Consider the following 288,358-nt stretch of genomic DNA (forward strand, 5'->3'; position numbering starts at 1 on the left):
ACAACCGGGCAACCAAGCACACACACAGGCAATGTTACCTTCATTTTTTAGGTGAAGAAACTGTGTTTAGAAAGTGAAACAATTTACCCATTAACCTCACCCCTCAGAAAGCGTTGTTTTGTTTTTTAACCTTTACTCTCTTTACTTTTCCTTCCTAAGCTGACTCCAGGGCTCTCCTTTTGTCTAAGAGAACATGATGCTGACCGTATCTTTCTTATGTGGATACTGGCATTCCTCTTAGCCAGGATCATACGTAATGATAGTTTGTTTTTTCCCCCAGGAAAAACTGATTATCCTGAATTGATTTTGGAAACATAAAATGGTTTTAAGGTGGGCAATTTAATTAACTTGGATTAAGATTCAGTGAGAGGCTAAAGAGGCCACTATGGCGACTGCACCGCCATGAGAGGACCAAGTTGAACGAGAGACTGTCTCTGCTTCAAGGATTCTGCATTAGTACTGTCACCAGAAGCCACCTCTTTAGGAACAAATTCCCTGTACATGGGCTGTATGGGGCACATGCTCTCTGTAAAAGGTTTCAAGTAGAATGCTTTGAGGTGCTAAGCTTATTCTTGGTGCTCTGAGAATAGGAAATGAATTCCTCTACATCATCCATTTCAAATGTCATCTGGAAACAATTAAGGGCCAACAGCTCTTCAAAATGACTCACAAGTGATACTCTTGGCAATTGGTGGCCAAATGTTTGTGGAGAAGAGAAAAACCCTCTCTTTTCTAACCACAGATGAAAATACAGTAATTGATAAAAACAACTCCTCCTTAAATGGTCTTTTGGGGAAGGGCCAAGGTGACAGGCTGTGCAGGTAGTCAGGTAACTAGAAAGCACATACTGTACAGCAGTCACTAGTCTAAGTAATCCTCAACTTACTGGCAAAACACCAAGGAAAGGAATTAGCAGATTGGGCAATGATAAACCATGGGCAGCCAAAGGGTGAAGCTATTAAAATTTCTTGGTTTGGAAAATGAGGTCAAGAAATGTAGCATTGCACAATAGCATCTTATTTTGAAAGAAAAATTACTTATATACCTTTCAGAAAAACTGATAATCATTAGTCAATACTTGTAGTGGGCAATATCTCTCTGGTGAGAATGATGTTATTATTTATGTGTATTAATTTTGTAAAGCTCATAGTCTTATGAAATCTGCTTTCTGGGTGAGGGGAAAAAGACAGTAGCATGCTAGTGTGGCATCATTCCAGTTTGGAATCCAATGGGATCATCCCAATCATGGCTGTGTTGTGATTCTCATCATCCTTAGATGCTTTGGCCTTTGCGGACCCCTCCTCTATTTAAAAGTTAAAATTGAATTCACAACTTCATTGGTATAAAGACAAACAATTCAGACTAGATTCATTGTTGTATATTCATATTCAGTATAGTCTTTTTCCCTTTTGATTTTAAAAGAAAGTAAAATGATATTTTTGGAGGATCCTAAAAGTATTAATACGACGAGTTCTAGGCACTGTGCCTAAATGGATAGGTTGGCCCCGCGCCCAACTGAAAATACTCTTTACCTGACTCTCTTGCAGCTGAATATAGCCTTGTGACATCAGCTCAGGATTTCTTGGAAATTCTGGAAGGGGTGATGCTTCCCTCTTCCTTATTCTTTCTGCCTAGAATTAAGGATGTGAAACTCACAGATACAGCAGCCATCTCGTAACAAGGAGATGATAATGTTTTCTTATTAAGGAGAGTAGAGCAGAAAATAGAAGAAGTCTCTCTTCTAAGGACACTTTGAGTTGCAATGTTAGACATACATCTTGTTAGATAAGGGGGGTGGTCAGGAAGATAAATCCTACTTGTTTAAACTGGTGGGGATTTGGCTTTTTGATATGAGCAGCTGTCTTCTAACTCATGATGCTGCAGGGCCTCAGCACCATTCTCAGCAGTAAGTGCAATGTCAGGACTTTACACAAACCTGTTCCAAAATCAGGAAGCAGCCTGAGGACCTGGAAACGTGTAATATCTACTGGCACAGAGAATGACTACAAGACTTACTAGTTCTCTGAGAAAAAATACAGAATGAAGAAGTTTTGCCCTTTCCAGGTGTGATTACAAAGCTGATGGACCCTAAGAAACCATACTTAACAAACCCACAGAAGCCTTCAATTAATCATGACACACGGGACCTTGAGATGCAGGCTTCAGCTGCCTATGCTCAGTGATTACGTCTGCAGTTACTGAGGGGTCTGAAAGGGAAAAGTATGATGGAAAAGAGAATGAACTCCATTTTTTCAGTGACATTTGGCTGCCACTAAGGACCCTTTGGCACTGGGGTAAAAAGCTCCAGGGCCTATACAGAAGGACAGAGATCTCTGCAAGAGAAGGTCAGTGGACAAACTTGAGGTGGGCTCCGTTCCTGCTCTTTCATAATCCCAGGAGCAGGCAGTAACGTGTTCCTGGATCCTGGTGTTGAGCTGGGTGCCTTAGCAAGTCTGTAGTAGCAAGTGAAAAACTCAACTATGTGAAATAAAAGCTGTATGAGAAAGGTTTCTTGCTGGAATTCATAGGGTAAATGAGTTAGAAGTTGAAGACATGAAGAACAATAGTCCCTGTGAGTCTATTATGAGAAAGTCAGACAATTTATCTTTAGATGAAATACTTTGGGGAAGATCCTACTCTACTAAGGGCTGGTGACTAGAGTAATATTTTTTACAAATTCATTTTTATTTATAATATTTTGGTCACTTTTTTATTCAACAAACATTTATTCACTGCTAGTGTGTGACTGATGCTGAAGCCCCAATACTTTGGCCACCTGATGCAAAGACCTGACTCATTGGAAAAGACCCTGATGCTGGGAAAGACTGAAGGCAGGAGAAGAGGGAGGGTGACAGAGAATGAGATGGTTGGATGGCATCACCAAATCAATGCACATGAGTTTGAGCAAACTCCAGGAGATAGTGAAGGACAGGGAAGACTGCCATGTAGTTCACGGGGTTGCAGAGTCGGCCATGGCGTAGTGACTGAGCAACAAGTGTGAGTCAAACACTGAAAGAAACAGACGACATTCCTGCGTTTAGGAGGGTGAATGAACTGGTAGTGTAACAGAACGTAGCCCTGTCTATGGCTGTGCAGCATTTCTCCCCACCTCCTCCAATTACTGGGAAATTAGTGGTTAATTACCCAGGGATGTTAGTGGTCCTGTTCAGCCGTTGATCAGTGCTAGTGGGCCCCTTCCCCAAGTGGCTGTCATTGAGTGACCGTTAGTGGTTCTGTTCAGCCATTGGTTGACACTGGGCCCCTCCCACAAACAACCGTCAATAAGCTAGCGACCGTTAGTGGTTCCGTTCAGCCAACGGTGGTGGTCATCAGGCGGAGAGTAAGGTAAGAGGCAGATACCAGCCTTCTTCTCAGGACCCTCCAGTTCACCCTGCCTCGGACCAGCCTGTGAGCTGGGGGGCCCAGAGAGCAGGTTGGGGGCTGGGTCCTGCAGGGCTCCAGAACTCTCACCACAGCCACCCACTGGCGTGGTCCAGCCCTTGAGGCAGCAGTGAAGCTCCCCCACCATTCCTGTCTCTGCGGCCTAACGGCAGCGCCGTCCGCATGGGATGCAGCCTCCTGTGGGACCTGGTCTCCACCATATGGGAGGTCTCAGGAGCCTGAGGGCCAGTTGGGTCCTGGGTGCCTGGCTCTGTCAGCGATGACAGCTGGTTAGGGTCTGGGGACCTGGCCTTGAGGAAGCCACCAGCAGAGCCCTGCCTCCTTTTAGCCAGGACCAGAACCTCTGAGGGGAAAGCTGTGCATCCGGACCTTCCCCTTTCTTGTCAGGACAGAGGATAACATTCATTAGCTGGAGATTTACAGGAACATTGTTACCTGAACGTGACCTGACCTCTAGAACAAAGGCTCTGACACCAAGAAGTTTGTAACAGCTAACCAGGTCTCTCCCAAACCTATGCAAGACAAGGCTTTTGCTAAGAGCTTTGGGGGATTTGGGGCATTTTAAGGCATGAACCTCCTGTCTCCTTGCATGGCCCTCAATAAGCCTTTCTCTGTTCCAAACTCGAATGCTTTGGTATTGTTTGGCCTCACTGCCTTGGGCACATGGACTTGCCGTTTCAGTGCAGTAGGGCAGATTGGATGAAAGCGAAGACAAAAGACAACAAGCTGCCAATACCTGTAGTGAAAATAAAATGGAGGATGGCAGGCAGTTTAAGGATTTAAAACAGTGGTTCCTAAGCGTGTTTGGATTATTAGAATCACCTGTTCAGTTCAGTGGCTCAGTCGTGTCTGACTTTGCAACCCCATGGACTGTATGCAGCACACAGGTCTTCCCTAACTCCTGGAGCTTGCTCAAACTCACATCCATCGAGTCAGCAATGCCATACGTACCACCTGAGGATCCCCTGAAAATCACCCGAGGATCTTTTAAAACTCCCAAGGCCAGGCTGTACCTCAGACCAGCCATAAGCTGACATGAGACGTAGGCACCAGTATATTTTGAAGATTGCTATGTGATTCCAACATGCAGACAAGTTTGGCAACCCCTGATACGGAGGAGGGGGTTGGCCCGCTTCCTCTTAAAAAAAAACAAAAAAACAAAAAACAGTATTCTAAGCTGAGCCACACAATCCCACTGCTCGAAGTGGGAGCTTGTTAGAAAAATAGAACCTTGGGATCCACCCCAGAACTACTGGATCAGGCTCTCCTTTTAGCAAGATGCTCGGGTGATGGTAGATGCAGCAAAGTCCAAGAAGCACTGCAAAGCAGTTGTCCTCCAAGTGTGGGCCACAGATCAGTATCACTAGGAATGTGTTGAAAATGCAAATTTTCATTCCTATTCCTGACCCACTGAGTCAAACATTTGGGGGATTGGACCCCACTGACTGCTGTAACAAACTCACCATGTGCTTCTGATGCACACTGATGTTTGAGAGACCCTGGCTCAAAATAGGAGTATGTTTTCTACAGATGAAGATGAGTGGATGTCAAGAGCATGGACTCATGAAATTCAGATGAGCTGTTAGGGAATCAGGATTGAAAACACGTGGGAAGAAAGATTGGCGAGGTAGCCCAGGAAGAAAATTGAAGAAAATTGAAGGCCCTCAATCTTCTTCCAAAATGTACCTCGAAGGTGATATGTATAAAAATGCTGCCAGGTGAAATTTTTTTATCCTTCTCTGTGTGACTGACCTCAAAGAAAGTTAAAAAAAAATACAGATTCACCCTTCTTCATTTGGGGTTTGCAACCCCAAATGGGCCATCCATCTGCACTCTCCAACTTGTTCCTTCTTCTTATTCTCTGGATATCTATTTTCAGACATTTGATTCACTCCTAAAGAATAAAGGTTTACTGAAATTAGAAATACTCAGAGAAATGAACTAAGGACTCTAGACAATCTGAAAAAAAATATTTTCAGCATTACAGAATTTATAGTCTTGCTAGTTAACTGTTAGGAAGAGGATAGAATTCATCTGTATGTAAAGGCTCTGGTTTGTATGATTGAAAGTCAGCTGAAATAGATGAAATTGTTTTTTAGTCAAGATAAATTGTACTTTACCATTTCTTGATGAAAGGATGCATTATAATTCTATATGATTAGTTGTTCTGAAATGAATTATTTCAAAAGGGCTTTGATCTATGTGTATTATGCAAATATAGTGTGATTATGCATGTGTGTATATGCGCAAACAATTCAGAAACAGGAAAATATTAGTTTTCTCTGATTGGTAGAATTTTAGATAATGGGTAATTTTTCCTTTTATGAAGGAAAAATTTGTATCTTTTTATGAAGGCACATTTGTATCTTCTACAGTAAGCATGTGTAACTTGTACAGTAAGTTTCTTTTTCAAGAAGAAAAGTTACATTAGAAAGTAAGTAGAATAAAGTTCTGCTCCATATGATGGAAATAAAACCTACAGAGGCCCTGAGCAAGGAGCTACCAGTACTGGAGAGGAACTCCAGGCAAACCCACTCTGCCCCTGGGCTGCCAACCTCACTCCAGTTAATCCCCTTTTTATCCACTTTTATACTGAGATTCTTTACAAGCTTAAAAATAGATTTGATATCAATTTAATGTTTAAAAATCTCTGACCTGGCTCCTTGAATGATCCTGAAATAACAGGTTTTTTAACTGCAGTCTGGACAGGACAGGGGGAGCTCCTATGGAATAAAGCCATCCTGCATTTTTGAGAAAGGGAAGATCCATTTGCTTTCCTTGTCAGATGTAGAGATGGTAAGGTGGACATTCACATAGGAAGATTATGTGGACATCCGTCCACTGAGTTATGGTTCTCCAGAGAAATAGAATTATAAGTATATATACACACACACAGACACACAAACACACACACGCACACACATAAAAATACATGGGCTTCCCTGGTGGCCCAGATGGTAAAGAATCTGCCTGTAATGCGGGAGATCTGGGTTCAATCCCAGGGTTGAGAAGGTCCCCTAGAGAAAGGAATGGCTACCCACTCTAGTATTCTTGCCTGGAGAATTCAATGGACAGAGGAGCCTGGTGGGCTACAGTCCATGAGGTTGCAAAGAGTTGGACACAACTGAGTGACTTTCACTTTTGCTTTATATATATACATATGTATGTATTTGTTGTAAGAAGTTGGCTCATGTGATTATGGAGGCCGACAAGTCCCCAGATGTGCAGTTAGCAGGCTGGAGCTCCAGGAAAGCTACTGGTGTGGTTCCAATGCAAAGGCCAACAGGCTTGACATCCAAGAAAGTCACTGTTTCACTTGAGGTGCAAGGGCAGGGGAAGGAAATGGCAACCCACTCCAGTGTTTTTGCCTGGAGAATCCCATGGACAGGAGCCTGGTGGACTGCCGTCTACGGGGTCGCACAGAGTCGGACATGACTGATGTGACTTAGCAGCAGCAGCAGCAGCAAAGGCAGGAAAAAAATGCATTTTCCAGCTTGAAGCCAATCAGGAAGGAGGAGTCCTTTCCTATTTGGAGAGTATCAGTCTTTCCTTCTACTCAGGCCTTCACGTGATTTGAGGTCCACACACTAAGAAGGGCAGTTTGCTTCACTAAGTTTATTGATTTAAATATTAAACACATCCAAAATCACTGTCACAGAAACATTCAGAATAATGTTTGACCAAGCATCTATGAAACTGATGACCCACTCAAGTTGACACATGAAGGTAACCATCATATCCACTTAGAAAACTGTGACCTCGATGGAGGTCAGACCACCTCTAAAGGACCTGAGCTTTTCCTGAATTACTTACTTTTTGCCCCAGCAAATTTGCTTTCCAGGCTGTTCACCAGAACTGGCCCTGCTGTCTCCATTAACAGAGTCTGTAGGGCTTGAGGCCAACCTGAAGACTCTTCTTGGAGAATCATCTACTGCTGTCTGGGGCACCAGGATCTGGCATTATCATCAAAGTACCCAGAAAGACCAGGCATTCTTGGTTATCTGGCATCACCTCCCTGTGTTCCCCTCCATGGCTGGCCCGCTGCTCTGAGAAGCGTGGTCCTGTAGAATGTAGAGGAAAGATGAGCAAGTCTGGAATCAAGAGACTTATTACCTTTGTTAGACAAATAACATTTTAGTCTCTTTTTATCTAACTGTGAAATGGGAATACCCACAGCCCTCATAAGATTTTGTGAATCTTAAATTAGTACTAATCATCAAAAACTATACAAATGGCACTTGCTATTATTTTTAGTAGCTAGAACTAAATTCATATGAAAGAGTCATTGACACTGCTATTTTTACATTGTAATGACTATTTGGAGTATAAACTTCTGGAGGACAGAAACCAGTCCACACAATTGTATAGTAGGTAGGCAGGTAATATCCTTAATACAGATAATATCCTTAATACAAATGTTGCTGATGACGAATAGTTTTTTAATCTTTTTCAATTGGCTTAAAATTTCCTTATTTATGGCACACTAAATATGTCTTCACAGAAAAAGGATTGCCAGATAAAATTCAGGATGCCCAATTAAATTTGAATTTCAAATAAATAATGACTACTTTTTTAGTACAAGTATGCCCCATGCAAATCGTTTGCTGTTTATCCAAAATTCAAATTTAACTAGGCATTCTGTATTTTTATTTGTTAAATCTGGCAACTTATTCAGAAAGGCAATTGGCAAAATTTCATGTTAAAATTGAACATTAACATTTTCTTAGATGATGAATATTTAAAACATACTCTATGAAAAATACTATATTTAAGAGTTTTTAATGGTCATGCAACTGTTTGGCATTTAAAAATGATTTACTTAAAAAGGTAATGGACCTAAATATGTTATAACCTTACTAGTTTCAAGATGAGGACAATAATATTTAACGTACAGGACTGTTTCCATGTTTACCTGGGATTACATGTGAGAAAGTTCTTTGTAAATTAGACCCTGAAAAAGAGTCTCAGAGGAGCATGGACATCGCTATCTTTCATTCTCACTGTTGCCATTTATTGCTGTGTGACTTTGGAAAATCTACTTAACTTTTCTATGCCTCATTTTCTCATTTATAATATAAGGACAGTAGTAAAACTGACCAATAGGAGTTTTATGAGGAGGAAAAAATAAAACACATGTAATGCTTCGTGCATAATAAAGCACTTCGTATAAACCTTAGATTAAAAAAAAAAAAAAAAAAAAACCTAGGAAGTGACCCTTTATAGAAAATCAGTAATACGCAGGGAAATTATGGTCCTAACTCCAAGTATACAGACAAAGGTCCACATAATCAAGGCGATGATATTCCCAGTGGTCATGTACGGTTGTGAGAGCTGGACCATAAAGAAGGCAGAATGCCAAAGAACTGATGCCTTCGAACTGTGGTGCTGGAGAAGACTTCTGAAAGTCTCTTGGACAGCAAGGAGATCAAACCAGTCAACCACAGGGGAAATCAAACCTGAGTACTCATTGGAAGGACTGATGCTGAAGCGCCAGTATTTTGGTCTTCTCATGTGAACAGCCAACTCTTTGGAAAAGTCCCTGATGCTGGGAAAGATTGAGGGCAGAAGGAGAAGAGGGAGTCAGAAGATGAGATGGCTAGACAGCATCACCAATGCAACGGGTATGAACTTGAGCAAACTTCGGGAGATGGTGAGGGATAGGGAGGCCTGGCATGCTGCAGTCCATGGGGTTGCAAAGAGTCAGACACGACTGGGAAACTGAACAACAACAATTCCAAGTATAAACTTTTCCTGTGTCTGAAGTTTCCTTAGAATAGGGCATGTTTTGCTCCCGTGCCATCAAGTGCTCAGCCCTTACTGTTGACAGGATGGGCTAAGATATGGGGCTCTCACTACTGGTCCTCTTAGTGAATACTAAAGGTAGCAACTCTCTTCCTACTCTGAACATGTCCTTACAAGCTTTCCTGCAAATGCGTCAAGCTTCCAAAAGTTTATATCAGTCCATATCACTGTTTTAACTTTGAAAAGAGCATTAATATAACCATCAGGAAAATACAGCATGTTTTACAATTGCTGCCTTAACCTTAGAAATCAACCTGATGGGGATACAGTCATGCTTCTTGTTACCTCAGAGCCTTGGCATGCTTCCTCTGCAAAAGGAAGCCAAGAGAAATCATTAAGCATGAGCTCACCTGTGAGGTCAGGCCCTCAGACCACTAGGCTTAGTGAGGCATTGGAGATTGTAGTGGGCTTGCCTGTCTCAAGGGGGTTTGAAAGGTTAGGTTTAAGAGCAAAGATTGTAAGGTAAAAGGCTATACATCTTTTTCTTTTGGTAGACTCTAGGTTCTTCATGACTGATAAATATTTTACATTAAACTCATGACCAATGAATATGTATGTTCTCCAATGTTCCTTCAGGAATTATTCAGGTTTTCCTGGTACTTCATGAAAATTAATGAATAATTAATTTTTCTTGGAATAATTGCATCACAATCTCCCAATTTTTCTCCCAAGGTTCAAGTTTATTTGATTAACTAGGTGATCAACAGCCATTTGTCCCATTAATTATGTTCTCTTGTTAATACCGTTATCTTAAATTCCACATTTTAAAAGTAAATATTACTACTTCGGCATAGAGGCATGCTTTATTGTATGAATCACCAAGTTTTTAAAATAGAGCTTTAAAAAAAAAAAGATGAGATTGATAAAGTTAAGACAAAAAATGGAGTTGGACTCTCAGACTCCTTCTTTATGGCCAGCTCTGCCTGATGGCATCGTGCCTTCTCACACCCCCTCATCCCCACCCACTCACATTTTACTGAGCAGCTGTGCCAGGATTTCATACAGGAAAGGCTTTATGCCACATGGTTTTTTCAGACATCACATCTAAATCATCTTCATTAGCCTTGAAAACTTGGATCCCTAGCAGGGTTTCTGGCACCCCAAACAGCAGAAGCCCTGTGTGTGAGCTTGAGGCATGAAGCCACAGCCGCAATGGCATCCTCTGGTTGAAATGCATTTTCAACAACTTGTGTGCCACTGAATGCTGCTTCTTTCCTCCTTTTGGTGAAAGGAAACTTCAAAAGATTTGGGTGTATAAGATTTACAATGCATTGTTGAACAGAGGAAATCATGCGTCCTTTGGAAGTTTCCTGGTGTTTAAGGAGATGTGCGAGGGTCATGTTTTCTAATGTAAATATCAGAACCTTTGACTGTATTTGTTGAAGTAAAGGGACAGAATATCTAAAATCAGAATTATGGATGGTAAGTATGCCTCTCAGGAGTCAATAGACCAATGATCTTTTTTTTTTTTTTGCTTCAGTATCAGCTAGGAAGTCAGTCTTCTGGTATCTTCCCAGTTCTCTTGATTTTTCTAGTCTCTCTCCAGTGTTTTATGTTTAGAAAGATTCTTTTTTCTCCCCCTGAATTATTTGTCTATAACCCAGGCCACAGGGAAAAACATCAAGATATCAGAAGCCATGCTGCTGGAAAACTTACTAGATGAAAAACTCATATGGCTCCCAAACATAAACATGCAAACTTGAACAGATTTCATGGTCCCTAAGAAGCACCCCGAACCCTAGAATCAGTTCTGTGCTCATCAGTCAATGTTAACCCTACTCTTACCCTAAAAATATTGCTTTTCCAGGATAATAGTAGTAATAATAATACTGATAATGATAACAGTTGTTATCAAGCTCTAACATTTAGCCAGAGCTTCCCAGGTGTTGGAGGACTTGCAAACTCGTTTAAATGTCTGTGTAGCTTCCTTTAAAGTCTTCCTGGAAGTTTTGAGAGCTTCTCTGAGGATAATATATTTTTGAATTTAGAATAAAACTGTATTTTATTAGAAACAATATTTAGAATTTCGGGAGGAAAAAGTCAGAAAATATGAATAATCAAGACAAAAGAAAAAGCTGAAAGCACCCTCCATCTCTTGCTCTGCATTGCTCACCAGCAGTGTCCCTGGAAGCAGTGCTCCTCTGGGGCAGAGGCCAGGAGGAAGTGCCCTCCCATGCAGTGGGTCCAGAGGTCCCCGTGGGCTGCATGCCTTCCAGGCTTTGAGGACTGAAACTTGGAATCCTAGCCCTTGAACTGAATCCTCCATCCCTGCACTCATCCTCACTGCAACCCCCCCCCCTCCCCGCCACGTCCCAACCTGGAAAAGTTAAGGAGAGGGCCAGGGTGCTAGATATCTGCACAGGAGGAGTTCAGGTATGGAAGGCTTAGATGTATTTGTGATGGGCAGCTTAGAAGCTGCATTTGCACACAGGCATACTACATTTACTCAGAATATTTAAGAAATGGATATAACTGATGTTGGATTCTGACAGAGACTGTGATGGGGCAAAAATCCTCTTATGATAACCCTTGATGTTGGCTTGTGGTTGACCCCACAAGGGAGAGAAACTTAATAGCACTTGTGCTCAGTGAGCCAAGAGAGAAAAGGTAGCTGGGAGGCAGGAAGAGGCAGTTGCGGCAGAGAAAGGGGCCCAGGACAAAGGCTCTTATGTCATCTGCCGGCCTGGGGCTGGTTCCCCCAGGACCCAAGCGGAGCAAACTCAGCTTGCTTTCTTTGTCCTTAATGAATTAGAAGGAAGTCAAGGAAGCCTGTGTGATTGTAAGTCAGGGAAATGGAGTGGCTATTAAAAGCTTGCAACATCAAACTTTCCCACTGGAACTGAGCCAACCCAGGGCAGATGTGTCAAGCATCTGCTTTTGGCTGCTTTCCTCGCTCATTCAAGGAAGGGGGCAGGGGTAAGCAAGAAGGGGGTGCAGAAAGATGCAAATGTTGTTGGTAATGTTGCATCCAATCCCAAGTGGGGAGACCTACAGGTAAATGGAGCCCCGCTTACTTTAGATAACAGTCTGGAAAACAAGAGCAAAGACAGAAAACCAAACAGCTCTCTGCATGAGGGGGGAAGGGGGCGAACTTGGTGGAAAGTCAGGGCTGCCTAGAGGCAGAACAAATAACCACAGGCTGGAAAAGTACAGTGGAGGGGAAATGTGGGCTCGGCAGATTCCTCACAGGGTTCAGGGTGATTTTCCTTGGCATCCTATCAATTCTGTTGCTGTTGCCTCTGAGTTGGACCATCTCATGCTCTAAGTAAGCACATTCTCCATATTTTCACTAATGGGGAGTGGGGAGAGCTTTCTGAGGCCCACAGGAGGCCTGGAAACCATAAAGGAAAAGGTTGACAGATTGGAATAGTTAAAAAGTCAAAACTTCTACTTGGCAAAATCAGCTCACATGAACAAATTTAAAAGTCAAATGAAGACTGTGGGAAAATATTTGCAACACATAGAAAAGACAAAGAGTTAACATCCATCAGAGCTAAAAAGCTCCTCCAAAACAGTATATAGAAAGATGAAAGGGGAAAAAGTGAACAAATGATAAGAGGCATTTTAGAGAAGAAATTAGAGAGACAATAACATTTGAAAAATGCCCAAACTCACTAACAGTGATAGTAATTGAAATTAAAACAATAGTTCTTTTTTTTTTTCTGGTTAAGTTGGCAAAAATTGAGTAAGTTTTTGATGATATATAGAATAAAAAGATAAAGCCCTTTACATTTTGTTAATAGGTGTGACCATTTCAAAAGAGAATTTGGTAGAATTTATTAAATTTAAAATAAGCACATTTTCCAACCAAGCAGTCCCACATACAAATTCTGTTTCAGAAAAGCTCTGCCTTTAGAGGGAAAGAGGTGTGTGTGTGAGGTGTGTGTGTGTGTAACAGCCCAAAACTGGAGATAAACTAAATGCTAGAAATAGAGAAGTGGACAAATAAATCATAGAACATTCACACCAAGGAATATTCCAGGACCACCAAAAAGATGAGTTGGATCTGAATGTATAGACATATAGTATGTTAAACTGAAAAAAGGACTCAGAAATATATTACATATTTATTATGTATATAAAATACATAGTATATATGTACATATATAGTATAATCCTATTTTATGAAAATCAAAGCAAATATTTTATGTTTGTATACACAGTATAAAAAAAAGTGTGTACATAGACATACACACCGCAAACTAATGAAAGTGATTAGATGTCAGGTGATGAGGCAATTAACTAAAAGAAAATTGTTATATTTCTGTGTTGCTTGAATTTGTTGCTATAGTCTCTGTTACTGTCTTAGTTAAAAAGCACAATGAAGTGCTGTAAACACATGCATTCACATACAGGCACAGGTGCACTCCTATTACTCCCCTGTGGCAAGCAGCATGCTGGTTGTAGCGTAAGAATGTGGTATATAGAACAAAACCCTTTGCTGTTTTTTCAAGATTGCTGACTGGCAGTAATGGGCAATTGTGGAGACAGTTCTCAACTGAGAACCAAAGAAACTGGACACTGCCTCCCTCACCCCAACTCCTGATGGTAAGATGACACGCCTCAGCAGAACCTCAAGCAGCATTCCCCACATTGCCATCTCAGAGTCTGTAAAACAACAAGAAGTCACCTTCTTTAGAATTCCTACCTCATTAGAGTCCTTCTGAGGTCAAGTATATAGATATTTGAAAAGCGGTTGGCAAACAGTAGGTGATAGTAGACTCTTATTACTGAAGTGGTCAGAAATCTAGTGTGAAAAGAGGGGGATTTCAGCTCCCATCTGCTTTCCCAAAGGCTGAAGTCTTCTATTTCTGCCTTATTGACTATGGCAAAGCCTTTCACTGTGTGGATTACCACAAACTGTGGAAAATTCTTAAAGAGATGGGAATACCAGACCACCTGACCTGCCTCTTGAAAAATCTGTATGCAGGTCAGGAAGCAACAGTTAGAACTGGACATGAAACAATGGACTGGTTCCAAATAGGAAAAGGAGTACATCAAGGCTGCATATTGTCACTCTGTTTATTTAACTTATACGCAGAGTACATCATGAGAAATGCTGGGCTGGATGAAGCACAAGCTGGAATCAAGATTGCCGAGAGAATATCAATAACCTCAGATATGCAGATGACACTACCCTTATGGCAGAAAGTGAAGAAGAACTAAAGAAGCTCTTGATGAAAGTGAAAGAGGAGAGTGAAAAAGTTGGCTTATAGCTCAACATTCAGAAAACTAAGATGATGACATCTGGTCCCATCACTTCATGGCAAATACCTGGGGAAACAGTTACTGACTTTATTTTTGGGGGCTCCAAAATCACTGCAGATAGTGACTGCAGCTAAAAGATGCTTACTCCTTGGAAGAAAAGTTATGACTAACCCCAGTTCAGTTCAGTCACTCAGTCGTGTCTGACTCTTTGTGACCCCATGAATCGCAGGACACCAGGCCTCCCTGTCCATCACCAACTCCTGGAGTTCACTCAAACTCACGTCCATCCAGTCAGTGATGCCATCCAGCCATCTCATCCTCTGTCGTCCCCTTCTCCTCCTGCCCCCAATCCCTCCCAGCATCAGAGTCTTTTCCAATGAATCAACTCTTCGCATGAGGTGGCCAAAGTACTGGAGTTTCAGCTTTAGCATCATTTCTTCCAAAGAAATCCCAGGGCTGATCTCCTTCAGAATGGACTGGTTGAATCTCCTTGCAGTCCAAGGGACTCTCAAGAGTCTTCTCCAACACCACAGTTCAAAAGCATCAATTCTTCAGTGCTCAGCTTTCTTCACAGTCCAACTCTCACATCCATACATGACCACAGGAAAAACCATAGCCTTGACTAGACGGACCTTTGTTGGCAAAGTAATATCTCTGCTTTTCAATATGCTATCTAGGTTGGTCATAACTTTTCTTCCAAGGAGTAAGCGTCTTTTAATTTCATGGCTGCAGTTACCATCTGCAGTGATTTTGGAGCCCAGAAAAATAAAGTCTAACACTCTTTCCACTGTTTCCCCATCTATTTCCCATGAAGTGATGGGACCAGATGCCATGATCTTAGTTTTCTGAAAGTTGAGCTTTAAGCCAACTTTTTCACTCTCCTCTTTCACTTTCATCAAGAGGCTTTTTAGTTCCTCTTCACTTTCTTCCATAAGGGTGGTGTCATCTGCATATCTGAGGTTATTATTATTTCTCCCAGCAATCTTGATTCCAGCTTGTGCTTCATCCAGCCCAGCATATTAAAAAACAGAAACATTACTTTGCCAACAAAGGTCCAATCTAGTCAAGGCGATGGTTTTTCCAGTAGTCATGTATGGATGTGAGAGTTGGACTATAAAGAAATCTGAGCACTGAAGAAATAATGCTTTTGAACTGTGGTTTTGGAGAAGACTCTTGAGAGTCCCTTGGACTGCAAGGAGTTCTAACCAGTTCATCCTAAAGGAAATCAGTCCTGAATATTCATTGGAAGAATTGATGCTGAAGCTGAAACTCCAATACTTTGGCCACCTGATGCGAAGAACTGACTCATTTGAAAAGACCCTGATGCTGGGAAAGATTGAAGGTGGGAGGAGAAGGGAACAACAGTGGATGAGATGGTTGGATGGCACCACCAACTCAGTGGACATGAGTTTGAGTAAACTCTGGGAATTGGTGATGGACAAGGAGATGTGATGTGCTGCAGTCCATGGGGTCGCAAAGAGCCAGACACAATTGAGTGACTGATTGAACTGGACTCAAGTCTTCTATGTCTTTTCTGGTGAAATGTGGGCAAGTGACCTAAAGGGGAGCCTGGAATTTCCTTCCTCCTGGATGGTTACAGGCAGTGTTACTGGAGTGGGGAAGGGGTCTTAGGGAGAATCAGAGAATGGATGGGAATGGCAAAAACGCAAGACCACTCCCCTGATTTCTCATGAAATCAAGCCAAGGTGAATCATGAGATCTTTAGCCTTCCTAAACCTAGGCCAACTGCAGAAGGGAACACAGTGACTCACTGGTCATTCCATGGGATTTCCAATTGAAGTGACAAGTATTTACAAGGTTAGAGGAAGAAAATGGCACTGAGAAATGCAATCCCCAACATAGTAAGGACAGGCTGGGCCCCAACTGTCCATGATGGAGCTGACCAGAGACCCTGAGAGATGTAGAGTTTGGCAATTGTCAATACCAGCTCCTGGATGCTCTCATGCTAGGAGTAATTATTCTAATAATTTGGCAGATTCCCTTTGTTTTCAGCTTCTCACCAGAAGGTTAAAACTAGGTGGTGGAGAATATGGAAAGAAACTTGAAATAAGAATATTTTGAGGTTGAAATAATAAGTATAATTTTTATAATTGAATTGAACTAAAAAAATATCACTGCACTAGATAAATTTAAAGTGGAAGGAGAAAAAGGTAAGGACTCTGTTCTATGCTGATTTTGCAGTATGTGTCTACTTGTAGTAGGAGGAGGGCTTGCAGGAAAAAAAAAAAAAGGTCAGGAGTTTGAGGCCAAGAAAGGTATGTGTAGTTCCTGAAATTATGTTCACAATTCCCTTCTTCCATCTGCCAGTCTCTATTCCTTCTCTTTGATACTAAGGAGACATTTCCTTCCCTCATCATGGAGTCATATAGATTAAAGGGATCCCAGATAAAGGAATTAGTTCACCTTTAAGGTAAAAAGGATCAGAGCTTTTTGTTATTGTTGGCTTGTTCATTTTAAAGTACCATACTTTTAAGGCAATGTACTAGAAAGAGAAGTGAAAATGAAATCCAGAGATTTAAGGGGTCTGGAACAAATATCTTAACCTTCCTCGGGCTCAGTTTCCTTATCTATAAAATCTGGCATTAGTACAATTAGATAAACTCCTAGATTTCCTCTAGTTCTTACATTATTTCAGCTTTACTTCATAGAACTGAAAGGGACCCAGGCTGGCATCTAGTCAAAACCCTTACCCTATATAAAAATGTTAGATGGGAAAAGTCAAGAGATATATTGAATTTCATGAATGAATGTCTTTATGTCTTAGAATAAACAAACTTTCCTTGAAATATACATTATATGGATTAAAAAATGGTTTCCTCCAGCCACATTACCCATTCCTTTTGTATGTGACTACAGCATTTATCCATCAAAGTGCTCTGAGCTGGACTCCAGGGTGAGGTTCCTGAAAGTTCCCTGAAGAGGAGCATAATGGTTCTGCACCACCGACACACTTAGGCAGAGACCAGGGATGCTCAAGGGTAAGCACTATTAGGATTAGGTTATGCTGGCGGCAGCAGCGGACACACTCCTAAATTCAGGAGCTTGACAAACGCAAAGGTTTATGTTTTGGTCATGTGAAGTATGTGGGTCAGCACGGCTGTCTGTCATCCAGTGACTCAAGAGTCCAGGCTCTCTCCATCTTGTGCTGCGAACATCTCACTATGAGATTCCAGGGGCATCCTGCAGGGCAGGAGACGGATGGAGAATGCACACTGACTGCTCAGATCCTAGGTCAGAAGAGCCGTATCCCTTCTGCTCTCATTCTTAACTACCAGAACTCAGTGACAAGTCTCTGGCTCACGTGAAAGTCCTCTGGAAAGTGTCAGCACATGGACAGTCAGTGAGCACTCGCTGTCTCTGGCTTCCCCGGTGCCTCAGGGGTAAAAAACCCACCTGCCAATGCGGGAGATGGGGGGTCGATCCCAGGGTCGGGAAGATCCCCTGGAGATGGAAATGGCAACCCACTCCAGTATCCTTGTGTGGAACATCCCACGGACAGAAGAGCCCGACTAGCTACAGACCATGGGGTCTCAAAAGAGACGGACGTGACTTGGGGACTAAACCACCACCACTAGCTGTCTCTGGATGACTCAATCAGGGACATAAAATTACCAAGTGAAGAGCTGGTCCCTGCCTCTCATTTTTGGAATGGGTGGCCAAAAACCTCAGTTTTTAATTTGATACTCTCTTAAACTTCTCAAAAAAGATGTTAGTTTGGGACAACTGAGGCATCTTGCTACGAAGTAGATCTTCTCAACTGCAACTCATCCCACATAGAGATGGAGCTGCCTTTAAGTGGCAGCATCATGCTGTTTTTTCACAACATCTTGAGGACAACTAAAACCCTCCTGTCATTGTTCAGAGCAAATGCTGCCAAGCCGGGCTTCACATTTTCTAAGTGGCCTCGTCACTTTACTTTAAACCTAAACACAGGACTTTCTATTTATTCTGTTCAGTGTCATCCTGTTATTTTCAAACACTTGCTTCAGCCTTCTGAATTTTTCATTTTATCATTTATTATAATAGCTATTTCTTCAGAATTTGCATCCTACACTCTCTGGATGAGTATGTCTTTGGTGTCTACATCCAAGTTCTTGAAAAATATAGGCCAAGGGCAGAGCCTCCAGTGGAACCCCAGAGACACCTCCCCGAGGGGCATCACAATTCATTACTAAGCACAGTGGGTCCATTTGTTCCACTAGCTTCAGGTCTTCCTCACTTCCCACACTATCAACCAGTTCACATTTCTCTGAGTTCTCAAGGATTTCTTGAGATTTCATGACCTGCTTGGATGAAAACTGAATTCCTTGACCTACTCCTACTCCTTCATAGTCTACTGGTGATGGCACCACCCAGACATGTGCTGGAACCCTGGGCACAGTCCTGATCCTTCCCCTCCCTGGCCTCCTTCAGAAGGGGACAGCGGAAAGCAGGGTGGTGCTGCCGGCCTTCTGGACCACTGCTCCCTCCTGGTGCCCTGGCAGCGGCCTCTAAGCGTCTCTGCGCGTCTCTGCGTGTCTCTGGTCTTTTCTCCTCCTGTCCTTCCTCTTCATCCTCACTGGAGTTCTTTCAAAACTGTGGGTCATATTCTCTAACACCCCTGGATAAAACCACCCAAATTCTATAGTGTAAGGGCAATATTAAAAAGACTTAACAAGTAGTTGAGCATGAGCAATGATCAAAGAGAAGGCCAGCAGGAAAAAAGTGGGGCAGCCCCCTAAGGGCTCCTAGAAGCTCCCTCCCACAGCCTCCACCCCCGGCAGTGGTTTTAGCAGACCCCGCATTTGCATCTCAACAGGGTAGTTCTCTTTTCTCCATCCTTTCAAAGCTCCTTCTTAGAAAAGGCCTTGTCTCCTCTGAGGCTGGAAAGTTGTTCTTGTCATCATGCATTTTGTCCCACTCTCTGGCTTTTGGTAAAAAAAACTGGCTAGTCTTTCGGGCTTTACTCTATTGAGTCAGAACCAAGGTTTTAGCATTCAAAAATAAATAAATAAATACAACAAAAGCTACCCCCCAGCTTCTCTCCTCCCCTAAGTGCCAGGCTCTTAGAACTCAAAGCTTTCAAGGCTTGCTTTTTATATTCTCAGCCAGAAATTGGGCTCTGTTCTGACTGGATCCTTTTGTGTCTTTTCTTTAGGGGCAGTCAACCTTCATCTCTTGGTCTGGATAAACGGTGAAAGAATCACAAGGTAAAAAAAAAAAGATTTTCTGAGAAAGAAAAAGACTTCTCATAGTATTTCAAAATATTATTCCAATTCTTTGTTGATCTGTCCACCAACTCTACTAAATTCAGCTTCATGTGGGCAGCAACCAATGTTTGATTGACTTCTGCTTTCCCAGTGCCTAAGATGTATTAGACGCTCATTAAATGCTTATTGACTGAGTGATTAAACCAGTGAACAAAGGGTAGACCATATCTATGGCATTTTGCTAATTTTCCAGTATATTTTATAAAAAAGGAAATGGAATAATTTGACTTAGTTCCTTTGTTTTTGCTTGGCTCAGACTGCACAAATAGGAAAATGTATTGCTTCTTCTGAACAGGATTTCAGAAACCACAGTGATTTCAAGACCACAAACATGGCAATCAATTTTTGTAGGGAAAAAAATTAGAATGTGTGCATAAGGAAAGAGAAAATGTGATAACAGTATTTGCATATAGTGGCTAATTCTTGTGTACTAATTGTAATTTTTCAAATAGAATAAAAAAGCATTTTGTTGTTTTCTCATCTTTATGGCTATTTTCTCCTATTATTATTTAATTCATGTAATTTTATAAAAGTGAATCAGTGGCTTTGTCTGGATCCCTCTTTTCAAAGCCTGCCCAACCTACTGGACACCCCATCCCAGAACTGGGCCTTAAGAATGGGTATATCAACATAACAACAAGTAAAATTGTATTTCTAGGGTGCTAAGTATTAGACCTTCTTAACTGTTGTTTCTAGAGAAACTATTTTTCGCCTTTATGTGATTCCCTCCTTTCTTTATGTGACATTTAAAAATGAATTATGCAAAAGAGACACTGATGTATAGAACAGTCTTATGGACTCTGTTGGAGAGGGAGAGGGTGGGAAGATTTGGGAGGATGGCATTGAAACATGTATAATATCATGTATGAAATGAGTTGCTAGTCCAGGTTTGATGCACGATACTGGATGCTTGGGGCTGGCGCTCTGGGACAACCCAGAGGGATGGTATGGGGAGGGAGGAGGGTGGAGGGTTCAGGATGGGGAACGCATGTATACCTGTGGCGGATTCATTTTGATATTTGGCAAAACTAATACAATTTGTAAAGTTTTTAAAAAAATGAATTATCATTGACCCTGCATGTCATTAACAGATCACAATGGCTCAGTGCCACTGATGGAGGCGCACAGCTAGTGCCACACCCAAGGAGTGCAGGTGAGAGCCATCACTGCTGTGCTTGTAGAAAGCCGTGGAACAAAGAGCAGGGGAGTCAGTGAGTTCTGGATCCAGAATTTGAATGACTGCTGGACCACTTGCTTGGCAGGAATTACTTCTTACTCAGAGTATGAGTGGAGTATTTTATACAATGTTGAAGATAACACCAATTGTTGATTAACCTGGTGACTCACTACCTGTATCCCTTTGATCTCCCTGAAAGAAGAGGTGGATGAGAAAGTAGGTGTGAGACTAGCCCACAGCACAAGCCTAGCCCAGGGCTGCCCCAGCCAACCTGGCCTGCTGGGGCAGAGGCCCCCTCTGCCCTTCCACTCCATGTGCTTTTCTCCAAAAGGCACAGCCTTTGCAGCCAGAAGCCCTTTTGAGCCCTCTGAGGGGTTATGCTTTCCCATCAGACGGGCCCACAGGCTCTTAGGTCAGGAGGCCTTTTGTTACCCCATCTCCAAGGGCTGGATCATCACACAACTAGGCAAGCTATGACAAGTACCGGAGGAGATTTTCTTAATGCATCGCCGGGCTACTATATTAACTGTGTGTGTGTGTGTGTGAACAACTAAATATAGTGGGTTTTCTTTATCTCCTGGTTCCATTTTTATACCCAGTTCTTGAAAAGACATTTTACTCATTCTTAGTTCAGAAAAAAATTAGGCCCACTTCGCAGTTCAGCTGTTTTCAATTATGTTACTCCACCCACTCTCTGTTTTTCTGGGCATTCATTTACCCGCTGCAGGATTTATAAAGCACCCCTCTGCTCTTTCCCAGCCACTGCGGTCACACTGCCCCCACACACCTAATAAGTACCTCAGGAAGCTTGCTAGTTCTGCATCAGAGACTGTGCCAAGTGGAACATAAGTCCCTCTTCTTTCCCGCCTCTCCCCATTCCCAAACATTTGTTGGTGTATGAATATCAGCCCACAGATGATATTTTGCAGGAATCATTGTTTCTTCATATCTTTAAATCAGCTTAAATCTGCCCTGAGCCCTCCTCCATCAAGGTTGGAGGGAAATACAATTTCAATCATTATTGGGACTCCCTACTTTCAGGACCTGGGCAAAGGAACTTAACATATTGCTCAAGGACACAGGTTTGTCCCTCTGGTCATGGGCCACAGGTTCCTTGCTGGCTGCTGCCGTGATGTGTGTTGTTTCAGCCCCGCTGGGGCCATTGGCCCCCGAGGCCATCCTCTGGTTCTCCCTGGAGCCAGAGAAGGAGCCCCTTCGGCTGAGGGCCACCTTTCCCAGATGCTGTCCGCTATCATCCTTGGGCCTGTTCTCTCCCCAAGCTTCTGTCAAGGAGCAGCGGGTGAGCCCCACATTAGAGAGGTGCTGACCCTCTAGTACCATTTTGGGAAATCTCTCTTCCCCTTGAAAGTCACCATCTTGTCTCTCTTTCCTCTCTGGGACACCTGGCACAATTTCTTCAGAGGGGTTGAGCTTTCACAAAAAGCCAAAAAGGCCTTTGATGTCAAGTTTTCTGGTGTGCAAAATCCCTGATGCAAGCAAAGTGTTAGAAGGCTTGAAATGAGAAGATGGAAAAATACTGTGAGTCAATTATTTGCTCAAATATTATCCTGTTTGCTCTTTTTTAGATGAATAAACTCTAGTTAAGAGAACCACCTAGGGGAGACCTGGCAGGGAGGAAAAGGCGGTTGTGACACGCAGACATCTGTAGCGGGGCCAGGGAGATGCATAGTGGTTGCTACAGGCAGCGATTTCTCACAATACCCCTGCACTGAATGTCTCTATGAGGCATCTGGACCCTACTCTTTGCTGCTGCTCCACTAGTATTTCTTCCTTTGTACCTTGCTTATCTCTTTTTCTTTATTCATTGTATTTTTCTTCTTTTTCTTTCCTTGACATAACTTCAAGTTGGGCTTATCATACAGTTTGATATTCCTTGTTAAGATTTCCAGATACCATGACGGACTGGTTGCTAGTCATTGAGCCAACTTCATAAGGAAAACAGCCCTCAATCCAGTCATTGTAATATTCAGACGACCAGATCAGATTGAATGTGATTAGAAGGTTGAGCAATCACCCTGCAAGTGTTTGAGCCAGTTTAATGCATAACTGTCCCCTTAATTACGGAATCAAATGCAACATTAGCTTTTAGCTACAATCTGGGCCTTTCATGCTATTTGCATGATTGCTATCTTCTTGCCTTCTCTCAACTTGTAGCAAAAGGGAATTTCTGGGCCATTGTTTTCCATTTCACTTATTTTCCATATTTATGCCAGTAAAATATTTATAAATGTTTAAGTTTGTGAAAGCTGTTTGGTGGTTTAGTTGCTAAGTTGTGTCTGACTCTGTTTATTGTATTTCTATTATCCACCTTTGTTGTAGAACATCTGCTTTCTTTCATATGCTCATTACAAAAAAAAGTTTTTGAGTTAAATGTACCATAAGCTTAAACAGTTTTGCAGTACATGATTTCCTGTGTACTTTTTTTCCATCAAAAATTGCTTTTCACTTCTTTAGTCCACATTTTTTATTCTGTGAAACAGAGGTCAACACATTATTTCCTGTGGGCCGAATCTAGGCCATGGCTCTAGTTTTGTAAATAATGTTTTGCTGGAAGACAGCCACGCCTGTTCTTTTCAGTGTTGTCTATGGCCGCTTCCATGTTGCAGCGCCAGAGTGGGTAGTCATGATGAAGGCTGTCTGACATGCAAAGCCGAAACTATTGCTACCTATATTTTTCCAGAAAATGACTGCTTATCCTAAGTATGGTACAATGACCAAAAATTGTTTCCATTGCAGAATCTTAGAATTCCAGAGGTGGAAAAGATATGAACCTAAGAACTGCATTTTACAGAAGATAAACAGGCCCATGCAAGAGTCAGCTTTTACTGAATGCTATTATGTGCCAAGCACTGTGTCTTAGGAAAGACAAGCACTGTGTCTTAGGAAAGACTATCTCATTGTCTACAACCAGTGGGAGACACTGGTTATTTCTGGGAGAGAGACTTTAGAGTCTAAGAAAGTTGTTGCAACATTCAGCCTCTAAGTGCAGGAATTTCCTGGAAATCCCATAGAAAGTAAATGTCAAAAACTAAAGCCAGTGCTTGGTTTCCTGTTCTCCCATGCCGTCTATTAAAAGCAAAGATGTTTATTAACCTTTGTGTTCTGTGACCCAGGGAAGCAGAGGTCTTCTTCGCATGTCTTTTCTAAATCTTGACTGAAAATATACTGTCCATTGGCTGGGGTAAGACATCTGCTCTAGCATGCCTGGCATAAGTTTTTTCTTGGGTGAGTCACACAACTATGGCTCTGTTCCCTGAGAATTTGCTTGAAGCTTGACTTAACCTGTTAAAAATCTGCGGAAAGTGGAAGTGGACCACTATTAGAGGCCCCTCTATTCCCACGAGGAAATAGGACTCTTTTCTCACCAAGTCAGCTTGTGGCTTAGCCTTCCCTGTGTGCAAAAAGTAGAACAGGAACTTCTATGTGGGGTCATAAAAATTCCCAACTAACATTTCCAATAGAATGTTGACAATAGACTGTAAGAATGATCGACTCCACATTAAGCTTTCGTTGATGACACGAATACTTGCAGCTTCATGATCACTGGGCTCCACATAGTCAGGATCCCCAGGGCCTCAACACGAGGGCCTGGTCCCACTGCCTTAGGGACACATACTTCTCACTTTTTAGTCAATCTTACCTTTGTGTATTAACACCTTAGTATTTGCAAGTTTGTTCTCTCTTCAGGTTTCTGCTTTGTCCTTCCTAAATATTTTTCCTGAGATGAAGGCCTTCCCAGTCCTAAATCCAGGCTGCTACACTACTAGAGAAAGTATCCCCCAACTGGGCAGATGATAGTCTCCATGGAAATATGGTCCTCATCTTCAGCTGGGAGCTTGGAGTGGAACAGCCTGTCCATCTTCTCTGTTTCCCTAGTCAACTCATATTCCAATTTTCCCCTCAAAACCCCCCACACTTCTGACTCCCTTACCTATCTCATCAAATTGGAACTCTCCAAATCTCTACACTGGGATGCTCTCACATCCCTTTCTTTTTTCAAAAAATTGCTTTTTAATTGGAGTGTAGTTGCTTTACAGTGTTTATGCTGAATGGCAAAGTGAATCAGCTATACATATATGTGTGTGTGTGTGTATATATATATATATATATATCCCCTCTTTTTTGGATTTCCTTCCCATTTGGGGGATTTTCTTCCCATTTAGTTCTCCACAGAGCATTGAGTAGGGTTCCCTGGGCTAGACAGGAGGTTTTCATGAGTTATCTGCTTTATCCACAGTATCAACAGTGTACATATGTCAATCCCAGTACGTCCCAGTCCATCACACCCTGCCCCTTCCCCCCACTGGTGTTCATACATTTGTTTTCTCTTTCACTGCAGCACTACTTACAGTAGCCAGGACATGGAAGCAACTTAAATGTCCATCAACAGAGGAATGGATAAAGAAGGTGTGAGACATATACACATGGAATATTACTCAGCCATAAAAAGAATGAAACGATCATTTGTAGAGATGTGGATGGACTTAGACAGCATCATAGAGTGAAGTAAGTCAGAAAGAGAAAAACAAACGTTGTATATTAACACATTTTATGTGGTCTAGAAAAATGGTACAGATGATCTTATTCGCATCCCTTTCCTACTTTGCACCTTGCATTTGAAAATGAGACCCTCCTCCCATGAAAGTCAGATGTTCCATTGGTTTTATCTTCCACATCATGTCTCAGTATCTCAGAGAACTTACACTGACCATTTCCCCAACCTCAGTTCACCCGAGCAGTAACCTAGCATGTCAATTTGTAAGAAGTGAAAAAAAAACCCTGGAGTAAGTTGCTGTAGAAATATCATATCAGTTAATCCAGATTTCCATGTATTATAACCAAAAAGTATAAATTGGTTTTCCTCCTACTGAATAGAAATTGAAACCAAACAAAATAAAACAAGCAAATTCTCCTCCAAGTGTGAACACCACAGATGAACTTTTTTCTTCCATTTTGCAGGATGTTGTCACCGACACTGAAATCTGTCAACTGACTATAGCTTGGAGTCAGCTGAACTGCTTATACTACATACAGGGGAAAAGCATAAATGTGTGTCTGACTTCCATGAAATTAATTATAGATGAGCTACTAAAGAGAGAGCAAGAAGAAAAGTGAGAGCTGAGAAAATAACAATTTAAATCTTAAGAGCAATTCTGCCTGCCAGTCTCTTCACTGCTCACATGACCTACAATAGTGTTGTCCAGGAGGAAGAAAATGAATCCCTGGAGTGTGTACTACACCAATCTTTATCATCTCAAATCTCATCTCACAGACAGTGAACTCATCTTTGTTGTCAGCATCAGTCATCATGGTGATCAACGTTATTACTATCAGAGCTGGGCAAGAATACCCAGGATGCATGGTGAGTATTCACCATCATTGTTCCTCCTGCTTTGTTAAATGCATCCTTCTTCTTATCTTACTATCCCATAATTTAATACCCTGTAGGATTATATTTTGCATGTTTACACTGTGTTATATCCTGTACGTTATTGTGTGTTTTACCCTAGAGGAACTTTTATGCCAAACCACATGCAGTCTATTCTATGTTCAATTTAAGAAATTCTCTAGAATTACTTTGAAAAAAACATGATTATCACTTTCCTCTTTGACTTTACAACTTAACCCCCAATATTTGCTGTGATCGCCTACAGCACAGAAAGTAATATTGTTTTCCGAGAGAGAGTGATTTATTACCTAATAATTGTACCTAAAGATGTTACCTTATTTTTTAAAAATTAAAGAAGAAAGCAAGAACTAGGAAACTGGGAAACTTTTTGCCAACATAAAATCCAGAAGAAAGAACTCTAAAACATGTTTAAAAGAAAATCTGTAGCTAACATGTTTATTTCCATCCTTAGAGAGTTGGAGTGACCTAATAACCCTAAATCTAATCCTATCCCAACCCTAATACTCTGTCAAGTCTAAAAGCCAAGAAAAGAATAGACATAATAAATTATGTAAAAAGTTTAATCCTGTATTAACTTAATAGATGTCATAAGAAAAAATAGATGTTTAAGAAAAAGATGTCATAAACAAAATCAATAAACACAAGATCAGGAAACATATTTGCAATATATAGCCCCCCCAAATTTAGCATATGTAATTGTATTAGTTATCTAATTCTGCAAAATAAATAACCCCCAAACTTAGCAGCTTAAAACAATACACCTTTGTTACTCACAGTTTCTGTGGATCCAGAAGTGAAAGTGAAAGTCACTCTGTCATGTCCAACTCTTTGCAACCCCATAGACTATATAGTCCTTGGAATTCTCCAGGCCAGAATACTGGAGTGGGTAGCCATTCCCTTCTCCAGGGGATCTTTCCAACACAGGGATCAAACCCAGGTCTCCTGCATTGCAGGGGGATTCTTTACCAGCTGAGCCATAAGGGAAGCCCAAGAATACTGGAGTGTGTAGCCTATCCCTTCTCCAGTGGATCTTCTTGACCCAGGAATCAAACCATGGTTTCCTGCATTGCAGGTGGATTTTTTACCAGCTGAGCTATCAGGGAAGCCCATGGGTCAGGAATCCAGGCACAAATGAACTGCGTCCTCGGCTTTAGGGTCCCTCACAAGATTGCAGTCAAGATGTTAGCCAGGCTGCAGTCTCATTTGAAGGCTTGAATGGGGAAGAATCTGCTGCCAAGCTTATATTAATGTTTGCAGCATTTATTTCCTTGAGGAATATTGGAATAAGGGCCTCAGCTTCTCACGGGTCTTTGGCTGGAGGCGACTTTAGTTCCATGCCAGGTGGCCCTCTCCATCAGAGAAAGCACATAAAGGAGCCACAGAAAGAGTATGAGCAAAATGGAAGTCATGGTCTCTGTGACATAATCACAGAAGTGGCATCCTGTCACTTTTGCTAGATACTAATCTTTAGAAGTAAATCACTAGACAGAGCCCGCACTCAGGAGGGGATTACGTAAGAGCATGAATACTAGCATGCAGAGTCACTGGGATCCTTTCTGGAAGGCTGCCTTCTACAGTAATACACAAATTGCTTTTACATACTAGTTAGAAAAAGACAACGGAATTTAGATGTGAGCAAATGATAGAAATAGGCAATTCACTAATGAGGAAGTCTATAGTAGTTGTGAAAATGCAAATTAAAATGGCAGTGAAAGAATCACATTAATTCTCAGATAAGACTCAGAAAAATGTATAAAGATGCATTGCTAATGAAAATATGAATTCTACAGCCTTTTGGAAAGCAACTTGTTAATATCAATTAAAGTCAGAAATATGTATTTCTTTTGACTTGGAAATCTAATATATCAAATTAAAATCAAGAATTCACACACACACACACACTACACACAAACCATACACATACATGCTCACTGTAGTATTATCTTGGTACCAAAAAACTGGAAACAAAATGGATAGCCTTCGACAGGTAGCTAGTAAAATAGAGAGAGATATGTGTATACGTAATATTATGCAGCCATCAAAAAGGATGAATTAGAGGAAGAGAATGAATGCCCACCCCTCAAATAAAGGAAGATAGAGAAAAAAAGAAAGCAAATAAAGATGGTAAAAAAAGGATAACTATGAGAATAAGCATGCATTTATATAAGATTATATTTATTTGTGGCTTGTGAACAAAGAAAATAGATATAAGTTTTAATGCATTAGTTCTGTGTTAAGTGGAAGAATTTTCATTATACATTTATAATATGAGACTACTTTAAACATTGACTTATAACATATAGTACACATATGATAAATAACATATACATCAAGTTTTGTTATCAAGGGAAATATACAGCAAGTTTTTAACATCAGTTACCTGAGCTGAGTTTGTTAGAGGAAATGGTGGAAAAAGAGGATAAGGAGGAAGCTGTGCAATAAAACAAAAACAAATCATTATTTACACCTAAAAGTGAATATGATAAGCAGGTATAATCTTATTATATACTGAGCTAAATATACATTAGGCTTCCCTTGTGGCTCAAGAGTAGTCTGCCTGCAATGTGGGAGACCTGGGTTTGATCCCTGGGTTGGGAAGATCTCCTGAAGAAGAAAATGGCAACCCACTCCAGTATTCCTGCCTGGATAATCCCAGTGGACAAAGGAGCCTGGCAGACTACAGTCCATGGGGTTGGGAAGAGTCGGACACGACTGAGCGACTTCACTATCTTTTCAAATATATACACATATTTGTACATATGGAAGTACAAGAAAGTCACTGGAATATTCATAGTGGTTGCCTTAAGATTGAGTCCCATAAATTTTATTTTCTTCCTCATAGCTTTATATATTAATTTTTTAAAAGAGCCTGTATTATTTACGTAGTTGGAATGAAGTGAAATTTATAGATATGTACTTGCGCACATGAATACACACGTGGGTTATATATAAATATAAGCTCTGAGAATGAGGTGAATTGACCGGCAAGATTTCTGTTCAGAGGAAAGGAGAAAGGCCATTTTATGTCAAAGACACAGTATAAAGAGAGATGTTGACTCGGAAAAGCAAAAAATCATGTGAAGGGGAAACAAAATATCTGATTGGCTCATACCGACCAGGAAAGAAAGTAGTAAGATTCTATGTGCAGGCTGGAACCAAATTAGGAAGGACTTTGAAGACAGTTCAGACTTTATCTAAGCAGTAGGGGAGCAGAATTTGAGTTTAAGGTGATACGATAAAAATCTGTTGGAAGATGAACCTGGCCCTGGTGTTCTGGACAGAATGGTAAAGAGTGGCCCCGAGACAGAGCGCTACTGAGGTTAATTATACAGACCCAGCATGAAGCAGTCAGAGCCGGAAGTGGGTTGTGTCTGGGGAAGAAAGTAACACACTCGGCACTACAAAAAGCGGCTTAATGATGGGTTCCTGGCAAGGAGATTTTGAGGAAAAAGCATCTACAGGCATCAATTACACCAACACGCAGCCCTTGTTCTTATGCTTGTGTCACAGAAGATGTGCTGGCGTTTCTGAAATAAATCAGAATAGCACATTTTGTATACATAAACATTTAAGGACTTATACATTTATTGTCTAGCACTTACCTTTAATTTATAAGAACTTACACATTTATTGTGTAGCACCAGGGTTTCCCTGGTGGCTCAGAGGGTAAAGAATCTGCCTGCAATGCAAGTGATCAGGGTTCCATCCCTGGGTTGGGAAGATCCCGTGGAGAAGGAAATGGCAACCCACTCCAGTATTCCTGCCTGGAGAATTCCATTGACAGAGAAGCCTGGTGGGCTACAGTCCATGGGGTCACGAAGAGTTGGACACAACTGAGTGACCAACACTTACTTATTTTTGCAACAGTCAAGCAAGAAGTGGAGAGAAGGAGTGATGTCCCACTTTCTCAGATGAAGAAGAGAAAGCTTCAAAAGATAAAAAACCTGCCCAGCCTTACATAGCTTAATTTCAATCTAAAGATTTGACCAAAATTTTCTCTTTGAGTTGGTCTTCAACCTTAGCCTTTGGAAGACCTTCAAGCTTTTTAACATTTCTGGAAATATTTCTGATAAACAATAATATGAACCATCAAGGTATAATAATATCTAATCTGTGTAATGACAGTTAAACAGGACACACTAGTTGAGTTTACTATCAATAACTGAATATTCACTTTCAAAATATAGGGAAGCATCCTAGACACAAAGAGAAAATCTACTTATGTGTTTACATGTTGAAATTTGAAAAGTCTGTAAAATTGTGTGATAGCTCATTATGACTGTGAAAATCATTAATTTTATGTAGAATAATTTTAAGTTGTTTTTTAAAAAATAGAAAGCACTTTCTTAAAGCAGTGCACAAAGCTTCAGTTTGTGGCATTGTTTCATCAAAATTATATCTTCTGGTATATGATAATTCTTTACCTTAGTAAATTACTGCTAAGTAGAAAAAATAAAATTAAATCCTCAATGACAACATCACTATCAGCAGTCTCTGAGTCTAGCAGAACTGTAAATATTGTTCCTCAGTTAACCTAAGTGGAAAATGACTACTTTCCATTACAAATTTACAGCATAATGACCATAGAATCAGTCCAGTAACTGACATTACTGGGAAATTATTGATTCTCGAACATAATGTCCAATTTAAAAAATTTTGTCAACTAAAAACTTTGATATCAAAGTTATCAAAATAATTAAATTGTTGTTAGACTAGGAGCATCCATTTTATGATGAACTGAAGTTTCAAGTAGCCTTAGCTTTGTTGAAACTGGACATGAACTTTGGTCCACAGAACACTGTATCCCACTGATCTAGCTCCTATAATCAGCTAGTAACTGTGAGAACCAGGTTCAAACTCAGCCATTGACCTCTTGTGGTCTTCCCCACTAGAATACTTGCTTCCACCATCCAGGAAAGGAGTGGACACAGAGAAATCCTTAGCTTTCCAAATTATTTGGAGAGTACTGTTTCTCTTATTATCAGTGTCCCCTCAAAGCCTCAGCGTTAGTAGTGAGATCATGGCCAATTTGAGTCTCTTGGAAATATAACTTGTATTACCTTCTGAGCAAAAAAGCCCATGTGATACATCAGTATTAACTGATTTGGGTCTGAAAGGGAGTCGATCCTGACTTAGATTCTTATGCAACAACCAACAGTATTATCCAGAATAAACTCTGACTGACCTAAACTAATTTCTTGGAAAGTGTTCTAGGTATTTTCCAAAAAAGACTAGAATAGGAAGTTAGCCAGCTTGGCAGTGTTTATCCAAGAAACCTGCCAAAAGTCTGGCTTGATTTGCCAGTGTCAATATTCTAGAGTGCAAACATATTCTTGTGCAAGGGACATTGTGTAAGCTAGAAATTAATCTTAGTTCATTCATTGTCCAAGGATGGATGCTACAGAAAGAAGCTCAAGTAATAGTTTCAGAATCAAAGTACAGGCCTCTCTGGTGAAGCTCTACTTAATTGCCTTTTCAATAAGGGAGGAAAGCCATTGTTTGAAACCGTGTTGAAGGCAGTGATGTGGGGGACTGCTGGTGGAAACAAGAGGGGGCTATTTTCTTCTTCATATCTTTGTCCAAACTAGAACTAAATATGTGCTCAAAGACCTTTGTGCACTCAGCCAGAGTGGGTTTTATTCCAGGTATCCTCTGTCTGTATCACAGTAGCAACGACTAGAATAAAAGTGGATTTGAAAAGGTCAGTCCTAGCCCAGCATTATTAATCAAGAGAATATCTTTATCCCTTAAGACCTCATAATAAGAACTGAATCACAAGTATCAATATGGATGTAAGGATAATACCATACTATTAAGTCATGTGAAGACATATCATGATGTCAATCATGGTATACCAGGAAGTCACTGTGAAATGTTTAGGATGATAGTTTCTCAGTACTGTCAGTTTCTAAGCAGTAGAATTGAATCTTTCACATTAATGGCAATTTGGGCGTCGTTGACTGGAGCTCAGCTGCCTTACCATCAAGTCAAGGAGATGGGGTGAGGCTGGTCACAAATCCCAGAGTTTTGGATGGATCACTGAATAAGAGTTTGTCTAGTTTATTTTGTTGACAAAGGCCCCTTCCTACCCATGGCCCTTCCTTCAGGCATTGGAGTAAGTAGAGTCCATCTCTCTTTATGGCTCACACTCAAAACTCAAAGACCAGAGAAAACTGAGAAAAGATGGGAAAATATCTTCCTATGGCCTTGGCCTCATTTCCTTCTGGTCTGGCTCTTTGTCTTTGAGCTCCAAAGAATGTGGGCGAATGTTTGTGCTTGTGATTGATTTAATAGGAATAGAAAAAGATGAGATAGTTCAGATTGCTCTTGTCAGTCCAGAGATCAGTTTCCAACTCTGCTTTTCTACATTCTCTAATGTAATGGGCCTGCCCAAGAGAGAAGAGAACAAAGAAATGTGTATGGGAGATGGTCATGATCTCTGTCAAGCCAAGACCACCCAGTGGACTAATGGAAGGACAGAAGCCAGCCAAGGCCACAGGATAATATTGCAGAGAATGTCTACTGAGACATAAGTAATGCTACTCCCAGGATCTCACTTCTCCAAATACCCCATTTCTTGTAATACCAGAAACTCTCTTCTCCTTCATTTATTGTACTTCTGCAGCTTCTTCTGAAACTGATTGCTTATTCCTTTTCAATTTTGTATCTTGTTATGGGTCATTTCTCTTACACTAGAGATGCTAAAGGCTGCAGATTCTGCTGGAAAGTGACTCATAAATCTCATTTGTGTTAAAAATTTAAAACCTCATGGAGTTTGGGCCAAACACAAAATGTCAGGATGTTTGAAATCATATGAAAATGTAGATAAAGACTTTAAGTAAATAGCATAGTGACTGAAGAAACTGGTGCCAGTAATAGCTCTCACTTATTGAGGACCAACTATGTACTTAAAGGTACCAGTGACCAAGTTTCATTAGAACTGCTGCTGCTAAGTCACTTCAGTCGTGTCCAACTCTGTGTGACCCCATAGATGGCAGCCCACCAGGCTCCCCCGTCCCTGGAATTCTCCAGGCAAGAATACTGGAGTGGGTTGCCATTTCCTTTAGAACAGCATCTATTAAAAGATAAAAAGATGGTCTTCAAAGCCAACGGCTGGATCTTTTCAAAGTGGCTTCTGTAAGTTATCTAAGGAACTCAGGAGCACATTTGTGTGTATCTGAGCCTTGATACTGGCACTGGAGATGGAATCATAAGGGTTTTGAGTCTATCAAAAAGTGGTGGTGGTGGCTGGTTGATAGTGAGCCCTGGTGACCATTGTGGTATGGAGGACCTCAGAGGGGAGAGTTGGCCCAGTTCTGCCCCATGACCTGTGGGTTTTCATGGCTCTCAACTTCAAGCAAGGACTGGACTTGAGAGTCCAGAGTCAGCTAAGTCAGAGTTGGTGAATGATTAGATAGTAACAGGCTTGAGTGCCAAAGAGGGCTGGAAAGATGCCTTTTCAGGTGCTTCCAGCAACCAGCCACTTTTGCCATTTTGCCTCCCCTTCACTTCTAGCATAATTTTAAATAATAATATTTAGCATATATTTAGTACTTGTTTTCTTCCAGGCTGCATTTAAAGTAATTTACCTGTGTTGTCTCACCCAAATAACAATTTACAAGGTAGCTAATATTATCATTCTGTATTCACTGATATGAAAACTGATATTTAGAGAAATTTGGTAACTTGCCAAAGGTTACCCAGCTAGTAGATGGTGAATCTACAGTGTCTACCTTCCAGCTATACTATGATTGCAGCTACCTCTAAGAACAATTCTTTTGCTCTACCACTATGCATTCTCTCCTTTCTTCTATGTGTCTACGCTATTTCTTATGCAATTTCCCTCTCTCTTGCAGGTTAACAAGTAATAGTACAATTTTTAAAGATTGCATCCTACTCAGAGAGTTTGGTCAGATCACTTGAATATATTGTGCTCCAAGTAGAGATATCCCCTTCCCCCAAGAGGGGCACACAAAGTGTAAACTCTTTTTGTGATCAGGCCAATCCCCAGATGTTTGTGAGGGTAGGAAACCCAAGTCATCCAACAATCAAGCAGAGTCAATTGTAATAGATGCAGTGAAATATGATATGTTATCATTATGACAAGAGGCACTGCAAGATCCCAAACTACCTCAACTATCAGTCTTGCTACTTCAATTCAGTTCAGTTCAGTTCAGTCACTCAGTCATGTCCGATTCTTTGTGACCCCATGAATTGCAGCACGTCAGGCCTCCCTGTCCATCACCAACTCCCGGAGTTCACCCAAACCCACGTCCATCGAGTCAGTGATGCCATCCAGCCATCTCATCCTCTGCCGTCCCCTTCTCCTCCTGCCCCCAATCCCTCCCAGCATCAGGGTCTTTTCCAATGAGTCAACTCTTCGCATGAGGTGGCCAAAGTACTGGAGTTTCAGCTTTAGCATCATTCCTTCCAAAGAAATCCCAGGGCTGATCTCCTTCAGAATGGACTGGTTGGATCTCTTTGCAGTCCAAGGGACTCTCAAGAGTCTTCTCCAACACCACAGTTCAAAAGCATCAATTCTTCAGCTCTCAGCCTTCTTCACAGTCCAACTCTCACATCCATACATGACCACAGGAAAAACCATAGCCTTGACTAGATGAACTTTTGTTGGCAAAGTAATGTCTTTGCTTTTTAATATGCTGTCTAGGTTGGTCATAACTTTTCTTCCAAGGAGTAAGCGTCTTTTAATTTCATGGCTGCAGTCACCATCTGCAGTGATTTTGGAGCCCCAAAAATAAAGTCTGACACTGTTTCCACTGTTTCCCCATCTATTTCCCGTGAAGCGATGGGACCAGATGCCATGACCTTCGTTTTCTGAATGTTGAGTTTTAAGCCAACTTTTTCATGTTCCTCTTTCACCTTCATCAAGAGGCTTTTGAGTTCCTCTTCACTTTCTGCCATAAGGGTGGTGTCATCTGCATATCTGAGGTTATCGATATTTCTCCCGGCAATCTTGATTCCATACTTACCAGAGCACTAATAATACACACATATTAATATAGTTCTCATTCCAGGGACATGGTATATTGAGCTAACTAATGTGTAATGTTCTCTTAATGCAGTTATATAGAAATGCTGAATGAAGCAGAGTTCAAAACTTTTATATCACAGCAGAGCCCAGAAAAGGAAAATTGCCACATGCCAGGAATGAAGAGTGAACCCCGTCAGACCTGTGCATAGCTGATTGACTGCTTTCCTAAGAGCCTTGATGCAGAGACCCAGGCTCTCTGTGTCTTATGGCTCTACCATCTTTACCATGTAATTTTCAAAGTCACTGTATTTATTTTCATTAAGCTGATGAAGGATAAGAGCACAGAGGATGGTCTGTTGGAGTTTTATGGATCAGATCTACAAATAGCCTATAGTACTTCCATTAAACTTCTGGTGAACTCACTTCACAGTGGCTGGGAATGTAGGCAGATTGTACCAGGAGGAGGAGGAGGAACTTTGTTTGGAGATTACTGTATTGTATAATGCAATACAAGAACCTTATAATGTAGTGTTATTGTAAGCTAAGTAACCTTACCTTCTAAACATTCTGGATAAATAGAAGTTGGAAAAAAAGGTACAAACTCTAAGTCTCAGTTGCTTACATTTTGATGAACAGATTGAGAAACTTTTGAATAAGTTAATAGCTGAAAGTCTTTGTCTCTAGGTACATTCTCTTTTTATATTATGCTCATAGCTGTAAATGGATTCCATCTCTTCCAACAGGTGAAGCTTGATATCCAATTGTATAGCAAAGGAGGATGCTTTACTTTTCCATTAATGGCTAATAAGTATATTTCTGGATTTAGGAAAACATGTTTTCCTTTCACTACTCAAAATTGGTGTGTATTTGTTGCCTTCCTTAGAAAGCTATGAGTTCATATAATACAGGAGGTTGAAATACCTGCATGTTTTAGAGATAACTGAGTTCAAGTGCCAAGGCCAAATTATAGATGTATTCAATCAGATGAAAACATTAGTTTTTGTATTTCTGAGCATATTTGCTTTGAAGTCATTCAAATAAGGGAGAAGGAAATGGCAACCCACTCCAGTGTTCTTGCCTGGAGAATTCCAAGGTCTGGGGGAGCCTGGTGGGCTGCCATGTATGGGGTCGCACAGAGTCGGACACGACTGATGTGACTTAGCAGCAGCAGCAGCAGCAGCAGAAGGTTGGCTTGATTTCTTAGTTTGCTCTCACAGCCAAGCCCATCTCCACTCACTAGTCTCTGCTGCAGCTTGCTGTAAGTGGCTACCTGTGAGCATTCCCAGTACAGCTTGATGGAATCCATAAGAGGATGGGTAAGTATTGTCTTTGGCCTGCCACAGGCAGGTGGTTTAAGAGCTATCACATATCAGTCCTCTTTAATTGTGCCTAGATTTGTTATTAGAGTAGGACAAAGCCTAGGAAACTAGAAATCATATTGGAAAGGTTTGAGATACAGAGGTAAAGTTGGGGGAGGGGCCAGCATCTTACAAAAGTGTTAGTGATATACATGGTCTGAATCTCTGTACTCTTCTCTTTGTACATTGGGAGTAAAGCCATTGGGTGGGGCTGCAGGGTGGCTCAGATCTGAGAACAAACACTGAACCCTCATTCTCCACTCTTGGCTCTCACTCAACCATCTGAGGAGACTTTGGGATTTCAGACAAGGGAACATCTCAGATTCTTTTATGATTCCATTTCTGTCTTTGTCAGAAACTTTACGGAGGATTTTTCTCAAGACCACAGCTGCAGAGGGGTTGTTTCAGGTCAGTGAGAAAAAGGGATCCACTCCTTGGAGTGAGACTAAATAAAACCGTAAAGTCAAAAAGGTTGCAGTTTTCACAGCGATCCCTGAGAAGACTCAGGGAATTCAGGGCCACTGAACCACTGTCAGCATCATGTGGTACGGACCTGACCTGGGATTCCCTTACAGCTGGAGCAAAGAACAAAAGACCATGAAGGAGCTGTCCTTTCTGAGATCTACAAGTGGGTGTCTGTGATTCTTCCCTTTGTTTCCATTTAAATTTTCATCATTTGGCCTTTATGAATGGACAGATATGAATCTGATCCTTGCTTTAAACTTTTTCTGGAGCAACAGGTGAATAGATTGCATACCTTTTCTGCTAAACCTTGAGACAGGTTCAAAACTAACCTTGTGAGAAGAGAAGGAACTAGCAGTGTGAATCCTCCACTTGGCATCTGGGCTGGAAACTTTTCTCAACCACACTCTCAGTATTGTCAATCCACAGGTCTTTCCTCCTGAGTTCTGCCTTCATTTATGACTTTTCTCAGTGCTTCTTCAGCATTCTTTGACTTTTATCATGGTATTTGGCAAAGTTGTGTTTCACAGATGTGTTATTCTAAACATAAGTTTTCTCTTAAGCTATCTAGGAAATAGGTTTTTCCATGAACTGAACTGCAGGTCTAGAGCCATCTTTCTGGTTGTGTTAGATGGATGGGTCTCCCCTGCACCTGGAATTACCTTGCCTTTGCATGTAACCTTGTCTTTTGTTTGTAGTGGAATATGAAAGTAGAATATGTAGTGGAATATGAAATATTATATGTGCATAATGCCCACAGTAATGACGTGGAACTTCTAGAGTGTCAGCAGATAAGTGGTCTGGCAACAGTAGTAGGTCTGGCATCTTGTCTTAATTCTCATATGTCCTTCCCCTTCTGTGATCAGTTTTTGCAAGTCCTGCATTATCAAAACATGGATTTGATAATAGAACCTGTGTATATTACATGCATTACCCATAGAAATAGAAAACTTAGAGAACACAAGCACAGGTTCCTCAAAGGTTAGGGATTATTTCACAGAATCTTTTCAGCTCTCTAACATTTCCTTCTAGAATTAACTTACTGCAATATTTTTCACCGAAACTGTGAGCCACTTCCCATTACATATGTTCTGCTTCTTGACCATAGGAAATCACATTTTTAGTTGGGTGTGTTGCTGCGCAGCTAAAGGCACATTTCTCAGCCTTTCCTTTGCCACTGACTTTGGCTGTGTCATTAAGTTTCAGCCAATGAGATATAAATGTAATTCTTAAGTCAAGTTTGGTGATAGAGTTCCCTTAAGAGAGTCTCCTCTATTTGCTGTCTGGTAGATGTAATTAGAAGATTGTAGGGGTTTTTATGAACAAAGATCACATCATAGGGATGACAACACAGAGGCCTGGGAAGATTGTGGGTTCCTGATGACTCTGTAGAGTCACCTCGTCAGCCCTAGATCTTTGTACTTCTTTTGTGTGTGAGAGAAATAAGACATATCTATATTGTTTAAATCACTCATTTTAAGATTTTCTGTTATACACTGCTGATCCTAATCTTAACTCAGAAACATCTCCCATCCACTTAATACCATTGATTCAGGGATCCATGGACAAGTATAATAATAATTTTAATAATAATTTTCAGTCTATGACTTTAAGGATAAAATGGCAAAAGTGAGTGTCATGACTCCAATTTTAAGATTAAGTTGTACAGTAATTTCTAATAGTCAGAAAAAAGTAGACCTCAGAACCATCACCCTTATTTTCTTTCTTGCCCTTTCTGTCAAGTGTAAGATTATTCATGTCATAACCCAAGAGAAAGGTCCATGGTTACATAGGCTCTGTAGCTTTATATCCCTCATTTCCATCTTACACCATCCTACTTCTCTTATTAGCACATGCAAAATTAAATGGTTTGCTACTCAGTCAAGATTAGAGAACTTTTGCAAAGTTTGTTTCCTGGGCTTGGACTAAAGAAATAAATTAATGATTTTGTGCATAATTAATGGGTTCTAGAAAGGAATATTTGTTCAAATAAGAAATCAATCCATGAAACAAAATGCCAAAAGTTTATTACAACAGATTCAAAGTTTATTATAAGAATGACAGCAGAGCCCTTCCTTGTTTTTCAACCACATACAACAAATTTTAAACTTTGTTCTTAGTTATGGTTGTTTGAATTGTGAATATTAAAGTCACCAGCATGTCAACATTCAGAAAACTAAGATCATGGCATCTGGTCCCATCACTTCATGGCAGATAGATGGGGAAAAAATGGAAACAGTGGCAGACTTTATTTTCTCGGGCTCCAAAGTCACTGCAGATGGTGACTGCAGCCATGAAATTAAAAGACACTTGCTCCTTGGAAGAAAAGCTATGACCTACCTAGACAGTGTATTAAAAAGCAGGGACATTACTTTGCCAACAAAGGTCCGTCTAGTCAAAGCTATGGTTTTTTCAGTAGTTATTTATGAATGTGAGAGTTGGACCATAAAGAAAGCTGACGCTTTTGAACTATGGTGTTGAAGAAGACTCCTGAGAGTCCCTTGGACTTCAAGGAGATCCAACCAGTCCATCCTAAAGGAAATCAATCCTGAATATTCATTAGAAAGACTGATGCTGAAGTTCCAAAACTTTGGCCACCTGATGTGAAGAACTGACTCATTGGAAAAGACCCTGATACTGGGAAAGACTAAAGGCAGGAGAAGGGAACAACAGAAGATGAGATGATTGGGTGGCATCACTGACTCGATGGACATGAGTTTGAGCAAGTTCCGGGGATTGGCGATGGACAGGGAAGCCTGGTGTGCTGCAGTCCATGGGGTTGCAAAGAGTCAGACACGACTGAGCAACTGAACTGAACTGAACAGTATGTCAGAAAGGAAAAGACAGAGAACAGAGGCTATTTCACCTTTTCAAAAAGGTGAATAAAGAAAGAGTCGTATGTTCGCTTAAGTACACTCTGTTTCTTTAAGAGGCCCAACTCAATTCTCCTTTTCTATTTACATAGAGTTGAAATTAGAAGCATTCTGTAGATTAGTGGATCTATTTTAACTAAAAAGTATAAGACAATGACACTATATAAAGAAAGTCTGACTCCCTCTTGGTAATATTGACAGGCTTTGAAATATGTTAATTCTCTTGAGTCCATTTGTCCCCAAATAGTGTTTCTGTCATTGCAAGCATATGGTGGTGCCATATTATTGGCAAAGATTATTTTGTTAGAGTCAAAAGCCTATAAACAACTAAGTAAGTATGGAAAGAGCTTGGAATATCCTTTTTCTAGAGTGAACTGCATCTGAATTATAATAGCTGCTTGTTTCACGATCATTCACTTCTAGCCCAATTCCTGATATCTCTGAATGAAATGGCAGAACACATGTAACCTTTATGACTCAGGCCACTTAATTGATCATTATAATATTAGAGAGAAAGGGGACAAAGATAGTTTCCAATTAGAATGAAAGCCAAGGTATAGTCAACTATTGATTATGTGTGATGACTTAACTGTGGTTAAGAAGAGCCTTTATGTCTAAGCTTTGATCTTTTCATTCCAGGCATGTCAACAGTCATCATTACTCAGTCAGTACCCAGTCATCACCCCGATCAGATACCCACTCCTCACCTCCGCCTGGGTGCAGCAATCATCCTAGGTAACATAGTAGGCTATTCACTAGCACTCAACAGGCATCTTTAAAGCCATGTACTGTATTCACTTGGAGCTTCCCAGGTGGCTCAGTGGTAGAGTCTGCCTGCCAATGCAGGAGATGCAGGTGATGTGGGTAAGATCCCTGGGTCAGGCAGATCTCCTGGAGAAGGAAATGGCAAACCACTCCACTATTCTTGCCTGGAAAATTCCATGAACAGCAGAGCCTGGTGGGCTATATAGTGCATGGGGTTACGAAGAGTCAGACATGACTGAGTGACTGAGTATGCACACACTGTATTCACTCATTTATTCTTTACAATAACTCTCTGAGATTCTATTCTAGAATAGAATAACATCACTGAGGCAAGAGATTAAATAACTTGCTCAAGGTCACTCAGCTACTAAATGATACATCACCAGTAGTCTGACTTCAGATCCTGTGGTCCTAACCATTGCATACACTCTCTCTGGTAAAGCAAATAAAACAAGGAAAGCATGTTGGATAACATTCTAGTAAAACCTGACCTCATCCTGCATGGAGCCTCTCTCTTCTCAAGTTGCAGAAGTGTTAGTATCTGATTAACAGTTGCTCTTAGGTGATAATTCTTAAAGGGAATATTAGCAAACCTCTTTGGCCATGTATTCCACTTAGGAACTTTGCTTAGTGAAAGCAAGTATGAGTCATGCATTGAGAATTATGTCATCCTCAAATGAGTATCTCTCTCCAGCCTCCCCTCTGCTCCAGGTTCAGCCCTTTGAAGGAATGTTAGTGTTTATCATTCTCTGAAAATGCTCCCATCCTCTCCAAGTATTGCTGCATGAACATGCCAAATGCATTTATCTGCTCTTTAAATGAATTTCCTATACACTGTATGCTAATAACTTGAAATATTCTATCATTTTTCTCAAAGGAAAATAAAATGTCTTTGACTCTGCTTTTAATCTCCTGTTCTTAGTGTGATAGTTTCAGTCAGTTTTTAGTCACTTAGTCGTGCCCGACTCTTTGTGACCCCATGGACTGCAACATGCCAGGCCTCCCTGTCCATTACCAATTGCTGGAGTTTACTCAGATGCATGTCCGTTGAGTTAGTAATGCCATCCAACCATTGCATCCTCTGTCGTCCCCTTCTCCTCCCACCTTGAATCCTTCCCAGCATCAGGGTCTTTTCAGATGAGTCAGCTCTTCACATCAGGTGGCCAAAGTATTGGAGTTTCATCTTCAACATCAGTCCTTCCAATGAATATTCAGGACTGATTTCCTTTAGGTTGGACTGGTTGGATCTCCTTGCCATCCAAGGGACTCTCAAGAGTCTTCTCCAATGCCACAGTTCAAAAGAATCAATTCTTCAGCGCTGAGCTTTCTTTATACTCCAACTCTCACATCCATACATGACTACTGGAAAAACCATGGCCTTAACTAGATGGACCTTTGTTGGCAAAGTAATGTCTCTGCTTTTGAATATGCTGTCTAGGTTGGGCATAACTTTCCTTCCAAGGAGTAAGCATCTTTTAATTTCATGGCTGCAGTCACCATGTGCAGTGATTTTGGAGCCCAGAAAAATAAAGTCTGACACTGTTTCTACTGTTTCTCCTCTATTTGCCATAAGTGATGGAACCAGATGCCATGATCTTTGTTTTCTGAATGTTGAGCTTTAAGCCAACTTTTTGACTCCCCTCTTTCACTTTTATCAAGAAGCTCTTTAGTTCTTCTTCACTTTCTGCCATAAGCATGGTGTCATCTGCATATCTGATGTTATTGATATTTCTCATGGCAATCTTGATTCCAGTTTGTGCTTCATCCAGTCCAGTGTTTCTCATGATGTACTCTGCATATAAGTTAAATAAGCAGGGTGACAATATATAGCCTTGACATACTCCTTTTCCTATTTGGAACCACTCTGTGTGATACTTTATAAATGATTAAAACTCAGCTTTTTTCCTAGGAGGGCTAAATTAACCAAAAAATGGTTCATTTGATTTTATTTAAAAATAGTAATTAGGTAAGTTTAGTAAGTCACCAGCGTAATGAATCCGGTCCTGGAAACCAGCCTGACTTAACCGACATGCGTTAAATACAGCCTCTGAAAACCCTACCTATGAAGAAGCAAAATGCCTTATAAACACTGCGTCTGTGTCTATCCTTTGTTTCATAGATTGTAAGACTCAGAGACCTTCTACGACATAGAATCTATGTTAACCTTTACGTTTCCAAATGAGGATAGTAAAACCCAGTAAGTATGAGTGATCTAAGATTCCGCAGTTATTGGCAAAGCTAGGATTCAGACTCTGCCTCTTAGCTTTCTTCCAATCGTCTTTCCATTTCCTTGTCTCTCTGGGTTAGTTTAGTTTATAGAAAAGGCCTCGTCTGAAATCCTCAAGGGGTGTGTAGGGTGAGATGAAGACTAGGAGAGTGTCACATGCTCTGGCTCAGCCTCAAGCTCAACTTTCAGGAGCTAAGAGGAGTGTTCACTAACCTACTCTCAAGAGCAGCTGTAGGCTCTTCTACTTTACGTTTTCTAGAATTCCCAGGAGAATGTGGGATGTGTGGGAATATAGAGCATGTTACTGTGCATCATGGTTCTGCTGCTTAGACACATTGATTAAAGATGCTACCTTTTCTCTGCAAGTCCCCATTGTGTTCTAATTTTTGGTTTGTAGTTTTCGTTCTAGCTTAGCTATAGCTCTTCTCAAAGCATCCAAGCTTCTAACTCTTAAAATTCCCCCAGTCCCAGGGCCCATCCTCCTTGCATATTATTAATCCCCAGGCCCTACCTCCATCCTTCACCTTGTGAGTCCTTTCTTCCCAATTTTGCTTTCAGTTTTTACAGCTAGTCTATTTCTTAGCATCATCACTTCCAAACCAATAACTGGTTTTCTGTAGAAAGAAAGAAGGCCCTGTCCTTGTAGCCTCTGACATTCTCCAACTGTCCTCTCTAGACCCTTACTGGATTCTTGCTGTGAATGAAACCCCAACTTATGCAACAATCAGATCAGATCAGTCGCTCAGTCGTGTCCGACTCTTTGCGACCCCATGAATTGCAGCACGCCAGGCCTCCCTGTCCATCACCAACTCCCGGAGTTCACCCAGACTCACGTCCATCGAGTCAGTGATGCCATCCAGCCATCTCATCCTCTGTCATCCCCTTCTCCTCCTGCCCCCAATCCCTCCCAGCATCAGGGTCTTTTCCAATGAATCAACTCTTCGCATGAGGTGGACAAAGTACTGGAGTTTCAGCTTTAGCATCATTCCTTCCAAAGAAATCTCAGGGTTGATCACCTTCAGAATGGACTGGTTGGATCTCCTTGCAGTCCAAGGGACTCTCAAGAGTCTTCTCCAACACCACAGTTCAAAAGCATCAATTCTTCGGTGCTCAGCCTTCTTCACAGTCCAACTCTCACATCCATACATGACCACAGGAAAAACCATAGCCTTGACTAGACAGACCTTTGTTGGCAAAGTAATGTCTCTGCTTTTGAATATGCTATCTAGGTCGGTCATAACTTTCCTTCCAAGGAGTAAGCGTCTTTTAATTTCATGGCTGCAGTCACCATCTGTAGTGATTTTGGAGCCCAGAAAAATAAAGTCTGACACTGTTTCCCCATCTATTTCCCATAAAGTGGTGGGACCAGATGCCATGATCTTCATTTTCTGAATGTTGAGCTTTAAGTCAACTTTTTCACTCTCCACTTTCACTTTCATCAAGAGGCTTTTGAGTTCCTCTTCACTTTCTGCCATAAGGGTGGTGTCATCTGCATATTTGAGGTTATTGATATTTCTCCTGGCAATCTTGATTCCAGCTTGTGTTTCTTCCAGTCCAGCGTTTCTCATGATGTAATCTGCATAAAAGTTAAATAAACAGGGTGACAATATACAGCCTTGACGAACTCCTTTTCCTATTTGGAACCAGTCTGTTGTTCCATGTCCAGTTCTAACTGTTGCTTCCTGACCTGCATACAAGTTTCTCAAGAGGCAGATCAGGTGGTCTGGTATTCCCATCTTTTTCAGAATTTTCCACAGTTTATTGTGATCCACACAGTCAAAGGCTTTGGCATAGTCAATAAAGCAGAAATAGATGTTTTTCTGGAACTCTCTTGCTTTTTCTATGATCCAGCAGATGTTGGCAATTTGATCTCTGGTTCCTCTGCCTTTTCTAAAACCAGCTTGAACATAAGGAAGTTCACGGTTCACATATTGCTGAAGCCTGGCTTGGAGAATTTTGAGCATTACTTTACTAGCGTGTGAGATGAGTGCAATTGTGCGGTCGTTTGAGCATTCTTTGGCCTTGCCTTTCTTTGGGATTGGAATGAAAACTGACCTTTTCCAGTCCTGTGGCCACTGCTGAGTTTTCCAAATTTGCTGGCATATTGAGTGCAGCACTTTCACAGCATCATCTTTCAGGATTTGGAATAGCTCAACTGGAATTCCATCACCTCCACTAGCTTTGTTCATAGTGATGCTTTCTAAGGCCCACTTGACTTCACATTCCAGGATGTCTGGCTCTAGGTCAGTGATCACACCATCATGATTATCTGGGTTGTGAAGATCTTTTTTGTACAGTTCTTCTGTGTATTCTTGCCATCTCGTCTTAATATCTTCTGCTTCTGTTAGGTCCATACCATTTGTCCTTTATCGAGCTCATCTTTGCATGAAATGTTCCTTTGGTGTCTCTGACTTTCTTGAAGAGATCCCTAGTCTTTCCCATTCTGTTTTTTTTACTCTTTCTTTGCATTGATCGCTGAAGAAGGCTTTCTTATCTCTTCTTGCTATTCTTTGGAACTCTGCATTCAGATGTTTATATCTTTCCTTTTCTCCTTTGCTTTTCGCTTCTCTTCTTTTCACAGCTATTTGTAAGGCCTCCCCAGACAGCCATTTTGCTTTTTTGCATTTCTTTTCTATGGGAATGGTCTTGATCCCTGTCTCCTGTACAATGTCACGAACCTCATTCCATAGTTCATCAGGCACTCTATCTATCAGATCTAGGCCCTTAAATCTATTTCTCACTTCCACTGTATAATCCTAAGGGATTTGATTTGCATCATACCTGAATGGTCTAGTGGTTTTCCCTACTTTCTTCAATTTAAGTCTGAATTTGGCAATAAGGAGTTCATGATCTGAGCCACAGTCAGCTCCTGGTCTTGTTTTTGCTGACTGTATAGAGCTTCTCCATCTTTCGCTGCAAAGAATATAATCAATCTGATTTCGGTGTTGACCATCTGGTGATGTCCATGTGTAGAGTCTTCTCTTGTGTTGTTGGAAGAGGGTGTTTGTTATGACCAGTATAGCAAATTAGAATTTCATCCATTTCCCTACAAGTCTGGCTCAAATTAGCTTCCTTCTTCTCCATTTCTCTTTCTTGGCATTGTAGGAGAAACACTGGGTTTGAAATCATATCATTCCAGTACAGTGATCTAGCAGCCTGAGTTCTAGGGGAAACAGTTCATTTTTATTGAGACTCAGTTTCCTCATCTTTGAATGAGAGTGAATGATTACAGCCTTAGCTACTTCAGTGGATGATTATGATGTCAAGTGAAATCATAGATTTCTTTGTTCATCATTAAACAAATATTGGCACCTATTCAGTGTCAAGATGTGGCTAAGTTGGGCGTAACCAATTGTGACCAAACAGACGAGTCATTACCATCTCAGATATGGAAACCATTTGTCACCTGGAAAGCAGCATGCCATTATTATTCTGTACAAATTGCACTTCCTAGAATTTCCTTGCCTCATCAGGATTATTGATTAAAACCTTAGGTTCCATGACAGACTTGACTGAAGCACTCATGATATACCTTAGAGCCCCAGCACATGTTTGACCAGAAGAATGAAGATGCAGAAACAGAGGAGAAAACGTATACAGAGGGTGCCAACCCCACGTCTACTCTGAAAAGGCTGAGCGTGGTGTGGGGTGGGCTGAGGTGGTGGGAGCTGCCGTTTGGCTCTGCATCTCGGCCGGCCTGGCCCTGGCCTCGTGCGCTGTCCTCGGGGTCCCACCTTGCTGCATGTCTCAGCTGGCACAGACTCGGGGTGCAGGAATCAGCAGCAGCCATCCTAACCACCTCAATCTGCTTCCCAGACGCTGCCTTTTGGTTTATCTTAGAATACCTCAGAGAGTCTTTCTCTCCATTCCTGATGGTCCCTGAAAGATTTTTATTTGGAAGTGTGAGCATAAAAGCAGGCCTCTCATCTCCCAAAACAGCAAACGAGATAAAAACAACTTAGTAGCTATCTGTCTATAATGTGCATCCCCCTAGATTTTTTAATCAATACCAGTTTCCTGGCTGCCAACATGGTCTCTATACATTTAGGCACTATATGTTGAAGGATCACTTCTAAAATGCAATATTACAGGTTTTCACTTCTTTTCTTCAGCCCAATTTATAGTAGAACCAATTTGTGTCAGCAGTTTTGGGTACTCAGCAAAAATTCAGACTTTGAGAAACATCTTTGCATGGAACTAGTTGTAAGTAAGTTAAGGACCTGTTAAACTGACTGACTAATCTTTCCCATTCTCCAGCTTTCTCCAGTGCCAGCAGATTCTGACATAAACATTTAGCTTGATGCTGATTTTGAAGAGGAGACATCACTGCAATTCAGGGTTTTGCCATGAGGAAGTCTATATCATTCTTTCTTATAAGTAAATCAATACTTGCACAATCATCTGAGATCATTCTTAGAGCCCATACAGATGGTAGTGACAACAGCCGATGAAACAAGTTTTTTTAAAAAGTGGGGATGAAAAGGTGAGAGAGGTATCGAAAGCATCCTCATGTCAGAGGCCAGTAGTATAGAATCTGGTAATACAAAAAGTCAGTAAGTATAGGCACATTCCATGCCTCAAGAAAACAAGGATCTTTCTGAGTCTTAGAAAAAGGATAAGTCACTACACCCCTAAGCAGTGGCTTCAAATCATCCACCTCATTTCTTAACAGAGGGTACCACTTGCGCTAAGAGCTGAAGTCATCTTATTGTTGATGGGTGGCCAGGAAACCTAAGTTTGTGTGGTAAAGGCCCATCAGGCATGGAATAGACTCCAATGAAACTGGAACTATTCTTTCCAAAGTGCTACTTAGCCACCATATCTCAAGTGAGGAGCCTTAAGAAAAAGAAGTGTAAAGCATTTAAACAACAGACTTACGTTGTATCCAACCTCACCAGGCTGTGTCAAGCTGCACCAGTGTCACAGGGAAGGGACAAGGTATCAACATCCATGCTCTGACCTGTGTCTCCATAGCAGGAAAGATTATCCAAATTTTTCATATTCAGAGTCAGTAAGACATTTCAGAGAAAGGCAATGAACTCCTACATTGTTTATTGACCTTACTTAAGCGTTTCATACCAGTGTGTCTGGCAGCTTTGGGAACTATTGTGTAAGTGGGGTTACCCAGAAGTGATTGCCAACATTCTGAGAATATTTCATGATCAAGGATTTGGCAAATTCACTGAGTGGCATTCCCTTAGCCCTTTCTTTTTTATAAACCAGATTTCAACTCTGAAACAGACCTTGGATAATTATCCCTTTTGAAAATGCAGCCCTGCTTGGCAACTCAAGCAACTCACGTCAATGCAAGGACCCATTTCCAACCTTCCAATCAGCTCTCCCATTCCCACAGGCTGCCATCTCTCACTGATACCTTTGAGAAGAGTAAACCTGGGCTGATGATGAAACAGTCCTTGCACACAAAAGGAAAAGCTGCGCAATCGACTACCTGTATTGGCTCAGGAAAGCATCAGAGGTTGCAAATTAGGCTGAAGAATGAATATCAAGTATCAAGCCCTATTGGGAAAAGCCCAGACGAAGACAAGATCCCTTGGCAAGAGCACAGGGCAGAGAGCCTGAGGCTGGGGCCGCCTGAAGGCTGACTGATATTTGATTCTTTAAATAGACAAAGAATTCAAATCCAATCAGCAGACACTCTCCAGACAGACAGACAGAGCAAGCTGCGTGTCTAGGAGCAGGGTGCATCAGGGCAGGTTTCGGGTGGATATCTTTAAGCCTGTGGCCAAAATGGTCAAAGACAGGATTCTGGCCATCACTCTGGAAGGTGTTTGGGCTCCAGAGGAGAATGCAGGGTGGACTTTGGAATGTTGGCTTTGTGACAGACCAGCTAGGTGACCTTGAGCAAGTTACTTGATCTCTGAACCGCCTCGATAGCAATGAGAGCACCCTCATAGGGTTATTATGGGGACTAAAGGAAAATTGGCTGTTAAATAGAGTCTCAGACATAGGAAAGGCTCAAGAATGGGGAGCTAGAACAATTAGAGAATTCAGTTAAGAAATTCGTTAAGTGTCTTTTGAAAGCCAGATAAATATAATAAATTCAGGACCTAGGGACAGACAACTGATTTATGCAGCACACTGGAGATAAGGCTTTTTAGTAGACTGTGAATGTGGGGCAATTGAGGATCCAAGTGAGAACAACAAAAAAAAGGTTGGCTGTGTACCTCATTTCATACACAAAACTCTGTTCAGCAGTGATTATAATTCTAAACGTAAAAGGCAAAATTGTAAAGCTTTTAGAATAATGTAAGATAATACCTTCTTGAGCGCAGGAGTGAGTATGATGAGAAGCAAGGACATTGAGGGAATTTCTGGGTCCCAGCAAAGTTCACATTCTTCACTTGAAAGATGGCTCTGTGGTTGTGTACTTTGTAATTATTCTTTAAACTGCATATAGATGCTTCATGCACTCTTTTTGGTGTATAATCTCTCTCTTCGTTCACATTCTCTGCAGTTTCTATGTTTCCTATTACCGTGGTCAAGACATTTAGAGGGCAAACACTATTTTTACTGGAAAAAGAAATTGAATACATTAAATACTTAAACAGAGTAAAAACAAATATTTTACGTACGTGGTAGCACAGATAGGCAGGCTGTAAATATACAGTGACTTTGTTTGACACAGTTCTAGCTTCCATATCAGTCAGGCATGCCACAAGATGGTAACTCTCTTCTTCTTCTTTAAAAGTTTCATCAGCTACTTGTGCCCATTCTGCCCAAGTCTTTATCATAAACAGTCCTCAGGCCTTTCCTGCTTGCAGTGCCTCTTTCCCTCAAGTCACAACTTCTTTCCTGCTTCAAGAGTTTGTAGCCAAGTTGCATTTTTTCCAGTTGGTGGATAAATTTCCAGCTACTCTGCTTCATGATACAGTCACTCAAATGCTTCCTCTTCTTTCTTCCAATTTGTCCCTCTTTCTAGATCACCAGGCCAAAATATTGATTTAGGGAATATATTCCCATCTTGCAGCCTTATCTTACCCTCATGTGCCTATTCATTTTAAAATAGCAGATTTCAAATACATATTTACCTATTTACCAGAACATGTTTGGGTCTACATTTAGAAACATTGAAGAAGAATTAACAAAATAATTAGCAAAAGAGTAGTTCTTTATATTACCAATGTTAAACACAAGGTTTTATGCTTAATAAACATTTAAAATAAGTATTTAGGAAATTCAGCATCAGATGAAGTATGTAAGGTAAGTTAATGTTTCCCTGATGGCTCAGCAGTAAGGAATCTACCTTCAGTGCAGGAGACACAGGTTTGATTCCTGGTTCAGGAAGATCCCCTGGAGAAAGAAATGGCAACCCACTCCAGTATTCTTGCCTGGAAAATTCTGTGGACAGAGGAGCCTGCTGGGCTACAGTTCATGGGGTCGCAAAGAGTTGGACATGACTGAGCGCACACAGCATACATTGTCCAAACAGAGACAATACCAACTGGAATCTAGGGGCACTAAATTGGGCACTAAATCTGCCTAACACATTTATTGGTTATTTATTATTTAGTGTTTTATATGAATACTCTTATTTTAAATAGCTTAGTTTTTAATGGAAAGCAGACAGTGGGAGTGAGAGGAAAGCCATCATCAGCTGTGCTGCTAGGAGGGTCAGATGGGGCAAGACAGCCTGGCAGAAGGAACGAGGTCAAGGAGAGGCTGGGAATCAGTTGCCACGAAGTCTGGGCTATAATACTCATAGTTCAGGCAATATGATGACCCTTGCAGATTTTCCTAATGTGTGCAGTTTAGTTGCAAAGTGTCCTTTTAGAGAAAGACAGCAGAATAAGATGGCATTCCAGAGAGGATAGTAGATCAAAAAGTCATTCATTCATTCACTTGTTGACTCAGCATCTACATTGTTTCTATATTAGACCAAAAATAAAAGAAGTATAAATTGTGATCTAATAACAACATGAGACAGATCATAGTAACTACTATATGAGAGTTTTTTTGTTTTTTTGGTCTTTGTTTGGCTTTTAGAAAAGGAAAGAATTTTAAAGGGACCAGAATGGCCCAACAATGTTTTGTGGAGAGGTGAAACCTAAACTGGTACTTAAAATGGAGGATTCTTAAGGAAGGTAGGGGGGAGAGAACAATTCAGAGAGAGGAAAAAGCCTAAACAAAACTAGAATTCAGGGATGCGACTTGATTATTTGGAAACAGTGAAGGGACCAGGAAAGGTAATGATTGTAGAAGGAAGCAATGAGAAATAAAGTTGAGTCTGAGGGTAGCCTGCCAGGTAGAAACATGTGAGATTTTTCCTATGGGTAACATGGAATCTTGGAAAGTTGTATCTGACAGTACAAGGCAGCAAGATTCAAGGAGGAAACAGAGACAAGCTAGGATTCCAGGCAAAGACCAGACGACAGAGGTGCCAAGGAACAGACGGAACCTTGAGAGAACTGGAGCGCACTGTGCCATCCATTCCATTGCAGACTGGGGCACCTGAAGACAAAGAGTATGAATGCACATCAAGCTGGGGCAGTGAGATGGAAGGAGTCTGTACAGATGAGAGAGTCTCATCATACTCAGTGTCAGAGGGCAGCCTGCTCTCCTTTTGACCACTGGTGGCTCCACAGAGCCCCTGCTTTCCTCAAATGCAAGTGTTCAGGTAACTTCCTGACTCTGAGATAAATCATATATACTATCATTCAGGAAGACCCTTGCCCTAATTGATTGTTTTTTTCCTAGATTCGTGCTATCTTTTCAAGATGAATGATATCAGGAAGCTATCAAGATTAGAAATTTCAAAGTAATATTTTTTCACCTTTATCTCATATTTTTATTTCAATTTTACAATATTTTATCATGTGCAAAACATACTAGAACACTGGTGTGCATGGGTATGTGAAATATATAAATATGTGTATATATATGTGTGTGTGTTTATATATACTTATATATATGAAATGCTCACCCTTCATGTTTTAGCTCTAAGAGTGAGTAATCAAACAGTGTAAAGGTAGCTAATGTATTATGGAAATTACCCTTGAGGTCAGTTCACATCAGCTTGAGTTATACCCGCTATCTAAAATATAGCATATGTGGGAAGGTGACTCATGTTATTAACAAGACCAGAGCTGGGAGGGGGTCTCTCCTCCTGAGCTCCAGATGAGGACCCTAGAGGCTGAAGTGAGCCTTCATGCCAGCAACACCAGGGCCAAAGAAAATCTCTGTTTGTGGAGGCACCAGCCGAGACTCAAATATCAATTCATGAAAATCTCTGGTGAAGAAAATTTTAGTTTCTATTTGATATAAATCACTTTTGAAAACATTCTTATGAAGTTTTTATGGGGCACACATTTTGCATTTATTATATTTTCTTGTATATGTACATGTATGTAAAAGAGAGTTTAATGGATTCCTACTTATCTATTACCTAGATACAACAAATATTAACATTTTGCTATACTTCATCTAGCCCTTCTTTCCCTCTTCTTTGAGCTTTTGATTGCTAGCATTTTAAAGCAAATCCTAACATCATGTTTGAGCAAGGTTGCCCAAATATTTTCCAGGTAGGAATAAAAATAAAGATATTTTCTTATATAACCAGGACAGGTTTGTTACCCAGACAAAATTATCAATAATTTTTTATATCATCTATCAGTCCATTTTTATATTTCTCTGTCTAAAAATGTTGTACAGCCATATTTTGGTTTATATTAGGGTCTAAATAGGGTCCACATATTTGATGATAATGTATTTCACTCATCTCCATTCTTTTAAATTGAGGCATAATTTATGTACAATGAAAAGCACAAATCTTGAGGGTACAGTTTAATTTTTGACAAATGCATTCATTTGTGTGACTCATACCCTGATCAAGATACAGAACATTTCCATCACTTCAAAGAGTTTTCTTAAGTCCCCTCCCAGTCAATTCCTACCCCCTACCCCCGAGGTTTCTCAGACGGTAAAGTGTCTGTCTGTAATGCAGGAGACACAGGTTTGATCCCTGGGTTGGGAAGATCCCCTGGAGAAGGAAATGGCAGCCCATTCCAGTATTCTGGCCTGGAAAATCCAATGGATGGCGGAGCCTGGTAGGCTACTGTCCATGGGGTTGCAAAGAGTCGGACACGACTGAGCGACTTCACTTCACTTCTTCACCCCCGAGGCAGTCACCGTTTGTAATCGGCTTTAACTGTGCTGCTGCTGAGTCACTTCAGTCGTGTCCGACTCTGTGGGACCCCATAGATGGCAGCCCACCAGGATGCCCCGTCCCTGGGATTCTCCAGGCAAGAGCACTGGAGTGGGTTGCTATTTCCTTCTCCAATGCATGCAAGTGAAAAGTGAAAGTGAGGTCGCTCAGTCATGTCCGATTCTCAGCGACCCCATGGACTGCAGCCTTCTAGGCTCCTCCATCCATGGGATTTTCCAGGCAAGAGTACTAGCATTTCATATGAATGTTATTATAGACTATATACCCCTTTTGTGTCTGGCTTTTTTTTTTTTTTTTGGCTCAGCTTAATATTTTTGTGATTCACCCATATTTTTGCTTCTATTAGTTATATATTGCTTTTTATTGCTAATTTTTTTTTTTATTATTGCACTGCATGGAATATCATGGTTTGCTTATCCATTTACCTATTGATTAGGTTGTTTCTAGTTTGAGATTAATATGAATAAAAGTGCTATAAACATTCTCTTTTAAGTCCTTTTAAGGATATTAAGTTTTCATTTTTCTAAAATAAATACCTGGCATTGAAATTTCTGGTTCATAATATGGTAAAATGTACATTATATAAAATTATTAAGGCGTTTTCCAAAGGATTTGTACCTTTTACATTCTCATCAGCAGTGCATGAGAGTTTTGGTTGAATCACATTCTTGTCACAATTTTGCATTTTCAGTTTTTAAAAATTTTAGCCATTCTGGGGTGAATAGAGGTTATCACTAACTTTTCAAATCATCAGTTCACATTCTAGCCATTATTTTTTCATTTGTTTTGTTTCTTAAAGAAATTAATTGAAGAGATCTGAAAAATGTTCTGTGTTTGACTGATTGCTTCTCATGGTGTAGTTTAATTTATTCCTGTATCCCCTTCATTTCCCATAAACATATTCAGTGCATTTTATTATTTTATGCTTATGCTTTTATGTGGTATAATTTTACTTCTGCTTGAAAGACTTATGTGTACATTTCTTACAGGTATTATCTATTGGCAATGAATTATTTCAGCTTTTGGATGTATGAAAATCTTTTATTTTGCCTTTACAAGATATTTTAGTGGAATAAAGAATTCTAGACTGACTGTTTTTCTTTCTGTACTGTAAAGGTTGCTCCATTGATTTCTACCTTAAAGACAAAAAGTCAAATAAGATTTGAAAGAAGAAATCTGCTATCATCCTTGGCGTTGTTCCTCGGTGTGTATATATTTCCCCCTCTAACCACACTTTTATATCACTGGTGTTGAGACATTTGACTGTCATTTGCCATGCTGTAGTTTTCTTTGTGTTTCTTGTGCTTGAGTTTATTGAGCTTCTCAGATCTGTGGGTTATAGTTTTCATCAAATTTATAAACTCTTAGCCATTATTACTTCAAATTTTTTCTGTCCCCTTCCACATTTTCTCCTTCAGACTCCGATTATACTTATCTTTGCCTAGTTCAGGTTGTCCTTCAGTTCACTGATGCTCTTTTTTGTAAATCCTTTCATCCCTTTTTCATTTTAGAAAGTTCATATTTCTCTCTTTAATTACCCTTTTCTTCTGCAATGTTAAATGTAATCAATTTTATCTAGTATATTCTTAGCTTCAATCCTTTAAGTTTTCATCTCTAGAATTTTTATTTTTATATATACTTTATCTCTCTCAGTATCTTCAAACGTTCCTCTAGCTGTTGACCATGTGGAATAGTGTTTTAGTAGCTCTATTAATGTCCTTGACTGCTAATTCCATCATCTCCATCATTTCTGAGTTAGTTTCGGTGGACTTATTTTTTTTTTTCCCTCTTTATGGGTTGTATTTTCCTGCCTCTAAAGATGCCTGGTAACATTAGACTGGATGCCAGACATTGTTAATTTTTCTTTAGTTTCCTAAAAATATTCATGAGCTTTGTTCTAGGACACAATTACTTTAACTGGAAACACTTTGTTTATTTAGGTCTTGCTTTTAAGCTTTTTTAGTGGGACCCAAGCAACACTTAGTCAAAGTATAGTTATGTTTCACTACTCAGACAAGACCTTCACTAGTGATATATCCAGTGCCCCATGAATTATGAGGTTTTCCATTTTGACTGATGGGAATCAACACTATTTGTAGCCCTCTATGAGCTCCAGACATTGTTACTTGAATCATGTTAGTGCTTCTTTCCCTGGGCTCAGGTAGGTTTCTTCCTTAGATGATTTGATCAGTACTTAACTGAATCCTCAAAGGGGACTCTCTCACGATCTTGCATTTCTCTCTCTGATTATCTCTCTCTGCTTTTGTACCCTACCGACAGGGAGGCCTGGCGTGCTGCGGTTCATGGGTTCGCAAAGAGTTGGACATGACTGAGCAACTGAACTGAACTGAACTGAATTAACTCCAGCTTGGAGTCATTGGCTCCTTCAAACACCCAACTCCATCTCCACAGCTAAGACCACTAACCTCTAGCCCGGGTTCGCTCTTGCTGAACTGCAGCCCAGACTTTCTCCAGGCAGTAATTTGGGCAACTATGGAGCTTATTTCATTTGATTTTGTTCCTTGGGCATCATTGTTCTTTGTTGCTCTGTGTTCAATGCCTAAAGAGACATTTTTCGCATATTCTGCCCATTTTTTGAATTGTTCAAAACAGGAGGATAAATCCCTGCCTTGCTATACTATCTTGATCAGAAACTAAACTTCTATACAAATTTTTAAAGTCAGCTTTATGGGATGAGCTGCTGAGAAACAGAGAAGGCAAAAAACAGACCCCAAACCACACAGGCCAGTTAAAGAGGGAAACTGTAAGACAAGATTCTTACCCAGAAAAGTATCCCCAAGTACTTTCTCCTACAAAGTGTGAACTTGGAAATAGCGTCACACATTTCACTTGAGTCTTTCAGGAGAATTAAATGAGAACTGGAAGATAAGGATGTAATGGTTAGAATGAATCCTAGGGGAGATAAAAGAAAGATGAAAGCAATGGCAGAGACCTCAACCTTGGGTTATGCAGTTTGTTTTTCTACTCTGTCTTTTCTCCTTCCAAAGCCTCTGGAAGCTTATCTTGACTTCTTTGCCTTCTCGGTAAGAACCTAAGGCCATCCCAGTGTGATCATTCTGTAAATTCAGTGTTCATGCAACAATATGGAACGTATATAAAGGCACACGCAGAGGTGTTCTCAGAGCAGATTGTTGAATGACTTGCAAAGTGCACCCAGAGGCATAATAGTTGCTGTTGTAACATTTGATCCAAATCAGCCAATCCATGGCAAATATTTTTATTTCTAAATCTTTGGAAACTAGTATTGGCAGTGGCATGACTTGATAACACACCGAACATCAAAAAGTTTATTATCTATCCCCAACCTTCAGAAGGGTTGAGTGCAGTTATTACCACCAAAATCTAGAGATTCAGCCAGGATGGTGTGTAGAGAAAATAAAGACAAAAACAAAGGGCAAGAGATTCCTAGACAGAAGATTGTTAAGAAGCATGATCTTTTACTCACTGGTAGATATTTGTAGGATTTTTAAACTCCATGTTACTATGCAGATTTATTCATTATTGTTACTATTATCATTAAGTGGACCACGGACAAATGTTGCCCTCTAGGAGACATGTGTTGGGACATGAGGGTTATCCTGAGTGACCAGGCTGGGAGACCTGGTGTTCAGCAAGGCTGGTATGGGCAGACTGTCTGAGAATATCCTGCCAGAATATCACCTCCCAGGGAAACACAGAGCATCTATCCTCACTTTGAGAAATCTTTTTTTGGAGTTATTTATAATGACAAAGTTTTGTACTGTGAGAAAACCAAGTCTTCAAAGTACCCTTTAGCTTACTAAGAACCCATTGGTTATGCAGTGGTAGCTTAGAAAGGTGAAAGAAAAATAGACCCTCCTGGCAAAAAGCAGTGAGAGAAAGTGATTCTGTTTGAGCATAGCCATGATGCTGATTTCGAGAGGATCAAATAAAACTACGGAGTTAAGGGATTCCCTGGGGACCTTCCTTTTGCCCAGATTCTCAGCTTGGTCATGTCTGAAAATGAGAGACAGATGATGCATCATTCAGTTCAGTTCAGTTGCTCAGTCATATCCGACTCTTTGACACCCCATGGACTGCAGCACGCCAGGCTTCCCTGTCCATCACCAACTCCCGGAGCCTGCTCAAACTCATGTCCATCACATAGGTGATGCCATCCAACCGTCTCATCCTCTGTCGTCCCCTTCTCCTCCTGTCTTCAATCTTTCCCAGCATCAGGGTCTTTTCTAGTGAGTCCGTTCTTCACATCAGGTGGCCAAAGTATTGGGAGTTTCAGCTTTGTCATAAAATTTCTAATTCTACAGTATCACCATTTATGCAGAAAAGAACTCGTTTTTCTCTCTAGAATTGTCAAACTAATCTTCCTAAAACATCTTTTGGATCAAGTCACTCTCCAGTTCGAGATTTTACAGTGACTCGTCTGCTTACTAAATGAAACCTAGGTCATTCTGAGTCTTACTTTCAAAGTTGTGAAGAAGAGGTCTCAGTCCAGTCTCTGCCTTACTTATTTCTCACTCCTCCTGGAGAGAAGGAACACAAAAAGCTGTGTTAAAAATCCACTACACACAAAGGATTGGTTGACATTTACATTTTTACTTAATTACCCTCATTTGAAAGGTGTCTACATTCAGATGAAGATTGAGAGCCTCAGCAACTTGCCTAAATTCACAGAGCCAGCAAGAAAAAGCCAGGATTATAGAAGCCAAGTTTGCTTAATTCCAAAACTCAGGGTCCTTTAATTGTATCTCACAGCCTGTGTACCATACTTCTTTCTTTCAATATATAAGTAATGAATGAATACAGCTCATTATAAAACAGTTAAGAAATATATTATTTTGTAGGAAAACATGTGAAAGTCCCCACTCACCCACATGGAAATCTCAAATGCCTCCCACTTGGAAACATTGCTAACAATTTGGTGTTCATCTTTCTAGTTTTGTTTTAGCGTTTATAAATATGTATGCACAAATACACAATTGGATTTTTTTTAACATAAATGAAAAAAGTTCTCAAACTTCTTTTACCTAATACCCTTTCATGGTGATATATTCCTAAAGTGTGTATAACTTTATCCCAGTGTTTATAATACTTACATGGCATTTCATAGTTTGGATGTTTAACCTTTATTTGGTCGCTGAGGAGCATTGGGGATTTTCAAATAAGTGTCTTTATAAACATATGTGAATCTTTTAAGGTAGATATCCAAATAGGAAAAGGAGTACGTCAAGGCTGTATATTGTCACCCTGCTTATTTAACTTACATGCAGAGTACGTCGTGAGAAACACTGGGCTGGAAGAAGCACAAGCTGGAATCAAGATTGCTGGCTTGGAGATATATCAATAACCTCAGATATGCAGATGACACCACCTTATGGCAGAAAGTGAAGAAGAACTAAAGAGCCTCTTGATGAAAGTGAAAGAGGAGATTGAAAAAGTTGGCCTCAAGCTCAACATTCAGAAAACGAAGATCATGGCATCCAGTCCCATCACTTCATGGCAGATAGATGGGGAAACAGTGGAAACAGTGGCTGACTTTATTTTTTTGAGCTCCAAAATCACTGCAGATGGTGATTGCAGCCATGAAATTAAAAGATGCTTACTCCTTGGAAGGAAAGTTATGACCAACCTAGATAGCATATTAAAAAGCAGAGACATTACTTTGTCAACAAAGGTCTGTCTAGTCAAGGCTATGGTTTTTCCAGTAGTCATATATGGATGTAAGAGTTGGACTATAAAGAAAGCTGAGTGCTGAAGAATTGATGCTTTTGAACTGTGGTGTTGGAGAAGACTCTTGAGAGTCCCTTGGACTGCAAGGAGACCCAACCAGTCCATCCTAAAGGAGTTCAGTCCTGGCTGTTCATTGGAAGGACTGATGCAAAAGCTGAAACTCCAATACTTTGGCCGCCTGATGTGAAGAGCTGACTCATTGAAAAAGACCCTGATGCTGGGAAAGATTGAGGGTGGGAGGAGAAGGGGATGACAGAGGGTGAGACGGTTGTATGGCATCACCGACTCAATGGACATGAGTTTGGGTGAACTCTGGGAGTTGGTGATAGACAGGGAGGCCTGGTGCGCTGCGGTTCATGGGGTTGCAAGGAGTTGGACACGACTGAGCAACTGAGCTGAACTGAATCAGGTAAAATTCTGGCTGAAAGTATTTATGTGTTTTGCTCTCACTGAGAGCATAGGCTAGTACTAGTTAATCTGTAGTCTGGTTTCGCCTCCTGAATTATTATAGAAGTTGATTATCTTCTTAACTTTATTAATCACTTGCGTATTTTGTTCTATGACTTGCTTGTTAATAAGTTTGGGTTGGCTCATTTGAGAGGGGTCCAGTTCCTTGTCATTTTCTTCTTGATTAGTAAGTCCTCCCTTCATATTACGGATATTATTTTTTGTTGTTTGGGCCCTAAATATTTTCTCTCAAGTTGTCTCTTATTTCTTAACATTCTTTATGATGTTCTTTGTCAAGTCAATTTAAATTTGCAATCGTAAATTTGTTATGAGTTTAATTTAAATTTTAAAAGTTTAAATTGGTATGTGGTCAAGTATATTAATCTTTTTTCTTTATAGCATCTGGGTTTTGTATCTTGCTTAAAGAAAAATTCTCCTCCTTTCATCCTAACCAGTACCATTGGCCAGGATAATGATATAAAAATTATTCCTATTTCCCTCTAATGTATATTTCATTTATAATGTATGTTTGTGTATGATATTTGAGGGTGCTGAATTTTTTTTTCCCCAAAACTGTAGGTTCCAGAGTCTCTATTTCTAGACTACATAATCTGAGCAACCTTCCTACTGAGAATAACTAAAAGCTAGAGTAAAATGTTACAGTCTTAAAAGCACCAAACAGCTAAGCATTGAGTAGAAGAGAATAGAACTTCCAAACTAATGAAGGAGGGGAAATGGAGTGATAAAACGACATGAGTAATTATTCATTTCACATATGCTTGGAATTGACTTACTAATATATTATTTAGGACTTCTGAATCTTTGTTCAAGATGAGATTTGCTTACTTCTTCTTTTCTCCATGTCATTTTTTTGTGCTTTGGACATAAGGGTTTTGCTAGCTTTAGCCCAAATTAAGAAACCTTCCATTTTTTCTATCTTTGCAAAAGCGTACAAATTGTGTGTTCTTGAGAAATTTGGCACCTATAATCTACGGGATAGCAGAAACTGTCTCCTTTTATGGTATAGATCTTAGAGTGTCTTTTCTATTTTTCACAGGTTTGTGTATTTTTCTGTTCTTTAGCCAATCTGGAAAATGCTTTCCCATAAAACTTTCATAAGCATTTTCTTGTAATTTAAAAATTTTATCCACAATTATAATTATATCTTTTTTCTCATTTCTGCTTTGTTATTCTAGGATCCAATGTGTCAGTGGAACATCTTATGCCAAATTGATTCCTATTTCTTTGAGGTAACTCTAGCTCTAACTCTAAGAAAATTATAAGATTCTCCTCTGTGAGTTTTAAATTTTCTATCATGTATCATTTCTATCATTCTTGCATTTCACCAGAATGTATAGAAAGAAGACACTTTCGCTATTTATCGTACTTAGTACTCAACCTGCTCACCATTGAATGTAAAAATTCTTTTCCCCTTGGATTTTCCCTGGCTCCCATCTTTGTATTATTCTTTATATTCTCTTTTGGGATGGAAATGTGAACTTTTAATCTATCCTTCATACCACTTAAATTTTTTTTCATACTTCCCCAATATTTGGCATTTTGAAGTGTTTTCTTATTTTTACTCACTCTCTTTCACCAGTGTATATTCATTTCTTGCTTTTTAAGATCACATTTTAAAAAATTTCCATGGTTTAATAGAGTAATAACTCTTCTTGTTTTCTGAATGCAATACCTTCTTCTCTTAAGCTTCCATAGATGTTAGTTATGTTAACTTTAAGATATTCATGTGTTTGCTCTGATAATTATTTAATGTGTTATTTTATCTGCTACGTATCTTTTGAACTTCGTTTTCTTCCAATGCTTTGTGATTATTAGTAACACCCTCATCTTTCCCTCAAGACCTTTATTTGTGTTTCTATGGAATCTGCTCCTGAAACCCGTGTCTGGTGAGAGAGAAGAATGTGCTGACTGGTGGCAGATGTTGTGGTTTCATTTTTGGTTCTAGGGCCGGCTTCTTTTCCCTTCTCAGGGCTAAATTAGTTTTAGTCCAGGGACTGGCAAGCTAATTTTATAAAAGAACAGATAATAAATATTTCAGCTTTGTGGGCCACATGGACTCTGTCTCCATAATTAAATTCTGTGGTTGTAGCACAAACACAGCTACAGACACTGTGTAAACTAGGGGGCATGACTGCATTCCAATCAAACATTACAAAATTGAGGGCCAGCCTACAAGTTTGGCAGCCCCTGATTTAGACCGTGACTGCAAAGATGGCAGTGGTGGTTCTTCTGTTAACTAGTCCTGAGTGTGATAAGGTGCTGAGCAGTGGTGAAAGCAAATTTCAGCTAGAGAAGCCCCAACATAATTGGGCATTGTTTGCTAACAATGCTAACTCTATAATTTGCAGAGAAGGCAATGGCACCCCACTCCAGTACTCTTGCCTGGAAAATCCATGGACGGAGGAGACTGGTAGGCTGCAGTCCATGGGGTCGCTAGGGGTTGGACACGACTGAGCGACTTCACTTTCACTTTTCACTTTCATGCATTGGAGAAGGAAATGGCAACCCACTCCAGTGTTCTTGCCTGGAGAATCCCAGGGATGGGGAAGCCTGGTGTGCTGCCGTCTATGGGGTCGCACAGAGTCGGACATGACTGAAGTGACTTAACAGCAGAAGCAACTCTATAATTTGACTCTACTAAGGGCTTCCCTGGTGGCTCAGCTGGTAAAGAATCCACCTGTAATGTGGGAGACCTGGGTTTGATCCCTGGGTTGGAAAGATCCCCTGGAGAAGGGAAAGGCTACCCACTCCAGTATTCTGGCCTGCAGAATCCCATGGACTATATAGTCCATGAGGTCACAAAGAGTCAGACACGACTGAACGACTTTCACTTTCACTTTTCCTTCCCTATCCTGGGCTGTGGTTAATATTCCTTCAGAAATTTTTTCTGCTTAAAATAGAGTGAAGTCTGTTGTCGGAAACTTGAAGTCTGATTTATACTTTGTCCTCCTTACAATACAATAATGCCTCTCAATTTATGTTCAATAAAGGTGCTCATTTTCTTGTACGAGTGTAAATTAGTTCGATCTTTAAAATTGTTTTCTGTCACCTTGTGCAATGTATTCATTCTATCACGTTGCTTCACTATCACTCAGTTTGCATGGAATTTTAAACAGTGAGTGTTTGTTCTCTTTAGTTTTCACCTGAGGATCTTGTACCTTTGACTCTTGTAGCACATACTCCTCAGTCTCCTCCTAAAGTGTAATGCTCAACTTATATATCCAATATATCTCACGTGTGTACAAAACTGGGCTGAGTGTCACCACCTCCATAAAACCAGCTCAGATTTCATTAATATGTCTGTGCTCTGAGTTCTCAACATGGCTATCGTTACATGAGTTTGTTCTGAATTAACCTACTGTTTAAAGTAGTTAATATAATAGCAAGATCTAATATTTATTGAGCCCTTACTATGGCCGTGACATTATTAAAGAAACTTCAAAATATTGATTCATTTAAGCCTCATTACACTCTGAGGTGGGGCAACCCCGGTGGTGCTGGGGGTAAAGAACCCAACTACCACTGCAGGTAGACATAGGAGATGTGGGTTCAATCCCTTGGTTGGGAAGATCCCCTGGAGGAGAGAACGGCAACCTACTACAGTGTTCTTGCCTAGAGAACCCCATGGACAAAGGAGCCTGGTGGGCTGTGATCCATAGGGTCACAAAGAGTTGGACACGATGGAAGCAACTTAGCACGCACGCGCACTCTGAGGCAGCCGTCACTATTATCATCCACGTTTTGTGGACTTTGGTGATTCAGAATGGATATAACTTGGTTCTTGCAGATTAACTGTCTTACCATGTGTTGGTCATATAGTTACTGTGATATAACAGTCAAAGTTACTCTAACACACCTGGTTCCTCCAAGTCTAAGCAAAACATAGTCACTATCCTTCCTGAGAAGTTCCTAAGACATCAAAATCGTATGTGGCTTGCCAGTCAACCCATCCGGGTCTGTAGGCATCCAGCAGTTATCAGAGGTGGCCCTTGGTCCCAGGTGAAAGACACAACTCCTCTTTGACAACTCCATGTGCTAACCAGTTAGTGGGCTTTGGTAGAGATCATGAGCATAAGGTCATGATACTCACCCTATTTCTGCTCATTTTCAAAAGAATATGAGTGACTTGAAACTAGGAAATAGAGTACTCATTTTCTTTCAACTTGCCACTTTTCAAAACAAAAATAACAACAGTAAGTATTTAATAAATACTAATGGAAAATGCAAGAAATCTCACTTTATTTCAATGAGCACAGAAAGATGAAGATGGTTTGAAGAACTAGCTAAAAGCCATGGGTGGCAGAGTGACAGCTGCAAACCAGAAGGTTTTGATTCATAGGACTGATGGATGTAACAAGCCTCATCTCTAAGTAAACAAATGCAGACAGAGGTGTTTCTGTCAAGAAACATGATTGTTCCCATTACAGCATGTAAGGTTGTTTGACACCTTATGAATCATAAATATTAGAGACAAAGGACAAGATCATCCCTTGCTTCACTTGGGAAATTATTAAATTCTTTGCTGCCACTTTATTACCAGATTGCATTTGTTGGCGAGTTGAGGTGTGTGTATGTGGGGAGAAGGAAAGGGGAGGTGATTCAGGAACAGAGCATTATAGGGAAGGGTGGAAGGGTAGAGACTGCCTACAGATTTTTGTCTTCTCTCTTTCTAAAGAGTCTTTAACAGTTCAAAATTTGACTCTAATTTGTAAATATTTTGCTTTTAAGCCACCATGATGCTTCCTCTTTAATTTCTTTCTTAGGGGATAACTCTTGCATTATCTTGGTACGTATTTATTCTCCTTTACTGTCTCCATTGGCTCCTCATTGCTTTCCCTGAAGTTTTAGAAGGGAAAAGATATGGCGATAGAGGCAGAGGTCCAATGGTACTGAATCATCATGGACATCTCTGGGCGTGGGGATGGAGGGAAGTTTGTGATGCTCAGCCATTAAAACCGAGTGCAAACCTCAAGAAGGCAAAAACAGATCCACAGAAACAGAAAACAAACATGGCTACTAAAGGGGCAAATTAGGAGTTTGGGATTAACATATACACACTACTATATATGGGCTTCCCTGGTGGCTCAGACAGTAAAGCGTCTGCCTGCAATGAAGGAGACCTGGGTTCAATCCCTGGGTTGGGAAGATCCCCTGGATAAGGAAATGGCGAGCCACTCCAGTACTCTTGCCTGGATAATCCCATGGACGGAAGATCCTGGTAGGGTATAGCCTGCGGGGTTGCAAAGAGTTGAACACGACTGAACGACCACTATGTATAAAGTATATAATCAACAAGGACCTACTGCACAGTATAAGGAACTATGTTCAATGTGTTGTAATGACTTATAAGGGAAAATAATCTGGAAAAGAATATACGTGTATATATATTGGGCCTTATATGAGTCACTTTGCTGTACACCCGAAACGAGCACAACATTGTAAACTAACTATAATCCAAATGAAAAAAAACAGAATTGCATTACAGTGGCACCCCCCCCCCCCAAAAATGAAGAGTGATCTTCTAGGCTGTAAAACCAGAAGTCTCAAGGGCATGACTCTGAGCATGGGCTTCTAATAAGTACAATTTTGGAATTATTTCCCACACCAGTGAAGAAAAATCCATTTCTTTGTCCAGTCTAAGGGAAGCTTTTGAGAAGAAACAAGTTACCTCATAAAGGCCCAGATGTGCACCCACGGTCAAGGGCTCTAGCCTCTTTGTAATCCATAGGGGTGAAATGTTTGCATTGTTTTCAAGATGGAGATTGCTGTTAATCTTGACCTCTGAGGGAAAAGAGAAACAGGAAGCCATCAGGAACACAAGATTATGTGCTGAACTTTGAAATTATAACAGGAAAATTCGGTACATGAGTTGCCCTCTGAAGGCTGCTTTCATCTTCCCTTGTAGAAAACAAAAGGAATCTGTGAAAAATACACTAAGTCGTATACGTTTGCTCACAATGCTTACTGTAACTTGGGAGTCTGACTTCAATTGTTCACTCAAGTTAGAGGATCTTGTTTAAAAAAGATGTTTCAAATACCCCTTCTTGTTCTTGCTTTTCATTCTCTTACAAATACCTTGTGTTCTGTTATTCCAAGATGGATAGCAGTGTCTCATAAAGTGTTTCCATAAATATGATAAGCTACATTAATTCCTGTCATGCTTGCCAATTCAAAGGACTTCTGAAAACTTTTCCGTTAGCGTGGTTTAGTGGAAATGAAGTTGAGAGTATTAGACCTGGGGTATTAGCTTTCCTAGGGACCACTGGGCTTCCCAGGTGGTGCTGGTGGTAAAGTACCCACCTGCTGATGCAGGAGACAGAACAGATGCGGGCTCAGTCCCCGGGTCAGGAAAATCCTCTGCAAGAGGGCACAGCAACCCACTCCAGTATTCTTGCCTGGAGAAACCCATGGACAGAGGAGCCTTTCAGGGCTACAGACCATAGGGTTGCAGAGTCGGACATGACTGAAGTGACTTATCACGCACAGGGACTGATTATGAGCAAGGAAAGTGATGCTTCTGTTCTAAATTTTATTTTTTAAAACAGAGAAGGAGTGGACTTCACCAGAAAATATAAAGTGCCTTTCAAATAATCTGATCTCCAAGCTTCTGCTTGTTGATGCTTTAATTACATAACCTGTATTAAAATATAAGCTATGAACACAGGGTCTCTGTTCTGTTGACTACAGGGTCCTTAGAACCTAGAAGAGGGCCTGACTTCTATTAATGATAATTTGTTGAATGAGGGATGAACAAATGGATAAACAGGAGGCATTTGTTCATAAAGAACTGTGATTCAGGCAGAATTATTACACTGAACATGGAGCAAGGAAGAGTCAGCTTCATTCATCTCAAAGAAAAGAACCCCATAGGAGCTGAGAATTTAAGATGAGGCTCAGTCCAAAGAAACAGGCCCTTCACCTCTGAAAAATACGTACTGGTTCTATGGAACAAAAATGGAGAAATGAGTAAGAGGTGCATGGTGAGCAAGAAGGCCTCCATTCCAGGGGCCAGATAAGCACCATGTTTAAGGACTGGCATGTAGAGTGATGAGTATAAATATGGAAAAATAGGAGAGTGATTAACCCAACCTACTCAGTCAGTAAAGAATCTGCCTGCAGTGCAGGAGACACGGGTTCAATCCCTGGGTTGGAAAGATCCCCTGGAAAAGGAAATGGCAACCCACTCCAGTACTTGCCTGGAAAGTCTCATGGACAGAGGAGCCTGGTGGGCTGCAGTTTATGGGGTTGCAAAGAGTCAGGCGTGACTGAAGAACTAACACTTATTACACACAAATATGACATAAAAGATCTGATAGTCAAAGTGACTGTAGCTGTAACTAAGAAAGGAATATGTACTGTCACTGTGAAAGCAGTCTTTTTAATTGCTGGCATTGGTCAGATCCTTTTTAGATCTTTCATTTTTAAATGAAGAAAGAGTGTATAAAGGAGTATGAGAAATAAGAAATTGTCTAAAGGGAAGAAAATAAGTTAAAAAACTCATTGTTGCTTTATTTGGAGGAAATTTTCCAATATAGAAATATAGAAAATAAGGGTTTTTTTTAAATTCATTGTAAAAAAAATTCTGGTCACAGAGATAAGTTAAGAAATGTGCAATCAGGAAGCAGGGTGAAATACCCTGAACTATGCATACAGTATTTTTCAAAAGTATAAACTCATGTGGAAAACAGTCCAGCAGTTTCTCAAAAAATTTAATATAAACTCACTGTATGATCCATCAATTCCATTCCTAGATATGTTTCCAAGAGAAATGGATATACCCATCCACAAAAAACTTATACATGAATGTTCATGGCAGCATTACTCATAATGACTTAAGAGTAAAAATAACAGAAATAACCCAAATATATATCAGCTGATGAATGGATAAACAAAATGTGGTATATCCATTCAATAGAACGTTATTCATCAGTAGGAAAAAAAATAAAGCATTGACTATGCTACAGATGAATCAACCTTGAAAACCTTATGCAAAATGAAAGAAGCCAGCCATCCAAGGGCACATATTTTATGATTGCACATACACAAATGTACAGGATAAGCAAATTCAGGAAAGCCACATAGGTTCGTGCTTGCCTAGGTGTTGACAGGGGGAGGTGGGGAATGGAGAGTGGCTACTAAAGGGCATGAGCCTTCTCTCTGGAGTGAGGAAAGATACTTTAAAAATAGATCATGGTGATGGTTGCACAACTCAGTGAATATAATAAAAATCACTGACTTCTACACCTTAGTTAAATTGTGTGGCATTTAAATCTCATCTCACTAAAGCTACTAAAGTTTTTCAAAGAATAGACATTCATCTGAAGTGAAAGGGTCCGTATGCAGCCAAGTAGAGGCCAAGAAGGTACCACAGGACCTCTTACCAGCTCTAAATATTATTATTCTCTGACTTTGACCCACAGAGGTATCAGACTTAGATATGATCCAAAGGAAATGGGACTTTTCAAAGGGGTCATGAAGATCTCTTCACGTAGACCACAAGGAAAGATTCTTTACTCTGAATGCCTGCACTTAGACACTACTAGAAACCAGTTAAGATTCAACTTGACTGTTGGGAAGTGCAAAGTCCTATGTTCAGAGTGCAAGTCAGATTCTCTCTTTCCTAAATGTCTGTCTTTTATTCCAGTCTACTCTTCCTCCTTCCACTCTTGCAATCCACCAGTAGAGAAGACTGTGTGATCTTTTAAAATGTAAATCTTCCTATTTAACTAGAAATCTAAATACCTTGTCCTACAAGTTTCCTGATAGCTGACTCTGCTTCCCTCCCACTCTCTTTTACTCACAAGTCCAGCAGCACTGGCCATTTTCTGGTTTCCTGAGTTGCAAAACTTGTTTCCAGCTTAGAACCTTTGATTAGCTCTGCCCTCTCCCAGGAATGCTCTTCCTCCTGACTCTCTGTAATTGGAGGCTTCCTTCTTTCTCCTCAAACTTCAACTTCTCCTTAGCATGTCAATCTTGTAACAGGATACTGATTTATCCTTGGGGCTTATTGTGTATTAGACACTTGATAGTATATATTGAAAAAATGAATTGCCAATTTCTTCATTTGGAGGAGCTATGATATTTACCTCCATAAATGGGAGGGTCCCCATTTTATAAAAGAAAAAGTAGAGATGTGGACTATAAGAGACTGCTTAGCAAGCAGAGGTGAATTTTGTTCTGTGTGAGGATAATGTATTGGGAGAGCAAATTAATGATTCTCTGTGTATTTCCTGTCTCCCACTCTGCCAGGTTTTGCATTTCCGTGTCTCAGAGGTTGCAGCTGGGTTGTTTGAAGGCAGCTGCTCTTCCTGTATTTGAATATCCTTCCTGTATTTCTTCCAGTTGAAGAGCTGATGCTGGTGGGCTGGCATGGTGGGGGAGAAGGGGAATGACTTTGACAAGACCTGATCTGAAAAGGAAAATTCCAGCATACCGAGGATGAGACCTGGAGCCATGGAGAAATGTGTCCAGCATATTGCAAAGACAGGAGAGATCAAGACTTCAAAGGGATGGGTCCCAAGTGTGACTCAGAAGGCCGGGCTTTCCTGATCCAGCACAGCTTCACCTCCCTGGGCAGGTTACAGGGGCAGAAAGTTGAATATTAAAAGCTTACTAGGTTTAGGCCGTGATGATACCAGTGTGCCCGTGATGTGTAGGGATAAGAAAGCTTTATTTGGTAAACTATGCTGTCATCTCCCCTTGAGGTTGCAAAAATCAGGTGAAAATGAAAATCATCCATTTCTCTGAAGAAAAGATCACACATTTGGGTAAATATTTGACCAAACTGACATGTCCATTAAGAATCTATTCAAACCACTCAGGGCAAAGCAAACACCTGCTCCAGGCATGAAGGAGAGAGAGAGACAGCAGAAGGAGTGAGGTGTCCTACAGGGAAAATCAGAGCCAGTGCCTTTTACAGAGCACACCTCGCGAGGACAGGCGGGTGTGTATTTTTAAGTAAGAGGGTAATTTGGTCTTCTTAGCTGTTGCCTCAGAGGTGCCCAGCTCAAGATAAATCTTTGCCACTTTACCAAGTTAACCTGGAGGGAATTGGCTGAGTCAGTTAATGAGCTGTTGAGAATTCAGCACCCTGGGTGTTTTCTTTTTAGTGAAGTTCACTGGGCAATTGACGCAGCTCCATATGATTCAATGGTTTGTCCTCCCAGGGCATGTGAGGGGCTGGTTTAGAGAGTCAACTCTTTCTCCTCACTCACTGCAGGCTTCCTAGTAGGGGCCACGTGGCCTCACCCAGGAATGTAAAGAGGTTCTTCTCACATCACCAGCCCTCTGGAGAAGGCAGCCAATCTCCTTTAATAAGTGGTGGGAAAACAAGACTCTGCCAATCTTTAACTGGTGAAACTGCTGAAGTGAAATCCTAACTAAGTTACCATGAGAGCAGTAAGTATTTAAGCAAGATTTGTGAGGTAGCACATTCCTGGGCAGTCATGGTTTCTGCTGCCATCCAGTTATTGGTTAGCTTAAAGCTGCAGATTGTCTCACTCACTCATGAACTGGAATGTCCATAAAAATGGCATTTTCCTGTCTTCAGAAATGCCTGATAAGTCCAGAACTTTATCATCAACATGAAAAAACATAGGCTGTTGCTCCTCCCTTGCTGGGTTGGTTGTCTCTGCCTCCCGCTCCACTTAGCATTTTAGTAGAAGGACCCACATCTGCCCTCTCCCAGTGCGCCAAGCTTCAAGCAGGATACCACATTTGATTGTTTGTGAAACTAAGCTGGATGCTCAGCCCACCTGAGTGTTAGACTGGCCCCAGAGAACACGCAAGACTCCTGCCCATCTTTCAGGCTTTGTCTCTCACCTTTCCCCAAGAGAAGCCTCCAAGTGGGTGTTTTGTAGACACATCAAATGCAGTCTAACCAAACCCTGAGCCCTTATTCTCCTCCAGAGGGGTCCTCTACACCAGCATCTTTCTCTTAGTGGCACTCACATTCCCATTTCCATAAAAATGATCACATCACCTGACTCTTCTTTACCTTCATTTCCAATATTCATTCTACTTTATCTAAGAGGTTCCCACTATGGACTGCTTTCCTGCTGTCTCTCCTCTCCCACAGTCCCCAGTCCAAGAACCTGGGCTTCTAGCTCAGTCTCCTGGATGATTCTGTAGTCTGCAGTCTGTCTCTGCCTCATACCTTCAAAGCCCCCTCCCAAGTAATTCCTCTTCATCTACTTTCCATTGTTAAATCATTCAAGCAACAAATATTAAGTTCCTATTATGTGCTAGGTACTGTTCTAGGCATTGAGTACACATTGCAAAAATATGCATATGCACAGTCATTATTATTTTGGAGATCATATTTCTAGTGGAAGAGAAACAAAAGATAAACAGATAGTAAATCAGATGGGGGCGAATGCTGTAGGGGGAAAGGAAAGTCTTTAGTAAGAGGCATAGGGAATGCTAGGGAGGGGGAATTGTTATATGCAGGATGATGAAGGAGGTGCTTTTGGGAAGGTGCTATTTTAGAGAGACCTGAAAAAGTGAGTAAATGAGCGCATGAGTTGTTTGAACACTGGAGAAAAGAGCCATCCATGAAGCAGCCATGAAATTAAAAGATGCTTACTCCTTGGAAGAAAAACTATGACAAATCTAGACAACATATTAAAAAGCAGAGACATCACTTTGCCAACATAGGTCTGTATAGCCAAAGCTATGGTTTTTCCAGTAGTCATGACAGATGTGGGACTTGGACCATAAAGAAAGCTGAGCGCCAAAGAATTGATGACTTTGAACTGTGGTGTTGGAAAAGACTCTTGAGAGTCCCTTGGACAGCAAGGAGATCAAGCCAGTCAATCCTAAAGGAAATCAATCCTGAATATTCATTGGAAGGACTGATGCTGAAGCTGAAGCTCCAATACTTTGGCCACATGATGAAAAGAGCTGACTCATTAGAAAAGACCCTGATGCTGGGAAAAATGGAAGGCAGGAGGAGAAGGAGGCAGAAGATGAGATGGTTGGATGGCATCAGGGACTCAATGGACATAAGTTTGAGCAAACTCCATGGTGAAGGACAGGGAAGCCTGGCGTGTTGCAGTCCATGGGGTCGCAAAGAGTTGGACATGACTTAGATAGTGAACAACAAACGGAGCAAGAGCTTTAAGTGCCCAAGTCCTGAGTCAGAGGCAGGCTCGGTGTGCTCAAGAAGCAGTTAAGGAAGCCAGGTTGGCTGGAGCAGAATGCGATGTGAAAGAGTAGTAGGTTATGAGGGTTGCAAGGGGGCAGGAGGCAAGGCCAGCTGGTATAATGACTTGTGGGTTATTGTAAGGACTTTAGCTTTTATTCTAAGTGAGGCATAGAGCCATTGGGGGTAGGGTTTGAACAGCAGTCCCATTAGAATTTTAAAAGATATACTCTGGCTACTTTATGGAGAACCAAGAGGAGATGGTAAAATGATGAAGCCCAGTTAGGAAGCCATTACATTCTTGCTGGTTGAGAAATGATGGTGGCTTGAACCAAGGCTTAGTGGCAGGGGTGCCAGGAAGTAGTTGAATTGTGGAAATAGCTTGAAGGTAGAGTGGTTAGAATTTGTTGACATGTTGAATGTGTGGTGAGACAGCAGACTCCAGAATCCTCTACCTAAGTGAGTGGAAGGCTGGAGCATCCATTTATTGAGATGTGGAAGACTGGGGGAAGAGAAAGTTGGTATTGGGGAATGAGTGAAAACCAGGAGTTTGTTTTTGGACATGTGAAGTGTGAAATGCTTTTTAGATACCTGTGTGACAAAGTCAAGTGAGCACTTGGATGTGTGAATGTGGAGATCAGAGGAGCGGCTATGTCTGGATACATATATTTGAGAGCTATCATACTGATGGTAGTGATGAAACTGGATGAGATAGCAAGGGAGTGAGTGTCGGGAGCATTGTGTAGGGTGTGCAGTGTCTCTGGGGATTTTTTCATTGTCTACAGAGAATGAAAGCCCTTTGCACCTTTGGCTGCTCCCCAAGGCTGGCTATAGCCCAGCCTGACCTGGCTGTTCAAAAACTTGGACTTTCCTTTTGTGAACCCTCTACATAGTTACTACCTTCATCTCCTACTCCCTGAGTCCTGGCATACCTGGCACATTTTTTATTCTAAGCCTTAAATAATACCTGCCTGAAGAGGTCTATTTCAAATCACATCTTCATTTTTTCATTTACCTCCCCAAATATTCTTTGAAAATCTACAGTTAGGTGCTGAAGATATAGCAACAGCAAAACACTTTCCAGAAAGCCCTTTCTGATCTCTGGCCTCATTGTTTCCTGTATTTTCTATAGAAAACAAATCCAAAATTTTTAATTTTGGCATTATGTTACGGGTTCTATGGAAGGCACTGGGACAAAATTGGAAATAAGAGATGGTCACAGTCTACTGCAGAAGCAGGCAATTAACATGAAATTACAAAAAAAGCATATCCTTGCTATCATAGGAGAAGGTGTTGTGGTAGGCAGAGTAATGGCGCCCCCCAACCTGCAAGATATCCATACCCTAATGCCTGGAACCAGCGAATTGTTGTTAGTTTGCATGGCAAAAGAGGAATTAAGATTGCAGATGAAATTAAGTTTGCTACCAGTTGACTTAAGATGGGAATGTTTTCCTGGGTTATCCAGGTAAGCCCAGTGTAATCACAAGGGTACTTAAAAGTGGACGAGGTAACAGAAGGGAAGTTTCAGAGAAAGATACATGATGATGAACCTTATGTTGTTAGCTTTGAAGGTGGAGAAAGGGAGGCACAGACTGCAGCCTGTAGGTGACTTCTAGAAAAGGCCAGGTCATGGATCCTCCGCTAGAGTCTCCAGGAAGGAATGTAGCCCTGCTGGCACCTTGATTTTAGCTTCATGAGACCTTGATTGAACTTTCGAACTACAGAACTGTAAGGTGTCTTGTTTTAAGGCCTAAATGTTTGTGGTAATCTGTTATGGTAGCTGTAGAAAACTAACTGAGCAATTGATGGGGACATAAGTCTTTCACAGATGTGTGTTCTCTTCCCCAATATAAATTGTTAATTCCCAAAGGTTAGAAGCAGTATAAATATCTTTTAAAATTCCCTCTTTTAATCCTTATATTAACCAGGGTTCTTTTGGTTGTAAGTAAGAGAAAACTGCAAAAATCTGCTTAATGTGGAAAACACTCCATCAACTAAAAGTTCTGGGGTAGGTCTAGCTTAAGACACAGCAGAAGAGATGGTCAAATGATTCTGACTTTGTCAGAGATTCACTTCTCTTCCATGCTTTCCTTTCTGTTCTCTTTCTTCTCAAATATGCTGTTCTTAAGTGCAGGCAGCTCCAGGCTCACCTTCCACAGGCTTCAGTTCAGTCACTCAGTCATGTCCGACTCTTTGCGACCCCATGAATCGCAGCATGTCAGGCCTCCCTGTCCATCACCATCTCCTGGAGTTCACTCAAACTCACATCCATCGAGTTGGTGATGCCATCCAGCCATCTCATCCTCTGTCATCTCCTTCTCCTCTTGCCCCCAATCCCTCCTAGCATCAGAGTCTTTTCCAATGAGTCAACTCTTGACATGAGGTAGCCAAAGTACTGGAATTTCAGCTTTAGCATCAGTCCTTCCAATGAACACCCAGGGCTGATCTCCTTTAGAATGGACTGGTTGGATCTCCTTGCAGTCTAGGGGACTCTAAAGAGTCTTCTCCAACACCACAGCTCAAAAGCATGAATTCTTCGGTACTCAGCTTTCTTCACAGTCCAACTCTCACATCCATATATGACCACTGGAAAAACCATAGCCTTGACTAGATGGACCTTTGTAGGCAAAGTAATGTCTCTGTTTTTCAATATGCTATCTAGGTTGGTCATAATTTTTCTTCCAAGGAGTAAACATCTTTTAATTTCATGGCTGCAATCACCATCTGCGGTGATTTTGGAGCCCCCAAAAAATAAAGTCTGACACTGTTTCCACAGGCTTGCTGCTGCTGCTGCTAAGTCACTTCAGTCGTGTCTGACTCTGTGCGATCCCACAGATGACAGCCCACCAGGCTCCCCCGTCCCTGGGATTCTCCAGGCAAGAACACTGGAGTGGGTTGCCATTTCCTTCTCCAATGCATTAAAGTGAAAAGTGAAAAGTGAAAGTGAAGTCACTCAGTCGTGTCCGACTCTTCGAGACCCCATGGACTGCAGCCTACCAGGCTCCTCCGTCCATGGAGTTTTCCAGGCAAGGGTACTGGAGTGGGATGCCATTGCCTTCTCCATTCCACAGGCTTAGTAACCCCCAAAGAAAGAAGGAACCCTGTCCCTAGCTCTAGGAGTTGAAGCTCATTAGGTTTACTTGTGTCACCTGCCTGACGCTTACTGTGCTACTGTAATCATAATGACCAAGGAAGGACTGTGGTCTCCCCACCAGTCCATGGTAGTGTGCTCACCCCTGAAGATCAGGGTCAGCCTCCTCTGTCCCCAGTGTGTGGAGAAAGCAGGGGAGGGCCCTCCATGACCCCCTTTCCCTGTAATGCCAGAACAGGGAATAGGCGCCAGAAGCGGACTATCAGGGAAGTGTACGTGGACTTTGAAGTCAAATAGATTCAGTTTCAAATGCCATCCTTGTCATTTCCTAACCAGGTGTTTATCAGCAAAGCTTCCAACCTTTCTGAGCCTCAGTTTCATCATAAGTAGTTATATAGTAGCATCTGTCTTATTGAGCAGTCCTCAAGCCAGATTATCTGCATAAAATTGGATAGCACTGTGCTTGTCATGGACAAGTTACCCAGGAAACATAGGTCCCTTCCCCTCTTCTCATTCAGTGAAGGTGAAAGTCCTGCAGCCTGGCATCTTCTACTGGACACCGCTACCCTGGCCCACAATCCTCTCGTCTCCAGAAAGTTTTACTTCTCTCCCTGTTGCCACCTTGAATCTACCAGCTCTGCAGGGGAGTTCCTGGCTGTCTCAGAATTCTTCATGCTTCTCTAGCTGAAAGGGAATGCTAGAGAGTTACTTATTGAGAAGAGTGACCCCCTGTACTCCTGCAAGAGGGATCCCTGGCAGGAGATGGCTGCTAGGACCTTAAATTCTGCAGTGGCAGGAAATCATAGGTGCTAACTCGTACACAGAACTGCTTCCACTTCCCTCACAGCCTAAAGCATCCTGGTGCTGTGGTGACAGGGGGATGCTGCTTCATCTCACTTCAAGGTAGAGCCAGCAAAGACACAATTTGCTGGATGTTTAGCAAGTCAGTAGGGAAGCTGGGAGTAGACTTGGGTGGTTCTCAAAATTATCAACTACAGAAAAAAATACATATCTGGCACTGTCCCCAGAGCTATCGTGTTCACTATCTTATGTCTTACCTAAGCTATCACTACACACGTGCTAAAACAGGATTGGCAGAGCCTTGCACAGAATTCCAAAGACTGCTGGTTCATTTCCATGACTCAGGACAGAAAGACTAGGAAGGAGTAAAGAGAGCATCTCCAGATCCTTAAGACCTGTCATCAGTTCCTTACTTGCTCAGTTGTTTTAGGGCTGGCCTTGTTTTATAGACTAGTTTAGACACTCTCGACTCTAGACCTCAACCATTCCTGGTAGGTAAATATTGTTAGACCTTCTGAGCCTTGATGAAAACAGTTTTCCTCATCACCCACATGCAACCAGAAGATAGAACAACTTCTAAAAATTCCATTCTACTAGAAACCAAGTGGAAAATCACATTGCAGCCCTGTTTCCAAGCCAATAAAGATGAACAATTCGGTAGTGGATAGGATAGGGGAAGAGAGAGGGGAGTTGGAGAAGAATGAATAGAAGGAAAGTGAAAAGAAATCCCTACAGCTATCTTCAAATGTCAGGGGACAAAATGGAATTAAGTTGCCCAGATGCACAGAATGAAAACATTTAGTCATTCCTCCAAATCTTTGAGCATAAATAATACGCTTCATATTAACCTACCCAAACTAGGCAAAAATCTCATTAGCAGGTTTATTTTTTAAGAAAAACAACAAAATCTCTGCAAATATGATTAACTTACACTAAATCTGCTTCCAAAGGAAAATGTCAAGTAATGAAATGAGATTAATTGAAAGATGAGGGGTAAACTAAGAGAATAAATGCCATCTTCGAAATCTGAGAGAAGATGATGAAAATGGCTGGTTTTGGTTTCACAGAGACAAAGACTCACTTTGCTTACTGCGCCAGTCTTCATATTCCACATTTTCCTCCTGAGGCAGCAGGAGGATTTTCAATCTTATTTTGCATTCTCAGCTTCACAGAAGGAAAGCAATATGGTGTACTGTTGAGGGGGGAAATAATGGCAGACCGAACATTTAAAGCAAAACTTGAATTGAGGTACTTTCACGTTAGAAACTGAGTGAGATCCATGTTCGCATTGATTTTCGGGCAGGGAGAGTCACAGCCTCACTTCTTTCTGAGATAAGCAAAATTTTATAGCAGTCCTTAACATTTCTTGACCCCATATCCTTTGGGGACATTCTTTCCTCTGAGCTTTGCAAATACCACACTGTGTCCCTCTCTGTTTTCTAGAGCGTCGTCTTAATCTCCTATGGAGGTAGCTCTTCTCTTCTTGATGTCCCCCCGGGTTTGATCCAGGACTCCCCCCTTTACTGTGCTTTCTCTCCTGGGGTTCTGATCTGCTCCACAACCTCAGTTACCATCCTTGTGTTCAGGCTGCCTTCCCTTCTGAGCTCCAGAACTGCATAACTGCTGCCTCATTGGACACCTCCACCTTGGTTCCTCGGGGCAGTGTGTCATTCAAATTCTTTAACTTTCCTTCCAAAATTGCTGTGTTTTTGGCCCTCCTGCCCCAGGGAATAGTTCAACTATTCTGTAATAGAAAACTGGGCAACATCCTTAACATCTTTTTCTTACTGATTTCCCATATCCACTCAATCCTCAGATCCTGTCTGTTCTACCTTTTAAATATTTCTTAATCCATCTACCTTGTCATATCCATCTTGCAACCTCTTTTGTCCAAACTGACATCAGGAGGCAGCAAAGAAGTTAAGAGAACTGTCCCTCAGGCCAAGTCTAAATTGCAAATCTATCTTATATTACTCTTGAGCAAGTTATTTAATTGATTTATCTTTCAGCTTTCTCATCTATAAATTGATATGATAACACAAGTTGTTGCAAAAATTACTGACAAGACATGTAGAGGACTAAGAAGTGTGCTCAGCATGTAGCTCAAGACAATGTTCATTGTGGTTATGACAATTATTACTGCTGTTTTTTTTTTTACTGTAATTATTATTGCGCATCTTAATAACTGAATCTCTCACCTAACAACATCTCCTTATATTCATTGATACTATTCTCTAATCCTGCAATTCTGCATATAACAATAGGACTTATGCTTTCTAAAGGCAAATTCTATTGTGATATCACCTTGATTATTCAGTTTCCCTCAGGATAAAATCCAAATCCCCGAACATAGCTTAAGAGCATCTTCATTACCTGGATTATCCCTGCAACTCTTTTGCATCAAGTCCATTCAGACATCTCTGATCTTTTTCACGTGACAAACATGCCCCCACCTCTTCACATGAATAACTTCTGCTCTCCTGTAAATTCTCCATTGGTTGCCCCTTGCTTGATTGGAGAAATAAAATGGGAAGCAAAATCTGCCAACCCAAAAAACCTTCCCACAAAGGCAATAGAGAAGGAAAACAGTTTTATTATTTAGTAAGTGTGAAACCAGAATGTGATGTGTATCACAGGCAATCTACTAGAAGATGGTGAAGACAGAAAGAAATCCCTCACCCTTTTTATAGCCAAGTAGATGCAGCCCATCACATACATGTTTTCAAGACGGATAATAACTAATCTACAAGTAGGAGGACTTGATAACATTATTTCTTACACACAGTTCATTCCTAGTTTACCTAGTAATTGGGGTGACCATCTGAGTTAACTAATTGGCTTTATCCAGGAGAAAACCAAACCTCTCATACTTTTATGACAGGAGCAAGTTTTACAGCTTGGAGCAACATGCCCACCCAAGGTAGGCTCTGATTCTCCCTTAGAAACTGGGAGGCAGACATGCTATGTCTCTTGATGTTTATGTTTCAAAAAGATAGCTCCCAAGTCTTTGAGAAATACATTCTCTAAAGCTGACAAAACATCTATCTAGTTTTCAAAGGGGTTTATATATATATTTCAAAGAGAGGAGAAAATACTTAACTACAAGTTTTCTGTAGTAAATGCTCTGAGTTAAAAAAAAAAAAAAAAAGGCAGGGCGGAAATCTCTTCCCTTCTTTTCAATGGGGAGAATGGAGCCTCTTAATTTGTATCTTTCCTTACACCTGCACCGGAACAGGCCATGAGCCACCGTGTCTGCCCGCAGCAGCCTTTTCTTCCCTTGTATTACACCTGAAGCGCCATTCAGGGTCTCATTCATTTACTCTTGAGTGAGTGCCTACCCCATGCTGGGTACTGGCTATACTCCAGTGAACAAGCAGACATGGTCTTATCTTAATGAAGCTTACAGTTAGTGAGGGAGCTAGACAAAGAAACAACTATATAATATATTTATTAAGTTTTCCTTTCAAGTAAAAATTTTACTACATCACTTAAATAGCCTTTCTCTTATTAAAACCCTTTTATACAGTTTTTAAAGCGTACTTTCCATTTATCGTCATTACAGAACATTTGTTCTATTCACAGTTTTGTACAATGCATCCTTGAGCCTGCCTCATGCCCACGCGTTTGTGCTTCCCATTCTCCTACCCTATGCTGCCCTCCCTCCCATCTCCCCATTGAAAACCACTAGTTTGTTCTCTATATCTGTGAGTCTGCTTCTTTTTTGTTGTTGTTATTTCCCCTAGTTTGTTGCATTTTTTAGATCCCACATGTGGAATTTAAAATGAGTGATAGAATTTTAAATGTGATGAGTATAAAATGAAACACATTGCTTTTGAATAGAAACATTTTCTTTAGTGACGTAATAAATACATTTCCAGAGCACTGTAATTTAAGGAGGAGACATTTCTTGGACAAATAAAAGGAAAAATTAGGATTGGAATTTGTCTCTAAACCCCATAGAGAGTGACTGCCTCTCACGGAGGCAGGATGGGTTGAGAGTCAGGAAAGTGCTTCATGTTGCTATTGTCTGCCCCACTCTTCTGAGGATAAGAGGATGGTGTAAACGAACTTCTTATGAAGCTGAGATATTATCGAGGCTGATGCAAGTTCAGACGGCCAAGCTGTATGCTCTAAAACTAGTGTTATGTTTCCCAGGACACTAATTAGGACACATATTCAATTTTCTAGATGTTGGCTAATTGGTAACCTCAACCAGGACCAAATATTTCATCTCAGAGCTTGTGAGAAAGGGTTGGAAATTAGATTCATATAAAAGAAAAAAAAGGCAACCCATATCCAATCCCAGTGGGCCTGTTTCCAGGAGTCCTGCCCATGTTGGCAACATCTGAGCCTGATTTTCACTCCTATTCTGTATCCCAGCCAGAGATATGTCCCACTACTCTCCAAGATAAGTTCCATCACTCCATTCTATGCCCTAACCTAATATGTATTTTTAACATGTTAACTCTGATCCAGTCAAGGAAGCTCCCTCCTTGGAAGACAGAAGGGTCACATAAACAACAACTTTGAAGCTGATTTTGGTCGTCTGAATGAACATCTTTAAAGATAAACCCCAGGGGTATATTGCTCTGAAACTGTTGTTACTGTTCAGTTACTAAGTCATTTATGACTCTTTTGTGATCCCATGGGTCACATGGGATCACAAAAGAGTAGCCTGCCAGGCTCCTTTGTCCATGGGATTTCCCAGGCAAGAATACTAGAGTAGATTGACATTTCCTTCTCCAAAGGATCTTCCCTATTCAGGGATCAAATCCATGTTTCCTGCATTGGCAGCCAGATTCTTCACCACTGGAGCCATCAGGGAAGCCCCTGAAACTGTAATAGTGACCTCTAATTCCCATGTGATGGGCTTGAGAGGGAAAAGTTCAAAGAGAAACAGTGATTTAGAGAGCATCAGAGTCACCTATAGAGATTGGAGCTTCTCATTCATTAGGCCTGGGTTGGAGGCTGAGAATATGCATTTCTACCAATTTCTCAAGTGTGGCTGATCCTGCTGATCTAGGGGTCAAACTGAAAATTACTGCTTGATATTAATAGTTGTTAATCTTGACTGTATGTTAGAATCATCTGGAAGGTTTTAAAAAAAATACAGATGCTGGAGTACTGTATTAGACCAGTGAAGTCAGAATCCCTTCAAATAAGGTCTGCCATCTGTATCTTGTAAAGTGCCACAGAGAAACCAGGGTTGAGAACAACTACATATCTTACATGAGGCCCCGGGAGAGAAAGCAGAGGAATGAGGAGAAGGTAGGGAGGGTAGAGTGTGAGCGTGAGTGAACGTACTCTCTAAATGTAGAGGGAGGTATAGAGATGAATCAGAGAATGGTAGATTATGATTATATGCTGTAAGCCTCTACCTGTGACAAGTCCTAAAACACTCAGGAGAAATTCATCCTCAGGGACAGGCAATAAACAGACATGAGAATACAATATGATAAATCCCATGCTAAGGGAGCAGGAACCCCAAAGTGGGTCACTAAAATCAGTCTAGGAAGGTAAAATGAGTTGGCACTAACCCAGTAGAGAAACAAGGGCAGTTTAGGGAGAGAATAGTGCAAGCGAAGATATAGAGGTTGCAGAGCTGTAGCATAAAGTGAGAGGCAGGTAGAGCTCACATCTTGAAGCACTCACATCTTATAAGTAATGAGGCACGCACTGATGGACTTTAAATAGCACCGTGTAGAATAACGGGGTAAGATTTACATTAGAGACAGGTCACTCTGTCAGTGATGAAGAAGTTAGATTTGAGAGCTAACCTGCAGGCAGGGTCACATTTAGCGTGCTGTTGAAGTAGTTACAGGGGAAACATATTTGTATTTTAAAATGTATTGAAGTATAGTTGATTGCAATGTTGTGTTAATTTCTGCTGTACAGTGAAGTGACTCAGTAATCCCTACATATACTCTCTTTTCTTCTTTTCCATTGTGGTATACCACAGGATACTGAACACAGTTCCCTGTGCTGCACAGCAGGACTTTGTTGTTTATCCATTCTATATAAGAGATCGCATTTGCTAATCACAAACTCCCCGTCCTTCCCTCCGCATCCCCTCCTCCTTGGTAACAACAAATCCATTCTCTATATCTATGAGTCTGCTTCTGTTTTGTAGATATGCTCATTTGTGTTTTATTTCACATTCCACATATAAGTGATATGGTATTTGTCTTTATCTGACTTACTTCACTTAGTATGATAATCTCTAGGTCCATCTATATTGCTGTGAATGGCACTATTTCATTCTTTTTATGGCTGAGTAATATTGCCAACATCCGCTGGATCATCAAAAAAGCAAGAGAGTTCCAGAAAAACATCTATTTCTGCTTTATTGACTATGCCAAAGCCTTTGACTGTGTGCATCAAAATAAACTGTGGAAAATTCTGAAAGAGATGGGAATACCAGACCACCTGACCACCCTCTTGAGAAACCTATATGCAGGTCAGGAAGCAACAGTTAGAACTGGACATGGAACAACAGACTGGTTCCAAATAGGAAAAGGAGTCTGTCAAGTCTGTATATTGTCACCCTGTTTATTTAACTTTTATGCAGATTACATCATGAGAAATGCTGGGCTGGAAGAAGCACAAGCTGGAATCAAGATTGCCAGGAGAAATATCAATAACCTCAGATATGCAGATGACACCACCCTTATGGCAGAAGAGGAACTAAAAAGCCTCTTGATGAAAGTGAAAGAAGAGAGTGAAAAAGTTGGCTTAAAGCTCAACATTCAGAAAACGAAGATCATGGCATCTGGTCCCATCACTTCATGGGAAATAGATGGGGAAACAGTGGAAACAGTGTCAGACTTTATTTTTTGGGGCTCCAAAATCACTGCAGATGGTGATTGCAACCATGAAATTAAAAGATGCTTACTCCTTGGAAGGAAAGTTATGACCAACCTAGATAGCATATTCAAAAGCAGAGACATTACTTTGCCAACAAAGGTCCGTCTAGTCAAGGCTATGGTTTTTCCAGTAGTCATGTATGGATGTGAGAGTTGGACTGTGAAGAAAGCTGAGTGCCGAAGAATTGATGCTTTTGAACTGTGGTGTTGGAGAAGACTCTTGAGAGTCCCATGGACTGCAAGGAGATCCAACCAGTCCATTCTAAAGGAGATCAGTCCTGGGTGTTCTTTGCAAGGACTGATGCTAAGGCTGAAACTCCAGTACTTTGGCCACCTCATGCGAAGAGCTGACTCATTGGAAAAGACTCTGATGCTGGGAGCGACTGGGGGCAGGAGGAAAAAGGGATGACAGAGGATGAGACGGCTGGATGGCATCACCGACTCGATGGACAGGAGTTTGAGTGAACTCCGAGAGTTGGTGATGGACAGGGAGGCCTGGCATGCTGCGATTCATGGGGTCTCAAAGAGTCAGTGACTGAACTGAACTGAATATTCCACTATCACAACAAACTGTGGAAAATTCTTTAAGACATGGGAATACCAAATCACCTTACCTGCCTCCTGAGAAACCTGTATGCGTGTCAAGAAGCAACAGTTAGAACCAGACATGGAACAATGTCATGGACTGGTTCAAAATTGGGAAAGGGGTATGTCAAGGCTCCTTTGTCATCCTGCTTATTTAACTTATATGCAGAGTACATCATGTGAAATGCCTGGCTGGATGAAGCACAAGCTGGAATCAAGATTGCTGGGAGAAATATCAATAACCTCAGATATACAGATGACACCACCCTTATGGCAGAAAGCAAAGAGGAGCTAAAGAGTTTTTTGATGAAAGTGAAAGAGGAGAGTGAAAAAGCTGGCTTAAAACTCAACATTCAAAATGAAGATCATGGTATCCAGTCCCATCACTTCATGGCAAATAGAGGGAAACAATGGAAACAGTGACAGACTTTACTTTCTTGGGCTCCAAAATCACTGCAGATGGTGACTGCAGCCATGAAATTTAAAGACACTTGCTCCTTGGAAGAAAAACTATGACAAACCTAGACAGCATATTAAAAAGTAGAGACATTACTTTGCCAACAAAAGTACATATAGTCAAAGCTATGGTGTTTCCAGTAGTCATGTATGGCTGTGAGAGTTGGACCATAAAGAAAACTGAGCGTGGAAGAATTGATGTTTTTGAACTGTGGAGTTGGAGAAGACTCTTGAGAGTCCCTTGGACTGCAAGGAGATCCAACCAGTCCATCTTAAAGGAAATCAGTCCTGAATATTCAATGGAAGGACTGATGCTGAAGCTGAAACTCCAATACTTTGGCCACCTGATGCGAAGAACTGACTCGTTGGAATGACCCAATGCTGGGAACGATTGAAGGTGGGAGGAGAAGGGGACAACAGAGGATGAGGTGGTTGGACGGCATGATCGACTCAATGGACATGAGCTTGAGCAAGCTCTGGGAGTTGGTGATGGATGCGGAAGCCTGGCATGCTGCAGTCCATGGGGTTTCAAAGAGTCAGACATGACTGAGTGACTGAACTGAACTGAATATTCCATTATATATACACATATACTACATATTCTTTATTCATCTGTTGATGAACAATTAGGTTGTTCCCATGTCATGGCTGTTTAGTGCCACTATGAACACAAGGATGCATTTATCTTTTTGAATTACAGTTTTGTCTGGATGTATGCCCAGAAGTGGGATTGTTGGATCATATGGCAACTATACTTTCAGTATTTTGAGGAATCTCCATACTGTTTTCCATAGTGGCTGCACTAATTTATATTCTTTCCAACAGCATAGGAGGATTCCCTTTTCTCCACACCCTCTCCAATATTTGTTATTTATAGACTTTTTAATGATGGCCATTCTGACCAGTGTGAGGTGATACCTCATTGCAGTTTTGATTTGCATTTCTCTAATAATTAGTGATAATTAGTTATGTGTCTATTGGCCATCTATTTTTTCTTTGGAGAAATATCTATTTAGGCCCATTTTTCACTGGGTTATTTTGTTGTTGTTATTGAGTTGTAGAAGTTGTTTGTCTATTTTGGAAATTAAGTCCTTGTCGGTCTCATCTGCAAATATTTTCTCCCATTCTGTGAATTGTCTTTTCATTTTGTTTATGGTTTCCTTTGCTGTGCAAATGCTTATAAGTTTGACATGGTCCCCATTTTTAAAGTTTTTTATTTTATTTCTATTGCCTTGGGAAACTGACCTAAGAAACCATTGGTGTGAATTCTGTCGGAGAATGTTTTGCTGATGTTCTCGTCTAAGAGTTTTATGGTACCATATCTTATCCTTACTCTTTAAGCCATTTTGAATTTATTTTTGTGTATGGTACAAGCACGTGTTCTAACTTCATTGACTTGCATGTGGCTCTCCAACTTCCCAGCACCACTTGCTGAAGAGACTGTCAGGGCAGATATATTAAGGGTATATCTTAGAGCCAAAACACAGAGATGGGGAAAGAGCAATGACTTGGAGAGATTTTTAGAACTGAATAACCCAAGACTTGGTGATCGATTTGAGATGGTGTATGAAAGGTGGGGTAGAGCAGTGTGGTGCTGAGCTTCCCACACTGGGCAACGTGGAGCGATTACAAGAACACTGGAGGAGAAGCATATGTGGAGATGACAAGTGCCATTTGGATAACATTGGATACTGAGACTTCTGTAGGTTATCCCAAGTGGAAATGTCTAGTACATGTTGAGCCAAAGAAAACTATTCACAATTCTCATTCAGAGAGAGAGAGAGAGAGAGGGCAGAATCACAAGAGTAGCTGATAAAAAACCAGCAGGGCAGTACAATCTTGGAAACTTGAGGTGATGCCAAAATTTCAGGGGAAGGCAGAGCAAGAGGGGTCAATGAAAGAGCATCAGTGTGTAGTGGAACAAAAGTATTTATGTGTGAGTCATCAACCCTGTATGTTGCTTTTCCTCCACTTCTCATCCATGCCTGAAGAAGAAATGTGCATTTGGCCCTTGATTTCTTGCTTCTTCCCTCTTCCAAATTAGTAAGGAAAGCAGAGGCAGAAAGGGCAAATAAATCTACATAATAAAGAGATGGATGGAAGAAGAATGTGGGAGTATAAAGAAGAGTCTTGTCTCTGTAGCTCAGAAAGAGAATTTTGGAGATTGTGGTTTGAGAGGTTCCAGACCAGCTGTGAGGTTTAGGGAAAGTGGTAAATGTTATAGGAATCTTTGATAAATATGGCTGAATTATATTCCCTTTAATATTCTTAGAGGAATCCAAGGCTAAATGACTTTTAGTTGTTGTTCTGAACATCTTTGGGAAAATCTCTGAGTAGAGACTGAGCTACATGACACAACAGATTTACTTGGGTTCTAAGGAATCACTAGGGATATGGGGTAGCACCCAAAGGGAAGTAAGGCCACAGAAACCAATAAGATGATGGAGTAGTTCACAGTACTGAATGCTAGTGAGAGATCAGACAATCAGGTCAGCTTTTGCTAATGCAGTTTTAGAAGAAGTTGGGATCCATGGACAATGAATGAATGACAGATAAGGAAGTGGGACAGTTGGTTTGAGCTAGTTGAACGAAAAGCTTTACTGATAAAGGAAAGAATTAGGAATAGCTAATGGGAGATAAGACCATTTGCAGTGAGACATCAGTTTACACATGTATTGAATACAAAGTGATTGATCTGAGCAAGTGTTTCAAGTCAAACACTTTAATTTTCTCTTGCTCTTTAGCCAAAGACCTGCTCCTTTTCCCTGATGACTTGATCCCTGAGCCACTTATCTCATTATGGTTGATCTACTGTAGATTACCCTCATGGAATAATGCTAAAGAGAGAGTAGCAAATAAGAAGGAATTTGGTTCTTATCCAGGAATATTTGGGATAGAAGTTCCCATGCTTTCCTGGGTGAAGACTATAGCTGTTTTGTTGTTTTCTTCTTTTAGTTTAGAGGTTCCCTCAGAAAAAAAGTTATTACAGAAAATGTTAAAAATGAAAACATCTGACTGCCATCCTCTCTTTTAATTAAAAAAGTTAATAATATATATATATAGATATATTTCAATAGTAAAAATTGTGTCTCTACACAGGTTAGGGGCTTCCCAAGTGGTGCAGTGGTAAAGAATCTACCTTCCAATGTTATATCTAGTTGCTCAGTCATATCCAAATCTTTGTGACTCCATGGACTGCAGCCCACCAGGCTCCTCCATCCATGTGGATTCTCCAGGCAAGAATACTGGAGTGGGTTGCCATTTCCTACTCCAGGGGATCTTCCTAAGCCAGGGATTGAACCCAGGTGCAGGAAACATAAGACCTACAGGTTTGATCCCTGGGTCAGGAAGATCCCCTGGAGTAGGAAGTGGCAACCCACTCCAGTATTCTTGCCTGGGAAATCCCATGGACAGAGGAGCCTGGCGGGCTACAGTCCATGGGGTCACAGAGGGTCAGACACAACTGAGTGACTGAACACACACAGGTTAGCTTTTGTACACATGGGAAGCGGAATGTCTCCAGCTTCCTCTGAGTGAAGCAATAGCTTCTTTAAAGAGGAAGATTTGCTTAGGAGGAGACCAGTTAAATTTATGACCATCCTAACCTTCTTACTGCAAGTTCAAAGCTCTTTGGTGACTTCTAGTCAAGATTACCTTGTCTTGAAAGCAGGCTTGTTGGTGTTGTGCTAAGAAGGTGGCAAAAATATTGTTTCAACTATTGTAATAGAGACCATGTTCTGCTATTAGATCTTCATTCCTTAGGGTTTGGGATTGCCCTATCTCAAAATGTCAGACCAGTGTAACACAAAATGTGATCTGTAGACATAGAGACCATGTTCTGCTATTAGATCTTCATTCCTTAGGGTTTGGGATTGCCCTATCTCAAAATGTCAGACTAGTGTAACACAAAATGTGATCTGTAGAGAAGCAGCAGAGGCAACACCAGGAGTGTGTCAGAAATGCTAATTTTCCCATATCACTATAGATCCACTGAATCAGAACTGCTGGAGGTGGGGTGGTGTAAGGCCCGAGAGTCTATATTTTAACATGTATTCCATGTGATTCTTGCATCTACAGAAGTGTGGGAAGAACTGCACAGGCTCATAGGAAGGAACCCTGTCTTAAAGCATGTTAAGTGTCTTCCTTTGCCCCTTGAAATGCATTCCCCTGCATTCTCACACTGCTGGGTCCTAAGAAGCAGATCCGTATTGATGATATCAGGAGTATCCTAGAAGGATTGATTGATAGCACAAAAAGGAGATGCGTGTGAGAAGAGTGTGGTCTGAGATGTTTATTTCTTCCCAAGGCCCTTCCTGCAAGGTCATCAAGGGCTGGTGGCTTCCTTTAACTGAAGGTCGCAGCTTCTTATCAGCTGGCTGTCTCCATACAGTGCTCCGTACCTCAGTTTCCCCTCCTCTCAACTTTCCTTTGTAGTGCTGCTAATGAATCCCCACCACTGCTAGTATTTCCAGGAACACCATCCCTGGACCTTTCCCTGGGTTTAACTCCACCTAACAGATAATTTGTAAAAAGTCACTTTTGTAATACTTCCTTTAAATCACCCATCCTAAATATGCCTTCCTTTTCCTTTCAGAACTCAGACAAAATCCATATATTGCCAATACGTAGCATGATGATGAAATATTTGTTGTAGGACAGATGAAGGGAAATATAGATGGTCCTGTCTTATGATGGATCAACTTATGATTTTCTGACTTAACAATAGTACAAAAGCAATATACATTCAGTGAAACTGTACTTTGAATTTCGATCTTTTCAATGGTCTAGCAGCAAGTGGGACAATGCATTCTTGTGATGTTGGGCAGTGGCAGCTCCCAGTCAGTCATAAGATTGTGAAGGCAAAGAGCTGATACACTTATTATCTGTATCCACATTCTGATTTTCACTTTCAATACAATGTTCAATAAATTAAATGAGATAGTCAACACTTTATTGTAAGGTAGGATTTGCATTAGATGGTTTTGCCCAAATGCAGGCTGGTATTAGTGCTCTGAGCACACTTAAGATAGGCTAGGCTGCTAAGCTATGATGTTCAGGTTAGGTATATTAAATGCATTTTTGTTGTGTTGTTTGTTTTGTTTTTCTCCTGGCCACACTACATGGCTTGCAGGTTCTTAGTTCCTTGACCAGGGATCAAACCTGTGATCTCAGCAGTGAAAGAATGGAGTCCTAACCATTGGACTTCTAGGGAATTACCTTAAAAGCATTTTTGACTTACAGTATTTTCAAATTATCATGGGTTTATTGGAATGTGGCCTCATTATAAATTGAGGAAGATCTGTATATATGGAAAGGCATAATCCTCTCCAAGAGCAACAGTCATTAGTATCTTAGAGACTGTATACTTTTTAAAAAAATGCCAATAGGTTAATTTGAAAATGTACTATGGAAACATGGGATATGGATTTGGATAGACATGAGATCCAGAGTACTGGCTTTGGGAGGTAATGGCCCAAATACTACCCAAATGCATTAAATGGGAGGTGATTGATCCCAGAGACCATCAAAATTCACTGCCCTCAAAATTTTCAAAAGTGAAATAGGTGAACACAGTCACAAGGAATGGGAAAACTTGATAGGCAATTCAAAAATAATGACTAAACCTTCAGGAGTTAGCAAGTATGGCCGGTGGGAAAAGAGAATGTGAGAGTAGTATATTAAATCCTGGCTCTCTGGGGTGATCCAAGGGTAGTCATGTATGGATGTGAGAGTTGGACTGTGAAGAAGGCTGAGCACCGAAGAATTGATGCTTTTGAACTGTGGTGTTGGAGAAGACTCTTGAGAGTCCCTTGGACTGCAAGGAGATCCAACCAGTCCATTCTGAAGGAGATCAGCCCTGGGATTTCTTTGGAAGGAATGATGCTAAAGCTGAAACTCCAGTACTTTGGCCACCTCATGCGAAGAGTTGACTCATTGGAAAAGACTCTGATGCTGGGAGGGATTGGGGGCAAGAGGAGAAGGGGACAACAGAGGATGAGATGGCTTGGATGGCATCACTGACTCGATGGAGTATGAGTGAACTCTGGGAGCTGGTGATGGACAGGGAGGCCTGGCGTGCTATGATTCATGGGTTTGCAAAGAGTCGGACTCGACTGAGCGACTGAACTGAACTGAACTGAAGGGTAGTCAGCTGGGTCAGGCTTAGGATGGGGCAATATTAAGGACAAATTTCTAGTTCTTGGCATGGTGCCGTGTCTGTATTATTACTCAGCAGACATAGTGAAGCATGGCTATTTTCTTTTCTCAAAGAAGAGATCTACCAATATCAATGCCCCCATCTTAATAGAATCTGCTCATCCTTCTTGTTAACTGATCTAGGGCACATTCCTTAGCCTTTGCCAGCAATGAGAAGTACTGATTTGGGGACCTGGTATACAACCCCACCGTGTACTCCACCATCATATTTTATTCCCCCCAGTTTGAGCGTTCAGGGCCATGTGTAAGCACCGATCACTATGTAAACAAACACAAATAGATGGACAAGTGACATTATTTAGAGTTATGGTATCCTGGCTCTGTATTTTATGTATTTTAAAAATTCTTTTCTAAGAGTAACTGAATTTACCCACCAGCTTATCAAAACAAGCAATCCTTGGAAGTTTTTTTTAAAAAAAGAATGTTTCCATCTGCAGCATAATGCAGTATATCCAGACCTGCTTCTTTTATCACTCTTTCACCCAAAGTTCCCTCAACACATCTTGAATCAACTCTTCAAATTTCTATTCTGGCTCACCACATGTCAAATCTTGCTAAGCAAATGAAGAAACAACACTCAACATATCTCTTCCTGTCAACAGCAACATCTGCGTTCGAGTCATTAAAGACGAGATCCTAAATTTTATCCCACTCTTTACTCTCATATCACACTCAGTAAGGAATGTATACAAGCACTTTGCCTTATTATTATGGATTGAGGTATGCAGGGCTCAGAATCAGTGCTCTTTGCCTTAACATCTTGTGCCTTGATTACTAATTAAAGTAACATCTCCAACTAATTCAACCACATGATGCGTGTCCTGCCTGACAGGATGCAAATTTAACTACTCTGCTAGACACAGGATACCTTCTCCTGCAGACAGTGAAACTGTAGTCACCAGCATGAAATGTCATCTGCTTAAGTCATTTTAACTCCAGAATAGTAGTTTCTGTATCATTACCTAAGTTTTTGTACTTCAGTTCCTGCAAAGATTGTTTCTACTTGATGACACTGAATGCCAGTGGATCCTAAGTTCTCATAGCAGGAAAGTTACTAAAGCCAAAATAGTCATCGTGCCCAAAAAATGACACCTAGATCAGGAAGGCATGAAAATATGTAGGTAGCTGGTATTAATGCGGCTCAGCTAGTAAAAAGTCTGCCTGCAATGTGGGAGACTTGGGTTCGATCCCTGGGTTGGGAAGATCCCCTGGAGAAGGGAAAGGCTACCCGCTCCAGTATTCTGGTCTAGAGAATTCCATGGACTGTCCATGGGGTAACAAAGAATTGGACACAACTGAGTGACTTTCACTTTCACTTTCGAGACCTATCTGAATAAATGAATGAGGAAACTACCCTCTCCACCTAAACAGCTTAATAGAACAGTTGTTTTACACACATTTGAAACTAAGCTATTGGGTTTTTAAAAATTCAGTAAGGAAAGAAATATGGACAGTAGTTGATTGCACATGCATGTTTTATTTCCTCCTGCCCACTTAACACCAAGTGTCCAGCATATCAAATTATTCATCACACATCAACAATCTCCTAATGGAAGTCCAACAGTCACTTCAGACTTAGCAAGTCAAAAACTGATCTGATGACTTTTTCCCTTATATTATTCTCCTTCTTTTGACTTTGTTATCTCAGTGAATGGCAACCTACTTACCCAGATGTCTGAAGCTAAACTCTGGGAAACATTTCCATCTACAACCAATCACCAAGCTGTTTTTTCCTCCTTATGTGATATTCCTCAAACCCTTCCTTTTTTATTTTCAGCCTCCACTGTCTTCATTTTGTTCCTCAAAATGTCTCACCTGAATAGATGACATATCCTTCTAACTAGTCTGACTCCAAACTATTGCCCTTCAATTAATTATCCAATTGTAGGTCAATCTGGCTTTCTAAAAAATACAAAAATGATCCTTGGGCTTAAACATCTTCAGTACCTTCTATGTATAAATGTATTTTTTAGAAACCCAACCCCCTTATTATGGCACACAAACTGCTTTATAATCTGGCCCCAGTCTTATGCCTTCACCTAATTTCTTGCCATTTTCAACCCTCACTTGATATGCAAACTGTACCCAACTGCTTGCAGTTTCTTGAACAAGGACTAACCTCTCTAGCCTTCATGCCCCGGCTTGGATCTCAGGTGGGCCATCTGTGACCCCCCCCCCCCCACCCAGAGCATACTAGGCAATATCTGGAGACATCCAGATTGTCGGGGCTCAGGGGGTGCTACTGACAGGTAGACAGCACAGTCTCTGCAACAAAGAAGAACTCAGCCCCAAATATCAAAGGTTCCAGGATTAAGAAACCCTACCCTGCTTCCATTCCTTCCCTTGTGTGGCAGAAATTGCTCATTATTCACAGTATCCATTCTCTATTTTCATTTTCTCTTAATCATCAAACCTCCCAAGTTTAGCTGGACTGCATTCCCCAGCTTCCCTTGCAAGTGTAGGCCTGTGTGCAGTTAAGGGTTATCACAGTAGGCCTGAGAGTTCTATCCTTAAAGCTCTGCTTGCAAGACTGATCCTTGGCTGGCATCTGGAAACTTGAAGTTTATGAGGATTCCCACCAGTCCCTGATAGGAGTGGATCCCTATGCCTAAATGGTATGGAAATATATAGATTATATTGACTCTTGCTTTTCTTCTGGGAACCTAGAATTTGGGCACATTCTCCAGTAGAGAGTGACATGGCCAGTTCCAATAAAAACCCCTGGGACCAAGTCTCTACCGAGCTCTCCCGGCACAGCGCACTTCATACATGTTACCACAATTTGTTCATGGAGGAATTAAGTCTATCCTAAGTGACTTGACTGGGGAGTGCTTTTGGAGGCTTGCAACTGGTTACCTCTGTACTTCACCCAATGGGCCTTTTCCTTTTGTTGGTTTCTCTTTTTCTTTTCTTACAGTAAATCTTGGCCATGAATTTAACTACATGCTGAGTTCTGTGAGTATTTCTGTATCAAACTGAAAGAAGTCTGGGAACTCTTTACAAAACATGTGACTAAATTCTGGCCAGGGATAAGTGCACATAAGTCAACTTCTGGGTTACAGCCTTTAAAAAATGGATTCCCTCTTCTTTATCTTTTCCTTCATCCTATTCACTGGATTGTAGATGTGTTACTTGCCAGCTTCAATCAGGTGGATGAGAACCATACCCTGATGCAGAGGTTGGCAGACTTTTTCTCTAACCAGGATTCTAATCTCTGTTGAAACTACTCATGTCAGCCACCGTAGCACTAAAGCCTCCACAGACAACATGTACACAGATATATATAGCTGTGTTCCTATAAACCTTTACTTCCAAACAGCAGAAGTGGGCCAGAGTGTCTGCATGTTGTGGTTTGCCAGTCTCTACCCTAGAGGACAGAGAAGGAAGGTGATGAAAGACATTTCTTCTTGGGTTTAAGAAGAAATGGGTGATCCTATGATGTGATCACTCCCACATGCTGTCCACTCAAATGTCCTCTTGTGTTTCCATCTAGTCCCATATATATCAAAATATCTATCAAAACAAGCACATGTGTGAATTATCTCTCCACTCCATTAGTCTTTAAGCCCTTGAGGGAAAGGGCCATTTATCCCCATATCTTTAGTGCCCATCACAGTGCTCACCATGTATCAGGACTCAAAATAAATTTGTTGATGTGGTTAATTAAGTGTACTTTTTTCTTACGTTCTTAACTATTCCCTGGCAGTGTTGCTGGCAAATGAATGAAAGTAGTATTACTCATCCAGTCAGAACTCTAATCTACAGCTTTCTTGCAAAGACTTCCAGTCTCTAGGCTACATCTCAGAAGGATGCTCAACCGTGCACATGTCTCACTTCAGAGGTGCACTTGTTCTAAACCTTACAAAGCATTTAATGCAATAGAACAGGGTATACACTGAAAGAATGTTTATATCTCACAGCCAGGATCAGGTTCAGCATTTTTAAATTTTACCCAATGCCCTTTGTATTCATTGATCATGGGACAATGCTTCCTCTTCTGTGAAAACAAAGGTACCAGAAACGTCCCAATAATTCAGGTGCTCACTTTTTAAGAGTGTTTTCTAAGGCAGCCAAAGGACAAATGATACCAGTGTGACTTGTCTTGCTTGTGAGAGACAAAACTGCTCACTTGTTGGCCAGAATTTCTGGTTCTTCTACATACTCCAAATCCTGCTCCACTCTCTCCAATGGAGTTCCAAATACCTTCCTATAAACCCTCCTATAGTTTTGGAAACAGCCTCATTGGGTATGTTGAAGCTATAGCAACCTTATCTACATAATTCCTCTTACATTAGTGCTCTACCATCCAAACTTATGTGAGATAAAGATTTGATTGTAACTGGGAGCCATGAGGTACAGCTCAGAAGATGTGTTAAGGGCAGGCTGTCCAAGTGCAAAGCTTTGGGTGTACTCTCTGCAGGCTGCAACTCCCTGTGACTTGCCGGGCCAGCCCTTGCAGTTCTGATCTAGCACATCAGTACCCATATGAGGCTTTCTCTGGTTCCAAATGTTCACATAGCTCCCATCATGGCTGTCTTTCCTGGTACCTGTCTTCACCGGTGAGGTGGCATCAAGCCCTCGGCAGGGACTCCACTGTGGAGTCAGCAGACCAGCCTCTTTCTGGCCTCAGTGTCTCCTGAGGCTGCTGGGACATATACCTCCTTTGGGTGTCACTTATTGGCTACTTACTGTCTGTGGTAGAACAGCTAATCCAAGGACATCAGGACTTTCTGAAGTCTAAGATTAATATGAGTTACATATTCAGAAATATTTATAAATATTTACAAATTTGAGCTTATCTTGACCATTCATAGGACAAGAGAAGCAAATGTTATATGAAAGTGGGAGGTCAAGGACTGGGCAAAGCCTGGGACAGAAATGGATCTGATCCCAAATAGACAGTGTCCAGCACAATAACACAAAATTATGTGTTGAAAGAAAATGGTGTGAAACTGAAAGAGCATATGGTGTTTTGGCCAAAGTTTATGAGAACTCGGAGTGTCATCCTTAAACCCAAAGGGAGAGGTAAGTACATGCCTAGAGATTATCTGAATCTGTATCAAATAGAAATCAAATTCTGTATCTTGCATCATATAAAAAGGTAATACATGATGATGAAACAACATGATAAATCAATCCAATCTGGTCTGTTGTCCTAGGCTTTACTTAATTCACTGTTTCTACCTATCTGAATAAAATCAGATAATTTTCCTTGTGTGAAAGCCTTAGTAGCCATCCACCATTCAATTTCTACTAATTCTAGACAGCCTGTGACAAATCTGTTTCCACTCAGAAACATCCACTGTTCTCCCTTTAGCCTCTATTTTCACAGAACTTGTCTGCCACTCACAAGAAGACCTTCGTGATACACAGCCTGTGTTACTCAGTGTTCCTTGATATGAATTATTTATTATCTCACCTCAGTGATAAGCTTCTTGAGATCAGAAGCCTTCACCAAAGCAGTTAGCTTAGCACAGCTATGTTGCAGCTACTCAAGGAACCCTTGCTTGATGGGTGGGTTCTTAAGGACTGCAGAAGTGAAGAAAAACCAGAATAACAAAGACCGTAACACAATGGACACAAAAGATGTGAAAGCCAATTTGTACAGGAACTGGGGCCTCCTGAGGAGTTTCAGGGCTCCTTCCTCAGAAGTTCCCAGATGCCAGGACGGAGGCAGAGAGTCCCAGGGCAGGAGCTCCCTGGCTGCTTGCTTTCCCAAGTTCTGAAGTCCAGGAGAAAGTCCTAGTCCAAGGCCCCAAACTCGCTGTCCAGAAAGAAAACTCAAATCTGTACCGTTTGACAGGTCACCTTACGGACAGAGCCTGTACCCCAGCAGATGTTTGCAGTGACCCAGGCACAGCAAGGACATTCTGCAGAGGTTCTTGGGTCCCAGCACAAGGCCAGGAAGTGTGAGTCACGTGGGGCCTGAGAAAAACCAGATGCTTGGGAAAGAAATAACAGGAGATGTAGAAATACTGTACGGTCTAGACTGAATGCTTCAGTGGTCTCAAGATAAACAAGTAGGCCAAGGGTGAAATGTGTGCACTCAGGCAGCTTTCCCCAAGAGACTTCCAGCTCCTATCTTCAGGAAACAGCAAAGCCTCACTTCTGTGACCACAGGCAAACTTGGCATGCACGTTCTTGCTTTCTTTCAGCTTCATCAGTGTACTTGAATTTATAGGCGGCACATACCCATCGCAAGCATTTCCCCAGATTTTTGGCCCTGATCTTGGGATATATGGAAAGGAAGTCTCTACAGGCGTTTCCTTCCCGCAGGAGGTGCTAACAAAGGTGGCTTCCCTTTTCGAGGAGGGGTCAGTGTTCTGGGGCTCTGCTCTGGCTGTTTGCTCTCCTCAGATATTACTGGCAAGTGGATAAGTGCTGGGAGCCACATATTCACTTCAGATAAGTTTGCAAAGGCTCAGGGAGGACTGGCTGGTCCCAGGAGAGGCTGGAGCCTAATGGTGCTTTAGCCAGATGGTGTCAGAGAACACCGTCGTTCACGTGGGCATTAGAGACAGTCGGCACAAATCTCTCGTTTGACAGGCTAGGAAAACAGTGCTCCAAATCTAGTGCTTGCAAACTTGTCTCTCAGCATTGTTTTCTTCCCACCAGGTTCTGAGGATCCGTCCAGGCTCTGAAACTGTCATAACAAGGGTCCTGTCCAGCTGGGCTCACCCATCTGTGCCTGAGATACGCCAGAGCATTGTCTCAGCTTTCCCAGGGTGAGTTCCTGCGTTGGCTTTGTTTCCAATCATCCTGTTTCTGACCCTTACTTTGATCCTTTGGCTCATGTCCCTCTCCATCCTGATGAACTTTTTGACGTATTATTCTTTTGACTTGACTTAACTGGACTTGTAATCAACTTTCTTCCTCCAGATAGTCCTCTTGGCACCCTTCCAGACCCCCCTCCCACCCTTGCAGACTCTTGTTCAGAGCAGCCCCGATTGGAGATGAGCTAATTCCATCGTTCCTCCCACATCTGGCTGCCTGGGAGGATTGTAGGAAGCAGTTCTACACAAACACATGTGTAATCAAATTATACTAGAAAGCCAGAGTCTTTGTATTTAAAAGCCCCACATTCTCCATCAACAGAGAGACTATCAAAATATTTAGTCTATTAACTAGCCAAATTAATGTTGAAACCACCAAGCTCTTTGAGAACCACAGGTGGCAAGTATCAAAGAATTGACCTCAATGGACAAGTAAACTTTTTAAGTCCTTGAAGAAAATCCAGGCTTGTGATCCCAGGCTTACAAATTAGGCTTGGGATCTATTAATACAGTGTCAGTATATAGTGGTAGTAAAAAAAAAAAAAAGGAAGAAACACAAGTCTTCTGGAGAAAATTGAAAATGTATCCACCTGAACATAATTTAAGTAAATGCTGTGTACTAAGGCAATGCCTTTCAGATTGTCAGCTTTTCAGGTAGACATATGCAAATACCTGTGTCTGCATTCCCCGAGATAAATTCTGTTTTCTGTGCCTCTCAGACCTAATATGTGAATTTAAGGACTGCAAGTGAGCAGTAATGCTATTTATTCATTGGCCACACCACGTGGCATGTGGGCTCTTAGTTCCCCAACCCGGGATTGAACCTGCATCCCTTGCATTGGAAGCATGGAGTTTTAACCACTGGATTGCCAGGGAAGTTCTTCTTTGTTTTGAGTTACTATTTATATTTTAACCCAGCATTGCCTCTATGATGTTCCAGTCTGCTCAGCAGAGAGTAAAGCATCTTATAATTTCTTCTTTTGGACTTGTGGTTCCCACTGTACCTTCTACCCAAGGAATTTCCCCTCATCTGTGTTTTTCCAAATTCAACCATCCTTGAAAGACACAGAAGGTCCTGCCTCTTTCTTGAAGCCTTCTGTGATGGTACCAGACAACCACGTTTTGTTTTGTCTTTTGAGCTCCTGTACTGCTCATTGTTCTTCCCACTCTTCTAGCATTGGTTGATTATATGAACCAAATACTAAGGCTCATGAAAATTTACCTGGGGATACAGATCAACACACACATGCTTTCTATAACAATACAGTTCCTTAGTTAGGAATCTTAGTTTTAGGATTAAACATAGCTTCCTTTTAGAATAGGTTACAAATTGGCAGCTCATGGAGCATATTCAACACAAGAAGTCAGGTGTTTTTTTTTTTTTTTTTGCCCTACATAGTGTTGGGTGGTCCAATGTTTTAGTAAAGTCAAATTATTATATGCTCAATATTAAAAACTGGGAATTTTCCTCTCTCTCTTTCTCTGTCTCTCTCTCTCTCTCTCTGTGTGTGTGTGTGTGTATATATATATATATATATATATATATATATTTCTAGCTTTTCTTCAGTTCTCTGAAGATTTGCCAGCACTGGGGTCTCCTGACTCCCTGTAGGAGGAACACTCATTCTGGATGGAGTCAGCACTTTGGTGGCTCCAGTCCTTATGTCCTTCGTGTTTCCACAGCACTGAAGCTAAGGGCCCTCTGCCTTCCATCATCCTCCAAGCACCTCACTTCATTTGCCTTATCTGTCTTGGCTCCTAAGCATCTGAGTTTGCAAGGTCCCTCGTCACGAAATTGTTTTTACCTGCAGTTTCACCTAACTCTTTTTGATTTCTTCAGATTTTAGTAGCCACTTTAAACTTCCTCTTGTCTTCACTTCAGGTATCAACCTTCTTTTACTTAGCTCATTGGCTGCTGAGAGTCTTCAGAACTTCAAAGCAACTTAATTTCAAAAGCTCTTAACTACATATTTTGAAATAATCTGTCTTAACTCTCTCAGTTATGAAACACTGCTCATTCACTCTTCCCTCCCTAATTCTTTTCTTAAGAGAAACTGATTTATGATCAACATTGCCTGTTCCATCAGTTTGGTATAAATTAGAAAGAGCAAGGTGTTAGCATTACCATCCCTGCCCAGGTCCCTACAGAATGGAGAGTGGCTTATTTTTCAGTACAAGTGAGAGACATCTTTTACCAGCTTGACAGTCATGTTGTCATCCACATTATGGTAAGTCAGCTCCAGGAAGCAAGAACTCATCCCTCCGTGGGCCACACAATTCTGAGGATCTTCCCTGTGAATGAGACCCAGGGCACCAACCTGGCACTTGCGGAAATTAAGCCTGGAAACAGGCTATGCAGCTTTGACTGTGTTCTCTCCCTGATCCAGTCTGTAAATATGCAGTCAAATCTCATGACTCTCTGAGCTAATGGCGTTCAGCTACTGGAAGGTCTTTGGAGGGCAATCAGGTGCTATTAAAAATATGCTAATGGCAGCTTGTGATCTAGCAGTAGGACCCCAGGATTTGGGGTTGGCATGGCAACTGCCAGCAGATAGTTCACGCAGAACAGGAACAACGGAAAGAATTAAAATGAGCTGCTTAAATGCAAGTGTTAATGAAAAATGTGGAACACCTTTGAGGACTAGAGAGAGTTTGTGCCCGCAGCAGCAAAAACCACACACACACACACACACACACACACACCCCAGAATACCTGGAAGTGAAATGAAGACCTTCCCTTCTGCTGTGGCCGTGGAAAGCGAGTCAGCCATTAGAAAGAATTTTGTATTTAGCCTGATGGTTTTATAGCAGACCTATGACCTTGAAGAAATCTGTGTGTTTCATGTGTGGATGAGAGACGTGTCATATGTGTATGTGTCTCCCCACCAAGGCTGAAAGAAGAGGTCTGACAGGGAACAGCTTTTAGCAATCTACTGTATCAGAGGCAGTACAGATGGCAGTTTTTGCTTTTAGCTTAACTGAATGTCAGAGAAAAAAAGGGGGGCTCCCTCACAAACACATATCCAACCTGTAGAAAGAGTTGGAGACTGGGTCTTACATTCAGGTGCCTATCAGTTACTGTGAAAGCCCAAGACATGTTAAAATATGTGTGCACTCCATTATTTTATATGTGCCCTGCACTCTTTCCCCTCTTTGTCTGAAGCTGGAAGTTTTACAGTAAGTCTCTGCCACTGTGGGCTTGGGATCACAAAATAAGATTCTTTCCTGCATCTCCACTGCAAAGAGTCAACAGCACTGGAAATGATTTCCCATGGCAGAGATGGACAGAAAAGCAGGCTGAGTTCACTGTCTCCATTAGCCTTGCTAGCTGATGCAGTTGAGGGGAATGACAGAATAAAATCATGTGGAAGGGAGCTAAGACAGGCAGGGATGGGAATGGCTCCAGGAAAACAGAAGTAATATGTCTGCAGCCATCACAGATATCCCACAAGCTGAAGATGGAAATGAAGCCATCTATTACAAATCACACATATCTTTGGGGGGCAGAGGGAAAGAAACAGAGAGGTAGACAGACCATGAATTAAGTGTGTTGGGGAATATAGAAGGGATCCTGGGAAAAACTGCAAAAGTTCAAAGGACAGTCCATAGGTAGAGAAGTAGGAACGGGCAGAAAAGGAGTTCAATTCCTCAAAGATTCATGTCTCAGTTCACACTGTCCTTAGCTTCACCTGAAACTTCAACTTTGGGAAAAGATTGTGTCATTTGACAAATATACTTTTCCAATGACTTAGGCATAACTTCCTTTTCTTAGTCACTTCCTTCCTTTTCTTTGATACAATAGTCCCTTAAAGAAAAACCAGGAGAGAAAAGCTGGTGGAAATGCTTGTGACTTGAAACAATTGCTATTGTCCCAGACGTGGTCAATCTAGCAGCGACGGACAGGTGTTCTGCCACTGGAAGGATGGACCTAGATACGGCTTCAATAAACAACACCTGGGAATCAAGGTTTTGTGGGGACAGCCTGAAGTTTATATAATTGGGGAAGCCACATTTAAGAAAAAAAAAAAAAACAGAATTATGATACAAAATTGCTAGGACCCTCCTAGAGCCTGGGAAAAGGTCTGGGCAAGTGAGGAGCCAGGTCAGATGATATTCACTACCTGCTGTATATTTCTATGTCATCACCTGTGGGGGCAGGGGAGGGCCTTTCCATTGAGGGGTCCTTAGGCAAGAAAAAATAGGGTCTATTTATTCTTTTTAATTTGAGCAGTCAGCCAAGATGTAGCCTGGGCTTAAAACACCCGTATTGTTGTCTGCTCATTAGACTAAATTCTACATCCTGTCCTGCTAATAGCACTTCCTGAGGAAATGGCCTGGAATTCCAAGATAATATCACTAAGAAATCAAGTGACTTTAAGGTGACACGCTTATCTCTAGAGCTGCCTACATGACTATGGTGTGTCACTGCAAATAAGACGCAATCTCTTGGTCTCGTAGCAATACTGACGTGTGTGCTGTGAAGCTGAAAGAAGCCACAAGGTCCATCTTGGATCCTTCTAGATGCCGAAGGCAGGCAGCTCATTGCTTAGAGGACAAGTACAAATTTAATTAGTGCTACTATAGCGTGAGCCTCCTGAAGAGGGATGTGATAAGAAAGTAGAGCCCTAACGTGATAATTTGTTGTTGTTGTTCAGTCGCTCAGTCTCGTCCAACTCTTTGCAACCCGTAGACTGCAGCACACCAGGCCTCCCTGTCCATCATCAACTTCCGGAGCTTGCTCAGACTCATGTCCATAGAGTCGGTGATGCCATCCAACCATCTCATCCTCTGTCATCCCCTTCTCCTCCTGCCTTCAGTCTTTCCCAGCATCAGGGTCTTTTCCAATGAGTCAACTCTTCGCATCAGGTGGCCAAAGTATTGGAGTTTCAGCTTCAGCATCAGTCCTATCAATGAATATTCAGGATTGATTTCTTGTAGGATTAACTGGTTTGATCTTGCTGTCCAAAGGACACTCAAGAGTCTGAGGTGGTAATAGGAATCTGTTTTTGGGGGGATCTTGGAGAAGGAAATGGCAACCCGCTCCAGTGTTCTTGCCTGGAGAATCCCAGGGACGGGGAGCCTGGTGGGCTGCCGTCTATGGGGTCGCACAGAATCGGACACGACTGAAGCAACTTAGCAGCAGCAGAACACCTGTGCTTCAGTTGCGCAGGAATTTAAAGGGGTCAGGGAATTTCTGTCTTCATCAGGGGATGTCTGTCTTACTGCGGGGCTTCTCTGAGGGTCCTCTTTTCCTGTTTGCTGGTGTCAGGCACAAAGGATGTGAATGGATGAGGACTTTCTTTTGCAAGGGCGCCCTCTTGTGGGAATCTCATTATCTTGAGAGGGATGGGATTATCCACCCATCCTGCCGCCCTACACAAGGCACAATTGTGAGGATTCCCAATGTTTCCTGTAAACTCTCACAGACCAAGTCTCATCCAGCACTGATCTCTCCTCTATCTCCTTGCTGTGGTTTAACTGGTGCATTTCTCAATTCTGTTGTGCTATGCTTAGTCATTTAGTTGTGTCCGACTCCTTGTGACCCCATGGACTGTAGTCCGCCAGGCTCCTCTGTCCATGGGATTCTTCAGGAAAGAATACTGGAGTGGGTTTGCCATGCCTTCCTCCAAGGAATCCTCCCAACCCAGGGACCGAACCGGGGTCTCCCGCATTGCAGGCGAATTCTTTATGGTCTGAGCCCCCAGGGAAGTTCAAGAACAGTGGAGTGGGTAGCCTATCTCTTCTCCAGGGGATCTTCCCAACCCAGGAATCCAACTGGGGTCTCCTGCATTGCAGGAGGATTCTTTACAAGCTGAGCTACCAGTGTTAGCCTTCTCAATTCTATTAGAGCCTCTTAGACTGAAGCACGCAGAAGGCAATGGCACCCCACTCCAGTACTTTTGCCTAGAAAATCCCATGGACGGAGGAGCCTGGTAGGCTGCAGTCCATGAGGTTGCTAGAGTCGGACACGACTTAGTGACTTCACTTTCACTTTTCACTTTCATGCATTGGAGAAGGAAATGGCAACCCACTCCAGTGTTCTTGCCTGGAGAATCCCAGGGATGGGGAAGCCTGGTGGGCTGCCGTCTATGGGGTCGCACAGAGTCGGACACGACTGAAGCGACTTAGCAGCAGCAGCAGCAGCAGAAATAGCAGTGGGTGCGGGTGGGGAGGGTCCGGGTGGCAAGGATGGTGTCCACAGAGCCGAAGGACGAAAGGGGTTCACGGGGGAGACCGCTGACCTGCTGAAACTCCACCTGCTGAGAAGGCAAAATTCTCCAAGGCCTTTACCACTTAGGCGCTCATTGTTAAAACCTTATCACGAGCCATTTCAGATGAGTGGTGAAAATGACTGACTTGCTAGTTTTAATCACATTTCGATGCTCCTATGAAGAATGAGGGAGGAGCAGGCCCTTTTGCGTCTATTACAAGAAAGGTCCCTGAGCAGGTTTCTGTTTTTATTAATACTTGGCCTTCACGTGGCTCCTGTAAAAGGCTCTGATTTGACTGGCCCTCCAGTCAGGACCACCGTGGCCCTGCACGCCCCCCAGTCTCCCAGCCTTCTGTGAACAATTAGCCTCCCTGACTTCTCATCAGGCTCGAGGAACAATCTAAGACTGTGAAAGTAGGGTAATTGCCATGAATGACTAAAGAAGGCTCCCAGCACTGAAGTGTTACCATGAGCTCTAAAACCTGCAAATCATACGATAATTATTCCTGAAGCGGCTTGGCAGCCCTTAAGTATAATTATCATGTAATCTGCAAGGCATGTAATGTTTTCAAAACAAGCATGAATGGGAAAGAAAGCTAATGAGCCTCTCTCTTTTTTATTAGCACTGCCCTATCTGAGGTCAAAGGGGCCAAGGTGGAGACAGGTCGTGTCGAAGAGCGCCTCCCTCTGGTCGGAGGGCTGTCGCTTTGTAACCTATTGTGACAGGCTTGTTTGCCTGTTGGCTCAAAATAGGGATTCCGTTCCTTCCCACTTTGTTTCCCCTACCTGTAGGTGGCTCAATATTCAAGAGACTCTTAAGGATTTTAAGGTGAACTCAGAGCAAATTACCTTTGTCGGGCCTGGTGGATGGAGGCTTTTCAGTTTGCTTAGATTGCCACGTGGAAAGGGGGCAGTCAGGATAAACGGGCCCACAAAGCCTATGGGTTGTGCTCCTGACCCACCGGGGACTTCCTCCTAGAGAACAGCACGGTGATTACCTGTCTCCTCTGGAGCCATCAACGCCCCGGTGTGAAATCCGGTAACTGTGTTTAAGAAGCAAAGCACAACACAATTTTACAGCTCAGGGCAGGAGACCAAGACAGGCAAATGGTGTGGCTACTTGGGGAGATATTAAGTGAGAGGTAATTTTGAAAACTGCCGCCCGTCTCCAGCCAAGAAAAGCTCATTTAGGTGCAGCAGTGACGAGGGGGCTTGCCCGTGTGGGGTGGTGGTGGGAACCGTTGGATGACAAGGTCCGACAGGGTAGAGGCTGCGCCTTCATCCTCTGAGCATTCCAGGACACAGGTTCTGCCACACAGAGGGAGCTCAAGAGTAACTGGAGCATTTTGATCCATAAAAAGTCTTGACTCTTTCTAGAGCTTTTGGCTTGTAGCCAATTGAGACAGTGGACTGGAGAGAATGAGAACGGGATTTGCTGGCAGGGAACTACAACCACTGTCTCAACGTGTTATCACATGTTCTCCTGCTCCTGCCCAACCCCCACACACCCCTGCCCCAGATCTGGGGAAGCCCCCATCTAGTCCAACCAGGCAGGAAGAGCTTTCTGTGCAGGTGTCTAGCCCCCGGTCAGCCGGGCAGCCCTCCAGGACAGAGCAGTCAAGTCCGATATTGGACAGTACTTGGTCTCACAACAGAGACAAAATGTCAAGAATGGATTATTAAGCATAAAATTATATTATTTGGTTTATTTTATAAACCTACCTAGAAAAACAAATATAGAAAAGTAGACAGAACTGAAAAAGTTACCCAGAATCACTGTAGCCTTTGATGATATTTTTAGACATATTTCTTTAATCTCTTTTTCTATGCAATATTTTGTTTTCCTATAATTGTGGCATATGGCACACAGCATTTGTATCTGACTTTAAAAGTCATAATTGTTTCCCTGTAGTGTTATTATATACTCTCCATAAATATTTTTTATGGCTGTAGTATGACAGGGTCATAGTTTATGTACCCATTATTCTATGATGGCACCATGATATTATTTCCAGTTTCTCACCATTTACTAATAGTGCCATAAAGAACGTCCTTAGGCATATAGCATTTTCTTTCTTTAAAATTATTTTCTTGGGAAAACTTTTATGACCTAGGGTTGGACAAAGGGTTCTTAAAAATGTCACCAACATAGGCTCTGTAAAAGAAAAAATTGGTAGTTTGGACCTCAGCAATTAAAACATTTGCTTGGCTTAAGATACCACCAAGAAAATAAAGAGACAAGCTGTAAATGGGGAGAAAATGTTTGCAAATCACTTTTCTGACAAACGTCATGTGTTCAGGATATATTTTTAAAAAGATCAAAACTCAACAATAGCAAACAACCCATTAAAAAGTGGGCAAAAGACTTGAACAGAATCTTTCCCAGAGAAGATAGAAGAATAGCAGATGTAAACACACAAAAAACATCATTACCATTAGGCAAACGCTGATACAAACATCAGTTAGATATCAATATCCCCCATGAGAGTGGTTGAAAGAAAAAGTGCTGAGAAGCACCTGGCACTCTCATACATCGCTGATAAGAATGCAAAACGGTATAGCCATTCTGAAAAATGGTTTTGTGATTTTGTATGAAGTTAAATAGACTCTAAGCACTGACCCCGAAACTCCACTCCTGAGTATTTACCCTAGAGAAGTGAATACTTACATTGTTCTCACAAAAGCCTCTATACAAGTGTTCACAGTAGATTTGTTTGTAATAACTAGCAGCTGGAAATATCCCATATCCTTCTATGAATGAAGGCATAAGCAAATTGTGGTATATCCATAAATGGAACACAACTAAAAAGTCAAAAGGGAAAAAATATAACTATTGGTATTGAAAAACTTGGAAAAATTTTGAAAGCATTATGCTGAGTGAGAGAAGCCGGTCTCAAAAGCACAAAGGAAGAATGAAAAAAGAGGCAGACTACCCCAGATTGGTGATGGCAGTTTTCGTAGGCAAGGAAACTTACAGAAGAGGCTGGTCTTGGGCGCCTGTAAGACTAGTGGCCTTCCCAACCTGGAGGCCTTCCAGTCACATATACCTTCCACATAATCTCTCGGGGCTGCGTGCTTGAAAATGGCTCCAGTTGTGGGAATGGTGGGTGGGCAGAATGTACATTCCAAGGAAGGGAAAGAGATGGGAAGCCTCCATTTGCCTGGGTTCAGTTTACAGGTCAACAGACAGTCATGTCCACTTGATGACACTCTCCAGTAATATCTAGTTTGAATGTGTGTCAAGAAATCTGCTCCAAGATATTAACAAGCTGGAAAGTTCTTAATAAGCTTTGCCGTAACTTGGAATGTTAAAAGTGCACTTTTTCCCAAATTTATTTAATTATATTCAAATAAGAGTTGAAATAATAGATTTTTTAAAACTGTAAGGCACTTGAAATATTCCATATTACTTACCACCCTTAATGGATGAGAAGACTGAAGCAAGAAGCATCTCATAGCTAGTTTGTGCAGAACTGTTGTCTGCTGAAAATCCTACCTCCTTCCTCTTCCCTCTGCTCTTGAGTGGTTCTCCTCCTTGGCCCCTAAAATTGTAGAATTTTTTTCTGACTGGTTGGGTGAACTTCCAATTGGTCAGATAGCCTTCTGGTAACATGGACTGAAAACAAAGAGAAGATATACTTCCTAAATTTTCAGAGCACTATGTCTTGAGGGACAAGTAAAATTACCGCAGGCTTATCCATTTTACTTTTTGTTGTATATAGAGCTAGAGAAAATCTAGAAGGGAAAAGGTAAGAATTGCTTTGTTTGCCTGCTACACTCTGGATACCCGCTTTCACCTCAAAATTTGGTTTGGAGAAGTAACAGTAAAATGTGGTAATGACTCAATTCTAAAATCAACTGAGGGAAGTATTTCAGGAGAGGCAAATAAATTTGTTGTAGAGAAAGGAGTTTTCCAATGAGGTAAGGGGGTTGATGTTGGAAGAAATCAATTATAATTGAGTTACTCCTATCTCTAACTTGGCTGTACTCTTCTTGGCTTATGAGTGGGCTCTACTTGTATGAATGCCAGCTGGTAACTGGCAGTTAATATTCAGTGCATGAATGATATTCTTGCCCTATAAAATGTCAACAAAAACTTTTAAGAGTATTGAGTGATATCTCATTTCAGTATAAAGAAGAATTTTCTTAAAATAGTCTTGTTTAAAAGTAGAAAAGGAAAACTTTTTTAAAAAAAAGAATGATGTACCTTGCAGAATCTTTACTCTTGTATTCCTGGGCTAGCAGAGGCCAGAAAAGCACTGATAAGGAATCTAGTGGGTGGCATGAATATACAAAATCTAGGATCCCTTCCAACTCTAAGATTCAAAGATTCTATGGTAAATATGTTATCTTATATTGTCTTATATATTTAAAATTATTCAAGATTTATTCTCTTGTTCAAAACTCTATGTCTTCAATTTCTATCTTTCTTAAATAAAAAGATTTCATAAAAATATTGATGAAACTTGAGGTAGCTATGCTATATGAATATATATTATCTCTATCTTACTTCTATCTATCTATCTGCCACTGCTGCTGCTAAGTCGCTTCAGTCATGTCCGACTCTGTGTGACCCCATAGACCGCAGCCCACCAGGCTCCCCCGTCCCTGGGATTCTCCAGGCAAGAACACTGGAGTGGGTTACCATTTCCTTCTCCAATGAAGGAAAGTGAAAAGTGAAAGTGAAGTCGCTCAGTTGTGTCTGACTGCGACCCCGTGGACTACAGCCCACCAGGCTCTTCCGTCCATGGGATTTTCCAGGCAAGAACACTTGAGTGGGGTGCCATTGCCTTCTCTGATCTATCTATCTAAGCTAGGATAAATATTCATATATATATCACATATATTCATGTACTCCTATGTATGAAGTGCTTTTAGAAACTCTAAGATCTCAGTTACGTAATCAATTGATTTAGGTATCAGTTGATTTCTTTCATCCACCATGAATGACAAGTGCCCAAGTGTGATATGTGGTCATTAACATCAGCAAAATGCCCTAAATGACTCTCTCTGATTCCATGTACTACCATAAGGGACTGATTATTTGGTGATTCTGTCTACAACTTGGCAATGATTCTAGCCACCTTTTAAACTTATGTAAATATGCATCTATAAGCCTCAAGTATATTTCATATTTGAACTTTTTTTCACATTAGCCTTTCTCTCAAGGAAATAATAATGATAACATGATAAATATTTGTAAAGGGATTTAGAGTTTTTAAAGAAATTCTACATACATATCTGATATAGTGCATTTTATACCTTGTTACAGCCTGAATACAATCCTACTGTGATTGTGTGTATATGTGTGCTTAGCTGTGTCTGACTCTTTGCAACCCCATGAACTGTTGCCCTCCAGGCTCCTCTGTCCATGAGGATTATCCAGGCAAGAATAAAGGAGTGGGTTGCCATGCCCTTCTCCAGGGGATCTTCCCAACCCAGGGGTCGAACCCAGGTCTCTTGCATTGCAGGTAGATTCTTTACTGTCTGAACCACCAGGGAAACCCTACTATGATTACCATTTTATAGATAAAGACACTTAGAGTCAGTGCAGTTGAGTGTCTTGCCCAAAGTTACCCAAATAGTAATGATTGAATTGGGACTGAAAAACCAGTTTCCATGATTTGACAGTCCTTCCCCACTACACTAATATTGATAAATGTTCTCAGAAATTTCTTCAAATAGGTAATTGAGTTAAAATGGGGTTCTTTGATTTCTGTTTGAATGCTCTTCATTGTACAATGTAGGAATGTGATAAATCTAAGTACTAGAGAAATAGGCTCTGCAGAAACAGACTGATTTATAGAATTTTTCAAAGCCCCTTTACAAAATTGTAACATGATGTATAACTTTTTAATAAATATAATTAGGAAGCATTTAAATGTTGGCAAGATCTGCTACTATATAATGAAGTGACAAATCAAACTGTGGTATAATCTCAAATAGGAATATATAATGACGGTATCTATATAACTCCAAAATAACCACTTTTTTAGAAAATGACATTGCAGAGCCTAATTTTTTCCATTCATTGGTCACATTTTTTACATAACAGAGGCAAAGTCTCTATTTAAAAAATATAAATACTCATAGGAAAATTGAAGAATTCAGTGCAGCATATCTGGCTTTTCTTGCAGTCATTTTTATATTTGATTTCAGGGTCTGCTCTTTGATCTTAAGCTTCTTGAGCACAAACTGTATCTAGATTATATTTTTCTCAAGACACTGTTAGGAACAGAGGAGTGGTCTAAAGAACGTGTACTGAGTTGAATAAAACATGAAACAAATGGGCTTCCCCAGTATTCTACTCTATGATCTGTGGTAAATTTCCAAAGCTGTTTCGGTTTCTCATCGAAATGAGAACCATTCCTTTCACAATAGGCAACCACCCCTTTCTTAAAATCATTTCATCCCAGAACTTGAAAACATTTCTCTCCTGGTTTCCAGCTCTTCCTTTTGCTTTGCCTTTCTCTTTAACGTTGGTGCTTCCCAGGATCCTCTTTTCTACTTCCTTCTGATCTCTTTCCCCATTATGCCTGGGTATCTTCATATACGAATACTCCCCAGATCTTATATGAGCAACTCATATCTTTCAGTGGAGTTGTAGATCTATATACCTAGCCTCCCACTGGATAGCTTCACATCTGCACTTGAATACACAAACATCTAAAACTGAATTTATTCTCTTTCTTCATGGGCGGCTCCTCTTACCATGCCCATCATTTACTTAGTCTTCCAAGCCAAAACCCCTAGAATCCTTGCCTCCCTCTGCCCCTCACTTCCCATCTTCTATGAGCCCCAATACCACGTCCATTGACATATTCACAGGTTCTGGGGATTAGTATGTGGATATCTTGAGGGCCATCATTCTGCTTACCACATGATCCATCAGCTTATCTTTACTAAGATGAAATGGCTATGTCTTTCTACCTTTGTCTCAATCATCCCATTGTATCCAACCTGTTGGAAGGATTGGAAGATTGTGACCTGGGTGAGTTCTCTGCAGCAGAGTTGGTTCCCGACAGGCTGATCGCTCAGGGTTGTCTGCTGACAGCACTCTTAGAAGCTGGGGCAACAAGCTCCTTTCCTGAAGGAAGAACTGTATGGTGTATCTCCAAGTTCATCAAAGTTCACTCTTTGAGCCATTTGGATTCACTTCTTCACAACTGTTTCGGGAACAGCTCCTCTTGGATTCTGGTGAGTCTTTCTGTCTGGGAGAGTTTCAGAATACGTGGTGGGAAGAAGCACAGTTCTGACCACTGCTGCAGATCCCAGCTGACACTCATCTTCTCCCTCCCCACTAGCAAGTCTAGACCCCTGGCTCACCTCATGGCACAATGTAGATCCTGATTTTTGATCAAAGCTCTTGTTCATTTAATGTTACAAGTGAACAAGGGAGTATGAAAGTGGTGCCCACATGAATCACTCAACATATTCTTTGCCCCTGGTGTATACTTGTGGCCCTGCCTCTTCTGAATAACTGGGATCAATTACTTTAGCCTAGATGGTGACTTCTCTTCTTTCCTGCTGATATCTGTTTCCCTTGGTGGAAGAGTTCTTGCACTGAAGTTCAAGATTTCTAACCCTGCAAAGCCAAGAGCCTTATGAACAGGAGGCACCCATTTCTCAAATGGGTCACGGAAGTCAAGGTAAGTGTGGTCACTTTGGCTTCCGTCCCTTGGCTGCTAGATCTTTTTAGTCTTCCTAATAAGGATGCAGCACTAAATGAAGTCTTTGATTCAAGATATGTCCTGTGTCCTGGAGGGTGTCCACCATGCTCATAAAGTATCACCCTCAAGCTGGCATTTTAGCTGTACTCTCAGGAGGCTATCCTACTTTGTTCCCAGAAGCTTCTTAGTGTGGAGTATGAGATGGCACCAGTGAATCCTGTGGTCATGGGCCCCTTCCTGTGCTTCAGGTAATATGAGTTCACTGATTTGCCATAATGTTTTATGGGGCTCCTGGGTCCATAGAACAAATACACGGTACGCTCTTGGTTCATAACACTGCTGAAGCCCTGCAGGTTGGAACGGCAAACCCACACCAGGAATATGTGTCTAGTATGATCATGAATCACTGGCCCTTTCAGACTAAAAGTGGCCCAATGTAGTCAACTTGCCAGCAGATGGTCAGTTCATCTCCTCAAAGAATGGTGCCATATTGGAGTCCAAGCATTAGTCTCTGTTCACGGCAGGCTGCACATCAAGCAGCAGTGGCAGCAACACCAGCCTTTGTTAAGGGGGCGCCTGGCTGGCTGGGCCCGGGCATAGCCTCCGTGTCTGTCTTCATGGCTGCTTCATGTACATGTCTGTTGTGTCGGCAGTGGTAGGGCTGATGGCACGGCCTTGCTGGGGTTATCTGGATGAGTCATTTTCTCTGCTTTGTGGCTGAGTGCCTCTTCTCTGTGAAGGCAATGGCACCCCACTCCAGTACTTTTGCCTTGAAAATCCCATGGATGGAGAAGCCTGGTAGGCTGCAGTCCATGTGGTCGCTAGAGTTGGACACGACTGAGCAACTTCACTTTCACTTTTCACTTTCAGGCATTGGAGAAGGACATGGCAACCCACTCCAGTGTTCTTGCCTGGAGAATCCCAGGGACGGCGGAGCCTGATGGGCTGCCGTCTATGGGGTCACACAGAGTCGGACATGACTGAAGGGACTTAGCAGCAGCAGCAGCAGCCTCTTCTGTGTAGTTGATGCCCTTTGGTAGACTTTAAAATGTGAGAGAACCATCTGTTTTTGCCCTCCCTGTGTGCTTTCATGCATCTCCACCCAGTCCTCCTTGTCTCCTCATTTTTCTAATCTTCCTGCTTTCATGCTCCTGGCCATCTGGCTGGGCCATTTGCCTCTACCTGTGAGTTGTACGTACATTCTAACTTGGGCCATTTCTCTCTATACAAAGTGGATGACCCCTTGAAGCTTTGCTTATTGGAAAGATTTTTCCTTGCTACAGTTTTGGTTCTCAGGGAAGGTGTGCAGGATATCTGTTAGGGAGTTTCCTTGATTTCCTTGCAAGGACTGTGGGAAAAAGAGAATGGAAGCAAGATTAGGTAGGGGGAGAAGGACAGCTTGTTATGGGCCTGATGGCAATCTGATAGGAAACTCTGGAGCTAAAATGATCTTTTAGAGTTGTGCTATGCTGTTCTGTCATGGCTGGGCCTTCATATCTCCATCTCAATTAGTCACTGGGTCTAGGCTGCTCTGAGAAAGGCATGATTCTGTCAAGGAGTTTCTGTGAGGCTGAGTCAAACCCTGAACGGTTTGACAGCTAAAGGCTGCAACTGCTGACACTCCCAGAATCTGAACAGGTCTTCTCTTGTAGGGGGATTGGGTGGCATGTTTCTGTCGCCACACAGAATCAGAGAGCCTGAACTCAAATCCTGTCTGTCTTATTACTTTCTGGGTGATCTTGGATAAATTAATTAACTGTTCTGTATTTCAATTTCTTCATCTGGAAACTGGGAGTCACAGTGTTACTTATTTCCTGGGGATATTGTGAAATTCTAGGACATAATTCATGTAAAGTGCATTATATGGATCACTAGGAAGAGTCCAGTGAAACTCAACTATTTTTTTTTTTATTAGAAAACTAGATCAGGCTATGCATCACAGTGCTTCCAGAACATTTCCTGTTGGATAGCTATCATCAGACCTTCTCCTTTTAAAATGTGTTCTATTTTTCTTTCTGAGTCTAGATGTAGGGAGTTGTTGTTTTTGTTCAGTTTCTCAGTCGTGTCCGACTCTTTGTGACCCCATGGACTGGGTCATGCCAGTGACCTCATGTGACCCCATGCCAGGCTGTCCTGTCCTTCACTGTTACCTGCAGTTTGCTCAAACTCATGACTCAGTGACACCATACAACCAACTCATCATCCTCTTTCATCCCCTTTTCCTCCTGCCTTCAATCTTTCCCAGTATCAGGGTCTTTTCCAATGAATCGGCTCTTCACATCAGGTGGCGAAAGTATTGGAGCTTCAGCTTCAGCACCAGTTCTTTCAATGAATATTCAGAGTTGATTTCCTTTAAGACTGACTGATTTGATCTTCTCGCTGTCCAAGGAACTCTCAAGGGTCTTCTCCAGCACCACAGTTTGAAGGCATCAGTTCTTTGTCACTCAGCTTTTTTTATTGTCTGTTCTCACATCTGTATTTGACTACTAGAAAAACCATAGCTTTGACTAGATGGACTTTTGTCAGCAAAGTAACGTCTCCGCTTTTTAATATGCTGTCTAGGTTGGTCATAGCTTTTCTTCCAAAGAGCAAGCAACTTTTAATTCCACAGCTGTAGTCATCATCTGCAGTGATTTTGGAACCCAAAATATAAAGTCTGTCCCTGCTTCCATTGTTTCCCCATCTATTTACCATGAAGTGATGGGACTGGCTGCTATGATCTTAGTTTTTTGAATGTTGAGTTTTAAGTCAGCTTTTTCACTCTCCTCTTTCACTTTACAGAGGCTCTTTAGTTTCTCTTCATTTTTTGCCATAAGGGTGGTGTCATCTGCATATCTGAGGTTATTGATATTTCTCCCGAGAATCTTGATTTCAGATTGTGCTTTATCCAGCCCAACATTTTGCAAGATGTACTCTGCATATTCATCAAATAAGCAAGGTGACAATATATAGCCTTGACATACTCCTTTCCCAATTTTCAACCAGTATGTTGTCTATGTCTGGTTCTAACTTGCTTCCTGACCTGCATACAGGTTTCTCAAGACACAGGTTAGGTGGTCTGGTATTCCCATCTCTTTCAGAATTTTCCACATTTCTTGTGATCTACGGAGTGCTCAAGACTCTCTAAGCCAGGCTTCAGCAGTACATGAACTGTGAACTTCCAGATGTTCAAGCTGGTTTTAGAAAAGGCAGAGGAACCAGAGATCAAATTGCCAACATCTGCTGGATCATGGAAAAAGCAAGAGAGTTCCAGAAAAACATCTATTTCTGCTTTATTGACTATGCCAAAGCCTGTGATTATGTGGATCACAGTAAACTGTGGCAAATTCTGAAAGAGATGGGAATACCAGACCACTTGACCTGCCTTTTGAGAAACCTGTATGCAGGTCAGGAAGCAACAGTTAGAACTGGACATGGAACAACAGACTGGTTCCAAATAGGAAAAGGAGTATGTCAAGGCTGTATATTGTCACCCTGCTTATTTAACTTATATGCAGAGTACATCATGAGAAATGCTGGGCTTGAAGAAGCACAAGCTGGAATCAAGATTTCCGGGAGAAACATCAATAACCTCAGATATGCAGATGACACCACGCTTATGGCAGAAAGTGAAGAAGAACTAAAGAGCTTCTTGATGAAAGTGAAAGAAGAGAGTGAAAAAGTTGGCTTAAAGCTCAACATTCAGAAAATGAAGATCATGGCATCTGGTCCCATCTCTTCATGGCAAATAGATGGGGAAACAGTGGAAACAGTGGCTGACTTTATTTTTGGGGACTCCAAAATCACTGCAGATGGTGACTGCAGCCATGAAATTAAAAGACGCTTACTTCTTGGAAGGAAAGTTATGACCAACCTAAACAGCATGTTAAAAAGCAGAGACATTACTTTGCCAACAAAGGTCCATCTGGTCAAGGCTATGGTGTTTCCAATAGTCATGTATGGATGTGAGAGTTGGACTATAAAGAAAGCTGAGCACAGAAGAATTGATGCTTTTGAACTGTGGTGTTGGAGAAGACTCTTGAGAGTCTCCTGGACTGCAAGGAGATCCAACCAGTCCATCAAAAAGAAAATCAGTCCTGGGTGTTTTGGAAGGACTGATGTTGAAGCTGAAACTCCAATATTTTGGCCACCTGAAGTGAAAAGCTGAGTCATTTGAAAAGACCCTGATGTTAGGAAAGATTGAAGGCAGGAGGAGAAGGGGATGACAGAGAAGGGATGGTTGGATAGCATCACCGACTCAATGGACATGAGTTTGGGTAAACCCTGGGAGTTGGTGATGGACAGGGAGGCTTGGCGTGCTGCAGACCATGGGGTTGCAAAGAGTCATACACGACTGAGCAACTGAACTGACCTGACACAGTCAAAGTCTTTAGCATAGTCAAGGAAGCTGAAGTAGATGCTTTTCTGGAACTCTCTTGCTTTTTGGATGATCCAACAGATGTTGACAATTTGATCTCTGGTTCCTCTTCCTTTTCTAAATCCAGCTTGAACATCTGAAAGTTCTTGGTTCCTGTACTATTGAAGCCTAGCTTGGAAAATTTTGAGGATTACTTTGATAGCATGTGAGATGAATGCAATTGTACAGTACTTTGAACATTTTTGGTACTGAAATGAAAACTGACCTTTTCCAGTCCTTTGGCCACTGCTGAATTTTCCAAATTTGCTTACAGATTGAGTGCAGTACTTTAACAGCATCTTTTAGGATTTGAAATAGCTCAGCTGGAATTCCATCACCTCCACTAGTACTGTTCACAGTGATGCTTCCTAAAGCCCACTTAAGCTCACACTTCAGGATGTCTGGCTCCAGGTGAGTGATCACACCATCGAGGTTATCTGGGTCATGAGGATCTTTTATGTATAGTTCTTCCAGGTATTCTTGCCACCTCTTCTTAATATCTTCTGCTTCTGTTAGGTCCATACCATTTCTGTCCTTTATTATTCATTATTCATCTTTGCATGAAATTTTCTCTTGATATCTCTGATTTTCTTGAAGAGATCTCTAGTCTTCCCCATTCTGTTTTTTCCTCTATTTCTTTGCATTGTTCACTTAAAAAGGCTTTATTATCTCTCCTTGCTGTTCTTTGGAACTCTGCATTCAAATGGGCATATCTTTCCTTTTCTCCTTTGCCTTTCACTTCTCTCCTTTTCTCAGTTATTTGGAAGGCCTCCTCAGACAAACATTTTGCCTTTTTGCAGTTCTTTTTCTTGGGATGATTTTGATCACCACCTCCTATACAATGTTATGAACCTCTGTCCACAGTTCTTCAGGCACTCTAAGAGATCTAATCCCTTGAATCTATTTGTCACTTCCACCGTATAATCATAAGGGATTTGATTTAGGTCATACCTGAGTGGCCTAGTGGTTTTCCCTACATTCTTCAATTTAAGTCTGAAGTTTACAATAAGGAGCTAGCTATACAGTATATAGATTCACATCTCTGGAGTAGTCTGGTATTTTCCTTGCACACACGGCATCTCTTATATGCAGGAGGCTTGCATTTCTTCTTGCAGCTAAAGGATATGGCAAACACAGTATGGAATCTTGGGGCAGGCTGAGCGTGGGGATGGCTGGACATCACCATTTTCTCATGACCCCAGATGGTGACTGGCTCTCCAGCAACCTCCACCTCAGCTATCTGTGAAGAGGAGCCTTCCATCGGGCATGTACTCAATGTTGGTTGATTTTAAGTAATCCCTAGCTAAATATCACCTTTTGTAAGGAGCCTAGACACCTTGGATTTAAGCTGAGTAACCATACTTTGTTGAGGTATCAGACTGGCCCCTAGTGAAGGAAACAGTGAGGTCAAAGGCCCCAGAGAGGAGCATTCCGATCCAGCATCTTAGGTAAAGCCCCTAGGGCAGTGTCTTTGGACTGCAACCCATAAAATGCAAAATCATTTTATTTATTTAAGTGGATGTGACTAGCTTTTTTTCCCCTTTGAATGAGCTAAAGAAATATAAAATATCTGAATGTATTAATATGTAACTTAATAATCTTACATTATTCTTACATAATCTTACTGTTTCAGAAAGCTTTTTCATTTGTTCATGTATTGTTTTTTTCTGGAATACAATGTAGAAAGAGTGTGTATTTGGTTGTGTGTCTGGTTGAAATACACAACCTTAGGGAGGAGAGACTTATAATAATAAAAACAATTACCCTGACACTCTTAGTCCAGAAGCCTTACTTTTGTTTCCTTTTTTTTTTTTTTTTTTTTTGAGGAAGGGTTTGAAACATTTATCTTAATCCTGTCCTTTTCATTCATCTTCTGTTCATCCTACTTGGGATAATCAAGGAAGAAAACATTTTCTTCTGTTCCTCCTATGCCCCTTCTCAATTTCAGGCAGTGCCCAGGTAGGTCTAGAAGGCTGGACTGCTCCAATTCTCACTCCTCTGGGGCAAAACAGTCAAGAGTGAGCTGGGTTGCTGGGTTCTGGGAAGGGGTCGCAGATACCTTCTTAACTGAGATAGATGACGTCAGTGAAAAAATTACAGAAAATCTCCTTTGGATCCTCAAACCTAGATTGCTAGGCAGAAATCTGGAGCCAATGTGCAGAGACAAACGGTGTTTAAAACAAAGTAGAGGAGGAAGGGTTGATCTTCAGTGTTGAAATGGGAAGAGGGGAGGTTAAGGGGAAGAATTCCCAAAATGAGAAACAGCCATAGTAATGCTTCATGATCTGAAAATGAGAAAAACTAAAAATCTGTAAGCTCCTTCCTTATCTACATATTTACATATTTTAAATATGACCAGAAGGAGATGATGGAGGTGTGTGTTACATGGGCATATCCATTTCCAAATTATGTAGCTAATTGTGCATTTCAATGCATATACATTTTACTTAAAAAAACCCAATAGATTCCTCCCACCATGTAAGGATACAGTGAAAAGGCTCCAGCTATGAACCAGGAAGGAGGTCTTCACCAGAGAAGGAGACCATGCTGGTATCTTGATCTTGAACTTTCAGCCTCCAGAACCATGCAAAATAAATTTCTGTTGTCATATATATATATATATATATATATATATATATATATATATATGTCAAATTTATGTATATATGAGAGAGAGAGAGGGCAACAGAAATTTATTTCTCATGATTCTGGAGAGGACCATGAGAAATAAATTAGATATCAAGAGGTCCTCTTGATAAATTTAGACCTTGAGATCCTCTGGTAAAGATGTCCTTCATATATATATATGACAACAGAAATATATACGTAAAATTGAAAAGAGTGGGAAGTGTATGGGGCTTCCCTGGTGGCTTAGATGATAAAGAATCTGCCTGCAATGAAGGAGACCTGGGAAGTGTATGGTGGTATATATGGGTCAAGAATGGTTGATTATAAAGGCTGGGTGATGGGTACTTGGGGATTCATGATATTATTCTGTTTACTTTGTGTTTGAAAATTTCCACAATATCTCGAAAGCCATTAGCAGTCTTCCTTGTTATTAATCCATCCAAGGGCTGATATTATGTTTTTCTCCATAACCTCTAACCAACATGGAAGCAATGAATGGCTACACTTTTCCACATTCTTAACTGCTCCCAACAGCCAAGTCCTGAAGTCGGTAGACAAAGCTCTCCAGGAGAGGCATAGCTACCACATTTACACTGGACAACCAGAAGAGATCTAAAAGAGATAATAGATTTGTGTCTGAAAAATTTATTACATCCAGCATTTCTCCATTGACTCTACAGATCTCTTTATTTATTTTAATTGGAGGCTAATTACTTTACAATATTGTATTGGTTTTGCCATACATTGACATGAATCAGCCATGGGTGTACATATGTCCTCCGTCCTGAACCCTCCTCCCATATCCCTCCCCATCCCATCCCTCAGGGTCATCTCAGTGCATCCGCCCTGAGCACCCTGTCTTATGCATAGAACCTGGACTGGCCTCTTTAATGTCAGACCTTTCCAGAAGCCTGTGGAGGTAAGAAGAGACTTGTGCTTGTTATATCTGTTGTGCCTTGATAATTAAGGAGGCAATACGACCTGTAGCTACCTAGCAAGTACCTGATGTTGTAAATGATGACAGAGAAGGTGGGATGGCAACAACTGGAAATTCAACACATGTGGTTTGCTCTAACAGGAAGCCACAAACTAATCCTTGAGACTCAACACAGCATGAAACTTGCAGAATTGCTTTCTCAGAGCTAAGAATATAAAGCCTTGCTAGTGAGGAAGTGGTCCCCTCATCACTTCCTTATTAACAGGTCCAGAGTGAGGGTGTGCTGCCAGAGGCTGATCTTGATGTCTAATGACATGAAGCAGAACTGGAGCACTGATGTGAAATGATGTAGTAGAAAGGTGTTCTAGTCTTGAGTCTTCAAGTAACTGTACAGTATTGGACAGTCCATTCAGCTAAGTTATACTTTCAGGAGGAAATTTGGTTGTATTTTAACAGTCCCTTTTATTTCTAAAATTCCATAATTCATTTGCCATAGTTAAAGTTTCACTCACCCATCACATGGGTGAATTATCAATAAGGCAAAATCGTTCTCTGCTCATGTGTGACCTAATTTTTTTTGTTGAAGTATAGTTGATTTATACTACTTATTAATTTCAGATAAGAGTCAATCTCACAAGGAGAGAGAATAATAATTACTTCTATGTGGTGATTTAGGGCATAATGAGATGGAATCTGAAGTTTGCCAATCCTCACTAGCTCTAGCATTTCCTAATATTACATTAGATTTCTCTTTATACTTTGGAGATTCCTCAAGACTCCATTATTAAACAGAAATGCACTTGGAAGAATATTCAACCCTTGCTGCTGCTAAGTCGCTTCAGTCGTGTCCGACTCTGTGCGACCCCATAGACGGCAGCCCACCAGGCTCCCCCATCCCTGGGATTCTCCAGGCAAGAACACTGGAGTGGGTTGCCATTTCCTTCTCCAATGCATGAAAGTGAAAAAATAAAGTGAAGTCGCTCAGTCCGACTTCTTCGGACCATGGGGTCCGACTCTTCGCGTCCCCATGGACTGCAGCCCACCAGGCCCTTCCGTCCATGGGATTTTCCAGGCACGAGTACTGGAGTGGGGCGCCATTGCCTTCTCCAATTCAGCCCTTAGCACCGATTTAAAACTTTCTGAGAGTAGTCTATTAGGTAGGCCTTTTGGGCAGGAGGAGCAGAAGGGGTGAAGAAGAGTAACCCCAGTGTGAACCCAGTACACCCCCTGCATTCCACTACCCTGAAGGGCGGATTAGTTGTTATAGGAAAGGGAATATAGGGGAATTAAGGTGAGACAGTTGTTTGAGGGGACTTGAACCAGCTGGAGTCAACATGAATTTTAGCACCTGACTCTCAAATTCCTTTCATCTCTGTTATGGACTGAATATTGGTGTTCCCTGAAATTCACATGTTGAAACTCTAACTGTGAATGCTATGGTATTTGGGGATGGGGCCTTTGGGAGGTAATTTGAGTTCAATGAGGCCATGTAGGATGGGGCCCTCATGATGAAATTAGGAGACTTGAAAGAATTTACTCCCTCCTTCCATACACACAGTTTACTCTCTCTGTCTCCATACATACCAAGGAAAGGCCACGTAAGCATACAGTGAGAAGGTGGCTGTCTGCAAACTGCAAAAACAGCTCTCACCAGAACTGGATCCTACTGGATGTAGATTCTAGGCTTTCCAGCCTCCAGCACTAGGAGAAAATAAATTTCTAGTTAAAGCCTCAGTCTGTGCTACTTCGTCTTGTCAGCATGAGCCAGCTAATACAATCTCCTTTTAATCATGTAGCCCCATTCCCCTCCAATGTTAGCCATGAACCAATTTGCCAGAGTAAACATGAAAGAAATGGCCTTAAGACATCTGTCCAGGATTATTCTTTAATGTTATTCCTCAAGCAGAGGTTTTCTTGTGGTACTGTTGCTGACATTGACTACTTTCAGATAGTCTATTCAAACATGGTGGTTACATTTCTTAAAGAAACTTTTCTCTTTTAACCTGTCCCACGTGTGAAGTGGGTTTATTAACTTGATATCTGTTGGAACTGAAAAGGCTTATAATTATCTTTGTTAAAAAAAATCAGCATTTCAAACATGTTCCAAAGAGAATGGTACAAAGAGAACCCATATACCCATTACCCAAATTCAGTGATTACCAGGATTTTGCTGTTGAAGATTTTAAAGAAAAATACCAATGAATGACAAAGGATTGTATTTATTTATATTATATTTAAGCATGATATGGGGAAAGTAAGCTCAGTATTTTGTGGGATGTGAATATACTATCAAGTTAGAGAAAAAGCATATATCTAATTCTTCTTCAACTATATGCAAGGGTAAATTTGGCCTAAGCTTTTAAAACTTATATTCTTTAATAAAATACAAACGTTAAAATTCAGTGATAAATCTTTTTTTTTTTTTTTTTTTACTGCACTCTGTAGCTTAAGGGATTTTAGTCCCATACCCTATGCAGTGAAAGTGTGGAAGCATAACCACTGGGTCACAAGGAAATTCCCAATAAATCTTTTCTCCGTCAGTAGGTTCTTGATATTTTTTTCTCTTTAGAAGATCCTAGGAGAGGGTTTCCAGGAGAGGGTTCCACAAATAGTTCTTTCTCTTCATATCTGAGTTCATCTGAACACTCTTCTGAAGGAGAAACCTAGGGGCATTCATTCTCCGACTCTGCGACCCCATGGACTGTAGCCTACCAGACTTTTCCATCCATGGGATTTTCCAGGCAAGAATAATGGAGTGGGTTGCCATTTCCTTCTCCAGGAGATCTTCCCGACCCAGGGATTGAACCTGGGTCTCCCACATTGTAGGCAGAGGCTTTACCGTCTAAGCCACCAGGGAAGTCTCATTTTCCCCACCCCACTGCATTCTCTCATAGATTCTATCTGATTCTTTTTATAATCACAACTAAATCCTAACTTAATTTTTACAGCCTACTCTTACTGGCCCCCTAACAGCATCATTTCCTTAAAATTCAACAAAGATGTGTGCCAAGGGACATATTTTTATCACTCCTATCTTCCAAACAGTATAGGGGTTCTACTTCCCAGTAAACTTGATTTCCTCTGCTTCAAGACCACAGATTGGACTCATATGTCTCCCTTGGGTCACTGCTTTCTTCCTTGCTTTGTTCCCAGAGGGTAGTCTTCAGGGTTGTGACATGGTACTTTATCTTCATCACTCCTTTGCTTATAAAGTTCTTCCCTGTGAGCTTTTCCATACCTCTTCTTCCCCTTTTACTGTATGTCTCCTTAAAATTAAAACTACTTAAAAAACTAGTAGTCATATATAGATGTAAGAGTTGGACCATAAAGAAAGCTGAATGCTGAAGAATTGATGCTTTTGAACTCTGGTATTGGAGAAGACTCTTGAGAGTCTCTTGGACTGCAAGGAGATCCAACCAGTCCATCCTAAAGGAGATCAGTCCTGAATATTCATCGGAAGGACTGATGCTGAAGCTCAGCCTGGAAGAGGTGATCTTCCTCTTCTCCTCAGTCATTCTCAGCATGAGATAGCATATGCTGTGTGAGTTATACAGTGCATTTGCTGGCCTAATGTGTTCACATTTTGGTGCTGAGCTTTAGTGTTTGGGAAAGGTTTAAGGGTGTCCTGGATATTTTGGAGGAATATCCTATAAAATATCCATTTAAAATTTACACTCTGAGACCTAAAATGCCACACATATTTCAATTTTCCTCCAAGTGCTAAATATATAGTGTTTGATATTTCAGGTAAGAGTTGGGATATTCTACAGTGATATGATAGTAGATAAGAAAAAGAGGAAGAATACAAAATAGTTGCTATCAACTTTATAAGAAAAAGAACAAGAATATAAAATAATTGATATCAGCTTTCATTAGAGAGTTTATTTTTTAATTTTTAAGTATGAGCATTGCCTCACATGAACCCAGCGGCTGCTATCTCAACCTCTGCTCTGATTACTGCAGTTACAGTTGTTCACAGTTATATTGATATATTAAAACTAATGACAGTCAAGGAGGGGTTAGGGCAAAAGATAGTTTTCTAGTACCACCTTGTGGCCAACTTATTAATATACATTTTAAGCTGATTACTAGGTAGGCAAGAACGTAGATACATATAGAGAGAATTAGCAAAATAAATATTTTTCATGTATATGTAATTATACTTGTAATAAATGATAGAGCTGGAAGAAATTTCACAATTACTGAACACTTAGGTGTCAGGGACAGATTTCACTACATAGATTTTGACATGGAGGACTTAATTTATTTGTAATTAACTTAATCTCAGTTAATTCAGTGACCCCTATTCCACCCCTAGGCTTGCCTTTAAACTCTGGAGGACTTAAGGGGTGTCATGGCATTAGAAAATGTGGGAACGGTTTGTGATCTTTTGTCATCTTATTACTTGTTCCGAGCTGCACAATACCTGCAGGTCTGGTGTATATCTCTGCCAATTCCGGGCTCCTTTTGGACACCAGGTATCTGGTGTTCTGTGCCACAATGAGTCCCACCTGCCCAGATACCCTGTACCACCAGTCTTTCCCAGGCTGCCTCCCTGGGGCTCCACCTGAGAAAGGGGCACAGGTCAGGCTCCTCTAGGGTCTCCCAGACCATGTGGAGTTTCTGTTTTGTCCTCCTGTAGGAGGATAGAGCCACTCCAGTACTCTTGCCTGGAAAATCCCATGGACGGAGGAGCCTGGTAGGCCGCAGTCCATGGGGTCGCTAAGAGTTGGACATGACTGAGCAACTTTACTTTCACTTTCCACTTTCATGCATTGGAGAAGGAAATGGCAACCCACTCCAGTGTTCTTGCCTGGAGAATCCCAGGGACAGAGGAGCCTAGTGGGCTGCTGTCTATGGGGTCGCACAGAGTCGGACACGACTGAAGCGACTTAGCAGCAGCAGCAGCAGGAGGATAGAGCTCAGGATCCTTTTTATTTCTTACTTTTTTATTTTTTAAAATTAAAAAAATACCTTTGTCTGTGTTGTGCAATATGCTGGATCTTACTTCCCAGACCAAAGATTGAGCCTGTGCCCGCTGCAGTGGAAGCATGTAGTCCTAAACACTGGAACTCCAGGGAATTCTTTCAGGATCCTTTTTAGTGACTCACTAGCATGTTAGTATATGACTTCTTCCTCCCCCAAGTCTCCCCATGTCTTCCACCTCCCAGCCCCTAACAACCACCTTTCCACTCTCTGTTTCATTGAGTTTGACCTTATTTTTTTATATCTTAAAAAAAAAATCATCTTTAAGTGCTTATAATTCCACAGGCAATGTTTGTCTTTCTCTGTCTGGCTTATTTCACTTAGCATAATGTCCTCCATGTTCATCCATGTTGTTGCAAATGATAGAATTTCCTTATTTTTTTAAAAAAATTTCCTTTCTAAAAAATGTGAATGACATCCCATTTTGTATATGTGTGTATATATATATGTACATATACACCATGTTTTCTTAATCCATTCATCCATCGACAAACATTTAGGTTGTCTCCTATAATGAAGGATGTTACAGTGAGCATGGGAGTACAGATACCTTTTTCAGGTAATAGTTTTGTTCCCTTTGCATTTATACGTAGAAGTAGGATTGCTGGATCATATGGTGTGAAAAGTATGTGAAAGTGTTAGTTTCTCAGCTGTGTCTGACTGAAGCCCCATGGACTGTAGCCCGCCAGGCTCCTGTGTCCGTGGAATTGTCCAGCCAAGAATACTGAGGTGGGTAGCCATTCCCCTCTCCAGGAGAACTTCCCAACCCATGGATCGAACCTGGGTCTCCTGCATTGCAGGCAGATTCTTTACCATCTGAGCCACCCAGGAAGCCAAATTGGTATTTCTATTTTTAATTTTTGAGAGGCAACAATTCTCTTGTCCACAGTGGCTGTACCAGTTTATATTTCCATCATTCATGTACCTGCTGGCCATTTGTATGTCTTTATACAAATGAAGAAATGCTTTTTCAGGTCTTCTGCCCATTTTACTTTGGTTATTTGTTGTTTTGCTAGTAAGTTATGTGAGCTTCATATATATTTTGAATATGAACCCCTTATGGGATATATGATTTACAAATATTTTCTCCCATTTCATAGGTTGCCTTTTCATTTCATTGATTGTTTCCTTTGCAGAGAAGATTTTTAGATTGATGTAGTCACACTTATTTTAATTATTATTTTTGCTTTTGTTGCCTAATTCAAAAAACCATTGCCAAGGCCAATGTCAAAGAGATTAGTCCATGTGTTTTATTCCAGGAGTTTTATAGTTTCATGTCTTATGTTTAAATCTTCAATCCTTTTTGAATTGATTTTTCTGTATAGTATAAGATAGGAGTTTAGTTTCTTTGTTTTGCTTGTGGTTGTCCAGTTTTCTCAACACCATTTATAATTAGAATACTTTGTAAGGAAGAGCTGTCCTTGCCCTCATTTATTTATATATTCAATTATATATTAATACTACTTTGGGCTCATGGATGTTTATTTTATGGGTTATATTCTAATACCATCATTATTTTATCAGTCAAATTATACCAGCACTAACTCTTAGGCAGGAGCTCCTTGAGGTTGTCTCCTGCGTTCTTTTGATAAGACCCCTGTTTTGAGCAATTCCTTGCTTTCTGATACGTAAAGATGTTTCAGGTGCATCTTGTTCTGTCCTTTCCAAGCCCTAGAATCAACCATTTTTTTAGGGAGCCTTGGTTCTTTTTATTGGAGAGTGGTATTTAGAAACTAGGATATGAGTGCTAGGTGCACTCAAAGGTATTGGGATGTCATTGCCTCTAGGCCATCTCAGTGTTTACACTCACACATACACACTTATTTTTGTCTATCTATCCCTCCAGGGGTTGAACCTGGGTCTCCCGCATTGTAGACAGACGCTTTACCATCTGAGCCACCAGGGAAGTCCCATATTAAGAGCCAGATACTGCTAATTCCAATCCAATACCACAGACCTCATTCTGACTTTCCCTCTTATTTGTAATTCCTTCTTCCAAAATCCAGCTGCAGATTAGAGAAGAGGGAAAATCACAGGAGAGGTAAGGTAAATCACTTATGTAAACATTCCACTGGCTAGAACGTAACCATTTGGCTTCACAATTTTAAGACAAAAATAGAGGCAAACACATGTGAGGATATGGGAGGAATACGGTCTAGTGTTCTTAGAAAGAAAAGGAGAAACATGAAAATTTATGAGCATGAACATTCTTTGCCATATACATCAGTTCAGTTCAGTTCAGTCGCTCAGTCGTGTCCAGCTCTTTGGGACCCCATGAATCGCAGCACTCCAGGCCTCCCTGTCCATCACCAACTCCCGGAGTTCACCCAGATTCACACCCATCGAGTCAGTGATGCCATCCAGCCATCTCATTCTCTGCTGTCCCCTTCTCCTCCTGCCCCCAATCCCTCCCAGCATCAGAGTCTTTTCCAATGAGTCAACTCTTCGCATGAGGTGGCCAAAGTACTGGAGTTTCAGCTTTAGCATCATTCCTTCCAAAGAACTGCACAAATATTGTAATTTTCAAAGTGTGCTATGAAATGGAAAAGTTTGGGAAGTACTAATCTAGAGAGACTCAATGATTTGTAAAAATTAAGGATCCACTAGATTTCTTCCAATTAAATGATGTTATCTAATTAGGGCTGAGCACAACAATTTTATTAGTAGTAGTAGTAGTAGGGAATATTTAAATGCTGGACTGGAAGAAACACAAGCTGGAATCAAGATTGCCGGGAGAAATATCAATAACCTCAGATATGCAGATGACACCACCCTTATGGCAGAAAGTGAAGAGGAACTAAAAAGCCTCTTGATGAAGGTGAAAGAGGAGAGTGAAAAAGTTGGCTTAAAGCTCAACATTCAGAAAACAGAGATCATGGCATCTGGTCCCATCACTTCATGGGAAATAGATGGGGAAACAGTGGAAACAGTGTCAGACTTTATTTTTCTGGGCTCCAAAATCACTGCAGATGGTGACTGCAGCCATGAAAATAAAAGACGCTTACTCTTTGGAAGGAGAGTTATGACCAACCTAGCATATTTAAAAGCAGAGACATTACTTTGCCAACAAAGGTCCATCTAGTCAAGGCTATGGTTTTTTCTGTGGTCATGTATGGATGTGAAGAAGGCTGAGTGCTGAAGAATTGATACTTTTGAACTGTGGTGTTGGAGAAGACTCTTGAGAGTCTCCTGGACTGCAAGGAGATCCAACCAGTCCATTCTGAAGGAGATCAGCCCTGGGATTTCTTTGGAAGGAATGATGCTAAAGCTGAAACTCCAGTACTTTGGCCACCTCATGTGAAGAGTTGACTCATTGGAAAAGACTCTGATGCTGGGAGGGATTGGGGGCAGGAGGAGCAGGGGACGACAGAGGATGAGATGGCTGGATGGCATCACTGACTCGATGGACGTGAGTCTGGGTGAACTCCGGGAGTTGGTGATGGACAGGGATGCCTGGCGTGCTGCGATTCATGGGGTCGCAAAGAGTCGGACACGACTGAGCGACTGAACCAAACCGACCCTCAAAGATAGCTGTTCTTCCCCTTTTAGGGTAACCATATCTCTGTTATTTGCTTGTGGAAAATTAGACATATTTAGTTGAGATAAATTAATTATCTGAACTAAACAGACCTGAAAGTTAGTACCTGGTATAAGGGACTATTTAATTAATAAAAAATATTTGATCATTCAATTTTAACTGCAATTATATTTCATTTTAAAACATAAAAAATCACATAACAACTCTGTTTATCTGGAGGTCCAAGAATGACTTTTATGAAGAAGGAAAACCAGTAAACCTATGCCTTCTGTTATTATGTAGGAAAAAATAGTATTACATTGAAAGTCTTGTAGGTTATTTAAAAAAAAAAAAACAAATTTACTGAGGTATAATTGACATACAATAGTACATATATTGACAGTGTATAATTTTAAAAGTTTTGATATATGTACACATAAGTGAAACCATTACCCAAATCAAGGTAATGAATATATCCATTACCCTAGAGTTTCCTCATGCCCCTTTTAAATTCCTTCCTCTCCACGCTTTCCCTAGGCAACAACTGATCTGCTTTCTGTCACTGTAGATTAGTTTACACTTTCTAGAGTGTTGCATGAATGAAATTATATAGCTGGACTCTTTTTGTCTGACTTCTTTCATTTGGTATATTTATTTTGGTGTTCATCCATGTTGCTGTGTGTAACAACAGCTCATTCTTCTTCTAGTTGGGCAGTATCGCACCGTATGCCTGTATCGCCATTTCTTTATCCATACACCTGCAGATGAGTATTTGTATTCTTTCCAGTGTTTGGGCTATTATGAACCAAGCTGCTGTGAACATCTGTGCTCTTGTCTTTCTACAGATACATGCTTCTGTTTTTCTTGGGTAAATACCTAGGAATAGAATGGCTGGATTTTGTGGTAACTATATGTTTTGTGTACTAATTAATTAACTTTTGGCTATGCTCAGTCTTTGTCGCTATGCATGGGTTTTCTCTAGTTGCAGAGAGTGGGGCTTCCTCTCTAGCTGTGGTATACAGGCTTCTCATTATGGTACTTCAGTAGCTGCGGCTCTCAGGCTCTAAAGCACAGGCCCAACAGCTGTGGCACACGGGCTTAGCTGCCGTGCAGCAGGTGCGATCTTCCTGGATCAGGGCTCGAACTCATGTCTCCTGCATTGGCAGGCAGATTCTTTAACACTGAGCCACCACGGAGACCCTGTGTTTTATTTTTTAAAGAAACTGCCATACTGTTCCAAAGTGGTTTGTTTCCCATCTTAGAATATGAAAATTCCAATTCCTCAGCTTGCTCTCTGATAATTTGTAAAATCAGTTAATTTTAGATTTAAACACACTGATCAGTATGTAGTGGCATCCCTTGGTGGATTTAAGATGCATTTTTCTAATGATGAATGATATTTAGCATTTTTAATGTATTTATTTGCCACCCATATAACTTCTTTGGTCAAGTATCTAATCAAACTTTGCCCAGTTTAAAAAATGTGGTTGTTTGTTTTCTTATTATGGTATTTGATGGTTATTCATATATTCTGGACATATCTTTTATCAGATATATGATTTGTAAATATTTTCCCCCAGTCTGTGTTTTATCTGTTAAAAATGTCTTTGAAAGAACAAAAGTTCTTAACTTGGATGAAATCCAATTTAGCAGTTTTTTCCTTTAATGATTTGTGCTTTTGGGTGGTATATCTTAAAAAAATCTTTGTCTAACCCAAGGTCACAAAGATTTTCTTTGATGCATCCTTAGGCAATGCCTATAATCCATTTTGAGTTAATTTTTTATATGGAGTGAGATAGGTTTGGAATTATTTGCATTTGGCCATTCAGTTTCAGCACCATTTGTTGAAAAGCTCATCTTTCCTCCAGTGTGTTAGCGTTTACCTTTGTCAAGAGTCAGTTGTCCAAATATATATGGGTTTATTTTTAAACTCTATTTTGTAGCAATGATCTATTTGTTTACATTTATGTCAGCACCACACTATCTTGTGAAATGTAGCTTTTTAGTAAGTCTGTAAATCAGATTGTGGTAGCCCTCAAACACTTTTTTCTACTTAGTTTTTTTGGATATTTTAGTGCATTCCCATATGAAGCATCAGCTTGTTACTGTTTTAGAAAAAAATTGTGCTGGATTCCAGAAAAACATTTATTTCTGCTTTATTGACTGTGCCAAAGGCTTTGACTATGTGGATCACAACAAACTCTGGAAAATTTTAAAAGAGATGGGAATATCAGACCTCCTGACCTGCCTCCTGAGAAATCTACATGTAGGTCAGGAAGCAACAGTTAGAACTGGACATGGAACAATAGACTGGTTCCAAACAGGGAAAAGAGTACATTAAGGCTGAATCTTGTCACTCTGCTTATTTAACTTATATGTGGAGTACATTATGAGAAATGCTGGGCTGGATGAAGCACAAGCTAGAATCAAGATTGCTGGGAGAAATATAAATAACCTCAGATATGCAGATGACACCACCCTTATGGCAGAAAGTGAAGAAGAACTAAAGAGCCTCTTGATGAAAGTGAAAGAGGAGAGTGAAAAAATTGGCTTAAAGCTCAACATTCAGAAAACTAAGATCATGGCATCCAGTCCCATCACTTCATGGCAAATAGATGGGGAAACGTGGCTGACTTTATTTTGGGGGGCTCCAAAATCACTGCAGATGGTGACTGCAGCCATGAAATTAAAAGATGCTTACTCCTTGGAAGGAAAGTTATGACCAACCTAGATAGCATGTTCAAAAGCAGAGACATTACTTTGCCAACAAAGGTCCATCTAGTCAAGGCTATGGTTTTTCCAGTAGTCATGTATGGATGTGAGAGTTGGACTATAAAGAAAGCTGAGTGCTGAAGAATTGATGCTTTTGAATTGTGGTGTTGGAGAAGACTCTTGAGAGTCCCTTGGACTGCGAGGAGATCCAACCAGTCCATCCTAAAGGAAATCAGTCCTGAATATTCTTTGGAAGGACTGATGCTGAAGCTGAAACTCCAATACTTTGGCCATCTGATGCGAAGCACTGACTCATTTGAAAAGACCCTGATGCTGGGGAGGATTGAAGGCAGGAGGAGAAGGGGATAACAGAGGATGAGATGGTTAGGTGGCATCACCGACTTGATGGACATGAGTTTGAGTAAACTCTGGGAGTTGGTGATGGACAGGGAGGCCTCGTGTGCTGCAGTCCATGGTGTTGCAAAGAGTCAGACACGACTGAGTGACTGAACTGAACTGAACTGATGCTGATAAGAGGAGAATTGCTATCTTATTTCTACTGAGTTTTCTCATCCCTGAACACAGTATATGTTTTCATTTGTTTAAGTGTTTAATTTTTCTCAGAAATGTTCTCTTGTAGTGTTAGGGTTTTTAAACAGTTTGGAGTAGGATAATTTTCTTTCTTTCTTAGACATGTTTTGTTAGTTGTTTGCAGCTAATTGCAGTGAAAAGTGAGGTTAAAATGAAAATGAAACATAGCACTTCAACTCACCCCTCACTGGCCAGAACTAATCAAATGTTCCCACTCAACTGCAACAGGGCCAGGGAGAACAATTCTGAGACATCCCTAGAAAGGAAGGAAACCAGAAATATTTGATGAAATCATTGTTGACTGACATAATATCTTTTGTTGCCTACACAACAGTCGTTCTCCACCCTTTTTTACTTGCTATGAGAACATAAATTTGGTCCATTTTTTCTAGGTGACCACCTTGTTCAACATAGACCAGACCTTTCATGTTTGTTGTTCAGTCGCTCAGTTGTGTCCTACTCTTGTGACCCCATGACTGCAGCATGCCAGGCTTCCGTGTCCTTTATTGTCCCTCAGAGCTTGCTCAAACTCATGTCTGTTGAATTGGTGATCCCATCTAACCATCTCATCCTTTGCCGTGGTAATCCCATTTTTCTTTGCTGGTTAGCCATGTTCTGACTAGGATACCTAAGCATGTATATTTCTGGAACTTTTGGAAAGTTTATCTTAAAAAGAAACATCAGACAGGAGGCACTTATCTTGTCTTTATCTCGGGCTTTGTAATGGTTTGCTTACTTGGACCTACAACCAAAGGGTAGTGACAAGCCCTAAGAAGGCAGGCTGGTAAGGTGAACAGATTCTGCATGACTGACAACATTGGTATACAATGTTGAAATAATCAATCCTGGAACCACCCTATCCTGTGACTTTGTGCTACCTTGGATAAGAAATGTCCTTATTTGGGGCCTTTTTTTTTTTTTTTTTAAATTGGGTTTCCTGTTACTTGAAGTTAAAAGCATCTAGCTGTTAGTGCTGACTGTTAAGGATTATCCAAGAATTGTACTAAGTACTTCATTTGCATAAAGGTAATATCAGTTCAGTTCAGTCACTCAGTCATGTCTGACTCTTTGCAACCCCATGAATCGCAGCACGCCAGGCCTCCCTGTCCATCACCAACTCTCAGAGTTCACTGAGACTCATGTCCATCGAGTCAGTGATGCCATCCAGCCATCTCATCCTCTAACGTCCCTGTCAGAGTCTTTTCCAATGAGTCAACACTTCGCATGAGGTGGCCAAAGTACTGGACTTTCAGCTTTAGCATCATTCCTTCCAAAGAAATCCCAGGGCTGACCTCCTTCAGAATGGACTGGTTGGATCTCCTTGCAGTCCAAGGGACTCTCAAGAGTCTTCTCCAACACCACAGTTCAAAAGCATCAATGCTTCGGTGCTCAGCTTTCTTCACGGTCCAACTCTCACATCCATACATGACCACTGGAAAAACCATAGCCTTGACTAGACGGACCTTTGTTGGCAAAGTAATGTCTCTGCTTTTCAATATGCTATCTAGGTTGGTCATAACTTTTCTTCCAAGGAGTAAGCATCTTTTAATTTCATGGCTGCAGTCACCATCTGCAGTGATTTTGGAGCCCAAAAGAATAAAGTCTGACACTGTTTCCACTGTTTCCCCATCTATTTCCCATGAAGAGTTGGGAACAGATGCCATGATCTTCGTTTTCTGAATGTTGAGCTTGAAGCCAACTTTTTCACTCTCCACTTTCACTTTCACCAAGAGGCTTTTTAGTTCCTCTTCACTTTCTTCCATAAGGGTAGTATCATCTGCATATCTGATGTTATTGATATTTCTCCCAGCAATCTTGATTCCAGCTTGTGCTTCTTCCAGCCCAGCATTTCTCATGATGTACTCTGCATATAAGTTAAATAAGCTGGGTGACAATATACAGCCTTGACATACTCCTTTTCCTATTTGGAACCAGTCTGTTGTTCCATGTCCAGTTCTAACTGTTGCTTCTTGACCTGCATACAGATTTCTCAAGAGGGAGGTGAGGTGGTCTGGTATTCCCATCTCTTTCAGAATTTTCCACAGTTTATTGTGATCCACACAGTCAAAGGCTTTGGCATAGTCAACAAAGCAGAAATAGATGTTTTTCTGGAACTCTCTTGCTTTTTCCATGATCCAGAGGATGTTGGCAATTTGGTCTCTTGTCCCTCTGCCTTTTCTAAAACCAGTTTGAACATCTTGAAGTTCACGGTTCACGTATTGCTGAAGCCTGGCTTGGAGAATTTTGAACATTACTTTACTAGTGTGTGAGATGAGTGCAACTGTGCGGTAGTTTGAGCATTCTTTGGCATTGCCTTTCTTTGGGATTGGAATGAAAACTGACCTTTTCCAGTCCTGTGGTCACTGCTGGGTTTTCCAAATTTGCTGGCATATTGATTGCAGCACTTTCACAGCATCATCTTTCAGGATTTGAAATAGCTCAACTGGAATTCTATCACCTCCACTAGCTTTGTTCATAGTGATGCTTTCTAAGGCCAACTTCATTTCACATTCCAGGATGTCTGGCTGTGGGTGAGTGATCACATCATCGTGATTATCTGGGTCGTGAAGATCTTTTTTGAACAGTTTTTCTGTGTATTCTTGCCACCTCTTCCTAATATCTTCTGCTTCTGTTAGGTCCATACCATTTCTGTCCTTTATAGAGCCCATCTTTGCATGAAATGTTCCCTGGTATCTCTAATTTTCTTGAAGAGATCTCTAGTCTTTCCCATTCTGTTGTTTTCCTCTATTTCTTTGCATTGATCGCTGAGGAAGGCTTTCTTATCTCTTCTTGCTATTCTTTGGAACTCTGCATTCAGATGCTTATATCTTTCCTTTTCTCCTTTGCTTTTCTCTTCTCTTCTTTTCACAGCTATTTGTAAGGGCTCCCTAGACAGCCATTTTGCTTTTTTGCATTTCTTTTCCAAGGAGATGGTCTTGATCCCTGTTTCCTGTACAATGTCACGAACCTCCGTCCATAGTTCATCAGGCACTCTATCTATCAGATCTAGTCCCTTAAATCTATTTCTCACTTCCATTGTATAATCATAAGGGATTTGATTTAGGTCATACCTGAATGGTCTAGTGGTTTTCCCTACTTTCTTCAATTTAAGTCTGAATTTGGCAATACAGAGTTCATGATCTGAGCCACAGTCAACTCCCCGTCGTGTTTTTGTTGACTGTATAGAGCTTCTCCATCTTTGGCTGCAAAGAACATAATCAATCTGATTTCGGTGTTGACCATCTGGTGATGTCCATGTGTAGCCTTCTCTTTTGTTGTTGGGAGAGGGTGTTTTCTATGACCAGTGCATTTTCTTGGCAAAACTCTATTAGTCTTTGCCCTGCTTCATTCCGTATTCCAAGGCCAAATTTGCCTGTTATTCCAGGTGTTTCTTCACTTCCTACTTTTGCATTCCAGTCCCCTATAATGAAAAGGACATCTTTTTTGGGTGTTAGTTCTAGAAGGTCTTGTAGGTTCAAAGAACCGTTCAACTTCAGCTGCTTCAGTGTTACTGGTTGGGGCATAGACTTGGATTACTGTGATATTGAATGGTTTGCCTTGGAAACGAACAGAGATCCTTCTGTAGTTTTTGAGATTGCATCCAAGTACTGCATTTTGAACTCTTTTGTTGACCATGATGGCTACTCCTTTTCTTCTGAGGGATTCCTGCCTGCAGTAGTAGATATAATGGTCATCTGAGTTCAATTCACCCATTCCAGTCCATTTGAGTTCGCTGATTCCTAGAATGTCGTCATTCACTCTTGCCATCTCTTGTTTGACCACTTCCAATTTGCCTTGATTCATGAATATTCATGATTCAATATTGCAGGTTCCTATGCAATATTGCTGTTTACAGTGTCGGACCTTGCTTCTATCACCAGTCACATCCACAACTGGGTATTGTTTTTGCTTTGGCTCCATCCCTTCATTCTTTCTGGAGTTATTTCTCCACTGATCTCCAGTAGCATATGGGGCCCCTACTGACCTGGGGAGTTCCTCTTTCAGTATCCTATCATTTTGCCTTTTCATACTATTCATGGGGTTCTCAAGGCAAGAATACTGAAGCAGTTTGCCAGTCCCTTCTCCAGTGGACCACATTCTGTCAGATCTCTCCACCATGACCTGCCCGTCTTGGGTGGCCCCACGGGAATGGCTTAGTTTCATTGAGTTAGACAAGGGTGTGGTCCTAGTGTGATTAGATTGATTAGTTTTCTGTGAGTATGGTTTCAGTGTGTCTGCCCTCTGATGCCCTCTTGCAACACCTACTGCCTTACTTGGGTTTATCTTACCTTGGACGTGGGATAATCTCTTCACGGCTGCTCCAGCAAAGCGCAGCCACTGCTCCTTACCTTGAACGAGGGGTATCTCCTCACCACCACCCCTTTTGACCTTGAACGTGGAATAGCTCCACTAAGCCCTCCTGCGCCCACACAGCCACCGCTCCTTGGAGGTGGGGTAGGTCCTCCGGGCCGCCGCTCCTGGCCTCGCACGTGGGGTAGGTCCTCCAGGCCGCCTCCCCTGACCTCAGACGTGGGGTAGCTCCTCCTCCCGTCCGCCTCCCCTGACCTCGGACGTGGGGTAGCGCCTCTCGGCCGTTCCTGTGCTGTCACAGCCTGGTGCTCTCGGCCGCTGCCCCTGACCTCGGACGTGGGGCAACTCCTCTTGGCCGCCTTCGCTCGGGCATGGGGTCCTCCCGGCTTCTGCGCCTGACCTCGGACGTGGGGTAGCTCCTCTCGGCTGCGCTAAGTACGCTGGTCACAGCTGCACGCGCTAAATGCGCCGGATATAGTCTAACTTAATTCCTATAATATTAATAACAATGTGGGTCAGGAAGATCCCCTGGAGAAGGAAATGGCAACCCACTCCAGTATTCTTGCCTGGAAAATCCCATGGACAGAGGAGCCTGGTGTGCTACAGTCCACGGGGTCACCGAAAGTTGGACACGACTGAGCAGGCGCACACACATAGGGAAGTCAAGTCCTTCCACAGACCATAACTATACACCAGCAAAAACAAACACTAAAACTTTAGGTCTATCTACACTAAGTTCAACTTGAAATCATTTGTAAATATTCCATATCTTCTCTAATTTTAATTTTTTCCCCAAAGCATATGTATAAAGTAGAACTGCCGGGTTTCACCCTAAGCAACAGAAATTTCTAGGAGTATAGAAAAACGTTAGATAATGAAGAATCTGATTAACCTTATAATTTATTGATATATAATATAGGTAAATATTCTCTTTTATTTCAACAAACATATTCCATACTCTTACTAGGTACTGCTGCTGCTGCCAAGTTGCTTCAGTCTTGTTTGACTCTTTGCAACCCCATAACTATAGCTCACCAGTCTTCTCTGTCCATGGGATTCTCCAGACAATAATACTGGGGTGGGTTGCCCTTTCCTTCTCCAAGTAGGACTATGAATATTTCGGCATTTATTCCAAAAGAAAAGAAGAAAGAAAAAAGCAGCACACATCAGATCAATGCTTGATATTTACATCTTATGTCAAACTCATAGCAATCCTATAAAAAAATAGGATTTTTTAGGATTTTAAAAAATCCTATAAAATGAATATTAAACATACCCATTTTATGGATGGGAACATGAAGCTGGGAAGGCAAAGTAAATAGTCAATTCACAAAGCTTATAAATGATGGAGCCAATAAACAGTGGAATAAAGAAGTTGTGGAGGGAGATTAGATATGTGTCTGACCCCACATAAAATGTTTCGTTTCATCACAATATATTTGGTGAATTCAAATATAATCTTCTACTTATGATTTGTCCTGGAATGAAGCTAGGCCTCAGAAGCAGCTGGGCCTGGTTTCCATTACCTCATTGATTATTGCTAGCATGACATTGGACCAGTTTTAACCTTATCCAGCCAGTTTCCTCATTTGTATCTGAGGCAATATAACTACTTCATATGGTTTCATGAGGATTGGAAAAATAAAGAGTGTGCCCCTGGGCACTTAATAAATTGTGGCATTATTATTGCACAGCTGAGGAATTTAGGTTACACAGAAATCAACATAGTATTAATAGAAAATGTCCACACAGTTCACTGGTAACCATGCCAGGACCAGGGTACAGGACCCATTTCTGCTTATCAAGAACTCTTTCCAGTGGCCAGTCAAACTGATTTAGTTCATTTCAGTTCAGTTGCTCAGCCATTTCTGACTCTTTGTGACCCCATGGACTGCAGCACGCCAGGCCTCCCTGTCCATCACCAACTCCTGGAGTTCACTCAAACTCATGTCCATCGAGTCGGTGATGCCATCCAACCACCTCATCCTCTGTGATCCCCTTCTCCTCCTGCCTTCAATCTTCCCCAGCAGCAGGGTCTTTTCAAATGAGTCACTGCTTCGCATCAGATGGCCAAAGTATTGGAGTTTCAGCTTCAGCATCAGTTCTTCCAATGAATATTCAGGACTGATTTCCTTTAGGATGGACTGGTTGGATCTCCTTGCAGTCCAAGGGACTCTCAAGAGTCTTCTCCAACTCCACAGTTCAAAAGCATCAATTCTTCAGTGCTCAGCTTTCTTTATGGTCCAACTCTCACATCCATACGTGATACTAGAAAAACCATAGCCTTGACTAGACGGACCTTTGTTGGCAAAGTAATGTCTCTGCTTTTTAACATGCTGTCTAGGTTGGTCATAACTTTTCTTCCAAGGAGTAAGTGTCTTTTCATTTCATGGCTGCAGTCACCATCTGCAGTGATTTTGGATCCCCCCAAAATAAAGTTTGACACTGTTTCCACTGTTTCCCCATCTATTTGCCACGAAGTGATGGGACCGGATGCCATGATCTTTGTTTTCTGAATGTTGAGCTTTAAGCCAAAGTTTTCACTCTCCTCTTTCACTTTCATCAGGAGGCTCTTTAGTTCTTCTTCACTTTCTGCCATAAGGGTAGTGTCATCTGCATATCTGAGGTTATTTATATTTCTCCCGGCAATCTCGTTTCTAGCTTGTGTTTCATCCAGCCCAGGGTTTCTCATGATGTACTCCACATATAAGTTAAATAAGCAGGGTGACAATATACAACCTTGATGTACTCCTTTCCATATATGGAACCAGTCTGTTGTTCCATGTCCAGTTCTAACTGTTGCTTGCTGACCTGCATACAGATTTCTCAAGTTACTTTGGTAGCGTGTGAGATGAGTGCAACTGTGTGGTAGTTTGAGCATTCTTTGGCATTGCCTTTCTTAGGGACTGGAATGAAAACTGATCTTTTCCAGTCCTGTGGCCGCTGCTGAGTTTTCCAAATTTGCTGGCATTTTGAGTGCAGCACTTTCACAACATCATCTTTTAGGATTTGAAATAGCTCAACTGGAATTCCATCACCTCCACTAGCTTTGTTCATAGTGATGCTTCCTAAGGCTCACTTGACTTTGCATTCCAGGATATTTGGCTTTAGGTGAGTGATCACACCATTGTGATTATCTGGGTCATGAAAATCTTTTTTGTATTTCTTCATTGTATTCTTGCTACCTCTTCTTACTATCTTCTTCTTCTGTTAGGTCCATACCATTTCTGTCCTTTATTGCACCCATCTTTCAATGAAATGTTCCCTTGATATCCCTAATTTTCTTGAAGAGATCTCTAGTTTTTCCCATTTGTTTTCCCTATTGTTTTCCTCTACTTCTTTGCATTGATTGCTAAGGAAGGCTTTCTTATCTCTCCTTGCTATTCTTTGGAACTCTGCATTCAAATGGGTATATCTTTCCTTTTCTCCTTTGCCTTTCACTTCTCTTCTATTCACAGCTATTTCTAAGGCTTCCTCACACAACCGTTTTGCCCTTTAGCATTTCTTTTCCTTGGGGATGATCTTGCCTCCTATACAATGTCCTGTGTTCTATACAACAGACCTGTGTTCTATTCCTGGGTTGGGAAGATCCCCTGGAGAAGGTAAAGGCTGCCCACTCCAGTATTCTGGCCTGGAGAATCCCATGGACTGTATGTAGTCCATGGGGTCACGAAGGGTTGGATACGACTGAGTGACTTTCACTTCAGTATACAATGTCATGTACCTCTGTCCATAGTTCTTCAGGCACTCTATCAGATCTAATCCCTTGAATCTATTTATCACTTCCACTGTACAGTTGTAAGGGATTTGATTTAGGCCATAACTGAATGGTCTAGTGGTTTTCCCTACTTTCTTCAATTTACGTCTGAATTTGGCAATAAGGAGTTCATGATCTGAGCCACAGTCCGCTCCCGGTCTTGTTTTTGCTGACTCTATTGAACTTCTCCATCTTTGGCTGCAAAGAATATAATCAATCTGATTTCAGTATTGACCATCTGGTGATGTCCATGTGTAGAGTCTTCTCTTGTGTTGTTGGAAGAGGGTTTTTGCTATGACCAGTGCGTTCTCTTGGCAAAACTCTATTAGCCTTTGCCCTGCTTCATTCTGTATTCCAAGGCCAAATTTGCCTGTTACTCCAGGTGTTTCTTGACTTTCTACTTTTGCATTCCTGTCCCCTATAATGAAAAGGACATCTTTTTTGGGTGTTAGTTCTAGAAGGTCTTGTAGGTCTTCACAGAACCATTCAACTTCAGCTTCTTCAGCATTACTGGTCAGGTCATAGACTTGGATTAGTGTGACACTGAATGGTTTGCCTTGTAAATGAACAGCAATCATTCTGTCATTTTTGAGATTGCATCGAAGTACTGCATTTTGGACTCTTTTGTTGACTATGATGGCTACTTCATTTTTGCTAAGGGTTCCTGCCCACCGTAGTAGATATAATGGTCATTTGAGTTGAATTCACCCATTTCAGTCCATTTTAGTTTACTGAGTCCTAGAATGTCAACATTCACTCTTGCCATTTCCTGTTTGACCACTTCCAATTTGCCTTGATTCATGGACCTAACATTCCAGGTTCCTATGCAATATTCCTCTTTACAGCATCTGACTTTACTTCCATCACCAGTCACATCCAGAACTGGGTGGTATATTTTGCTTTGACTTTGTCTCTTCATTCTTTCTGGAGTTATTTCTCCACTGATCTCTAGTACCATATCGGGCACCTACTGATCTGCGAGCTCATCTTTCAGTGTCCTGTCTTTTTGTCTTTCCATACTGTTCATGGGGTTCTCAAGGCAAGCATACTGAAGTGGTTTGTCATTCCCTTCTCCAGTGAACCATGTTTTGTTAGAACTCTCCACCATGACCCGTCCATCTTGGATAGCCCTACAGGGCATGGATCACAGTTTCATTGAGTTAGACAAGGCTGTGGTCCTTGTGATCAGATTGGTTAGTTTCCTGGGATTGTGGTTTTCAGTCCATCTGCCCTCTTTTGGAAAAGGATAAGAGGCTTATGGAAGCTTCCTGATGGGAGAGACTGACTGAGGGGAAAATTGGGTCTTGTTCTGATGGCTGGGGCCAGGATCAGTAAATCTTTAATCCAATTTTCTGTTGATGGGTGGGGCTGTGTTCCCTCCCTGTTATTTATCTGGGGCCAAAGTATGGTGCAGATAATAAAGATAATGGCACCTCCTTCAAAAGGTCCCATGCATGCCCTGCTATACTCAGTGTCCCCAGCCCTGCAGCAGGCCACTGCTCACCCCTGCCTAATCAATCAAATTGATTAGGATTCCAAGAATTATGAAGAAAATTTGTAAAGAATAGAGATGAAAAATCTTAATTATAGATTCTATTATATAAATATGGAAAATCAATAAATAATTATTGTATGACCATACAGTTCTTGCTGCTGATGAAATATTGACAAGATAAACAAGGTTCCTGCTCTTAAAAGGCTTATGTTGTAGTGGGAAGAGCAAATAATAAGTATATAAATAAAGTAATTTCAAACAATATTAAATGATAATGGTTTACTGTGGGAGAGCCTATCTAGATAAGGGATAATGATGATGGCTTTAATAATGAGAAAGAGGCATCCATATGAAGTATTGGGAGGGAGACTGTCATGTGCAGGAGGAAACTGTTCAAGTGGAAAGTTTCCCTGATAGTAATGAGCTTGATATGTTCAAGGGACAGGAATGAATCAGTGCATTTGAGCACTGTGAGGATGAGAATGGTCACAGATGAGCCTTATGGGGGTAGACAGATGCCAGATCATGTAGAGTTTTAAGGGTCTTAGTAAGGAAATGAGGGTATTTTAGAGTTGCAGTGGGGACTGATAACAGTGCTTTGTGTAGGGATGTTATCCTACTTGGCTTGTACAGTTTTCTCTCTGTCTGTAGGCATTGGTTCCAGGAGGCCTTGAGGATACAAAAATCCAAGTCCCTTATATAAAATGGCAGTGAGTGAAAGTTGTTCAGCCGTGTTTGGCTCTTTGTGACCCCATGGACTATACAGTCCTGGAATTCTCCAGGTCAGAATACTGGAGTGGGTAGCCTTTCCCTTCTCCAGGGGATCTTCCCAATCCAGGGATTCAATCCAGGTCTCTTGCATTGCAGGCTGATTTCTTACCAGCTGAGCCAAAAAGAATGTCCAACGATACTGGAGAGGGTAGCTTATCCCTTCTCCAGGGGATCTTTCGGACACAGCAATCAAACCAGGGTCTCCTGCATTGCAGGCAGATTCTTTACCAACTTGAGCTATAAGGGAAGCCCTTAAAATAATAGTAATATTTGCATATAACCTATACACATCCTGTTATATACTTAGAATCATCTCTAAATCACATACAGTACCTAATAGGATATAAATACTGTGTACATAGTTGCAATTCATAGTAAATTCAAGCTTTGCTCTTTGGAACTTTCTGAATTGAAAAAAATTTTTTGGTTTAGTGGTTGGTTGAAACAGTGGATAAGGAACTCAAAGATACTGAGAACCAAGATCTTTTCAATGTGTTTTTAAAAAGATCATTCTACTTGCTTTCTGGATAATGGATAATAGGAAGACCAGAGTGGAAGCAGTGTGGCTGGGTTTAGGTTTGTGTTAGTGTAACTGTATAAATGTAAACGGACATTCTCATAATCTTCCTTGACTTCGCAGCCTGAAGGTTCCATCTTCCTATTCCATTACCTCACATAACACTTACAACTACCATTTAATCATTTTTTTGGTTAGTGCCTGTTTTTCCCGTCTAGGGTTGCCAAATAAGGCCGCTCAGTTGAATTTGCATTTCAGATATTGAGTAATTCTTTACTCCTAGTATTCTTGTGTTCTCAATTGTGTCCAACTAAACACTAGCTGGCCAGGCTCCTTTGTCCCCGGAATTCTACAGGCAAGAATACTGTACTGGGTAGACATTCCCTTCCCCAGAGTATCTTCCCAAGCCAGAAATCAAACCCCCTGCATCCCAGGTAGATTCTTTATAGTCTGAGCCATTAGGGAAGCCCAGGGAGTTCTTCAGTCTGTGTGCTTCCAAATATTGCATGGGAAAGCCCTATACTAAAATTTTGTTCTTTATCTGACATTCAAATAAACGGGGCATCTTGTATTTTTGTTTACTAAATCTGGCAACACTACCCCCAATAGAACGCAAACTCCTTGAGGGCAGGAACTCCTTCTCTCCGGTTTCCCAATGTATATCTAGGACACAGAGTAAGAGCCCACACATGCTTATTGGATGAGTTAACAAAGGATTTAACCACATAGGGATCGAATAAGGGCCCCTCGGTGAGGGTGTAGCTGAAGACCGGAGACAACGGGGAGAAACACAGCTGTCGAGCTGGAGACTGGGGTGCAGCGCCCCCAGGCCTGGGCGGCCTGCGCGCTGAGGTCACGGGCGCCGGCTCCGGTGACGTCATCACGGCCGCGCTGTTCGCCGGGCTGGAGCTTCACTGGCGCCGGCACTTCGCCGGCTGTTGTGGAGACCGAGGGCTTCTTTCTGGTGCTCCCTGCGCAGTGCAGGCCGCCTGTGAAGCCGTCCGGCCCCAGCCAGCGCCCGAGAGGCCCAGGCTCGCGGTCGTTGGCTGTCAGCCGGCAGGCCTGGCCGCTCTATCGCGGGGAGAACGTCTCCTCAGGGCCATGTCTAGGCCGAGCAGCGTCTCCCCGCGGCCCCCGGCTCCCGGTGGGGGCGGAGGCGGCCCCGCGCCCTGTTGCCCTGGGGGCGGCGGCCGTGCCAAGGGGCTGAAGGACATTCGTATAGACGAGGAGGTGAAGATCGCAGTCAATATCGCTCTGGAGCGCTTCCGCTATGGGGACCAGAGAGGTGAGGTTCCTGACAGGGACCCCGCCGGCTGCCCCACCTCCCGGAAGCCCGGCCCCTCGGTGGGCAGGGGCTGCCTCACGCGTGGGAGGGAAGACGGCCCGGCCCGGGCGGGGGGCAGAGGCCGGCGTGGTCGCCCTCTCCTGGGCTGCGAGGAGCCGCAGAGTCCTGCGGGTCAGCCAAGTTTCGGGACCCTTCGTGGGGTCCGAAAACGAAAAAATCAGGTTGCTCCGTAGCAGGAGGCATTTCTTTCCCTAGGGAGAGGGCTTCCGGTAGCTTTGCCACAACTCTTAGGTGTTGTTTAGCCCCTGCTTTTTTTTCTTTTTTCTAAATCGAGGTAGGTTTAGCACCCCACTCCAGTACTCTTGCCTGGAAAATCCCGTGGACGGAGGAGCCCGGTAGGCTGCAGTCCATGGGGTCGCAAAGAGTCGGACACGACTGCGCGACTTCACTTTCACTTTTCACTTTCATGCGTTGAAGAAGGAAATGGAAACTCACTTCAGTGTTCTTGCCTGGAGAATCCCAGGGACGGGGTACCCTGGTGGGCTGCCGTCTATGGGGTCGCACAGAGTCGGACACGACTGAAGCGACTTAGCAGCAGCAGCAGCAGCAGCAGGTTTAGTTTGAGTTAAGGAAGTAGAGAAGCGGAAGGAAACGGTTCAGATAAATGAAGTGGCAACATGCAGTCCTTTGCTTAAATCCTGGAAGCATCACTCTATTAAATAGTTTTAAAAAAAGGAGTTAAACTCCTGGTAGACAAAGCATCTTCCACACCTCTTAAGGTTAGAAAGCGACTTGAGTCACACAGCGCAGAATCAGCAGTCGACCTGTGATCAGTACAGCATATATTAAGTGCTCATTCTGATTTGGTGGTCTAAATACAAGACCCCCTTACTCCGGAAGCTTAATTAAAAGCGTCTTAAAAAAAAAAAAAGAAGAAGAAAACAGATATGAAGCCCCAGAAATATGCAACATATCCAGTCTGAGATAGTAAAATATGAATTCTGTGCAGTTTTGAAGGCAAAGACAATGGAATCTGATGCTGAGCGTTCAAAATTCTTGAGCATACCTCATCATTGAAGGAAATAAGCATTTTGTTAATAAACAAGTAAGTTAAGATAGTAAACTTCGTCAGTTTTTATAGGAGCTCAAGATTTCAGCACAAGTAAGAGTAGTAATCTTTGGTGAACATCAGAGTCCTTTATCATATTTAGGTTTAAGTGTTACTGATACCAGAATTCTGGTAGACATTAAGTGGTTAATTAGTACAGGTATATCTGATTATTACATTTTATTGTACTTTGCAGATTTTTTAAATAGTTTTTTCTTTTTTAAACAGTTGAAGGTTTGTGACAATTCTCTGTTGTCGAATGATGGTTAGCATATTTTATCAATAAAGTATTTTTAAATTACTGTGTATACATTGTTTTTTAATACATAATGCTATTGCACATTTAATAGACTATAGTGTTCAGTTCAGTTCAGTTTAGTCGCTCAGTCGTGTCTAACTCGTTGCGACCCCATGAATCGCATCACGCCAGGCCTCCCTGTCCATCACCAACTCCCGGAGTTCACTCAAACTCACGTCCATCGAGTCAGTGATGCCATCCAGCCATCTCATCCTCTGTCGTCCCTTCTCCTCCTGCCCCCAATCCCTCCCAGCATCAGAGTCTTTTAGTGTAACCATAAATAGGGCCAGGAACAAACTAGCATAGGCCCTGGAAACCGAAAAAATTTGTATGACTTGCTTTATTATTTTTTATTATATTTGTTTTATTGCAAGAGTCTGGAACCAAACCCAAAATCTCACTGAGGTATACCTGTATCGACTTTTCACATAAAATGTGGTAAATGTGATTATATGCTTATATGATTTTTTCAAATTTTATAAATATATGTGTACTGAAATACCTTGAAAGAAATTTGCCTATCAAGTAAATGATGCATTGTGGGTTTTTTTTTTTCCATATAGAAATGGAATTTCCTTCTTCTTTGACCAGTACAGAAAGAGCCTTTATTCATCGATTGAGTCAGTCTCTTGGTTTGGTTTCTAAAAGTAAAGGGTAAGCTGATAACTTTTCTTAATTAAAAAAACTTTACTGAAAAAGAGAAAGGTTTTTGACTAAATAGTTAAACCATTTTAGATTCACATCCTTAATTATATTGTATATAGAAGATCTGATTTATGTTTGTACCAAACTCAGCTCTTTGCTTTTCTTCCTATCCCCTTTTTTTTGTTTTCCCTGGTTGGAGAGAGTGGGGGAAGAAGGTAAATTTTAAGATGTTAGTAAAATGGTTTAAAAGTTGAAGTTGATTGCATTCAGAAAGATATTTTCTTTTTTTATAGAAACCAAAACTCTTTTTTTTTCCTTGAAGAATGGATAACCTTAAAATAATAAATACAATTATTAACAGAACTTATCTCTTTCAAAGCTACTGTACTATAATGGTATGCTTTGGAACACATGCTTGTTGTTTTCTTTCATACCAAGTCACAAAGCTGATGATTAGAAATGATTAAATAAAATGGAACTTATGTTCACTCCTGAGTAAAGATCTTTTTTTTTTAATCTAGAATTAACTTTGTTAATTTAGCAAATTAGTCTTTCTCTCTCTTTCTCTTTTTTTTTTCTTTTGTGCCTGGTATTATGGTTCCATTATACCTATTTGAGAGGTATGAAGAAAAGGGCAAGAAACCTAGATTCTACTCCCAGTCTCTCAGTGCTTCATTCTTTAGTTTGATCATGTCCCTTAACTTTAAATGCCAGTTTTGTTTTGTTTTTTTAATGTAAAACAATGAAAGAGTTAATCTCTTTGTGGTAGTTGAGATTCTGTGATCCTGCAGTTTATTTTGAGCTTCTTACTTGAGTTTTAAAAACAGATTGCAGAATTACTGTGTGATAATTTACAGTTGTTTTTCTGATCACTTTTTTTTTTTTTTTACTATCCTTTCTTTTGAAATGAAGCTATGTGTGTTGGATTTTGTTTTTCATCTCCTTTTAGAGAGTTGAATTTACTTTGAATTGATTTTTTTTTTTTTAATAACTGTTCACCTTTTGGTAAAAATACTCTTGTTAGAATAGCACTTGTTTTGTGTTCTTTACTATATCCTTATGCTTTCTTAGAAATTCCAGTCAAATATTCCCATACCCCGGATTTTACCTCCTTATAATTTGTTTCATTTTTCCTGAACTGGTATCACTGTTTTGGTTCTAAGAGCACACTTTTCTGAGTCTTTAATTTGTTCATGAATAAAACAAAATTGTTTCCTATTCCTCTTAGTCCAAGTTAGATAAAATGAAACTTACAAAGTAAATTTGTTAAAACCTTGTAGAGAGAATAGATATAAAGTATAAGAAAGCAGGTTTTCCAAGTACAGTCTTGTGATTGCTGAAGGTGCTGCTTAATAGGTATCCAAGTATTTTGCTTAGGCTTCCCAGATGGCTCAGTGGTAAAGAATCTGCCTGCCAATGCAGGATATACAGGAGATGCTGTTTCGATCCCTGGCATGGGAAGATCCCCTGGAGGAGGAAATGACAACCCACTCCAGCATTCTTGCCTGAGAAATCCTCTAGACAGTGGAGCCTGGTGGGACATGGAGTCACAATAGTCCAACATAATTTAACGACTGAGCACACACACATGCAGGCACGCATGCAAGTATTTTTCTCACCCTACAACAAGACCTCCCTTTCAGATTTTAATTATTGCCTCCCTTACCTTTTGCCCTAGAAGATTGAATGCTGCACTCCCCCTCTCTTCCCCTAGCTAAAATAAGAAAATTGGGTTAAAAGTGAGGAAGCCTGTTAGTGAAGTTTTGGAAATCCATTAAAACCCTGTGATGTACAGAAATAATAGTAACAGTAGCTAACATTTATTAAGTGCTCTTGTGTGACAGGCATTGTGCTAGGTGCTTTAAGTAAATTATCATTTGATCCTCAACATTCTTGTATGGTAGGTTCTACTTTTTTAATACCTGGTTCCTATATAACAGATGAGGCAAGTCAAGCTTGGAGATATTAGTTTTCCCAAGTTCACACAGCTAGCAAGTGGCAGAGCCAACAATCAAACATAGTTAGTGTTTAGCTAATTAATTTTTGTTGTTTGTAGTGAATTCATTGCAATGTTTTAGGAACTATGAGTAGTTAAGAGAGAAATATTAGATAATGCTCATTTCTAAGTTGTTTATAGTCCATTAAGTCACAAAAAGAAAAAAAAAATTGTCATAAACATAGTGAGCATGACATGGAAATAATTGTGTTTAGTGACAAAATTAACTCAGTTTATTATTTCTGAGCTAATCATAAAAAGTACAGATTTGTGTGGTATAAATTTCAATAAATTTGTATATTTGTATTGCAGTATTGAAGATAAAATGGTTTGGAGTTAGGTCTTTGCATCTGTCTGCCTGTGCTTAGTCGCTCAGTGGTGTCTGACTCTGCCACTCGTTGGACTGTAGCCCACCAGGCTCCTCTCTCCATGGGATTTTCCAGGCAAGAATACTGGAGTGGGTTGCCATTTCCCACTCCAGGGGATCTTCCTGACATAGGGATTGAACTGGCGTCTCCTGTGTCTCCTGCACTGCAGGTGGATTCTTTACCTGCTGAGCCATTGGGGAAGACCCTCTATCTGCCTAGTGCAAGTACAGATTAAAGGGAAATGAAATTAAGTATTTGCTAGACATTAAACAAATGTGTATTATCTTTGTGAAGTGAAGTGAAAATTGCTCAGTTGTGCTTGACTCTTTGCGACCCCATGGACTATATAGTCCATGAAATTCTCCAGGCCAGAGTACTGGAGTGGGTAGCCTGTCCCTTCTCCAGGGGATCATCCCAACCCGGGAATCGAACCAAGGTCTCCTGCATTGCAGGTGGGTTCTTTACCAACTGAGCTATGAGGGAAGACTTTGAATCTTTGTATAGAGACATTAATTCCTTGGTGGCTGAGAACTTTTAAGTAGTGATTTCAGATTTTGGCTCTTCAGCAGATTTGTAAACTGTTCTCAGGTTTGTAAAGTGGGAAATAGCTGTATGGTTGTATTTGAGGTAAATTATTCAGTAACATTCTATGTAAATGCAACATTTATGTCATGGTCCATGTGCGTGTTGGAAAAGAATTTCTAGACATGAGACAGAATGAGAGGGAAATAAAGTTTATTAGAGTGGAGGATGCTGTTAGAACAGCGGGATGGCCCAAGGGAGAATGGACATTGAACAGGTCCTTGGTCTATTTTTATAACCAGGGCACAAGGAACAGAATAGGGGTCTTGCAGGGAGAAGGGGAGACAGGTTATACTGCTCAGGAGGACCCGAAATTCGTTAATAGTTACAACATTGGTGTGGTAGGGAAGGACAATAAGGGTCTGGTTTTTCTGTTCCTACATTCCAAGGCCCTCCTTAGTTTTATCTGCTCTTTCATCCTTGGGTCACCACAATTTATTAATATTAAAATTGTATCAAATTAGATTAGTTATATCATCATTTCTTTAAAAGGAAGAAGCTATGGAAATATCAGAACTTCATTATAACGTATGATTACTTTTCCCTTTGAAAAGTTAGAAGTTACAATGTTCTTACCTGTACTTTCAGTCCATTTATACTTAAATATGACATATGTGGCTTGCATGTTACTATATTTTTAAAACTTCTTGTGTTTTAAAAAACTTTTAAAACTTCACTTATCTAGCATCTTTTCCACATTTTGCAGGTAGTTTCTAGTTAATTTTGCTTTGTGAAGGGACTACTAGATTTTCATGGTAGTGTGTTATTCTGGAATGAAATCATGGAATGAAATTTTATTGTATTAATTTACCTAAGACAACTGCTGTATAGAATGTTTTCATCTGCACAATAACAAGTGAATATTTTGCCAAAATTTCACTAATTTTTGAATTGTATATCAGTGCTACTGTGGTGTTGAATGGTATAGGAAAAGCACTAATATTGACAAGTAGAATTTTTTACTAAAACAAAAACTAGCAAGTTGGTATTATCTTTCTGTCCACCATCTATGTTCAAACCAAATTTAGTAAATTTTAAATGGTAGTGGCTAAGTATTCCCACTGCTTAATATGAGTTATTTTTATACATTGTTTTGTTGTCTTTTGCAACCCCATGGACTGTAGCCCACCAGGCTCCTCTGTCCATGGGATTTTCAAGGCAAGAATGCTGGAGTAGGTTGCCATTTTCTTCTCCAGGGGATCTTTCTGACGCAGGGATCAGAGTGGCATATCCTGCATCTCCTCTTTATCACTGAGCCACCAGGGAAGCTCATTCTTATACATTAATTCTGTATGATTATTAGGCAATCTGTGTTGGGAAAGTTTCAATCTAACCTGTTAATTTAGTTGTGAGCTTACAGAGGAAAAAGTGTATTTTCCTCAACTTTGTAATCCTGGCCTCTAGCATAGTCCCTGGCATACAGTAGGTATTCAGTATATGATGAATGATTGAATAAAAGAGAATTAAAAGTAAAATCTAGAAAACTTTGCTGAGACGATTTTTGAGAAAATTAAAACATCTTGGAACTGATAGACATATTCGAGATTTTAAAATTAATGGTTCTACTGTGTCAGAGAAGTAAATTAATTTATTTTTGATCACATTGTTACTTGAAAGTGAACACAGGCCTCTTGTGTTCTAGTGACTCTTGCTCTAGTGCTCATTTCAGCACACTTCTGGCCTTCTGTAGTTAAAATTTTATGAAGTAAATGGGAGAGAAGGGGAATGAGTGACTGATGGGAAAAGAACCTACTGCGGAGAACATCTCTAGAATCCAATAATTCTGATTTACCATGGAATTGACTAAAATTTATAGATTAAATTTTAATAAGTTCATCTTTATGTCATCATTGAAGCATCACTAAGTGCTTGTTCAGGAGTAGATGATGGCATAGAAAGGTTATAATTCATTGAGGAATTTTCAGAAATTAAAAATCTTGGTAAATTGAAGACCAAGACTTAGAAGACTTAGATAGCTAAAACTGTATAGGTTAATCTTCAGTTTCATGTCATTCTATAGTGAAGGTATTGTTGAAAAAATTTTAAATCTAATGAGAATTAGAAAAATTATACATGTCCTTTTCATTGTATTTGTGGCTTTGTTGCTCATTTTTGTAAGGTGATAGTGGCATTAACAAATTGTAAAAATGTTCTTATAAAGTTTTGGTTAACTTTTTAGTATAAGAAATGATATTTTTTCCTGGCTATAATAATTGCTTTCATTTATTATATTTAGTATGTACACAGTAACAGATACTGCCCTTTATGCATTATCTTATTTAATCATGTTAATAGTTCTTTGAGGCAGGTATCATCATCATCATCTTAGGCTCAGAGCTATTACATAATTTGCTTGTGGTCGCACAGCTAGTAAGTGGTAGAGGTAGGATTCAAATCCAAGTCCATGTGCTTTCAGAGCCTGAGCTCTTTACCAATACTACATTGTACAAGATTATAGACATGTATTATTAAATCCTTCAAGATACATCTGAGGACTTCCTTTGTGTGTGACATTGTACTTAGTACTCTTAAAGCTACAGAAGTCATCAAAAATATAATTAGGACTCATTGAAGAATCTAGTAACTTGAGAACAGTTATAAATCATCATTACCTTATAATCAAAAGCTGGAGTCGTAAACTTTGAAAGATTTCTTTTTATTTTTTTTTCCAGTATACATCTGAAAATGCTTATCAATAATGCTGATTTTTTTTGTTCACCCACTAAACTTGGCTTTCTTAACAGGTTTTTCATGGGAGTGTGACATTACCAGCATACTGGGAAAACACTCAGTGGGATATATTAGTCTGGATCACTGTCATAACTGGACCACTGTGGCATTTTCATTATCATTTTTAGATTCTGCTGTTCAAATTGATTTTATCCCTCTGTATATTTCCCAGCATGTATTAGTTGGTGATGTTTCATCCACCATGAAGCCTGCTAAGACAAACTTTAAGGGTAAGTAAGCCTTTTTTGCTGATTAAAATTGGATTTGCAGCATTTTGAAATTTTAATTGAAAATGGTCTTGTGGCCTCTTTAGCACTCAATTCCTCTTTACTGGATTTTTTGGAGATTTTCAGCATTTTATCTCAAAGCATTTTTATCTTTTTCAATGTTTTGCTTGAGACATGTTTTCTAAGTAGCCATACATCATATGTGAACAAATTGACTTATATAGTAAATAAATGATTTTTATTAATATTCAGAAAGGGAGCAAATAGATACCTAACTGTGAAGAAGAAAGATGGATCAGAAACAGCTCATGCAATGATGACCTGTAATTTGACTCATAATACAAAACATGCTGTTAGGAGCCTAATTCAGAGATTTCCTGTCACCAATAAAGAGCGTACTGAACTTCTGCCTAAAACAGAAAGAGGAAATGTGTTTGCTGTTGAAGCTGGTATGTATTTTCTGGGGAGATTCCTTGTTTATCCTTTTATTGAATGACTATTCTTTTTCCACTTAACATTAAAACATTTTTAACATTTTAAAACAACATTAAGTAAGATTTCTCATTGTGAATAAGTTTGTTTGAAATGATTAGAATTTGTAAAAATTTTGTAATGAAATGCAGTGTTAAGGCATGTCATTAAGTTAGACAGGGTTTTTGTTTTTGTTTCTTTTTTTGCATGTTACAGTAATAGCTAACCATTTATTGAGCACTTATTGTGTGCTGGACAGCATAGTAAACTTGATTATAGAGCCTTATGGCAACCCTTCCAAGGTAAGAATTTCCCCTATTTCACACGTGAAGAAACTGGGCTCAGAGAAGTTTAATAATTTGTTCAAGGCCACTCAATCAGCTAGTAAACTGCAGAGCTGAGGTTTGACTCCACGATCTGGACTTTACTATTATGTATTATGCTGCCATGATACACTATGAATGGAATTTTGAATTAGGGCTTCAGCTTCTGGGAAGAGATAGGACAGAATCTTCAGTATATTAACTTGCTCAGAGGTAGATAAATATATATATTTAGGTTATAAAGTGAAGTTATAATTTTACTGTTTGGAAAAATAATTTTCCTAATGAGAAGTTTATTTCTTTTATTATCTTCAATGACAGAGTTTCTATTTGTAAAGTAGGTTTGCAGAATGTAGAAAATGCATGGTCCTAGCTATCAAGGAGTTTTATTAATAAAAATACATTCACACAGAAATATTTTGTTATGTGAAGAATATAAAACACATCATGCCTTTTTTGTTCCTATCTGCTTAAATATAGATGTTGGCTAAAATGCACAATTAGGAGATTTGTTAAGCATTAAGGCCTTAAATTTACATGTTATTCTGTTTGATCACATAATCTTACATGCTGATTTCAAGAGGCGTTTTTTCTTTTTCATACGTCTTTTCATACTGCATGCAATAGACTTTACAAGTATAATGTATATTGTTTCCTACTCTAAAATTTTGTTCTAATTGATAGAAACAAGTTTGAGAATCATTTTAGGATTTTATTGGATTTTATTTTTAATGATTTTTGTTCATTTTAAAACATTATACACTAGGAATACTTCTGAGAAATTTGCCTTCTAATTGATATCAAAATGTGTAAAATGTTCTCGAAGAATATTGTGTAGGAGTAAAGCAGCTGAGGCATTGCTTGCTAATTTTATGTTGACTGAGTAGAGAAGAAACACTTAGAAGGTATTAATTACTTATGTTTTTAACTGTATTGTTGATATACATTTTTTTTTTCGTTCTCTTATTCATTTTCAAAGAAAATCGGGAAATGAGCAAGACAAGTGGGCGACTCAACAACGGCATACCTCAGATTCCAGTAAAAAGAGGAGAATCTGAATTTGATTCTTTCAGACAATCTCTGCCAGTGTTTGAAAAACAAGAGGAAATTGTTAAAATAATTAAGGAAAATAAAGTAGTTTTGATTGTAGGAGAAACTGGATCTGGAAAGACTACACAGGTTTGTTTCTACTTTGTTGTTTATAGAAGAAAAAATATTTTACTTCATGTGATAGTTTTGCATCAAATTATACTACATATACAAAGTAAACATAATTATAGTTTTTAAACTACTAGTTTGGCTGCAATTTAAAAATTCATGAAATCCAGCATTTGCATAGGTAATGAGAAAACAGCATCTTCTGCTCTTTTGATAAAAGTATAAATTGTTTTGAAGGGCTGATTGATCATTTTTATGAAAATTAAATTTATATACTCTTTGACTCAGCATATTTTTGTTTTGCAAAAGTATTTGAGGATAGATGCTCACTACAGTGTTCTTTATAGCAAGCAACAACATCAATAATAACAAACCTAAAAAAGCTGGACGTTACTTTATATGTAGTCATATTTGTTAAATTATTAGATGGCTTGTGCAGCTGTTAAAATAGATTAGGTGTGCAGCTGTTAAAATAGATTAGGTAGATCTGATATGTTGTTAAGTGACATCAACAGATTACAAACATTAAATATAATAATGACTTTGTGTGAATAAAAACCTGTTTATATACACAAATATTTTAAGTTGTATAAGCATATTTTCCCCCCAAAAGAGTTTATGAGAAACTTAACGTAGTTACTTTTGTGAAGAGGACTGTTGGTAATGGTAGGGCTTGGCAAGACTTTTACCTTATTTTTTAAATCTTTTTGACCTGTTTGAATTTAATTGTAGAAGAGTGTTTGCTGTCCTGGTATTAGGCTATTTCTGATTTCTTTATAATTTTCACTATTTAAAAGATTCCAACAGAATTTTATTTCATTGACTTTATAGGATATTTTGGAGAGAATTGATATTTTTGCAATATTGATTATTCCTGCCCAGGAATATGTCATATTTTTTTAGTGTATTCCCATCTTTTATGTTTTTCAGCAGTGTTTTATAATCTTTTTCATGTAAACCTTAACTGTTTCTTTATACTTTTGTTTTTAAATGTTTTAGTTTCTCTTGTGAACAAAATCTTTCTAAATTACACTTTTTACATTGGAGAAGGCAATGGCACCCCACTCCAGTACTCTTGCCTGGAAAATCCCATGGACGGAGAAGCCTGGTAGGCTGCAGTCCATGGGGTCGCTAAGAGTCGGACCTGACTGAGCGACTTCACTTTCACTTTCATGCATTAGAGAAGGAAATGGCAACCCACTCCAGTGTTCTTGCCTGGAGAATCCCAGGGACAGTGGAGCCTGGTGGGCTGCTGTCTATGGGGTCCCACAGAGTCAGACACAACTGAAGCAGCTTAGCAGTAGCAGCAGCAGCAGCAGCTGATTATTAGCAGTTAACATGAAAAGTGTGTGTGTGTTTTTTTTAATGTTTGGACCTGTTACATAAGTTTTTTAGTTCTAATGATTTTTCAGTTGACATGGATTTTCTGGATATACAGTTATGTCATCTTATAGTACTTTAAAATTTCTTTCAGATTCCTCAGTTCCTTTTAGATGATTGCTTTAAAAATGGTATTCCCTGCCGTATATTTTGTACTCAACCAAGACGCTTAGCAGCTATTGCTGTGGCTGAAAGAGTTGCTGCAGAAAGGAGAGAAAGGATTGGTCAAACAATTGGATATCAGATCCGTTTAGAAAGCAGGTAAAGACAATTCACCTGTTACCTTTTATCATTCTTAGAAAAGACTAAATATTTGCATTTCACTAAACATAGAGAATATGTTTGGAGAAGGCACTGGCGACCCACTCCAGTACTCTTGCCTGGAAACTTCCATGGATGGAGAAGCCTGGTAGGCTGCAGTCCATGGGATCGCTGAGTTGAACACGACTGAGCGATTTCACTTTCACTTTTCACTTTCATGCATTGGAGAAGGAAATGGCAACCCACTCCAGTGTTCTTGCCTGGAGAATCCCAGGGATGGGAAAGCCTGGTCGGCTGCTGTCTGTGGGGTCACACAGAGTCGGACATGACTGACGTGACTTAGCAGCCAGCAGAGAATGTGTTAGTTGAAAAATGAGGTGGTCATTTTGCTTCAGGTAAGTGCGAACAGAACATTGAGGTCATGTCTAAACTTATTGAGGTTTTCAATAAATAAATAGTTTGAAAAGAAATCCTGTTTCATAGTTTAATGATAAAGTGCAAGTTGTACCATCTCTTTGAGCCTGAGCTTCCTCATCTGTAGTGTGTGGTTATTGAAAGCATCTAGAGCACAAGTTTGATGTGAAGTTTACAAAAGCACTCAATAAGTGCTAGTGACTGAATTATTGTTACTGATAATAGTAGTACTTAGTAGTGCCTGCTTGACAAGTAGTACTGTTTCTTTGCTCATAATTATTTTGGTATAATGATTCAAAAAGCTGATCTCATTTATGATATAATCTTATCCTCAAGTTAAAAATGTTTCAGATCTTAAAAACTATCTCTTTGGACTCTTTAACAAAATAATTAATAAAAGGCTGTTAGTAATAATTTGTGATATTATCAAACATAAAATATGTATTTCATATAACTTTGTTAACAAAGCATGTATACCAGTACACTAAATGTATATATGTACCAATACACTACATGTATACCAGCAAACTAAAATGGACTGGAATGGGTGAATTTAACTCAGATGACCATTATATCTACTACGGTGGGCAAGAATCCCTTAGAAGAAATGGAGTAGCCATCATAGTCAACAAAAGAGTCCAAAATGCAGTAATGGATGCAATCTCAAAAATGACAAAAAAATCTCTCTTCATTTCCAAGGCAAACCATTCAGTATCCCGGTAATCCAAGTCTATGACCTGACCAGTAATGCTGAAGAAACTGAAGTTGAATGGTTCTATGAAGACCTACAAGACCTTCTAGAACTAACACCCAAAAAAGATGTTCTTTTCATTATAGGGGACTGGAATGCAAAAGTAGAAAGTCAAGAAACACCTGGAGTAACAGGCAAATTTGGCCTTGGAATACAGAATGAAGCAGGGCAAAGACTAATAGAGTTTTGCCAAGAGAACATACTGGTCATAGCAAACACCCTCTTCCAACAACACAAGAGAAGACTCTACACATGGGCATCACGAGATGGCCAACACTGAAATCAGATTGATTATATTCTTTGCAGCCAAAGATGGAGACGCTCTATACAGTCAGCAAAAACAAGACCAGGAGCTGACTGTGGCTCAGATCATGAACTCCTTATTGCCAAATTCAGACGTAAATTGAAGAAAGTAGGGAAAACCCTAGACCATTCAGGTATGACCTAAATCAAATCCCTTACAATTATACAGTGGAAGTGATAAATAGATTTAAGGGACTTGATCTGATAGAGTGCATGAAGAACTATGGACAGAGGTTTGTGACATTGTACAGGAGACAGGGATCAAGACCATCCCCAAGAAAAAGAAATGCAAAAAAGCAAAATGGCTGTCTGAGGAGGCCTTGCAAATAGCTGTGAATAGAAGAGAAGTGAAAGGAAAAGGAGAAAAGGAAAGATATACCCATTTGAATGCAGAGTTCCAAAGAATAGCGAGGAGAGATAAGAAAGCCTTCCTCAGTGATAAGTGCAAAGAATAGAGGAAAACAATAGAATGGTAAAGACTAGAGATCTCTTCAAGAAAATTAGAGATACCAACGGAACATTTCAGGCAAAAATGAGCTCAATAAAGGACAGAAACGTTATGGACCTAACAGAAGATATTAAGAAGAGGTGCCAAGAATACACAGAACTGTAACAAAAGATCTTCATGTCCCAGATAATCACAATGGTGTGATCACTCACCTAGAGCCAGACATCCTGGAATATGAAGTCAAGTGGGCTTTAAGCAACATCCCTCTGAACAAAGCTAGTGGAGGTGATGGAATTCCAGTTGAGGTATTTCAAGTCCTAAAAGATGATGCTGTGAAAGTGCTGCATTCAATATGCCAGCAAATTTGGAAAACACAGCAGTGGACACAGGATTGAAAAGGTCAGTTTCCATTCCAATCCCAAAGAAAGGCAATGCCAAAGAATGCTCAAGCTACCGCACAATTGCACTCATCTCACACTCTAGTAAAGTAATGCTCAAAATTCTCCAAGCCAGGCTTTAGCAATATGTGAACTGTGAACTTCCAGATGTTCAAGCTGGATTTAGAAATGGCAGAGGAACCAGAGATCAAATTGCCAACATCTGCTGGATCATGGAAAAAGCAAGAGAGTTCAAGAACAACATCTATTTCTGCTTTATTGACTATGCCAAAGCCTTTGACTATGTGGATCACAATAATCTGTGGAAAATTCTGAAAGAGATGGGAATACCAGACCACCTGACCTGCCTCTTGAGACATCTGTATATAGGTCAGGAAGCAACAGTTAGAACTGGACATGGAACAACAGACTTCCCTTTCCAAATAGGAAAAGGAGTATGTCAAGGTTGTATATTGTCACCCTGCTTATTTAACATATATGCAGAGTACATCATGAGAAACGCTGGGCTGGAAGAAGCACAAGCTGGAATCAAGATGGCCAGGGGAAATATGAATAACCTCGGATATGCAGATGACACCACCGTTATGGCAGAAAGTGAAGAAGAACTAAAGAGCTTCTTGATGAAAGTGAAAGTGGAGAGTGAAAAAGTTGGCTTAAAGCTCAACATTCAGAAAACGAAGATCACCGCATCCTGTCCCATCTCTTGGCAAATAGATGGGGAAACAGTGGAAACAGTGGCTGACTTTATTTTTGGGGACTCCAAAATCACTGCAGATGGTGACTGCAGCCATGAAATTAAAAGATGCTTACTCCTTGAAAGGAAAGTTATGACCAACCTAGAGAACATGTTAAAAAGCAGAGACATTACTTTGCCAACAAAGGTCCATCTGATCAGGCTTTGGTTTCTGGTAGTCATGTATGGATGTGAGAGTTGGACTATAAAGAAAGCTGAGTGCCAAAGAATTGATGCTTTTACACCGTGGTGTTGGAGAAAACTCTTGAGAGTCCCTTGGGCTGCAAGGAGATCCAACCAGTCCATCCTAAAGGAGATCAGTCCTGAGTGTTCATTGAAAGGACTGATGTTGAGGCTGAAACTCCAATACTTTGGCCATGTGATGTGAAGAGCTGAGTCATTTGAAAAGACCCTGATGCTGGGAAAGATTGAGGGCAGGAGGAGAAGGGGACAACAAATGGTTAGGTAGTTGGATGGCATCACCGACTCAGTGGAGATGAGTTTGAGTGAACTCTGGGAGTTGGTGATGGATAGGAAAGACTGGCATGCTGTGGTCCATGGGGTTGCGAAGAGTCGGACATGACTGAGCAACTGAACTGGACTGAACTGAACTGAACCAGTACACTGTTATGTTAGTAATACTTACTAAAATACTAAGGCTACTTGCATTTTAATAGGGCCATGTTTTAATTGTATAAAAGATTTGTTATTATACATTTTTTTTTTAAAGGGTTTCTCCAAAGACACTTCTGACATTTTGCACCAATGGGGTACTGCTTCGTACACTGATGGCAGGAGATAGTACATTGTCAACTGTGACACATGTTATTGTGGTAAGATATTTAAATTTAAATAGCTAATTAAGATTTTAGAATAGGATATATGTGAGAACCAATTTTTTTTTAAAACAGGCTCTTCTAATCAAGTTACTTTTTATTTTCCATAATTATTAGAAATAAATATTTGTATTAAATAAAGATATTCTTGCCATCAGTTTTCATGAGTGAAAATAGATAGCTTTGTAAAAAAGTGCTTTTTATGTATAAAAATGATACATGTATTTCAAGAGTCTCCAGAATAGTGAAAGTTTTCTTTTTTTCTCTGTGCTTAGTCATCTATTTTCTCTTCCATATCTTAGGAGAATACTTGAAGTCAGTTAACTTCCTGGTTATCCTGTTATTTTAACTAGCTGCTGATGAAATAAGTAGATGAATTAGCACCTTATTAAAGAATTCTAAGCTTTTATCCAGTTTGTGTCAGAAAACTTAGATTAAGATTTATAAGCTTGTGATAAGCAGGTTTGGAAAGTTTTTAGTTCTCTGCATTCAAACCACAATATGCACCTGGTCCTGATGCTAACAGAAGCATATTTAAATAGATTTTAGATTTATTAAAATTATATTAAATTAGACTGTACTAATTCAGAATTTGTTTTAGTTTCTGCAGTTTAACATTCTGTGGGAAAAAGGGCAATACGTTACCCACAGAGGATTGTTAATATCTGAGTATTTCTAAATTGTCCATAAAACAAATTTCACTAATTGACTGTTTCCACATTTAACTTGATTTAGTGTGAAACTCAGCAGCTCCATAGTTTTAAAGACTTCACTTATTTTATGTTTTAACTGTTCCATGGTTTGTTTTTGTTTACTGCAGGATGAAGTTCATGAAAGAGATCGATTTAGTGATTTTTTACTTACAAAGTTAAGAGATTTACTGCAGAAGCACCCAACTTTGAAACTAATTCTTTCTAGTGCTGCCTTAGATGTAAATCTTTTTATAAGATATTTTGGGAGCTGTCCAGTGATATATAGTAAGTAAAATTATCAGATTTCTTCAGGATTTTATGAAAGAATTATTTTTTGGCTTGATTTTATTTATTGAAATAGAAATATTAAGGAATATTCTGATGTATAGGGCATCCTTTTCTGTTTTCTCTGAGATGTACTGAATCAGTCATCTCTATATATTTTCATCCTCTCTTTTTCAGTCTTTGTTATTGTGTAGTGAGCCAGTTTTCTAGTCTTAAAAGGAGATATGTTTTAATTTTGTATTCCTCTTTAAATTCTGTCTCACAGCTTCACCTTTATTGCTAGACTCTTTCACAGAGTAGTCGTATTCCCATATTTATTTCCCATGTACTTCTGAATATGTTGCCACTGAACTTTTGTCCTTATCCTTTAATCACACCTTATTTTTTCACCAATCTTTAAAAAATTTTTTAATTTTCTTCTCAAAAATTGAAAAAGTTGTGTTTACTCAATGGTTTACCTCAGTTCAAACATGTAGGATGTAGTTTATTATAGTGAACAGCTGCTTTTATATTTCCTAATATGAATGTACCATGATTTATTTAACCATTTCTTAATTTTTAGACATTCACATTGGTCCTGGATCCTTCCTTTTGCCAACTATAAACTTCATTGTTATGAGCATCCTTATACATATATTCTTATATATATATATGTATATACATGTGTGTGTGTATATGTGTGTGTGTATATATATATATATATATATATATATATGCCGCTACTGCTGCTAAGTCACTTCAGTCATGTCCGACTCTGTGCGACCCCATAGACGGCTGCCCACCAGGCTCTGCCGTCCCTGGAATTCTCCAGGCAAGAACACTGGAGTGGGTTGCCATTTCCTTCTCCAATGCATGAAAGTGAAAAGTGAAAGTGAAGTCACTCAGTCGTGTCCGACTCTTAGCGACCCCATGGACTGCAGCCTACCAGGCTCCTCCTTCCATGGGATTTTCCAGGCAAGAGTACTGGAGTGGGGTGCCATTGCCTTCTCCAATATATAGGTGCTCTTATTTCTGAGAATAGATTCTTAAAAGTGAAATTGTTGAGTAAAAAAGTATGTCTATTTTTAATTTTAACAATAATATGGTTTTGCCATTTTACTTTTCCAAAAGGCTGAAATGATTCACATTTCTGAAGTTTATGGGGCTATTCATTTATACATTCTTAACAGTGTTGTTTTGAAACTGATTTAATTGCCAAGACTGTTATTCAAATTTTATATAAAAATATTACTTAAAATTGCTGTAGTATTTCTCATAATCATTCCCCCTTTTTTTGTGAAATGCTCACATCCCCATCATCTGTTTGCCAGCACTGCTTCCTAAGTCTCATTCTGTGTTATAGCCTGTACTTTCTTGGTCTCCTCTGTGGGCTTCTTTTGCATGGTGCTTAAATATTGTTTTTTTTGAGGATTATTCCCATGATCCATTCTTTTTTTCTCTTCCTCTCTTCTTTTCCCTCCCCTTCCCCTCCTTTCCCTTCTTTTTTTGACTTCTTTGCTTTTTCTCTTTCCTGCTCTATGCTGTTCTGTACTTGATACTGGAAGTGCATAGTTTGTTTCCCTGGAAGATCTCATTCTTGCCCTTGACTTCTACTTTCTTATATGGATGACTCCTGAATCTTTATTTCCTAATTCAACCTCTTCTCCAGAGCTTTGGACTTAGGAAGTTTATAAGCAGTTCACATCTAATATGCCCTAACTGAATACTAATCCTTTCTAAAAAATATACAAGCAACTCCTTCAGCTTAATTCCAGAAAAATAAATGACCCAATCAAAAACAGACAGTTCTCCAAAGAAGACATACAGATGGCTAACAAACACATGAAAAGATGCTCAACATCACTCATTATCAGAGGAATGCAAAGAATGCAAATCAAAACCACAATGAGGTACCATCTCACGCCGGTCAGAATGGCTGCTATCCAGAAATCAACAAACAGTAAATGCTGGAGAGGGTTTGGAGAAAAGGGAACCCTCTTACACTGTTGGTGGGAATGAAAACTAGTACAGCCACTATGGAGAGTAGTGTGGAGGGTCCTTAAAAAACTGGAAATAGAAGTGCCATACGACCCAGCAATCCCACTGCTGGGCATACACACTGAGGAAACCAGAATTGAAAGAGACACATACAGCCCAATGTTCATCGCAGCACTGTTTACAATAGCCAGGACATGGAAGCAACCTAGATGTCCATCAGCAGATGAATGGATAAGAAAGCTGTGGTACATATACACAATGGAATATTACTCAGCCATTAAAAAGAATACATTTGAATCAGTTCTAATGAGGTGGATGAAACTGGAGCCTATTATTTAGAGTGAAGTAAGCCAGAAAGAAAAACACCAATACAGTATACTAATACATATATATGAAATTTAGAAAGATGGTAACGATAACCCTATAAATGAGACAGCAAAAGAGACACAGATGGATAGAACAGTCTTTTGGACTCTGGGAGAAGGCAAGGGTGGGATGATCTGAGAGAATAGCATTGAAACATGTCTATTATCATATATGAAACAGATCGCCAGTCCAGGTTCGATGCATGAGACAGGGTGCTCAGGGCTGGTGCACTGGGATGACCCTGAGGGATGGTATGGGGAGGGAGGTGGGAGGGGCTTCAGGATGGGGGACACATGTACATGCATGGCTGATTCATATCAATGTATGGCAAAAACCACTACAGTATTGTAAAGTAATTAACCTCCAACTAAAATAAATAAATTTAAAAAATAAGAATAAAAGAAGAATATATATATTTTATTTTAAATTTATTTTAATTAGAGGCTAATTACTTTACAGTATTTTATTGGTTTTGCCATACATCAACATGAAAAATAAATAAAAAATCTGCTTCTTTTGTGTTGCCTGTTTTAGTTAATCATACCATTGACCAAATCACCTAAGTCACAACCTGTAGGACTTTTTGTTCATAAGGCCAACCTAGGCAGCATATTAAAAAGCAGAGTCATTACTTTGCCAACAAAGGTCCGTCTAGTCAAGGCTATGGTTTTTCTAGTATCATGTACGGATGTGAGAGTTGGACCATAAAGAAAGCTGAGCACTGAAGAATTGATGCTTTTGAACTGTGGAGTTGGAGAAGACTCTTGAGAGTCCCTTGGACTGCAAGGAGATCCAACCAGTCCATCCTAAAGGAAATCAGTCCTGAATGTTCATTGGAAGGACTGATGCTGAAGCTGCAACTCCAATACTTTTGCCACCTGATATGAAGAACTGACTCTTTGGAAAAGACCCTGATGCTGAGAAAGATTAGAGGCAGGAGGAGAAGGGGACAACAGAGGATGAGATGGTTGGATGGCATCACTGATTCGATGGACATGAGTTTGAGCAGGCTCTGGGAGTTGGTGATGGACAGGGAAGTCTGGCATGCTGCAGTCCATGGCATCGCCAAGAGTCACACACGACTGAGCAACTGAACTGAAGGCACATAAAATTTATGCATCTGCTAATGGAAGCTCATTTTGGCAACTAACATTTGACATGTATAAAACCAAACCCCATCTCCTATAAGCCAACTTGTTTTTCTTTAGCTTTCCTTGTCAACCTCAGAGAATGACATCTTCCTCTATCCAGTTTTTTAAGCTAGACTTTTAAGAGCTGTGGTTGACACTTCCTTATCATTCCTCCATATTTAATCTAATGCTGAGTTCTGTGGATTTACTTCCTGTCTATCTAGAGTTTGTCTGTCTCCTTCCGTTTTTACTGTCACCAGTCTTATTCAGGTTATTGTTCTCTTCAGCCTGAACAATTGTTATTGCCCCTACTGGTCTGTTCCATTTACTCTGCTCTCTTTTAAATCCATTCCCCAGGTTTCAGCCAGAGTGTTGTTTTCTGAAATGAAATTTTTATGATTTAAAAACTCTCATGAGCTTAAAACTTTGAAAGACCTTTACCCCAGAATAAAGACCTAAACCCTTAATAAGACCTGTTTCTTTGGCCTCATCTTGAACGATAGCCCCCTCTCCATACCACTCCTCACATCATGTTCCAAATAGCTTGGCTTTTTAGTTCCTTGAGAACATCATATTCTTTCACACCATAGGGCCTTTGTGCATACTGTTTTGTGTTTTTTTCCTTCTTCATATTACATTCTTTCTTCTCTGTGTAGCTTAATTATTTTGTTTACCTCCTTCTCTTGGTTCTCATTTTTCTCAGTGAAGATGTTTTTCTTGTCTCATTCAAGTTCTATTATGTACTGTCATGGTATCTTGTACTTCTTTCTCGTAGGACTTTTCACAACTTTATTTTTACATGGTTGTTCTGAATTACTGGATTAAGGTCTGACTCTCCTGCTGGACTGCAATCTTTAAGCTTCAGGAGAACAGGAGGAACTCTGTTTCTACTTGCCATTTATATTCCTAGTACCTAGTATAATGCCAAACACACAAGTGAATAGCAAACATTGGAAAAAACATGCAAATAAACAGTTGTCTATCAAAGTTATATTTAAAGGGCAATATGAGGATTACTTGATCTATGGAATTGCCTTTAGATTAACATTTAGATTTATTAATTTGAAAATCTCATGTTTTTATGCAAGTTACCTCTAAGATGCAAGTTGACTGATTAAAATACTCCTATTATTTAGTACAGGGAAGACCATTTGAAGTAAAAGAAATGTTTTTGGAAGACATTTTAAGAACTACTGGATATACAAACAAAGAAATGTTAAAATACAAAAAGGAAAAACAACGAGGTAAGCTCTTTATCAAACAAATATAAAAGAAAATTACTATTGATACTGACTTTTTAGAGTACTCCAGTCTTATACTGTGCAGATACTAGGATACTTGAAAGTATTTCTTTCTGTGTATGGTTGTAGATTATATTAGACTACTGTCCCAAATGGATCTTTTATATTGTGGTTTAAGTCCAAAAGTTATAATCTATGGAGAAGAATTGAAAGGGAATGCCAGAGCTGAATGTCTGCATCCAGAGATTCAGCCACTGTTTTAAGAAAGGACAAGATGATGTGCTGGCTGTCCCCCAGCATGTGTTACAGAGTGGGAGTGAGAGGCAGGTGAGGAAAGAAGGGAGTTGTATGTGAGTGATGAAAGGCTCATCTTTCTCATAACTGTCGAGTTCTTAAAATCTTGATATTGTTATCAATTGCGTCTGAATTTTGAATGTAGCATGACCTGCCTATTAATACATCTCTTATGATTTATGCTATATGTCCACTTTTGAATTAAGGTTAAGTTCCTTCTGGTTACTTTTAACTACATTATTCATGATGGAAGACTTGACTTCAAGTTTTGATTCCTTTGTTTAGTTGTTTGGACAAATAATCTTAAATTCTTTGTATTCTTTGCTTGAAAAAAGCAATTAGCAATGTCTGTTTCACACTGCAATGTTGAATCACTAATATGTACATTATAAAATTTCTGGCTCTGATTATAACTTGTATCTCAAACAACTAGCTTGGTGGTAGAAACTCGGTAAATGATTTCCTTCAAAGTGCTATATGGATATTAGTCATTGGTTCAAACAATATTTGTTACATGGATAAAATACTGTTCATTAAATTTTGTACTTATATAGAAGTAAACTTCTTACCAGTAGATGAACAGATGAAGTTTTTAAAAGCAGTTTCATGTCTCCTTTTGGTTCAACATAATATGTTTTATTCTTTGGAGGCAATGGCCAAAGAATGCTCAAACTATTGCACAGTTGCACTCATCTCACATGCTAGTAAAGTAATGCTCAAAATTCTCCAAGCCAGGCTTCAGCAGTATGTGAACCATGAACTTCCAGATGTTCAAGCTGGTTTTCGAAAAGGCAGAGGAACCAGAGATCAAATTGCCAGCATCTGCTGGATCATCAAAAAAGCAAGAGAGTTCCAGAAAAAACATCTATTTCTGCTTTATTGACTATGCCAAAGCCTTTGACTGTGTGGATCACAATAAACTGTGGAAAATTCTGAAAGAGATGGAAATACCAGACCACCCGACCTGTCTCTTGAGAAACCTATATGCAGGTCAGGAAGTAATGGTTACAACTGGACCTGGAACAACAGACGGGAACTAGATGGGGAAACAGTGGAAACAGTGTCAGACTTTATTTTTTGGGGCTCCAAAATCACTGCAGATAGTGATTGCAGCCATGAAATTAAAAGACGCTTACTCCTTGGAAGGAAAGTTATGACCAACCTAGATAGCATATTCAAAAGCAGAGACATTACTTTGCCAACAAAGTTCCATCTTGTCAAGGCTATGGTTTTTCCAGTGGTCATGTACGGATGTGAGGGTTGGACTGTGAAGAAAGCTGAGCGCTGAAGAATTGATACTTTTTAACTGTGGTATTGGAGAAGACTCTTGAGAGTCCCTTGGACTGCAAGGAGATCCAACTAGTCCATCCTAAAGGAGACCAGTCCTGGGTATTCATTGGAAGGACTGATGCTGAGGCTGAAACTCCCAACACTTTGGCCACCTCATGTGAAGAGTTGACTCATTGGAAAAGACCCTGATGCTGGGAGGGATTGGGGGCAGAAGGAGAAGGGGATGACAGAGAATGAGATGGCTGGATGGCATCACCAACTCAGTGCACATGAGTTTGGGTGAACTCCGGGAGTTGATGATGGACAGGGAGGCCTGGCGTGCTGTGATTCATGGGGTTGCAAAGAGTCAGACATGACCGAGTGATTGAACTGAACTGAACTGAACATGTTTTATTGAATGTTTCTAATTAATTAATTTTTTAAAAAAGTAACTTTAAAATAAGGCCAACTTTTAGGTATTTTCAAATTCACTTAATTTTTTTAAAGAAATGTATTTCATAATGCAAAGAATGTATCTACTTATTTTCTTTGGTAATTAATTTAGAGGAAAAACAACAAACCACACTTACAGAATGGTACTCAGCTCAAGAGAATAGTTTCAAGCCTGAATCTCAGAGACAGAGAGCTATCCCAAATGTGACTGAAGAGTATGATTTATTGGATGATGGTGGTGACGCTGTCTTCAGTCAGCTGGTAAGACCTCAGTGGTTTTACACTGATAGTTTGAGTGAAAATTGTATACTTTAAACAATATTTTATGAGATTATAATTTTTATTGCATTATTAAAGCATACTTCCCTTACTTTATCTTAGACTACAACACATTTTTCAGAATAACTTTCTATAAATTCTTTTTTTCGAATAATGTGACATATTTTATTGTTTCATTCTGAGTTAAAATTATTTCAATATTTTCTGTAAATTGTTTCAAGAAAATAGTTTATCAAGAAAATACATTATCATTGCTTGATATTTTATCATGTCAAAATTTAAGGACCTATGATCAAAGCAAAGTAAGATTAGCTAAGTTAGGAAAAAAAAACTGAGAAAATACTGTTGGTATTAAGGCAAGTATAATCAAGACCAGGGTTTCCACTAGAAAGCTATGTGACTGTAAAGTCAGTTACCCATCATAGACCTCAGTTTCTTTTCTCCCTTTTATTTTGCCACAAAATCTTTCTACAAAATCTTTTTTGTAGACATCCTGCCTGCTCACCCCTCACTCTCCACCTCTATTCCCTAGGTGGGGTGTGTGCTACTTTGGGTTCCATGAAGTCTATTTGAAAACAAACTAATGAATTTCCTAGGTTCCTTCTGGTCTTTTATTTTGGTTTAGGATTCTTAAGTACTTCCCTGGTGGCTCAGATGGTAAAGAATCTGCAGGCAGTGTGGGAGACCTGGGTTTGATCCCTGGGTTGGGAAGATCCTCTGGAGAAGGGCATGACAACTCACTCTAGTGTTCTTGCCTGGAGAATCCTCATGGACAGAGGAGCCTCACAGGTTGCAAGAGTCGGACACAACTGAGCAACTTTCACTCAGAGTTCTTAAAAAGGCATTGGTGATTAGAGCAATGGCTGGGACTGTGTACTTTTTAGAAAAGGAATTAAACTGTATTGAGCATGAGAATGCAAATATGCTTGGCAGTTTTCTCCCATTGTTTAAAGTTCTGATGCATCCAAATGAACTCTTCTTGTAAAGAATGTATACTTTTAAAGAATATTTAAAAATTGTTATTTAATGTTGGGAACATCCATTTGGTTCAGTGAATATAGCATTTTGATCCTGTATATTAGTGATTCTTAAGCCTGGCTACATATTAGCATCTCCCGAGGAACATTTAAAGTCCTGTGGAATCTGGCCTCCATCAGAGATTCTGATGTTCTTGCTCTGGGGTGGGACTTGGCTTCAGTGTTGACAAGCTCCAGGTGACATTTCCTCTGTGGTACAGTTGGGAGAAAAGACCACTGATCTGCAGGTATATTTAGCAACATTGTGTCAGAAGCACAGTTAATATTGTGACTAGATCATACTGCTTTGTTCACAAGCTTATTCTCAGATAAAAGATGAATATGAAAACAAGATACAATATTGGAAATGATAATGTTTATGATGAAATGACAAACTTTTATGTCAAATCCTTTGATATAACACTGTATGACTAATAGTTCTTATTGTCATTATGGCCATCTTGTATTCTTTGCCAGCAAAGGTTAAGTAATTTATAATCTTTGCTTCTTTTTGAAGACAGAAAAAGATGTGAATTGCCTTGAACCATGGTTAATAAAGGAAATGGATGCTTGTCTTTCTGACATATGGCTGCATAAAGATGTTGATGCCTTTGCTCAGGTCTTTCACCTTATTTTAACTGAAAATGTTAGTGGTAAGTGTAAATTATTTCAGTTTTTTAAATTACTCTTGCAGTTATTTATTATGATAGAGATATAGTTTAATTCATAAAATTCAAGATTCACTTTTTGTTCACTATCAATAATTTGTTCTTTTGGAGTACTTATTTCCAATGTACAAGTGAGGATTTTTCTTATTAGCATAGTAGAATAGATATTGTACAATAGAATAATATTGTATTAAATCAAGGATTCTTAACCTAATGTCTCCAGAACAGTTTCATGGGGTCTGTGAATATATGATAATTATATGCAAAAGTGTTTTTAATGTGTATAAGATTTGTGATATAAATATACTTACCCCCAAATCACCCCTCTTCCTCCTTGAAAATCCAAATATCTTGGATTTTCAAAGAGATTTATGATTTCAAAACAGGGAAAAATGTTAATATCTTTTGCTCTAGATTATTCATTCAATAAGTGAAAAATTTTAGTATACCTTTAGTTATTTAGGCTCAAGTTCTGAATCACATGTACCTGCATTATATCATGTGACATATTTTCATTAATGATTTATTCTGATTTCATCAGTTGATTATAATGGATATTAGTAATCAGAGGTGAGTTTTAGAACCCTAAAGGCTTTTAGGCAAAAGGTAGAATGATGGTAATGGAAGGTCAGTACCTTCAGGACTTAGGTGTCAAATAGTTTATCCCCTCACTTGAACTTCTCAGCATTATTATAGTTGACCACTCCCTTCTTGAAACATGTTCTTCAGTTTACTTCTGATATTCCATACTTGATTTATCTTTTTCTCATCTCTCTGACTGGTAGGTCTTGGTTTCCTTGGCAGCATTTTTTTCTTTTTCTTGACCTCCAAATATGGAATGTCCCAGCCCTCAATCCTTAAACTACTTCTCTTTACTCTTACTCCTGAGTTGAATCTCATCTAGTCATAGCTTTAAATATTTATTTAAAATGACTCCTAACTTTATGTCGTCTCCAATCCTGACCTCCCCGCTCACTTCAATATACCTCACTACTTGACATCTCCAGTTGGAAGTCTGTTAGGGGAATAAAAATAGATTTACGCCAAACAACTTGATTTTCTATCTCCTAACCTCTCTCTCAGCCTGCTATTTCGTGAATGTTCCTCTAGTGATCATTATCAGTTTTAGACCCCATTAAAAATGCAAGTGCCTGGCCATCCCAGGCACACACAATCTAACCTTAGGGTACTACCATTCACCTAGTTGCTAAGGTAACAAAATATAAAATCATCCTTGACTTTGCTCTCATACCTCACGTGTAATCCATTAGCAAATCTTGTTAGTTTTACCTTATAAATAAATCCTGAATCTCACCATATTTTACTGCCTATACTGCTGCCATCCTAGCCCAAGCCAACATTTTTTCCTGGTCAGTGTAACATTTTCAGCTGTTACACTGACCCGTTAACAGCTTCTGTTCTTATGTTACTTATAGTCTGTTCTCCAGAGAACAATCGGATTGATCCTTTCGAAAAGGAAATTGGATCATGCCACTTCTCTTCTCTCAACTCTCCGATAGCTTTCAGTTACACTTTGAATAAAAGTCAAAGTCTTTTCCCCTGATTTAGTCTCTGATATTCTTTTTAAATCTCATTTTCTACTGTTTGCCTTGTTCCTTGTTCACGGTAATTTAGCCACTCTTATCTTCTTGCTCTTCATATATGCTGTCTCATTCCTGTCTTTGGGCCTTTGCTTTTGTTGTTTTTTTTTATGCTTGAAATGATCTAATATGGTCCAATACCTACTTCATTTAGGTTTCTAGCCATAAGTTAGGAAATTTGAATTTTGAGACACATTGCTTTAAAACATTTATGAAACATTTAAAAATATTTTTGTATTGTCTTTGACCCTCTTTTTAGATATTTCTTTTGTGACTACTAGACTATTACTTTGATAATGGTCATCTCTCCTTTATCGTTTTATTGGACATTCTCCAGAGCCCAGTATTCTAATGTCTTAAGCCACGTGTAGTGAACTAAAATGTTAGCATATCTCTATGAACAGTAATTTACTTTCCATATTTTTATTTCTCTTCTAAAATCTCAATGCTTAATTTTAAGGCACCAGAAGTTCAAAATGCTTCATGTGATCCAGGAAACCTTTGGCTTCATAGATTTCTTTCTTTCTTTTTTTTTTTTTTTTAAACTTTACATAATTGTATTAGTTTTGCCAAATATCAAAATGAATCCATTACAGGTATACATGTGCTCCCCATCCTGAACCCTCCTCCCTCCTCCCTCCCCATACCATCCCTCTGGGTCGTCCCAGTGCACTAGCCCCAAGCATCCAGTATCGTGCATTGAACCTGGACTGGCATCTCGTTTCATACATGATATTTTACATGTTTCAATGCCATTCTCCCAAATCTTCCCACCCTCTCCCTCTCCCACAGAGTCCATAAGACTGTTCCATACATCAGTGTCTCTTTTGCTGTCTCGTACACAGGGTTATTGTTATCATCTTTCTAAATTCCATATATATGCGTTAGTATACTGTATTGGTGTTTTTCTTTCTGGCTTACTTCACTCTGTATAATAGGCTCCAGTTTCATCCACCTCATTAGAACTGATTCAAATGAATTCTTTTTAATGGCTGCGTAATACTCCATTGTGTATATGTACCACAGCTTTCTTATCCATTCATCTGCTGATGGACATCTAGGTTGCTTCCATGTCCTGGCTATTATAAACAGTGCTGCGATGAACATTGGGGTACACGTGTCTCTTTCCCTTCTGGTTTCCTCAGTGTGTATGCCCAGCAGTGGGATTGCTGGATCATAAGGCAGTTCTATTTCCAGTTTTTTAAGGAATCTCCACACTGTTCTCCATAGTGGCTGTACTAGTTTGCATTCCCACCAGCAGTGTAAGAGGGTTCCCTTTTCTCCACACCCTCTCCAACATTTATTATTTGTAGACTTTTGGATCGCAGCCATTCTGACTGGTGTGAAATGGTACCTCATAGTGGTCTTGATTTGCATTTCTCTGATAATGAGTGATGTTGAGCATCTTTTCATGTGTTTGTTAGCCATCTGTATGTCTTCTTTGGAGAAATGTCTATTTAGTTCTTTGGCCCATTTTTTGATTGGGTCATTTATTTTTCTGGAGTTGAGCTGTAGGAGTTGCTTGTATATTTTTGAGATTAGTTGTTTGTCAGTTGCTTCATTTGCTCATAGATTTCTTTTTAACTGTATCAATTTTCCTGTGTGATCTTGTGTAGCCAGGTAGTAATTAATTAGCTGGTTTAGTAGCAATAGGCATTCTGTGGAATGCTGGATGCTAGTCATCTGTTGCTGCATAAGAAATGATTCCCAAACTTAGCAACCTAAGACGTTTATTATTTTACATAGTTATTGAGAATCAAGAATCTGAGAGTGGCTTAACTGAGTGGTTCTGCCTCCTAGTCACTCGTAGACTGATAGTTAAGCTGTTGGCAGGGGTTGCAGTCATCTGAAAGTTTACTGAGACTGAGAATCTGCTTCTAAGATGGCTCACTCTTGTGGCTGTTGGTCAGAGAACTCAGTTTGTCTCTGCTGTTGGCAGAAGGCCTCTGTTCCTTGCCATCTGGACCATCCATAGGATTGCCTTGTTCTTCTCAGAATGTGACAGCTGGCTTCTCTCAGAGTGTGTGATTCAAAAGGGAAAAAGGAAAAGCAAGCAAGAAACTGTAGGTACCTTTCATGTCCTAGTCTCCAAAGTTGCACAGCATTTTTTCCACTTTATTCTATTTGCTAGAATGAGTCACAGTCCAGCTCACACTCAAGGAGAGGGGAATTAGGCTCCACCCCTTGAAGGAAAGAGTATTAGTGAATTTTTGGTCATTTTCTAACTCCCATGCTTATCTGTACCCCTAATTGAATATTCCATTGAAGTAGTAATTCTCAGATCAGATCAGATCAGATCAGTCGCTCAGTCGTGTCTGACTCTTTGTGACCCCATGAATCGCAGCACGCCAGGCCTCCCTGTCCATCACCATCTCCCAGAGTTCCCTGAGACTCATGTCCATCGAGTTAGTGATGCCATCCAGCCATCTCATCCTCTGTCGTCCCCTTCTCCTCCTGCCCCCAATCCCTCCCAGCATCAGAGTCTTTTCCAATGAGTCAACTCTTCGCATGAGGTGGCCAATCCTCATATAGTGAACACAAATCATAATCTTTGCAGATCTTTTTAATAATGCATGTGCTTTCTCACCCAAGACTACTGAATCTGAATCTAGAAGTAAGGCATAGCTATCTGTGCTTTCAGAGATAAAAAGCCTGAGGTCCCCCTGAGGTCTTATAAGTCCCCCTGTCTACCTTAAGAACCATTGGTTTATATTAATATTTGATACCATGTTTTAGAGGGTTGTTAACCTGTTTTACTAATAGAGGGTTTTTCTCAGTAGTGATTTCTTTCTGAAATTACCAATTTTGTACTTTATGAACATCAGTTCTAAGTAATTATAATTCTTTGCATTGCTTGAAATATATTTTAAGATGGAATTTAAATTCAATAAAAGTTTATTTTTTTTTCTCATGGAGGGGTTTTATGGGAAGTAAACTTTCTGCCAGTGTTACTCTCTTTAAGCATCTTATAAGACGACCCTGGATTGATGGAGGAATAAATGCAAAATAAAAGGATGTCAAAAAATCATTTAAAATTTTTCATTTGCCCTTTTAACTTTCACTACTAGATTCTGATGACAATTAACTTTTTAATTATATCTTGCCATTTGATTAAGGCAGAATCTAGATTTAAGAAGGTTACTTAAGAGTTCAACAAAGTTAGTAGTTTTCCTTTCTGCTTTGATTAACACTATCTTTCCTTCTCCTGCCTTCCAACTTGTGGTACCCATTTTATCCTGCTTATACTAATGACACATCAGTATCAGATCTTAGATGATCTGAGTTAAGGGTTATACAGTGCTGTTATGTATTTAGGTAAATGACCATGTCCTAGGTTAATTCCCCTAACAGTCAAAGAAATTAAAATGTATTTAAATAATTTGAAAATTTAACATTTACATATCTTTTCTTTCTTTTAGTTGATTATAGACATAGTGAAACCAGTGCAACAGCTCTGATGGTTGCTGCAGGACGAGGCTTCTCAAGTCAAGTAGAACAGTTAATTAGTATGGGAGCCAATGTTCATAGTAAAGCATCAAATGGCTGGTAATTTTTAATTGCATCTGTTCTTTGTATGCCTTCGTATAGCTACATATATCTTTTTTGAATTTTTATATTTGCCTTTATATTAAAAGCTATTGTGAGGGGACTTCCCTGCTGGTCTAGTGGTTAAGACTCTGAGCTTCCACTGTAGGGGACATGGGTTTAATACCTGATTGGCAACTAAGATCCCACAGACCATGCAACACAGCCAGTAAATAAATAAAGTTGCTAAAAAAAAAAAAAAAAAAAAAAAAACTTAAAAAAAAAAGAAAGCTGTTGTGTAAAATTGCTCATACATCTCTACTTTAATTAATGAATGAATAACTTTGAGTAATTAGTTTCCTAATTTTGAGAACATTATTTCTTCTTTAATTTGATACCTTTGAATTTTGCCAGGATGGCTTTAGATTGGGCTAAACATTTTGGCCAGACTGAAATTGTGGATCTTCTAGAATCTTACAGGTAAAACTTTTTGCTATTTTTAATTCTAACTCCTTTTGAAAAAGGTTAGCCATATAAATCGTAGAATGTGACCTATAAAAGCTATTTATAGTCTCCTATCCAGCTATATATATTTTTTTGTACTTCTAAGAACTTTTTCTAATAGTTTTCAGTTACTTTATAGGTTGCTAATAAGATTTCCAAGGCAAGCCATTCAATATCAGTGTAATCCAAGTTTATGCCCCAACCAGTAATGCTGAAGAAACTGAAGTTGAATGGTTCTATGAAGACCTATAAGACCTTCTAGAACTAACACCCAAAAAAGATGTCCTTTTCATTATAGGGGACTGGAATGCAAAAGTAGGAAGTCAAGAGATACCTAGAGTAATAGCCATATTTGGCCTTGGAGTACAAAATGAAGCAAGGCAAGAGCTAACAGAATTTTGCCAAGAGAATGCATTGGTAATAGCAAATACACTTGTCCAACAACACAAGAGACCCTTCTACACAAGGACATCACCAGATGGTCAATACCAAAATCAGATTGATTATATTCTTTGCAGCGAAAGATGGAGAATCTCTATACAGTCAGCAAAAACAAGACTGGGAGCTTTCAGTGGCTCAGATCACGAATTCCTTAGCACCAAATTCAGACTTAAATTGAAGAAAGTAGGGAAAACCACTAGACCATTCAGGTATGACCTAAATCAAATACCTTATGATTATACAGTGGAAGTGGCAAATAGATTCAGGGGATTAGATGATAGAGTACCTGAAAAACTATAGACAGAGATTTGTGACATTGTACAGGAGGCAGTAATCAAGACCATCCCCAAGGAAAAGAAATGCAAAAAGGCAAAATGGTTGTCTGAGGAGGCCTTACAAATAGCTGAGAAAAGAAGAGAAGCTAAAGCAAAGGAGAAAGGGAAAGATAAAAGCATCTGAATGCAGAGTTCCAAAGAATAGCAAGGACAGATAAGAAAGCCTTCCTCTGTGATCAATGCAAACAAATAGAGGAAAACAATAGAATGGGAAAGACTAGAAATCTCTTAAAAATAATAGAGATACCAAGAGAACATTTCATGCAAAGATGGGCTTGAAAAAGACAGAAATGGTATGGACCTAACAGAAGCAGAAGATACTAAGAAGAGGTGGCAAGAATACACAGAAGAACTGTACAAAAAAGATGTTCATGACCCAGATAACCACGATGGTGTGATCACTCACCTAGAGCCAGATATCCTGGAATGTGAAGTCAAGTGGGCCTTAGGAAACATCCCTATGAACAAAGCTAGGGGAGGTGATGGAATTCCAGTTGAGCTATTTCAAATCCTGAAAGGTGATGCTGTGAAAGTGCTGCACTCAGTATGCCAGCACATTTGGAAAACTCAGCAGTGGCCACAGGACTGGAAAAGGTCAGTTTTCATTCCAATCCCAAAGAAAGGCAATGCCAAAGAATGCTCAAACTACCGCACAATTGCACTCATCTCACACGCTAGTGAAGTAATGCTCAAAATTCTCCAAGCCAGGCTTCAACAGTATGTGAACCATGAACTTTCAAATGTTCAAGCTCGTTTTAGAAGAGGCAGAGGAACCAGAGATCAAATTGCCAGCATCTGTTGGATCATCAGAAAAACAAGAGAGTTCCAGAAAAACATCTATTTCTGCTTTATTGACTGTGCCAAAGCCTTTAACTGTGTGGATCACCACAACCTGTGGAAAATTCTTAAAGAGATGAGAATGCCAGATCATGAAGTTAAAATATATTAAAATGTCTATTATTCAGGAATACAAAATATTTATTTGACTTGGGTTTTTGTATTATATTACATCTATAGATTTAGTCTTGAATATTTGTTAGGAATACCAGACAACCTGACCTGCCTCTTGAGAAACCTGTATGCAGGTCAGGAAGCAATAGTTAGAACTGGACATGGAACAACAGACTGGTTCCAAATAGGAAAAGGAGTATGTCAAGGCTGTATATTGTCAACCTGTTTATTTAACTTATATGCAGAGTACATCATGAGAAACGCTGGGCTGGAGGAAGCACAAGCTGGAATCAGGATTGCCGGGAGAAATATCAATAACCTCAGATATGCAGATGACACCACGCTTATGGCAGAAAGTGAAGAAGAACTAAAGAGCTTCTTGATGAAAGTGAAAGAGAAGAGTGAAAAAGAAAAGTTGGCTTACAGCTCAACATTCAGAAAACTAAGATCATGGCATCCCATCCCATCACTTCATGGGAAATAGATGGGGAAACAGTGGAAACAGTGGCTGACTTTATTTTTCTGGGCACCAAAATCACTGCGGATGGTGATTGCAGCCATGAAATTAAAAGACGTTTAGTCCTTGGAAGAAAAGTTATGACCAACCTAGACAGCATATTAAAAAGCAGAGACATTACTTTTCCAACAAAGGTCCGTCTAGTCAAGGCTATGGTTTTTCCAGTAGTTGTGTATGGATATGAAAGTTGAACTATAAAGAAAGCTGAGTGCCGAAGAATTGATGCTTTTGAAGTGTGGTGTTGGAGAAGACTCTTGAGAGCCCCTTGGACTGCAAGGAGACCCAACCAGTCCATCCTAAAGGAGATCAGTCCTGAGTGTTCATTGGAAGGACTGATGATGAAGCTGAAACTCTAATACTTTGGCCACCTGATGCGAAGAGCTGACTCATTGGAAAAGACCCTGATGCTGGGAGTAATTGAGGGCAGGTGGAGAAGGCGACGACAGAGGATGAGATGGTTGGATGGCATCACCGACTCAATGGACATAGGTTTGGGTGAACTCCAAGAGTTGGTTATGGACAGGGAGGCCTGGTGTACTGTGATTCATGGGGTCGCAAAAAGCTGGACACGACTGAGCGACTGAAGTGAACATCTATAGATTTAGTCTTGAATATTTATTAGATGAAGTAAACATTTGACGTATGAAATTAGTTTTATCATTTTAATTTCATTAAATGATAAAGTAGTGTCTCAAAATTCTTGGCAGATCCAAATGCTAATTCTGGGGTGGTGGGTTTTGTTGTCATTTCATTAATTGCACCCAGAACTTGCAGTCCTTTTAGTGCTAATACTTTGAAAGTTCCATTCTTATGGTGTTAGGTCTAGCTTACTGGATACTACAGATTACCACATAAAGCAGTTATCTGGATAATATTTTATTTATCCCGGCTAAGTCAGCTTTCTTTTTGTTCCATAGATCATGATATTGTCAATTATAAATTTAAAATATTTAAATTAAATTCATTAGGTTTCCTGGATTGATAAAGTTTATAGCTTTAAACAACACAAAAGTAAAACAATAAACTTGAAATGGTGTAAGTTGGACTTAAAAATTTTAAATACTACAGTTATAAAGTTGAAAAAGGTTCATATTTTTCCTACTGAATGCAGTCTTATTTTTCTCCTAAACTCTTTAAGAGGCATTGAGCTGAACTGAACTTTCTAGAAATCATATTGATAATTTCTAGTGATGGCAATAGTCTATATTTTTACATACAGCATGAAGAAACAAGTGGATTATTGCAGTAATTTCTGCTGATGCTGGCTTCTGGGAAATAGCACAATCAACCTACTTTTAGTTTGAGGTGAAGTGAAAGTCGATCAGTCATGTACAACTCTTTGCAACCCCATGGCCTTTACAGTCCATGGAATTCTCAAGGCCAGAATACTGATGTGGGTAGCCTATCCCTTATCTAGCAGATCTTCCCGACCCAGTAATTGAACCAGGGTCTCCTGCAGTGCAGGCAGATTCTTTACCAACTGAGCTATTAGGGAAGCCTACTTTTAGTATAGGAGAACCAAATTAACAGTCATGTTAACTTGGTACCTGTACAGTTCTTTTATTTTTAATGAGAACTATTTTTCAGAATATTGTTTATAATAATGAGTAGTTAGAAACAACCTATTAAAATATAAGTGATCACCAAAAGTTTGTGTTTTTTAAGTTTTATTTATATTCAATTCACATATCATATAATTCACCTACTTTAGTGTATATTCCAGTGGTTTTTAGTATGTTCAAAGAGTTATGCAATCATTACCACAGTCAGTTTTGATAACATTTGCATCACCCCAAAAAGAAACCTATGCTCATTAGAAGTCTCTTATTTTCCTCAACTTTCCCAGCCCTAGGCAACCACTAATCTACTTCCATTTTCTATAGATTAATATTCTGGACAGTTCATATAAATGGAATCATATAATCTGTGGTCTTCTATAATTGGCTTCTTTCACTTAGCATAATGTTTTCAAAGGTCATCCATGTTGTAACATCCTTTTAATGACTGAGTAATATTCTATTTTCTGGGCAGACTAGTTTGTTTATTCATTCATTAAATGATGAACAGTTCAGTTGTTTCCACTTTTGGGATGTTATGAATAATTACTGGTATAAATATTTATGTACAGATTTTTATGTGGACAGATATTTTAATTTCTTCTTATCTATATTCTTAGGAGTCTAACTGCTGGGGCACATGGTAACACTGTGTTTAACATTTTGAGAAACGGCCACATTGTTGTCCAGAGTGGTTACATCATTTTACATTTCCACTCCGGTTCCAGTTTCTTCACATCCTCTCTCACACTTATTATTATTTGTTGTTTGATAATAGTAATTCTAGTGGGTATGAAGTGGTATCTCATTGTGGTTTTGAATTTCATTTTTCTGATGACTAATGATGTCATGTGCTAGTTGGCTGTTGCTATATTTGCTTTGAAGAAATGTCTTCAAGTTGAGCTTTTTAAAAAGCACCTGTTGCCAAGTTTTACTTTGAATAATATACTTGAAACCAAAATATGAATTACATTATAGCTGGAGAATTAATTGTCACTTGACCTTTTAGAGTATATTGAAAATGTGAAGGTGGACATAATGGGAATAATTGGCAAGGGTTACTCTCTTTAATGGAATTCGACTTGATCTATTTTTTTTTTTTTTCTTCTAGTGCTTCTTTGGAATTTGGAAATCTGGATGAAAGCTCTTTGGTTCAAACAAGTGGAAGTGATCTCAGTGCAGAAGACAGAGAGCTTCTGAAAGCTTATCACCATAGTTTTGATGATGAAAAAGTAGACTTGGATTTGATTATGCATCTTCTATACAATATCTGCCATAGTTGTGAAGCTGGTAAATGAGTATTGTCTAAAAGAACTGGAACAAAAATATATTCTTTGATTTAGAAATTAATATTTTGTGTATATAAATTTTTATATAATTCCATTGATAATAATGCACAGTCTCTTTAAATGTCATAAGTATTAGAGCTTATCAGTACTTGAAAACACATATATAGTTCATTATGTTTAGTTTTGATTGATTCTTGTTTTAAAAGAGATTAAATGTTAAAAAAATCATTCTTCTTCAAGGTGCAATATTGATTTTTCTACCTGGATATGATGAAATTGTTGGTCTGAGGGATCGCATCCTGTTTGATGACAAGCGGTTTGCTGAAAATGCACATAGGTAAACGCTAACACTTTGCATTTATTACTTTTAATAACAGTTAGGTACCACAGTATATTTTCTCTTAATTGTCAACAGATACCAAGTCTTTATGCTTCATTCAAACATGCAAACATCTGATCAAAAGAAGGTATTAAAAAACCCACCTGCAGGTGTTCGAAAAATAGTAAGCTTCATAAAATCTTCATTTTTCCATTTTTTTAGTCATTGGTTTTGCATTCATATTAACTATGATATAATATTCTATTGCAGATCCTTTCTACCAATATTGCCGAAACCAGCATCACAGTCAATGATGTTGTCTTTGTTATTGATTCTGGTAAGGTGAAAGAGGTACGTATGAAAAAATTGCATTTTTGCTTAAATGAAGAAGGTTAAGTTCCATAACAATAAATATTTTTATGAGCAGAATTCATCTTAATGAGGAAACTTCTGGTTCTATGATGAATTTGACATAGTAAATGTTGGTTTCACTGAAGTGAATATTCTACCTTAATTCAGTTTGTAGGGTTTGTCTTGTTGTTCTAACAGTTTAGCTTCTGCAGCTTCCCTGTGGCTCAGATGGTAAAGAATCCTCCTGCAATGCAGGAGAACCAGGTTTGATCCCTGGGTTGGGAAAATCCCCTGGAGAAGGAAATGACAACCCACTCCTGTATTCTTGCCTTGAGAATCCTATGGACAGAGGAGTCCACGGGGTTGCAAAGAGTTGGACATGACTGAGTGATTAACACACACACACACTAAATATTAGGAAGAAAATGAATCATTTGGCTAGTAACTGAAAGTTTTGTCAATGTGGAAATTTGATTACGTACTTTGTATGTTTTCTTTCTACTTATGGGCATGGACTGTGTCCTTCTTGTTCATTGTTACATTTCCAGTGCTCTGCATGTAGTATTAATGGGTATTCAAAAAATGTTTAGTTCAAAAAAGCCTTCTTTAGTTCAAGAAAACAAATATAAAACCAGGCTTCAGCAAATGATGGCTACCATAAGAATTGGGCCCATCAACTGCGTTTGTAAAAATAAATTTTATTGGAATAATGCCTTGTTCTTGTCCACTTTTACCCATTGTCTGACTGCTTTCACACTGCGATGGCAGATTTGAGTAGTTGCAACAGAGTCCCTCTGCAAAGGCTAAAGAATTTCTGCCAACACCTGATATAAATAAAAGTCAGTGTTTATTTCCTTGTAGTATTGCAGTGCCCACCAATTCTCAGTATTCCTAATTTTGGTCAGTCCTTTCATGAAAGAATTGAAAATTTTTGGTTTTTCAAGGAAATAAATGCTATCCATGTTGGGAAAATACATCATGTCTGCTCTAGTGGGTATAAATTATCATTTTTAATGTGAAAACAAGTTACCTTTGTGTGTTATTAAGAAAACTGATGGTAGTGTCAAAAGTTATTTTATACACAAAATTGGCAAATGTAATATTTTATTAAAAACAAAATAAGCAGCATCTTTTCTAAAAATGTCATAATAAACTATTAGGAGAACCCATTTATATTTATCTATGTAGTTATTTTATGAAAAGGAAGGTATAAAGTCACTAGAGTATATATATTCTAGTTAACAATGTATTATTTAAAAATATTTCTCTATAGTAAATTTTCACTTTAGTAGTGAAAATATGGGGTTAGTAGTGGTTCTTTTTTACTTTCTCTTTTGTAACATTCTGGATAGGCTAATACATTAGTAGTTCAGCAGGAGATAAAATGGATGGGGTTGAAAATTCTTCATTTGGAAATAGGATTACTTTAGTGATTATTACTGTTCTCGCCGATCAGCTTCCTGAAAATTATGTCAGAAAATGTCTTTCCCTGATGACTCCTATTCCCCACAGTGATGTAAATCTGATAGAAAATGACCTTAAGAGAATAGATCAGTTCTCTACAATCTTGATGCTTTATGAGAACTGACTGCCATTATCCAAGTGAGTAGAGTAAAACAGATAGCGTAGCAAGGCACAGCATGAGGAAGTTTTACAGTTCTTCAGAGTTTAGTTTTCCTTTTTTTCCCTTAGAATGATTATAACCAGAAATCTGGATTTTTAAAAAAAATCAGTACTCTGTGCTAATTAGTCAAAAAGAACTCTGAATTAAACTGGGCATGTTAAAATATATTCATAATGTTTCCTATTTCTTCTTAAATACCTTTTATGTATTAACATGAAGGTGATTTAAATATTACAGAAATCCTTTGATGCACTGAATTTTGTTACAATGTTAAAAATGGTATGGATTTCCAAAGCTAGCGCCATACAACGAAAAGGCAGGTAATGTATATTTAATGAACATTCATTCAATTCCCATTAAAATGGGAACATATTTAATGTATATTCTACTTTCTATAAAATGTTGAAATCTTCATGTTTGTCTTAATTTTTATATTATTTTTTCAAAGCAGACAATTTTAATACTTATTTTAAAGTCAAATTTAGGTTATGTTAAAAGTAAAAATTTTTGCCTTGTATAACCTACACTCAGAACATGTAAAAAATTTAAAAAATGAAAATAAAAGCAATGTAAGATAAGACTAATTTCTATACTGTACAAAAAAACTCGGAATAAATCAGTTAAATTAAGATCACTACATTAACCTCATGTATGCCTCATGTATCTTGCATATATGTGAAGAAAGGCAAATTAATGAGGTACTAGTTTTTGCTTATCAGATTGGTATCAATGAAAATTTTTAAGTTGGAAAAAGCATAGATCATAGGCTTTCATAGTTTGTTATTGGAAGTGTAAATTGGTGTGACTTCTTCACAGGATGATTTGAAATTGTTTATCCAGATCTCCCTTTTTGCAGTGGATTCCACTTCCCATAATTTATCCCGAGTATACTTGCACATGTGTGCAAAGATATATGTTTAAGAATGCTTTTAGTAGTATATTATTAGTAGTGAAAAATCTGGGAACACTGTAATGTCCATAAATAGTGAAGTGGTTAAGCAAATTATATTATTGCCACATAATGTCTTACTTAGTAACTGTTAAAAGGAAATATGTAGATATATGTGTCTTATGTGGATAAGTTTTCAGAAACTTGTATTAATTGAAAAAGTAAGGTATAAAGCATATATCTAGTATTTTCTTGTGCTAAAAAGTATCTGTATATGTTTATATATGTATTTAGACATACATTCTCAAGGCAGAGAACATTAAAAAACAGCGGTTGTTGATTGAGAAGGAGGACAAAACAAAAGATTATATTATCTAAACTTAGTTGATAAAGCAGCAACAGAGTTTGAGAAAATTGACTCCAATTTTGAAAGAAGTTTTGTGGGTAAAATGCTATCAAATATCATGGCATGCTTCAGAGAAATCATTTATGAAAGGAAGAATCCATAAATGTGGCAAACTTCATTGTTGTCTTATTTTAACAAATTGCCATAACTTCCAGCCTTCAGCTGATCAGCAGCCATCAACATTGAGGCATGACCCTCCACCAGCAAATAGATTATGACTTTGAAGGCCCAAATGATGGCTAGCATTTTTTTAGTGATAAAGTATTTTTAAAATTAAGATTATACACATTGTTGATTTAGATGTAATGGTATTGCATGCTTAGTGTACTAGAGTATAGTGTAAAACAACTCTTCTGTGTACTTGGAAACCAAAACATTCTTGTGACTTGCTTTATTGTGTGTGCTATATTGTTTATTGTTGTTTGTTATTATGTTTATTATGTGTGCTTTATTGCCATAGTCTGGAACTGAACCTGAAATACCTCTGAGGTATGCCTGTAAATAATTCAAGAGGTACTCAGGAGAGTAATACTGGTGATTGTATGTTCAGGGGTAGGGAATAAAGTGGAATGAAGGATGTCTTACAGGTTTCTAAGAAAATTTTGTGGATGGTGGTGCTATTGTTAGGTGAAATGTGAAAACTGGTGATATGAGGACAGTTAATTTTTGATTGTGTTGAGTTTGAATTGACTGTGGAAAATCCAGGGGGAGCTAAGAGACTTCTGAAATACAGGTCCAGATTAGGATAATGAGACCTATATGGATGAAGTTTGAAGTTACGAGGATTATTAATATCACTTGGGAGAGAGAGTAGAGTAAGGAGAGCAGAGATCTGAGGTCTGACCTCAGAGGAACATCAGCATTTAAGGACTGTGGAAGGATAGGAATTTCTTAGAGGAGGCTAGATCGGGTGGGAAAACTAATGTGTATGTAGTCAGGGAAATGGTGAAGGAAGGAATGGTCCAACAATGTCAGATTTTCTAACTTGTATCACACTGTGTTATAGTTACGTTTGTCTCTGTGGATTGTGAACTTTGTGGGAATAGGGATATTTCTGTATCTCTGTCACTTGGTATTAGCCTTGCTATTAGCTGATACAAGGACATTAAATGAAATTAAAAGTCACTGCTTTTCTTCAAGGTATATTTCTGGTACTTTCCAGAAAATTATGCAAGTCTCTGATGATGGGGTAAATGACACTCCTTTAGAGTTGTATAAATGCATAACTTCCACAACTCTAATCAGTGGACCTAAACACAGTGCTTGGTATCAGCTTCATAAAACTGATTAAATTGCTATATATTTATTCATATTTTATTTTTTATTTACTTTAATTTGTGTGTGTATATATATATATGTATGTATATGCATTACATTTTTTACCATTTTCTAGAAGTGTTACTTGTCAGGTAGATATCATTCATAAATCTCATTTGTAAATGAAATAATTGAATTTCACACCTATGAAGTATCTTTTCAAAGGTTAGGGGATCAGTATCAGAGTACAGATTCAAACTGAGATGACCTGATACTGGTTTATTGTTCTGTCTCCTAAATCACATTGCTTTTACAGTTTCCCTGTTATGGTTTTTATTCCTTGTTTGAGCCTTAATTTTGTGTTTTAATTTTAAGGGCAGGGCGATGCAGACCTGGAATTTGTTTCCGACTGTTCAGTAGACTTCGATTCCAGAATATGTTGGAATTTCAGACTCCAGAACTTTTGAGAATGCCATTACAGGTGGAAATTTACTACGTTCTAAAATGCTATTTTTGTGGGTGAGGGAGGAAAGGGGTCATTTCAAATTAGACAGATTGGACTTAAAAATAAATCAATTTATAAAATAAAATTCTAAAATATATATTATGGAGGGTGATTATATAAAACTAATATTTTTTCCTATAAGAAAATTTAATTCAGAAACCTCCAAAATTTTAAAGAGCTGCCTGAGTGCATTTCAGTTATGGTATAGTTTGTAAATATACTATTTTTTACTGTAACATTTTAGGATTCTGTCAACCACATCCATATTTCACCTTTTAAATTCTTAATGAGAAGTAGAAAACAAATCATTCAAGGTCCAAACGATAATATCAAAATCTCAGTTCAAGTTGCTGAGCTTACCTTGTTAGTTTTGGAACTGAGTTCACTGAGATTTACTAGTCTATATTAATTATTTTCCTTTAAGTTTTCTGACTTAATGGAACAATCAAACACTATGTAGTTTGTTGGGAAAACTATCAGAAGTTCATTAATTTGATTCTTTGGTGTGCCAAGCTACATGCTAGCTTCCAAATCTTAAAGAGACAGTGGATCATATTATTGGCATCCATATACCTGGATTACTTCCCACTTCTCCATGCCTATGTGTCATTTTCTGTTCTTCTTACGATAAGATGCAGAATTCTTAACAAGAACCTAAATCATCTCTCCTGCTTGTGTCTCTGGTTTTAATTTTTAATGCATACCTTTCCTCTTCTCTCTACTCATACTAGTAGCTTCAATTTTTCAGGCACATTTTGTTTCTTTGTATCTCAGGGCCTTCACATGTGCCATCCCCTCTCCATAGAATCTACCCCTTTATTCCTTTTCTGATTAACTAATCTTTACATGGGAATTAATACATCTCTACTTAAGAGATGCAGGTTTGATCCCTAGATCAGGAAGATCCTGTGGAGGAGGGCATGGAAACCCACTCCAGTATCTTTGCCTGGAGAATCCCTTGGACAGAGGAGCCTGGAGGGCTAGAGTACATAGGGTCGCAGAGTCAGGCACGACTGAAGCTACTTAGCACGCACAATCTTTACATCTTAATTTGTGTCATTTCTTTAGAGAATTGTCTTTGACTTCCCATGGCCACCTCCTCTTGCCGTTTCTTGAACCTCATGTTTACGTCTTTAGTTCCTTTTATCCTTCATTATCACAACTGTAATTAAGTAGTTAATTATATAATTATTCTGTTTTTCACACACAATGAAAATCCATGAGGGCAGTGTCTGCCTATGCTCTTCTTTTTCTCCAACTTGATGTGTAGTGCCTAGCATCTATCAAGCACTTAAACATTTGTTGAATGGATAAAAGGTTGTAGAATGCAGTATAAAGGGGGAAAAAGATTTTTGGACAGTGACTATTATTGTTATATATAAGGACTATGTGAGAAGACATTGCCAGCAGGGACAGTAGTAATCTTGATAGATGTTGATGGAAGATGATTATTAAGATTCTCACACTAAAGTATGAGCCCATATTTCATAGAAAGATCTTTCATGGAATGAGATTATTTCCTTTGCTGTTCATTTTAATCAGGGGCTCTACTAGTCTCTGTTGGGGATCTATAATTTATATGATTTTTTAAAAAATGAAAATCAGCTATAAATGTCAACATTTCAAAATTATTTGCTCTTTTTATTTACAGGAACTGTGTTTACATACCAAGCTGTTAGCCCCAGTTAATTGTGCTATTGCTGATTTCCTTATGAAAGCTCCTGAACCTCCACCAGCTTTAATTGTAAGAAATGCTGTACAAATGCTTAAGGTTGGTATCTTTATAGACTTATTTTACCTGGCTATTTTACTTGAAATTTAAACCAACTGATAATATGTCTTAACTACTTTTGTACCTTAAAAAATTATCTTAATAATCATGTATTTTGAATAATTCTTTTGTGGTAATTATAGTAAAACAGTGGGTATAGTTCATTTTTACATGATATATTTGAAGCAGAAACTTTTTTATGAGATGTAATAGCAAAAGAAAATTTATGTTCTTATATCTTGCTTATGGATTTTTAAGTATAGGGTTTGATTAAACAGTTTTGATCATGTCAAGTTCTATTTTATATCATTTTATTTAGACAATAGATGCAATGGATGCATGGGAAGATCTCACTGAACTTGGATATCATTTGGCTGACTTGCCAGTAGAGCCACATCTTGGTAAAATGGTCCTGTGTGCTGTTGTTTTGAAGTGTCTGGATCCCATCCTTACAATTGCCTGCACGTTAGCTTATCGAGATCCTTTCGTCCTGCCAACTCAGGCCTCTCAGAAACGTGCAGCTATGCTTTGTAGGAAACGTTTCACCGCAGGAACTTTCAGTGACCACATGGCACTTCTCAGAGCATTCCAGGTAATATTGTTGTCATTTTAGTTTTGAAATGTTGCTAAACACATTTCTAGAGTAAGGGTAACAAATTTTAAAAAATAGATATGATTCCATTAATTTTATTTCATTATAAAGTCACATTTTATTAATAGCGCAGAAGAATATTTTCCTACTACTAATATGTTAAAATTATCATATTTTTCTCTAGTTTCTTTCATTTTTTCAACTGTCTCCTTGTGGAAATATGTGTATATATATTTTTTTTTACTTTTATGTATATTTATTTCTTAATAAGCTCAAATTCTTTATCTTTAATCATATCTTATTCAGAAATGCTGTAAAATTTTAGTTAAGAAACAACTGTATGTTATCAAAGTGTATAGAACAAAACTCAGAAGAAAATTATTTTGAATTTAATATCTATTTATTGATTTTTTTAGAGTATATCTCTTTCTTGTGTACTCAAGAAAGTATATTAAGAATTTAATTTTATAAAGCAAAATCCAAAAATCACTTAAAAATTTTAAGATAATGTGAGAAATTGAGGAAAGTGATAAATAGGAAAGAAAGGATAAGAATAGTGAGCCTGAGTAAAGGAAATGATATTGCAATTAAAAAATAATAATTGTAAGCTCTTTTGTGGGCATTATTGAACAGAGGTTGATGCATTGTTATTAATTGGGTATATTAGATACTGTATATTATAATATTAAGTGACAATATTGTAATCAGAGGAAGATTTGGAGTAGAATTCCTATCTAGTCTGTTTTTTTACCCAGCTTTTCAGTTATATTCTGAAGCAAGAGAACTCATTTTCAAAGAGAAGCTTTACTATACTACATATAGGTAATTTCTAGGAATCTCACTTTCCATGCTCACACAGAGTAGGAAGTTGATATAAAGGTTATTTTTAGAGGCCTGGAGTGACAGGATTCTTAGATAATAATGGTATTATGATGGCTTAGTTGGAAATCTCTCATACTTTAGTGGAGGAAAATTAACAGGCACATCTATAAAAAGGTGAATATTTTTACATAGCTGGGTATTTAGGTTACCTGATACTTCATTCTCCTTGGGAGTTTATAAACTCAGTGGCTTTCATAGCATCATAGCATTTGAGTATAAATTATCTAATGATAATTCTATTTGATTATAAAGTCTTAGATTCTATTTTAAAATTATTTATTCTTAAAAAATTAGATACAGTTGAGATATAACATTATATTAGTTTTAGGCGTAGAGCCTAATGACAGAATTTGTATATATTGTGAAATGATCACTACAGTAAGTCTAGTTAACATCCGTCACTATGTTGTTGTTCAGTTGCTAAGTCGTGTCTGACTCTTTGTCATCCCATGGACTGCAGCATGCCAGGCCTCTCTGTCCTTCACTGTCTCCTGGAGTTTGCTCAAACTCATGTCGATTGAGTGGGGTGATGCCATCCAACCATCTCATCCGCTGTTACCCCTTCTCCTCTTGCCCTCAATCTTTCCCAGCATCAGGGTCTTTTCTAGAGTCAGCTCTTCGCATGAGGTGGCCAAAGTACTGGCGCTTCAGCTTCAACATCAGACCTTCCAATGAACACCCAGGACTGATCTCCTTTAGGACTGACTGGTTAGATCTCCTTGCAGGCCAAGGGACTCTCAGGAGTCTTCTCCAACACCACAGTTCAAAAGCATCAATTCTTCAGCGCCCAGCCTTCTTTATAGTCCAAATCTCACATCCATACATGACTACTGGAAAAACCATAGCTTTGACTAGGTGGACCTTCATTGGTAAAGTTACGTCTCTTCTTTTTAATACATTGTTTAGGTTTGTCATAGCTATTCTTCCAAGGAGCAAGCATCTTTTAATTTCGTGGCTGCAGTCACCATCCACAGTGATTTTGGAGCCCAAGAAAATGAAATCTGACACTCTTTCCCCATCTATTCACCATGAAGTGATAGGACTGGATGCCATTATCTTTGTTTTTTGAATATTGAGTTTTAAGCCAGCTTTTTCCTTTTACCTTCATCAAGAGGCTTTTTAGTTCCTCTTCACTTTCTGCCATTAAAGTAGTATCATCTGCATATCTGAGGTTGTTGGTATTTCTCCCAGCAATCTTGATTCCAGCTTGTGCTTCATCCAGCCCAGTATTTCAAACGATGTACTCTGCATATAAGTTAAATAAGCGGGGTAACAGTATACAATCTTCTGCCCAGTCTTGAACCAGTCAGTTGTTCCTTGTCCAGTTCTAACTGTTGCTTCTTGATCTGCATACAGGTTTCTCAGGAGGCAGGTAATGGTGTCTTGTATTTCCGTCTCAGTAAGAATATTACACAGTTTGTTGTGATCCATACAAAGGTTTTACCATAGTCAATGAAGCAGAAGTAGATGTTTTATGGGAATTCACTTGCTTTTTCTATGATCCAGTATATGTTGGCAATTTGATCTCTGGTTGCTCTGCCTTTTCTAAATCCAGTTTGTACCTCTGGAAGTTCTTATTTCACATACTGCTGAAGCCTAGCTTGAAGGATTTTGAGTATTACCTTGCTGGCATGTGAAATGAGTGCAGTTGTACAGTAATTTAAACATTCTTTGGCATTGCCTTTCTTTGGGATTGGAATGAAAACTGATCTTTTCCAGTCCTGTGGCCACTGCTGAGTTATCCAAATTTGCTGACGTAGTGAGTGCAGCACTTTCACAGCATCATCTTTGAGGATTTTAAATAGCTCACCTGGAATTCCATCACCTCCCCTAGCTTTGTTCATAGTAATGCTTCCTATGGCCCACTTGACTTCACACTCTAGGATGTCTGGCTCTAGGTAAGTGGCCACACCATTGTGGTTATTGGGTCATTAAGAGCTTTATTGTACAGTTCTTCTGTGTATTCTTGTCACCTTTTCTTAATCTCTTCTGCTTCTGTTAGGTCCTTTCCGTTTTTGTCCTCTATTGTGCCTATCTTTGCATAAAATGTTCCCTTGGTATCTCCAGTTTTCTTAAAGAGATCTCTGCTGCTGCTGCTGCTAAGTTGCTTCAGTCATGTCCGACTGTATGTGACCCCGTAGATGGAAGCCCACCAGGCTCCCCGTCCCTGGGATTCTCCAGGCAAGAACACTGGAGTGGGTTGCCATGTCCTTCTCCAATGCATGAAAGTGAAAAGTGAAAGGGAAGTCACTCAGTCGAGTCTGACTCTTAGGGACCCCATGGACTACAGCCTATCAGGCTCCTCCATTTCTAGTCTTCCCCATTCTGTTGCCTTCCTTTATTTCTTTGCGTTGTTCCCTTAAGAAGGCTTTCTTACCTTTCCTTGCTAAAATTTTTTTTCTTGTGATAAGAACTTTTAAGATCTACCCTCTAGTCTGTTAACTAAAATTGTTATCATTTCACAATATATACATGTATTGAATCATTATATTATGCACCTAAAGCTAATGTTGTAAGTCAATTATGTCTCAATAGAAAAAGTCACTCTTGGGGACTTCCGGGTGGTCCAGTGGTTAAGACTCTGTGCTTCTAGCGCAGGGGGTGCAAGTTTGACCCCTCATCAGGGAACTGAGATCCTACATGCTGTGTGGTGCAGCCAAAAAACAAAAATTACTCTCAGATGAACTTATTTACAAAACAGAAATAGAGTCACAGATGTTGAAAACAAGCTTGTGGTTACCGAAGGGAAAAGGAGGAGGGAGGGATAAATTGAGAGATTGAGATTGACATGTGTACACTACTATAAATAAAATAGATAGCTATTGAGAGCTTACTGTACAGCACGGCGAACTCTACTCAGTACTCTAATGACCTGTAGGGGAAGAGTCTAAAGAAGAGTGGATATTTGTGTGCATAACTGGTTCACTTTGCTGTGCAGAGAAACTAACACAAATTGTAAATCAACTATATTCCAATAAAAATTACTTAAAAAATAAATGTTCATGTCAAAAATGAAAAAAATTACTCTCTTAGAAACTTTACAATATACCATACAGTGTTATTAACTATAGACCATGCTGTACATTACATCCCCAGGACTTATTTATTGCCGGGGTCCAGCCCCGGTGGATCCAGGGAACTCAAAGCGGGGACGGCGTCGGTGAGGATCAGGAAACAATTGCTTAATTAAACTTTAATTAAGGATATATAAGAGTGGTTAAATAAGGATAGCTCAGTGAGAAAATTTAGTGGAGAAAAGAGGCTGAAATAAGGATAGCTCAGTGAGGAAATTCAGTGGAGAAAAGAGGCTGAATAATTCAGCCAGAAGGTGAGAGAAAGAGCAACATGGGGAGACCAAGTTTCGGTGAACAAGGCCCACACTTTATTTTCCAAAGTAGTTTTTATACCTTAAGTTATGCATAGAGGATAATGGGGGAAGAGCTAGAGTCATGCAGTGAGCCAGGCTTTCTTCCTGCAAACTTATCATATGCAAAAGTTTAGGTGATTTGCATCATCTTCTGGCCTGGAGGCCTGTTAACATTTTAAGACCCTTTCTTCAGAAAACTTACTTTTCTCTAAAGGTGATTGGTCAAGCGCCACCCTCCAAAAGCATTAGATAAGTTTGCATTCCTACAGAGCAAAGGTGTGGTGGGCTATAACAAGAAAAAGAATTAACTCAAGGGTCCCAGGTTACAAACATTAAAGCTACTACTTACACCAATTATATTAATCAATACACTGCCAGGGACACAGCAGGTAAGGGATATGGAGACTTAGCAGCAGACATTGGCCCAACAAGTGAAAAACCCTTCACCAATACAATTTCTAATCAATCTTTTAACTGCTCAAAGGAATCTGTATTTAGACAGTTTAGAACATCTCATGCCTCTCACATTTGGGAGGCTCTGAGCAATCACATGTGGCCGGAAAAACCTATTCAGGCAGGCTAGAGGACTTCCAAAGGAGTTTGTAGGTTGAAACACTGTCACACCCAGGAACTGTATTGACTGGAGCTGTAAGTTAACTCTTTTTTTCAGAGAGAGGTAGTGGGGGACAGCCCCCTGTAAAGTCAGAGGTGCAGGTGAGAGCACAAAGCAGTAAAGTAGGCAGACTCTGGTTTTGGGGGTAGATGCTCTAGAATTTGCAGGGGGACTCCTGAGGCTCGATCCCGCCTTTGTGTATGCCAAGCTTCCTTCCTCATGACCTTTGCCACGGGCGGAGTTCCTCACGATGGCTCCCGGCAGTGATAGAATTCCAGTTGAGCTATTCCAGATCCTGAAAGATGATGCTGTGAAAGTGCTGCACTCAATATGCAATATGCCGGGAGATGGCTCCTGGCAATTTATTTTATAATTTTAAGTCTGTACCATTTAATCCCCTTCGCTTGTTTCACCCACCCTCCACTCCCCTAACCTCCCCCTTCTTGCAGTCATCAATCTGTTCTCTATATCTATGAGTATATTTTTGTTTGCTTGTTTTCTTTATTTGTAACAGAATTAGAAAAAGAATTGACTTTGAGTGGTTAATATAATGATTTTCAGTTACTTTGCTTCCTAACTGAGAAGTGATGTGTCTTTTGTGTAATTTTATTTTTATAGGCATGGCAGAAAGCTCGAAGTGATGGGTGGGAACGAGCCTTTTGTGAAAAGAATTTTCTTTCACAAGCTACCATGGAAATAATCATAGGCATGAGAACTCAGTTGCTTGGTCAACTTAGAGCGTCAGGTAAAGTTTTCCTCCAAAGAACCTATTTCAACTACTGGGAGTACCATGCCTATACCTTATAGTACTTGTTATGTTAACTAATGCCATCTTGCATTATCTTTATAACATTATCATGTTGTATATCTTTTGTTAATGAACTTCTTTGTATTAACTTTGTAGACTTCTGCATGATATTAATTTTTGTTTGTTGATTAAAAAAAGGATATTATAGAAGCTGTGGGTGATGAATGATTTTATAATGTTGGCAATAAACAATTTATAATATATTTTTTGGGAAAATAGATTTAGGTATGGTACTTGTTATATTTTATTGCTATTAATAAATAATTAATTTTATGGAAGAGAAATTGCTAAAAATTAAGTAGATTGATATGAATGCTGTCCTTTATATTTTTGGAACATACAACAACTAGTAAGCACATGAAGGCACTTGATTTTTTTTTTAAGAGAATGCCAGTTTTGCTATATCATTTTAGAATTGTTTCTTTGAATTTCTTTTTGAGTGACATTTTATCTTGAGGAAATAGAAGAAAAGTACCTGAGCCTGGATTCCTAGAATAGTTCAAGTGCCAAAGTGATATAAGGCATGAACCAGAGGATTTAGAGTTGTTTCAAATATGGGGAAATATGAAGGACTATTGAAATTCAAGCAAGAATACTTTATATTTATTTGACTTCACTTCCAGGATTAGTGTCTATCACAACCAACATGATATTAATACCATTCAGCGGAGTATTTTAGGTTTTTAGGTATGATTTTAGGATGCTTCTGATAGCTGTTTATGGAGAACTTTATTGTAAGAGTATGTTTTTTTTTTTTTTGTCCACAACTTCCCAGTGTATCTACTGCTTACTTTAGTCTAAGTAAACCTAAACTTTCTTAGAACATTGCTTCTATATGTTAAACTTTTCAGAAGAAATTTTATGAATTATTGTGAAATTTGAATCATTAAACTTGTATCAGTTATACATTATTTTTTTTGTGAAAACCACAGATTTAAAAGTGTATCTTGTGAAGTAGAAAATGTTGGTGTGGTTTCTTTCATCTTTCTAGGTTTTGTGAGAGCAAGAGGTGGTGGTGACATTCGAGATGTTAACACAAATTCTGAGAATTGGGCTGTTGTTAAAGCTGCATTGGTTGCAGGCATGTATCCTCATTTAGTTCATGTGGACAGAGAGAATGTAGTATTGGCAGGGCCAAAGGAGAAAAAAGTACGGTTTCATCCCACTTCAGTTCTCAGTCAGCCTCAATATAAAAAGGTAAAACTTTTTGAATGCTTTTTGGTCTTGAGGTAAAACTTGTCTAATTTAAATAGTTGAAAGTCAATGAAAAATGTTCTCAATACCAACATGCTTTGCAAAATTAATTAGTTATAAATGTACAATTCAACATTGGAACAAAATTTTGATAGACTCGAAAGAAGTAATGTGTCAAGTATTAAGGGACCTTTGTACAAACTACGTGAGCAATGATTTGCTTTAATTCTTGTTTGAGTAGTAATATATGCATCATCTATTTTGCTGAGGGACTTTGTACATTTTAAAAGAATTACCAGTAAGTTAAGTGATAAATTCAGTTAACAGTTTTAAAATTTATTTTCCTAATAGATTCCTCCAGCTAACGGTCAAACTGCAGCAATCCAGGCACTGCCCACAGATTGGCTTATTTATGATGAAATGACCAGAGCTCATAGGATAGCTAATATTAGATGCTGTTCAGCAGTGACACCTGTCACTGTGTTGGTATTTTGTGGACCAGCTAGGTTGGCAAGTAATGCTCTTCAGGAACCTTCATCTTTTCGTGGTAAATATATTATGATGGAAGTACAAATCTATTTGAGAGAAAACTGTTTTTTTTTTTTCTTATTAAACCAAACAAAATTTGAAATTGCAGAAATTTATGTGGTAGTAGCTCCCTTTTGATGTAATAAGAATTAAAAAATATTAAAATATACCACTATTCTTGAAATTGATTTCTAAGGTAGCTTGATATTGATTTGTGCATTTTTGATTAATCTTGCTGATAGGAAGTTTAGTTTTTTCTTCCACTTGAATTTAAATGATAGTTTACCATAAATAAAGGTAATTGTTTAAAAGAAATGTTACCCATAATCCTACTACCTTTATGCAGACACTTTTTAATATTATGTATTTTTTCTGTGTGTTTAAATATTTTAGGTATTTCACCCATACTGTTATTTTATATTCTATTTTTGTTTCACAAAATATAAAATATAGAAAGCATTTTTAATATTTCATATGAATGGTTGGAAAATATTCTGTCACATTAAAGTGACAGAATGCATTTAAAATATTTCTTTATAGTTGGATATTTTGGTTATTTTCAATTTTTTGTTATTTGGTGTTTTAGCAAATATTTATTTATGTCAGTTATTTTGCTAGTCATTGAGGATGTAAAAATTTGAGAAAAAGATTTGAGAAATTCTGATATTTAGAATTTGAGTAGAGAAATAAAGAATGGCCAGATGCTGAGTTTTAATTTGTGACCTGCTGTGTTTAGAGAACTCTCCACACAAATTGTTAGTATATCTGGAGGATTTGTATAAATGCAGAGTATCTGTATTGGCTTACTTTTTTTGCTGTGATGTTAGATAGTAAAAGTGAATTTCTTTTCCTTTCCATACGTGTTTGGACAGCGGATGGTATTCCTAATGACAGTAGTGATAGTGAAATGGAAGACAGGACTACTGCTAATCTGGCAACTTTAAAACTTGATGAGTGGCTCAGTTTCAAACTGGAGCCAGAGGTGAGTTGCTTTCTAGTAGTGTGATAGATTTTTTTCATTCAGTTGTATGAACTATACACGGTGTGATGAAAACTGTCTCTTTAAAATTGAGCCCTTAGTGTGAGAGGATAGAATACACCTTGTTTTTCAGTTTTCACAGGGCCCTGTTACATTCTCTGACATGTTGTGGTTTACTGCTATAGAGGATTTGAAAAACCTAGGTGTCACTTAGTATTTGAGCATGGTGATATTTGAGTATGTTTGTTCATATAAGAAAATACTGAGTGCTGGGGACACAAGAAATTCTTTTATTTTATATAACTCTGTTTAAAGGGAAAGATATGAGGTCATTCTCTTTTCTCTTTACATGTATCTCTCAAGTAGGAAAGATGAATGTTTGTTATCAGATTAAAATTTTTCTTTTTTTTTTTAAATTTTATTTTATTTTTAAACTTTACAATATTGTATTGGTTTTGCCAAATGTCGAAATGAATCTGCCACAGGTATACATGTGTTCCCCATCCTGAACCCTGCTCCCTCCTCCCTCCCCATACCATCCCTCTGGATCATCCCAGTGCACCAGCCCCAAGAATCCAGTATAGTGCATCGAACCTGGATTGGCGACTCGTTTCATACATGATATTATACATGTTTCAGTGCCGTTCTCCCAAATCTTCCCACCCTCTCCCTCTCCCACAGAGTCCATAAGACTGTTCTATACATCAGTGTCTCTTTTGCTGTCTCGTATACAGGGTTATTGTTACCATCTTTCTAAATCCCATATATATGTGTTAGTACACTGTATTGGTGTTTTTCTTTCTGGCTTACTTCACTCTGTATAATAGGCCAAAGCCTTCCCTTAATTCTATCTTTACTTTTAAAGATCATTTTATATCCTTTTAGGGGACAATACGAACTGTCAAAAGTTGATACTGGCTAGAGCTTACTTTTTTACATGCATTCCTTCATCACTTCAACCTACTGCAGTCTCATTTCCATTCCCATCAATTTTTCCCTTCACTGAAACTGTACTTGTCATTGTCGATGCTATCTCCTCCATGTTGTCACAGCCAGACTGCTGTTATTGATAAATGTGGCCTTTCTCTCATAGTTAACACTATTGCCCATTCCCTCCCCATTTTCCTTCCTCAACCCTGTCCAACTTCTTTGTCACTAGTTTCTATAATACTACTCTTTGCTGATTCTTCTATCTAGAGAGGCTGTTCCTTCTTAGGTTCTTTCATGTACTCTCTTGTATGTGCTTGTACCTTAAATGTTGGATGTTCACCAGTAGTATGTTCTTTACCGTACACTGTCTCTGCAGTTTCTAGGGGCCTCACCTCTGCATGTAGATTTAGTAATCATTTATACATTGATAACTTCTAGGCCCATCTTATCTGTATCTCTAGCTTAGGATTTTCTCTGTATGAATTCAGCTGGTTTCTGGACATCATCATTTGGCAGTAAAATAAAGTATGAATGAAATTAAATGTATTTTTTCTTTATTTACCCTGCTGTTACTTTTCCAGTATTAATCACACCTTACCACACATTGTTTTTCTTTCTCTCTCATTGGACTGTATAACTTGATTTTGTGTCTCTAGTGCCTCAAAATGGTAAAGAAATTTTATTTTTTTCATGCAACAAAATGAATGAAATTGATAATAAAATATATAAAATGTGAAATGTGTTCCTTGGAAACAATTTCAGACTAATAAATAATTGTCTTGCAAGTGTGGTACGTATTTTGCTGTTACCTATTTGAACTGAGGGCTTCCCTGATAGCTCAGTTGGTAAAGAACCTGCCTGCAATGCAGGAGACCCTGGTTCGATTCTGTGTCGGGAAGATCCACTGGAGAAGGGATAGGCTACCCACTCCAGTATTCTTGGGCTTCCCTTGTGGCTCAGCTGGTAAAGAATCTGCCCACAATGCGGGAGATCTGGGTTCATTCCCTTGGTTGGGAAGATCCTCTGGAGAAGGGAAAGGCTACCTACTCCAGTATTCTGGCCTGGAGAATTCCATGGACTGTCTAGTCTGTGGGGTCCCAAAGAGTTGGACACAACTGAGCGACTTTCACTTTCATTTGAACTGAAAAAAAGCTATTTTATTACAGGCAGCCAGTTTATTGCTGCAACTTAGACAGAAGTGGCACAGCTTATTTTTACGTCGAATGAGAGCTCCATCCAAACCTTGGTCTCAAGTTGATGAAGCTACTATAAGAGCAATTATAGCTGTTTTAAGCACTGAAGAACAATCTGCAGGCTTACAGCAGCCATCTGGGATTGGCCAAAGGCCAAGACCTATGTCTTCAGAAGAACTTCCTTTGGCATCGTCTTGGAGGTCAAATAATAGTAGAAAAAGTTCAGCAGATACTGAATTTTCTGATGAGTCTACTACTGCAGAAAGGTAAATTTATAGCATTTTATTAAAATGAGATATTTTCTCTAGGAAATAGTTATTTATCATAGAATCACATGCTTTTATAATATTTAAAAATTACTTTCTTATAATCTGAGATATGCAAAAAGGTTACAATAAAATGGGAAGAATTTATTACTTTTAAAACATAATTCTTTTAAGTGTTAGATAATACAAAGAATTTCAAGCTCCTGGGGTCTTGAATTATTTAAAAAGGAATTTTTTTTTTGTCAGGAAAAGCTCAAAATGTTTAATTTTCAGAATTTACAAATTTAGGGTCTATGAAAAAGATAACAGCATTTTTTATGATGCATTTTAATTCATATATGTCAAGTCATATCTTTCCTAGATACAGCAAAAAGTGTTGGCTATGGCCATTTAGAAGAACTGTCTCCTTCCAAGTCTTACCTAGATATTAATAAAACTGACTGGTTTTTGTACAGAAAAGTACTTTATTCATTTGTTCATACAGGGACATATTAAATGCTTAGTGTTCTTGGTGTGAGGCATATAGCAATGTATAACAAATGAAAAACAGATCTCTTCAGAAAGGTTACATTTTGTTGAATAGAGGAATACATATATTAAAAAAGTAAATTTACTGTCTTGGCAAAATTTCTTACAATTTAGCTAAATTCTTTTATCATTTCTATCATTTGGCAATTAGATGTGAATTTTTTAATATATGATTATTGAGAGCTCTTATATTGAATCATTTTTCCAAAATGTATTTGGTAATGTTGTATTTATAGTGAATGGTTGGCCATGATTTAGAAATATTTCTGGTTGTAAAAATGTTTGTTAGAACCCAATTTGTATTTCTTTATATCAGTTAATTTTTTTTTTTTTTTACCCTGATAGAATGGATAATAGAGACAACATTCTTGCCTGGAATGCTAGTTTGAACAATATAGTAGATATTATCTCTGTGCTAAGAATATTATTTCATTGTTAAAAATTGAAAATAGAAATAATGGAAGCATAAAAGATATGTGATGCTTATTATTTTTCAAGGATCAGATGGAATATTTAGTACCTACTATCTTTTGGTCAGATTTTACTTATTTGAATGAAGCATAAAGGCGTGTTATCAGTTAAGACTTCAGTAAAAAGGAATAATACATGATGGTTTCCAAGTTTTTCATATATAACATTTTAGGAATAATTCAACCAATTGCTTACAATAATGTGTGTCCCTAAACCATTTTCTCTGATGTAGATACTGCCAAGCAAAAAAGAAAATAGTAAAAAATACATTTTCTGCTTAGATACTCCTCTTTTTTAAAAGATTTTTTTGAAAAATTTCCTTGAACAAGGGTTATTTCGAATATGTGAATACATTTGCATAGAAATTATGTGGTAGACTTATTTATAGACTGCTCTGTAAAAAAAAAATATATATATATATATATTCAGAGGGACTATTTATACACACATGTGTTTATATACATATACATACATACTATACACATACATTTATGAGGAAAATTTTCCTATTTTCTTTATAAAAGTAATGTATACTCATTTAAAAAAATTAGAAATACAGGAGAAAATCACAATTATAATAAAGTATAATATTTGTTATGCTTTAGAAACTGATTATCTTATAAATTCATTTTTTCTCCTGTGATACCAATATCTGCCATTTTCCTTTCCTTATAGGTTGTAGCCTTGCTTTCTTTATTCTTTTATCTTTTGAACAGTGAGATAAAGAATTTTGTATACTTTTAGACTTTGTAGTTTTAATAGACAAGGCCTGAAACTGATGTAGCTTGGTGAGGAATAGATTAAGGACTCTTCTGAAGATGTATTTTTGAATGGAGAATAATCTTTCCTTATAATCTTTCTGGAATTGCTTCTTGAAGAAAAGGTATTTATAGTTAGAGTTTTCACACTAGGATGGCAAAATATAGATCAGATAATTTCTTTTAATAAAAACATTTTATTAAAGTTATTTTAAAAAGTTTAAGAAACTATTAAAACATGGAAAATGCCCATATCCCATGTTAAAATTAAACCAGTGTTTTTAAGTTGTTGTTTTTTACATAATAATTTGCTTACAAAGAATAAACATCTTTTCTATAATAAAAATGAGGTATAACTGAATTAGAATTCTTTGATTCTCTTAAATGAAAATGTAGGTGGAAGGGTTTATACAAATGCTGTGTTTCTACATGCATGAAATTTGAGGGGGAGCCAAAATTTGGGGAGGAAGAGGGAAAAGCTAGAATAGAGCAGAGAGTCAAAGATCAAATTGGAAACTGCAAAAGTAGGCATTTAGTTCTATTGGAAGTATCATTTTTATTTTAATAAGATATTACCCTCAATTAAGTTCTATTACCTAGTTTTCAGGTAAATAATCTGCCAGGGTAAGAATGATGGGATTTTAGAGGTATAACTTGATAATTCATTGAATTTTAATTCTTAAAGACAAAAGCCCTGAAAAGTTGGTTTATTATATTCATCAAGTTCTTAATAATTATTCACGTTTATTCATTATATATTTTTGTTAGCATTTTTAGGCTTTAGCTATTTTATTTGTGAAAGAAATATTGAATCCAAGATATTTATTGAAAGAGAAGCAAAATGTGGGGATAAGCTATTTTAACTTATTTTGAAGGCAGAGTAATTATAATTGCAAGGCTCATGGAAGTTTATGAACTGTTTATGACTTATTTTTTTATGTTTTGTTTATTTATTATATATAAACACAGCAAAGTAAATGATTGTTGTTCAGTCTCCCAGCTGTGTCCAACTTTTTGTGACCCCATGGACTGCAGTATTCCATGCCTCTCTGTCCCCCACCATCTCCTCTGAAGTTTGCCCAAGTTCATGTCCATTGCATCGGTGATGCCATCCAGCCATCTTATCCTCTGACGATTTTCACCTGTTTGCTGTATCTACCCAATTATTTTTTTCTTGCTTCCTTTTTTTTTTTTTTTGTTCACAGATTTAAAAATCAGTCTCTCACATCATGTCATTTTACTCCTCTGTATTTAGATTTGAATCTCTTAAAAAATAGAGGCATTTTTCCTATACAATCAAAATCCAATAATCAGTCCTAATAAAATAATCATTTCCCCAATTCTCAAACTATGTTTATTTGAAACAGCATTCAGGGAGGACTCACTCATGCACTGTATTAGGGTGTCTTGTTTCTTGAATCTCCTGTGATCTAGAGCTCCTTTGTTGACTTTTCTTAGGGAACTAGGTCAGTGGTATTATGAGAGAGATGTACCACATTCTGGATATGTCTCTTTTTATTGCTATATCCTGCATATTTCATGGATGTGGTTAGCTCTCAAGGCTTGATTAGATCCAGTATTTTGGCAAGAACATTTTTTTTTTCTTTTGGAAAGAATATTTTATAGGTAATGCTATGAACTTTATATTATACTGCTTTAGGAAGTACTTAATGTCTTCTTTGTTTTTTAATGTCTGGTTTTCCACTGAGATGTATACTTTTAAAAAAAATTATAAAATTCTTGACTGCCATTTTTGCTGCATTTATTCATAGAATTTTAAAACAGAAGAATCTTGGCATTTATCTAGTTTAATCCCTTTATTTAATAGCTAAGGATATTAAAACTCAGATAAATTAAAAGACTTGCCCAGGATCACCTACCTCATTAGTTGTAAATTTAGTTCTGTCTGAAAATCCTCTCTCCTGACTCTATTGCAGTATTATTTCCATTTTGCCATGCTGTAATTTTTAGTATGCTTTTGAAATCTGTTTGGTTTTAAGATATATGCAAATGGAAGAGAGGTAGAGTAGGTGATTTTCTAGTAAAGGCCATTAGCATAGAGGTATTTAAATAATTTTAAAATGTTAAAAGACATTAGGCATCAATATATGACATTATAATTGTTTAGGATTTCTTCTAGACCGTCATAAAAGAGGTTAGGAGTTTTGTAAGGGAAATAATACTTGGATATCTAAATTAAAATTTTTTATAGGTTGTTTTTAATGTATTTTTGTATTGTTTTAAAAAAATGTTATCTTTGTAAGTGTACCCTAATAGTACAACCCTTTCTTCTAAATGTAATAGAAGAATGAAATTGCCTTTTAAATTACTATTCCATAAATCACAGAATCATTGAACTTTGGTTTGAAATGGGGTCTGCTTTGTATTATGATCTTATGTGTAACTGATCTTTGCTTCCTCCTTTTCACTCAAGAGTATTGATGAAATCTCCAGCTCCAGTACTACACCAACCTCAGAAGTATAAAGATAGAGGAATTTTGCATCCTAAACGAAGCACTGAGGACCGGTCAGATCAATCTTCTGTGAAATCTACAGACAGCAGTAATTATCCAAGTCCTTGTGCTAGTCCTTCTCCTCCATCCTCAGCAAAGGTAGAGTATCAGGGATTTGTAGCACATCTGATGTTACATATTTAAACAAAATTATAAATAATTCTGCTTTTAAATCACTAATCCTGGCCTCTGTTCTAGTTACAAATAAAAGTTTGCAAACAGTAAATTTTTTAGTTTCCCCTGCTTGCCAGATATTTTTGGTCGGTATCATCCAGGGAAGTTTTCATATTAGATCATTCCCTGATGGCATGTGGCTAAGCAGTTCATGATTCCTTTTCTGTATCTTTAGAACCTTTCTTTTGTTAAATACAAATGACAAGAGGAATTTCTTAAATTAATTTTGATTCATACTTTCAAAATTGAAAACAATTATTTTTTTCATTCTTACTTGATTTCTTCAATTCAGTGGTTATATTAAAAATACAACACTAGATGGGGTTAGGAAATGTTGATAAAGAATTGAGAACTATGTATCTTTTAAAAAGTTTGTGATATAAATGATTTCAACTATTTAGAATAATTTTAATTTAATACCTGAATAAGTATTTGGTTAGTGTTTTTTAGCTATGTGATGTAGTTCTGGTGAAAATGTCTGCTAAAATACTATTGTTAAATAAGAGGAAAAGAAATGTTTTTGCAGATTTATATTCTTAGGCTTTAAGAGTATTTTTGTTTTTAAGTGCCTTTATTACAGCATAATTTACATGATAAAATTCACCAATTTAAACTGTTCAATTCAGTGAATTTTGACAAGTGTATGCAATCATGAACTGTACTGCGTCTCATGGAGAGCAGTCCCATTACCCCTGGATTCTGGTAACGACTAAACTGCTCTTTGTTCTTAAAGTTTTGCCCTTTTTTGGAACTTCCTGTAAATGAAATGTATATAACTTTTTGTGACTGGCTTATTTGACTTTTGAAATTGAATTATAATTGAGTTTATTATATTATTAGTTAGATATAAAATATATAATATTAATATAAAATATATATATTATTACATAATATGTCATAATTAAATAACTGTATTATAATTATAGTTATATATGTATTATATTAGTATTACTACAATATTAATATTATAAATTAAATTATATTTAATTTATATTGTATTGTATTTTATATAAATTATATATATTATATAAAACCATATATATTATATATAATATATATTAAATTATATTTAATTTAATTAAATTATATTTGATTTAATTAAATTATATTGATAATATTTTATACTATCATATAATAAACATTAATATTTATATTATATTAATATTATGTATAATATATCATGATATATTATAATTATATTGATTATATGATATATATTATAATATGAACAATATATTATATATTTTATATATGAATATAAATATATAGGAATACATAGTATATAATATGTAATATATAATATAAAAATAAAATATATCATATATAAATAAGTACTATATATAAATATATAAATGTTATATATAAATAAGATATAATATAATAATATATTAATTATGCAAGTGGAAGATAATATAAGTGGAAGATTAATGTAATTATATATATTAGTTATATATTATTATTTTATAATTATTATATTATTTTATTACTTTATTTAAATAAATAGTAATATTTATTACTATTGCTGGATAGTAAGTATTCTATTGTGTGGGTATATCCTGTTCAGTTCAGTTCAGTCACTCAGTCATGTCTGACTCTTTGTGACACCAGGCCTCCCTGTCCATCACTAACTCCCGGAGTTTACCCAAACTCATGTCCCCTGAGTTCATGCTATCCAACCGTCTCATCCTCTGTTGTCCCCTTCTCCTTCTGCCCTCAATCTGTCCCAACATCAGGGTCTTTTCAAATGAGTCAGTTCTTCACATCAGCTGGCCAAAGTATTGGAGTTTCAGTTTCAGCATCAGTCCTTCCAATGAACACCCAGGACCACCACAGGTCACTCATATCTCCTTTAGAATGGACTGGTTGGATCGCCTTGCAGTCCAAGGGACTCTCAAGAGTCTTCTCCAACTTCACAGTTCAAAAGCATCAATTCTTCAGTAATCAGCTTCCTTCATAGTCCAACTCTCACATCCATACATGATGACTGGAAAAACCACAGTATTGACTAGACGGACCTTTGTTGGCAAAGCAGTGTTTCTGCTTTTTAATATGCTGTCTAAGTTGGTCATAAATTTTTTTCCAAGGAACAAACATCTTTTAATTTCATGCCTGCAGTCACCATCTGCAGTGATTTTGGAGCCCAAAAAAATAAAGTCTGTCACTGTTTCCATTGTTTCCCCATTAATTTACCATGAAGTGATGAGACCGGATGCCATGATCTTAGTTTTCTGAATGTTGAGTTTTAAGCCAACTTTTCACTCTCCTCTTTCGTTTTTATCAAGAGGCTCTTAAGTTCTTCGCTTTGTACCAAAAGGGTGATGTCATCTACATATCTGAGGTTATTGATATTTCTCCTGGCAATCTTGATTCCAGATGTATCACAATATGTTTATCTATTCACCATTCATGGACTTTTGGATTGTTTCTACTTTTTGACTATTATGAATAATATTCAGGTACAAATCTTTATGTACAGATATGTTTTCTGATCTTGGGTACATACCCATGAGTATGTTTGTTGGGTTGTGTGGTAAGTGTAACTTTACAAGAAACTACTCAACTGTTTTCCAAAATAGCTGCACTTTTCTCTGTCCCCTTCAATGATCTATGAGGATTCCATTTGCTCAATATTCTTAACAGTACTTGACATTACTAGATTCTTAATTTTAGCTATTTAGGTGTATAGTGATACTCCATTGTAGTTTTAACTTGCATTTTCCCAATGATTAAGTATTATATTGACCATCATTTCACATGCTTTTTTCCATTTCTGAATCTTTGGTGGTCTGTTCAAGTTTTTGTTTAACTTTTTTAGATTGTTTATTGGTTGTCTGTTTTTTATTTACTTGTAAGAGTTCTCTATACAAGTTTTAATTATCTGTGTTGTAAACACTTTTTTCAATAGTCTGTGCTTGCATTTACATTTTATTAATGGTGTCTTTTTTTGTCCTCATGTAACCATCACTTTATTTATTTACGAGTATTTTTAACTTTTTTTAGTTTTTACTTTTTTATTGAGGTATACTTGATTTACAATATCATATTAGTTTTAGGTGTACAACATAATGATTCAGTATTTTTATGGATCATACTCCCTTTAAAATTGTTACAAAATAATGGTTATATTTTCTTGTTCTATACAATGTGTCCTTGTTACTTATTTATTTTTAATTTTTATTTTATATTAGAGTATAGTTGGTTTATAATATTGTGTTAGTTTCAGGTGAACATCAAAGTAATTCAGTTATATTTTAAAGAAAAATGCTTTTAATTTTGATGGAAGTCCATTTAATTTATTTTTTCTATTTCATCTGTATTTTCTATTACAGTTCATTTATTTTGTGTCCTAAGAAGCCCTTGCCTAATCAAAGATTCCAGAGATTTTCTGCTGTGCTTTCTTCTAGAGATTTTATAGTTGGAACTCTTTGCATGCTATACCTCTCTTGGTCATGATGTATTACCCTTTTAAAATATTGCTGGATTTGATTTTGTTCCATCAAAAATTTTATTAAATGAGGGATCTTTGTTTATGAGGGATGTTATTCTCTAGTTATCTTTGTATGATTTTGGTATCAGGGTTGTGTGGTTATTTTATAGTTAGTGGGGAAGTGGTCCTTTAACTTCAATTTTTTGAAAGAGATGTATAGGCTTAATATTATTTCTTCCTTAAGTGCTTGATGGAATTCACTACTTAAGTCATTTTTACCTTTTCCTAATTGTTGGGGTCTTTTAATGGACCGGGACCTGGCGGTCCAGAGGCGACAATAAGAAAAGTGAAAGAGAGAAAGAGGCTGATACTCCCTGGTTTACGCAGAGAACCAATAAAGTCCTTGACACAGGACTTGCGTCTCTCATGAAGGCACTGGGTGCCCTCTTGAGGGGGAGGTGAAGGTACAGGGCGCCTTCTCGAGAGAGTCGTAGAAGCCCGGGAAGGAGAGTGAGCAAGACAGGTTTCTGCGCTCCAGAGAATTAGCCGAGGGGAGAGAGAGAGAGAGAAAGAAAGACACGGGGACCCAAGCTCTGATGGAGCAAAGGTGCTTTATTATCAGAAAGGCAGGCTTGTATATCTTTAGTAAGATGATTACTCAGCTATTACACAGGATGAAATTTTATCAATAGCCACAATATGGATAGTCTAATACATACAAGGTCTCTGACACTGAAAAGAGTCATTGCCTGTTTCATCTCATGACCTGAGTCCTGAGAACTGTGTGCAGCTTTACTCATTCTTGGAATAGGAACTGATAAGGAACAGAGAATCCTTGAGAAATAGAAAACGGCATGCAGGAATCCTCCTGTTAAATGTTCCCTGACACCTAATGTATCTTGAATCAGTATTATGCCCTTTCAGTTATAGTTTGAGGACCTTGCAACAGTATGCTTATATTACCCTTCAGTCCTTTGTTGATATTGGTTTCTTACATTTTATTTCTACATGGTACAAATGTCAGAATATATTAGTTTTTGTTTTACACAGTCAATTACCTTTTTATCAAAAGTCAAGAAAATGTCTTTTATATTTACTCAATGTCTAACATTTCCTGTGCTTTTTATTCTTTTGTGTTGACATGAATTTCTATCTTGGATCATATACTTCTGCCTGAAAACCTTCTTTTAACATTTCTTTAGGTACAGATCTGCGGGAAATGAATTATTTTAGCTTTTGTGTAAAAATTTTTTTTCACTTTTGTTTTTGAAAGATATTTTTACTGTGTATATAATTCTAGGTTGACAGATGATTTTCTTTCATTACTATAATACTATCATATGGGCTTCCCTGATAGCTCAGTTGGTAAAGAATCCGCCTGCAATGCAGGAGACCCTGCTTTGATTTCTGGATCAGGAAGATCCACTGGAGAAGGGATTGGCTACCCACTCTAGTATTCTTGGGATTCCCTTGTGGCTCAGCTGGTAAAGAATCCACCTGCAATGCGGGAGACCTGGGTTCAATCCCTGGATTGGGAAGATCCCCTGGAGAAGGGAAAGTCTACCCATTCCAGCATGGGGTTGCAAAGAGCTGGACAGGACTGAGTGACTTTCACTTTCACATTAGTAGTTTATATAGTTTCTGATGGGACGTCTACTATCATTCTTATCTTTCTTTCTGCATATATCATTTGTCTTTTTTTGCCTAGCTGCTTTTAAGATTTTCTTTTTATCACTGATTTTTGGCAATTTGATTTTTATATGACTTGGCCTGGTCCTCTTTATATTTCTTCCTTAATCTGTGTATGTATAGTTGCCATTGATTTTGGGAAATTTAATACCATGTATTTTTTATATCTCACCTCTTCCCCACTTCTTTTCTAGAATTCTAGATATACAAATGTAATACTATTGGATATTGTTCCACAGGTCACTGATACTCCCTTCGTTTTTTTCAGTTATTTTTGTCTCTTCATTTGAGATTGTTTCCATTGCTGCATCTTTAAGTTCATTGATTTTTTGTTTGTAGTATCTAATCTGATATGCATTCTTTCTAGTGTACTTTTCCTCCAAATACTTTATTTTCATCTCCAGACCTTCCTTTGAGTCTCTAAAAAAAAATACCTTCTATTTCTCCTCTCATCATATTTATGTTTCTTCTACCTTCTTAAACATAGTGCCATGTATTGAGAAGAGCTTCTTTAAATTCTTGTCTCCTAATTTCATCATCTGTCATATCTCAATTTGTTCCTGTTGATTAATTTTTTCCCTGGTTGTGGTCATAGTCCTGTTTGTTTGCATTCCTTAAAATTTTGTTTGGATGCGAGATTTTTGTTTTATTCATTTAAATAGTGTTAGACATTGTTCTGATACACAGTTAAATTAGTTACAATCAGTGTAATCCTTCCAGGACTTACTTTTAAGCTGTGTTAGGCTGGGTCTGGGCACAGGGCAGTTTTTATTCTGGTCCTAATTTATTTCCAGTACTAAGGTATGATTTCCATGGGCTGATGTGCTAGGTTTTACACGTTCTTTCCATTCTGTCTGGGAAAAAGATGAAATATTCCCAACCATGTGTGAGCTCTAAGAACTATTTTACTTTGAATTTTTCCTTGCTTCAGGTCATTGTTTCTTACTATGTTCAGGTCTTTACTTAGCCAGAACCTTGTGAGGACCCCTTCTGTAGTCCCCTGTTCTCTTCCCATGCAGCTCCCTTCTATCTGGTGCTGCTGCTGCCGCTGCTAAGTCACTTCAGTCGTGTCCGACTCTGTGCGACTCCATAGACGGAAGCCTACCAGGCCCCACCGTCCCCGGGATTCTCCAGGCAAGAACACTGGAGTGGGTTGCCATTTCCTCCTCCAATGTATGAAAGTGAAAAGTAAAAGTGAAGTCACCCAGTCGTGTCCAACTCTTAGCGACCCCATGGACTGGAGCCTACCAGGCTCCTCCATCCATGGGATTTTCCAGGCAAGAGTACTGGAGTGGGTTGCCATTGCCTTCTCCGTCTATCTGGTACACTGCCATGCAAAACCTAGTTAATGTGGCCTCTAAACTGTAAGTTCAGTGAGACCATTGGATTCCGTTTGTGTTTCCCTTCCTGTATTGTCACCTGGAAATTGTATCCAGGCAGTAAGCTGGAGCAGTTTTTGTTTTGTTTTCAGTCTTTGCAAGTTTATTAATATATTTTCTGAAAGTACATTTGGAGTATAAATCAGAGTTGACTATTCTGAATGCTCTGAAAATTGGTACTTGGTTTTGGTTCTTTGACCTCACTTTGATTGAGCCTTGTGTAAGTTTTCAGCCATGATAGAGCTACTTATATTTGTTGAATATTTGGTAAAATATTTTGGTTTATATATTTATAAGATGTTATTTAATTGAGCCTATTGATTTTTATTTATTTATTTATTTCATTTTTTTTACTTCACAATATTGTATTGGTTTTGCCATACATCAACATGAATCTGCCACAGGTGTACACGTGTTCCCCATCCTGAACCCCCCTCCCACCTCCCTCCCCATACCATCCCTCTGGGTCATCCCAGTGCACCAGCCCCAAGCTTCCTGTATCCTGCATCAAACCTGGACTGGCGATTCGTTTCTTATATGATATTATATATGTTTTAATACCATTCTCCCAAATCATCCCCCACTCCCTCTCCCACAGAGTCCAAAAGACTGTTCTATACATCTGTGTCTCTTTTGCTGTCTCGCATACAGGGTTGTTGTTACCATCTTTCTAAATTCCATATGTATGTGTTAGTATACTGTATTGGTGTTGTTTTTTCTGGCTTACTTCACTCTGTATAATAGGCTCCAGTTTCATCCACCTCATTAGAACTGATTCAAATGTATTCTTTTTAATGGCTGAGTAATACTTCATTTTGTATATGTACCACAGCTTTCTTATCCATTCATCTGCTGATGAACATCTAGGTTGCTTCCATGTCCTGGCTATTACAAACAGTGCTGTGATGAACATTGGGGTACACGTGTCTCTTTCAATTCTGGTTTCCTCTGTGTGTATGCCTAGCAGTGGGATTGCTGAGTCATATAGCAGTTCTATTTCCAGTTTTTTAAGGAATCTCCACACTGTTCTCCATAGTGGCTGTACTAGTTTGCATTCCCACCAACAGTGTAAGAGGGTTCCCTTTTCTCCACACCCTCTCCAGCATTTATTACTTGTAGACTTTTGGATCGCAGCCATTCTGACTGGCGTGAAATGGTACCTCATAGTGGTCTTGATTTGCATTTCTCTGATAATGAGTGATGTTGAGCATCTTTTCATGTGTTTGTTAGCCATCTGTATGTCTTCTCTGGAGAAATGTCTATTTAGTTCGTTGGCCCATTTTTTGATTGGGTCGTTTATTTTTCTGGAATTGAGCTGCAGGAGTTGCTTGTATATTTTTGAGATTAGTTGTTTGTCAGTTGCTTCATTTGCTATTATTTTCTCCCATTCTGAAGGCTGTCTTTTCACCTTGCTTATAGTTTCTTTTGTTGTGCAGAAGCTTTTAATTTTAATTAGGTCCCATTTGTTTATTTTTGCTTTTATTTCCAATATTCTGGGAGGTGAGTCATAGAGGATCCTGCTGTGATGTATGTTGGAGAGTGTTTTGCCTATGTTCTCTTAAGAGTTTTATAGTTTCTGGTCTTATGTTTAGATCTTTAATCCATTTTGAGTTTATTTTTGTGTATGATGTTAGAAAGTGTTCTAGTTTCATTCTTTTACAAGTGGTTGACCAGTTTTCCCAGCACCACTTGTTAAAGAGATTGTCTTTTCTCCATTGTATCTTCTTGCCTCTTTTGTCAAAGATAAGGTGTCCATAGGTGCATGGGTTTATCTTTGGGCTTTCTATTTTGTTCCATTGATCTATGTTTCTGTCTTTGTGCCAGTACCATATTGTCTTGATGACTGTGGCTTTGTAGTAGAGCCTGAAGTCAGGCAGGTTGATTCCTCCAGTTCCATTCTTCTTTCTCAAGATTGCTTTGGCTATTCGAGGTTTTTTGTATTTCCATACAAATTGTGAATTTATTTGTTCTAGCTCTGTGAAAAATACTGTTGGTAGCTTGATAGGGATTGCATTGAATCTATAGATTGCTTTGGGTAGTATACTCATTTTCACTATATTGATTCTTCCAATCCATGAACATGCAAAAAAAACAAAGGCGACCATAGTAAAAATCAACAAAGCCAAAAGCTGGTTCTTTGAAAGGATAAATAAAATTGACAAACCATTAGCCAGACTCATCAAGAAACAAAGGGAGAAAAATCAAATCAATAAAATTAGAAATGAAAATGGAGAGATCACAACAGATAACACAAATACAAAGGATCATAAGAGACTACTATCAGCAATTACATGCCAGTAAAATGTACAACGTGGAAGAAATGGACAAATTCTTAGAAAAGTACAACTCTCCAAAACTGAACCAGGAAGAAATAGAAAATCTTAACAGACCCATCACAAGCATGGAAATTGAAACTGTAATCAGAAATCTTCCAGCAAACAAAAGCCGAGGTCCAGACGGCTTCACAGCTGAATTCTACCAAAAATTTAGAGAAGAGCTGACACCTATCCTACTCAAACTCTTCCAGAAAATTGCAGAGGAAGGTAAACTTCCAAACTCATTCTATGAGACCACCATCACCCTAATACCAAAACCTGACAAAGATGCCACAAAAAAAGAAAACTACAGGCCAATATCACTGATGAACATAGATGCAAAAATCCTCAATAAAATTCTAGCAATCAGAATCCAACAACACATTAAAAAGATCATACACCATGACCAAGTGGGCTTTATCCCAGGGATGCAAGGATTCTTCAATATCTGCAAATCAATCAATGTAATACACCACATTAACAAATTGAAAAATAAAAGCCATATGATTATCTCAATAGATGCAGAGAAAGCCTTTGATAAAATTCAACATCCATTTATGATAAAAACTCTCCAGAAAGCAGGAATAGAAGGAAGATACCTCAACATAATAAAAGCTATATATGATAGACCCACAGCACACATTATCCTCAATGGTGAAAAATTGAAAGCACGTCCCCTAAAGTCAGGAACAAGACAAGGATGCCCACTCTCACCACTACTATTCAACATAGTTTTGGAAGTTTTGGCCACAGCAATCAGAGCAGAAAAAGAAATAAAAGGAATCCAAATTGGAAAAGAAGAAGTAAAACTCCCACTGTTTGCAGATGACATTACTAGAGCTAATCAATGAATATAGTAAAGTTGCAGGATATAAAATCAACACACAGAAATCCCTTGCATTCATATACACTAATAATGAGAAAATAGAAATTAAGGAAACAATTCCATTCACCATTGCAACGAAAAGAATAAAATACTTAGGAATATATCTATGTAAAGAAACTAAAGACCTATATATAGAAAGCTATAAAACACTGATGAAAGAAATCAAAGAGGACACTAACAGATGGAGAAATATACCATGTTCATGAATTGGAAGAATCAATATAGTGAAAATGAGTATACTACCCAAACCAATCTATAGATTCAATGCAATCCCTATCGAGCCTATTGATTTTTAAAGGTCAAGTTTCATTTCAAGAATTATCCATTCTTTTTTAGGGCTCAAAATCTCCTTCACCAAAACCAAACATGCCTATTCGATATTTCATAATGAAGAGTAGCAATCTGAGAAACCTTGAAATTTCTCAACAGAAGGGTATCTGGTCTACAACTCCTAGTAATGAGCGGAAGCTAAATCGAGCCTTTTGGGAAAGCAGCATGGTGTACTTGGTATTTTCTGTTCAAGGATCTGGACATTTCCAGGTGAGCCATCCTGAAACAGTAAAAGGGCATTATTCTGGCTATAGATTAGATCAGTTAAATCATAGAGGTTAAAAACAAGCTGGGTTTTTATTGCATTGGAACGTAAGCATGCACTGTGCTTGACTGAGGATGAGGAATAAATTGCACCTTTTCAAAGGAATGATATATAGGGATCCTTATTTTTGCCTTGTTTTCCTAGAGTCTCTCCAGATAAACAACTTTTCCTTCTGAGGACAACTTAAGACGGTAGATTAAAAGTAATGAGAAGTGTGACTTTTGGATAAAATGTTTATTTAAATAGTGCCAAAGAGATTAGTCTGACCATCAGAAACTAAGTGTGTTTCTTAACTCAGCTTGACTTAATGTATATCTGTATTTATAAAATAACGGATTTATTATTTGATATAATTATCATTTTTGAACTAAAAACCTAGAAGTTACATTGTATTCATAAGGTAATGGAATAAATGTGGGTTTAGAACTATGATACATTATTTAGAAAATATGTGTTTGTATTTAAATTACATTAGAAAGCTGAAATCGGTCTTTCCTCTAAAATTTTTTAATTCATCTTTTTATAAGAAATGCTTAATGAGTAGCTTTCTGGAATTTTGTTAGGTATCTATTATTTTTATATTACATTGTTACCTTAAAAGTACAAAACTTCAGGGCTTTCTCAGATAAATTGAATTCAGAGGTCTTAATATCATCCACCCCTTTTCCCTCATTTTATTCACAGGGATTTTCTAGAATGTCTTCTGAGATAGGAAGGGAGAAGAGTCAGGATTGGGGCTCAGCTGGACTAGGAGGAGTGTTTAAGGTGGAGTGGATACGGAAAGAAAGTCTTCCCTTTCAGTTTGCACACCATTTACTCAATCCTTGGAATGACAACAAGAAAGTCCAGATAAGCAGAGATGGGCAGGTATATGATGGCATTTAATATTTTTCTTCCACTGTTTTGTTTGGCTGTTATTCAGTGATTTGTTTGAGGAACAAATGCAAGAATACAAATTGTATATTCCATGTGCACATGGGAAGATAATGGTTCAAATTTGTAGAAGAGTTAATTAAAAACCTACTTGCAAAGTGCCTAACAGAGCTCTTTTTTTTTTTTTTTTTATCATTTTGTAAACCTGACTTTGCTCTGTCATTGTATATATAATCTTTCACGTCAGTTCTTGGAGGTTCCTATTGTCTAACTAACTTAATATGATCAAAACCTAGTGTAATTCTGAAGTAATTTCACTAAAGTCTAAGGATAAGAACAGTATCTAAGTTCTTTATGGATTTAACTAATGGTATAAATAGCAATTTTATATTTTTGTGGCTTTTTTTATTTCTGTTATGCTTTGCCTTCATGATACTGCTGATAGGCATTTTAAACTAGTTAAGGTGATGGGAATTAACATATATATTGATGACTGTGCTAGCTTCTTTATATGAGGTAGTTCAATTCTTAAGCCTAAAATAAGTTATTGACCAAGTTTTTTGTAGGAGAAAATAGATTCAGAGAATCTATTTAGAGAGTTATCTAGTCTTGCTAAGGCTACATCTAATACTTCATCTGAACAAGTGTGACTGTTCAAATAACCACTTGAAAACTGTTAAGGTTCTTTTTAAGTGCATATGATGTCACAAGAGGACAATAAATGACATTCTTTTCAATATGTAAGAATATTTTAATTTTTATTTGATAATAATTTTGAAATAAATTTCATTCCTTAAGAGTATTATATAGTATCTAAGATGGTTTCTTGAGGGAAAAAACGCAAACATCTAATATGCTAAGTATTAACATAAACCTTTGGAAGTACAAAAGCTGAGTACTTTTGCTAAATTTTCATGAAAACAAAATTCACTATTTCCTGGGAGAAAAAATTCCAGAAGAACTCCCCAGAAATTTTTCACCATTTTGTCATGGGTAGTTGTAATATTTGCAGGTTAACTGCAATCTTGGATGTCAGGAAGTCAACTCTAAATCTTCATGAAAAGCATTAGAGCAGTGAAGGCATAACACATGATTTTAGTAGAAATATGAAATTTGATTTTCTTACATTTTTATCAGTATAGGTTTCAATCTAGTTGTTTTTATGTTTATTGTGACTTTTGGTTTATCTAGGAACTAGAACCTCAAGTTGGTGAACAGTTGCTCCAGTTATGGGAACGCCTTCCATTGGGAGAAAAAACCACAACTGATTAATATTCAGGTTATACCATACTTAACTTTGAGTACAGGTATTATTTGTTATCATTAAGGAAATTTTCAGATTATTTATATTTTCTTTTTTTTTTCTTCTTTTTTTGTTTTTAACCCTTCCAGAACTCTTAGCTTCAGAAGAACAACATGCCTCCTTATAACCACTGAATGCACTGACGTCCAAAAACTGAGATGGGGTTGTGTTATGAATGAGCTTTTCTGGTTGAAAGTGTTGCTTGAGGACCACCATCTTCATATAAAAGAGAAAAGGATAATTTAATTTTTATAGTGATCATAGGGAATGATTATATGTTTGTTAATATGTTTATAATTGAATGAAATAGTTGTTTCTTTATTTAACACAGCAGCAGTTAACATATTTACTTTGAAGTTAAACATTTGTTTGAAACACTGACTTAGATCTCTAATTGGTGATTTGTTTTAATGCAAGATAAATTGTTTACTTTTAAGAAAGGTCTGATTTTATCTGTCCACCTGAGCACTCTTATAGAAGAGTCAACTCTAAAGATTTATCATTAAAAACAAGCAAAGAAAAGCAAATGACCAAAATCTAAAAATGTCCCTTTAAAAAAGTGTGTGCTAATTAAGGACTATTCATTCTGCCATTTTTAACCTGAAGTACATTAAGGAAAAAAAAAAAAAAGGAAGAAGAAAGAATCTTCTTTTTCTGCAACTATATGAAACACAGTAAAAACTGAAGAAAGGCAGAATTCCTTCCTGACTTGAATCAGATCAGATTAAGTGCTTAATAGAGGTGCTACCTCTATTAACCTGATGTGTCCAAACCATCCTTTCTCCTACATGACAATCTTCACTTATCTCTGATACAAAAACAGTGATTATGAACTCTTTGTTTTGGCTAGAGAAACTTTATTTAGACAAGTTAAAAATTTAAGCAAGTTATACAAGTTGGAAAAAAAAAAAAATGCTTGTAACAGTTAATGGTAACTTGGTTTCTATATGTTTTCCAAACTGAAGCTCCCAAACAAAACACAATGTTTTCTAGTACCTTTTATCCTACTTATGTTTCCAGGTAAGATTTCTCTCTCACTCTTTTTTTTTTTGTTGTTGCATTTGTGGTTTAATAAACGGAGAGTAACTGTTTGTAAACCCATGTTAGTGCCAACTCTTGGCATTTCTTTGCCATCTCAGAATTATTTGGTTTGATCTCTTTTACCACAGTTGTCTATAAAATTTCCTTAGAGGCTTTCTGAAGGGAAATGGAAGTTCATGGAGAAATGAAAGAAATGTCTTGGTTACTGAGTTTTAAGTGAAACAGGTTTGATAGCACTTCTCATGATGCATTAGGGTCATTGCTATGTAACAAAAACCAACATGAAACTAATTTAAACACAAAAGAGTAAGTGCTCTGCTTCTTTATTTAAAAATAAAGAAGTGAAAAGTCATTCATCAACATAAAATTTTGGGCACTCTTCTCTACTTTCTCTGGGAAAGCATTGTATGTTGGGGCATTAGTTTAAAATGCCGGCCGTAACTTTTGCCTGTACTTGTAGTTACTGGAATTTTGTTTGTTTTATACTTTGAAACATACCTGTAAATTGAGCCTGTGTGAATTATGTTCCACTATATGTATATTACAGTTCTTTTCCTATTAGAGCAAGTTGTGGTTTTCTGATAATGTATACATTTATTTAGGTATATATTTAGCAGTTCACAGTATTCTAATCTGGAAGTAAGAACTTCTAAAAAATAGAACTTGTTTCAATTTCCACCTGTTTTCTAATATCTATCCCTGTATGTAAATAATGAGTTTGTTGATATTTAAGATGAACACAATTTGAATGTAATTAAAATGCTGTTTTTTTTGAGAGAGATGAACTTTAAATATACTTATTAAATGAAATTCTATTAAATCATTTAGATTTTGTTATTTCTGACATTATCAATGATCAACAATTATCCCTTGAGATATTAATGAATTTCATACACTTTGAAGAATACTAAATTGCAGTAGAAGGTGATGGCCTCATATCAGTACCTTTCCTTAGAAAAAATTACCTTATTATGATAGGGGCATGAGAAAAATCCCAAGACATGTTTTAACATAAAATCTTCTGATTATTAATAGGCTATGTAGCTGTCCACCTTGTGTTCTCAAGACAATGCATTAGGTACTGTGCCATTGTATCCAGCCTCACTCTACCAATTACAGCAAAGATAAACAGTAAGGAAAGCATAATCTCAATTGAGTACTTCAAGGAAAGATGTGTTCATTTAAGAATTTGTTCTCAGAGACTCATTCTTCACCATTTAACATCTTACATCCCGAGACAGAGAAAATGTTGAGAAATAAGTCAAATGAACTTTACACCTGAATCAACACCAGAGTGAAAAACTGGACACACACTTCACAGGTGACCACACGTCTTCGTCTGAGTGCGCTTCTCATACTCAGATCCTCACTGTGCTGCTGAAATCTCCATGATTGCTGTCTGCCCAGAGGCCCACACAGCGCAGGCAGGGTGGCCAGGGCCACTGGCTGCATCGTGGTCTTTCTAGCCAAATATAACTTTCTACTTGGCTGTCTAATAAAATCTCAAATTCGGTATATTCAAAATTTAGCCACAATTCTTTCACCACATCTGTTCCACTTAAAGTTGTCCTGTTTTTGATTAATGCCACTTTCATTCTTTTAGTTGTTCAAACCAGAAAACTTGGAGTTATATGTGATTGCTTTATTTCTCTCAGTCCAATCCATGGGAAAGTTTTCTTGGGTTCAGTTTCAAAATATGTCTAGACTCCAGCTGTTTCTCACCACGTGTGTCACAACTACTCTGGACTGAGCCACCTTCATTCCTAAGACGTCTTCTCTTTTCTACCCCTTCCTCATGCTACCAGTCTATTTTCAACACAGAATCAGTCTTTAAAAGCATTGAATCAATTTGTGTTATTCTGTTTGCTCAAAACCCTGCATTGGCTCCCTGATTCACTCAAAGCCAAAGTCCTTATAATGGCATAATGATCTGGTCCCCTTTTATGATCTGGTCCCCTATTACTTCTCTGATCATCTCTCCTCTGCTCTCCTCCTCTACTCATTCCACTTTAGCCACATTGACCTCTTCACTGTTCCTTCAATATCAGGTACCTTCCAGCATCAGAGACTAGTTTTCTTTCCTCACTCTACCTGGAATGCCTTTCTCAGAATATCTGTTTGGCCAATTAGTTTTGTCATCATTTAGTGTTAGCTTTACTGTAAAGTTCTTTTTTTAAAGAAACTATAACAATAACCAGATATGCAGATGATACCACCTTTATGGCAGAAAGTGAAGAGGAACTAAATAAAGATGAAGGTGAAAGAGGAGAGTGAAAAAGCTGGCTTAAAACTTAATGTTCAAAAAACTATGATCATAGCATCCAGTCCCATCACTTCATGGCAAATAGATGGGGGGAAAATGGAAACAGTGACAGACTTTATTTTCTTGGGCTCCAAAATCACTGTGGATATTGACTGCAGCCATGAAATTAAAAGACACTTGCTCCTTAGGAAAAAAGTTATGACAAACCCAGACAGTGTATCAGAAAAGCAGAAATATCACTTTGCTAACAAAGGTCCATAGAGTCAAAGCTATAGTTTTTCCAGTAGTCCTGTATGGATGTGAGAGTTGGACCATAAAGAAGGCTGAGCACTGGAGAATTGATGCTTTTTAATTGTGGTGTTGGAGAAGACTCTTGAGAGTCTCTTTAAACAGCAAGGAGATCAAACCCTCTAATGGGAATCAACCCTGAATATTCATTGGAAGGACTGATGCTGAAGCTGAAGCTCCAATACTTTGGCCACCTGATGCTGAGACAACTCACTGGAAAAGATCCTGATGAAAGATTGAGGACAGGAGGAGAAGGGGATGACAAAGGATGAGATAACTGGATGGCATCACCAACTCAAGGGACATGAGTTTGAGCAATCTCCAGGAGATAGTGAAGGACAGGGAAACCTGGCATGCTGCAGTCCTTGGGGTTGCAAAGTGTCTGAATAACAGCAGTTTAACTTTTAAAATTAACAAACAGTAAAATCAAATGTTTCTTAGATATATAGCTCATGAGTTTTCATGCATGTATAGATATATGTAATCTATACCACAACGAGGATACAGGTCCATCACCTCCAGAATTCCCTCATGCTATCCTTTTGTAGTTACATACTCCTCCCACCTTTAACCCCTGCCAGCCATTGGTCTATTCACTAACATTCTAGTTTTTTCCTTTTGAGAATATATAAAAAAATTATACAACATGTAACCTTTTGAGTCTTTTTTTTTCACTCATCTCAATGCCTTTAAGAATGATCCAAGTTGTGTATATCAAAGTTTATTTCTTTTTATTGCAAATAGTATTCCATTGCATAGAATGTACTGCATTTTATTTTTAACCATTTATTTGTCAAAGGGTATGTAGGTTGTTTTCCATTTTTTATTTCCATTTTTATAAGTAGAACAGCTAAACATTTGTGTACAGTATTTTGTGTGAAATATGTTTCCATTTCTTGAGTAAATACCCAGGACTGGAATTGCTGGATCACATGGTAAGTTTATGTTTTATTTTATAAGAAGCTGCCAAAGCATTTTCCAGTGTGGCTATACCATTTTGCATTCCTGTAAGAGCTCCTGGTTGCTCTGCATACTTAACAGCACTTACTGTTGCTAATACATTTATTTCTACCATGCTATGTGCAATAGTATCTGATCATCGTTTTAAGTTGTAGCTCTCTAATGACTGTTACTGTTTGCCATCTTTTCATGTGCTCTCTTAGTCTGTTCAGGTTGGTAAAATAAAATATTACAAACTGTGTGGCTTGTAAACAACCAAAATTTATTTCTCACAGTTCTGAGGCTGGAAGGCCAAGATCAAGGTGCCACGTGTGCAAGCCCTCTTCCTGGTTGCAGGCTGCTGACCACTTGCTGTGTCCTCACATGTTAGAAGGGGATAAGCAAGCTCTCTGGGGCCTCTTTTATTAAAGCACTGATCCTGTTCATGAGGGCTCAGCCTTCATCACCTAACCACCTACCAAAGGCCCCAGGAATATTTCTAGTATCATCACATTGGACATTAGAATTTCAAAAGAAGAATTTTGGGGGCACACAAACATCCAGCCTCTAGCCATCATCCATACGTCCTGTTTGGTGAAGTGAGTGTCCAAGTGTGTTGACTAAAAATTAAATGGGTTTGTTTTCTTACTGTTGAGTCTGAGGCTTTCATTATGCTTTTATAATACAAGTTCTTTGTCAGATATGTGATTAATTTTTCCCTTTATTTGTAGCTTGTCTTTTAATTCTCTTAACAGTAGTGGGTTTTGTTTTTTTTGTATTTTTAAATTGTGATGAAGTATAATTAATCAGTTTTTCTTCTTTTATGAATCATGATTTAGGTGTCATTTCTCAGAATTCCTTTACCTAATCCTTAGTCATGAAGATTTTCTCCTGTTTCCTTCTAAAAGTTCTGTAGCTTTATATTTAGATTCATGACCCATTTGGGGTTAATTTTTGTGCAAGTTGTGATATTTAGGTTGAGGTTCATTTTTAATGCATATGAATGTCCGGTGGTTCCAACACCATAAAGACTTTAATCTTTATTGTCTTTGTGCCTTTAACAAAAATAAGTTTGCCTATTTCTTTGGCTGTATTTCAGAACTCTCTATTATGTCCCATTGGTTTATGTATCTGTCCCATCACCAATACTGAAGTCTTGATTATTGGTATTTTAGGGTAATTTTTAGAAATTGGATAGTGAGTTTCACCTCTAAGATTGGGAGTAACATGGACCTTTACTTTTTTTCCTGAAACATTAAAAAAAAAAAAAGACAAAATACATGAAGTTGCCGTTTTCAAGACACTGAGCATCAGGTGAAGGACAGTAATCCCTGAGACATGGAAACAAGGTGAGCCCTACAATTGCCCGAGTTTAACTGCCTCAGAGCATTTCCAAGCTGTGGCCCAGGGAGGGCAACTGGAGCAGAAGTTGAGAGTTTCTGAGTTGAGGAGACGGAGGTTAGAGTGGGGAAACCCGAGCAGCTAGAGTTCCTAGAGCAGAATAGAGAGGGTAGGACTGTATAGAGGTGAGGCCCAGAAGCCTGTCGGTAGGCTCCCTGCAGTCCCCATCAGAGCGCGCCTCAGTGCATGCACAGAGATTACCCGATGCAAGGAGTTCTCTGAAAGGACTAAAGGAGATGGTGCTTGGCCAGGAATAGTATCTCTTCCCACTAGCCAAACTGGTAAAAATACAAAAGAAGGCAGAAAAGAGGGAAAAAGAAAGAACACACAAAAATAGCAAATAGAAACCAAATAAACAGAAAACAAATAATGAGATGATAGACCTAAAAACATCAATAATCATATTGCCTCACAATCCCAGTTAAAAGGGAAAGCTTGTCAGACTGGATTAAAAAAAGACTCAATTACATGATGCCTATAAGAACTGTACTTTAAAAATGAAGACACAAATAGGTTAAAAGTTTTAAAAAATGAAAGAAGTTATACCATGTTACTATTAGTTAAAAAAAAAAAAAAAAACTAGAAGGGCAGTAGTATTCAGAACAAAGACTATAGTGAAGTCATGAAAGTGAAGTCATGAAAGTGAAGTCGCTCAGTCGTGTCCGACTCTTTGCGACCCCATGGACTGTAGCCTACCAGGCACCTCTGTCCATGGGATTCTCCAGGCAAGAATACTGGAGTGGGTTACCATTTCCTTCTCCAGGGGATCTTCCGACCCAGGGATTGAACCCAGTCTCCTGCATTGGAGGCAGACACTTTAACCTCTGAGCCACCATTATGGCATTTTTTGAACAAAGACTATAAACAGGGGATAAAGACAGTAATAATAGAATCAATTGGCATAATAATGCTAAATATTTAGTCACCTAATTGAAAGAGTTTCAAAATACTTAAGTGAAAAGTGATAAAACTGAAAGGGTAAGTTCATAGTATTGTCAGATTTCAATACCTCTCAGTAACTGATACAGTAGACAAAATCGGCAAATATATTGTAGACTTAAAGAGGCATATCAACCAACTTGACCTAATTAGTATTTACAGAACTTATCACCCAACAGCAGCAGAATATACACTGTTCAAGTGCACGCAGAATATTTATCATGACAGACCACTTTATGGGTCATGACACAAATCTCAATACATTTATTTATTAATTGATTTTATAAATGTGGTAAGAGCACTTCACTTGGGGTCTACCCTCAACAAATTCTTAAATGCACAATACAATCATGTTAACTACAGGCACGGTGTTGTATAGTATATTTGTAGAACTTATCTGCAATTCCCATTCCCCACCTAGTCCCTGGCAATCATTGTATTCTCTATGATTTTGTCTACTGTAGATATAAAGTGGAATGATGCAGTATTTATCCTCCTGTTACTAGTTTATTTTATTTAGCATAATGTTCTCCAGGTTCATTCATGATGTGTTTGGCAGAGTTTCCCCCTTTTTTTCAAGGCTGAATAATACTTCACTCTAAGATGGACAACATTTTATTTATCCATTTATCTGTGGATAGAAATCTGTGGATAGGTTGTTTCTGTATCTTGCTATTGTAAATAATGATACAGTTATTCATAGACTGCACATATCTCTTTGAGATCCTGATTTCAATTTTTTTAATATATCAGAAGTGGGGTTGCTGGATCATAAGATAGTTTTATCTTTAAAAATCTCAATAAATTTAAAAATGATTCAAATATGCAATGTTCTCTTACCACAATAGACTTAAATTATAAACGAGTAACATCCTACTTTAAACCAGCTAGAAAATACAATGTTTTCTCACTAGCTTCCTCATAAGTTCCAGGATCGATTCTCACTGGGTCAGTTGGTCATGTGCTTCTCATTCCACCAATTACTATGCTAATTGGCCAAATCTGTGTAAAATATTCACCCCAAACACATGGGCCAAGAATAGAAGAGAAATGGCTCTCTAAAGGAATATCAAAGTAATATTACTAGAGTAAGGATTCTGGGGAAAGCAAAATTATTAGCTATCCACTACCAAAAGCTACTAGAATTAGTGAGTTTAATGAGGTTGCAGGGTACAAGGTCAGTATTAAAAATGTATTGCTATTAACAACAAACAATTGTAAATTAAATGAAATGGCATACCAATAACATTAAAAATATAAAATACCTAGGAATAACTTGCAAGAGATGTGGAAAAACTTACACACTGAAAAGTACAAAGTAGAAGTGCTGGTAAGTAAATGATAAAATATGTTGCATTGAATGAAAGTTACCTTTTGGGTCACCTCTAAGAATTTGGATGGGGAAACAGTGGAAACAGTGCCAGACTTTATTTTTCTGGGCTCCAAAATCACTGCAGATGGTGACTGCAGCCATGAAATTAAAAGACGCTTACTCCTTGGAAGGAAAGTTATGACCAACCTAGATAGCATGTTCAAAAGCAGAGACATTACTTTGCCAACAAAGGTCCATCTAGTCAAGGCTATGGTTTTTCCTGTGGTCATGTATGGATGTGAGAGTTGGACTGTGAAGAAGGCTGAGTGCCGAAGAATTGATGCTTTTGAACTGTGGTGTTGGAGAAGACTCTTGAGAGTCCCTTGGCCTGCAAGGAGATCCAACCAGTCCATTCTGAAGGAGATCAGCCCTGGGATTTCTTTGGAAGGAATGATGCTAAAGCTGAAACTCCAGTACTTTGGCCACCTCATGCGAAGAGTTGACTCATTGGAAAAGACTCTGATGCTGGGAGGGATTGGGGGCAGGAGGAGAAGGGGACGACAGAGGATGAGATGGCTGGATGGCATCGCTGACTCTATGGACGTGAGTCTGAGTGAACTCCAGGAGTTGGTGATAGACAGGGAGGCCTGGCGTGCTGTGATTCATGGGGTCGCAAAGAGTCAGACATGACTGAGCGACTGATCTGATCTGATCTGATCAATCAAAAGCTTCTGTGTAACTTTCTGCTTATACTGTAAAAGGATTTGCTGCTGCTGCTGCTGCTGCTAAGTCACTTCAGTCGTGTCTGACTCTGTGCGACCCCATAGACAGCAGCCCACTAGGCTCCTCTGTCCCTGCGATTCTCCAGGCAAGAATACTGGAGTGGGTTGCCATTTCCTTCTCCAATGCATGAAAGTGACAAGTGAAAGTGAAGTCGCTCAGTCGTGCCTACCAGGCTCCTCCGTCCATGGGATTTTTCCAGGCAAGAGTACTGGAGTGGGGTGCCATTGCCTTCTCTGGTAAAAGGATTTACAGGATGTCAAAACAAAGGGACTTCCGAGGTGGCACTAGTGGTAAAGAACATGCCTGCCAATGCAGGAGACAAGAGATGCGGGTTTGATCCCTGAGCGGGGAAGATCCCTTGGAGGAGGGCATGGCAACCCAGTCCAGTATTATTACCTGGATAATCCCATGGACAGAGGAGCCTGACTGGCTACAGTTCACAGAGTTGAAAAGAGTCAGACACAACTGAAGCAACTTCGTACACACACGTCAAAACAAAGAGTTTAGAGAACTGATGAGATTGAATAACCAGATATGGAAATGGCCAGGGGAGTGGGTAGATGGAGTTCCAGCCAAAGAAAGATCAGTCCAGGATTTTACTCCTGGCTTTGCTGCTACGGGACACTGACAATACTAGATCCCACTTCTTCCTTCAGTGATTTTTCCCGTCTCCCCTGTATCTTTGCCACACCCTCTCAAGAATGAAAGTTGGTGGGATCAAATTCCTGGCCAAGCAGGTACCCTTCCTGTCAAAGAGTAGGAAGCGGGAGGTTCTGGCCTCTTCTGCCATGGAAAATGGGACCCTGCCTCCTACCAGCCCTAATACAATGAAGTATTCCTCCCAATAACAAGGAGGTTTGAATTACGGTTATTATTATTTTTTTAAGGGAGACATAGATCTGTTATAGCATCTTCTGATTCCTGATGATTACAGGATCGTTTCAAATTTTCCCAGTGGCTGAAATAATGCAAACAGTACAGGCGCCTATTAAACTGTGGCTCTTGCATGATTGGAGAAGTCTGGAGAGGGCCATTATGTTCCCTGAAATTGTATGTAGAATTTTGGTACATGTGGCTTTCTCACTGGGGCGGGGGAAGGAATCTCGAAGGGGCCCACAATGTATTAAAAATATATATATATATCACGTGGAACGTTCTATAAGATTACTTTCTCCTAGTGAAATTTCCTTTTGTTTGTATTAATTGTCACTGGTATTACTTCCTGTATCCACTAGATGGCGGTGTTTCATGGCGTTTTCAAACCAATCGCAAGCATTACAGACATGAAAGAAAAAGTGCATTTAAATGGCACGCTTAAGTGGCACGTTCTCAAGATGATTTTAGGGTTGGAAAGAATTTAAGAAATCACAAAGTTCATGATTTCCCACACACCTCCCCCCCTCCCCACCCCCACCCCCCCACCGGTGAAGAACCTGTTGCCCACAGGTTAAGGGAGAGGTCTGACTGAAAACAGGTCTTTGGGAAAATCTAAAGAATTCCCTGATGGGAAGGAACACTTGAAGCTTGGGCTCTTCTGTCATAACACATTGTACTGATGTGCATCTGGCCGCTGAGGGACTGGAGTGATACTGGTTGCAGACTTTGACTCTTTGGCACTGAAACATTTGTATATTTTAGTTATATTTGTGACGAAAGCCTGTCTTTCTCCCCTGAGGCAGAAGGGATCTTGGTAATGCCTAGAGGCTTTGGTTGAAGAGGGAGCTTGCCCAGAGCCTTCCTTTGACTAAGCTTCTTTACTGCCTTCGCATACCTTGCAGTTATGTGCTTTATGTTGTTTCCACAGCCAAAGGTAACCCAATAAATGTGTGTATACAGAATATTGATGACACATAAGGAACATACTATATACTGATGTTTGGATTCCTTCTCAGAAACGAAGAGAGAGGAAACTCAAGTCAAATGGGGAGACCACTTGGGCAAGGTGGCTGTATAGATTCTCTGTAGTATCCCTTGTGTTCAGTTCAGTTCAGTCACTCAGTCGTGTCCGACTCTGCAGACCCATGGACTGCAGCACGCCAGGCCTCCCTGTCCATCACCAACTCCCCGAGTCCACCCAAAACCATGTCCATCAAGTCGGTGATGCCGTCCAGCCATCTCATCTTCTGTCGTCCCCTTCTCCTCCCACCTTCAATCTTTCCCAGCATCAGGGTCGTTTCCAGTGAGTCAGTTCTTCACATCAGGTGGCCAAAGAATTGGAGTTTCAGCTTCAACATCAGTTCTTCGAATGAACACCCAGGACTGATCTCCTTTAGGATGGACTGGTTGGATCTCCTTGCAGTCCAAGGGACTCTCAAGAGTCTTCTCCAACACCACAGTTCAAAAGCATCAATTCTTCAGCGCTCAGCCTTCTTCACAGTCCAACTCTCACATCCATACATGACTACTGGAAATCCTTGTGTACAGACCACTAAACAAATTATGAGGAGGAACTGTGGCATGTACTCAGGACCCACCTCTCTGCACCCAAAATTCTTTTTTTTCCTGACCATGTTGTGAGGCTTACAGGATATTAATAATTTCCCTATCAGGGGTCTAACCCAGGCCCATGGCAATGAAAGCCCTGAGTCCTAACCACTGATTTGCCTGGGAATTTTCCTTTCCTCCCAGAATTCTTGAAGTACCTAAGTCTCCAAAAGGTGTGCTATTTTCCCCTCCACTTCCTTATTTTATTTTTTATCTGATCCTTTTCAATTTTGGTAATATCCTCAGCCACACTGTAGCCAAGACTGGAACTAAAGTGCTCACCATTTACACCTCTTTCCACTACAGCTAATAATATTGAGTCAATAAAGTATCTTTTAAAAGAGCAATCTTTTCATTTGCACTGATAAACGTATGTAACTATATCTAAAATTCAATGCTGTGTCTTAAATTTCAGTAAGCTACTGTGAAGGTCACTATGATGGATAGTTCTTGACTCTACTGATCACTCTCGTTTCTACCCAGGATGCTGGCTTTTATGTCCTCTGACTTCGTGCTGGGTTTGGCTACTGGGAGGCAATAGCAAGAAATAGGAAGGTGAGAGGGTAGAGAGCTGAGAAGTTACTTCCCTATGCCTGTCTTCTTCCAGGTGGCACAGTGGTAACAAATCTGCCTTTCTGCTGGATCCCTGGGTCGGGAAGATCCCCTGGAGGAAGAAATGACAACCCATTCCAGTATTCCTGCCGGGAAAATTCCATGGATAGAGAAGCCTGGCGGGCCCAGTACATGGGGTCACAGAGAGTCGGACACAACTAAGAATGCACACACTCTGCCTGGTCACAGGTAGGCTCCCTGTGTCTTCCATCCTTTGCTAGAAGTCGTACTTTCTGTCGGATAACTCTCTCCTGCAGTTGGTTAGCTCCTGTCAGATAAGTCTCTCCTGTCGCTGGGATTTTGTGGTTTCCAGCATCTTCTTGTTCCTTTGGGTCTAGGGGAGGCAGAAGCTTCCTGTGCTGGCAAGTCCTCAGGTGCTTCATTCTCCCTTGTTTTTTTTCTAACCCTGCCTTCTCCTCTGTAAACAGACCCTTCAATTCAATCGCTTCAATCTTTTCATCTGTTTTTACTCAAAAACCCTGACCTGTTCAGTGAAACTATTCAATTTCTATAATATGAGATTGCTTATAAACGTCTGTTTGTGGTGTTGGATTTATGTGTCAATTTTCAAGTTGGAATGTTAATGGTCAAGTTTTATTAGACTGAGTTTGAAAACATTTATTAACCTTAAACATTAACCGTTAACCTTAAACATTATTTAAGGTTAAATAATATCTTTGAGAGACAATATCATTTGAACTAAATTAGAGAGGGATGCTCAGAGCTGAGTCTTATGTCCTCTGATACTGGGAAAGGGACAGATTTCAAAATATACAATAGTGGATTAGAGAGAACCCCACTAGCAACTTTACCTTGATGCTATAAGGAGTAATCATATGAGTCGATCAAGGAGAAGTAGTTGTCTGCACCACATTTCCAAAAGTGACATATTCCAAAAACAAGAAAGGAGATGATGTTGAAAGGTACCAAGTGCCTACAAACTTTACTGTTGAAGATCTGCTGGGATAATTTTCAAAATGGCCAGGATCCTAAGAGGATGCTGCTGCTGCTGCTAAGTTGCTTCAGTCGTGTCCGACTCTGTGTGACCCCATAGACGGCAGCCCACTGGGCTCCCCCATCCCTGGGATTCTCTAGGTAAGAACACTGGAGTGGGTTGCCATTTCCTTCTCCAATGCCTGAAAGAGAAAAGTGAAAGTGAAATCACTCAGTTGAGTCCGACTCTTCGTGACCCCGTGGACTGCAGCCCCCCAGGCTCCTCTGTCCATGGGATTTTCCAGGCAAGAGTACTGGAGTGGGTTGCCATTGCCTTCTCTGCCTAAGAGAATACCAACATGTTTATATAACGGAGAGTTAATGAGTTTTGTAGGAAAAGAATTTATATTAAGCCTAGGTTTCTATGTAAAGGCCAAAAGAAAAAAAAAATTAGAAGGGAAAGTGATGTCTGTGTCAAAGATACTCTAAAGCAGGTAGTTTTGACAATAAAATGATTAAGAAGTGAAATAGGGTACTAGTCAGTGCTATAATATCTTGAGGAAATGTATGATTTTGGTTTGAACTTAGAGTAAGAAGAAGAATGAAAAGTTTCTGAAGTCATTTTCTTACATGCATCAGTTCAGTTCAGTTCAGTCGCTCAGTCATGTCCGACTCTTTGTCATCCCATGAATCTCAGCATGCCAGGCCTCCCTGTTGATCACCAACTCCTGGAGTTTTCAATGGCACCCCACTCCAGTACTCTTGTCTGGAAAGTCCCATGGACAGAGGAGCCTGGTGGGCTGAAGTCCATGGGGTTGCTAGGAGTCAGATACGACTGAGCGACTTCACTTTCACTTTTCACTTTCATGCATTGGAGAAGGAAATGGCAACCCACTCCAGTATTCTTGCCTGGAGAATCCCAGGGACAGGGGAGCCTGGTGGGCTGCCATCTATGGGGTCGCACAGAGTCGGACACGACTGAAGTGACTTAGCAGTAGCAGTATGTTCATCGAGTCAGTGATGCCATCCAGCCATCTCATCCTCTGTCGTCCCCTTCTCCTCCTGCCCCCAATCCCTCCCAGCATCAGGGTCTTTTCCAATGAGTCAACTCCTTGCATGAGGTGGCCAAAGTATTGGAATTTCAGCTTTAGCATCAGTCCTTCCAATGAACACCCAGGACTGATCTCCCTTAGAATGGACTGGTTGGATCTCCTTGCAGTCCAAGGGACTCTCAAGAGTCCTCTCCAACACCACAGTTCAAAAGCATCAATTCTTCAGCACTCAGCTTTCTTCACAGTCCAACTCTCACATCCATACATGACTACTGGAAAAACCACAGCCTTGACTAGACAGAACTTTCTTGGCAAAGCAATGTCTCTGCTTTTCAATATGCTATCTAGGTTGGTCATAACTTTCCTTCCAAGGAGTAAGTGTCTTTTAATTCCATGGCTGCAATCACCATCTGCAGTGATTTTGGTGCCCCAAAAAATAAAGTCTGACACTGTTTCCACTGTTTCCACCATTTCCCCATCTATTTCCCATGAAGTGATGGGACTGGATGCTATGATCTTCGTTTTCTGAATGTTGAGCTTTAGGCCAATTTTTTCACTCATCTCTTTCACTTTCATCAAGAGGCTCTTTAGTTCCTCTTCACTTTCTGCCATAAGCATGGTGTCATCTGCATATCTGAGGTTATTGATATTTCTCCCGGCAATCTTGATTCCAGCTTGTGTTTTTTCAAGCCCAGCGTTTCTCATAATGTACTCTGCATATAAGTTAAATAAGCAGAGTGACAATATACAGCCTTGATGAACTCCTTTTCCTATTTGGAACCAGTCTGTTGTTCCATGTCCAGGTCTAACTGTTGCTTCCTTGCCGGGGTCCAGCCCTGGTGTATCCAGGGAAATTCGAAAGAGAGACAGCATCAGCAAATACACTGGCTTTAATTAAATATTAACTAGAGATATAAAGAGTAGTAGAATGAGGATAGCTCAGCAGGAAAATTCAGTGGAGAAAAGAGGCTGAGTAGCTTGGTTTATGCGGGAGACCAATAAAACTTCAAGACAAGAAGCTTGCACCACTTACGTAGGCCGCAGGCATCCTTCCGTTCTCCCAAAGGAGAGGAGACACTGAGGCCTCTCTGGTCAGATCTTAGAAGCCCAGGCAAAATTAGTAAGCTTGGCGGGCTCCGCGCTCCAGATGGAAACTCAGCCAGAGTTTGAGAGAGAGAGAGACATGGGGAGACCAGTATTTCAAGCAACTGATCCCAATTCTTTATTTTCCAGAGTCTGTTTTTATACACTGAGGTGTTATACAAAAGTCACGCGGGGTCAGCAGTCTTGACTTTTATTAAAGTATACAGATGTATACAGAGGTCTTAGGGGTGTTACATCATCTTCTGGCCAGGGGGCCTGCTGACAATTTATGACCCTCTCCTTGTGACAGCGGTCAGTCACCACTTATTTCTCCAGGGGTGATTATTCTTAAAACAGACACCACCCAAATAAAGTTACATTCCTATAGGGTGAGGGTGTAGTGGGTTTTAATTAAGGAAAGAATGTACTTAGCCTAAGGTCTAATGTGATTTATATCAAAGGTTAATACTTATTTCTTCTATATATTCATTAATGTGTGTAAGGGCAGGGGATGTGGAGACTTAGCAGCAAACATTGGCTCAACAAATGAGAAACCCTTCACCAATACAATTTCTAATCAGCCCACTATACTTATACTAATGGTTTTCTAACTTCTCTAAGGAACCTGTTTTTAGAAGGTTTAAAGCATCTCGTGCCTCTCATGGTTGGGAGGCTGTGAGCAATCACATGTGGCCGGAAAAGCCTGTCAGGCGGGCTAGAGAACCTTCAGAGGAGTTTGTAAGTTTGGAGCACTCCTGTCACGCCCAGGAATTATTATTAACTGGAGCTCTAAGTTAACTCCTTCTCCGAAAGAGGTGGTGGGGGACAGCCCCCCGTAAAGTCAGAGGTGTAGGTGAGAGCACAAAGTAGTAAAGTAGGCAGATTCTGGTTATGGGAGTAGATGCTCGAGAATTTCCAGCGGGACTCCTGAGGCTCGATCCTGCCTTTGCATATGTCGAGCCTCCTTCCTCATGACCTTTGCCATGGGCGGAGCGCCTCACGCTGGCTCCCAACCTCTCCCCTTTTTTTATTTCTTAAAACAGCCAGATGTAGCTCAGTCGTGAACTTCTGAATGCTCTGCCGAAGAATCCTGACAATACAAGGAAGAATGATTATGGGAAGTAGGATTAGAGCACCAATGGCAGCATAACTAAGGATATTAGACGGAATATTTTTTCCAGAAATAAAGTTAGAGCAGGTGTGAAAAAAGTCATTAGCTGCTAGTCGAGAGTGTACCAAGGTCTGTATTTGATTATGAAGTTTCCCTAAGTCCAGGCCAATATCAGAACTGTTCCAAACACCTGAGATATGATTTTTAATCTTTTCCCATTCAAGATGTCTCGCATATCCACCTGTAATCAGCGTGGCATGTCAAAGCCATCTTCACCTTTAAAGCCTGTAATTCAGTCTCAATGTGCATAATTGCCTCTTCCAAGGCGTCTACCCTCATCTCCAACTTTCTGTCTATAGCTTCCTGTGTTGCTAGAGTTAAAGAATTATTTTTAGACATGGCATCAACATATTGGGCAGTATGCACCTGTTGAGTCAATGATATTGCTGCCATAGTAACAGAAGTAATTGCTGCTATTAAAGCTGATATTCCCAAAATAAGTAGACCCACAAACCACCATTGTCTCATTAAATCTTGCAGTTGTTGTAACATGGCGAGACCATTATTGTCATACCAGTGGGAGGTCACGGTCACGGGTATCATGAGATAGGGTGGGCGTTGTAACACCACAAAAGAGCAAACATTATATTGAGGGGTCAAACAGGATGAAAGCATACATTGTTCACAAGTTACCACGTTAGGTCCACCTGAATAATTCATGCGTACATTAAGTTTGTTGGAGTCATTAGTAAAAAGGAAAACATAAGGCGAGGGTAAACAAGCTAAAACAGAACAAGTGGAATCGTTATCTGGGCGAGATAAAGAAATGACGGCAGTAGCAGAGAGGGCTCTCCAAATCTCAGGTTGCCAATAGGTTTTGCTTTTAGCTGTATAAGACAGCATAGGAGGAACAAATTGGTTAGTATGCCATCTAGTGGCTTGTGTAGTCCAAGGAAGAGGGATCCTATTCCAATTCTCAAATCTGCCTTCAAATGTTTTCTTGATCAATGGATCCTCACACGGATTCGGGTTGCTCCAGTCCTGAATAGTATAATTCCCACCGCCTGGTATCCTATAATCAATCCTTGAACTATAAGTACAAGTTGTCCAGGTCGGATACCCAGTATGACCATCTGTGGTCTTCCACACTTCATCTGAAGGAGCAACCTTATAACACTTTGGATAACCGGGAGGGGGTGTAAAACACAGGGTCACATAAGGGTCAAGGATCCTGGGCAAGTGGGCCACTAATGCCCAAACTACTCGATGATGTAAAGACTGGGTATCTATTTTTGAGGAATCTGTTATAATTATTTTTGTAGAGGCCCCAGTGCACCCTTCTTTAGTGGGTGTAATAAAACTCTTTGGATTACTGGGGAAGTTAAAGCAAACAGGAAGATCGTCTATTAATCCCCTGAAGGTATAATTAAAATTAACCGGATATTTATCTTTAGTGTAAGAAGTATAGAATGCTCCCAAAAGCTGAGGTTGGTCTGCGTTGACCCGTATAGGTTCGTTATTCCAGGTAACAACCTGGAAAGTTGGAGGATCTGGGAGATATGCCCAATACTTAGCTGGAATAGGGGAGGCGCTTACCTGGCAGGAAAGCAAAGCAAGCATGGCAATAAACATTTTCTCAGGAGAAGCTGGAGATCCCTGCAAGGAAGTCATTCCCCGTGCCTGGTGGCAGAGTGTTTTTATTTGTCCCCAAGTGGGTATGGGGGCATTCCGGGTCACCTGAGTTAGGCGGCCTGGGATGTTTCTGCGGCGCAGGGAATCAGGGGGAGTAGTGCCCCGTATGTAAAGCTGAGACATCTGTTCAGTGGGCAGATCCGTTCCTTGCTCCTCAGAGGTCTCTGAAGTCAGTTGTCTCAATGTCGGCGGCATCTCGCGTGCTGGCGGGGGAAGCGGAGGCAGAGGAGGCCCTTTCCTCTTTCAGGGTCGTAGCAGCCGTGGAGTCCGGTATCCAAGGGGCTGAGACATGACGAATCAATCTGTCCGGAACCCAAATTGGAGAATCTGCGTCCTGTGGAAAAACACAAGCATATCCTCGACCACTGGTTAACAATGGGTCGGGACCTTTCCATTGTCCGGAGAGGAGGTCCTTCCATTTGACTAATGCCTTTGCATTCAATTGCTCCAGGCACCAATGGTGAAGCATTGCAGTAGTTCCGGCAGAATTGGCATTTAAAATATTTATTACAAAAAGAGCATGTTGCAAGATTTGCTGGGGAGAGCTATACTTAAACTCCCCTTCTTTCAATTTTTGAGTTTGAAGCTTATGACCTTTGCCACGGGCAGAGTGCCTCATGCTGGCCCCCAACACTTCCTGACCTGCATATAGGTTTCTCAAGAGGTGGGTCAGGTGGTCTGGTATTCCCATCTCTTGAAGAATTTTCCACAGTTTATTGTGATCCACACAGTCAAAGGCTTTGGCATAGTCAATACAGCAGAAATAGATGTTTTTCTGGAACTCTCTTGCTTTTTCCACGATCCAGCAGATGTTGACAATTTGAACTCTGGTTCCTATGCCTTTTCTAAAATCAGCTTGAACATCTGGAAGATCATGGTTCATGTATTGCTGAAGCCTGGCTTGGAGAATTTTGAGCATTACTTTACTAGTGTGTGAGATGAGTGCAATTGTGTGGTAGTTTGAGCATTCTTTGGCATTGCCTTTCTTTGGGATTGGAATGAAAACTGACCTTTTCCAGTCCGGTGGCCACTGCTGAGTTTTCCAAATTTGCTGGCATATTGAGTGCAGCACTTTCACAGCAGCATCTTTCAGGATTTGAAATAGCTCAACTGGAATTCCATCACCTCCACTAGCTTTGTTCGTAGTGATGCTTTCTAAGGCCCACTTGACTTCACATTCCAGGATGTTTGGCTCTAGGTGAGTGATCACACCATCGTGATTATCTGGGTCATAAAGATCTTTTTTGTACAGTTCTTCTGTGTATTCTTGCCACCTCTTCTTAATATTTTCTGCTTCTGTTAGGTTCATACCATTTCTGTCCTTTATCGAGCCCATCTTTGCATGAAATGTTCCCTTGGTATGTCTAATTTTCTTGTAGAGATCTCTAGTCTTTCCCATTCTGTTGTTTTCCTCTATTTCTTTGCATTGATCGCTGAGGAAGTCTTTCTTATCTCTCCTTGCTATTCTTTGGAACTCTGCATTCAGGTGCTTATATCTTTCCTTTTCTCCTTTGCTTTTTGCTTCCCTTCATTTCACAGCTATTTGTAAGGCCTCCTCAGACAGCCATTTTGCTTTTTTGTATTTCTTTTCCATGGGGATGATCTTGATCCCTGTCTCCTGTACAATGTCACAAACCTCTGTCCTCCATCCATAGTTCATCAGGCACTCTGTCTATCAGATCTAGTCCCTTAAATCTATTTCTCACTTCCACTTACATGCATAGTTTACTCTAATTCTGTTTGATTATTTTTCCCTAAACACTTTTTTATACTAAATAAGAAAAGGAACTGGTGAAGCAAATCTGGAGATATTCCATGATTTTCTTGGTTTAGGTAATTTCTGTTTTCTGTATCAAGATGACTGAGTTGATGATCAAGAGTTGACTGGAGGTGAAAATCATGTTGAAAATCTTTGTCATTGGGTGAGTTCTTTTCGTACTTCCTTGATTTTCAGTATACACAAGTTATATAATGTCTTATCATTATTTCCTATAGAGAGTCTGTTGTCCAAAGACAAGGTATTAACCTCTGCCTTTACTTATCTGTGTGACTTGGGGCAAGCTTCCCAGTGTTTTCAGGTTTTGCCTTAGAAAATGCAGATAATGTGTGCCTCATAAGATTGTAAGGATTAAATAATATTTCACAGAAAACACCTGATTTAGAGTCTGGGACAGAGAGGGTATCCTAATAATATATTGTTGTTGCTAAGACAATGATGAAAACTCATAAGTAACATGATCATGCCACAAAGAATGCTTCCTTCATTGAAGGACTTTGTCCATCCTAGGTGCTAGCCCACTCATGACATCTGTTACATTATTCTACATTTTCAAAATTAGCTAGCATAGCATTCTGCTGGACATTTTATGCATGGGAATAATTAGAAATTTTATTTTTGGTTCATTTAATGGCCTCTGAGCATATGGAAGCCTCCTAATTCACTGGCAATGAGTTCATAAACTCTGCTGGATCTACATCTGTGAACCTACAGTACACATCCTCTGGGCATTTAAAACAAACTTTTACTTGGTGATAATTAATAAATTTATAATTGGAACTAAGGGAATGTGATGTATCATGCAAGGAGAAGCAGAAGCAGCAAGTCAGAAATTCATGTGGCTATAAGGGAAGGCTATTAGAACAAAAGGGAAGTTTGAAGGGTGATTTGACCTTGGCTAACATACTAGCATGTTAGATTGATTATTCCCACTCCTTTGTGATGATGAAATGAGTCTCCTTCATTTAAGCACTCATCATTGATGCTATGAATGTTATCTTGGTTTATTAGGCTAGTGGTATTATGGGAACTCCTGAATTATTAATGACTAGTGCTTAAGTATTAAATTCATACAGAATACATCTGCAGCCTTTTAAGGAAAAGTGATGTTCACATTTTCTTTGAAAAATTGTTGCTGTGCAAAGTCTTATTCCTCTATATAATCCCTCTCCTTTTGTAAGGAAGATCTCTGTATATAGTTTCATAATCATTCTCAACAACTTATCCAATGTTCAGTACAATTGTATGCACCCAATGGTGAGTTCAGTGCATACAGTGACTTTTAAAGGTCTTCTCCAAGTTGTTTTGCACTAAATATTTTATTACAATAATTATTTTTAGTATTCAGGGACAAGGAATCTTTGTTTCTCAGAGATTATAGGTTGTAGTGCCCTTCAGAAAGAGTCATGGCTTGAGAGTGAGTCTGTCCTAGTAAGAATAGTACCTCTGGCTTCATTAATTTCTTTTGAAAAATGGAGAAAGGAGTGAGAGAGGTACATGAAAAGAATGTTGTTTTGATACCTTGTCTTTCTTTCTTTTTTTTTTTCCCCTATGATAAATGTCTAAGTGTGCTCAGAGGCCATGTAAAAGGCTTAAGGCCAACACTGCCTCCTACCCACTATTTCCACCGGATGTCTCCAAGGAAACAAATCGCCATGTCTAACTACCAAGGTCACCATTTGGATTCCCCCTTCCCCCACGCCTCACCCCCTTCCTCTTTTGATTTCCCAGCTTAGCAAATGATACTCCAGTTTATTTAGATGCATATGCCAGGATCTGGGCATGATTCTTAATCTGGAGACATCCTTCTGCTTCACCTTCCACAACCACAACTGACCAGTTTACTTCATATCTTTCAAATGTTTCTCTCCGTTGTCACTGCACTTGATAAACCATCCTCACATTTTACCCGTACTTAAGTAGCCATCTGCTTGCTCTCTCCATTTCCACTTTTCCATTCCAATCCATTTTCTGCCACTCAAGTGATCCTTTAAACCATGTTGGATTACATCACTGACCCATTTCAAATCTTTGCTGTGGGCACAAAGTGTATCTGATCTGGCCCCTGCTTGTCTGTCCAGGTTTGCCTGACATCTCCTTTACACTGGCTGCATGCTGTCTTAAAGTCCTTCAGGTGAGAGGTGTCCCTCCCCTCAGCAGGGCTCCCTTCAGTCCATACCTTCAGATCTCAGAGCAAAAGTTCCTCCTGGAGCCTCCTCAGATAGTTCAGGCTTGGTCAAATCCCAATTATGTGCTTTTATTGTACCAGATATTTTTCCTTGGACATTTATCAGACATATATTTTGCATAATCTTTTTTTTTTCAGTGTTTGCACAATTTCTCTCCTCTCTGCTTGCACGTTTCTAGGATAGTTCTAGGGGCTTCCGAAGTAAGAATGTGAATAGTAAGAGGACACCATTATCTCATCAGGCATACCCTAACAATTCTTTATTTGTGCTGAACCTAAAATTAGGAAATAGAAGGAAACAAATGAATGAACCACTTAATCAATTTTAAAGGATTAAAAATAGACTCCAGGGTAGAGCAAAATCTAGGACAACAGTGTTTTAGAAAATACAATTGAAGATAATAATGCCAAAGGCACACAGTAAATGAAGCCCTTTTCAAAGCAAAAAGGTTAAATTAAAAACTTTCAGGCAGTTCAGGGAATTTAAGAAGCATATCATCTTGCTGAGCAAGTTGTGACTAGGGGGGAATTCAACATCTGTTTGGGAACTTTTTTTCCATTTAGGTCTCGTAAAACCTAGTTCTGTCATTTAAGTTTCAATCCTTTGAAAAAGCAAGCCTTTAACAATAAAGGTGCTTTGCTCTATCAATTTCCTTTCACTTGGGATGGCACTCAGAGTGCAAATGATGTGTAAAGAGGCTGCAGTTCTCTCCTTAATTGAAGATAATAAATAATGCCAAAGTTGGTTGTGTTTCCATGGGGTCACTAGTGTGCTCTTTAGCATTTTTAATTCTATCATGGATCAGACTGGAGAGGAGGAAAGGTAGATTCATTTTTTTTTTTTTTTTGTCCTGTTGTCTAAACTTAGATAGGTCCCATTTCTGAAGCATTATCATTTTTGGAATTGAGAAAAGAGAGCTGAATTGAGTCATCTAAGTTTACTTTCTGTTGGTTGGGTGTAGAAGCCTTGTGCATGCCTGCCCTCACTCCCACGTCCAAGAGGTCATATCTGTTTGAGATTAATCCACTCCTACAGGCAGATGAAGCAACCAACAGACAAATGATCATCCCCGTTCAACACTGCTATAAAGTATAGACAATGCTTCACAACGGGTCTAATAAAAGAAGTTATCACTGTTTTCCAAGTTCAATCAAGTACTGAAATTGCACTAGGCACTGAGGTTGGTGCTGACGCATATATTATTTCACTTCATTGTTAGTAGCATTGTTTTCCCCAAAGTTCCAGTGGGAAATTAAATGATACTATAAGCCGTTTGTGGGTGAAATTGCTGTCAAATGCTTAGAGGAGATTCAGAGGTTTAATTCAAGACTGAAGTGCACCTACCTCAAATGCTTTTTCATTCCAGTTCAACTGGTGTTGTTTTTGCCTCATTCCTTGAATCTTCCACAAAAGGTCTCAGGTCTGAGACTTGTCACTGTGAGCACTACAACAATGAAGACATATTTGAAATCTACAAACTCTGCAAAGACACCAGGACTGATCTACACTTGTCAAAAAGTCCATTTGTGACATTGCTAAGAAGTTTGCATCCCAAGACTTTTGAAATTTACCAACTGCTGATAAAAGCCTTAAGAAAGAATAGCCAGATACGAGGATGCACACAATAATATTTTATGACACTGGAGAAGTGCATCTCTGAAGCTTAACTCTTTGTCCTCCATTCAGATGAGATGTTGACAGAGGAGCCAGAAGGAAGAGCAGGTGTGTGGGGCTTTCTGGATGACTGGACCTTAATATATATCTCTAGTCATATTCCAATTCCATATTTAAAAAAAAAAAAAAAAAAAAAAAAAAACCTTTTTAAGGCTGCAGGTCAGAGCACTTACTACCTCAGTTTTTAACCCTTACTCCAACTCACTTGGAAAGGCATTTGAGCCCAGAGGTGATGTAATACTGCCCAGACAGTTCAGAGGCCAAGCCTGAAGGCACGCATATGATCTAGTATAAGGACAGGAGATGGAAGTATAACTAGAGGAGTCTCTAACATAACCATCAGGTCCCTTCACTCCCCTTCCTCAGTAAGGAGTTGGGGTGAGCGCCAGGAGATGTTGGCTCTTCTCTCTCCCTGCTTCACAGTGTAAAGCTTCAACGTCTTCCGAATATTTAATACAAGTCCACATGATACCATCTCCCTGTCAGGATGTTTTCCGAGGGGGCAAGGAGTTCACCGAGTTCAGCTGGCACCAAGAGTGGAAGTCATCCCCTGTGGAAAACAGGGAGAGCGCCCGAGTCAGTGGATGTTTCCATCAGACATGCTCAGGTCCTGGGGTCCCCTCTGCCTCCTCCAGTCCAGGATGAGGGTCTGGCTGTCCAGTGTGCGTGGCCACAGACCACAACCTTGGGACACAGAAGGGGGTTCACAGCTGGTGAAGGTATGCCGCACTTTTTCTAAAAAGAAAATCAGTTTTTTAGTAGTACAGAATCTAGTAGAGGAGTATGGTTAAGGAACGTTTCATATTCAGAGCAAGGACAGCTCTGCTTGTGCGCTCGTGCACATGTGCATGTGTGTTTATGTTGTGGTAAAATAATACATAACTTAGACTTTTCCATTTTAACAGTTTTTCAGTGTACAGTTCAGTGGCACTGGATAAATTCACAATACTGTGCAACCATTACCACAGCTTTTCCTCATCCCAGATTGACACTCTGAACCCATTAAACATGGACTCCCTGGTCTTCCCTTTCCTCAGTCCCTAGAAACCAGCATTCTCCTTTCTGTCTATATGAGTTTGACTCTTCTAGATACTTCATGGAGAAGGCAGTGGCAACCCACTCCAGTATTCTTGCCTGGAAAATCCCATGGACCGGGGAGCCTGGTGGGCTGCGGTCCATGGGGTCGCTAAGAGTCGGACATGACTGAAGCGACTTAGCAGCAGTAGCAGCAGCATGCTATACAGCTGGAGAAGGCAATGGCACCCCATGCCAGTACTCTTGTCTGGAAAATCCCATGGACAGAGGAGCCTGGTAGGCTGCGGTCCATGGGGTCGCTAAGAGTCGGACAGGACTGAGCGACTTCACTTTCACTTTTCACTTTCCTGCATTGGAGAAGGAAATGGCAACCCACTCCAGTGTTCTTGCCTGGAGAATACCAGGGACTGGGGAGCCTGGAGGGCTGCCGTCTCTGGGGTCGCACGGAGTCGGACACGACTGAAGCAACTTAGCAGCAGCAGCAGCAGCAGCAGCAGCAGATACTTCATAGAAGTGGAATCATACAATATTTGTTCTTTTGTGGGTGGCCTGTTTCATGTTTTTAAGGTGTATCCATGTTGTAGCGTGTGTCACAATTTCCTTTGTTTTTAAGGGTAAATAATATTCCAGTTTGTGTATGTGTGTGTGTATACAAATATAAACACATGTATATGCATCACCGTAATTTGTTAATGCGTCTGTCAATAGATGCTTGGTTTGCTTTGGTCTCTTGGCTATTGTGAATGCTGCGGCTATGAATACGAGAGCGCAAACGTCTGAGAGCTTAGTGTTGTTACCGTGAAAAGCTATACGTCTACAATTTGGGGTTGGGGCATTATGTATTCTTATTTGGGTTAGCGTTTTCATCCTTGAAGAGTGTCCCAGCAGGATAGAAAGGAGGATATTCTCAACTCTTTGACTAGAAAAAGTGGGCCCGGCCTGCCACTCTGAAGCACAGAATTCATGAATTAATGCTAGTTTCAAAGGTTTCTCTGATGACAAAATCTTTCTGAGTAGTATGCTGCCAATCAGCTTTTGAACGTGTTGGTTGGTTTGACTTTCCTAATCCTAACCGATATTATTGACGTTTGTTGGGCGGGGGGTAGTTTAATCAACATAAATTGCCTGCTTCTGGGGACGATGAGGCGGATGCCGCAGGGCAGCCGGCACCACCTGCAGTACCGAATTTGGAGCCTCTTTTCAGCGTGGTGTTCTTCCAAAGATGCAGGACACCCTAGACCTGGGCGTTGGCCGTGGTTGGGCAGCTTGGGGTGCAGAGATCCGCCCGCACGACTCAGCACACCTCTGTACCAGGGAGCAGCAGGAGCGGTAGTGGTCGCTTCTGGTGGCGCAGCTCCAGTGGACACGACGCACAAAGGTCTGGCATCTGGTTGCAGACCTGACCGAGCACAGTGGCCATCTCGCTGGTGAGCCTCCCGGGCGGGAGCATCACGGGGGCTGGCTCGGAAGACCTTGCAGAGGCGGTCTTCTAGCGGAGCGCGGCGTGAGCCTATTTCCTTGGGCAATGGGCTAACGTGTGATAGAGACCTTACATAAATTTAAGGATTTTTATACATTTTCTATCTCTGGCTCCAGGAGCACGTGATCTTTATTCATCTATTGATGGGCACTTGGGGGTCTCTGCTTTTGTTTCTGTGAATAATGCTGCAGTCAATACAGGGGTGGTGGGTATCTTTTTGAATTGGTGTTTTCATTTTTCTCTGGATAAATACTCAGAAGTGAAACTGCTAGATCATAAGCTAGTTCTGTTTTTAATTTTTAGAGGAATTTCCATACTTTTCTACAGGGTTGTGCCAGTTTACATGACCATCAGCAGTGTACCTGGGCTCCCTTTTTCTCCGCATTTTTGCCAACATTTATGGTTTGTTGTCTTTTTGCCACTAGCCATTCTGACAGCATGCGGTGATCTCACTGCAGTTTTTATTTGCACTTCCTGGATGGTTAGTTACATGGATCACACTGCTTCTGTTTGGTGTGTTGTATTCCCTTTTCTGTCTTCAGGAGAGCTGAGATCTTAGGCATTTGCTTCTGGCTTGCTGTTGTCGCTGACACCAGGAGAAAATGGGAAGATAGTTTATCACCCCTGAATGTCCACACAACTAAACATACTGTAAAATGACAGTGACCATGGTAAATGTTTCTCAGAAATGAAGTGATACCTAAGCAAACTGCTGCTAAATGATGGAAATAAAATGAAGAGCACTTTCTGACATTATGGTAATTATCCCTTGTAGTTTTATCTTAGTAGTAAAGACGTATATATGTGCAATGTGTGCTCAGTCACTTCAGTTGTGTCTGAGTCTTTGCGACCCTATAGACTCTACTCCACCAGGCTCCTCTGTCCATGGGATTCTCCAGACAAGAATACTGGGTTGCCAGTGGGTTGCCATGCCCTCCACCAGAGTAACTTTCTGACCCAGATCCACTATTAATCAAGAGAAAGGTCAATTTAATAGCTCATGAGTGGCATATGTTATAAAAGGATGTCTTCAAGATTGAATAAGAAAACTTTTTTTTTTAACCTCAGGGGCTTTAATGAACTTAATTTATGTATCAGACAGTTTTACATAGGTATTGGAGTACAGTTGCTTTACAGTGTTGCATTAGTTTCTGCTGTGTGGAAACATGTTTTTAAAAAAGTAGAAGCAATACTTGCATGTAAGAATAATGGAAAATATGCACATACTTATTGATGTTAAACATGAGTGCAACTGGGGTAATAGTCTTAAAAATGTGTTGTATTTTTCTTTTTTGTCTCCTTGCATGTATTTTTCTTCTACAGCCTGAAGGATTCATATGGCTGATGGTGGGGATGAACTTATAGGATTGTTACAGTAGGAATATAAAGAGAAAGAAGGAATTCACATTCAATTTCTGCCATATGAAACAGGATTTTGCATTAAGGCAACAGGCTTGTAGGACAAACTTTATTGAGGAAGAGACAATTTTCTCAAATTTAGCACATCAAGAGCAAAGCAAGGGGGGTTTGGATTAGAGTATCAGAGTTTCTTCAATAAAGGTAAACAAAAATAAATGCCCGTCTGTGACTATTCCATGAGGCATATAGCCTCAAGGATGAAATGAAATCCTCTTGTCATGAGGGGTTATGGAATAAAGATGGAGGAGAGAGATAGAGTAAATAGTGAGGAATGGAGTATTTCCTGCCATATCAGTAAACAAAAGATATCATAGTCATTAGTGGCTGCAGCCACAGCCTGTGGAGAGCTACTGAGCCTGAGAGAACTCAGCAAAGAAGGAACACTTGCCATCTAGCAGGCATCAGACTGCAACCACTCCCAATGGCTGAACCCTGAGGAACCTCAGGATACAAAAACATAGGATACTGGTCACAAATACCTGAGGTGCATATCAGAGGGATGATTTCAGTAAACCCAGACTCTTGCATCTTCCCGTACATAGAAAAGCACTGCATTCTTTAACTTGCAGTTTCTGGTTTTCTTTAACAGTCATCTGTTGATGTTCTGATTACCTGACCTTTGTTGTGAAACTCATATATATCCTAGCTCCCCCTTCAACTCCTCAGAACAGTACTCTCAATGTGACTTGAGATGCTACCTTCCAGGCTTGAAGCCCCCCAAACTCCTGCCAAATGAAAGATTACCCTCAACTTTTATGTTGTGAATATTTTTTAAGTTGACGGTAGAGAATGAGAGACATCCCAGTCTCTCCTCTCTGGGCTAAAATATGTTAAATAATCTAAAGGAAATGACAAGATCAGGGACCTATGTCCCTGATTGGCATTTTGGTGTGAGAGTAAGGGGATTAATTTTTGTAAGTTACAACCTAATTTAAGAAAGTTGTTGTTGTTTAGTCTCTAAGTTGTGTCTGACTCTTTTCTGATCCCATGGACTGCCAGGCTCCTCTGTCTATGGGATTTCCCAGGCAAGAATACTGGAGTGGGTTGCCATTTCCTTCTCCAGGGGGTCTTCCTGACCCAGGGATCGAACCCACATCTCCTACACTGGCAGGTGGATTCTTTACCACTGTGCCACCTGGGAAGCCCCAATTTGTGGGAGAGACAACATCAAATTAAACTTGGTGACTTAGTGGTTTTAGTTGTGAAAGAGGGGCTAAGCTTAGTTTTCTCACTCACCTTTGGTTCATGGCCTAGACAAGAACCAGATGCTTCCAATATTCTTTAGGAATGACAGAAAATTTTGCCATTTGTTCTAGGTGTGAATAGGAGAGAGTGGAAGGAAGTTACCATGTAGCTGAAGACTGCAAGGCAGAACCCGTGGGCCAGGATCATACAAGAGACACACACTTCCAGGGGCCAAGTAAGCCAACAAGTAATGCTAGGCCCACAAGAAGCCAAAGACACCAAGCTACAAACTATACCAGGTGTGTATTTCTGTTGTAAGTGTTGGCAGAGGGACAAGTGACCAGTCTGAGTAGTTCAGTTGATCTAGAGGTCAGAGAAGCAAGAGGACACCACTCAGATTATTCGATCCTTTTGTCCATTGCCATGAGCAGCGCCCCATCTGAGGACAGGGGTGGTGGATGGAGGAGTTCTCAAAGTCTGGCCTTGGCCTGAGCCTGAGAGTCCCAGTAGATGTTTGTCTGTATCTCCAGTATGATCCCAGGAGGGATCAATGAGTTTCTTCAAGAGATACTTCAGAGTATGATCTCAGACAGACAGATTACTAGATCGGACTGAAATGTAAATGCCTTCCTTCTGCTACTAGCTCGTGGGTGTGTCAGCACTTTAGAAGAGTTATAGGCAAGATTTTAAAAATGTGCATTTTTGCTGCCTATCTCAACCAAGGGTGGGAAATTGACAGCCTTAATAAATCAATAAAAACTCTTTAACTATATAGTATGACAAATGACAGCCACAACAAATTGAAGTGAGAAAACCCTTGACATTTTTAAATTCTAGAAATGTATTGTGAAAATGCTGAATACCTTGAGGGTTGATTCTGACTGCTGTCCACTCGGTATGGAATATGGGCTACTGTTCCTAAGGGCAGTGGGTGTAGAGGTGAGAGTGCAGGCTTTGGGCTCAATTCCAGACTACACCATTCCCTGCACTGGAACTTGGCCAGGTTGCATCTGTGTCCCCATCTGAACATGGGAAGGATCAAACATCTTCAAAGGGTGGCTTTCAGACACATGGGTTAATATGTGTAATATTTAATAAGTGCTTCACTTTAATAAGTGGCTCAGTGGTAAAGAATCCACCTGCCAACGCTGGAGACGCAAGAGATGTGAGTTCGATCCTTGAGTCAGGAAGATCCCCTGGAGTAGGAAATGACAGCCCACTCCAGTATTCTTACCTGGGAAATTTCATGGATAGAAGAGGCTGGCAGGCTATAGTCCATCGGGTCACAAGGAGTCGGAAGTGACTGAGCATACTTGCATGCACAATAAGTGCTCATAAATATTCACTTTCACTTAAAAATAGGGACTCTCTATTGCCTTATGTGAAAACGAACTTGAGAACTGTCTAGGAATAAATCATAGAGGTCTTGCTAGGGGAGCATACCTCTTGAGTGTCCTGAGTTTGTATATTTGGTAGCAACTTTATTCTAAATCTTCAGATTCTTTAGTTGATAGTGAATCATCCTTTTACCTGGTTAAAAAAGAGCAGAAAAAAAGACTACAATATGAGTAGTTCATTAAGAAGAATTCCATTGTGTTTCATCATACTAAATTCCACTTTCAGAGATCAGAATATGATCGTAAGACTTAAGAAACCAGTTATGAATTAGCTTAGTATGTGTATATTTAATGTCACATTAGAGCTCATTTCATGGTTCGGTATAATTTCCCTTAATATTTAAGTGTTCTGTATAACTTGTTTTGGGCTTCCCAGGTGGCTCAGTGGTAAAGAACTCATCTGCCAATGCAGGATACATAAGAGACCCAGGTTCAACCCCTGGGTCAGGGAGATACCCTGGAGAAGGGAATGGCAACCCATTCCAGTATTCTTGCCTGGAGAATCCCATGGGCAGAGGAGTCTGACGGGCTACAGTCCATGGGGCCATAAAGAGTCAGACACGACTGAAGCGAATTAGCACGCATAACTTATTTTGCATTTCTTTTTCTTTTTTTTTATTTTGCATTTCTTACCCATGGGTTTTTCTAATCTGAAAAAATTCACTGACATAATTTCTTAAAGGGGATGAGCTCCCTCAGTTTTCCCCCACACTGTGTAGAAATTCCTTTTATTTGTAATTAAACCACCTCTCTCAAACAAAAAAGTTTCACTTTGTTTTCAGACAAAAGGAATGAGGAAAATGTTGTTTTTGCTTTCATTTTGCATACTAATCTTTGAAATGAGATAGTTTGAAAGTAGACTGGCAACTGAGCTAGATTATTTACCAAAGATCAGAAGACATTGTTCTTTACACACGAGTAAAAAACAGATGATTTCTTAAAATGGCTGTGTACTGTCTATCACTGTGAAATCCAAAGCCCTCTCTCAGGGGTTAGAATTTGGGGACTGTTGTATCAGACCAACTTTCTCAGTGAGGCTTCTGTGCATTTCTGAGTCCTTGCTAAATACGACACATAATGTAGATATTCTGGTCCTTACTTTTTGCTTGGAAATTAAGGAAACAAGCTCCAGATGACTAGCAGTTTTGAATTGAGTGGTTGCATGTGAACTGACTCACTGGAAAAGACCCTGATGCTGGGAAAGACTGAGGGCAGGAGGAGAAGGGGACAACAGAGGATGAGATGGTTGGATGGCATCACCGACTCAATGGACATGAGTTTGAGTAAACCACAGGAGTTGGTGATGGACAGGGAGGCCTGGCGTGCTGCAGTCCATGGGGTCGCAAAGAGTGGGACGTGACTGAACTGACTGAAGTGATACTCAGTATACTTCTTGAGAAGAATGAAGTGAAAAACAAAAACTGTGTATGTTAGCAGACAGTTCTCCTTGTGTCTCATGCATTTCTGTATTTCTTTTGAGCAGAAGCACTGAGTGACTTTGTTTTGCTTTCAGTTTTTGTCTTGACTTAAAGGAAAATACACAGCTTAAGAGTTGTGAATTTTAAATTTAATTATTTTATTATTTTAAATTTTATTCCTGAAGACTGTAGCCCAAGAGGCAATGACTTAGCTCTGAGGAAACTGCTCTGAAAAGGTAGGGGAGAAACCAGTTTATACCTGACTTTTGGCTAGGGAATATGTACAGTCAAGCATACATCTTGACAAAAGATTATTGCTAACCACCAAAAACAGATATCTCAGGTGAATGACTTTAGTGCTTTTCTATGTATGAGGAGATGCAAGAACCTGGGGTCAGATACACATCTAACTGTATAAGGGACCTCCTTGTCCAAAGCACAGAATGCCTCATGCCGTTATCTCAGTTTCCTCTCAGAGTGCACTGTGGGTCAGCAGTGGGTCACCACTTAACCCGAATGGAACTAGGGTGGTGAACAACACACTTTGTTGTTTGTTCACATTTGTATAGCAAACAGCCTTGGAAGACAGAGACAGTGTCCCCCTCTGAAGCAAATGAGAGGCAAGCTTACTGTCCTTGTAAAAAAGCTAAGGTTCCTGCAACTCACCCTGCTGTATATGCAGGTGTCCCTTGACTGTCCTTGCATTGCCTTCCAGGAACCAGGGCCCAGGGAGCTGACACAAGAAAATGCAAGTACTCTGGTGACTGCTGTTGCTATGAGTAGCCAAGTGTTTTTACTCTGACCCAAGAGTTTTGTGTCTTCTGTCAGGATCTGTAAACTGTGGCAGACTGAGAGTGAAAAAGGAGTCAATCTCCAAAGGAAAGCTGGGGTGCAATTAATTACCAACAATGACAAATATCTGCTCCCCTGGCAGGTGCTTTGGTATCAGTGCTCCTTTCCTCCTATTGATTTTCTTCCTTAGCAGCTCTCTTTGTCCAAGTCCTGGTCTTCAACGAAGGCCAAGCAAAATCTCTGCAGCCTGGGAATGGCATCAGAACTCTGGTATCTTATTCCTAGAAAAATGCATTGCATAAAGTAGGCATTAAGTAGGTATTTGCTTAATCATTTTGATCTGTGCCCTTCTATGTCTTTTGGCTGTAAGATCTTGGGAGACAGAGAGTATAGCATATGGGATTTATTAAACTCTTTATCAAATGTGGGTATACCAAGTGAAAAGAATCTTATTAGACTATAAATACATATTAAAATGAACTATGTTGATAAATACCTTATTCTGGGGTTCAAACTTATATCACAGGAAAAAATCACTTGCAGTAATATAAATGGATAAAATGTAAATGCTTCCTTTGGTAAAGTACAAGCTGTGTTCTTCTCTGTTCTGAACTTTTGAATCATGCAACTTTTGGCTGTATCCTTGTGGAGAACTTTAAGATTTAGTGTGAAGAGAGATATATACTGGGAAATATTTTTACTTAAAATATTTCACTGGAATTTTGGCAAGTTTGATAAGAAGTTAATAATAAAAATGAAAAGATGAATACAAATGGAAAGGTGGTCTCTGGTTTCAATATCTAAGAGCTAATTTGACCACATATGTGGCTCAAGGTGAACTTCTCTTTGTAAAGATCAACTTAGCATGTCTCAGGACAAATACTATTCTGATCCTCTCTAAGATCACGGACCTCACTTGAAAGTACTCCAAACCATGAGTACCTCTTTTCCATACTCATATCTAGATTCTGTTAAAACCCCATCTCTTCCTTTATTCTCTGAGGTTGATACTTTATAGACCTTAAAGCTCTAAATGTTTAATCATTCTTTTTAGAGCAATTATTTAAAATGATATGGATTTCCAGTCGGTTCAATGATCTACTCAAAGGAATTAAATCCGAAGCAGCTTGTTTTTGCCTTTGGCAGAAATATGTATTCTGAGGCAAAGACCAGCAGATTTGTGGATCTCTGGGGTAAGATCAGGTCCTAAGATCTCAGAGCACAATCAATAGGAAAACATAACCATATATTCAATAAAATATTCTTTTGTTTTTATAAAAGGCTTCATTTTAATACAGATAACCACAAGGGAAAGTTTAATAAGCATGCAGAAAAAAAAGTAAAACTGGATCGTTTTGAACTTGAAGATAGTGAAAACATATGAAACAAAGAACTGCTATGAAAGCAGTGGTTTCCAAATCTTGTAGCACATTAGAATGACCTGGGGCATCTTTAGAAACTGCTGATGCCTGATTCTCCTCCAACATTGCAGTTTGTTTGGCCTGGGGGTGCCAGCAGGGCGTTAGGACTTTTCCACATGACTCTAGTGTGTAAGCAGAGTTTGGGAACCAGCATGTCAGAGTATTTCCTCAAGAAGATCTTTTATGATCTGTGACAGGCTTTAAACGACATTAGTGACCGGTGGTGGGCTCAGTAGTGGCACCCCAAAACATATGTCCATTTCCTATGGTACTTTATTTAGCAAAAAAGAGTCTTTGAAGGTGAAATTAAAGATGATGAGTGGGGAGATCATCTTGGCTTATCTGTGGTTTGGTGGTTTAGTCACTAAGTCGTGTCTGACTCTTGTGACCCCATGGACTGTAGCCTGCCAGGCTCCTCTGTCCATGGGATTCTCCAGGCAAGAATGCTGGAGTGGGTTGCCATTTCCTTCTCCAGGGAATCGTCCTGATCTAAGAATCGAACCCAGGTCTCCTGTACTGCAGACAGATTCTTTACCAACTGAGCTATTAGGGAAGCCCTGGGTGGGCCCTAAATCCAATGCCAAGTGACCTTTTAAGAGGTGGGCAGATTAGACAAATAAGGGGAAAAAGGCCTTGTGACCATGGAGGCAGAGGTACGAGTGATATACCCGCAAGCCCAGGAATGCCCAGAGTCTGGGAGAGGCAAGGAGTGGACCCTAGACCCTCTGGAGGGAGTGTGGCCTGCCAGCATCTTGATTTTGGACTTCTAAAATTGTGAGAGAGTAAATTCCCATTGTTTTTGGTGACTTGTTATGACAGCTCTAGAAAACAATACATTACCTAGTGCTGCTGTAGTAGGAGAGTAGATGCTAAAATGAGGGATGCAGTTGATGGATGACAGCTTATTGCTACACATGAATTATAGCCACAGGGCAGCTTTGTATCAGGTTCACATGTTCCCATTGTGGGGAGTTCTGCTGGAGTTACAGCTTGGCAGGCCATCGTTTGCTAAAGCAAAACCTCCTCAGCCTCAAATATCTTTTACACGTGTATCATTTAGGAATTTTACAGTTGAGACAGAGAGTTCAACTGACCTCCTCCAAACTGGCATGTAGATGATTGACTGATATGTCCTAGTGGAATGCTCAATAGCTTACATCGAGGATTAAATAGTGGAAACGGGACAGAATTCTTTGCATATGGCAGCTCTGTCCGCTCCACGTGGGCTGCATTCTCAGACAAGCTCAGTCCTTTGGGGGCAGAGAGGAATAACTGCAGACCTGTGTCCTCATGGCAGCAGCTGCCTCTGTCCCAGAAGTGTCAGCAGACCTCTCCCTGTACATCAGTGCAGGTAGCAGTCAGAGGCCTGTCCCCGATGGGGGTGAGCGAGTGTGAAGGGTACACGTCTCTAGACATGCCCTGATGTTCCTGCGTGCATGATTCCACCTCAAGGCTAAATTTTAATGACTAGGGGTTCTTATTTACTGTGATTTATTTTTATAAGCAGAATACTTGTATTTTATTAACCTTTACTATTGTTTCCTTCATTTATTTTTCATTTATTTCTGCTCGGGTCTTTATGATTTCTTTCCTTCTACTAACATTGGGTTTTTATTTTTTTATTTATTTTTTCTTCTTTTTCCAGTTGATTTAGGTGTAAAGGTAGGCTGTCTTTTCCATGTTTTTCTTGTTTCTTGAGGTAGGATTGTACTGCTATCAGCATCCCTCTTAGGACTGCTTTTGCTGCATCCCGCAGATTTTGAGTTGTTGTGTTCTCGTTGTCATTTGTTTCTAGAAAGTTTTTTATTTCCCTTTTGATTTCTTCAGTAACCTGTTGGTTATTTAGAAACGTGTTGTGTAATCTCCATGTGTTTGTGTTTCTTACACTTTTTTTTCTTGTAATTGATATCTAGTCTCATAGCATTGTGGTTCTGAGAAGATGCTTGATACAATTTCAATTTCCTTAAATTTGCTGAGGTTGTTCCTCTGATGGCCAAGGCTGAGTGAGGTGGTACTCCTGTCTGCTGATGATTGGGTTTGTTTTTTTTTTTTTGTTTGTTTGTTGTTTAGATGAGGCGTCCTGCATAGGGTGCTACTGGTGGTTGGGTGATGCTGTGTCTTGTAATAAAGTGATTTCCTTTGTGTGAGTTCTCACTATTTGATACTCCCCAGGGTGAGTTCCAGGCAAGTGTACTGGAGTGGGGTGCCATTGCCTTTTCACTTTCATGCATTGGAGAAGGAAATGGCAACCCACTCCAGTGTTCTTGCCTGGAGAATCCCAGGGATGGGGGAACCTGGTTAGCTGCCATCTATGGGGTCGCACAGAGTCGGACATGACTGATGCAACTTAGCAGCAGCAGCAGCAGCAGGGTGAGTTCTCTGGTAGTCTAGGTCTTGGAGTCAGTGCTCCCACTCCAAAGGCTCAGGGTTTTGTCTCTGGTCAGGAACAAAGATTCCAGAAGTGGTTTTTTATGGCATTAAGGGAGAGTAAAACAAATATCCAAAAATGAGAAATCAAAGATGAATCCCATACAAATGGCAGTTACAAAATCAGGCAGATAATAATTAAAATAATGGAATATACACATATACATATACACCTATGAGCGAAGTGAAAAAGTCCATCAAAAATAAAGTACAGTAGATTGATCCAGCAAACAAAGCAAATAAAAAATTATATTTACCAGTTAAGAACAAAACTAACTTAAGCACAAACCAGAAAACAAAACTAGAGCAAGGTGCCAAGTAGGGAATAAAGCAATGAAAACAAAACTAACAAATATGTTGAGAGGAAAGGACAGAAAGAAAGAATAGATATTAAAAGTTAAATAGAGGCAGATAAAGAAGATTTATATACATTAAAGATTAACTTCAAGGGGAAAAGAACAGTAGGAAAGGCAAATGAAGGAATACATGTAGAAAAATATAATAGGTTTAAAAAATTAAAATTATGAAAGAGAGGAAAGAGAAAAAAATGGAAGAAGAAAGCAAAAAGGGGAAAAAAAGGAAAACTCCACAGAACTGCAAAAGCCTAATGTAGAGACAGAGGTTTATAACAAAGAAAGTGTGACTGAATAAACACATATACATATATATCCACAAGCAAAATCAAAACAGTCCAGCAAAAATTAAATACAACAGATTGACCCAGCGAAAAAAGGAAACCAAAAATTATATCTACCAGAACAAAACTAACTAAAGCACAAACTGGAAAAGCTAAAGCAAAGTGCCAACTGGGAAATAAAGCAATGAAAATAAAACTAACAAATACGTTGAGAGGAAAGGAGAGAAAGAAAACAATACATATGCAAAGTTAAATAGAGGTAAAGATTTATATATGTTAAAGATTAACTGCAAGAGGAAAGGAATAATAGGAAAAGCAGATGAAGGAATAGATGTAGAAAAAGTATAATAGGTTAAAAAAATTAAAAATTAAAAAAAGGGAAAAGAGAAAAAAAGAGTTAAACTCCACAGAACTGCAAAAACCCAACATAGAGGCAGAGGTTTATGACAAAAATAAAAAATATGACTGAGGGGAAAAAAAAAGCTTAAAAGCTTAATTGGATTTCTTAGTGCCAATAAAATTGACACCTACAACAGAGGGGGCAAAAAAGGTTAAAAAAAATCCAAAATAATCTACAGAACAAGTCAAAAACTGAAAATAATAAAGGTTTATCTTGAGTCTCTGCTGTGAGTCCTTTCCTGCCCTGCGAATCCCAGTCCACCTTGCCTCCCTAGGATGCCCTCCTGTGCTGATCATGGACCTGCTGTGGGGCAGCTCAGATTCTCATCTGGTCCTACTCCTGTGTGTCCTTGCCTCCAGTGTCCACAGCTATCAGAGCTAGCACGTTTTCTTCTGTGGGAGCTCTCAGTGGCCTTTTATATATTCCATAGGCACGGAGTCTGCCTAGTTGATTGTGTGGATGTAATCTGCAGCTTGTACAGCTGGTGGGAAGGTTTTGGGTCTTCTTCCTTAGCCACACTGCCCCTGGGTTTCACCTGTAGTGTTATTTCTACCTCTGCATGGGGTTTAGGTCCTGAGGCTGCCCTGGAGGACTCGGGTTTCCCCTGTGAGGGCCAGGGGTGGAGGTGGTGCAGCTGCCTGGGTTGCAGGGGTTCTGGCAGTACCAGGTACTCAGGGGGGTTGGCAGCTAGGGCAGCAGGAAATACAGCGCTCTAGAAGGGTATGGCAACCAGTATTGGCCAATATGCTACAGTATTCCTGCCTGGAGAACCCCTCTCTGACAGAGGAGCCTGGCAAGCCACAGTCTACAGGGTCGCAAAGAGTTGGACAGAACTAAAGCGACCCTGCACGTATAAACACAAGACTTTTTTTTTTTTTTTGCCTGTGGCAGCTCTGCCCCAGTGAGGCTTGAGCATGAAGGTGGTGCAGCTGCTTGTCTTGGGGGGACCCTGGCGGCACCAAGTGTGCAGGGACACGGACTGCCTCCACGGCAGGAGTTATGGCCCGATCAGAGGCTTTTTTCCAGCCTCTTGTAGCTAGTGATCAGGAGGCCTCTTTGGCCAGTCTTTCTCTGTAGCTCCCCTCATTCAGGCACTTAGAGGGATCTCTTGCCTGGGGTCCATCTCTGTTGTTCGGGCTTCAGGCACTTAGAGGGCCACCCTGGGTGGGGTCCTGCTCTGTAGTTCAGTGCATCAGTCACTGAAAGGAGCACAATGAGTGGGGTCCTGCTCTGTAGTTCTGTAGTCAGGCGTTTGATGGGCCAGCCTCTGTTGTTCAGCTGCCGATGCTGGCATGTGGAGAGAGAAGTATCAGCAGTATCGCCTTGCTTCCATGGCCTCCTGGCTTTCCTCCACAGGCATTTCCCACCACGATCTCCTCCCTCACATCCCCTCGGTCCGTCTCTTCACAGTCAACAGCAGCCCTTGCACTGGGATTGCTTCACAATCCCTAAACTCCAGCTCCCAGCCGCTGCCCTTTCCAGGAAACCTGCATTCCTACCTGGCATATGTATGGTTGTGTTCAGTTCAGTTCAGTTGCTCAGTGGTGTCCTACTCTTTGCGACCCCATGAATTGCAGCACGCCAGGCCTCTCTGTCCATCACCAACTCCCGGAGTTCACTCAAACTCATGTCCATTGAGTCGGTGATGCCATCCAGCCATCTCATCCTCTGCCGTCCCCTTCTCCTCCTGCCCCCAATCCCTCCCAGCATCAGAGTCTTTTCCAATGAGTCAACTCTTCGCGTGAGGTGGCCAAAGTACTGGAGTTTCAGCTTTAGCATCATTCCTTCCAAAGAAATCCCAGGACTGATCTCCTTTAGAATGGACTGGTTGGATCTTCTTGCAGTCCATGGGACTCTCAAGAGTCTTCTCCAACATCAAGTTCAAAAGCATCAACTCTTTGGTGCTCAGCTTTCTTCACACTCCAACTCTCACATCCATACATGACTACTGGAAAAACCATAGCCTTGACTAGACAGACCTTTGTTAGCAAAGCAATGTCTCTGCTTTTGAATATGCTATCGAGGTTGGTCATAAGTTTCCTTCCAAGGAGTAAGCGTCTTTTAATTTCATGGGTACAATCACCATCTGCAGTGATTTTGGAGCCCCCCCCCCCCCCCCCCCCAAATAAAGTCTGACACTGTTTCCACTGTTTCCCCATGTATTTCCCATGAAGTGATGGGACCGGATGCCATGATCTTCGTTTTCTGAATGTTGAGCTTTTTTTTGTTTTTTTGAATGTTGAGCTTTAAGCCAATTTTTTCACTCTCCTCTTTCACCTTCATCAAGAGGCTTTTTAGTTCCTCTTCACTTTCTGCAATAAGGGTGGTGTCATCTGCATATCTGAGGTTATTGATATTTCTCCTGGCAATCTTGATTCCAGCTTGTGCTTCTTCTAACCCAGCGTTTCTCATGATGTACTCTGCATATAAGTTAAATAACCAGGGTGACAATATACAGCCTTGACATACTCCTTTTCCTATTTGGAACCAGTCTGTTGTTCCATGTCCAGTTCTAACTGTTGCTTCCTGACCTTCACGTAGGTTTCTCAAGAGGCAGGTCAGGTGGTCTGGTATTCCTATCTCTTTCAGAATTTTCCACAGTTTATTGTGATCTGCACAAAGGCTTTGGCATAGTCAATAGAGCAGAAATAGATGTTTTTCTGGAATTCTCTTGCTTTTTCCATCATCCAGTGGATGTTGGCAATTTGATCTCTGGTTCCTCTGCCTTTTCTAAAACCAGCTTGAACATCTGGGAGTTCATGGTTCACGTATTGCTGAAGCCTGGCTTGGAGAATTTTGAGCATTAGAATAGGGAAAAGGAGTCCAAAATGGCGGTGACTAAAAGACAAGGAAGGGAAAAGCCCATGAAAATAGAACAGAGGAAGGTCAGAGGAACTTGCAAGGACTGGAGTGAGGACTTCAGGTAGAACAGCACTCCTGGCTAAGCCCAATTTGCATAGGGCAGGCCCAGCAGGAAGAAAACATAAAAAAGGAGGAGTCCAGTGCTCTCTCGCTCTCTCTCTCCCACGTGTGTATGCTCTTTCTCTCTCTCTCCTGTGTGTGTACACTCTCTCTCTCTCTCTACCCCCCTTCCTGTGAGCGTGCTGGTACACTCCTCCATTCTCTTCTCTTCTTCGAGGTTGGATTCTCCTGCTGTCTTCTAAATAAAATAGAGCTGTAACACTGATTTGTCTAAGAGCTATGACACGGTTTGTTCAAGACCCGAGAGCTGTCTGTTGCTCCAAATCATTGTTGTGACGATACAAGAACTGAGAAGCATACACTCGCCGGACATCTATGGTGCTGTGACTCGGATTTAACCTGGCTGAAACAACCTCTGCGCGGAAGAGGCCAAGCACAGCAGGAGCCCAACTCAGTGAAGCTCCTGCGGTAGAAGCGGAACGCGAAGAAAACCCAGCTCTGGGGAAGGCCCATCGTGCTGGGAACCGGGATAGTGAAAAACAAACTCAGCAGAAAGCTCACGTGGCTCAGCCTCAGATTCCAGAAGACCTCCGGTTAAGGTAGGGGATCTTTGCTCCTATGGCTGGAGAGACATGCCTAACAAAATCTTAATTCCTTTACAGTCTTTCGTTTCTTGTTTCCTTGAACCCCCTGTGAACAGACGGGTGGCAGTGGCGCAATTGAGGGACTCTGGAGAGGCTACTCTTTGGTATGTCCCAAGGCACTATCTGCTGGGCCCCCAGTAGCTGTTACCCAAGCTGGCGGGGGTTCTTCTGTCCTACTCTTCTCTGTGCCAAGAATCAGGCCAATGAAAACTGTGAGCATTGGTCAGATATTTAGCAAATTTTCTGGCAGGCTATGAAGGGGATCTCTAGTCTTTCCCATTCTGTTGTTTTCCTCTATTTCTTTGCCTTGATCACTGAGGAAAGCTTTCTTATCTCTTCTTGCTATTCTTTGGAACTCTGCATTCAGATGCTTATATCTTTCCTTTTCTCCTTTGCTTTTCACTTCTCTTCTTTTCACAGCTATTTGTAAGGCTTCCCCAGACAGCCATTTGCTTTTTTGCATTTCTTTTCCATGGGGATGGTCTTGATCCCTGTCTCCTGTGGCTGTGACTGGCGCACTAAGCGCAGGCGGCTGCGACCGGCACACTAAGCGCGGCCGAGAGGAGCTATCCCATGTCCGAGGTCAGGGGCAGAAGCCGGGAGGACCCCATGCCCGAAGGGCGGCAGCCAAGAGGAGTTACCCCACGTCTGAGGTGAGGGGCAGCGGCCGAGAATGCCAGGCTGCGACGGCACAGAAACGGCCAAGAGGAGCTACCCTGCACCTGAGGTCAGGGGCAGTGACGAGAGGAGTTACCCTGAGTCCGAGGTCAGGGGTGGTGGCCAGGAGGAGCTACCCCACACCCGAGGCCAGGGGCGGTGGCTGGGAGGACCAACCCCATGTCCAAGGAGCGGTGGCTGCGCGGGCGCAGGAGGGCCTAGAGGAGCTATCCCACATTGAAGGTCAGGAAGGGCAGCAGTGAGGAGATACCCCTCGTCCAAGGTAAGGAGCAGCGGCTGCACTTTGCTGGAGCAGCCATGAAGAGATACCCCACGCCCAAGGTAAGACAAACCCAAGTAAGACGGAAGGTGTTGCAAGAGGGCATCAGAAGGCAGACACACTGAAACCATACTCACAGAAAACTAGTCAATCTAATCACACCAGGAGCACAGCCTTGTCTAACTCAGTGAAACTAAGCCATGCCTGTGGGGCAACCCAAGATGGGCGGGTCATGGTGGAGAGATCTGACAGAATGTGGTCCACTGGAGAAGGGAATGGCAAACTGCTTCAGTATTCTTGCCTTGAGAACCCCATGAACAGTATGAAAAGGCAAAATGATAGGATACTGAAAGAGGAACTCCCCAGGTCAGTAGATGCCCAATGTGCTACTGGAGATCAGTGGAGAAATAACTCCAGAAAGAATGAAGGGATGGAGCCAAAGCAAAAACAATACCCAGCTGTGGATGTGACTGGTGATAGAAGCAAGGTCCGATGCTGTAAAGAGCAGTATTGCATAGGAACCTGGAATGTCAGGTCCATGAATCAAGGCAAATTGGAAGTGGTCAAACAAGAGATGGCAAGAGTGAATGTCGACATTCTAGGAATCAGCAAACTCAAATGGACTGGAATGGGTGAATTTAACTCAGATGACCATTATATCTACTACTGCGGGCAGGAATCCCTCAGAAGGAATGGAGTAGCCATCATGGTCAACAAAAGAGTCTGAAATGCAGTACTTGGATGCAATCTCAAAAACGACAGAATGATCTCTGTTCATTTCCAAGGCAAACTATTCAATATCACAGTAATCCAAGCCTATGCCCCAACCAGTAACGCTGAAGAAGCTGAAGTTGAACAGTTCTATGAAGACCTACAAGACCTTTTAGAACTAACACCCAAAAAAGATATCCTTCTCATTATAGGGGACTGGAATGCAAAAGTAGGAAGTCAAGAAACACCTGGAGTAACAGGCAAATTTGGCCTTGGAATATGGAATGAAGCAGGGCAAAGACTAATAGAGTTTTGCCAAGAAAATACACTTGTAATAACAAACACTCTCTTCCAACAACACAAGAGAAGACTCTACACATGGACATCACCAGATGGTCAACACCGAAATCAGATTGATTATATTCTTTGCAGCCAAAGATGGAGAAGCTCTATACAGTCAGCAAAAACAAGACCAGGAGCTGACTGTGGCTCAGATCATGAACTCCTTATTGCCAAATTCAGACTGAAATAGAAGAAAGTAGGGGAAATCACTAGACCATTCAGGTATGACCTAAATCCAATCCCTTATGATTATATAGTGGAAGTGAGAAATAGATTTAAGGGCCTAGATCTGATAGATAGAGTGCCTGATGAACTATGGAATGAGGTTCATGACTCGAGCTTTAGAGCTGGGAAAAGGAAAAAGAATAGCCATTTATACTGACTCCAAGTCTGCCTTTCTGGTGCTACATGCACATGCAGCTATTTGGAAAGAAAGGGGCCACTTGGTCACCCGAGGGTCCCCAATCAAATATGGTGATCAAATTCTTAGACTCTTGGAGGCAGTCCATCTGCCCACTGAAGTTTCAGTCTCCCACTGTAAAGGACACCAAAAAGGGAGCACGGAAGTGGCATGAAGGGAGCAAGCAGCTGATCTGGCAGCTAAGAGAGCAGCATTATGGAACCATGACCTAACAGGGGTTGCCACCTTAGTTCCACAGACTAATTTGCCAGAAATTCCTTCATATACTGAAAGTGAGACTCTTAAAGCTAAGAGTGAGGGCTTTCAAGAAGATCATATGCAGTGGTTCCAAAAGGAGGGACTCTTTTCTCTGCCTGGGAACCTCCAATGGAAGTTGGTTAACTCCTTACATGCCACCACTCATTTAGGGGAAAAGGCCCTCCAAAAATTACTAGAAAGTTCCTTCAGAGGAACAGGTTTCCAAACATCTATAAGACAGGTGGTCTCCTCTTGTCCCACTTGCCAATTAAACAACCTCCAAGGAGCTCAAAGACCCCAGGTGGCCCAGCCCATCCAATGACATGGGACCTATCCAGGAGAGGACTGGCAGATGGACTTCACCAGATGCCATTTTCTCAAGGGTATAAATACCTATTAGTCATGATAAATACATTCACAGGATGGATTGAAGGCTTTCCCACCTGGACTGAGAAGGCTGAGGAGGTGGTAAAAAAAACTGCTCCATGAAATCATTCCAAGATTTGGTCTGCCCAGGTCATTACAAAGTGACAATGGGACATCATTTAGTTCTAAGGTCACCCAAGGAGTCTCGAAAGCATTGGGCATTACTTATTACCTCCGTTGTGCGTGGAGGCCTCAGTCTTCAGGAAAAGTAGCAAGGGCCAACCAATTCTTAAAATCAGTGGTAAAAAAGATAACCCAGGAGACCTCCCTGGGATGGAAGGAGGCTTTACCAATAGCTCTCCTCTGCACCCCTATTGGTCCTAAAGAACAGGTTGGTCTTAGTCCTTATGAGATACTATATGGGAGACCTTTTGTTTATGTCAATGACCTCTTCCTAGATACAGAGGTTCAGACCCTCCAGTATTATGCCATGGCCATTGGACAATTCCAACAGGATATATACTTGTAGGGTATGAACCAGGACCCAAAAGATTCTAAGGAATCACCATCCAGGGGCTCAAGTCCTAATTAAAGTCTGGAAAGATGGGTCCCCAAAGGCTCAACTCCAGCCCACATGGAAGGGCCCCTATCCTATAATACTTTCTATCCCCACAGCAGTCAAGGTACCAGGACATGACTCCTGGATTCACTACTCATGAGTCAAGCCATGGAAGAAAACAGAAGAGATCACTCAATACACCTGTGAGCCCCTAGGAGATCTCAGATACCTATTCAGGACTACCAATGAGTGCCATTCTAATGAACACCCCCAAAATCTGGTTTCTGGGGTTAAGATTTCTCAGGATAGCTCTAAAGAGCCAGCATAGCTTGGCAGGGATTATACTCCAAAAACAGGCAGGAGATAAATCTTCTGATCCTTGAACAAGGAGGGACTTGAGCCATCCTGGCGATGTGAATTTGGAATTGGCTAATGCTCCTACTAGTCCTTGTCACGCCATATTTATGCTGCTTATGATTGTTCCATGCATTATTAATTGTCTAACCTGTTTGTCTCTGTTCAGGTCAACAAGCTACAACATGTGGTCCCAGTTCAACAAAGATACAAAACTACAGCCGACCATGGAAAATACAACTCACCCTTAGATGGACACCGCTATGAGGACTCTAAGGCCTGAGACTAGCAAGAGGGGGAGGCACAATACCTCTTGCTGTCCCAGTTCAGCAGGAAGTAGCCAGAAAGACCTTGATGCCCCTATTCCCAAGAATTGGCCTCCCATCTCTTGAGGGGGGAATGTTATGTAGATAGAATAGGGAAAAGGAGTCCAAAATGGCAGTGGCTAAAAGACAAGGAAGAGAAAAGCCCATGAAAATAGAACAGAGGAAGGTCAAAGGAAGGTCCGAGGACTGGAGTGAGGACTTCAGGTAGAACAGCATTCCTGGCTGAGCCCAATTTGCATAGGGCAGGCCCAGCAGGAGGAGGAGCCAAGCGCGCGCTCTCTCTCTCCTGCGTTCGTTCTTTCTCTCTCTCCTACATACGTAGGTTTTCTCTCTCTCTCTCTCTCTCCCCCCTCCCCCCACCCCCACCCCCACCTCGCGCGGGCACTGGCGTGCTCCTCCACTCTCTTCTCTTCTTCTTAGGATGGATTCTCCTGCTGCTTTCTAAATAAAATAGAGCTGTAACACTGATTTGTCTAAGAGCTATGACACGGTTTGTTCAAGACCCGAGAGCTGTGACACGCAGAGGGCTTTAATGTCTGTCGCTCCAAATCATTGTTGTGACAAGACAAAGAACCAAGGAGTATACACTCGCTTGACAGTTGCCACAAAGACTGTCTGATTCTCATTCCATTTAGGCTGCCACAGATCAGCTGTTTCACTCTCAGCCTTCTCCTCTGACTCAGACAGTTGCCCCGCTATGGGGATTGGACCCCTGCTTCAGTTCCCCCACCTGCCCAGGGCAGGTCCAGTCCTACTAACACTTCTGTTTTTCCCCCTAGTTCCTTCGTCCTACTGAGTTTTGCGTGGTTCTGTGTGTTCTTTTCCTGTGGTCAGGTCCTCCTATCTGCTCTCAGCTGGTGTGCTGCATGCACTTCTGTGTCTGAAGGTGTATTCCTGATGTTTCCATGGAGAGAGATGGACTCCATGTCCACCTACTCCTCCGGTATCTTGTTCTCCACAGGCTACATTCTTAAGGCATCTGGTACTAGTTAATTATTACTGAACAAGCATGATATTGAAGTTAGAGGGGTAAGATGAAAAGAAGAAAGAAAAAAAACTTTAAAATAAAAAGTTGATGCTATTTAATGAACTGGACTTGATTTTACCAGTACTTTAATTACCTTTCTTTCCTAGTTCCCATTAAAAAACATTTTTTTAATTGAAGGATAATTGCTTTACAATATTGTGTTGGTTTCTGTGAATCAACCATAGGATAACATATGTCCTTTTTTTTTTTTTATGTTTTTGCTCTGTTTTCTAGGACATTTCCTCAACTATATTTTCCAAACCTCCACTGACCTTTTAAATTTTGACTATCTTGTTTTTAATTTCCAATCCTCTGTTCCTTCAAGTATCCCTCCCTTGTTTCTTGAGGTAATATCAGTTACTTAGCATGGCAATGATAATTTTCTTCTGTTACTTTCTTTTGCTTCATGGCCTTCCTCTCTTCTTGCTTGTTTGTTTTGGTCTTATCTTTCACATTAGGAGCGTTCTGCAAATGGTTGGTGACCCTGGGCTGTCCATTCATCTTTAAATGAAGCAGTAACAAGCTGGTTTGATGGCGCCCATGGCCAGAGCCTGTCTTTGACGTCTTCACTGTAGTATGATCCTGGGAGTATGCAGTCACTTATTAGACTTTTCCCTCAGTTGATTAGTTTCTCCAGAATAAAATTCTCCCATCTCTTGTTGGGGGTGAGGTGGTATAATCCTTGCTCCTAGATTCTTACATGCTCAATGGGAGTAAAGGAAAGAAAGATTTTATAGATCAGTATGTAGCATCACCGACTCGATGGATGTGAGTTTGAGTGAACTCCAGGAGATGGTGATGGACAGGGAGGCCTGGTATGATGTGATTCATGGGGTTGCAAAGAGTCGAACACGACTGAGCGACTGAACTGAACTGATGTAGACTCTAAATTCTTTCCTTGTTTCATGCCTTATCTTTGCCTTCTGTTATTCAAGATGTCCCCAGATCTGGAGTCTTTCAGGTTCAGCTTTTCAGAGCACTGATTCTCAAGCTCTGTGGTCTCAGATACTCTCTACATGACTTTAAATGTTACTGAAATTTCCAAAGAGATTCTGTTTTATGTTGGTTATATCAATTGATATTTACCATGTTGCAATTTTTTGAAACAACAATAAAAACCTATTGTGTGTAAATATAAACAACACACATTTATGAGAAATATCTAAAATTTCCAAAGCAAGCAATAGTGAGAATAGCATTTTAAAATATTTTTGCAAATCATTTTTATTGATTGATTGAAGTGCAGTTGACTTTTAATAATGTATGTTTTTGATGTACAATATAGTGATTTAATACTTTAATAGACTATGTTCCATTTAAAATTATTACAGAATAATGACTACGTTTTCCTGTACCGAACACTATATCCTTGTTGCTTGTTTATTTCATATAAACATGGTTGTTTGTGTTGTTTGTGTCTCTTAATTTCCTGTCCTTATGTTGTCCCTTCCTTCTACCCTATCCCCATTGGTAACCACTAGTTTGTTCTCTCGGAGAAGGCAATGACACCCCACTCCAGTACTTTTGCCTAGAAAATCCCATGGACGGAGGAGCCTGGTAGGCTGCAGTCCATAGGGTCGCTAGAGTCGGACACGACTGAGTGACTTCACTTTCACTTTTCACTTTCATGCATTGGAGAAAGAAATGGCAACCCACTCCAGTGTTCTTGCCTGGAGAATCCCAGGGACGGGGAAGCCTGGTGGGCTGCCGTCTACGAGGTCGCACAGAGTTGGACATGACTGAAGCGACTTAGCAGCAGCAGCAGCAATTTGTTCTCTATGTCTGTGAGTCTATTCCTGTTTTATTATTTTCATTTTTTTATTTCATCCTATTTGCTTTATTTTTTAGATTGCTTGTATAAGAGAAACACGGAATATTTGTCTTTGATTTGTTAATATTTTGCCAAGTATAATATCCTCTTGGTCTATCCATGTTTGCAAATGTTTATCCTTGTACTGTTATTGTCATTACAGTTAATTTTATAATTTTTTGTCTTTTAATTTTCATACTTGCTGATTTAAGTGGTTGATCCACAGTCTTTACTATATATTTGCCTTTACTAGTGGGATTTTTCCTTTCCTATAAGTTCCCAGAGTTCACTCAAACTCACGTCCATTGAGTCAGTGATGCCATCCAGCCACCTCATCCTCTGTTGTCCCCTTCTCCTCCTGTCCCCAATTCCTCCCAGCATCAGAGTCTTTTCCAATGAGTCAACTCTTTGCATGAGGTGGCCAAAGTACTGGAGTTTCAGCTTTAGCATCATTCCTTCCAATGAACACCCAGGACTGATCTCCTTTAGAATGGACTGGTTGGACATCCTTGCAGCCCAAGAGACTCTCAAGAGTCTTCTCCAACACCACAGTTGAAAAGCATCAATTCTTTGGTGCTCAGCTTTCTTCACAGTCCAACTCTCATATCCATACATGACCACTGGAAAAACCATAGCCTTAACTAGAAGGACCTTTGTTGGCAAAGTAATGTCTCTGCTTTTCAATATGCTATCTGGGTTGATCATAATTTTCCTTCCAAGGAGTAAGCGTCTTTTAATTTCATGGGTGCAATCACCATCTTCAGTGATTTTTTGGAGCCCCCCAAAATAAAGTCTGACACTGTTTCCACTGTTTCCCCATTTATTTCACATGAAGTGATGGGACCAGATGCCATGATCTTAGTTTTCTGGTGATGGACAGGGAGGCCTGGCATGCTGCAATTTATGGGGTTGCAAAGAGTTGGACATGACTGAGCGACTGAACTGAACTGATAAGTTTTTACTTCTTGTTACAGCCTTTTCTTTTCCACTTAGAGAAGACGTTTTCACATTTCTTTTAGGGTTAGTTTAGTTTTGAGGAACTCTTTTAGATTTTGCTCACCTGAGCAATTCTTTCAGTTCAGTTTAGTCGCTCAGTCGTGTCCACCCCGTGAACCGCAGCACGCCAAGGCCTCTGTGTCTATCACCAACTCCCGGAGTCCACCCAAACCCATGTCCATTGAGTCAGTGATGCCATCCAACCATCTCATCCTCTGTCAATTCTTTATCTCTCCTTTAATTCTAAATGATAATCTTGCTGGGTAGAGTGTCTTAGGTTTCAGGCTTTTCCCTTTCAGCCACTGTAAATATTTCATGCCACTCCCTTCTGGCTTGCAAAATTTTTCTAGAAAAATCAATCGATAGCTTTATGGAGGTTCCCTTGTATATGACTCTTACTGTAAAATCTTGCTCCTTTTAGAAATCTTTTTATCTTTAAGTTTGCCATTTTAATTATAATATATCTTGATGTGGGTCTTTTTGAGTTCATCTTGTTTGAGACCCCCTGTGCTTCTTGTACCTAGATATCTGTTTCCTTCTTCAGGTTTTTAGGCATAATTTATCAAATACATTTTCAACCCTTTTCCTGTGTCTTCTCTTCTGGGACCCCTATACTGTGAACGTTGGTGTGCTTACTGTTGTTCCAGAGGTCCCTTAAACTGTTCTCATTTCTTTTCATTCTGTTCTCTGTTCCCTCAATCTGACTGACCTCCAAGCTTCTTCAGGTCCTTGAGCTTTCTCTGCAACACTGAGCCACCTAGAGTCCAGTAAAAGGAGAATCTCTGATGGTCTCCCACACCACACTGGGCTGTGAGAGCTCAGTGGGGCTGTCTGAAGTTCCCTCTGTCTGGTCATTATTTCTGCTCCACCCCTGCAGCCGTAGGTAATTTCTAGGACTTAGTTTAGGAAGCAAGGTTCAGATTTTATCTGCTCTCACACCCCTCAAATTATGGTGGTTTCTTTCAGCTCAGAGAGGGTAGAGGTAGTATCAGGGACACTCACTGGTCTCTGACTCTCCTGCCTCCTTTCTGACTGTTCAGACGCCCGATGGAGCCTCCTTTGTGTGTGGAAAATTCTGCTGTAAATCATCTTCTCTGTGTTTCCTATCCTGACTTAGAAGGATCAAAGAATTATTTGAATCCTTTGTGCCCCTGAGTTGCCTCTGACAGTCCCCCTTGTGTCCCTTCACCCCCTGAAAAACTGGGCACAAATTGTGACTTGGCTTTTTGTCAGGTATTTCCTGTGTTGGGTTGGGGGAGGCCTGCTGTCCTTATTTTTACAGAAATTTTATCTTTTGGAGATACCAGAGTACCCTTTGAGCTTTTTCTTGCGTTTTCTCCTCTGGCTGCCTGTAACTCATGCATGGCACCAGGAACAGCCGCAAGGTGTCCTTGAGTAGGTGAGTCAGATTCTGAGGGTGGAAGAGCAGGAAACTAAGAGGAGCTGGATCCCAGACAACTTCAGGGTGCAAAGCCCCCAGCCCTGGACTACCTGACCGCAGACCAACAGCCCTATACCTGAATGCTCTTATGTGAGAGAATACACCCGTTGTGTTTGAGCTACTGTAATATTTTTCTTTCCGATTTGTAGCTAAACCCACTTCTAATCAGCACTGCTACCCTAGGCATTTCAAACTTGAGTCTTTGAGTGTTGAGCACACACAGAGGTGGCAGGGGATCATCACTGTTCTCAAGGAGCTCATAAGCTGGCATGAAGGGCAGAAACCTGTGCAACTCACTCTGGCACGAGGTAAAGTAGCAGAGGTGCAGATGAGATTGCAGAACGCTGTAGGGCTTCAGAGGAGAAAGAGGCATCAAGTTTATCATGGGGCACACGTGGTGAGAGACTCAGCAAAAGATGGATCTTGAAGGAAAAGAATAGATTTTGTAAAAATGCTGGAGGCAGGGAGGGAAGGCTTTCGAAGTAGAGTGAATAGCATGAGCAAAGGGGACTACATGGTATCTGTTGAAGGAATGCTGTGTTGTCTGGATTGGTGATGTTTCTGCCTGGAGAGGAGTAGGGAGAGGTGAATTTGGAGAGTTAGGTTGAGGCTACTTCTAAGGGGCGTGGAATGTCCATGTGTTAGGATCAATGTATTGAAAAATGGTAACACGTTATCTCTTTTTAAATTCTATGTACTTGAGTTTCTCCATCATCAGCCAAAGCATACAACTTCCTTTAGAGCACAGACATTAGAATTCTTTAAGTTGAAATGCAAATGAAAACCAAGTATTGTTATTTAGCTTATGATATTCAAAATAGGGTTTAGCTGCAAGACAATAAGCTTGGGAACCAAGTTTTTTCTTAAAAGAAGGATTGCTTTCTGAATTCCTTTATCAGGCTGAGAACAGAGCCCAGGGCTTCGGAGGACGGACTTCTGCTACAGTGTTTAAAGATTCCCCTGTGTCTTTTGTTGTCTATGCCTGGAGGCTTGAATCAGGAATAAGGCAGAGCAGGGCTTCCCAGTCCAGTGGGTGAGAGCTTATCTCCTGTCTCTTAGTTTTCAGGAAAGCTTGGCATGACCTGAGGTAGCCATGCCCCTTGGCTAGTGGCTGTGGCACCCGGCTGGCAGTTTCTCACATGTACAGTTTTGTATGTGGCTTGAGCAATGGAATCAGGCACTCTGCCTATGCTTGGCTTAGGAGATGCTCTGCAGTTTGGACTCCACCAGCCAGCTGCTGGGCAGGTATGTTGCTACCCATTGTGGCCATGTGGCTTCCGATGCTGCTGCTGCTGCTGCTAAGTCACTTCAGTCGTGTCCCATTCTGTGCGACCCCAAAGACGGCAGCCCACCAGGCTCCCCTGTCCCTGGGATTCTCCAGGCAAGAACGCAGGGGATTGCATAGGGCTGTGGGGAAGCTCATCTTCCAGGTGCTTGGAGTGTGGGGTGTGACCTGAGGGCCTGTGGTCAAAGTTCAGAGGCAGAGAGGCCTGGCACAGACTCCCACTAGACCCATTATGGCTGTTTTCCCACAGATGATATATTTTTGCTCAGCTGCAGCAGATGCACTCTTTCATGGGGCCCAAGCTGTGGGTGGAGAGGCTGCTTTAACAGCGCGTGTGTCCTGTTCAAATTAACTTTACCGTTAATGAGTGTGTATACTTGCATTTGAGGTGCTTTTACATAATCACTTACGATTTCAATAACTCATTTGTCTATGAAAGAAAAGAAAGAGCTCATAGATTCTTTAAATGTCACTATTTCAACTATTATAAATTTTTGAAGTTTTATTCAATCCCCAGATTTTGAATAGTTGCAAAATATTTGATGTACAAAAAAAATGGTTCTAAATGTATCACATCTTTGTGGGGAAAAAACCTTCTTATCAGGGTCAACTTTCTGAATTTGAAGAGCTCATCATTAAAAACTAGGTCAGAAATTACTTGTATACTTATTTGAGGGATAAAAACTGATACAGAATTTATGCATAAAGAGTCACACCTAAGTTTCTTTTAAAAGATTGAAAAATATTTATGTGTTTTATACAAATTCAAATTTAACAACTTTCTTGTTTCCTGTCTATTTATCAAAATTATAATTACAATGTAATATAATTTTTTAAGCAGGCCACATATAGATGTCCCCAAGTCTCCTCCAGTGTGCAGAACAAAGATGGTGAACTTTTATGATTGTTATGAAAAAGGACTAGAAACATTGGCAGAGAAAAAGAAAAGTCTGTGGTCCCTCTGCCCCTTCTCTAAGGCTTAGAAAGAAGGGAAGCCAATGAGGTCAGGCATCAAGGATTACAGAATTAGCCAGATAGGTATGAGGGAGCCCAAGATACTAGTTCTAGTAGTAAACGGTCTCAGTTTATGCTATGAGATGCTGCAGGATTTAAAAGCAGCCTTGCAGCTGGCCACTACAAACATGGAAAGTGCAGATGGTAGCCAGCAGCAATGGTGGAAATGAACAGGCCTGTGGTAGCCCTTCTGGTTTCATGGACTTGGAGTCATGAGCAAAGGATACAGGAATCCCTTTCTGCCCCAGGGAGGGGATGTGGAGGTGCCCTCTGTGATAAGACCTGATGGAGGCCTGGAGTAAGAACATTGAGGTTACCATCTGTGGGGCCATCTAGACTGGGGACAAGCAGCTGGGACAGTAGATGTAGAGATGGATGCTCTCACATCACCTCCAAGCAGCCAGACTTGACCAACTGTATCATGGAGCAAGGGCTTGCTGCCTGATACATGTAGAAGCCGATACCGTGGCCCTGGCTTCTGAGAAGAGAAAGTTTTATCACAAGGTCCACCAACAAGGAGACAGGAGGGAGGGGCAAATCCATCTCCCTAATTATGTGTTTGGTCAAACTTTATGAATTAGGGAAGGATGGGTTGGTATGAGGAAGCACTGGCAGGTCAGATTTTGATTGGGAGGATTTTAAGCAAGACAATTTATGATAAAGTCTGAAAAAGGGCTCTACCTGTGGATCTTCCTGAAAACGGACCCCTTCCTCCTCCTGAAGAAAGATCTGGCTTTCAAGGTCTGCTTGTGTCCCAGGCCTTTGATTCCCTGGTGGGGAGAAACTTGGGTGCCTGGATGTATCTCAGGTCAAAATATCCCCTTCTGCATGTGCTCCAGTGACATGACTCAGTTTAGACTCAGTGCCCCTGTAAGATGGCTTTGACATCCTGTTATTGATATGATAGGTCCAGACCAGACCAGACCAGTGTGAACTGGTCTGTGATGGGTACAGCTGCACCCGTGGGGTCAGGCAATCCAGCCACTCAGCAGCAAGGGCCACTGGACTCAGAGGATGCTGTTGTGGTCTGACAGTCCCTCTTTGCCACTACCAGGAGGGCGGGTAAGTGTCTTTTATCTATACAGTGGCCATCTCAGGGAAGTCGGAAGTAAGGGAGCAAAGGCTAAAAGACTGAAATTTTGATTATAAGGTCTATGCCATCCAAAAGAAATCAGGAGAACTAGCTGTTGCTATGAGGCTAGCTTTGCATAGACTATTTAAATGAAATCATTTAAACTGACTGTTTAAGATCAAAGACAGTGAAATATTACTAATGGCACATCTAAACTATCTATGCTCCTGAGCTTGGTGGGAGTTTGATGAAGAAGATCAGGTCAGTCTTAACAGAAAGAAAACACTAAGCTCTTAGGTCACATCGGGTTGCAGTGTGAATAAGTGAGTATCCACTCTCCCCAGCTGAGGACTTTCACCTCATTTGCGAGGGAGAGGTGACTTTAAGCTTTTGTTGGCCCTAATGTCTCTCTCTGAGCTATAGACTGAAGCTATAGCTTCACCTTCTTTCCCTTCCATTCTCCTGAACCTCCAGTCTCTTCAGAGATGGACACACGCTGCTGGAACAAGATCGTCCTCACTCCTCCCAGCAAACCAAAGGAAAACCTCTTTTTACTTCAAATGATGCGTTTTCCTGTTAGGAAAAGTCTGGCCTAATAAATATGCTCATTAGAGCTTTTATTTCAGTTCACACTATCTTTTCTTCCTAAATTCTAAAATATACTAAAATGCATTAGGTGGCAGGAGAGTGATGAATCAATCCCCTTATGTAAAGTGGCTATAAGTAGAGATTGTTTGTAAAAAGTTGGCATTGAGACATCACCAAAAGCATCCTCTCAGGTCTGCAGAAAGGATTTTGGAAATGACATGTGATACATTAATTCTAACTTACTGCTTCCCACGTACCATGGAATGGAATAATCACTTTTTAAAATGCTGAAAATATTGGATGATTATTTCTAATGTGAAACTTTTAACATCATAAAATATGCATTGTGAAATGCCTGTCATATATATATATCTGTTGGGTTGGTAATCTCTAGGATAAAGGCAAATAAATATGAAAGCAGAAACATGAAAGTTGTGAGGGAGCCAGGCCTCTCCCTGAGGTTTCTGGTGTGTCTAGGCCTCTCCCGCCAGTGATGTGAGATTTTTGCTGAGGATTCTACCTCTTAACTCTCCTGCTTGCTCTGCTGTCCTCCTTGAGATGCGTCTCACCGCGTGCTCTTTCTCTTGGAACACTCATATTTTATCACATACTGTATGGGAGTCCGGTACTATATATCTATGTGATCTAGAAAATGTGATTGCTAAAATTTTTTTTCTTTTTAAAAAGTGAAAAGTCCAGTTAAGATGCTCAGCTTTCAGTTATATACAGAAAATGTGACTACAGCTTCTTAACCTATTCTCTCTTAAATTACACCACTGATTGAAATGTAATAAGGAATAGCTGCTCCACGAAATATGATTAAGAATGACATATGCTTAGATTTTAAATAAAAAAGGTCAGGTCCTTAATGTATCACAGAATCCTAGTTTATAAGGTCCTGTTTTATCAGCCTGCCCATCTCATTTGTCTCCTGGATTTTCTTTATTTTAAGGACATGACGATGCTGTTGGTTTAGGGCAGGGTCCTCCGCTGTGATAGCAGTAATGGAAGATTAGGGAGAAGTCTCACATTGACGATGCAGTCTTTCCTTTATTCTGACAGTCTTGTCTTTGAATGGGAAAGGGTCAGTATGTTCACTATGGAAATTAATGATGAGCCTTTTTTCCCCTAGAAAAGAAAAGGAGGAACATTAAGGTTTCAGATGATAATTGCTCTTTGATTCTGGACATGAGTCTTTGGAGAAATTCCCTTTGGTAAACGCAGTTCACTGCCATGCAGTGGAAAAGGCCATCAGAAGCTTTCATAAAGAAGCTAATAGTATAGAGTATTAACTGTTTTGCCAGGGCATTGGGGGAATTCACCAGAGAGGTTCTGTAAAGTGGTTTAGAGATGAAAAGTGCAATATAAATGCTAAGTAGCCACATGTTTTTTTCTGGGAAGAGGTGCAGCAAATGTAATCAGGGTTCTGCTCAAGCTGAGCTGCCTGATGGCCACCTCCACACTCACAGTTCATGTTGAGAGAATTACCCGCAAAACTTCCAACAGAGCATCTTTTCCCCTGCTACCACAATTTAAGCCTTTTCCATACAACTTAGGGCAGTTTAAGTCTCTGGAAGCTTTTGCATGATTGTGAAGAAAAAGCCAGCACAAGATACATAGTAGGCACTCTGTTGATTTTGTTTTGTTTTAGTATTGCTTGCTGCTGCTGCTAAGTCGCTTCAGTCGTGTCCGATTCTGTGCGACCCCATAGACGGCAGCCCACTAGGCTCCTCTGTCCCTGGGATTCTCCAGGCAAGAATACTGGAGTGGGTTGCCATTTCCTTCTCCAATGCATGAAAGTGAAACGTGAAAGTGAAGTCGCTCAGTCGTGCCCGACTTTTAGCGACCCCATGGACTGGAGCCTACCAGGCTCCTCCGTCCATGGGATTTTCCAGGCAAGAGTACTGGAGTGGGGAGCCATTGCCTTCTCCCTGTGGGAGCCCTTTATTCGGTGCTTTTCAGTGTCTCAAGGATGTCAGCACTAGATGGCGGATGTCAGCACTAGATGGCGCTCCGTCACTGCAGAAGACTGGCCCACCGGCAGTGCTGGCAGCGATGGGAATCTCTCATTTTGTAATTAGCCAAGGATGCAGATACGCAGAGGTCTATTTTAAGCCACTTTCTTCCCGTTTTCCTTGATAAGAAATCCTGACCTTTTTATTTTGGAGGAGAAGGGGTGACCAGGGACCTACTGTCTGATTTTACCTCTGCATAAAGCAAATGCAATTTGATTTAATTCTCACTTTGAGGGACAGAGTGCCAGGCTGCTGGCAGCTCTGTCTCACGGTGTGTGGTATTGGTAATGGGCTATAATGGCCCTCCTACCACTGACTCTGTCTCACGTGAGCAGTCGGAAGATGACTGGAGGTCTGGAGAGACAGAGGTGTGTGATTGATTCTCACGATGAGAATATGTTTACTAGTCTTTCCTTCTCTGAAAGCTACTGACTTTAATTTTCATCAGAATGAAAGTATTGGTTTTCTTATAGTTCTTGGAAATTCCCATAACGGACCGAAATGTTCCTTTGCCCTTTAAAAAACAGTTTACAATGATTCAGACTATTAGTATGATTTTTAAGATAACTGAACAGTTAAGCCTTAAGGTAATGTCTAACAGCAAATGCTTAGCAGAAGAGATTACTGGCTTTCATAATAAGCAGAATTATTTTTTTGGGCAGAGGGACTATTCCCCGCAGCTTCCCATTGTCTACAGGTGCTGTGAGGAGATGTGTTTTGATTCGTTCATTGTGTTATGATCAGTTTGGTGTTAAAAACATTCAGAAGGAGATAAATCCTTTAAAGAACTTAAGAGGACAAAGGAAATGAGTTCTTCACCAGAATAAAGGCCTCGGAATGATTGCCTCGTTATTTATACATTTATCCCTTATTGAGGCAATCACGGGGCTTCCCTGGTGGCTCAGACGGTAAAGGATCCATCTGTAATGTGGGAGTCCTGGGTTCAATCTCTGGGTTGGGGAGATCCCCTGATAAGGGCATGGCAACCTGCTCCAGTATTCTTGCCTGGAGAATCCCCAGGGACTGGTGGGCTACAGTCCACGGGGTTGCAAAGAGTCAGACATGACTGAGCGACCAAGCACAGAGGCAATAGGGCATTCCAGGTGGCTCTAGTGGTAAAGAACCGGCAAAAAGATTCCTTATAGCAGATACTCAGAATGGAAATGAGGGAGGAGGAATTCTTTAAAGAAAAGCCAGAGAAGCTACTGAAGAGGCTAGAAGTAGCTTGATCTAAGAGAAGGGAAGAAGTTCAGGTGTATGTTAACACCACAGATCTTAACCTGTGTGCTGGGACACCCCAGGGAACTGCAGCAAACTCACAGAGATGCCCTGTGACTCTGTGATTTTTGAGAGAAACAGCATCACCTGTCAGAAACCAAGCAAACTACTTCAGAGTTACGGTATTGGATTGCGCTCATATTCCTTTAAATGACGTGTTTCTGCAAAGCTGGCTTTATTGAGGTTAAGGGGATAAAAAGCAAGCACTATTTTAACACCACCGAAGCAATGGACATGAACTCGGACAAACTTCGGGAGATGGTGAGGGACAGGAGTGCCTGGCGTGCTGCAGTCCATGGAGTTGCAAAGAGTCGGACATGACTGGGCGACTGAAGAACAAAAATGTAAAAATCAACGTGTAATAGTGAGGGTGGCAGTGTCTGATCTGATTCTGACAACTGGGGAGTCGTGCAGTGTCCAAAAGGCTCATAGACGCCTCGTTTGTAAGTGACTGTAGTTTACAAGTACGTGAAACTATTTTTTTCCCCTTCAGTTTATGTGTGTTATTTTTTCAAATGGCTACTAAAATTGTTAGGATGTGAATACTTACTTGGTGTTTTGGATCTAACTACTCAATGAAAGGAACTATTAGGTATTTATTTTGGCATGGGGTTCCATGAAAAAAATTACTGACAACCTTGGGGTACCATGACCTTTGAGAAAGTTTGAGCACTTCTGGGCTAACTTTTAAGTGGCTGCTCTATCTTCCTTAAGGAAAGGCTGACATGCTCCATCTCCAAGCCTTTGCATTTACTGTATCTCCATGTGGCATATGCTTCCCTCAGATACCTGATTGATTGAATCCATCACTTGCAGGAAGTCTGCTCGGATCTCATGTATTCACCGAGGCCTCCACGCATCATGCTCACCTCTCCAGCTCTCACCTACCCCTTCTTATTCTATTTTTCCACCATGCATTTTGCTTTTTAAGGCACTAAATTATTTAGTTGTTTGTTATTTTTATTATTGTCTACTCTCTCACTGAGCTGTGTCATATGGGAAAAGTTCTTTATTTACTGACTTGTAAATTAAAAAAAACAATGTTTGGAAGAATGACTGGACACAGAGTTCTTTGTAAATATTTATTGAACTAGTGAAAAATTGTTGGTGGTATCTCAAGCCTGGTAAAGCCATGTTTCCCATATATGTTTTTATACAAAAAGTTTAAAAAATTATCCAGATAAAAATCCCTTAAGAATGAACTCTTCCTTGCTCAGAGATATTTTGTGGTTCATGTACTGGAAGAAAAGTTAACTGAGTCACATTTTTGTTGCTACTTAAATGAATTCTTGTTTTTTTACTTTATAGAATGATAAAGTAAATGAATCCAGAAGTTCTATTTTTGCTTTCCATAGTTCTCCATTCTTTAAGATTAGCTTAATATATACCAAAGCTATACTTAGACAATTCCTTTCATTATCTCCAATAGATGTGATCTTTAGTTCTGTGAAAGAATTAAGTATGTGTGATGGTTCACTTAAAACCTGAGACCTCTCTGAAGTTAAGAAAACCTCACAGAGGTGTCAGGCCCGCTGTAGTGAGGGTTGGGATCATTACAAAGAAATGAGGGAAGAAGGTCAGCTAAACTCGGTTGATTCAAGGTGGAAAGATTCCATGTTGACTCAGTGTATCCGTTTTCTACACTGCATGACACCTTACCACAAACTCAGCGGCTTAAAATAACACACATGTATGACCTCACAGTTGCTGTGGGGTGAAGAGGCTGTGTACGGCTGGCTGGGCCCCCTGCCCAGGCACTCACAAGGCTGCAGTCAGAATGCCAGCTGGCTCACACTCTCAGGTGAAGGCCTGACTGGAAAGACTGGCTCCAGACCTGAACTCACTCCTGTGACTGAGTGGCTGGGGACCCCTGCTTCTCTGGCTCTTGGCTGGAAGCCCTCTTGGATCCCAGAGGCTGTGCAGTTCCTGGCCATGCGACTTTCTCCACGTCTGGCTTCTGATCGGCACTTTCTCCCCTCTTGGGCCAGGCTGCATGGCAGGCAGGATCGTAATTCCTTGACTAGGGATGCAGCCTGTGCCCCTCGAGCAGAGTCTTAACCCCTGGACTGCCAGGGAAGTCCCCTCCATAGCTGGTTTCTAACATGGCTGGTTGCTTCTTTAAGGCCAGCCCAGGACTCTCGCTAAGACAGAGTCATGTAACATGATTGTGGGAGTGACAGCCCATCACGTTTGCTGTATTTTATTGGTTAGAACAAGTCATGCATCTTACACTCAAAAGGAAGGGATTTTACAAAGGCATTAGCATCAAGAAGTGGGGATTATTAAGGTCTGCCTGCTACATCAGGTGGCAGAAATGGAGCACTTCTTTATTTTCTGCAAGAATTCTGACTCCTGTTTACCATGTCAGCTCTATAGTAGACTAATGCCCTTTTCCTTGCCTGTATTCTCCAGCAAGAGCTGTGGAATGGCCACTAACTGTGCTCCTGGTGTGGGTTCATAGTGATGAAGCCCTCGAGCCCAGGCTGCTCTCTGTGCACTCTGAGGCCCCTTGACCGCCTCTGCTGAGAGTTGCTAGCCCCCTTATCTGACAGAGGTGGTTCAGCTTTAGGCTCTTTGCTGCAGAAACTCCGTGTTGGCTAAAAAAATAAAGATTTGAAAATACATTCTCCTCCTTGAGTTTTAGGCTTCATTATGTTTATTTTTCTGAAGGTTCTTTGTTACATTTGTGATCTAATGAAGTACTACCTTGGAATCAATGATAACATGTTGTGTCTGGCAAAGCGTGTTTAGATATATTTAGATGATGGGACCTAACACATCACATACGTTTTCTTATCACAAATATAAAAAAATTACCGAAAAACTCTATAGCTTACCCCTGCTGCTGCTGCTGCTAAGTCACTTCAGTCGTGTCCGACTCTGTGTGACCCCATAGACGGCAGCCCACCAGGCTCCCCCGTCCCTGGGATTCTCCAGGCAAGAACACTGGAGTGGGTTGCCATTTCCTTCTCCAAGGCATGAAAGTGAAAAGTGAAAGTGAAGTCGCTCAGTCGTGTCCGACTCTTAGGGACCCCATGGACTGCAGCCTACCAGGCTCCTCTGGCCATGGGATTTTCCAGGCAAGAATACTGGAGTGGGGTACCATTGCCTTCTCCAAGCGTACCCCTATTCTTATCTAATTTGAACTGCTCATCTATTTTATTGCTAACAAATGATGCTGTCTTTCTATCAAGACAGACTGCAGTAATAGTGGCGAGCAGCATGGTAGAGCTGCCTTGTAGCTTCACTGGATCACCATGGATAGACACTGTATCTTCTGTACCCTGTCTTTCCTCACTCTTAGAGTTTCTCAATAGTCTCATCTATAAAACAGCCTTCAGTCCTTGGAAGAGTACAGGAGGGGCAGATTGTTTTGTTCTCACTGGCTTAAGAAAAGTTTGGGCAAAAACGTGACTCAGGACTGCAGGAAGATATTAAATGCATTTTAAATAACTATATTTTACTTAACTTGACCTTATACTTTCACTGAAATACAGTGTGCATTTTATTCAATATTGTTAACCAGCATCTTCAGAAAAACATAAGGATAGGGCTGCTATTTGGCATCAGAGAAAGAGAAACCAACACTGCTTTCTTGCATTAAGCTCTAAAAAAATGGGTTCATCACCTGATAAGTTCTACTAATTATAAAACTGAATTTTAGAAAGAAAAGAAAAACACAAAGTAGTGATTTAACAAAATTAATCTGTCATTTTTACAATGAATATATATAGTTTCAGTAATAAGAACAATTAAATGTTATTAATAAATAAATTAAGCTATCAAAAGACATGTGCAAGTTACTTAGAAGTCAGAAAAAAGTCATTTTGTGAGGTATTATGAAGTAAAATTTCACTGGGGATGAATACTGGAATGTTTTTCCCAAAGCTCATGAGAATCATAAATCCATGGAAACAGAGGAGTCTCATTTTGCTTTGGTGAAAAAGAGCTGTAGGAAGCTTTGCCCAGGGGTATGAACCTGCGTTTATAAAAGCCATAATAATTTCACTGTTTTTAATCATCTTGCCTTTCTGTGGATTTCACTGTGAGTGAACTCTGTACCCATGGAAAGCCTACGATACATAGTTACCCAACAAGATAGTCAGGATTCAACTATTCTAATAAATCAAAAAGTATTTTTAAAATATTTATCAAGCACTCTTAATATCATGGATGCCATATATAAACACATAGTTTTTCCCAGTGGCCTCATAATTCAAGGTATCATGGCATCTATCCCACCAATGATCGTCAGAATGCAGGACTGTACGTATCTGCACATTCTCTTTAGAAGAATGTTGACTTTAATTTCTGAAGGTTTTGTAGGCTTGATGTAGACTTTATAGGTAAGAACAAATTCTTACAGCCTTTTTAAGGTCGAGATTTCCTGTGCACATGCTGGGGGTGCTTTGTGAAGCCAGTCAGTGTCTGTGAGAGAGGAGTTTATTGACAAATAGGTCAACAGCTGCTCCAAATGGGGACCCACATTGAGAAGGTACCCTGTCTGCAACAGCGGACCTATAGCAGTGGTTCTCCAACTGAAGCTTCTATCAGAATCACTTGGAGGGGAGGCCTTGTTAAAACGGATTGCTTCCCCACCCCCAGTTTCTGATTAAGTAGATCTGGCTGTGGGGTATGAGATTCGGCATTTCTAATGACGTCTTAGATGATGTGCAGCTGTTCTGAGAACCACATTTTGAGAAGCAGTGACCTGGAGGGTCACCCTAAAGGAACCAGTCCACCCTAAGGAAATCAGTCCTGAATATTCATTGGAAGGACTGATGCTGAAGCTGAAAGTCCAACACTTTGGCCACCTGATGCGAAGAACTGACTCCTTGGAAAAGACCCTGATGCTGGGAAAGATTGAAGGTGGGAGGAGAAGGGGATGACAGAGGATGAGATGGTTGGATGGCATCACCAACTTGACGGATGTGAGTTTGAGCAAACTCTGGGAGATGGTGATGGACAGGGAGGCCTGGTGTGCTGAGATTCATGGGGTGGTGAAGAGTCGGACTTGACTGAGCGACTGAACTTACTGACTGCCTGACCTGGAGGGTCAGACCATTAGCTAGTTTGATTAGGAGCTGGCTGCTTGCAGGGAGAACATGAGGAGAGGCAAGCTGTAAGGAAGACCTGAAATGAGAGTGAGGACCCTGAGACTTGATACAAAATACTTTCTTAGGGAGTCCATGGCTGACAGTGATCTTGGGAGCAGTCATTCCCTCCGCTTACCTGCTGGCAAGAAACAAGGAATTGCTCACGTGGGGAGGCAGTTCTCATTGTGATTAGGGCCATGGGATTTGGGGTTAGCTGAGAACCGAGTCTGAATTCCTGCTCCACCTCATAGCGCCAGAGTAAGCCATTTAACCTCTTTAAAGACAGAGTAGGTTCTCAAGAGCAACAGTGTGGTAGTCATCCATCCTTCCAAAGCAGAAGGAACCCCACTGAATGTAGCTTCTGCTTGTCCTCCCTCTGCCCAGCCCTGGAACCAGGGCAGGGTTCACATAACCTGGCTTGGCCCCAGGGCAGGGCAGGACTCTACCTCCAACCACCTTACATTTTCAGCTTCATTCCTGTTGTGTAGTCGTTCAGTGCTGCCCAACTCTTTTGTGATACCACCGACTGTGGCCTGCCAGGCTTCTATGTCCGTGGGATTTCCCAGGCAAGCATACTGGAGTGGGTTGCCATTTCCTTCTCCAGGGGATCTTCCTGGATTAAGGATCAAACCCGTATTTCCTGCATTGGCGGGTAGATTCTTTACCACTTGGGAAGCCACCCTGGTAAAGAATTTGCCTGCTAGTGCAGGTGACTCAGGAGCCTAAGGTTCGATCCCTGGGAGGGAAAGATCCCCTGGAACAGAGAATGGCAACCCACTCCAGTATTCTTGCCTGGAAAATTCCATGGACAGAGGAGCCTGGTGGGCTACAGTCTGCTGCTGCTGCTGCTGCTGCTAAGTCGCCTCAGTCATGTCCAACTCTGTGCAACCCCATTGACGGCAGCCCACCAGGCTCCACTGTCCCTGGGATTCTCCAGGCAAGAACACTGGAGTGGGGTGCCATTTCCTTCTCCAATGCATGAAAGTGAAAAGTGAAAGTGAAGTCACTCAGTCGTGTCCGACTCTGTGCGACCCCATTGACGGCAGCCCACCAGGCTCCACTGTCCCTGGGATTCTCCAGGCAAGAGTACCAGAGTGGGGTGCCATTGCCTTCTCCAGGGCTACAGTCTAGGGGGTCGCAAAGAGTCAGACGCTACTGAAATGCATGCTCACATGCAGAAAGCTTTTCAGCTGGGGCTCTTTAAAAACAAACACATTAACAAGAGACAATTGACTAACGTGCAGTGCGTGTCCATTATAAAGAGTAACTCAGATGATGGCTTAGAAGTCTGGCTTACATAGAGTCTTCAGCGAAGAACAGTACATTTGTGGAGAAGTGACAAGACAGAGGAAAGTGATTTTAGGCTTCCAAGGACTGCAGACTGGGAAGGCAAATATCTGGGAGGGAACTAATGAGCAAGGTTTGCACACAGGTTCCTCTGGTGGGGTCTCTGGGCTGGTAAGTTAAAGCAGAATTTATATCCTGCTTTTCGGCAGAAAACGGGGGAGGATATGGGGAGTGTTTCCTGCATTTGCTGTTGCCCAATTGCCTTCAGCTTGAAATTATTTTTTATATCAAAGAGGTACATTTTGGGGTGACATATCCTGGTTTCCTTCAGCCATATAGATGTTCTGCTAAGAGTGAGGGGTGAGAACCAGTGGGGGAGACCAATGAAGGGATGGTTAGAATTTGTTGGTGGTCACAGCCCCATCAGTGCCATCTGCAGTGGTTGGAGCGTCCGGGGGTGAAGGCCCATATCTACTGCCAGGATTGTTCCATGTCTTCACCTCTGCCAGGACTTTGCTCACATGTTAACTTAAACAGGTGACATCTTCCTGAAACTGTTCTTATTTAAAGGAGCAGCCCGCCTATCCCAGAACTCCCTCTCCCCATCCTAGCTTTAGTTTTTATTTTAGCATCATCTACCATCTTTTTTTTGTCTGCCTCTCCTGTTAGAAGTTGAGTTTCATGAAGGAAGAAAATTTGGCTCTTGTTCACTGTTGTATCCCAGTGCCCAGAATAATATCTAACACATAGTAGTACTTGATAAGTATTTATTGAATGAATGAACACTGTAAGCCTGTGATATTCTCCAGCAAATTCACTCTTTGCCTAAGAGAGCTAAAATTCATTTGTTGCTTGTAGCTTTTGACTCTGACCAATACAGACAGCTGTTATTATGAAATTTTTGGTAGTTTTTAGTTACTTTAGAAATCTTTCCATTCTACTTTCATGTAGAAAAAGTGTCAGCCAAGAACGTTTGTTATTAACCAGGATTTGGTGAGATGCAAATGTGAAATAGCTTGGTTTCTTATCTCCTTTTTTCCTTTTTACCATCAAACATGTGCTGCCAAGTCTTTTCCATCTCAACAGTGTCTTGGGCAGATTTCACTGCTTCCTGGACACTTTTGGGCATAAAATTCCAGGCCAGCTTAATTTAATCAGACTAAAACCTCAGCCTCATCCCCAGTAGAGAACTCTCCTCTGCCAGGTTTGGCTTGAGTCCCCCAAGACCTGTGTTGGTGAGGGGACTGCACTGGTGGGAGCCTGGCTTGCTCCTTGTTTCGTTCTGAGCTCCCTTTCCTTCCCTTTCCTGGGGCTCCTCTTTCTTGTAGGTTTGGGAGGAAGAATGGAGGAAGGGGCACGTGTTTCCTGTTTGAGAATGCTGTATCATCCTTGGCTGGCCATGTCCTCTGTATGGCTGTTATCAAATGACAATGCTTTTATTGTGCAGTAGGCTGCCCTTTGGCCACACAGCTCAAGTCTGCCTGGCTCCCACGGTGTCCGTTTGACTCAGAGGAGGTACACTTAAGGTGGGGGGCAGACCACTACATCGCCACCCCTTTCTTCGGCCATCATCTTCCCACAGCTAATTCCTTGTATTCTTTGCTGAAAAGGTCGCAGAGGCAGATCAAGAAGTCCACAAATACGTGGTGTCTGGCTGGGGAACGGATGTCCGGTGTTCTTTGCAGCCACTGCTAATTTCTCAAATCCCATACCACTCAGCTCTGGGGCAAGAGAATAGCCTTGTCCTCAGAGCAGAGTGGAACAGCCATGGGACTTTCACCTTATGCCAGGATTTCTTTTTTCATGTTTTAAAGCCCTTTGTTTGGCTATGTATTTGTGTGTGTGTGGATTTTTATTGGGGTGACATTGGTTTATATTATTATACAAATTTCAGTTAAACAACATTGTATTTTGGACTCTTATATACCACAGTGTGCTCATGACCAAAAGTTTAGTTTTCATCCAGTTCCATCGAGCTGACCCCCTTTACTCTGTCTTCCTCCATCTACCCACATTCTTATCAGGTAACCACTACTCTGTTTTCTGTATCTGTGTGTTTATTTTGTTAATTATTTTTTATATTCCACAAATGAGTGAAATCATACAGTATTTGTCTTTTCCATCTGGCTTATTTCACTTAGCATAATACCCCCAAGGTCCATCCATAACAAATGGGAAGCTTTCATCTTTTTATACTTATGCCTATTTTTTTTTTTTTTTTTAGGCCTCGCTATTCATCTTGCAGGATCTTGGTTCTCTGATTGAAGCTGGACCCCTCTTAGTGGAAATGTGGAGTCCTAACCACTGGCCTGCCAAGGAATTCCTGATGCTAGTATTGCTTAATATGAGCACTGTTGCAAATTTGGACAGGAAAATTCTTTGCTGTGCAGGGCTCTCCTTATATTGCATTGATCTTTAACATTCTTGGATCCTGTCCATTAAATGCCAGTAACATTCCCCAAAATGCCTCCTCACATTTTCAGCCTCTACTTGGTTGGAGAACCACTGCTAGACCAACAGCTCAGTAACCTGTAGGGATTCTAGAATTTCCAATCTGTTACTTATACAGGCTGGTGGGAGTAGTGGGTGATGGCTGCATGGCTGTTAGTTCTGTAGAAGCATGCCGGCAGTTCGCTTTAGAATGTGGGGGCTCTTAGTACCTATTATCCTCAGCTGTGGGCATTAGGTGATATTCTGAGAGAAGAGAGAGGCTTTTAATATCATTTTACAGGCAGCTAGCAGCACGTCTCCAGATCACAGTGTAAGACGTGTTTTATCTGGTATTTCTTTTATTTCACTGGTCCCCTCCTGGTATGTACGTTCCCGTCAATCTCAGTCAGAAAAGCTGCCCCTTTCCTATCTCCTTCTTCTGAATTCTTCTGGAGTACTCTCATTCTTTGGCACAGTATAGTTCCTACTCATCTTCTTTAAATGTAAATCTTATCAGAATCCTAGCAAATTATTTGTGATATGTGTAATTAGGGATGTAAAAAGTAAAAGCTAATGGTTTATATTTGGTTGAAACATGGAATGGCCATTCTTGTAGGTTAAAAATGATTGAATATGAGCATTTTGTATAATTCAGTCTAATTATGGTAGTAAACTTCATACCCAGTTTGAATGCAACTGTAAGGCTTATCATAAAGCAGTAGTGACTGTGACAGTAACTGAGACATTACATTACTTACAGGAGACACGGCCTCAGATTTTATCCCTGTTTACTGTGAGTCAGTAGTATCTGAAGAGCACAGGGAATAGGAAGGGAGCAAGCCCCTTAGGTTCATGTTGTGTTCTGCGGGTACAGAGTGTCTTCACGTGTATGATCTCATTTGCTCAAGCCTGTTCTCTAATGGCATTGCTGACTTGATGGATGTGAGTTTGAGCAAGGTCTGGGAGTTGGTGATGGAGCAGGAAGCCTGGCGTGCTGCAGTCCATGGGGTTGCAGAGTCGGATATGACTGAGCAACTGAACTGATTCTCTAATTAGGCTAAATACCTACAATGTTCAAATAATCAGGAAATACCTTGTTATGATCGTAGCATTACATACTTTGGTTTCAGGGATATTATTATACATAGTTTTTATGACTTTTGATGTAGGTCATCAAAATGGAGTTGAAATATTGGTGTTGATTTGAAGACAAAAAAAATCTTTTGTGGGTAACAATAAAAGAGAGAAATTAGTTAATAATAATTAAAAATCCTCAGACTTATTTTTCAGTGTCTACAAATAAGGAGATCTCCCTCATTATTCTTGTAGTGCTAACCCATGGAATTCCATTGACATGGATTTTTCAAGGAAAATCAAGCTCATTCATAATGTGAATGAAAACTTTGTGTCCATGTATGTGAATGTGAAGAATGTGCCCTAGTGAGTAGAGCCCTTTGAAGCTGAATGCTGTGTAATATGTACATGGTTCAGCTCTCTCTTTCTTCTTGCAGAGAGGAAGTCATGAGAATCCTGGTGCTGTGTCCTTTATTCTCCTCACCCTGGAAGAATCCACGATGTCACATGGATCGGTTTGCTTTGAATCCCGTCTGTTTAATTGTGGTAATCATTTTTGCTGACCCTCCTTCCTGAGCCTCCTTCTTGAGGAGCAGTTTCGGATCTCTGCAACTCTGCCTCAGCCTCAGTCTGCCCTAGTATCTCAATCCTAGATGTTTAGGGGTTATTTAGATAACCCCTAAATGTCCTGGAAAATGCTGGGGGAAAGAGGTCAAGAGATGTTGGGCTAGTCTCAGCCAGAGACTTATGTTTATCACAGCTTAAATGAAAGCATTACATTTAATTATATTCCCTTTGGCATTCCTCTGTCTCTTGGATGTGATAATTAATGTGGCACAGAACAAGCAGTTAATAACTGTTGGTTTTTATCTGTCTGTCTTTAACTAATAACCTTTGACCTGCAAAGATGGTTTAGAAAAATATTAGGTAACTCAGTTTTAGCCATTATAATGTTGTAATGACTTGTGCTGACCTAATGTCCTTGTTTTATTTGGTGGCTCAGATAGTATAGCCAAAATATAAATGTGAGAACTCTCTAAATCAAGGCTAATACCTTCAATGACAAGACTGCTGTCAAGGTGCTTGGATGGAAGTGACTTTTATGGCTGTACCTTAGCTTGGATTAACTTTCGTAATACAGGCCACATCACATGATCTCAATATTAGAGGTAAGGATGCATCGTGATGAAGCTTCCTACCAATTTTCAAATGTTTGCCACTTCTCAAAGCTATTTTCTCAGTTTCACTGCTGCTGCAGTTGCTACTGTTTACCTGGACTTTTTTTTTTCTAATTAATTTATTTTAATTGGAGGCTAATTACTTTACAATGTAATGGTTTTTGCCGTACATTGACGTGAATCAGCCATGGGTGTACATGTGTCCCCCATCCTGAAGCCCCCTCCCACCTCCCTCCCCATCCCATCCCTCAGGTTTGTCCCAGTGCACCGGCTGTTTCATGCCTCGAACCTGGACTGGCCATCTATTTCACATATGGTAATATACATGTTTCATTGCTATTCTCTCAAATCATCTCAAATCAAATCATCCCACCCTCGCCTTCTCCCACCTGGACTTACTGAAGACATTCTTCTGAAACCCAAGAAATAACTTTTGCGTGACTGCATGTAGTCAGGATGGTTGTAATGGTGTGAAAGTTTTTTGCTTTGAACCAGTTTCCTTCAACAACAAACTGTTCTGTTGCCCCGTTGGAATGATGAAACTTCTTCATAAATGGTATATTAAACACAGAATGTTTGAGCAACATCAACTGTCTCAAGGCAGACATGATTTCTGATCAACAACTCTGGGGAAGGGCCTTATCAAAATTTATAGCAGAATTTTAGGTTTAAGGTTTTTAAAAAATATTTTTAAGCCCCTGCCGAGTCGAGTGGGTTTGCTGAATTAATGAGGGAATGAGTTGTGGAAGGCATCATTGTATGTTAATTGATATTCCCTATTTGAAATGGACAGCTCTGTATCCTGTGCATTGTCTGTACTGGACCCTTGACCAGTTTCTGGGCGTTGCCTGAACTTTCTTGTCTGCTGTGCCTATGGTCACTCCATTTACTCCAGCTTGATTGCCCTTTCCATCCCTACTGAAATTCTACCCATCCGTCCGCGTCATCCAAAGCTGCTGTTTCCCTAAAGCCTTCTTGGCTTTTTCTATCACCCCAGAGGAAAATACTAGTAACTATCTCACATGGTTGTCAGAGTACATTTGCTTGTTTCTTTTGTCTTCAGCACTTTTCTTGTGTAACAGTAAAATGTATACACACATATAATGTCTTTCCTTTTAGAACTTAAGTCCTCTAAGAATAGACTGTGTTCTGTTTGTCTTCCTGCCTCAGACACACACACACACACTTCAGCAGAGTGTCATATATGTTAGCTCCTCAATCTTCTTTTGTTAAATGAATAAAATTTACAGGGGATTAACTTTTCTCTCTATATTGTAAGACATATAAATTCCCCATCCTTCATAGAAATTTTTGACAAAAATGCTGATAAATTGAAAAAACATTAAGACTTGATTTTCACTGAAATTTTTAAGTCACTGGTAGACATGGATTGTGGGCAGGAGGAGAAGGGGACAACAGAGGATGAGATGGCTGGATGGCATCACTGACTCGATGGACGTGAGTCTGAGTGAACTCCGGGAGTTGGTGATGGACAGGGAGGCCTGGCGTGCTGCGATTCATGGGGTCGCAAAGAGTCGGACACGACTTGAGCGACTGAACTGAACTGAACGGAGACATGTAAATGAAGAACAATGGACCAGGCTCTGGGAAAACTAGATTTTTAAAAGACATTGAGTGGATAAATTTGTTTTGATTGGTTGGGTGGGGATGAACAAAATCACTGTAAGAACCATTGATATTTAGTCTAAAAACCTAGGGAGATAACACAGCCTTTTTCTTCTGTCAAGAGTGAAATGTTTATTAATATTGTTTTCTAGTTTCGAATTCAGCACGTGGTTCTCAAGTAGTCTCCAGATCGTTTATTTAACTCACAAACTCAAAGCAGCAGCAACAGAAACAACACTAGAATATTATTTCTAGTTTAGGTAATAGATGAAACAAAAAATGATGAACAGAGGCTTAGCCTGGTGTAGGGGTGGAACTGGAACCTCTGAAGCTGAAGCAAAGGTGTGGAAGGCTGCAGCTCTTTCTGTTTTACTGTTATTCTAGGCAGGTGGCTGTTCGGGCTGATTATTTATAGATACATCGCAGTGTGATAACCAGTTTCCCGAGTGGAGCCTCAGGCAGTGAGGTTGGGATGAAATAGGCAAGACACTGCAGGTTTCCTCGAGCCATGGGAAGGAACTGCGGGGCAGCCATGCGGTATTACCCCCATCCACTCCTGATTTTCCCTTTCGATACCATTTTCCCAGAGGGGTTTGCAAAACATTTATTCATTTTAAAAGGTGTTATGGTAAATTCCCTAGTGGAAGCTTCCTTTCTGGCAGAGACAGGTATTATAGCCTGAAGAAATCTGGGTTACTGACTTGGAAACCAAATAATTGAGGCTGAATGAATGGACCAGAAGCTGCACATAAAGGGAATCCCTTCTGACTGCATCTTTCATGCTGCAGGGCTTTAGCATGCAGGCCAGGCCGCCCATGGGTTTGGGTTGCCAGGTAACCAGAGTATCCACAGATTTCCTTTTTTACTTTATTTCTGATTCAGGAAAGCTGTGGTTCTTTATGCAGGAGGTTAAAGAACCGCCCCCACCCTCCAAACACAGACACCCTCCTCCTCATTAAGGTTGAACCAATCACATTCACCTCTTGGTGGCTAATATGTTTCAAGGGACACAGTTGTTCTTAAAATCTAAGCTGTATGAAAATCAGAGTTTGATAATGTCAGAGGTAACAGAGTTCCTGCTTGGCAGCCAGAGGGAAACCCCATGCTTTCTGGAGGGGGAAAGGAGGAGTAGGGGAGTGGAGGGACAGGGATTAATCCTGCATTTTCAGCAATTCAAGCTCTTCTGCCCGCTTGCTGTGATTTTTCCTCGAAAACACCCAAAACTTACTAGGGAAATTCTCCCCAATTGCTTGATTTTATTTCCTTTAAAAATCGATTCTTTAGCCATCCTTTTCTAAAAGAAGAACCAGCTTTTATAATGGGTAATTTAGCAATATGGTAAAACCAAGAAGGACTGAGTTCTCACTCTTTTATAGAGAAGGGATATGGGGATTAAAAGTCTGAGGTTAAGCAGTTTTCTTCCCATTTTGTGGAGAGGTAGCCAAACTGAATGGTTTTTGAAATTTTATGGAGCAAAAGCTAAATAAACTGGCAGCCCAAAGTGTGATGAAAAGCGAGCTTTTTGGATAGTTTCTATGCCTTTAGGTTGTCTGTGGCTGGGTGTGTGTGGGGGTGTGTGTGAGGGTGGTATGTACAGTTGAGGCTCTGGTGTGTGTTAAGTGGTATAATCCCTCTCTGAGAATACCTGGCAGGAGGCTTACACTAACACCCTGCATTGAGCATGGCACTCAGCATAAGGCCCAGCTGTGGAAGGAGACACTAGTATTTCCCTGTAAATGGACAGTGCTCTAGAAGCGGTGGAAGGAGACACTGGTATATTCCTATAAGCAGACAGTGCTCTAGGCCAGCAGTAGAAGACGACTCTAGTGTTTCCCCGTAAGCAGACAGTGCTCTAGGCCAGCAGTAGAAGACGACTCTAGTGTTTCCCCGTAAGCAGACAGTGCTCTAGGCCAGCAGTGGAAGTGACTCTAGTGTTTCCCTGTAATTAGACAGTGCTCTAGGACAGCGGTCCCCAAACTTTTTGGCACCGGGGACTGGTTTCATGGAAGACAATTTTTTCACCGACTGGGGCTAGGGGCCTGGCTTTGGGATGATTTAAGACTTGGGGTGAGGGCTTGGCTTTGAGATGATTCTAAGTTCGTTGCATTCATTGTGTACTTTATTATTATATCAGCCCCACCGCAGATCATCAGGCTTTATTTAGATCCTAGAGGCTGCTCTAGGAAACATTCCAGAGAGAAGTTTCTCCAGCTCTACTTATTGAGAATAAGTAGAACTGGGAAGACAGATCTTCAGTCTACTCTCTTTTAATGCTTCCTGCCTGGGAAGTTTGTGCTTTAAAATCTCAGTCATTTTTCCAAGCTCTGATGGGATGAAGGCCAAAGTAAAATGAGCCTTGTTCTGACTAGCTGCCTTTAGCACTTTGGATAATCAACTGTTGAGGGATCAGTGAGATCATTTTCTGTTAGTAAAAAACCTAACATTTAGAAGATTCGACTTAAATAAGCAGAGCACAATAGCTTACTGTTTAGTGGAATTCTTCAAGTCGCTAATAACCATCTGTAAAATTCATCTTGGTTGAATTAGCAAAGCCTGCTAACAGATAATAAGTGACACCAGTGGCTGGGCATTTTGAAATGCTTTTAGCCCTTGGTCCTTTAATGTTTGGGATGCTTCTTGGGTTAGTTATAAATTACAAATGGGGGGGGGGCTGCAATTTCATGATTTTAATAATGTGCAAATAACAGTATATTATAAAATGTTATTTCTCCCTCAGCGTTTCTATAGAGATGAAGTCTGACTAAGATGAGCATCAAGAGTCATGTAGATGGGAAAAAGACATCACCAAAAAGTAAAACACGTCCTGAATGGTACTCCAGGCTGGCTACATCACCTAGTCCTCTAGGTAAAGGGAGTGATGAGTGATAATTGTGCTTACTTCTATTTGTTTATATATATCTGTATGTCTTTATACTTGTGGGCACAAATATGAATGTGTAATCACAGGTACAAATCTCATTTTTAGTGTGAGTGGATCCCACCACATTCTCCTCTACTCTTTTTCAAGGCTTTAGTCCAGTTCAGTTCAGTCACTCAGTTGTGTCCGACTCTTTGCGACCCCATGAATTGCAGCATACCAGGCCTCCCTGTCCATCACCACCCCCCGGCGTTTACCTAAACTCTTGTCCATGGAGTCAGTGATGCCATCCAACCATCTCATCCTCTGTCGTCCCCTTCTTCTCATGCCCTCAATCTTTCCCAACATCAGGGTCTTTTCAAGGCTTGGATTCCATTAAAACCAGGGAACTGGAGTCCCCCAAGTTGGTCCCACTGTAGTCATGTCTGTCTTGTGGAGTGGCCGGGTCAGCTGGCGTATGTACTTCTAAGCATCTAGTGTGTCCTCTGTGTGTTTTATTGGGATGTGAGAGGCAAGGTGGGGGTAGGGAGAAGAGACTCATGGGAGTTAAAGGACGGCTTCTGACTGGAGGTGGACATGCTGCCTTAGAGGGAGTTGAAATGCCAGAATCAGAGTGTGCAGATCTAGAGGCTAGAAACTGGCTTCTATGCAGACTGACTCCACTGGCCCACTCTGGTTTTCAGAACTCCCCCGCTAGACACACAGGAAAGGCTGTTTAGAAAAATGAAGAGATTTTCCTCTTCTATTCCTCCAGCATCTCACAGTCATCTTGATGGCCACACTACACTTGCTGTACTGCCTGACACTCTTCTTCCTAAGAGAAAAAGAAAGGGTGAATAACGTTCATTCAAGGGTGGGTACCTTGTCCGTTCAATTCAAAGTGTCCCCTCCCCCTTTGGGGCTCAAATCAGCAGAGAAATGGTCTTTAAATTTAGAGTTTATCCATAATTCCTGAGAAGCTGAATGTACAGTTTCACAGCATGTAGATGTTGTATGCAGGCTGTCAGATCCGGCTATGCTGTGTTCTCAAGGATGCTTTTAAGGTTGTACCTGTCTCTTCTGCCAGTAATAGGATTTATATCGCAGAATTTTTTTGACTTATTTGTATGTATTATATTGTTTATGCTGCTAAGTTGCAAAATGGTATTTACTCTGTGCTGCTGCTGCTGCGTTGCTTCAGTCGTGTCCGACTCTGTGCGACCCCATAGACGGCAGCCCACCAGGCTTCCGCATCCCTGGGATTCTCCAGGCAAGAACACTGGAGTGGGTTGCCATTTCCTTCTCCAATGCATGAAAGTGAAAAGGGAAAGTGAAGTTGCTCAGTTGTATCCGACTATAATTTCTTGCTGCCTTTTAAAAGCAGTCTCTGGTTTTGATTTAACGTGAGACTTATTATTTAAGAATAAAATCACCAAGAGGAACCAAAGATATTTGCAGTATTTTTGTTTGGCTTGCCTTCATGTCTGGTTTCCTCGGCAAGCTCTTGGCTCAGCGTGTGTGCCTGGGGTGGAGATGGATGCTGAAGAAAAGTAGTAATTGAAGGCCCAGTGACTTGGATGATGTCAGAGAGCTCTTTCCTCATAGAAAAAGAGATTCCTCAACCCGAAGGCTTTCAGAAGCCCTTTGATCTCTGCGCTGTGCCCCACGTGTGCGTGAAAGAAGGGAAGGAACAGCGAGGCAAATGAAGCCCGGGGCCCTTCTCACCGTGTGCACACAAGGAGCCCTGGGGGTGGACTCGCTTGTGCTGCCTCACAGGCGCAGTGGGTCAGATCCCTCAGGGATGATCGGGAAGGGGGTCTGGGGAAGAGCTGGAGCACTATGTTCTAGGGAGCACAGTATTTCTCAGAAGTCACAAAATCTGTGTCAGAAATTATCATCTTGAAAACTGTTTATAAGGTAGAGAAGAGTATTTTGAGCTTCATTTGAAACTGTGGAAACAAATATAAACGGTCTGACTATCGTGTCAACTGGAGTAAAAAAAGTCCATTTTCTTATAAATT

The 288,358-nt window shown here is 40.1% G+C and overlaps 2 protein-coding genes and 1 long non-coding RNA gene across 7 annotated transcripts; 2 read left to right on the forward strand and 1 right to left on the reverse strand.

The window, feature by feature from the left end:
* The first annotated feature begins 3,198 nt into the window (after window positions 1-3,198).
* Window positions 3,199-65,984, forward strand: LOC109564440 (uncharacterized). 3 transcript variants are annotated; one of them, XR_011568700.1, is made up of 8 exons: window positions 3,199-13,752; window positions 17,290-17,411; window positions 19,571-19,622; window positions 20,774-20,835; window positions 25,220-25,386; window positions 25,840-51,602; window positions 51,683-54,354; window positions 58,418-65,984. It is a non-coding gene; the product is annotated as an uncharacterized lncRNA (long non-coding RNA). The 3 variants fall into 3 exon arrangements; XR_011568698.1 differs by lacking the exon at window positions 58,418-65,984 and adding an exon at window positions 55,431-55,730; XR_011568699.1 differs by lacking the exon at window positions 58,418-65,984 and adding an exon at window positions 55,431-55,730 and having other exon boundaries at window positions 25,840-26,242.
* Window positions 65,985-96,205: 30,221 nt separating this feature from the next.
* On the forward strand, window positions 96,206-215,124 carry YTHDC2 (YTH N6-methyladenosine RNA binding protein C2). Of its 3 annotated transcripts, none has more exons than XM_070796820.1 (30): window positions 96,206-96,224; window positions 144,026-144,116; window positions 150,263-150,459; window positions 151,784-151,983; window positions 153,437-153,603; window positions 157,381-157,483; window positions 158,307-158,463; window positions 163,073-163,180; window positions 165,306-165,454; window positions 167,006-167,141; window positions 172,177-172,303; window positions 172,697-172,762; window positions 177,698-177,876; window positions 178,116-178,212; window positions 178,291-178,378; window positions 178,465-178,545; window positions 180,407-180,489; window positions 183,097-183,202; window positions 184,878-184,997; window positions 185,317-185,589; window positions 191,070-191,196; window positions 192,251-192,456; window positions 192,805-193,000; window positions 193,854-193,963; window positions 196,057-196,349; window positions 200,541-200,718; window positions 210,826-211,029; window positions 211,769-211,951; window positions 213,149-213,236; window positions 213,350-215,124. In XM_070796820.1, exons 2-29 carry the CDS (start codon window positions 144,028-144,030, stop codon window positions 213,227-213,229), a joined length of 4,104 nt encoding a protein of 1,367 aa, XP_070652921.1. In that variant the 5' UTR covers window positions 96,206-96,224; window positions 144,026-144,027; the 3' UTR covers window positions 213,230-213,236; window positions 213,350-215,124. The 3 variants fall into 3 exon arrangements, with proteins under 3 accessions (XP_070652921.1, XP_019823578.2, XP_019823579.2); XM_019968019.2 differs by lacking the exon at window positions 96,206-96,224 and adding an exon at window positions 141,650-142,056; XM_019968020.2 differs by lacking the exons at window positions 96,206-96,224; window positions 150,263-150,459 and adding an exon at window positions 142,031-142,056.
* A 14,596-nt stretch (window positions 215,125-229,720) lies between these two features.
* LOC109564590 (endogenous retrovirus group K member 19 Env polyprotein-like) lies at window positions 229,721-231,388 on the reverse strand. The gene has a single exon (XM_019967999.2). It carries the CDS (start codon window positions 231,386-231,388, stop codon window positions 229,721-229,723), a length of 1,668 nt encoding a protein of 555 aa, XP_019823558.2.
* Between the last annotated feature and the right edge of the window lie 56,970 nt (window positions 231,389-288,358).

The sequence above is a fragment of the Bos indicus genome, chromosome 10 (assembly GCF_029378745.1).
Source record: "Bos indicus isolate NIAB-ARS_2022 breed Sahiwal x Tharparkar chromosome 10, NIAB-ARS_B.indTharparkar_mat_pri_1.0, whole genome shotgun sequence".
Classification (NCBI taxonomy): Eukaryota; Metazoa; Chordata; class Mammalia; order Artiodactyla; family Bovidae; genus Bos; species Bos indicus.

Coding starts and splice junctions, on each gene's coding strand:
- LOC109564590 (XM_019967999.2), bottom strand. CDS start 231,388: ATGCCGCCGACATTGAGACAACTGACTTCAGAGACCTCTGAGGAGCAA.
- YTHDC2 (XM_019968019.2), top strand. CDS start 141,873: ATGTCTAGGCCGAGCAGCGTCTCCCCGCGGCCCCCGGCTCCCGGTGGG. Junction 172,304..172,696: donor AGTAAAGCATCAAATGGCTG/GTAATTTTTAAT, acceptor GAATTTTGCCAG/GATGGCTTTAGATTGGGCTA. Junction 178,546..180,406: donor ATTCTGGTAAGGTGAAAGAG/GTACGTATGAAA, acceptor TAAATATTACAG/AAATCCTTTGATGCACTGAA.